General features: G+C 27.8%; 5 protein-coding genes and 1 long non-coding RNA gene across 18 annotated transcripts; 3 read left to right on the top strand and 3 right to left on the bottom strand.

Moving 5' to 3' along the window:
* Nucleotides 1–395: 395 nt before the first annotated feature.
* LOC129963791 (calcium-binding mitochondrial carrier protein SCaMC-2-like) lies at nt 396–26,641 on the bottom strand. Of its 5 annotated transcripts, none has more exons than XM_056078357.1 (11): nt 26,610–26,641; nt 24,526–24,674; nt 17,867–17,981; nt 16,875–17,060; nt 11,608–11,719; nt 9,949–10,107; nt 8,574–8,720; nt 8,201–8,311; nt 6,483–6,650; nt 2,570–2,717; nt 396–2,323 (listed from the first exon to the last, which is right to left on the bottom strand). In XM_056078357.1, exons 5-11 carry the CDS (start codon nt 11,716–11,718, stop codon nt 2,133–2,135), a joined length of 1,035 nt encoding a protein of 344 aa, XP_055934332.1. In that variant the 5' UTR covers nt 11,719; nt 16,875–17,060; nt 17,867–17,981; nt 24,526–24,674; nt 26,610–26,641; the 3' UTR covers nt 396–2,132. The 5 variants fall into 5 exon arrangements, with proteins under 5 accessions (XP_055934332.1, XP_055934342.1, XP_055934348.1 ...); XM_056078367.1 differs by lacking the exon at nt 26,610–26,641 and adding an exon at nt 25,800–25,938; XM_056078373.1 differs by lacking the exon at nt 24,526–24,674 and having other exon boundaries at nt 26,610–26,640.
* A 285-nt stretch (nt 26,642–26,926) lies between these two features.
* On the top strand, nt 26,927–29,199 carry LOC129963459 (putative transferase CAF17 homolog, mitochondrial). Its single transcript, XM_056077858.1, has one exon. The coding sequence runs from the start codon at nt 27,140–27,142 to the stop codon at nt 28,178–28,180; it is 1,041 nt and encodes a 346-aa protein (XP_055933833.1). The 5' UTR covers nt 26,927–27,139; the 3' UTR covers nt 28,181–29,199.
* Nucleotides 29,200–32,859: 3,660 nt separating this feature from the next.
* Nucleotides 32,860–90,662, bottom strand: LOC129963452 (calcium-binding mitochondrial carrier protein SCaMC-2-A-like). Of its 2 annotated transcripts, none has more exons than XM_056077832.1 (10): nt 90,335–90,662; nt 53,533–53,644; nt 53,355–53,442; nt 45,895–46,006; nt 43,283–43,441; nt 39,493–39,639; nt 39,129–39,239; nt 38,034–38,201; nt 35,999–36,146; nt 32,860–35,800 (listed from the first exon to the last, which is right to left on the bottom strand). In XM_056077832.1, exons 1-10 carry the CDS (start codon nt 90,515–90,517, stop codon nt 35,610–35,612), a joined length of 1,419 nt encoding a protein of 472 aa, XP_055933807.1. In that variant the 5' UTR covers nt 90,518–90,662; the 3' UTR covers nt 32,860–35,609. The 2 variants fall into 2 exon arrangements, with proteins under 2 accessions (XP_055933807.1, XP_055933819.1); XM_056077844.1 differs by lacking the exon at nt 90,335–90,662 and adding an exon at nt 71,079–71,204.
* Nucleotides 90,663–91,067: 405 nt separating this feature from the next.
* Nucleotides 91,068–111,861, top strand: LOC129965582 (EEIG family member 2-like). 5 transcript variants are annotated; one of them, XM_056079638.1, is made up of 9 exons: nt 91,068–91,320; nt 91,843–92,061; nt 92,979–93,099; nt 94,867–95,057; nt 97,580–97,647; nt 103,002–103,173; nt 104,653–104,737; nt 104,966–105,074; nt 106,947–111,861. In XM_056079638.1, exons 2-9 carry the CDS (start codon nt 91,916–91,918, stop codon nt 107,057–107,059), a joined length of 1,005 nt encoding a protein of 334 aa, XP_055935613.1. In that variant the 5' UTR covers nt 91,068–91,320; nt 91,843–91,915; the 3' UTR covers nt 107,060–111,861. The 5 variants fall into 5 exon arrangements, with proteins under 5 accessions (XP_055935613.1, XP_055935604.1, XP_055935597.1 ...); XM_056079629.1 differs by having other exon boundaries at nt 97,580–97,737; nt 103,002–103,116; XM_056079622.1 differs by having other exon boundaries at nt 97,580–97,737; nt 104,969–105,074.
* A 9,030-nt stretch (nt 111,862–120,891) lies between these two features.
* LOC129979982 (uncharacterized) lies at nt 120,892–188,356 on the bottom strand. Of its 4 annotated transcripts, none has more exons than XM_056090762.1 (19): nt 188,190–188,356; nt 142,344–142,712; nt 138,176–138,298; nt 137,730–137,864; nt 137,433–137,615; nt 133,583–134,686; nt 133,156–133,238; nt 131,382–132,316; nt 130,614–130,800; nt 129,476–129,878; nt 129,274–129,357; nt 128,815–128,894; nt 128,563–128,695; nt 128,148–128,256; nt 126,531–126,606; nt 125,771–125,876; nt 124,868–124,984; nt 123,840–123,971; nt 120,892–123,102 (listed from the first exon to the last, which is right to left on the bottom strand). In XM_056090762.1, the coding sequence occupies exons 2-19, from the start codon at nt 142,516–142,518 to the stop codon at nt 122,552–122,554; spliced, it is 4,716 nt and encodes a 1,571-aa protein (XP_055946737.1). In that variant the 5' UTR covers nt 142,519–142,712; nt 188,190–188,356; the 3' UTR covers nt 120,892–122,551. The 4 variants fall into 4 exon arrangements, with proteins under 4 accessions (XP_055946737.1, XP_055946739.1, XP_055946741.1 ...); XM_056090764.1 differs by lacking the exon at nt 188,190–188,356 and adding an exon at nt 179,925–180,306; XM_056090766.1 differs by lacking the exon at nt 188,190–188,356 and adding an exon at nt 177,526–177,547.
* Nucleotides 188,357–188,524: 168 nt separating this feature from the next.
* LOC129980049 (uncharacterized) lies at nt 188,525–284,620 on the top strand. Its single transcript, XR_008785234.1, has 4 exons — nt 188,525–188,783; nt 229,058–229,260; nt 260,142–260,201; nt 284,217–284,620. It is a non-coding gene; the product is annotated as an uncharacterized LOC129980049 (long non-coding RNA).
* The last annotated feature ends 3,738 nt before the right edge of the window (nt 284,621–288,358 follow it).

Below are 288,358 nucleotides of genomic sequence, written 5' to 3'. Positions count from 1 at the left end.
ATTTTTAAACCTAGTTTTCCCTTAAAATGATTTCTGTTAAAAGTGTTTGTAAAATAAATTAAGAAAATTCTTTCTTAAAAAAAAGTACACTTCATAAACAATAGAAAAGAAAACTTGCAATATATAATGTGAAAGACATTTTTAAAAAACTGCTAAGCGAATGTTAACAAATTTTTGAATTTTTTTAAGTCCACTGAAAGAATTATAAAAATTTAAATTATTAATTGGAGAAATTGAAAGATCTAGCAAATATATTTTCAAATTTATATGATGTTAAATTGAGCTATTATGATTAAAAAATATTTTTCAAATAATCATTAAAAACAATTATCCTGCTTAAAATGGATACTAAATATAAAATGATGAAACATAAACATTTATTACACAAATGAAAAAATAAATATATATACATTTTCTTTTAACAAAAACAAAACTTGCATAACACAGAAGGCAGCAAATGATTTTTCTAAAATAAATGATGCATTCTTTGTAATAAATAGTGACATTTAGAAAGGAGCTAAAGTTTAGGAACAAATGAAACCAAAATCAACATATAATATTTATATTCAGAAATAGTTTTAAAAATTAAAAATTGTCATTTATTTAAAAAAAAAAAGTACTAATTGAACTTATCAGAACAAAAATAGTCTCATCATTTAAACTTACTATCCTATCTAAAGAAATTTCTGAATGCAAGGAAAGCAAAATAATACTCTACACTGATTGGAGAACTGTCATTTATAAAACAGTTCCTAAGACAAAGAAAACTGGATAGCCTTGATAGATAAAATTAACTTTACATGACTAGTTTTATTTAAATATTTACTATTTAATGCCCAAACTAGATAATAATTTTATAGTTTAAATTATACAATTAAAAATTTTTTCTTTAATATATCAAAGCCTTATGTGTCTATATCTTTAAAAATGAAAGAAAAAGAAAAAAACTTTGATCAAAAATAAAATTATTAGTTAAATAAATTAGTAAACTAATAAATGATAGTGAACCTGTGACATTTTCTTGCATTACATAATGGCTTAAATTCACACATGGAAATCTGTCTGAAAACTTGTGCAACATATGAAATAAATTGGATTTTTAGAAAAATAATATATTAAAAAAAATTCTTTTTGCACTCCAGCCTAGCAAGTTATTTCTGAAACAGACAGGAAATTTTTAATATTCAGATAGTTTTCAAATTTCACTGGTAATCAATTTAAATTATCAAGTGTGCAAGCATGTTATGACTGATATGTTTTGAAATAACTAATTTTTTCATAAAAACTTGATTTTTATTTGTTTTATAAATATAGTAAATATTCACAAAACCTGTCTAAAATTTACCATTAAAGAAGTTAACCAAAGTTAAATAATTATGCAAAATAGAAGTACATCAAAATGATATTCACAATAGATATGAAATATAAATATTAATAAAAGCACAAATGCGTACTGGTATTTGAAGAGATTAACTGGAGCATTACATCATTCTTCTGCCTGATTATAATTGAAAAAAAAAATATATGTTCAAAAATGTATGAAATTGTAGAGAAACTATCAATAATTACTAAAATGTATCAATTTATTAAATGAAATATATTTTAAGAAGAACATTTGCTGCCTTATCACAGATACCTGATAAATATATTAAGACATTTATAACAATAACCCTCAATTCAGATTATATGATGTACAACTGAAGTTAAATGAGCAAAATCATATAAGAATCTTTTATCAAAAAAAGGAATTTAAATAAATTATTATTATATTGCATGTTACAAACATTAATGCTTTTAGTTAAATTTGAAATCAGTGCTTCAACATAGGGTAACAGAAACACACATTACTTGCATGAATTCAAGTGAAATAGGTATGTCTCAAATACAATATTTAACAAATAACTGATTATCTATACATAAAATCAGCCATTTTAAATAAAAATCCCTTATTATGCAATTTTTGGTAACACCATTATCAAATGTTAGATTCAAATTTATACATTTTTAAATGCCTTCTTTAAAAACTGATCATTTAAAATTAGCTACTATTAAAAACAAAATTAAACAACAGAGTAGGGAAAAAATGTTGCTGTAGTAAGTCCATGTGTTTAAGTCTTCACAGCTTTCTAAATTTATGTTGCTTTTACTCCTAGTTTATTCTTTAAATATTCATAAACAACATAACTTATACTAACAGCTGGAGCAACCTTCATAAAATTTGGTGTTATACCACGATACAATCCAGCCACACCTTCTCGTTTAATAATAGATTTGAAAAGTCCAATCATAGTACCTGCCTCTGGTGAATGATCAGATGTAACAGCTGAAAAGAGATTTTTTTTAAACTCATTTTAAATACATGAGGTAATACAAAAGAAAGTATATAGATCAATCTAGGGAAAGAAAGACTGAGATTACTGAAACTAGATTAAACTTTATTGGACTAAAATTAAGATCTGAATTATGCAAGCAAAATAAAATGTTAGATATCCATTGAGATTAAAAAGGTAACTTCCTGAAAATTTTATCTATTTGATTTCATACATTGATAGTAAATAATTTTAAATACCTTGTGCTTGAAGGCGAATTCGAATTAAAGCTAAAGGGTAGGTAGCGATCTGACCACATGAACTACTCGCAGTTCCACAACCTAAGAGTACCATGGAACCAGGTTCTTTTACTTCAGGATGTCGAGTAGTATAAGATTTTTTTAATGTCTAAAATGGAAATGTAAGAATTTTTTTCAGAATTAATTCTTTTATTAAAATACAAAAAAAAAAATTATAACAGAGAAAAATTTCTTTTCCCTTTCATACATAACAGTTCAATAATTAAAGAAAATAGGACTTTGCAGTGAAACATACTCAAATAAATAGTCTAGCAAGGAACACAATCAGACATTTCATAAAAGAACAAATAAAAATCAAAGAACCTTTACTGTGTATTATTAATAAAAAAATGTACACTCTTTTTCTTCAATCAGTAGTAATCTATATTTATACATAGTATAAAATGAAGTCTCCTGAAAGCGTCTGTATGTTTGAACTCGAAAAATTCGAGAAATATTTAACTGATATAGGAAATATTTATACCATTTTGTAGGACATTTATTGTAGAAAGTTTTAGTATATTGAAAGCAAATCAAAAAAAAAAAAAAAAAAAAAAAAGATTTGCATAATTGCGATTTTAATTATTTTCGTACTACAATGCGCACAGGCGCAAAACAGCAGTATATATGCTTTGCACTTATCCACGCATATGCGAAAATCTCAAGCTGCGCAGATACAAATAGTAAGAGCTGTGGTATGCATATGCGATACATTTCTTTGTTTACGTTTGTTTTTAAACAGCGATTTAAAACTCATTATGCCCCCCAAAATTAACTGATATTGGAAATATTTGTACCATTTTTTAGGGCATTCACTGGGAAAGTTTTAGTATATTGAAGTCATATGAAAATAAAAAAAGGAGAAGCTTTGATATACAGCCATTTTCACCAAAAAATAGTTTATCGCCAAATTTTAGCGAAATGACCAAATATGGCGCGAGCGGCAGCGATAGCGTAACGGTAACAAAAGCGCCACCGAAAAATTACCAACCTTGCAAGGCGTCAAATGAGTATCACCAAAGCTTAACCATAAAACAGGAGTTTTATAAATGTGTTTTTAAATATTTAAGAACTGTGGATGGAATTACTTACATTTCAAGCTGCATGCCGAGTCATTTGATTGTAGGAAAACGATTCTCAATGGGAAATACCTTATCAGACACTGCAATATGCAGTTTGCTAACAACACTTAGGTATTTGTTTGCTATTATTATTATTTTTTGTCATGTTACTGATTTGTTAACGCTTTGGAATAATCACCAAGAAAGCATGTCTGAAGATATACGGAACAAAAAATGAATGCAGCTGGCATTAGAAGACATGAATTGCAATCAAAGCATATTTAATGAAGCTTTAATCGAAATAGTAGTGTCTCTTGCAAACAAATCTATCAGAGACTTTGGTCTTCCTTTGCCTGATAACTTTCGTCTTGAGCCAAGCAGTAATGAATATTCAAGAGAGTTATCATATGATTAATCTCGGATGTTAGAAACCATTGCACATAACAATGACTCAACATGGATCAGAAAAAGACTTATGACATAATAACATTTAGCATAAGAAACAGAGATGGCAAACTATTTTTCCTGAATGCTCCTGGTGACATGGGCATAACATTTTTGATTAATTTGCTACTTGTAAGAAAGATCTGGTGGAAATATTGCTCTTGCCATTGAATACTCTGGGATCGCACTCACACTATTAGTAGAAGGAATAACAGCACATGCCACGTTTAAACTTCCCTTAAAAGTTTGCAGTGATGATATTAGTGTATGTAATATTTCCAAACAAAACAGCATTGCTAAATTATTAAAAAAAATGTTCATTTATTGTTTGGGATGAGGCAATAATGTCACATAAAATGTCAAAACATTGGATAGGGCGATATCTGGTGTGCTAACTCGCCTATGGGTGATGCGTTTTGTTTTGTTTCCGTTTTGTTTTCTGGAGATTTTTGCCAAATCTTGCCTGTTATAACTAGAGGAACAAGAGCTGACAAAATAAATGCTTTTCTCAAAAGTTCACACATTTGGTGAGAAATGATAATGTTATCAATTAAAAACCAATATGCGAGTACTTTTGTCTTCAGAAAATAATGCCCTTTTTCCAGATTTATTACTTGAAGTTGGGAATTGTGAAATGTTGATGACTGATGGGAAAATCCACATTACTTATGATTTCTGTATTTCTGTTAGAGGTTTTCAGGAATTAATTGTTAAAGTTTATTCCAATATCAATCAGCTTCGCAATAAATCTCTTACCTGGTTTAAGGAAAAGGAAATTTTATCACCAACAAATAACCATGCTCAGAAAGTCAACAACTGAGTACTATTTTTACTTGATACCTCAGACCAAGTTTATTATTCAATGGACACAGTTGTGGATAGTGAAGAAGCTGTTCATTATATAATTGAATTTTTAAATTCTCTTAATCCATCTGGTCTTTCTCCACACAAACTAATTTTAAAAAGTTGGTGCTCCTATTATACCACTATGTAATTTAAACCCTCCAAAACTGTGCAATGGCACTTGATTACAAATAAAAAATTTGAACTGGCTTTGGGGCTGACGAATCAGTTTTAATATCAGAGATCCCTCTCATTCCAACAGATTTATCATTTTCATTTAAACATGTTCAGTTTCTAGTTCGGCTCTGTTTTGCCATGACAATAAATAAAGCCCAAGAACAAATGTTTCATACAGCTGGAATAGACTTAAGTGAAGAATGTTTTTCTCATGGCCAACTTTATGTGACACTTTCTAGAATCACATCCAAATAAAATATTTTTGTCTCGGCACCAGGAGGAAAAAAGCCAATATAGTTTACAAAGAAACATTATGAAACAAGTTGATTTTTATTTTCATATCAGATTATACAGAATTGATAAATAAGTGTGGAATAGTGGGTACAATGACTTATTTGTATATTGTAAATTTTAAAACAGCTTTTCTATTGTATAATTTTTGAGAATTGTTTCGTCTATAAACATGTCATATTTTTACCTTTTGAACAGTCTAAATATTTCTGAATATGTGCTATCAAAATTGTTTTGTAGCTATTTTGATGATTTATATGTCATATTAGGTGGAGGTTAGACTTAAGTTCAAAACTAATTTTGTCTCTTGGATGTTATGCCACCGCCAACACTGTGTGGATACTGCTAGATGGCCAATTGAATTTATAATAATTAACTTTTAGCTCTCCACCAAAGCCACTACCGCAACATTAGGTTGCATACATACCTTAGGCTTAAAATGCACTTAATTCAATTTTTTATTCAAACAGTATAGACAGACCTTCACTGAGGTCACAATTATTAATTCTGGTTGCTAACTCTGCCATGTTCCAAACATTTTTACATTTATGCAGAAAGGAAATTTTGAGATGGGAATTCTTATTTAGATGTTGTCCTTATCATTTGACCAATCTAATCTTAAAATAGGCCTTGTCTAACGTCAAAACAGGTAAAATTTTGTAAGCATTTATTTTTTCATAGTCTATTACTCCAAATTTGGATAATCCAATCTTTTGCATAAAATAATACTGTTAAATATTATAACTGATGCATCACATTTAAAAATCTTTATAATTCATACTAGTAAATTACTAAATCTTAGCAGTGAGAATTATAAAACAAATGTTATCTTATTTATATGGAACAAATTTATTATACTTTGAGATAAGTTTTGAAAGTAAGCTTATTGATTAATATATAAACACATTCTTTTATGTATAAAAAAGTTTTCTACAGAAAGGATGTAACACTATTATTTTAAATGTAAATAATGAACAGAATTCATTTAAAAAAAGAAATTAGAACAACAAAGTTTAAAAGGAGAAAATGGAACAAAAGAATTAAAACAATCATAATACCTCATAAATTGCAAGATCAATACCAGCATATGGTATAATTCCAAGTAAATTTGGCAAATAACCTTTATAGAAACTACGAAGACCTTCAGTTCTGTAAATTTTACATACTGCATCCCAAGCACTCTTGTACTGTCCTGTTTTTCTAAGAGCTAATCTGGTTTTCAAAACCTATATACAGAAATATTTTTTTGTAATCAAAAATAAATTGATATAAAACAAAAATTTAAATAATTTGGTAAAGATATTAAAATCTCATCTCATGTAAATGTTATAAAACAGAATTTCATTATAGTCATTTACATAAAAAAATATTTTCAGTCTTTACAAAATCGTTTGGGCAATAATAATAAGAACACAACATCTTATAAGATTTTCCTTTTTCATTTCTAATGCATTAACAGAATTAATTACTCAAATGGAAGCAAGATTTAGTTAAAGTTCTGATCAACAAAAACAAACAAATTCATTCTCCAAAATATTGCATCTAATCAAACCATTGATATTAATTTAAAAAATATGATTCCTATAAATGTATAATGTAAAATCATGTATCAATCTTCTTGATACTACCATAGCTAGAAAACTTTTTTTTTTTTGTAGACTGATATTTAAATAAATAATTAATGTAATAAGTTGCTTTGAAATATTTTAAAATACAATACAAAAATGTCTCACACAATATAATTTTTTATATATTATTCAATGATTTTTTTTTTTCACCCTCAAATCAGAGCTTTCATCTAATCAGAAGGGGCGGGGGAGTCATTTGCACCAAAATGAAATCTCAAAAAATGATAATTTTGAAATTTTAATTAATTAAAAACTAAGCAAAATTTTGAAATTCCTTTAACATATCTTCTGTAAATATTGTAGCCCAAAAATTATTTTTATATCACCTTATAATTCAATATATATATATATAAAGCATGAATATTAAATTAGCAATATGAAAAAGGTGTATATATATACACACACACACACCTTTTTCATGTTGCTAATTTAATATTCCTGCGCTTTATTTGCCTAGTTTCAAACAATAAACTACATTAATGCACTGAGATTCAAACCACTTCCATTGTTCCATAAAATACTTAAATGATTTTCTTCCATTGTTGAAAGCTACAGAAAAAAGATTTTGCTCTATATTTGTGCAGCTTACAAAATGAATAAAAAAGTGAAACTACATTAATGCAAAAATAAGAACGATGAATGAACGGGATATTCAAATTTTTAATAATGCTAATTCAGGATCTGGTCTCCATTAGAAAGGTTTATCTTCAAAATGGATAGAACATATGTAAGACAATTAAAATAACACAATTTAAGTGAAATTAAGCATAACTAATATCCCCAACAAACCAGGTGGTCACCACAGACTACTATTTAATAATAATTTGAGAAGTTTATACATATGACATAACCTGATTTACATTAAATTATCAAGACAATTTGTTTCACTATTGGTTTTTTATAGATAAAAAAATCTAATTATATATCCCCCCCCCGTCTGTCTTTTTTTTTCTTTCTGTTTTGTAAATAACTTCACATAAAAGTTACATTTGTATGGGAAATTAAAATTTATTTTAATATGGGAATAAGGATGCTTTGCTTATTGTTGTTACAAGAGCCTTGCCTTAAATCAACTGTTTTAATTAACCAACATATAAATAAGTACATAATAGTAATACAGACACTAATCTATATATTTATATTCTCACCTCTAAAGGATAAATTGATGACTGAGCAATACCACCAGCTATTGAACCTGCAAGAAACCTTTCATAAATTTGCAGTTCTCTATCTGTATCACCTCGTATTAAAGACTTCAGCTGGGAGTTGGGAATAAAAAAAAAAAAAAAAAAAAAAAGCATTAAAAAAAAACTCAAAATAGCCTACTTGAAATATTTATATGTAAAACTATTTATTTTCAATTATTTTTACTTCATGATACACAACATTGGATTAAGGTACCACATGAGTATATTATACTATACTAACACAAAGCAATAATTCATATGGGAAACAAAATCTTGTTTACTGAAATTCTTAAACAATTCAAAACTTAATTAGGCATAGATAATGCAAAATTACCTGCTCATATGCTGCAAACTTAATAGCAGTTTCAGGAGCAATTTTCAATGCATTAACTCCATTCCCTCTCCACAAAGAGGCATATCCACCTTCTTTAAGCATATGCCTTAAACAAACACCTATTGAAGAATATTCTCTATTTCTAACCTATAAGATGAAAAGTCTTTGAAACACAATATTTTGATATTTATATAAGTAAAGATTATGAATTATTGTCAATGCACATTATCATGCAAAATAATTTTTTTATCATTGTATCTAGGTATAAATAAAGTAATCATAACAACTTAACAAACCTTTTCTTTACATAGTGAAAATTAAGAGGATATCAAAGCATTGAGCCATACAGACACGATTAAAAAAAAAAAAAAACTGTATATTCATTAAGAGGCAATAATAAATGCAAGGGAAAAAAAAAACCACCTCATAAAAACTGGAGAAAAATTTAAATGAAATCTACGATCACAAATTTCAAGTTATCATGTGAGAACATTATTATTTAAGTCATTATTTGTCTCCATTCATTTAAGTCATTAACCAGTTTAAACCATTTTGAAACAATCACGATACTTCTCTATCAGTCCCTATCCCTTTCTCTCTCACTCTCTCTCTATATATAATGATAAGTTTTTTTTAAACTTTGATTTTCAATTTTTCTAGCTGGCAAACAAAGTTTTAGATTTCGACCAATTTTGAGATGATACAACAGCTATGATGTCATAATTCTACGTCACCCTTTTAAAAATGCATCTGCTTACTTAGAGATCAGGACACTTGATTCACTCACTCACCTTCTCACCAAACTTTTGTTCCACATCAACAGAATATTTTTCCCAGACAGATTTAGTGTGTAAATCTGTTCACATGGTGATATATCCAAGGAATCAGGTTTTGAGCCTGGAACCCTCAAGCCTTGAAGCTTAGACATCCCAATAAATGATCACTACTGCTGCATTAGTGTGAAGATTTTAAACATTTCATTCATCAAAATCATACAATTTAAATGCATCAATAACCCTTTCTCAAATTTATAAGCTAAAACTGAATCCTTCAAAGAAAATAGAAATCTATATAAAAATCATGTATAATCCATAAAACATCGAGCATTCTAGACATTGAAAATTTAATCAACAAGATAACACATTCTGGAAATGAGAGATAAGATACTAGAGAAAACAAAACTGTTAAGGAATTAAATAATTTATATATTTAATTAAAAAAATCACATAATTTTTAATTAAATTATGAATGCAATTTAACAAGTCAACATATAGGTAATGAAATGATGACCCCCCCATAAACTTCATGATGAATATATCCAAATATATATTTTAGTGTTGCATATAAATTTTAGCCATCACACAGGAGTACTAACCTGAAGAAATACTTTGATTCTGTCTAAAGGAGCTGTACATGTCCGAGAGACACCTCCAGCTATGGCTCCTGCCACTAAATGGCGCCACCACATTCCTGTTTGCATCTCTTTCTTAGTGAAATCTTCTGGAACTGAAAGATTTTCACCCACATCTAGAAACTGCAAACATAGATGTTTACATATAAATAAATATATATAGCGTTAAAAAGAAAAAAAATTCCAATTTTCTAAGTAAAAATAAGGCATAGAATTTTATTTGTGAATTTATACAGCATTTTGAGAAATGTTCCAAAATAAAATACTTATAAAAATAATAAGGTTGAAAAATATGTCAACAAATTATTTTTACTAAATAAAATGTTTCTCAAATTGATAATCTATAGAATTGTAGTTTATTTCAGATAATTAAAAATAAATATATGTTCGCTGATTTCAGTCAAATAATTTTCTTAAATTCCCTTCTTTAAAGTGTATTGGTAATGTAAGTTATTCATCAAATAACAAAATTTTAAAATATAAATATATACTTAAAAGAAATTTATAAAAGACTAGTTAGCTGAATAGAAAGTGGTAAGTAAAGATTATGGCATTATTGTTATAATAATTATTTATTTAAAAAGGCCAAAAGAAATAAATATTTCAGATTATTATTTAGATAACGCAGTCTTTACTAATTTTCACAAAAAAATAATCTTCGAAAATCATAAAAAAACATTTTAATTTCACTCAAATATTAAAAAAAAAAAAAAACATTATTAATTTTTTTAAAAAAAATTTCATTTAAATAATTTAATAAAGAATTTTACTATTTCCTTCACTGAGAAGAAAACAAGATATTAAACATAATAATAATTTATACATCTTAATATCTTCTAATATTTCAATAATTAAAAAAAATGTAAAAGTTCTAAAGCTTTAGTTAAAATAATTCAATGAGCACAATAAGAATTTTTTTAAAAGATGAAAAGAATTGAAATTGCTAAAAAATCTTACAAAAATCTTTTTCTGGTATTTTTACATTCCATATTGACTAAAGTAACAATTCAAATAAAAGGAACCTTAATTTAAAAGAGCCTTAGTTAAAAACAAACAAAAACCTACATGCAATGTGATTTCCAACATTCACAAAGTTACTGTATCAAAAAAAAAAAAATCACATAAAAGAACAACCAATTCTGGAAACCTATATGCAAGTTGCTAAAAAAATTCTTTCAGCCTAAGCTTCTCAAAAAAAAAAAAAAAAAAAAAGATTCATATATATATTTTTTAAATTATAAAAGGTATTTAATGGCACACAAGTTTTTTCTTACAACTATAATTCTATGGAATTTTTTTCAAAATTCTATAGAATTATTATTTTTTTTATTAAATTTTATCATATAAAAACAGCCAATCGAGGAAACCTATATGCAGGTTGCAAAAAAAAAAAAAAAATCTTTCAGTTTGGGCTTCTCAAAAAAAAAAAAAAAAAAAAAAAAAAAACCTTATGCAAAATGAGAGTTTTATTATTATTTTTTAAAATTATAAAATATTTTTAATGACACACAAGTTTTTTTCCCTCCTAAATATAATTCTATGGAATTTTTTTTCAAAATTCCATAAAATTATTATTGTTTTATTAAATTTGTTTTATTTTTAAAGAGCAAAATATATACTTACAGTTGCATCCCTCCAGGTACAAAAAAGGTTTCCTAGCTCAAATCTTGGTAAAAAAAACAAATAATCACTCCATCTATCAAAAGATATAGTTTGAGAATCATCTTTGTCCATTCTAGAAAAAAGTAATTTATTGTAATTATATATTGGAAACAATTATATAATTAAAATTATTTGAAAAAAAAATGGTTAAAATCGTCTTTAACGTGTTTTTTGCGTTTGTCGCCAATGTGGTAATCCAAACAAACTAGTGAATAGTTTTTTTTTCTAGCAACCCTAAGAATGTATTGTTTTTTTGTTTTTTTTGTTAAGAGTTCTTGATTTTTGACGTTGGCGACTTGCATCGTTTATAGTGTGAAGGATAATATTAAAATAGTTTTCAACTGAAAAATAATTAATTTTAGGTCGATTAAAAATATAAAAATCGCCGTCTGAAATATTAATTCTTTTAAAATAAATTGGATTCCAAAATTAATTCGAGATGGAACAATTAATTAGTATCGCGTAAACACGAAACGAGTTCATTTTATTTTTAAAATGCAAGCATGCATAAATTGTTAAAACATTTACGCCAATGTAACGTCGTAGAGATCAAATACACATATGTCTATTAAATGAACCTGACCGAAGGAAGCAAACGCAGTTTAAAAGAAAAATAAGGTATTAAAGTTATTTCTTTGCCATTTTGTAAGCAGAATGTAAAATACTCAGTAAAAAAACACACATTTTACTAACGATGCAAAGTGATTGATTTCAGACTTCTTTGTTCACAAAACGCACGATTCTCATCTAAACATACGAACGAACACCAATGAGCGGCGGATACGAAAGACCAAACACTTCTACACGCAGATGGGACAGTACTTTCTTTGCGTTTCTATGTATTCACTGTCCGAAAACATCGATTCCACACTGGGGGAGATTAGACCCAAGAGAGGTGGGGGAGCTCTCTTTTCTGCTCGCTCGCATGTCATTTAGCAGGGAATATTTTCGCCATTCTATTTTTCGTTGATGCATTTTAATGTTTTAACTGAGTATCGTTTTTGAATTAAAAATTCTTTTTGTATATTGTCACGCTTTAAATAGTGTATATCGAAAAGTAACAGAAATATTAACATGAGTGATATTTCTAAATGAAAATCACGTAGGAAATTATGCGCGTATTGAAAGGCAAATTATTATTATTGAAAAAATTTTTTGAATAGAAACTTTAAGTGTTTAAAAACTATAAAATTTGAAACAAAACAAAGCTGACTTTATTGCGAAGGGTTGAACTTAAAACTACATACCCCTATTCTTAATCCTTTCCAAATGAGATCATCGGAGTAATCTGCTATTAATATTCCGACTAGGCAACTGCCTAAAGCAGGGATTAGTCACCCCCCCCCACACACACACAAAAAAAACTGGCCAAGGATGACAAGAGATTTGGTAAAAATAATAAATTCAAGCTAAAAGCTAATATTTCGTAGCTATTGTACGCCAAAGCCATGCGAGGCATTGTCTGGCATGGCAAGTTTATTAGAGATTATGCGAGAAAGCTTTCGGGAACCATTCTCACTGGTTTAGAAAAAACAATTCATTGTTCTCCCAAAGAGGTATGCTTTAAATGAACTGCTTAATTACTTTTTATATGTTTAATTACTTTTAAACATATCTTCTTCCGAGTTTGATATTTGAGTTTCGCATTACAATTTTCATTGTTTTGATGAGACTTAATAATTTATCACATATAATTTCTATTACGTTACGGATAGTTGTTAGATCCAGAAATCAAAAACTTACAAATAGTTGTTCAAATGTTTTAAATAAAAATTGTCAATTCCACTGTTGTTCACAAAAGAACTTACGAAAATGAATTAACTAATCTTGATAAAACGAATTAAATTTGGTTTACTTTTCATGATACATATAAAAAAAAATACAGTCAACAAACACTTTTGTAACTTTGTAACCTTTTTTATTTATAGACGTATCTTCACACAATTGGTGTCGATGGAAATGGCTCGAGGGAACAGGTTTATTCTAACCGACAAACTGGTTAACCGAGTTAATTAATATGATTGATTAACTACGATCTCAAAATTTTTCCATCACGGAAATCCATATTTATAGCTGAATCGATTTATCAGATTGTAATTAACTTCTAAATAAAATTTTACGAAATTCTGATGATAATTTCGAGAATTATAGGGTTTTGAAAAATGTCGCTTCTAATGTTAAACGAAATTAATGCACTTCCAGCGATATTTTGAAAACTATTCTATATTTTTCAAAACTTTTTTCGTTCACTAAAAAAAAATTATCATTTTCATTAAATCACGTAATAAAAGCATAAATAACACAAATATTTTTTTAATGAATTTTTTAACATGAAGATTGAAAAAAAAGTGAAGAGTAACATAGTAAAATTTTTACATGGGTGCAAAGCAGTCTTGCTAAAATATCTGAATTCAAAAAATTGTGCGCATATCTTAAATAGTTTTTGAAATATAGATAAAAACAGTAAAATTTCCGCAATCGTATTTATATTTATATCATCATTATTTGTATTTATAGATCTACTCTTCATGATGCGCAAGCATTAACAACAATTATAATATCGCAGTTAAATAAATAATAAATTTATTTTCAGATAAGACGATTTTAATTTAATATGAACTAGCCGCCTTTGGCTACCAGTTTGTTCGCCAAGATTATTAACTCATTGGACTTCTAAATTATTAATATGAGATGCATTTCTTTAAAAAAAAAACATTTCACCTAGTTATTTAATGCAATTAAAACATATGAATTGAATTGAAACAATATACTGAAATTTGTAGAACGTATATATTACGAAATAAAAGCGGAAATGAAATCCGTATTTCTGATAGTGTATCAAATTGAAATAAAAGTATTATGAACGTTAAATGTACGAAAATAAAATGTATGTCATTAGAAAGAAAATTTTTTTAAATCTTAAAATAAAACAAAAAGCACTTTTTATAAGATAATGTTTTGAGAGATATGAGTATCAATTCTCGAAGCCAAGTCTTGGCGATTACGGCTAAACTTAAGATAAAGGCGTCAAAATTTAAAAATTTTTGAGCGATTTCTCGCCAAATATAATCGTAACCAATTTTTATTGCAACTTTAAAAGCTGTTTGCTAACATTCCCAGGATTCATTCGAAAATTAGTAATAAGCTCGCTTTTTGTGCCACGTACGTTAGACAACGTTCACACGAGGCTAACTTTTGTACGCAATGGAAGGTCAGGAACATTACGTGATACCAACGGGACAATGACAAATGACTGCCTAATTGGGGCAACTATTTGCCATTGTCCAACTTTGGTCATGTGATATTCCTGAAGTAGGTGTGCCTTTCAATTGCGCGTTCCTACAAAAAGAGAGCACAGGAGCATCAGAAAAATCGTTTTGGAGCGATTTTACGAACTTCAAGAAATTGGTCAAGTTGGAACTGGTCCTTGTCACTACAACCACTAGATTTGACACGCAAAGATAAATAAATAAAACTCCAAAGAATACATTAAAAGTATGAGCTACGAAAATATGACCTACAAACTGACTTTGTTGAAAAATTTAGTACACGCGCCTTCACTGTGAATTTTGCACTACTCCTTGACAATTGGATTTTCAAGTACTTATTATAGAATGCTGAATCACTAAAGGGCTTGTTTCTTTAAACAGTACCAGCCTGCTTAGTTTATATATTACTCATATTCTTTTTTAAGCAGATACCTTTTAAGAAATCTACATTTTGTAATAATACAGCTACGGAAAATTTTTCCAATGGCAAAGGCGTCGGCAGAGGTTTACTATTGGGAGCATAGCAAATCTAACAGGGAGGGAAATAAATTCTCTAATTTAGCTTCAAAATAACATAATAATTAATTTTACATTTAATTAAAGCCAATTAGGTATTAATTAGTTCAGCAAAATTCTTCTCTCTTAATTTTTAAAAAATTTAAGTAGTAAATCTAATATTTAAGTTAAATTGTTAAAAATTTTCTAGGATGTTTTTAAGTTCTCAGTTTCTTTTACTGAGCATCCAAAGAGATTGTCAATATTTCAGTCTAGTTTTACGAGATTTTAAAGAATTAATTGCACTAATATCCATTTCAGGGAAAAAAAAAATAAAACAACCCTATCGCCCAATTCATCTCTACTAAAATTAAAGATGAGAGTATATAAGTATGTGTGTTGGCACTTTATGGGTCTGATGGTTTGATTTACAACTACCAAATTCAGCACAAATATACTTTGGAGGATAGGAATGTGAATTTCGAAGCGATTTATTTGAAATTTTAATTAATTAAAAATTAAACTGATTTTCGGCATTTTGCCACTAACTTTCGTAAACATTGTTGTACAAAACTGAATTTTATACCGTTTCTAAATTTTAAAATAAATGGTATTTTTTTTAAATTTTTAATTAATTTATTTTCTAATTTTAAACAACAAACTATATTACTGCCCTACAGCTCAAACCGTTTCCAGAGTTTCATCAATTATCTGATAGCATGACTATCAACTATCTGATTTCTTTCATTGTTGCAAGTTAAAAAAGAAGGATGTTGATTAATATATATATAGTTTCAGAGATGGATAAAAAAAAAAGCTGGTTATAATACTGCAAAATTTGTAAGATTGATGAACCACATGTTTACATTTTTAATAGTGCCACGATGTCAAGGGACTGCTCTCCATTAGAAAGTTTAATGTACACAATATGCGTAGAGTATGTACAATAAAAATAATACATCTTTAAGGTAAGGCAGTTTAACGGTACTATGGATATGAAGTTACATCTAAATGATTTAATTGAAATTAATCAATATTTTTGGCGTATCGGTAGGTCGTTAAAGCCAACTAATGTATAATACATTTTTCTTTTTTTTAATTTTCCTAATAATTCCGACAGGTGATTGAATTTATGGATACAATTAAAAACTTAATTTTTCCAAGAACAATCAGCAAAAATGCAATATCTTATTCAATAGTCACTTTATCGGTTATACTGCCAAAAAACGTTCTATTTATAAGCATAATGAACAACATTTTACGAAGATGACTGAAAAGCTGCATACGATGCATCCATCGCATCGCTTTCTAAACAGATCGACAGAAAATTATCGGCAAAACATAACACCTTATTGACGTCACCTATTTTGTCAACTGTAGTCATTTTACAGATTTAAACAATTACTTGGATTTTTCGATTGTTTACAATTCCTTAGCTTTCAGATAGTTTTTTAAAATTATTACCTTCGTTAATGCCCAGCTCTCCATAACCGGTGTGAAGTCGTGAAGACTTTTGCCGATTTTTCGCTAACAGAGGGTACAGGCGATAACTAACAGGGAGACAATTGTCTCCTTTGCTTCTCTACTAACGCCCCCTCTGTCCATGTCTCTGGAGAGGAATGCCTATGTCTCTGGAAAGTCAGGAAATTTCTGAAATAGTCATTCATTTAGATAGATTATTCAGATCAATCTTAATAAACAACTTTTGAACTAAAAATTAATTTTTATATAGATTTGTAACCTTTAAAAATGTAAGAGTAGATAACGTCATAAATAAAAACATTATAACACATATAATATTATTATTCACCGAAAATACGGTTGCCTCATTTTAAAATGTCGGTTCGGAGATCGTAAGTTTGTGGTTCGGGACTCAATTTAAATGAAGATGTATATGAATATAAATGCACGTAACCTATACAAAAATGAATCTACTTACGTCTTCCGGTTTGTCGATAGGACTTTTGTAGAAGAAACTTTTACAAGCCCTATTTCAACACATTCATTCTATTAAAAATTTGTTTACTTTTAACTCTTCACCTCCCCTCGCCTTTTTACAATTATGCCAGATATTTTTAAATCATTCAGTATGTTAATATATAAAATGCAAAACATAACAGACTAAACGGCAAAATAAAAATTTTCCAGTATTGATTTTCAATAAAATTAGAGACTTTAATAACTATCAATCTTTAATAACGAAATATTTATCAGGTTTATAACCCTTTTAAATTAAAAAAAGATAGAGCGGTAAAAGAGGATTAAGTAAAATAGCAAACATCTTTTCGTAAAATTAAAACTTTTTTTCTTTTTCTATTCTGACATGGTTTTAACCAATTGCTTCTAGAATTTCATTCGCAAGCATACCAATATAAAAGTAAATTACTATATCATGTAGAAAAATAAAGTCTGGCATGATTCAAAGACATTTTAAAAACAATGACTTCAAAGCTTACCTCTTTCATATTTCTATCCATTATTAAACAAGTCTATCAGGCATTGCTCAGATTCCTGGATAAAGAGAAAGGAATCATTGAAGTTCATTGATCCCATTTTTTTTTCTACCCGAACCTAAAAAAGAAAATTTTAATTTGAGATTCCATACTGAAAGCATATATTTCTATTTAAAGAAGCTTGAAATGATCAGAGCATGAAACATTAGTAAATACACATGAGTGAAATTAAGCAGTAAGATTCTCTGCTTAATTTTTACCCTTGGTTATATAGATTTTTTAAATTATCTCTGCAGACAAACAAAATATGGAATTACATTATAAAATCAAAATGTGATTAATCAACACATTAAGTGCATTAATTAATTAATTATTGCTATTCTGAGCAATAAATCTAGATTTTTTTTTCTTTTTGCTCAGAAAAAAGATATGTTTCACACACTTCTTAAAATCTCTCCCTCTCTCTCTGTATATATATATATATATATATATATATATATATATATATATATATATATATATATATATATATATATAAGCATTATTTTATGTGAAGCAGAATGCAATTTCGAAGACAGTGAAAAGACATTTTTTTTTTACACTTTTAAATTAATTTTAATATACATTCCAGGAAAGCATAATTATTTACAAGCAGAGACGCGGACAAGGCACGTCCGCCACAGCGCGGCACAAAAGCAGAAGCCGAAAAAGAACGAAATAAATTTATCCCTCGTCTTATATAACCTGAGATTTTGATAGGGAAAATATTTCTTCATAGCGCTAATACATTAATAAGATTTTGATGAGGATTTCTGACGCATGTCAATCACAAGTAAGGGAAACAGAGGGATCTTTTAAAAAGAATGTACTTACTGAACATTTTTCTATCCCTTCACGCAGAGCGTGAAAATGTGTCGGCGTTTAGCCGATTCAGCAATTTTATAAAGCTTCTCTTGAATTAATTAAGTAGAGAAAGTGCAATTGGATCAAGAAATAAGAGAATTAACTTACTATGGGCTAAATTAAGATAAAACTTTGGAAATTAATTAAATAGAAATTACAGTTAAAATATCATTATATATATATATACACACACACAAACTAACGTACGTGGCACAGAAATCGCTATTCTAAAGAGGATCAAGTAAAATAGCAATTTATTATGGAACAACAACAAGCAAATGCAAATATATCGATATACAAACGTTTCAGATTGTTTTATTCAGCATTTTCACAGCTGCACTTAACTCAACTTTTTGCTAATCAAATGAAATTATCATATAATATTATAAATATTGATCGCCGTGTTAAACATTTCATTCAATCAGAAGATGTAAAAGAAATTTAAAAAAAATAGGCGTTAACAGAAAGTTTAATAGAGGTATGGCTTATCTATATCGCTATGTCTTGCCTATAGAAATAGATGACCATATCTTCCAAAACTATTAATTTCACAAAAAGGTGTTAGCATCATTTTAAAAGTTAAAAAAATTACCTCTTTAATGATATCGATTTCGTTTATGTACATTTTTTTTTCTTTATTTTTAATAAATTTTTCAAATTTAATTTACAATTTTACGATGCTTTTAGTTTTATGAAATTCAAACTCATCCATCAAAATTTTAAAAAGCATGTTTTTGCCAATGAAATTTTTAAACAATGCATTCCATATTAATATTCTAAAACGTCAATAATCTGAGCAAGCAAGCAAGCCGGCTAGTTATAATTTTAAATTACTATAGAAGTTTTTAACTGCATAATAAATTTAATTAAAAAGTAGCAACAACATAGAAGCACAAAACCACTAAGCACAGTGTTACATTCACATTACACAGTGTGTATTATACTCACTGGCAGTGCAAAGAAAATTTTTTAACACAGTCAATACATTTAGAATAGATCATTATAATTATAAATTAGTACAGTTTGCAATATTTGTTGAGCGTTATTTACATCACTGTCTTTCAAAATCAAATCTAGTAGCAAAGCAATTATTTGGATTAGGTTTTCATTTGCATCGTTATTATAAAATGTTACAAAGTTTTTGGAACAGTTTTTAATTCATGTTTTTCTAAAGTTTTTATATTAGTGAATGATTTGAAATTCTTTTAAATCAATCTTCTATCTGTACAATAACAATATCAGTTACAGAGTTAAAAAAATAACATCTTAAATGCCTCACATTCCTCAGTTTTCTATAATTTTATCTTCTGATGTTCCGAATTATATATTTTTCTCTTTTTACGAATTCATTTTTCAGGAAAATATTCTGAAAGAGTCAAATTACGTGCTATCGTTTTTGCTTCGTCTAAAAATGAGTTAAATTTTGTTCTTAATTTTTTTATTTCAGTTTTAATTTTATTGACTAAATTAAAAGCTAGTCGAGAACAATTATTTTTACTTGGGTTTAATGATAATGTTAATTTTAGACATTATTGTAAACCATACTATTAAACAAAAAATAAATGTCATTTCTTGTATTGAATCTAATAGACTTTTAGCTTCGGATATCGCTGTATTATTGTTATTTGCATCAATAACGACAATTAATTAGGACATTACAAGTTTGTTCAAACTGTAGATACACTGCTTTAACTGTATCTATTGTGGCTTCCCAAAGAGTATCGCATAATGGTTTAAGAGTAATGTATTTAAACATGTATTTATAAAATTTTCCATCTTTTTGTAGATGCAGAAAATAAGCAAGATGAACGCTTCAATAAACTGCTGGAAACGCCATCACAAATTGTTGTTACTTTTCAATAATCTCAGCATGGTTTTTGAAGACAGCACATTTATTGGACATAGAAAACGAAAAGAAAAGAACACAGGTATTGACAATTACGCACACAGCATCTTGTTCGCGGGAGGAATGGTGCCGGAACGAAGCGCCAGAAGCGTAGTCACACAGATATTCCTACGCGAGAAAAATAGTCCGCTCGCTTCATCCCAACACAAATTAATAAATTAAAAGAGTGTTATAGGTAAGGCACATAAATTGCATGAGGGCTTAGTGCAATTATTCTAGATTGTACACCTTTAATTTCCCTTTCATTTTGCTACCGTTGTAGTATGCCTGTCCAGTATAATCCATAATATCTAAATAACGCTCACTTAATATTTCCAATTTTTTACTTTTGCTAGTCTTCTCCAGTCACAACAGTTACTTTAATAAACCATATAAATGACACGTTTATACTTAATCCTTTCTCCTCAAAATTTTCATACCTAATAAAGACTGAATTTTGTTTTTTATATGAAATATCAGAAGTAGAAAACATTTGGATACTGTAAAACGTGTACTTTTGCACTATTTTGTTAAGAACTTCATTTCATAACGCAGGAATAATTTGTTCATTTGATGTATGAGCTAAATCATCCCCAATTCTACTTTTGGAATTTTTTTCTTTCTATTTATCTGATCCATAAGCGCTGAAGTAATTTAATTAATAATTATTTACTTAATAATTCGATTAAACTTTAAAAAAATCCATTATTTCAGGCGTTCCTATTATTTCATGATTTCCTCGAAGTGGAAGATTATTAAAAGACTTATTAGCTAAAAATAGAATTATATCTATAATTCTTTGAAATAGTAATTTCAGTCTTTCCGTTTCCTTACTTATATTAACTTGATTTGTTTTATCAATAGTTGAACATAAATTTAGTCGTTTCAGTAATTCTTTCCAAGCGATAAATGAATTAAGGGACAAATAGAACCCTCATGATCTTGAATTATAGTTGATAACTTTCTCCAGTTTACAATAACTATCCTATAAATCGCGTAGAGTTTTTCATTTCCTCAGGAAAATAATGTACGGTAAAAACAAAATACCAAGTCTAGCGTTTTTGAATAAATCAACCAGCTGCGAAGTTGCATTTCACCATTTGGTTTTTTTTTTTTTTTTTTTTAAGTAGTAAGTAGTAGAAAATGATCTGCCTTCAGCATTCTTAGCAAAAACTCCTTTGTGTTGCACAGGTCTGTTTTTAACACAAAACATTTTAAACTTAGCAGTTATAATGCTTGGTCATAAACCTGAATCACTTATATTTTCCTGATCAAAATTGTTATTGTCATTTTCGTCGTTATTTTCTGATTCAATCATATTTGTATAAACATATGGTTTTTCAAAGATTTTCACAATTTCTACACTTTCATTGCAAGATTGTGTAATTTATGCGGAACTTTCTTTGCCAGTTGAAGCTTGAATTGTAACTTCTGAAGTCGAAGCAATTTCATTGCCAGAATTATTCTATAGACAAGAAAATAGACGTACTCATGACTTTTTTTAAATTTAGCTTTTCTTCTTTTTTCTTTCCTACTAGTTTTCTTTTTTAAAACCGAGTCTTGACACCCAGAAGAATATTTCCTTAGCATGGATATGATTAGACCTAACAATATTAAACATTTTATAATAATTATTATCAAAGTAATATATGCAGTTTAACCTAGTAGTTGTGGTAAATGTTCGTACTTCATGTTTATAATATGTTATACACTGATACTAAACTGTAATGTAACTGTAAACTTCGTATATTTCAAAAACCCTTGATTGTTCCAGTTAAATTTCTTCCTCTCTTGTTTCCATCCCGATAATACTGTTCAGAACATTATTATAGTTCTTAATCATGTTGGGGCCCCGCTGCATACATCCGCCGCACACTACACCTCCAGATGGCCGGCCCTGAATGTACTCAAGAGGTTCTACTACAAGTGTTTTTACGATAGCCTTTACCATGTTCGATATATCTCTTTGGCGCACCAAATTCATCTTGCTGCATTTTTATTTTCTGTTAACCGAACCAATCTGAGTATTCTTCTTTAACAACACATAAAAGGTAACTGGCATAACTTAAATAAATTCTTCAACATCTCAAACATTAAAAATTTATTTAATGCTTCTGAAACATTTTAAAATAATAATAATAATAATTTTTGGAATGTTTTTCGAGCTGCAAAAAGTATGGTACAATACATATTTCGTACTGGCCTTTCTGGATAACTATTCCAGTATTTCAATAAACGGCAATGCACATTGTTGAAGAAAAAGTCTCGTGAGCATTATCTTAATACGTGTTATAACCCCTGAACCTATTTCACCCTGGATTAATTGTCCGAATTCTTCCCTTTTCTTGATACATCCCATTAATAAGACTAAGATTATGCTTTCAAATTATTGTATTCAATGTGTGAGGAAACAAAACGAATAAAATGCGGCCTTTGCATTTCTCAAGAAAATTAAGCACTTTTTAAGGACATTTTTTTTTTTTTTCAAAATTACGCACTTTTAAGGTGCTTAAAAATGATATTTTAATGTAAGCGCCTTTTAAGCATTTTTCATAATACTACGCACCCTGCTTTATTTTTGTACGTAATGTCTATTTTCCTCACTAACCAGGTGTACTTTTAGGCACTTTCAATATTCAGAGAAATATGGAGAAAAATGGCAAATCTTTCTTTTGTAAGGGAGCAATTTGAAGTACTGCATTTTAGGCCAATCTTGATTTCCTTTTGCCAAGCAAGAGCAGTAAAAAGGTTAACTATGTTTTAACCAAGGAAATTGGCACTTTAAAGTTTAAAATGAAATTGGACTTGGAAAGTCAGATTGACAATACAGTAAAAGATACTGCATTATTATAAAGTCCAATTTGCAGTACCTTCTACTATATTGTCAACCTGACTTGTTAATGACTTCAAGAAGTCATATTTTGCAGATATACAATTTTTAATGGCCAGCTGATCGCCAGAAATATTAGTTGCATTTAATTTTGCTTAAGTCTCTTAAGGTTAACTTGATATTCATAAACAATAACAGTATAATAAACCAACAACAGTATTTATAAAACATCAAATTGTGATAGACATTATAGTTGCGTTGCTTTAATAGCTTTACACTTGCTTTTTATTGACACCATAGTGTCCTGAAAAATGTATATTTCAAGAAATTATTCTTTAATAGCACCTTATCTTTACTTCTCTTCTTCATTCCTCATGTAAACTGAAAAATAAATAAAAGTTTCTTTTTCTTCCTCCCACCGCTTTTCTTTCCTTTTTTTTTTTTTTCTTTTAAAAATTTAGGAAAATTATGATATAAAATATCAGATGAAACAATGAAATCAGTTTGAATATTATCGCAAGAAAAAAAAATCCTTGTTAAAATTTAAGAAAAAAATAATAATAAAATAAAAAACTTTGTCATAATTCAGAAAAACATTGCACAACTAAATCAGTATAATTGTTTAAAAAGAATTTAATTTTAAAACCATACAAAAATCATTTTTGTACATTAATATTAATGAAAATAATTGCAAAAAGCCAAAGCCTCCAATTTTTAAAATCTCGAAATTTTAATCAAAGCATCAAAAATAAATAAATACTTGCAGGAAATATATTAGGTCAGATGCTGTGTCCTGTAGAGCACCAACACACACATTCTCCTTTATTATTAATAGAGGTATGATGAAGTGAGTGAAACTGCATACAATCCTTTCATTTATTTACACATGTAGACACAAAAATTTACACATGTAGAACAAAAAAGAACAAATATATTTAATATGCAAATGCACTACCAGTTTCCAAAATTGTTTTGAAAAAATTATTATACATATATGAAATAAACAAATTAAGATTGAAATATCAAACTGAAGATAAAATTTACCGATTACCACTCCAGCAATACAAAATGAATAATGAAAAACATCACCAAATGATGGGTTGATTTTTTTTGACATTTTTTTCATAAAATCAGCATTTTTTAACTGTTTCAACATCACTGATTTCCTGTATTTTGCAGGCTAATTCCATCATCTGACACAAGAAAAAGAAAGTAACCATATGAATCATTAAACAAATTTGATCATTTTATAGTATTTGAACATGCATGAATACATAAAAATATAACATAGCATAAAAATAAACAAAGCACAGTTATTGCAAAGAGATTAATTTTTTTAAAGAAAATTATACTTGCTTATAACAAGATTTCTAGAATTGGTTTAACTTAAAATACTCCTGGACTACTAAGAAAATAAATTTTAAAATTTCTACAAAACATCCTGATCTAAATCATATATTTAAAATGATTAAGACAATATGTAAGATGGTTTCTAAGAACAATCTGCTATTGAACTTTGAGCCTTTAAAACAAAGCAATTACTGTTATAATTCTGGTCATTTTGCCCTAAAAATCTCACTTTATATCAAGCTGAATTTATAAAAGTCTACAATATTGCTCTAATAATATTAATAAGTATGATTGATAAGTATAAAATAGGAAGATTTATCAAATAATGCAATTTTTCTGTTGGGTTTTGAATATTCCTTTTAAATAAATGCTATGAAAGCATTTGTTAATCGCAACTGGAAATAATGTTTCCCGTTTCTTTTAAAAGAGAATTATATTTTAAAAGGGAGTGAAGAACAACACAATAAAGCCACTTTCAGGAATTAATCTTAATTTAATAAAATAAATTTAATAAATAATTTAATAAATTTTAAAAATAACTAAATAAACTTAATTTAATAAATAACAAAAGGCTATAATATGATATAAAATACAATCATATTTTGTATAATATGTCAAATTAGTTTATAATTTATTGTCAAATGTAGTTTACAGTTTTATAAATTTTGAAACTTACTTTTTGATAAAGCAAAATTTAACAAAATTTCATTTTAAATAATAAAAATTTAATGAAAAATTACCAGAAACTGTCAAGTTCAATTTAAAAGAAAAGTAATCAGCCTAAAATAAGCACAAGTTTTAAAGTCAGCATAAAATGAAATTTGATTATTGCTACTTAGAGGAGGAGGAGGAGGATGCAATTTTTTATATATAATAATTAAAAAACTATTTATTTATTTGAAACTATAATTATTAAATAACTATTATTTCATTAACTATTTTATACAAATAAAATGCATTGCTTTCACCATTGTTAAATCTTTAGAATACATAAAATTACAACTTTTGAACAACATGTTTGCATTCCAGTTGGTCATCTCTTTCTATAGCATTCATCAGACATTACCAAGATTTATATCTTTAGATATTGTACAACCTCTGCAATTAATAAGCAGCAGCTTAGTTTATAGTAATCAGATCTAATAATTTTCTTTGTTTTTGAATTTAAAGAATATAATACAAACATTCACATTTTATGATTTTTGCTTGAAATAAATTTGAACAATAATGTTCATTAAAGTTTATAATTAATAAAATTCATACTCTTAAATAGCTTTTATTAAAATATTATCATATCCTTAATAGCATTCTTTTACAATTAAATGGGTGATTACAGAAAGTTTAAAAACATATAAAGAACCCTTTAAGATTTCAAAAAAGAAAATAAATAAAGCAATAAATTTATCTTAATGTAATTCATCAATTTTATAAGCTGTTTCAAGATTAACAGAGTAGAAATATATTATTCACCTTTTTGTTAAATGAAATTTCACAGTGGAAGGAGCATTATTTAAGTATAAATAGTACTTTGAATGGCAGACTTTCCAAAAACATTTAAGTTATTCCAAAAAACAGCATTAGATATAACAGCAAGTTGTAAAATAAAAGTATCGAAACCAAATATGATATAATATTATTAAATTAGAAAAATGAAATTTTCAGGAAGGAGAGATTTTAGAAAGGAATGAAGTTCGTTTTTTCTTTACATTAACCAAAAACAAGGCATAAATATTGAATATGAATTACATAATAATGATTTTTAAGCCACGATTACTTACGCTCATAAAACAGCAGCATGCAGACATGAAGCGAAAGCAGAAGTAAAATAAACATTTACTCAGGTCATTTCACTTCATTGTCTTGAAAATAATTATATGATTTCCCTTTTATGGATCTTTAATAATTAAATAATATTTCTTAGCAGCTAAGTATCAGCATAAATGATTATGTTGGTAAAAATGTAACGTACAATCAGAGATTCAAGGACAAGGTGTTTAAAATAAAGTAAGATGAAATCAAAAGTACATGCTTTTCACAATTGCAATGTCCTGGTGTTGAATAATTTAGAATGAAACAACTGAAGTGAGCACAAATCTTTAAAAGTTTCGAAATAAATTCCAATTTCCAACTGCATCGGCTGTTACGAATACTCTCTAAAGCACCGATTTATTTTAATCTATCTATTTGTTCAAAAGGATCATTGGCAAAATCTTATACTATAAGCTTTTGAAAGCACTCTTCAGTGCAAGGCCGGTATTTATCCATTTTAAAGTTTGCCAAATTTAGTTGTTTAGTGTAATTTTCCTTAATGTATTTCTTAAGAAGTTTTCTGAAATGCAAAAGCATAGCTAATATCCAGCAAACTTGCAGAAATAACTTTTCAACTCAAGATGTTATTCATATTGAACACCTAAAGAAAAGAACTATTCTTAAATTATCGGGTCCAGACACAATGAATTACCTACAAGGTATGATTACAAACGATGTGAAAAAGATTGACACCGAGCCTTCGCTATATTCTCTTCTTTTAAATCCAAAGGGTAGAGTTTTATATGATCTTATTTTGTACAAAATTAGTGATGCTGAATATCTTGTTGAATATGATTCAACTGGTGAAGATTACTTGCACAAACATTTATTCATGTATAGACTGAGAAAAAATGTTAAAATAGAACCACTAAAAAACATGTCTGTTTGGGTAATTTATAAACAAAACAGTGATGATACTAGTTGCAAAAACTTGAATATGCAAGTTATAAGCAAATATTTGGATAAAACAGATAAAATCATAAAATACACTGATGATCCTAGAATTTCCTGCTTAGGTATACGAATCATTTCAAAAAGTGATGTAAATGTTCAAAAGTCCTTAGAACTTTCGGGTTTAAATTTAATAGAAAATGGTTCTTATCGACTTTTAAGATACAAGTTAGGTATTGGAGAAGGTGTACTAGATCATCCTCCTGGCAATTGTTTGCCTTTTGAAACAAATGTTGATTTGCTGAATGGTGTTAGCTTTACAAAAGGGTGTTACATTGGCCAAGAAATGACTGCCAAGTCAAATTTTGTATTAAGTGTAAGAAAAAGACTCATGCCTATTGTACTGGAAGATTTGAATTCTTATCCTATATTTCCTCCTGAATGTAGTATTTTAAATGAAAAAAGGCGGAAAGTTGGTCGTCTTCGAAGTCATTTAGACCAATATGGTTTGGGCCTGTTGAAATATGAAGAATGTGCAAAGTCTGAGTTTTTGGAGTTAGATGGATTTGATATTAAATTAAAAGCTGTAAGACCTAAATGGTGGCCATCAAATTTAAAAAGTGATAAAAATGAACATATTTTTCTTTGAAGTATTTATTATGTTAATTTTTCTTCACTTTATTTTATTTAAAAAATATATAGATTTCTTTACACAATTTTTTTTTCTGAATTTGTTCATTACCAACTGTATTTTTAAAATAAATTCTCCATTATTTTTATATTATAGATAATCAGAAAAAAGAATAATGAAAAAAAGTTAGTATCCAAAAACTATTATGAATTTATCAGATGTCTGAAATGTACTTATAATTTGTTGCTTTCATGAGATTAATGATATCAATTGAGTGAATTATAGGATTTATTATGTTCCAAGATACTATATGTTATTAACCTATTAAATGTTTCTCTTTACTAAATTTTGATTTTGATTGAATTATTATTCAGGCATAGAACATTCCAAAACCTGAAATATGTATCGTTATATATTATAATATTGTATCAAAATAATTAAATTAAGCCTGATTCAAAAGACAAAATTATAAAATAATCCATAAGTTTTTTCAATGTATGCCTGCATAGTATTTAAAAAAATATTTTGGAGCATATATATATATATGCAAAAATCATGCACAATTTATATATATCTTGTGCATGATTTTTGTTAATAAAAGATTTTACCATGCAAGAATTCATTTCAAATTTAATGGATATTTCCAAAATGTTACCAGACACATCTGTACAGGATGTGTTGTAGAATTATTTAAAGTTCGTTTTAAATTGAAGTGAATCGAATTTTTACTAAACGAAATAATAAACTTTGTACAATTAATGTCTTCGTATCTTTTAAATTGATAACATTTTTTTTTTTTGTGTCCTAAGGAATTGTTTCATACATTAAAAAAAAAAAAAAAACTGATGTTTTTGAGAATTGTGTAAAGTAAGGCAAATAGAATCATTAGTGAAAAGCTTCACAGTTTTTTAAATTCTTGTATTAGAGGAATAAGGCAAGCTGAAATTTATTAATGTAATTAGAGAACTGCTAAAAACATATAATTCAGTTGGGAAAAAGTGTTTCATTAAAGGAAACAAAAAATATGTGAATTATAACAGTTTGAGAACTCATAATATATAATATTAATACATTTTATCATTTTTTTAGAAAAAAATGATAATGTTTATAAATCTGAAATATTTAAAGATCATAAAAAGGTTTTTAACATCTCTTTCCGAAAGAAATGATTTATTTTCTGATACTTAATCCTCTGGATTAAAATTATTTGCATATATATAATGTCTTTTTTTCCCCCCAAATATTCCATTTATCTATTAATCATCCATTCTATTTATCTATAATTAATGCCCAATTCAGTGGCTTCTCTTCTGAAGAGGATAGATTGTTTATCATTATTTTCTGAAAGGAAAATGAAGTGATAGTTTAAAAATGTTTGGAATAAATTCATGATTTATCTTTGGATTGAAATGATTTGTTTTACATACTGCAGCTGGATAGATAGATAGTCACTGTTTGGATTTACTCCACTTATTCTTAAACTATAAAATAAAAACTTACATAAGTAAAAAATAGAGCTAATTTAAAATAAATTATAATTTAATGAAATAACAATTAAAGTTTATCTTACAAGTAGTTACATAAAAACATTATTGATGGATTTGTACTTGCAAGTAAATTTCAGAGTAACTGAAAGTGAATCTAACAGATCCTTAGCAATCAAAGAAATTATTATCATGACTGGTTTATTTCCAGTCATAATGATGACTAGTGAAACATGTTTGTATGAAACTTTATTTGTATTTTGATATGAATGGAATTTTTTCAAAGTTTCATTTTTTTTCACCCATTTAAGTATAGTAGACTTTTTCATAAACACATTACATGTTTATAATATGGGTATAGTAAGAGATTCTCTGTATAAAATAAAAGCTTCATTCTAATTGTATATTGGGAATGAATAGCTTCCAATACTCCTGTTTCATCATCCTGTAAATTTTCTGAGGAATGTTTAGAAATTTCAAAGTTTGTTTAGAAATGATCATTTAGTCTATAGACATCTTTCAACTTTTTTTGCAATATATATTCTATCTGTTTTTGGAAAAAAAATAGCATATAATTAAAGTAGTTGCATAATTTACAATTAATTTGAAATGCTTAATTTCTGTAAATGATACAATTTAACAGGCTGATGATTCTGGAATTTTAATTTTTCATATCCTTAAAATAACCTGTTCCTTATTCCATAAAAACTTTCACCAAATTCATAATGTTTGATAGCTGCTTAATGGTAACCTTTTTAATGCATACTAATTTTAATATAATTTTTTCAATGTCCTTTTTATAAAGTTAAAGAATAAATATAACTGTTAGGAAAATATGCAAAAATTTAAATTTTGCGAGACTGGTAATCTGTAAAATAAATTGGCTTTATTAATTGACCATAAAATAATTTAATAATAGTAATAATGAGTAATAGCACAAAACTACCAATAAATTCTGTATTTTCTAAAACCTAAATTACTTGCATTCTTTATTACTTTAAAATAACCCTTTTTTTTTTTGTCTGATTGCTTTCTGTTTCTGCTACTCATACTCATGTGAGATAAATTTTTTCATATAAGGAATGATTATATATTTGCTATTTGTTTATAAACTTGCTTAATCATATGCTTTCAAAATATTTAAAATTAGAAAATTTATATAAATAAAATTATTCTATTTGAAATAAAATGCTAAAGCCATTTTTTTCAATAACAGTAATTAAATTCTAACATTTAACAATTTGAAATAAAGTATTAGATGATACTCATACAATAGTTATATCATACGACTTTCGAAAGATATCATTTGTGACATATTCTTTGACATCTTTGCTCCACTTTGACATTCCTAGCTTTCCCTTATATTTCTTGTTTGTGAAAATATGTATCTATTTAATAATTCAATGCAAAAATGATGATATTTAGGGTTTCAGTGCCTAATTAATCAGAAATCTCTTAAAACATTTTTTTAAAAGTTATTACCATTTGAATATGATCATACATTATACTATGATTGCTTTCCCAAGGCATATTCTATCACACCATTACGTTTTATTTTTAATAGGTATCTGTTTAATAGGTTTATCTGTTGGGTACAGTCATTTAGAAAATATTTATGATGTCAATAAAAAAAGTTAGAATTAAGCTTAAAAGATTTTTATGATGAACATACTTTTTGCATTATAACTATGTTCTTTCACATAAATATTATTAAATCCTATGCAGAAACTATAGCAACTATGTTTATGGATCTGTGAATAACATCTAAAATAAAAAGAAATATAATTTTTAGAACTAAAAGTTAGGATATTATCAATACTTGGTAACTCTTGCATTTGCTTTCTAGTTATTTTTTTTTTACATCACAATTTCAAATTTCTGAAGCTATGCAATCACAAATTCTACTTTATAAATATTGATTCTAAGGTTTATTACAATCTACTTGTTCAAAGGTCTGTTTTAGCTAAATATTTACATTATCTGAAGGTACTGACTTTTATTGATAACTAATTTATATTACATGTAGTTCTGTAATAAAAGCAATCACAATGCAATATTAAAAATTTTGAAAAGTAAATAACAGATCTGCATATAAATTGTCACTATTTTTTTTAAAGTACAAACCCTTCCCTTTTAGTACTCATTATTTTAATATACTTTTTTAAAAATTTCAAACTCATAAAGGAAAAAAAAATTACCATACACAAGTAAATATTTTCTAATTGACGAAGATTCAATTAGTCAAAACAATCAGATTTCAATATGTTGAATCTAACATAATATGCAACTAAACTATATGTTTCTAATGTAATTAAATGTTTCTGATTTTTTTAATAGTTAACTTATTAAACTTAATTAATTAACTTATAATTTAAATTAACTAAATTAATATATAATATGCATTCATCTTCAAGGAAAAACAGTCTCAATATCAGAGGTACCAAGTGATTATTTGATATTTGTCTTAAACATTTTGGATGGGGAAGGTTAATATTATATTAATTTATTATCAAAATAACACATAATTAATTAATTTCACAAATGAAGGTAGTTAAGAATCTAATAGTTAATTTAACTATAATTAGTAATCATTTGCAATTTATCAAAGTAATAAGCATCTACGACAAAACAATGATTAATGATAGAAAATGAAGTTTAACTAACCCATCCGGCCCCTTTTGCCCATGATTTGTATATCAGTAAACCTTGCTTCACTAGCAAAATAAAATATAGAAAAGGGCTTTACTTCATTGTATTGTTCGCTAATTGTTATTTCATACAATAAGTGGCGGGGAAAAACCTTGTTGTCACATGTTGGAATGGCCTGTGACAGTCCATATTGAGTACTTTGAAAATAATCCTTATAGCTACATGGAGGAAATTTTGGCCGGATAGCTTTGTTGAATGCAATTGCTTGTAGACCTTTAATCAGTGAGATATTGTCACCAGTTAAGATTTAAGAGCTAAAGGTGGATAAAATTGACACTGATGAAATGGTGGAGAAACATAGCCAGAATTACCAAAAAACTTATGTAGCAGAGGAAAAAGCTATGTTGGAGATTTAGTCATTTCCCATAGGCAACCATGTGTATAGAAATAATTTTAATAAAACATAGCTTTTTATAAATAATTAATAATAATAAGCAGAAAGTATAATTGAAAGATTTTTTTTGAATATATTGAAGATTTTTTTGTTGCCTCTCTCTCCTTGAGTTTTTTTTTTTTTTTTGTAATTTGGGCTTTAATTAAAATTTTATGTAAAGTACTGAAAGATGCTGTAATTTTATATCATTGTAAGAAAACAGACAATATGTAAAAAATGCACAGATCAATTTTATTTCAATAAGAACTGAATATATGTACAACTAGCACCCAAAGCATAAATACTTAAAGTACAGCAGAATTAAACGTGAACAAAGCTGCATAAAATAAAAATAAAGTGCTCTTTGAAATTAGTTCTTTATATATTTATAAAAATATTATACACTTGAAAAAAGGGAAAATTAATAACACAGCAGCTAAGCAAATAAAAATGCAGAACTTTGAAAAAGCACTTTTTTTTTTGTCCTAGTTTTTTCCCTTGGAATGATTTTTGTTAACAAAGTGAGAAGTAAAATAAATTAAGAAAAATTCTTTCATGAAAAAAGAAACAAACAAACTTCATAAACAACAAAGAAAAAACTTGCAATATACAATGTGAAAGACATGAAAAGATGCTAAATGAATATTTACAATTATTTGAACTTTTAAAGTACACTGATAGTCAAAATATTCTATGGTTTGTTATATTAGCTAATTATATTGGAAGCTGAAATCATATTTTATATATTAGAGAAATTGAAAGATTCAGTAAATATATTTTTACATTTGTACAATGCTAAATTGAATTGTTTTGATTAAAAAAATACTCTGCAAAGAATTTGTAATTAAATAAGCTAATGGACATTAAAAATAATTATTTGGCTTAAAATTATCATTAAATATAAAAATGATGAAGAAACCACTTGTTACACAGATGAAATAAATAAATAAATATACATTTTCTCTTGACAAAAACAAAATTTGCACAATACAAAAGGCAGCAAATGCACTTTGGCAGAATTATTTAGACAGCAGTTAAAAATAAGTAACAATGAAACAAAATAGACATTTAACATTTACAATATGAAATAGTTAAATGATTAAAAACTACCATTTATTAAAAAATTGAATAAGAAACAAATAGAGCTTATTAAAAAAAAAGTTTTCATTTACTATTTATCTAAAGAAATTTCTGAAAGTAAGTTAGCAAAATAATGTTACAAATTGATTGAAGATCAGTGATTTATATATCATTTCTCAAGACATTGAAAAGTGAATAGACAATACATAGTTGCCTTTACAAGACTGATTTTATTTAAATATTAATTAAGTATTTAACTTTCCAACTATCTCAAATAAGATACAATATAATTTAATAATTAATAAATAAGTAATGCTATGATTTAATAGTTCAAATTATAATTAAAAAGATTATCTTTAATAATTATACTCTTATTTAATATATGCCAAATCTTTATATGATTATAATGTTAAGGATGGAAAGGCAAAATGGAAGCATTCTTTAATAAACAATAAATTTAGTTGTTAAATAAAATTGATAATTGACACCTGAATAAATAGACTCTACTTCAAGATCTTCCTATATGTAGCATATTGACTTAATTTCATTCATAGAAATCTGTTTAAGATCTTGAGCAATAAAAAAAAATAAGATTTGCATTTAAATAATGAACTGAATTAAATGGATTCATTTTATATTTCTGCCTAGCTAGATATTACTGAAACATACAAAAAAAATCTTTAAAATGTTGACAAATAATTGTACATTTAATTACCAGAGTACATGCACTTTATGACTGATATACTTTGAAGTTAATCATTTTTTTTATAAGTTCTTGATTTTATTATCCAATTCATAAATACAGTAAATATTTACAAAGCCAAAGTCTAAAATTTACCCACTAATGAATCAACAAAGTTAAACAACTATGCAAAATAGAAGTATCTTAAAATGACATTCACAACAGATATGAAATATAAATATCAATAAAGGCATAGATGTGTGTTGGTATTTGCATAGATTGACAGGAGTACTGCATCAGGCAGAATTGGATTGAGAAGGGGGAGAAAATAAGAAAACAATTTTTATTTAAAGAAAAACAGAATACTAAGTTTTTTATAGAGGCACACTTTATATAAATTGAGAAACAATGAAATTGCATTAAAAAAGATTTAAGGTAACAAACAAAAAAACTCTCCCCCTGTTGTTCTGAAATGCATGTTTATATGACATTGTAAGGAAACTATCACTAGTTACTAAAACGTATCAATTTATTAAATGAGTAACATCTTATTTTAAGATGAAAAATTTGCTGCCTTATCACAGATACTAGATAAATACATGGCAACAATTATAAAAATAACACCCATTTCAGATTATATGATGTACAGCTGCAGCTAAAAGAATAAAAGCATATACATATCTAAATATGAATTATTTATCATTAAAGCAAGTTAAATAAATTATCTTTTTCTTTACATTACAAACATTAGTGCTATTAAAATTAATTGAAATCAATACTTCTTACAACAATTCAATATAACATGAAAATTATAATATACATCATTTACATCCATATATAATACATATTTCAAATATAACAATTTTTAGTAAACATCTGATTATTTATATATATATTTAATTAGCTTAAATAAAAATCCAACAATGTGCATTTTTTTTACACAACTGTCAAATGTCTGTTTCAAAATTACATTTTTTCTAAAGACTCTTTTAATGTTTTAAAGATTAAAATTTAGTTGCTATTAAAACTCAAACTAAAATTACAAAACAAAGAAAAAAAAATATTGCAGCAGTACATTCATGTGCTCTGAGGAATTCAACACCTCTTGGCTTTCTGAATTTATGTTGATTTCACACCTAATTTACTCCTTGAATATTCATAAACTACATAGCTTATACTAACAGCAGGAGCAACCTTCATAAAATTAGGTGTTATACCACGATACAGTCCAGCCACACCTTCACGCTTAATAATAGTTTTAAAAAGTCCAATCATAGTGCCAGCCTCTTGTGAGTGATCAGGGGTAACAGCTGAAAAAAGTTTTTTAAACTGAATTAAACTGTAGGGGACAATGCAACACAAACACAGTTGATTCACAAGAAAAAAAGTACGTCTAAAACTAAGAACTATTTTATATAATGCAAATAAAAGAAAACATATCTAAAATAAAAAGAAATCTTTCTGAAAATATTACCATATTTTTAAACTTATACATTAATTGTATATACCTTGTGCTTGAAGACGAGTTCGAATTAATGCTAAGGGATAGCTAGCAATTTGACCACATGAACTACTAGCAGTACCACAGCCTAAGAGCACCATGGGACCAGGTTCTGTGACTTCAGGATGTCGTGCCGTATAAGACTTTTTTAAAGTCTAAAATAAAAAAATATATAAGATTGTAAAGATTTTATCATTATTAATTCTTCAATTTAGAAATATTAAAAAAAAATAATAAGGAGATAAGAAAATGTCTTCTCCACTCTTTCCCTTAAAATAGTTAAATAATTATACAATCAAGTGTTAATGAAAAGGAAGCAATTACGGGCTGAATATTTTTAACCCTTTGAACTCGGATGGTGACTCTCACTCATCATTCAAAATGGTGCATCATTTTGAAGCTTTATTTGTCTATTTTATAAATTTTGATTACTACAAATACCTACAAAATGGCAAGAAGATGTGAAAAATAATTCGGGAAAATATAAATTGAAACAATTTATATATATATATATATATATATATATATATATATATATATATATATATATATAGGAGCAATGAACAAATCTTTGTTTTAAGTGAAAAAATATGCATCAAATTACTTTTCCTTTGCAAAGGGTTAAAAGAAATACTAATTTGCACTTAGTGAAACACTTAGATTTTAATGATAGATTTGCAACATAATTAGATATTTCACAAGACAATTTTTAAAAGAATGAATGGTCAATATGTAATAATAATAAATAAATAAATTACATTTTGTTCCAACATTTTCTAGCAATATTAGTGGAAAAAAATAGCTTCAAGTAATGTGATTCACAATTCTATCATCCTTTTTATTATTATTTAAAATATTAAAATAAACAATTTATAGCTTCATTTTCTCTTTAAAAATTATCATTTACATTTTCTAGTTAAGTTACGAAAACAAATCAAAGCAAAATTTAAATACTGAATTCTCTTTGAAATTACTTCATGAGAATGAATTGCTGTCTCAATTTATTGTATTTTTAAATGACATCATGAATGGCAGTGAAAATTTTAAGAGAGAAATACTCATTCAAGTCTAGTTCTCATCATCTGACCAATTCAGTATTATAAAGTCCTTACAAGAATAAATGTATATTTTCAGAACATGATGTTAACGTAAAAAGTAAGGTTTCAAAAATATTTGTTTATTTTTTCATTATTCATTAGATTAAATAGGAAAATCAAATCTTTTACATAAAATAATATTGGTAAATATGACTGATGATAACTGAGACATTACATCTCAAGATCTTTATAATGTACATCAGTGAATCACCTAATATGAGTAAAGAGAATTCTAAAACAAGATGTAAGTTGTTTTATATGAAACAAATTTTCAATTCAGTGAAGTAAGTTTATAAAATTTTTCTTGTAGGTCCTAAGTGTTTCCTTTAAAAGTGTACAAAACTAGTTGCTGTATTTATGGCTTTAGCTGCATCTGTTTGTTTTATGTATATAGAAAAAAGCAAAACAATTATATTAGAAAATACTAGTAGGTTGTACAATTTATTATAATTAGCTTTAAAAATTGATTAAAAATCAGAGAAAAATTACATGGTAATAAAACTAATAAATTTCTAATGGTAATTTTATGAATTTTAAGATGATGTAAAAATAATGTTTGCAATGATTTGTTCAGAATTGATGGCAGGGAAGTGAAAAATCCTTTAATTCCCAATTCCATCCCCATAGAAACTTTTTAATAGATCAATTAATTTTTTTAAAGCAATAAGTGCACTAAATAAGATAGATTATAACAATTTATTTTCTATACATAAATATTTTCAGTAGAAAGATGTAATAAAAACCATTATTTTAAATGCTAAACAACCAGAATTATAAAGTCCTTACAAGAATAAATGTATATTTTCAGAACAGGATGTTAGCGTAAAAAGTAAGGCAGCAGATAAAAAAACACAAATAAAATTTATTTAATATAGGAAATTAGCGACAACAATAAACTTTAAAAGTATAAAACTGAACAATAAAAGAATTAAAATATAATAATACCTCATAAATTGCAAGGTCAATACCAGCATATGGTATAATTCCTAGTAAATTTGGCAAATAACCTTTATAGAAGCTACGAAGACCTTCAGTTTTGTAAATTTTACATACTGCATCCCAAGCACCTTTGTACTGTCCTGTTTTTCTAAGAGCTAATCTGGTTTTCAAAACCTATAGAGCAGAAATATTTCTCATTGTAAATTGATAAAAAAAAAAAATAATGTGTATTAAACGAAAAAGAAAATGTAAAAATAATAGATAAAAAAGTTTATATTCATATTATATTTGTATGTATAATAATTTCATTACATTTATTATTTAGTTTTAAAATATACATATTTTTTTCAGGTCTTTATTTTTCATGATTTTTTTAGTCTTTTTGATTTTTAATGTACTGACAGAATTAACTATTCAAATGGCAGCATTTTAATTATAAAGTATTAATCAAAAAAGAATTAAATAACTTGTTTTTTAGTAGTCCACCTAATAAACCCACTGATATAAATTGAAAAAAAAAAAGGTTATTTCAATAAAAGTATGATGCCACTCTTCGTAATACAATCGTGACCAGAAAAAAAATTGTAGAATGATATAACAAATTAATAAAAAACATAATTTATTGCTCATTAACATTTTTAAATACAATATAAAGTTACTTGATAATATATGACTCATTTTTATCTGTCATTCAAAGATTGTTTAGTCTCTAAATATATGTGCAACCAGATTTTTTTTTTGTTCTAAAAAAAGCAAACAGAAAAAAAATTCCAGTATTCACTTACATTAAAATTTTAAATTATAATGATGATTGTTTTGTCACCAATTGTCTTTTATTGATGTAAAAATGTAGTTAAATATATTTTTTCTCTCTTCTGTTTCACAATTTTTCTATAAATTCCATAATTCCAAATATTCCATAAAAACTTCACACGAAATAGTTACATTTGTATGTGGAGTTACAATCAATTTTAGCATGGGAATAAGGATGTTTATTTTTGTTTAAAGAATATTGCCTTTAATCACTCGTTTAATTCACAAGCAGTAAATAAATACATATTAGAAAGCATTGAAAATGATCAGCATGCTTATGATTCTCACCTCTAAAGGATAAATTGAAGACTGAGCAACACCACCAGCTATTGAACCTGCAAGAAACCTTTCATAAATCTGCAGCTCTCTCTCTGAATGACCTCGTATTAAAGGCTTCAGCTAGAAAAGGAATGTAAAATGAAATAACATTAAAAAAAAAAATTAACATGAAAATCGACCATTTTAAATAATCATATGCAAAACTAAACATTTTCAATAATTTTTATTTTATGATACACAACAATGAATTAAGTCATTAAATGAGTATACTATACAATATTAGGAATGAGAATCTGCTCATTAATAACTTTAAATGATTCAAACTTGCAAAAATTAATTAAATACAGATACTTTTAAAATATAGCAAAATTACCTGTTCATATGCTGCAAACTTAATAGCAGTTTCAGGTGCAATTTTCAATACATTCACTCCGTTACCTCTCCACAAAGAGATATATCCACCTTCTTTAAGCATATGCCTTAAACAGGAACCTATTGAACTATATTCTCCCCCTCTAACCTAGAACAACAACAAAAAGACCTTTGAAACATAATGTTTTGATATTTACATAAAATGTAAATTTTTTTCAAAAGCAATATCAGGAGAAAAAAAATGTTATCTTCATTTTTAAGTATAAACTAGCAGAACCCGCACAGCGCTACCCAAGGCATAACATCTAAAAGGAAAAATTAGCTTTAGACTTAAGTCTAGCCTCCACCCGATATGACATGGGAATGTCATGCGGGATCAAAAAGATATTTAGAAATCATCAAAAATAACTACAAAACAATTTTTTATAGCACATATTCAGAAATAATTAGGGCTAAGCTTTTATATACAGTCAGCTGGCGCCTTGCGAGGTAAGCAATTTTTTGGTGGTGCTTTGTTTGGAGTTACATGATCGCCATGTTTTTTTTTTTTTTTTTTTTTTTATGTTACTGCATGCTACCGAATTTCAATCTTTACTGTTCATTTCCCAAGATTTTTTTTTCTGTTGCACATACTTCTGCTTATTTTCATTATTTTCGATTAAATTTTTTTAATGCATGTAAAATGAAATGCATTTTTTTGCAAGCATTTCATTTTACTGCATTTATTTACTTTTTGGTAAAAGTGAATTTTAGTGTGCACCTAGCTGCGCCAACAATGCCAAGTCGCCAATAAAGATGGCGGACAAAATAAACAAATACTTCCGCGGAACAGTTACGGTTACTATTTCCCGCCATCTAATTAGAACTTCTTACTGATAAGTATTTTTTTTTTTTTTTTTCATACTGCCCGGTGCCTTCGGCATCTGTAGAAGGCACCGGGCAGAATTTTTTAACTTAAAAAAACATCCTACGGCTTCGCTAGCAGCGGGAGCGGGAACCTAGTAGCTTCGCTAGCACATTGAACATAAAGACTGTGTGGAAAACAGAAACAGTACATAATCAAGAGAAAAGAAAAAACGGTGAAATAAGCAATCGGGACATTCTCCATACAAAATTTCAAACAAACATACTTTCCCCACCTTCATCAACTTGTAAAAAAATATATTCCACTCACCCTCCATCCATTCTGCCGGTTCGATATCAAACCATTCTCAATACAAAATTTCAAACAAGCATCCTTTCCTAATTTCATTAACTCGTAAAATATATATGTATGCATATTTAACTCGCCCTTCATCCCTTCTACAGGTTCGAAATAATCCCGACATAACAAATTATGAAGGGAACCAACCGTTATAACACCAAAAGAATTACGAGAACTGCGAAGAATTCCATTTGCAGCTGTCTTTGAAAGTGAGAGTGCAGACGATTTTTTTAAAGCGAATACTGACAATTAAAAATTGCAAAAGAATAAATATTTTCTGTTCGTATTCACATTAAAAAAAGAAAGAAGAAAATAACTTTTAATTATAAGCTTAAATTTCTTTATTTAATAAATTTTAATTATAATAAAGAACAAAAGTAAAATCTTTAATCGATATTTTTTTAATATTTTTAATTTAACAATTTCATAATTTAATTGTAGTTTAAGTACAACTCAACCATTGCAAAAAGTAGTAAACAAAACAGCAGTACGGTTGCTATAAGAGAGATCCGATGGGTTGCAATATTGGCGACAATCGGCTGGTGCACACTAATCTTCACTTAGGCCGACTTTTTTCTTCTATATTTCCGTTAATTTGCTGCAGCGTTCCTCGGAACTTTTAGATTGGAAACACTATTGCTACCGTTTGCGCCATATTCAACCATTTCGCTATAATTTGGCGATAAACTTTTTGGGTGAAAATGATTGTATATCAATGTTGTTCCATATTTAGACTGTTAAAATGGTTTCAATTTGCCTTTGTAAACAAAACATGCCTTTTGATACAACTTTGCATTTTAAAGCTGGGCTAATCTTTGATATACAGTCATTTTGTGCCTTACGAGGTTGGCAATTTTTCGGTGTTATTTTTGCTACCATTACCCTATTGCTGCCGTTCTTGCCACATTCGACCATTTCGCTAAAATTTGGCGATAAATTATTTTTTTGGCGAAAATGAGCGTATATCAAAACTGTTCCTAAAGCTGAACAATATGGACAAACTATAGACATTGTTCCTATTGAAACCGAGACATCATTTCTGTAATCCACATATGGATGTATTCCTTTTCTGTTCAAATATCAGGAACGTTTGTTTTTTCCCTTCTTCTCCTGTGTCTCAAATTTAAATGTCTTTCTCTATCAGCAGGCAGGCGAGATTCATTCTGTCTCTGTAATTCAATTGCAGTGCGATTTAAGAGACGGTTACTTCGCTCAGCGAAGACTTTCTTTTGAAGAAAGGTGGACATTCTTTCACTGATATTCGCTAATCAAACGTTTCTTTCCCCTACATCTTCATTATCGCGCAACAAACGAAGCTTTTTGGCATTTAATGTGCTCCGGCCAAGGTTGAATTTCCTTCTTTTAGGGATAATGAGATTTGAATCGTTGTTTAAAATCAGACGTAAACAAAGAAATGTATCGCATATGAATACCACAGCTCTTGCTATTTGCACGTGCGAAGTTTGAGATTTCTGCTCACGCGCGGATAAGAGTAAAGCACAGATTCTGCTGCTTTACGCATGCGCGAATCGCAGTAGGAAAATAATTAAAATCGCAATTAGAAAACTCCTTTTTTTATTTTGATATGACTTCAAAACACTAAAATCTTCCCCAATAAATACCCTACAAAATGGTACAAATATTTCCGAAATTAGTTAAGTATTTCTCAAGTTTTTAAGGTTTCAACATACAGACGTTTTCAGGAGACATTTTATACTATGTATTGATAAAGTAGTCATGGGAACTTAGCAAAATTTTTCTTTACATAGATAAAACTAGAGGACTTCAATGGAAATAGAAGTCCATAGAGACAAGATTTTTTTTACAAAAATTACACAGTAAATTCATTAATAGGCAACAATAAATGAAATTAATTAAAATTTAAAACCACAATTATTCCATTCAGTTCTTATTTCTACCATAGTAGAAGTTACATATAACTCCTCTGAATTTTTTCCAAAATACTTTTTTAAAGTGAATTTATTAAAATAATATATATATATGCTCAAGTTGAAAATTCTGACTTACATATCACATTCTTAGTACACATAGTTAAATTCAAAATTACAAATACAACTCACAGTAACAACAAGTAGCTCAGAAAAAGAATAATCAGAATATTTAGAATCGTTACAATTGTACCTCTGCATCAAATTATTGATTCACAAATTTAAAAGCTCAAATTAAAGTATTAAGATATTATAAATCAATACAAAAAATTACATACAGTCAAAGAATTAACTCAAGTACTCTAAGAAATCTAAATACAATCAATAGGATAGATCATTTTAAAAACAGATGGTTTCATCTAATAAGGTATTAGAGAAAAAAAAAATTAAAAAGAATTAAAATAATAAAAAAATAATAATAAAGTTAAATTATTTATTAAATAAAAGTAATCAAATAATTTTTAATTCAATTTTTATCACTAAATGATAAAATCTGTCATAGGTTTCACAAATGAAAAGATCAAAACATATATTATCTTTCAATATGTTAAACATATATTACAAATATATTATATGTTTTAATATATTAAAATCCTTATTTATAACATAAATATTGGCTATCAAACAGCAATACTAACCTGAAGAAACACTTTAATTCTATCTAAAGGAGCTGTACATGTCCGAGAGACACCTCCAGCTATACCTCCTGCCACTAAATGTCGCCACCACATTCCTGTTTGCATCTCTTTTTTGGTGAAATCTTCTGGCACTAAATAGTTTTCACCTATATCTAGAAACTGTTGAAAGACACATATTTATATAATAATATATAGCAAAATTTCAATTTATAATTTTTAGTTATAATTAGATACAAGATTATATAGATTTATTATTAATATGTATTTATAGAAAATTTTAAATACATTTTCCAAATAAAATTATAGCAAAAATAAAAAGGATGAAAATTCTCTTAACAAACAATTTTTGTTAATAAAATATTTCTCAGAATGATCATTTATCAGAAAAAATATATATGTTTTCTTAGATTTTAATTAAACATTTTTCTTCCACACCTCTCCTAAGAGAAGTTTAAAAAAAGGAAATTATCTAACATTTAACTAAAATTAGGGGGAAACAATGACAAAAATTACTAAGAAATTATTATTACTAAAGAAGTTAAAATGATGCCCATTTCTTTAATCTTAATTTAGAGAAAGCAATCTTTATTAATTTTTAATACAGAAATGGAGAATTTTTCATAGGGAGAGGGAATATAAAATCTTCACAAGAAATTTTATCCACAAATGGAGGTTAAACAAATAATTAAATAAAAAAACTGCAAGAATTATGAAGAAATTTTGCCAAAGTTTACATAAATAACTTAAAATATAAAAGTGTTAAATTGTTTCTAAACTCAATTTATGTGCCTGCATTCCTTTCATTAATACAATAATTCAAAATAAATTAAACAAATGACACTCATAATAAGTTACTTACTTTTATTATAAAAAGCATGGAAAGCATTTTTTATATGGCATTTTTTATATAAAAGCAAAGAATGCATAAATGCTACATTTCTTTCAATTAAGAAATGGACACATGGCATTCTAATAATTACATATAAATGTAAAATATTCAAATTTTCCAATAAAAATTATCCAATTATACTTTAGTTTTATGAATATAGTCAAATTAAATATGGATTGAAAAATAAATTTGAAAAAGAGCAAATTTTGTTAATTAAATCAAAATTAGAAAGTAAAAGTGCATGTCTTGTACATACAAATGCAAACATTTTTCCAAAGTACAAATAACTTACTTTCATCATTTTATTTTGATTAAACGATGTGACTGAATTCTATCACTAATATACAATTATATAAATCTTCCATAATAAATATTAATAAATAATACATTAAGCTACAAAATATCATTATACAAATTACATTAATTAAGAGGAGAGCATTTGTAATTTAAAAAATGTTGAGTAATAAAAATAAATGTCTCCTAGAATAGTAATTTTGATGATATTTAAAGTTTCACATAAAATACTGTAACTTGATTAAAAAAAAAAACAATTCCAAAATTAATTTAATTTTGAGGAAATCTTAAAAAGTAGCTAAAAGCATAGAAGTGTTAAATTTAGCCTTATACATATTTTTCTGTTTACTGAATTAAAAAAAAGATGTTTTCATACTTTATTTTAACAATATTCCTAAATTGCATAACAGAAAATAATAAAGAATTTTATTCTGCTCAGCTTTAAATAAGAAGGGATAAACATACGTTTTTTTAAAAGATGGAAATTTTAAAAATTTGGCGATCAAACAAATGTCATCATGTTAAACATTCAAAAAGCCCCTTTACAAACTTAAACATAAAATAAATGCAATAAATATTTGTAAATACAAGATAAAATGCAAACACCATGTTAACTTAACTCATTAAATTATAAAAACAAATTTAAAAATTCTGCAGTTTAAACTAAATTATTTCAAAAATATGAAAAGAATTTTATATAAAATATAAGGGGTGGGGGAGGGAAAGCAACGCTAAAAAATACTTTACAGTTCTAAACAATTTACAAAATCTCTAATAAATGTTTTTAATTAAATTATAAAAACAAATTTTACAATTCTACAGTTTAAACTAAATTATTTCAATAAACACGAAATTTTTTTATATAAAATATAAGGGATGGGAGGGGGGGAGGGAAAGTACTGCACAGTTCTAAAAAATGCTTTACAATTCCAACAATTTACAAAATTTCTAATAAATGTTTCTAATATGGCATATTAACTAAAATAAAAAATTAAATCCAAGTAAGCTTACTTTAGCTCGCAAAGCAAAAAAAATTGCCTCTAAATGTAATGATACTTCCAACATTCACACAGCATTCTATTCCTAACAAATGAATTACTAACATTGTCTGTCATGCCACTCATAATGAATTGACATGAAAAGCAGTAAAAGCTATTGCATCAAAGAAAGAAAATTCTTATCAGATGAAAAGCAACCAATCAGTGAAGTCTACTTGCAGATTAGTAAAAACTGCTGTTAGTCTGGGCTTTTCCAGATAAAAAGTTCATTCAGAATGAAAAGAAAGCCTCATCATTTAAAAAGTAAGGTGGTTTTAAATTCTGATTATATATATATATATATATTTCTTTAGCTGTCATGTCATAACACTTTTATAAAATCTCATAATTCTCATATTTAATTTGTTTTAAAAGGCAAAATTCATACTTACAGTAGCATGCCTCCAGGAACGTAAAAGGTCTCCTAATTCAAAGCTTGGTAAAAAAAGTAAATAATCCCTCCATTCATTAAAAGATATCGTTTGAGAATCATCCTTATCCATTCTAGAAAAGAAAAAAATTGCAATTACTATACATTACTATAACTATTGGAAATTACTATACATTTAAAATTATTTCATTATATAATAAAGATGATTACTTTATTATATAACTGAATGACTGAAATCAATTTATACGATGTCGCATGATAAAAGTAGCTGTATAAATAATACAGTATGTTTTTATCAAATATCCCCATCCCCCATGAAAAGTGAACTGGATTCCAAAATTAAACCGGTGAAATATAAATTATCAATATCGCATAAGCACGAATGAATTTACTCCCTTTCATTTCCAAAATGCAAACGCGCATAACTTATTAAAAATACCTAAACCAATACATGTTATTGTCTATTACACATGGCTGTTAAATAAAAAGTTACCAGAGAAGTAAACACAAATTAATGCATAAATAAGGTATTGAAGTAATTACTTTTTCATTTTGTTATCAAAATATATAATGGGGGAAAAATAAAAAAAAAATCAACCCAATTTCAAAACTCTATTCATGAACTGCGAGATTTTCATCTGAATATACGGGCTCCAATAAACGGAACATTATGAACAACTGAACACTTCCACGCGCAATTGAGAGAGTGCTTTGCATTTCCAAGTATTCACTGTCCGTATATATGGATTCTACACACAGAAGGAATCAAGACACAAAAGAGTTGAGGTCTAGTCGTTTATGCAAGTCACTCAACAGAAATTTTCTACACCCTTCTATTTTAGCCTCTAAGCTCATTTATAGGAGCATTTCAATATTTCTTAAAAATATCATCTTTTTATTTAAAGGATTTTTTTTCGTGTAATATCAGGCTTTGAATACTGAATATCTAAAGATAATGCAAATATTAATACGAGCGCTATTTCTAAGAGAACATCACACAGGAAATTATCTACCTACTCCTAATTTTAATCTAAAAGAAATTTTCCTCAATGTAAACATACTTCGGACATCCACAAAGCAGCAGTAATCTGCTTTAAATAATCATCACATTATTTATATTCATATTGTATTTATACATTTCTAGATGGCAACATGATCTAGATACGATAATATTCCTTTCAATATCTCAATTTTTGGACTGGCAAAGCACTTTTCACTGCCTTGGTAATTAGCAGCTGCAGCGCCTTTAAAATTATTAAAAACTGCTTTTTTAAAAGAAAAACTTTCAAAATATACGTAGTATCGAGAAAGTATTGCAATCATCGAAAAATATTCGAACTCGCTATTTTGACTAATCTCCACATTTTAGATCTAACTGAATTCAAAAAACACATTTTTCGATAATGCACGTCTGTCTGTAACAAAGATAACTCAAAAATGCTTGGAGGTAGATGGAGACAAAATTTGTTAAACGGTCTTTCTACCAAATTTGCAGATTTCTAACGAATTTTGAGCAAAATCTGTTAACAGGAAGTTGTCTGTGCGGCTGTTTGAATGTAAATTAATACGATAACTACAAAATGAAGATGCCTAGATGGATAAAATTCGATACATATATTTAACATATACAGTTAGACACCTATCAAATTTTAGGCCAAATCCAATGGCTGTATGTTGGTCTGTACTTTCAAAAATATATAAATGCGATAGTATAAAAACGGAACGACTTAAATATATCATATCGGTATAGGATTTCGTGATTATAAGTGCAGTTTTGTTTCAAATTTTTGTTTCAATCGGTTGAGAAAAACGCGTCTAAAACACAAATTCGATATATTCGGATAGTATTACCACATGACAGGGATTAACCCCCCAAAACCTCGCCAAGGATGGGACGGTAGATTCAGTAAAAATCTAAATTCACGACAAAGATTAATATTTCGTAACTATTGTACGCCAATTCCATGCAAGACGGTTATTGGGATAACATTTTTATTAGAGAATATGCGAGAAAGCTTTGGGGAGACTTCCACTTACAGAGAATATTCATTCCGTTCCACGGTTTGCGACGGGAAATTACTATAGGGAAAAACCGTTCACATGAAACCAGTAATGTCTGAACAGTAAGATAGTGCAAGTCTCAATAAGAAAAAGATGGAAAAATGACATCAAGCCAAGTACTTGTCATTGATTTCTCTTTCTGCACAGAAATGATCTTATTGGCGTTGGAATACTGGCTAAATACTAGTACCAATTTCTGCTATTACAAAAGAGCAATAAAAAGCACAATCATTCCTCTTTATCATTTGTAAAAGGAAAGATACTGTCGGATAATACAGTACTACGTCTTTATTTTCCAGAGATGGAAGAAGTCAAGTTTTATAAATTTTTCTGCAATAGCAGTTTTTTTTCCTGCTTGAAATTTGAATCTAATTAAGGATTGATATTCATAAAGAAGAATTAATTACACAATATTATACTATTCCTTTTTTCGTAAATTTCGAAAGAGGTATCTCTACATGTGTACTTATTTTAATTCCACATTTTCCTGATTTTTTTTTATTGCTCAGCCGCAGTGGAGTATAAGAAGAATAAGAAATGCAAGAAAAATGGTCGAAAACATTTATTTTATTTTTAATCAAAATCAAATAAAAATTAGTTTGTTAAAACCACCTTACAGCATGTCAAAAATATTTTTATTGATTATTAATTGAATTATTCAAGATAAATTGGAAAAAGTATCAAAGAATTTATTACATCAAACATTGGTTTCTTAGAGCGACTCAGGTAGTCAAAACAAAACAGGAATTGAAATTAAAATTAAAAAAAAGCTATGCCTAAAAATGCGTTTACCATATATTTACATTATTTATTTTATTACATATTCAATTATCCCATTTTATTTTATTCGCTACTCTGGAGAACCTTACCCTTTACTTTACTCCTCTGCCACTCAAGCAAATAAAAGCTCTCGACGATTTGAAATTGCGTATGATGCTTGTGCTCTTAAATTCGTTTATCGTCATACTGTTGATTCACTACAAACATTATGAAGTTTTAATTTTTTTCTTTCAAATTTAAATTTTAAACAAATTATGTGTTTTAAACAAAACTGAATATGCCATCTCATAAGTTTGTAAAAATATTGTCCATCCACCGTATCATCGTTCCTTATTCATCGCTGCAAGCATCTGTTACCTAGTTATATATATATGTATATATGTAATGATATTTTAAACTCTTAATTTAAACCAAATTAACTTCCAAAGCTTTATCTTAATGTAGGCTATAGTAAAATATTCTCTTATTTTCTGATCTCATTCCACGTATGAAGCTGTGTAAAAATTACTGCGCGCAATCAATCTGTGTCTCAAATGAAGGTGATCCCTTCGGAGCCCTTGCAAGGTGTCAAAGTTCAACACGTGTATTGAATTGGCGCGTGGCCGGAAATCCCATGTTATATAAGACTAGTGATCATTTGTTTCGGCCCTTTTTGCTTCTTCCTCTTTTCTTACTTCTGCTTTTGCTTCGCGCTGTGGTGGACGTGCCTTGTCCGCGTCTCTGCTTGAAAATAATTAAGCTTTCACGAAATAGATATTAAAATTAATTTTAAAATATAACATGTCTCTTCAATGTCTTCGAACCTGCATTCTGCTTCAACCAAAATAATGTTTGTTTGTTTATATATATATATATATATATATATATATATATATATATATATATATATTTGTTTCAATTCGTTTGGGTAAAACGCGAATAAACACAAATTGAATTTTCAGATACAAATAACCCCCAAAAATCTCACTAAGAATCAAACTATAGTTTCAGTAAAAATGTTAAATTCATGCCAAAGGTCAATATTTCATAACTATTGCATGCCAATGTCCTTATTAGATTGTATGCGAGAAAGTTTTAGGGAGTTCATTCCAGCTGGTTCTTGCATACATAACAAATAAACGCAGACGGACCCGCAGATACACAATCTAGTCTATACATATAAAATACAGTCTAGTCTACACATATAAAATACAGTCTAGTCTACACATATAAAATTGAACCTTATTCCTTTACAGATGCGAATAAAATTTAGCACATGTGTTCTTTAGCACTAGAAAGATTAACTACGCCATTAAAAAGTTTATACATCCCACAAATGGGGATAAAACATTTTAACGTTTTTCCGCTGTAATTTCGGTACATATCGCACAAAGGAGTTTTCTTCGTGATATCAAATCCATTTTTTTACAGTCATTTTTTGATTTTCTATCAATTTTCCATAGTAAATTTTGTAACAATTTTCTCTTTTTCTTCTTCTTTGTTAAATACTTAATATTTTTCACTATTTTATTACAATATCACTCGCACAATTTTGCCAGTATAAAGTAATGTTTCTATCTTCAGATATTTTCATTAAGCAGAAAAAACATCTTTTTAATACATACGCATGCACAATAAGCACTGTGCATAAACATTGTGTTTTAAAATTGTTGCAATTTCTTTTATTTATTTATTTAATCTTGCATCGTATTTTAGCAATTTATAATGCGCCCAGTTTGTGTATCATAAGATTTGTTAGTTTGTGTATCATAAGATTTGTTACTGGTATATTTCTTTAGCGTGAGCTTGAAGTGTTATATGTGATTCTTTACTTACAGTAAATACCACTTTATCTTTCATTTAATTTTATTATTCATTTATTAATTTTGTTTTGGCAACATGCTTGCAAAAAATGATAGAATTTATGCTTTTCTATTTACATGATTAATATTTGTCTTGCTTGGAAATCAAAAATAAAATAAAAAATGAATATAACCTTATTAATATATTAACAGCTATTACTAATTCCCAAAAAGTAAGAGAAACCATACTTTAGGCGGAAGAAATTCTCTGAATAATACTGAATTACTCTATGATTGTCAGTTTGTATTCTTCTGCGCGTGCATATACACACGCAGACAATCTTTTTGTATTCAATACACACGCAATCTTTTTGAATTCAATACACACGCAGACAATCTTTCTGTATTCAAAGTTCAACTTTTTAAAAATGTGTCAATGTACATTCCTTCACAGCCTTGCATTTCGGAATTTCTAATGCAAATTTGAACATTTATTTAATTTTGTAGTACTAAGAATGGGAAATTGTTTTCTTATGTTAATTATTAATTGTACTCACTTTTAGAGAATTAATGTAAAATGTCTTTTCAATAAATTATCTTAAAAGCTTACACCTAACTTAATTCGTGTAAGTAACCTTACAGATAACAGAAAACGTTTACTTCCCTTACAATTATCTTATCATAAGAGGTAAATTTCGACTTACTATGAAATAAATTCTACTTCAACACGTTTCGCTTTCGCAATACTGCTCAATAAAGTCGAAGTGAACTATGGCAATCTAGAAATTCTCCACTTTCGCTTCACTTTCTCACTGAGAGAATCTTTATATATTATATATACTACAAGGACCAAATTGCAAGACTGAAAATGTCGTATCTACCAAAAATTTTAGAGTAATAAATAATTAGGTGTTATTAATTAGGAGAGAGAGGAGGACCCTGAGGCCGTTTAAGGTGTCGAAAATATGAATCCGAAAACTGTACAATGTAGAAATAGGCATATTTTACATTTTATGCATCGGAATCAATAAACATAGACGGAATTACGGTACAACGATTAGTCTGAAACAGATTTTTTTTAACGTATCCGCCTACATTAAAATTCCATTTTTGTAAAAAAAAAAAAAAGCATTTTATTTATTTATTATTTTATCCGAAAATCGTTTCTTTACATTCTCAAAACCGTTTTCATTTTACATCTACGATAATTAAAGATGAAATTTTAACAGAATTTAACTGTTGAAATGAAAAAGTAAATGATACCACAAATAAGCATTTTCCGTTATATTTACTTAGATTATTCAGAAATTCTTTTTCATTCCATTTCCTTTACCATTCGCTAGATATTATTTTGGATGATGGCTGCAAAAACAGATCACAATAAATATTCATCACAGTTGAGAAAAAAACAAAAGATTTTTTTTAAAAATTTTTTTTAAAAGCACAATGTTTAAGAAAAATGAACTACACTCAAGAAATAACCTACCATCTCAGAAATTTTGAAAAAAAATCTTTTTTTTTTTTTTTTTCATTTAATTGAAAATTAAAAACAAAAAACCATAAGCTTATTTTTTTTTTTTTTTCAAAAAAAGTTTAACAAAATGTTTATCTAAAAATTTGTCAACTTTCAGATACGATTAATAAAATACTATTAAAAATATATGGCTGACAGAAGGATTCTAAAATACCTAGCAAAAATGAAAGGGCATGTAAAAGTGATCGCAATCAGTAGATATTGAAATTGAAGTTTGTATTGATATAGACGTTCAGAATGGTAGATGATGAGAGATGTTACAGTTGATATAAATTTTGAATTTTCAAAAATCATCATGATTTTCATTACTAATTTCCTTTACAAATACGATCACTAGAATACAGATCCCCCTCCCTCCTCCTTTATATATAATTCTAAATGCATATTAAAAGCAAGAAAATACAGTTGAGTTTTAAGGGAAGGGAAATAGTGGCGAGATAGTCAATTGTTGCTGGACACTCGTACGGAAATGTCCGAGTTTCTCGATCAGGTACACCAATTACTCATCGTCACTGCGAATTTCGAATTATTATACAGACAGATTTTCGAGCACATATTGTAACATGCTGGATCTTTAAAATATTTGTTTCTTTTAACGTTATATAGCTATTTAAAGCCCATTCTATTTACATCATTTTTAAGCAGATTTCTTTTAGGAAGTGTACCTATTGCCATGCTTCGGATAATATGTCTTCAAAAAAATTCTCCGTTTTAGTAATGGTGGGAACAGAAATTTTCGTTTCCCTAATTATGCAGGATAAAAGGACTATTCAAATTAAGCAATTAACTGACACGCTTTAAAGAATAATTATTGTGCTAAAAGTTTTTGATATCGGGCAACCCCTTAGAAGTTAAGAGTATGAATGCATTATTCTTATTTGCCGTAAGTACTATATCCTTATAGTAAAATTCTGACTTCGAATAATAAATATGCACTTGGGGAGAAAGAAAACTATCTCCGACTTGACAATAGGATTTTCTTTTCTTTTTACTAAAACGACAATATTTACACTTACGAACATATTTTTGAATAATTCCGTAGTCCTGTATATCAATAATATAAATATAAAACATTTTCTATACATATCAGAAAGTAGGAATAAGTACTTCGAACTTATATAGTTTTAGAAAGGAATTTGCTGACTTAGTATTTTGATTCTGTGCGGAAAAGAATAATTAACAAAACTAAGAAGCTACAATAAAATCAGAGTTCGAAGGATTGGGGAATTATCTTTTTAATGAATATTAATTAAAAATTATCACACAGATACACATGTTCCAAAGGACAAACGAAACTGCAAATACCTTTTTAATAGAACTAATGCTTCTTCTTTTTCAATTCTAACATGATACTGTGCAAATGCACTCACAATTTCATCCGCATCGATGATACCTATGCAAAAGTAAATTACGATATTATATAAGAAAATCAAAAATTGGCACGAATAGAATACATTTTGAAACCAGTGATTTCAAAGCTTACCATCTCTATTTTCATCCATGTATTTGAACAAATCCATGAGCCGTTGTTCAGATTCCTGGATGAAGTGAAAGAAATCATTGAAGTTAAGTGATCCCATTTTTTCTACCCGAACCTAAAACAGGAAATTTAAATTTGAAATGCCACATTGAAAACATATATTTCTATTTACAGATGTTTGAAGTTGTCGGGGCAACACATGCAAGAAATTAATCGGCAATATTTTTTTTTGGTTCATTTTTACATTTGCTTGAAATTTAATAATTTTTCATCTTTGATGAGAAATGAAATATGGAATAACATAATGAAATCAAAATGTGAGTAATACCATTGTGAATTAATATTATTCTGAGGAGTAAATCAAGATTTTTTTTTCTTAGAAAAAAGTTACATTTTATACAAAATATTTAATTCTTAAAATTCTAATTTATATATTTGTGTAATACCAACTAAATGCTTTAACGAATTAAACAAGAAAAAGAATGCTACAAAAGATAATGTATTGTAAGAAAGATGATTTTAATTATATAATAAATTCAACTAAAAAGTGGCAACAATAAGATGCACAAAATTCTTCCATCCATATTGATACATCTTACGCAACATAGATGTCAATACCAGCTTTCATAGCCGACAGTATATAAACATTTAAGTGTATTAAATTATTTACCTAAGAATCATTTGAGTCAAAAAATTTAAACTATCGTTTCTATGATAATGATTATATTTTTATTAAAACTTCTAATGGAAAAAAGACTTCTAATTTTTTTTTTTTTTTTTAATTATATACAGTATTACCTTGCATTTACGTTCTCGTCTTAACGTTTTTTTCGTCGCTTACAACACCTATAGTTAGTCTTCTCAGAATTAAATTTTCTTATTTACCTAACTGAGAGGTTTCTAGGAATTGATAGTATCTCTCGGTTTATACCACTATCCTTTTGGTCACCTTAAAACTGTACAAGAATGATATTATTGCAGTTCTTGAGAAACCATTTCTGAACATATACTGCAAATGCTTTCCGTTAAAGAATTTCAACATTTTATTGCAGGCTCAATATAAGAGTGAATAAAATTTATAATCCAAGTAATAAGTTATTAATATAAATATGTGAAGTCGAAATTTTACTTTTTTCTTTTAATACAACAAATTATCTTAAAAAATAAATAAAAAACAATGATCACTTTTAAAACAGATAATTAAATACCATCTATTTGCGGTTCCTATAAACAAGAGAGGAATTCGCTATTCTACTTTCGTTTGAAAATGTTTCACGACACCCGCATATAAAGAAGAAACGCATGGAAATTATATATATATATATATATATATATATATATATATATATATATATATATATATATATATATTTAAAAAAAACTTTTATTTATAATAAAAATATTAGAAATTTGGCATTACTTTTTGATATGAAAGAGCTTGTTAGAAACATATAACGCTAATGTTTTAGATTATTTCGGCTTAGGATCAAATTTTTTTAAGAGTCTTGTTTTAGATTGTTTTTTTAAAGTTCAGTTTCAGGATAATAACGCTTTATTTTAGACGAGCTATTCAAATTATAAATGAAGCTGAACTATTTAAAGAATTCTACAAAGAATTTTCTGAAATTAAGAATTAGATATAAAACTTCTAGACAACTGTTGTCTAGGTCTCATTATTAATTCACTCTGAAAAACTAAAGAATTTTGGAGATTAAAACTTCTTTGTCTTACGAGATTATTTGAATTTAAAGACTTCAGTAAGAACTTTCATTTCAACATTTTTTTAAATAGCTAATTAATCAAATGGTTAACAATTTTTTTTACTTTCTCCTATATGAGGCTTAGAAGATACTGGATAATTGTAATAAAATTAAATCTTGAGATTTTGATGAATTCTTCATGTCTGAATTCAAAAATACTTATTTGTCAATGATCACGTTAACTCAAAAGCGCAACAATCTAATTAGAATGCCGAAATTTGTTACAAAATATTTATACAAAAAAATATAGACTTGTTTCATATTTTGGACAAAATCTATTTACTAGAAGTTTATTTGTCACTTCGTCTATTCACATGGATATGTATATAATGGTTCAAAAATATAACGAGTTAAATGGCCGAAATTTGATATTTGTCATCAATACTCTGGGCTTGTTACAAATTTTGGATTAAACACAACAAAGGATTAATAATCTGTCTATCCGTGTCTTTGTGAATGCGAAAATTTAAAAAAAAAAAAAAAAAAAAAAAAATCGACAAGTGAAATAAATGAAATTTGGAGTATGATAGTCTGATATAAAATTGGTAAATTTTATTACATTAACTTGGTTTCAGGATCGGAGGGCTCCAAGTTCAAAACACTTTGCTAATAATTCGTTGTTTGTGCAGGCCGGATACATGTCAAACTTGGGATTGCGGATCAAACATCTCTCCTCACTGTGTGGTACGGAAATTTAAAGAAGAGAGTGCCAATTCATGTGTCGGGTTCATCATCTGACAGAGATTCAAAATTATATTCAACACAAGGGGTCTGCCCCCAGATAGCCCTTGTATTGCTTCAAATTGTGAGGTTAATAATAACTAGATCAATTTTTTTTGGTACAATTTTTAATCTAATTTTTAATCACCAATTTTGGATTTAACAGGCCAGAGAGAAAAGGTTCAAATATATACTAGATTTGTTTAAACGTTTCAAAAAATGCAATGCAGAATACGTGTACGAGAAATTCTAGGAGAATGATATTTCCTGTTAGTTATTTGAAGAGCCTCAAATATTTCTCTAAACCTTACTAAGCGACGCCATTTCAATTGAGAGATCGATTTAAATCAGGATCTGCCTAAAATCATTTGTTACATCAATATCTGTTACAGAAACTATACAAAGATAATTTTGAATGATATTTAGATGATGCGAATGAAACCTAAGCCTAGCATTTCCTCCAACTTACACATAGATTAACGAGAAGACATTCGATAAGAACAAGGCGTAATAAACACCAAATTTATAAATACAGCGGTTTTCAATGAAATCAAAAACCCTTCCGTCAATGGAACAAAGGAAAACTGAAATTTTTTTTGTCTGGTTTATTCTTAAACTTTGTTTATCACAATTTCGGTGTTAAAGAAACATAAACACGCATTTATTCTATCTTAAAAATAAAACTTTTACAAAATCTTTGGTGAGATAGATTTACATAACATAGCATATACTACAGATTAGCTGTTACGAATGCAAACACAAGAAATATTTATTTAAAATATTTCAAGAAAAGGATGATATAATATTAAAAAAATGTGGAAATACGGAGCAAGTTATGAAATTTACATTTTAAAAATCTCTTATGAAAAATATTTCAGGAAATTCAACTAGAAGTTAATCTGCTTCCCGACAACTAGAAGAATCTAGTTTTAGTCAATATTAATTTAGTCAAGTACTCAGCTTTTCTAACAGTATCAAATCTATCAGATGGTTGCACTTGATCTACGCAGTCCAGACTTCCCTATTGTATTTTCTGCTTGCAAAAAAAGTTATTGAGAGTGCCCTTATTTCTAATGGACTTAAAACCTACAGGAGATAATTCATTCATCTTCCAATGGTATTGCGAAATGAAATCAAATTCGAAAGAGCATTATCGACAATCAAGGCAATGTTTATAAACATATCTAATAGTGATATTCATTCTGATTCCTTTTTTGGATACATGAGTATTGTCCTGAACTATGTCTTAGAGCATAGAAGTGAACCGGAAGTTAGACAACAACAATGCGAACTTTGGAGTTTGACGACAATGTCGCAAAGTCAGCGGCGAAGTGAATAAACCTCGTGAAAGTAGAAGCCACTCTTCTTTTATCTGGATGGAACCGCGAGCTTTTTCACGTGGCTGATGTTGTAATGTAACAATGACAATTTATAAAATATCGCGTGTGCCATTATTTATAGCGCACCAGAATTAGGACTAAAAGGTAAAGATGGAAACTTTTTTTTCAACTGTAATGAGTTCAATGTTAAAATAAATTCATTTCAATTTCTATCTCTATTTTTCACTTTCTCAGTACAATCGCCTGATTTCGCTAACTCAACTGAACCAGTGCTTTATTCCATTCCTTAGACAGGATACGAAAACTATTAAACATCATCGGCTTCCTTTTTTGTTTTTTTTGTTTGGAAGACTATGAGTGTTCATAGTGTTCATATCCCTATTTTAAAAATAATCGCAATGAACGTCATAAGAATTCATGCGCAAAATTTTAATCCTGGACTTCCAAGACGGGACCAAATTTGCTTATATAGTAAAGTCAAGTTATTTAAGGCCAAATGGGAGTATTATTTTTATTTTTTTCTCAAAATAAACTCAAAACAGCCAGAACAACAAATAAATAATTGTAAAGCGACAAAATAAAAAAAATAATAACAAATAATCAAAAATTAATTATTGCCTTCGAAATAAACTGTTGTCAAACGTATCATAATAGTTTCATTTTTGAATGAGACATTACACGCATTTAGATTTTCAACAATGAATCTGAAACTCATAAAACGGTAGTAGGTGCCAAATTAGCAAATGAATCCAAAAACCAATCACCCATAGATAAAATTCGCAATGATAAGATTATATAATACCTGAAAGACAATTCATTTCAAATGATAAGATTTCAGACATAATTGAACATAATAATTTTTCACACACACACAAAAATACTTTATCATAAAGTCATACGATCCAATACAAATACAAAAGTTTACTTTGACAAATATATATATATATATATATATATATATATATATATATATATATATATATATATATATATATATATATATATATATTATATATATATATATATAAAAGTATTAGAATCAAGTTAATAGGAAAAACAAAATCAAATAAAAATTAAACCAAAAAAATTATTAAAAATATTAAAAAAAGAATCCGGCCAAGGCATTCCAATGGGGACAGCTTTCTCAAGTGCTTTAGCTAATATTTTCCTGCATTACTATGAGAAAAAAATAATTAAATATAATTTAATAAACGGGTGGAGATATATTGATGACCTACTTTTGATTAACTTCGACAATACTAATATTATTACTAATTGCTATCCAAAAGATTTAATTCTAAAAGATACAAATAAAAATCAACTTGAGGCTACCTTTCTGGATTTAAAAATCGAAATTGCTAATGATAAAACAATTGTTGGTATATACGATAAAAGGGATGATTTCAACTTTAAAATAACAAAACTATGTAACTATCATTCCAATCTAAACTCTAAAATTTTCAAAAATCTAATTTTCTCACAAGTTAACAGGATCAAAAGGGTTCGCAATAATAAAAATTCTTATATTGAAGCATCAAATATCCTCCTTAAAAATTTAATTAAAAATGATTTTCCTAGAAATTACTGTAATGTCAATTTTTTTAATTAAACAAGGTATGGTTTGGGATTAATCCTTTGGCTTAAATAAAAATAGAACTTTACTTGCATATTGGATCACTCAATAGATGGCGCTGGGTGCCTACCTCTGTTTACATAATTTACCGTTAACCTTTTTAAAAACAGGAAATCACAATCGATTGTTTAAAGTTTCCTTGACTGTTGGATGGTATGTGCTAGCTTTTTCGTTTTTAATTTTAATTTTAATGCTGTTTTTGTTTTTATTGTTATTGTTTTTATTGTATTTTTACTTTGTTGTGGTTCTTTTTTTTCTAATTTGTTATTTTGTATTTCCTTTCTGTTAAAATGGTATATCTCTTGAGCATAATTTCAGGGGATTTTCGGGTCACGAGGAATCATTATTAGACAAAGTCTGTATGTCCTCACAGAAAAAATCCCTTTATTTGAATCCCTGCCTGAGGGTGACCCTTGAAAAAGTCTTCAGGCCGGATTCTTTTTTTAATAATTTTTTTGGTTTAATTTTTATTTGATTTTGTTTTTCCTATTAACTTGATTCTAATACTTTTGTATCAATTCATCTGTGTTTTAGAAGTAGCTGCAATTGCGTTCTCTAAATACTATGAAGTTCCTTTTTGGTTTTAGTTTAAATAGGTAATAAATTTTAGTTGCGATTGCGAAACTGTTTTGTTTCGTTTTCATTTTAGTTTCGTTTTCAAACTTTTTCTTACTTTAGATTGGTTACTTATATATATATCAGTGATAAAATTACATTATAAATTTATGAACTTCTAATCTTATTCGATTTTAAAAAATAGAGTTTAAAAAACATTGTAAGAGATAATTAATAAAATAAAAGAAACTATTAGTTCTAAGTTCTAATGTAATATTCGATCTATGGTTTCTCAATGAATTAAATACGTTGAACATATGGTATCCTAAGAGACACCTACACTATGCTACATCGCGACTGAGAAATCGAATAACTTCTTTTAGAATGCATAAATGAATAAAGGAAGTCGAATTGCGGAAAGAGCAAAAGACTATATTAGTTTTACTTCAACAAGCCTTTTAGACAAATAATTAACTAATATTTTCATTAATTTTCTCCCGTCACAAATTTCATAATTCCTATTGAAATGTACTAACTCAGTTTAAAATTTGCAATCACTTGAAACTATAAAACATACTGCCTCGCAGAAAAAAAGTTTCAAAGTAGATAATAAAAATTTACTTTTCTTTAAAAACAATGTTATCTCAAGGTTCTGAAATGCATAAAAATCTAGCCATTTTATTTTATTTTTATTTTACTGCAATTAATGAAGATTTCAAAAGAGCGTTCATGGCCAGTCTTATAGAGTAAAGGTTCATCTAGAATATATTTTATTGAGCAATTTATTTTCATCTAACATTTAATGTCTTATGTTTGGAAGATAAAATAAGTAAGTAAGTTTTTTTTTTTTTTTTTTAAATCTGGACTTAATATTATTACCTGGAATGACGATGACTGTCCCCCCCCTCTTTCTTTGAAATATATGCAAAAAAAAAAAAAAAAAAAATACAAATACAAATGGCAGACTGAAAGTATCATTACAAAGCGTTATCACAAAAGGACAAATGTTCTAGCAATTCACTTTAGTAACTCCAGTTTGTAAAAATGACGTCCGTCTTTTTAGACGGGAAAAGGAATTCATTTTTTGATACTGTAGCTGCTTCTCTCCAATTACAGCCAAAAATAATTCCTTTTACAAGTTTAAATATTTTTGTCCACAAGTCATCAATTTTCAACAAGTAGTATTCAGACAAAAGATAAAAAATGCAATATTTAGAAAACTGGAGAAATAAAACATTTGAAAATATATAAGAATGATATGGGCAGGTGCACATCAATTTCAATAATCATCAAAACCAAAGATAATAACTGCAGTAAGTAATGAAATAGCTGTGATGAATTTGTACTCGTGGAACCAAACGTCTCTCGTATGCTCACGAGTGCTATCAGCTGCGTTTTAACAACAACAAAACAAACAAACAAGAACAACAAAAAAAACTATCGATGCTTATTTGAAGTTGATAATTTATATTTCTTGAATGCAGGTGACGCTATTATTGCCGTGATTCACAATATGTCAAACTGAAGAAACTCAAAATTTTAAACAGTTGATTTCAAATCAAAGGGTAAATTTATGAATCATAGGAGTACATCATTAACAATAACTTTTCCATTAAAAATCATTATATACTGGCTGATTTACCCCAGGTTGCTGGGAATGAAATTTTCATATTTTTTACTCATGGTTTAATTAATTGTCATAAAAATTGCATTAAACTCTTGCTTAAGCCTCAATACTAGCGTTAAATGTGTGTTACATGCAAAAAAAAAAAAAAAAAAATGCCTGCGCTAGAAAAGATTATTTTATCTAAAATATTACAACACAGAAAAATATAACGTCAGCAATGATATTTTTAATAAAAATGAGTTTTATAGCTCTAAAGATATTATATTATAAGGTAAATTTATTATCCAAAGATATTAATTATTTAATATAATAGTTTCTTGCAAAATTAGATTTTCCTAAAAATTTAATTAATTTAGATTTTTTAAAATTCTAATTAACAGAAATTAGCGGAAAGTTAGTTTTCCCCACAAGTTATAAATAATTTTAAAAGAATTGTTGAAATTTTTTCGAAATTTTGTGAATTGCAACTTAAAAATATGTGTTTACAACATGGAATATAAAGAACAGAAATTTTCAATCTCCAGCCGGAAAATACTGTTTTGGACAATATGTGATAAACCAACTGAAATGAGTACATATTTCAAAAATTTATAAATAATAATAATCTTCAATATCCATCGGACTATTAAAAGTAAATATTCATTTTTAACTAACTTCAATATAAAGAAACATTTTTACGAATCAAAAAAGCAAAATGCATCATATAAAAATATATTTCTTCCTAATGTTTTAGTTTCGATCCCATTTTATTAAAGTAAGTGTATCTGATTCATCGATTGATTCTAGATTTAAAGGGAGGGGGAACTTAAAATTTTACTAATTTTAGTATTTACTTTTGTTTATTTATTTTGAAGCCAAATGCTTAACTGTTTTTTGTAACTAAAGATTCTCTTCTTAACTAAAATCACAATTTTTTTTTCTACTTTACAATTAAAATAATATTAAAATTAGAAATTAAACTGAAAGAATTAACATTGAATATAAAGAATGCCAATGAATTCAGCGCTTATACTTAAAATCAATCAATTATTATTATCACAGCACAAAAAGAAAATTAAATTACAATGCTTTTCGAAAAATTCCAGTTTAAACAATCAATATATAATCTTAACAATCAATACATAATCAATGTAAAATCTTCAGTCATAGGCCGAAACAATATCATGACTAAAACTGTCACACTCTTCCAGCCACAAAAACAAAAGGAAAAAAAACAAACACATAAATTGTTTTCTTAATATTATTGCCCAATATTACAACTAGCTGCAATCAGCATGCTATAATAATTTTATTAATATTATAACTGATATTTTATAAAATTTGATAATTTTTATGAATATATTTCCTTAAAGAAAATCCGACAAGAATTCAGGTATAAAATCCTCATGGCGTTCACGGAAGTTTTCAGTAATATTTAATTTGATGTGTCTAACTCATAGAGAAAATTCTAAATATAAATTATTTCAAAGCATGAAAAAATTGTGAAAATACAGTTCATCTTACATAATGATAAATAAAGATATCAGAAAACAGATAACGGAAAAGTTCATTGTTAAAAAAAATAGTGAGAGACCCAATGTTTTTTTTATCACGTGAGATACGTGTCATAATATTTGACATCAAAACGGAGGGGGCGGAGGGACCGAAATTGCAGGGAAAATGAAGTTTTTAAATAAATTTTTCTACAAGATGCCACTTTCACCTCTTATTAAACTTTCTTTTTGTCAACTTTGATGATAGCCATTTCGATTCGTTGACTTAAAACAAGATGGAAAGCAATGGAAATTGGAAATGTTATGTCTATTAATAATAAAAGAAAAGGGAGTATGTGTGTTAGTATTCTAAAACCAAAACAGATCGTTTGTTCTAGAATTACAAAACTTTGGCTTAAATACATTTGGAAGGTGAAAATGTGCAATTAGGAGTAACTTAAAAAAAAAAAAAAATGCTAACTAGAAATTTAATTAATTTAAAATTAAGCTAGATTTTGGCGTTAGTCCGCAAAAATCAATACTGTTACAAAAAAATTATTTTTATGTCATTTTAAAATTTTAAAAGTTGTCTTTTTCACAATACTAATCGTGCAATTTTTTCCTAAATGTTTGTAATTTTTTAAATAGATATATATATTCTTTAAATTTCAACAATAAATTTCAATATTGCTAACCATTTTCATTTTTACACCACATATATTATGGTAAGATTTTCTTCCATAGTTGTGTTTCCATCAACAGTTGTGAAGTTTACATTTGGAGTAAGAAAGAGAATTTGACAGAACTTAATTTTTATGACTTGGATGTTTGATGACATAGACATAACTTAGTTATAGCCAAGAGCTTTAATTGAAATTTTTACAACAATATTCTTAATAAACCAGTTGGTCGCTAAAGACAGCTAGTACAGTAATAAAAATTGCATATGTTAATAACACAAAGATACAAACATGTCAAAGCAATGCTCCTTTCCCGTAATAGTAAATTTCTTTCGTTTGTGATTTGTCACTTTTTTTTATTGCATTGTTTTAACATTTGTTTCAATGCAATTCACTATTTAAAACGAGAATATAAATTTTCCTTTTGTGGAATTTTAAATGCCTTGAAAAATGCTTCCACGTTTTATCTACGACAAGCATTACTTAGAAAAGAAATAGCCTCATAATGACGGAAAAATTATTGGATTGTTCAGAAAATACACGACTATTCAAAAAGAAGGAGTAGATTTAAAATTTTATTTCTCACGAACAACAATAGATAGAAGCCGCTACCCGCGATTATTCGAATGCTTAAAATAAAACTTTGGATTTTATTCTATCTTGTGATGTATCGTATACTACGTTCCTATCTATCGTCGTTTACGAGAAATAAATATTTTAAATCTGCTTCTGCCTTTTGAATAACTCTGTATTACAAAAAAAAAAAAAAAAAAAAAAAAAATTATTTGGTTAACAATAAAATCTGTTTCATAGCTTGCATTTTAGTCCGTTATCTTAAATGTTCCCAGAAAAAAATCTGAATATCTGCAGAGAAAGCAAAAGCTAAACAGCTAACATCTGTATGAATTATTTTTAGTTTTAAAAAAAAAAGAATTCGCTTTAAATCTTATATGGATGCTAATATAAATAAAATAGTATGCCTTTATTTTTAAAATAAAAATAATAAGTTTGCACATACAGACATTAAAATCTCAGGCTCAATATTCTATCAGTTATAAGTGCCAATGGCCATATCTACCAAACATATTATTGATCCTTTTTATTGATTATGGTAACAAATAATAAAAATAAAACAATGATTTTATAAGTGTACTTTTTTGCGAGGGGGGGGGGTTCTGAAAATTACGAAAAAATAATCAGAAGAGCGGGAAGTTATGATATATAAATTCTACGTTAAATAGAATTTTAATCATATTCATAACATATTTCAATTTTTAATAACTGCTTGAAAATTTTCCTTCTAATGATATTGACTGTATCTTAATTTCTTTATTGTATTAAGTGTTTTATGACTTTTGCTTTGATTATTACATTTTAGTACAAAGGTTATTACTGTTTCGGTGCAAACGAACAAAAGAGTGAAATTAAATTTCGTTATTTTGATAATTTTATACTTTTTACTTTCTTGTATACGAAGAACAGATAATCTTGTAATCGTCAAAAATTCGAATTTGACTTTTTGACGAATCGAGTTCGAAAAACACGTTTATGATATTATGTCTGTCTATCTGCTTGTAACAAAGATAACTGAAAAATGATTTGAGTTTGACGGATGAAATTTGGCATACGGTGGATTTGTAGATTTATATCGAATTTTGAGCAAAATCCATTTAATGGAAGTGTGTCTATTCGCTCGAATATAAATTAACACGACAACTGCAAAACGAAGAGAGCTAAATGAATAAAATTTGGTATACAGATTTAAAATTTATAGAGTAAACATCTATCAAATTACAGTCAAATTCAACAAGGGTTTCACCATATGTCAGTCTGCGCTTTCAGAGGCATGCAAACACGATAGCTTAAAAACGCAATACCTTATATATATATATATCAAATTTGGTATGTAATTTTGTAACTTCCGACTTTTGTGAAAAACGTGTCTAAAACAAAATTCGATTTTGGGATACTATTAATTCCATGCTAGGGATTAATCACAAAGATAACAAAATAGATTCAGTAAAAATGCTAAAGTCACGACAAAGCTTAACATTTCGTAACTATTGTACGGCAATGCCATGTAAGATTTTCTCTGAGATAACACCGTCATTAGAGTATCCGAGAAATTTTTGACCATTCCCTGCTGGTTTTAATTTTTTAAGTAGTTCAAATTCTAAAATAAAAATCAAATAAATAGTCATAAATCTTAAAATCTCTTTTTTCAGAAATTCGCCACAAGGCGGTTCCTCTCATAAGAGATTAAAACTATTCAGATAATTACATTCTGAAAATAAAGAAATGTTGCATTGTCATCGGAAACGCATAAGCGTTTACAAAATTTTAGAATTCTGGCTACATCAGTACGTGAGAGAAAAATTGGTTACAAAAATTCCATTCATACGAATAAGATAAAAATCAAATTAAAACATACAAACAAAAAGTTTTAAAAATCAGAATATATTTACATCACGAATATTTCAGAGTTTAATTAGAAACACATTCGAGCGGTATTTCATAAAAAAATTTATACTAATTTTCAAAATAATCATACAAAATTTTCTGGTCTATCATGCTGCCTTTGTTGATCAGTTGACTTGCAAGAGATTTATATATTATCTCTAATTAATATATATATTTAATTTCAGTTAAATCATTTAGATAAAACTTCATGCTCATGACTTGTTAAATTATCACACATTAACCCTTTCTAGGGCCGTGGGAAGTATACTTCTCACCAAATGTATCAATCTTTGTATGAAATTTTGTAGGTTGGCATCAGTTCTGACAATTTTTTTTAGAAAGACAGAAATTTAGATGCTTCAGTTCTTTATCTCGATCAAAATGATGCGTCTTGATTTGTAACTTAATTATTAATTAACCCAATTAATTAATTAGTTAATCAAATTAAATTTATCTAATAAGCTAAATAAATCCCTTTTCTTATTCTAATTTCAAGCCTAAAAATATTTTAACATAATATGACTAGAAAAAAATGGCCCTTTAAAGGGTTAAAGTCGTGTTATTTTAATATTCTTACATATATATGGTTTACTGTGCATATAAACTTTACTATACTCTGTTTCACCCTAACTTGGCAGTATTGCATATTCTAGGCATGCCGAATCGCAGTCGTTGTCAGGGGAACTGGGTTACTTTACAGTACTAAGTTACTAGAAATGCGGATCGCTGGCGAAACTTTATCTCGCAAATTTTTCGCCAAATAGTAAATATTTATCTACTTTATTATATTATCACTTTATCGGAGAATTAATTGTTTCCTTATTTTCTTTATTTTTTCAATATTATTGATACATTATTTTAATAAATCATTAAAGTTATTTCATTTCGTTTCATCGTTTCTCAAAATAAAACTCTAAATCTTTCAATATTCTGTAAAGCGTAGTTCGGCTAATGCTTTTCGAAAAGATATCTATATCATCGTTCACATCTTTTAAAACTTTAACTAATGTTGGAATCTCATTTCTACGAAAAAATGCATGGATTTTTCGTCAAATACAGGATAAAGTAAAATCATCATATTTTACAAGACTTGAATGTTTACCTATTGAGTCCGGTCGTTTCTTTCCATGGGCACTTAAAGGACTGGATGCCTTTATTTTTTTTTTTTCAAACGGAAAACTGTTCATTGCGGAGCACCTGTAAGATGCGAAACTTTATCGACGATTTGATTAATAGAATCTTGAGGGTTTTCTCGGAATCGAGAATAAACATTTAATATGTTTCTGCATGCTGCACTTTTTGTTGGTTTCACTCGTCTTGAAGGTGTGCACAGCGTACGTTCTCTTTTTCAGACATTTTAGTAGTGAATAGAAATGACGAATCGAATACATATTCAACAATCAAAACTAATAACTACTACTGCGATTAATAGTATCAAAAATATCAGCTGGTAAAAAAATGAGAATAAAAAATTACGAAAGATGATAATGGTTGCGGACTGAATGGAGCTGAGTTGGCGGAGACGTAAAAGAAAAGCGCACCAAATATTTGACCTTGAAGACCGGTTCTAGCCAAAGTGGAATTCATTATGTCAATCTTTTAGTTTTATTCGTTCGCTTTATTTACAAAATACTTAACAGATAAGCACTTCTAACTTGAGAATAATTTTAAATACATACTGATAACAAAAGGATTTCTGTAATTTATGATATTTTTTGATAAATTTCTGCGCATTTTAACTATTTTAAAGTCGGAATTGATGGGGAACTCTTTCTCAACGCGGAGCGTCACATTTTCTACCTTTTACAATACTGCCAAGTTAGGGTGAAACAGAGTATAAGAGATCAGTTTCATGACATCATAGCGCTATTATAAACGTTTCTCCTACCTATGTAAAGATATTGTAATTTCATTTTTTTATTCGTCCTGTATGCTACATAGATATGAAACAGAATCCTTCATTTGCTTCAATAATGGAAGAAAATCATGCGATCAAATATTTGATGAAACAAGGAAATCAAAAACGATTTCTCCATAGCAATGAAAATATTTTTGTGAAATACACTTAAAAATATGTTTAAAAGTTAATTAAATTTAGACCAAAGAATTTGATAGAAACTAAATTGGCCGCATTGAATTAATATATATATATATATATATATATATATATATATATATATATATATATATATATATATATATATATATATATATATATATATATATATATATATATATATATATATATATATTAAACAGCGTAAAATTCATTTTCGTGCGAGAATACTTTCGGAAGTTACTTTTTCCCATCCTCTAAAGTACATCTGGGCCAATTTAAGCAGCTCTTAACTCAACTGGTATGGTCTGTATGGGTATAAGGTCGTTGTATAAGGCTCTATTAAGGATTCCTATTCCGCTGCTCACACAATTGAAACCATTATGAATAAGCTTCCTGTCTTAATAAGCCAAAAAAAAAAAAATTTAAATAATAAAGGCCTATTCTTTAAGAGAATCTTACACATTTACTCTGCATTTTCGAAAAAACAAATAAAAAGGAGTTATAAATTCATTTTATTTGGAGACTGCCAAACAGTTGCAATCTCAAAAATTTATTTTCATAAAGTAAACGTCTCGGACTATTCGAGAAGTAGACATAGCATGATTTAAAAAACAAACAGAAAGTTGCTAAATTCTTTAATGACATGTAAAAAGTGATCTTCATACCCGTGACTGATAAGAGTGGGAATGGGATTTTTACTCTGGAATGTTATCTTTACGAGTCTCTAAAAGAGTGAAAATTCGCAACAGTCATGTGATAAGAGCACTATATTTAGAAAGTGATTGCTACATTGCAGGTTTTATTAGATATATCACTTCACATGTTCACTTAGGCAGCTGACTGCTGACTTTGTGAAAGAAAAGGAAATGATTATTTGCTGTTCCATCTGAGGAATTCACAGCTAAGCACTTGACCGGTTTTCAAATTTCGCAAGCGGTTCAAGGGTTTGATAAACTAAACACCTGTATCTCACCATACATAAGGTTCATTCACATTGAAAAGGTCATCAAATGAACCCTTAGCCCCTAAATCCGTAGTCTAAGCCAGATATTTTTAAACATTAGGAATAATTTGTGTTTGTGTGTGTGATTGTTGAAGTACAAAAGAAGTTTGATTGTGAAAGACTATTTGAACTACAATTGCAAAATTTGGCAAAAATAAACTTTGGGGAGGGGAAATTTCCAACTAAAAGTGATTAATTAAAAATTAAGCGAGATTTTGACTTTTTTCAATGATAGTTTCCCAAACTATTACTAACCATTTTCAAATTTAAGAAATTGCCTTTTTAATTATATTAACCCTTTGTATTCCGATGTCACCTCTCAAGCACAATTCCAGACGGTACATTAATTTCAAGTTTTATTACTTCATTTATTTATTAATTCTGATTATTAAAAATAATTACAGAGTGGTAAGAAGATATAGATTAATTTTTCGGTGAAATTCAAAAAAAGACACTACCGTCGTTTGACCTAACCGCCACATTTTGCACTAACATATTTTGAGGTTGGGAATGTGTACCACGGTGGGATTATTTAAAATTTTTAATTAAAAATCAAGCTAACTTTTTTCGGTGATAACTTTTGAAAATATTATGGCATAAAAATAATTTTTACATTATCTTAAATTCAAAAATCCAAATAATTGATCTAATATTCCTTCGTTGTCCTTGCTTCTAATTAATCAAAATTCGCGCGTATTTAAACCCAAAATAAAACACTTTTAGTCGGTTCCATTCAATGTGAAAATTATTAACTTCGAGATATTATAATAGGAAATATGTCCGGTAAGCTGAAGGATAATGGTTCCTATTCCTTTAATCCTTTCTAACAGCAAGTTTAATATAGATAATAAGTTATTGAACGTAAAACATACTGCACAATTTTAATATTGGTATCAACTGCACAATTCGCAAAAGGAATAAGAAAGTGAAATTGACATTAGCAAAGTGCAATTAAATGGCACAATTAGTTATGCAAAAAAGTTTCGACTCCAGGCGCATTGACAATAAGCCAGTTATTTTCAATTTAGTAAGATCACGCATGCGTGATCTGGATAGATTGACAATACTATTTTAGTGTAAAAGGCGCTTTTGGATATGAGCATGTACATAACTGAATAAGGTTACTAAAAGCCTTTGCTAAAATAGCACTACTTAAAAACATTTTGTGATATAAACTAAGAATGCAAAATTTGTGTAAGAGATTCAGTTGAAATTAAACATGATTAACATTCTAGGAGTGCAAAATGGTCATCAATGCCGATTAGTATATTAATAACTTTTCTGTCAGGTTAGCTGTTTACATTTAGATATTTTTCTATTTTACAATAACAAAACATAATATTTAAAATTAATCATTAAGTATCTGCTTACATTAAAAAACCAGTTTTAAAAAAAATCGGGTTTTTTTTTCCCCCTTGTTATGTTTTATCCGAAAACATGTTCTTTCAAATTCAAAAGCCGTTTTTATTTTACTTTTATGATAATCTGATGTAAAGTTAGACATTTCAGTAGAACTAACAAACTGAAAGTGAAGCTAAAAAAATACGATTAGGAAATATTTTTCATAGTTTTTATTTAGATAAATTAAAACGCAATGTTTATTTTTTTTTTTTTTTCGTTTACTTTGCGAAACATTAATCTATTGGAATATTTTCAATACGAATTTGTTTTCACTATGCTGCTGTGAAGTTAAAAAATTTTAATCGCTGCAATATCTTGATTTTCTATTGTATTTCGATGTAACTTCATTTTGAAATCTGTACTTAGAATTAAATTTTATGCATAAATTTCTTTTGAAAATGTATGTGCATTATTTCCGCAATGCAATAAAAACTGAAAATGAATAACTTGTATTTCTTTTCATTGTTTTAAATCTTGAGATATTACAAACTTATTTTCTAAGATTTTTTTTTAAAGAAATGCGCATAACCAATCTATTTTGTATATGAAATTCTGGATATGAAATGAAAATGTTAAAGTAAGATGCAATTTTTCAAAGCTAGTCTTTCTTTCTTTCTTCTTCTTCTTCTTTTTTTTTTTTTTCGATTAAAAAAACTTGATTATCTAGAGAGGAATTTAAAAAATAATAACTGAAATATGAGATAGCTAGATTTTTCAAATGTGTATAATAATTAATTTTTTATTTGAACAAGGTGCTTTTTTACAATCAATCAAAAATTCCACATTTATTTTACTTTCCGACAATAATAATAAAAAAAAAAATAGGAAGAGAAAAATACCTTTCGCAATACGAAAAATCAGAACTCCAAAGCTGCATAACTTTCGGAAATGAGGCATAGACATAACTTCGGAAATGAGAAATCCATGAGACATAATTGACTAAAGCATTTCAATCATCATGAAATTACTAGGAAGAATACTTAACAAGAATGAATATTAAAGATAATGAGCATATCGCTCAAGCAAATTTTCCTATGAAAAAAAACCATTAGGTCGGCATGCTCTAACCACGTGATAGGTGCATGCAATAAATGTTGTTTTCTGACCGAGACAGGAAACCATTTAAACCGATTTCTTCTTTTCAAAGAATAAGACAGTATATAATTGTTAAATAAAAAAAATTATATAATATTATGAATGTAACCAATGTTTACATTCGCTTAATTATAAGACAAAAAGTATCTATTGGATGTTTAAAACTGACAACACAAAAACGAATGAAAGACAAAAATATTAATATGATAAATATTTGAATACCAAGTAAAAGGAGGGGAAATGAAATTTAATGACTTTAAAATAAACAGTATGACAATACAGCCTTCTTATTATATATCAAGACTATTATCACAATAAAATGAAAAGTGTAATTTTAATTTTGTAAAAGGTTAATCTGTACATCACACAAGTAATTTCTAGTTTAAATCAATATATATCAATCGCAAGACAATTTTCATAAAATTTTAAAATTTTGCAAACATTTTAGCATATTTTGAAGATTTAAATGCTTAGAATCATGAAAAAAACTTCTTCTTCTTCTTCTTCTTTTTTTTAATACTAACTGAACATTTTCCAATAATCTTTGTCCCCCATAGAATAAATACTAAATATATATTATAATAGTAAAATGAATTCAATTTCGATTGAATGCGATGAAAATCCATCAATAAATCTCGTATAGTTTCAAAATGGATTCGATGCCTAATAAATTGAATTAGCAATTTGAAGAAGGGAACAAATTCAAGCACTGTTTAAGAACTATGAAAGGAATGGACGTCCATAAGGCAATACACGTTTAATAATAATAATACCCCGCTGAGAAATCCCCCTCTTTGAAATAATTGGTTCAAAAGTATTACAGTAATGCTGTCATATGCATTTGGTACACTTATTTGAATAAAAATTTGGAAACTTAGAATTATGATAATAGAAAAATAATGCTTAGACATCAATTTTGTCTTTGTTTCCAATAACTTGTGAAGTGTAAATAAACAAATAATTTTTATTCGATAGTACATCATAACATGTATAAAAAAATAATAAAATTTCTTTCGATAGAATTATTATAAGATGGAACATCTTTTTTGCAGCATTCCAAAACGCTACTTTTAAAAGAAGTAAGAAAAAAACTAAATGTAATAAATAAAACTGAAATCTGCTTTCGAAAATTTCAAATTATCTTGCGAGAACAATTTTATTTGACAGTATGAAATTTGAGAGCAAAAAATGAATGTTTATATCATCGCTCCTTCCATGAAATGCATTGATAAAATGAATCATCAAAATCATTTTGTAAAAAGGAATTAAACTTCGCACCATAATCATTCTGCAAAGATATTTTTAATAAAACTGCCATATGGTTTTGATTCAGAAACTAATCTGAAACGCTCGAGAATATTTTCTCATATTTATGGCTCCGATCAGAAAAAAATTCCTATCATTTATGAGTTCTAACAACAAATCATAGTCTATATTTATCTGCCTACGCATTTTGAGACTTCAAAAACCCCAAACCAAAACATCATCATAGTGTCACATGATAATAAATACTTATTTTATAAATGTATAATAGGCATTCCGCAAAATTATCATACTTTTATTAGATGCAGTTGTTATGCATTTTAAGTAAAAAAAAAAAAAAAAAAAATCAGATGATTTGATACTGAATCAAAATATCAGATAATCCCATTTCTAAAGTATCATCTTCCGAAATAATATCATTAATGCACGAGGAAGTATTTGCCACATTATCCAAAATCTATATTTGCGTACAGATTTTGGCGTACATAGCATTCATAAAATCATAAGAATAAATACGCAATGCTGTGGAAAAAGGTTTGAAAACTTAGGATCGACAGCTACAAGTTTTTACATGAATCCATAACTAAAAATACTTCTACAATCTTTCAAATGGAAATGTCCTACTTTTTTTTTTTTTTTAAACGATTCAAAAGTGAAACTAAAGTATGCGTTTATGCACAAGATTAGCATATAATAGATTAGCATTAAAATTTTTTTTAAAAATATTATAAAGTAAAATTAAGATTTTGAATTATTTAAATAGAAACTCATGTTTGAATTGTAACTTTTGACAAATTGATAAGCTTACATTATCAATGCAGAAAATGTAAATAAAATGATGAAGCCGAAAAATAATTTTCGCAATAATTTTAAACTACTATCTTTGATAAACGAAAAAAAAATACAAAAGCAAATGAGCAAAATAATAATAATAATAATTATATTTATTTATTGATTGGCATTCGCGTTTCCTTTTAAAAAGGGTATATGTATAACCTAAATTCTTCATTAACTGAGTTCTTTTATAATCATACAAACTACCCAGCATACAATTTATACTAAGTTTAAAGATTAGTTTTAAAAAAAATCCATCCTCTTCTTTATCAATAAAATCAACACATGTCGTTTTGAATTATTACAAAATATACTACTCAAAGACACTTTTTCAATAAACTACACCTGCATATAAAAGACGTTATATAGGATAAAAATAATTTTTTCAACACCAGAGGGCGTCACTACCTACACAAACTACTTCAAGTGAAGAAAAAATATATGAATGTATGCACCTTATCTGAATAGCTCATTATCTTTTACCCGCTCATTTGACACTGAAATTCATTGGAGGTATTCTAAATGAACCGTGACATTTCATTTCGTCGAATTAACGGGGCAGAAGGATTATTAAACCGCTCTCTTCTTATGAGATAACTGTATTAATCGTTTCAAAACTATTCGAGTCCTAAAAATTTCGTACAACAGAATATTTAAATTAAATTTATTTAAATGAAGTTCCTCAAGCTAAAGTTACAAATTATACACAAAAATGAAACTAAACTAATTGAAATAATATTGTAAGCTATTCAATATTTATTTCCAAATTCTTATAATATGGTTCATTTTAAAATAAAATTTCAGTTGTTAAATGTTATTCAGAGGTTTCGGATGGATATCGAAAAAAGTAATAAAACGGTTCATTCACTCACTACCTTAGAAGAATTATTCTTTATATGCATTAGCGCCTAAGTATTTTATTTAAATAGTACATAGAAAGTTTATATGATTTTCCAATTAGCGAATAAATTTGTAAGACATTAGAGCAAAAATAAAATGATTGCATTCACAGTACGTCCATAAAACTTTTATTATAACTTATTAAATGAAATTGCAAAAAAAAAAAAAAAGAAATGTTTCTGCGTTTAATCACTGCAAGGTTTTATTTACAAATTTTCTGACTATTGGTGAAAAATGCATTATTGGCTATTCTGGTCATACGAATTTATGCGTGCGAATTTATTAATCATACGCTGAAATGCAGATATTTCTTTACTAGGGTTAAATAATAAAGAATGGTCCATAAAAGCATATTGCATAATACTTTTTAAAAAATTAAAGGACTGACTTTACTGTTTTTCAAAAAAGCTTACGATTTGTCATTACTTATCATTCGCGTAAATTAACTCTCTCATTTGTTTTTAAAAATTATATTCAGAATTTTCTATTTTTATTTCAGGTTTAGAGAAGAGATATAGCTCAATAAGAAAATTGAATACTAGATACATATATACAATCTCATTCTTATTCAGTACATTCATCTTTTGACTGCATGTTTGCATTCTCTTTCATTTAAAACGAGTTTAAAAATGGTGATTTTTTTATGAAAAGAAGCAACAATTCTTTTTGTGCTTCACATAAATTCTTTCAGATTCCATCACAGAAATCGGTATATTAAATCTCACCAACTTAGTAAAGCATTTTGATTTTGTTTTCCGGGCCCGTGCAAGAACGTTTTGTGCCTCGTAGTATAATGGGGAGGGAAAAAAAGTATGCTTTCTAAATGTCTTCCCCCCCAGCTGATTGAAATCAAAATCTGCCACAAAACTACAAATTTAATAGTAATTAATTTCGTTTAATATCACAAACGAAATTTTATCTATTTCAGTTATTATGTTTCTAACTTACAGAATTTAAATGTACGCAAATATACAGACTAAGTGAAAGTCAAAGCATAGATGGATTGGAATCAAATTTTGATACGAAATTATGCTTTAGATTCTGTAATTATATACCAAATTTCATCCATCTAGCTTTTTTACGTTTTGTAATTACCGTGTTCACTGTCAGACATTGTGACTGCATGTGATTGGATATCATTCAGAACTCGATTGAAATCTGCAAATTTAGTGTAAAGACCCCATACTAAATTTCATCCTTCTTGCTCAAAGAGATTTTGAAACAGTGTAATCACATACAGGCATACAGACAGACATAATTCCAAAAATATATTTTTCGTATTCAAGGATATTCGAAACGTGAAGATTCGTCAAATCTCGAATATTTATCAATAATCCAAAAACTTACGATACTTTCATATTGGTATACTTTGAATATGGGGGGGGGGGAGAAGCGCCAGCTGTATATAAAAAGAAAAGCACCCTCCCCCCCCCAAAAAAAATGGATACAATTTCGTAACAACAAAGAGTTAATAAACTGTTCTGTACTTCCAGAAATTACAAATTTGAACGAAATTTTCATTGATAATTTTTGGTATCGTGATAAATAAATGAAGCTGTCTTACAAATTATCATTAATAAAAGCTAAGAACATTTCATTTCATAAATCGTGCTTGAGATCTTCACGGAATTTAACCTTCATAGTTATTCAGTCAGAAAAAAATGCAGACACGTTCAAACTAATCCAAATATCAGCATTTGCCGACACGATATGCGAGTTCATTTGACAGAATTAAATAAATAAATGCTTTTTCACATTCTCAGCGATATAAATAGAATTTCAAGGTTGCAGTATGCCTCCAAAGACATCTTACTAAGAATGTAAAAAAGAAAGAAAAATTACAAGTCAAAGCGATATCGCATAACTCCTTTCAACTAAGGAAGAGAATCGATGCCTGGAAACCCCATTATTGTTCAAGCGAATCAATCCATTACATACTTAAAAAAAATATCTTATCTTCAGCAGCAAAAAAAGAATTAACAAAGTAGCACGTCACGTGAAGGCAATAAAAATCTAAAACATTTAATCTATGATTATCTAAGAAAGAGAAAAATCAAGAGCCTTCTTGAGAAAGAGAAATTTCTGAAATGATCATTTCTTTACAGACGAGGTTTTAATTGATCGCTGAATTCCTTATGTAAAATTGTCAATACCCGATAAAAACAAAAGTTTTTTACTCAAATAACATGTAAGTTTTAGAAACATTATATTTTAAAAGAGAACATGATATTAAAGAATATTCCGTGTGTTAGCGCTTTACTTAACAAACAGTTTGTCATACTTATATTTTGGAGGACGGGAATTTGCATTTCTGAATAAATTATTTAAAAGTAACGACATTTTGGCGCTTTTACGAGGTAACCCTTGAAAATTATTATCGCCCACAATATGTTTCTATATAGCACTGATAATTAAAAAAAAAAAAAAAAAACATGTCTTTTTAATGACACCAATTTATTTGGTGGGTAAATACTTCCTGAATTTTGGCTTTTATTTTCCTCTGCATTATTTTATTCAATAAATCATTTCACTGCTGCTACGAATTTCAACTTATTTTCATTGTTTTATCCAATATTTAATTGCTAACTTTTCTTCACTTTCTTAATAGTTAAAGTAGAAAGATTCTATTCAATATTTGTGTAATTTACATCTCTACTAATAATAAAATTGTATGCCTGTGCTCCTCTGTGTATGTTGGGGATCTACAGGATTTTTTTTTATTTTAATAAGAATTTTAATTAATTAAAATTTAAGGCAAATTTTAAAAATTTTCCACGATAATTTCCGAAAACATTATGCACAAAAATAATCTTTACACGCTTCAAAATTTTACTAAAAATCTTTTTTTAAAAAAATATCTTTTTGATTTTAATAATTTAATAATAGTGCAAATTTTTCCAAATTTTTGCCAAATTTTAAAAAATATAATTTTGCCTAATTCCCAACAATAGAGCGTTACCCTAAATCTTAAATCAATTTTTCTTTTTTTCATCAAATATTTAATAGTGGCATTCTCTTCCTATGTTAAAATCTAAATACAGATTATATTTTAAGTAATTTATAAGAGAAATGAAAAAGTGAAGTCACGAGACCACGAAATTTAGAAAATAAACAGCGCATTTAAATATTTAAAAGCAATATAATGTTATGGGAATAGTCTCCATTAAAACAGTCCATATGCATAATAAATAGAATATATGTAAAGTAATTAATGTAACACAATTTTAAAGTGTGACAATTTAGCGGAATCCTGAAGTTTTATCAAAACAATTTAACTGAAAAGAAATGTAATCAATTTTCCCGGGGAAACCAACTGGTGCCGTTAAGAAATAAGAAAATGAAATTCGAAAGTTGATGATAAATTGACTGGGCAGTTACGTTTTCCCTAGCTCTACGATGTCGTGCGCCTTAACTCTATTAAGAAGGTCATAAATACAAGAATTGAGCATATGTATTAGTTTGTTATAATACAATGGTTAAAATTATTTTCTTAGGGAAATTATAAACATTAAATTATGCGTGAGAGATTTATTAAAAAGTAAACATAATCAATATTTCTGGCGAACCAGCTGGTTCGCCAAAGGCGACAAATAAATATAATAATAAGATTTACACCATTTGGAAAAAGCAAAATATTGGAAGGCATTTCTTAAGATATATGTCTTAAATTCTGATGAGAGCTTTACATAGAGATCGCAAAAATTAAACGTAATGAAATAGCCTAAAGTGAACTTGATTCTCTAGGCCCTAGAGAATCAATAATACAGTCTCGTTGAAAATCTTACTGAAAGTAATCACAGTCATAACAGATCGAGATAAATGTAAATCCAAAGTAAATATCAATGGTTGCTTCTTCGAAGTACTTTCAAATACGGAAATAATTTCTTACGCGACTTGTCGAATGATTTCATACTTGGCTGGTAAAAATTTGTATATAGGTCCATACATGCACTGGATGTTGAATTTAACTCAACCCATCATTGTCGTTATTTGCATATGTTTAGATACTAATTCTATTTTTGCAGATTCGATATTTGTCGATAGGTCGGAGAAAAATAAAAAAAAGTGTCTTCCTAAGACTTTAAGTCTGCAAATCGCGTTTGAAATGCAACTCTAAATTTCAACTGCACTTTATCCATGTTAGAACGAAAGTATAATCGTTAATCATCAGCAATTTTTTTCAAATATTTTTTTTTTTTTTTTTTTTGCATTGGAATGTTTTTATTTGGCAACACATTAGTAATGATCTGAACTTTTCAGCGAAATTTTAAATTTAAATGTGATGAGTATTCCACTGTACCAATCATGAAAGAAATGTTTTAAAACTGTATTTAAAAAAAAAACAGGTGTTTTCATTAATTATTTTCAAAAAATCGAAATACGTTTCTTTAAAATTACAAAATTATTTTAAACCTTTTATTAAGATAGTAATATAGCTGTATAATAGAATAAAAATATTTGTTTTCTGACAAAGAAATGAAAGCAGAAATCTGCTTGTGACATTGAAAATCTTCGAATATCCTCAAAAATCTTTTTTTTTTTTCAAGTATTCTGATACATTTGTGTTGTTTAAGTCATACGTAATACTTCTTAATGGATAATATAACTTGCATAATAAATTATGAGCTTTTAATCAATTTTGCTCAGTTTCATTTTCACTTCCTCCTGCTCCCCCCGGGGGGGGCACCTCGTAATGAGGATGAGATGCTTCCGGCATGGTGGTTGGATCTCGCCACCCTGGAGGGTACACTAATAGGTGGGGGATCTGGCTCCTCCCATCGATGACGGGACGTACTTCCTTCGGGGAGGGTTGTAACGTGGCCGGTGACGGCCCTTAGGACTCAACCACAGTTCCCGCCAATGTTGCTGTTGCGGCGGTCCTGTCATTCAGTTTCTATGGTTTAAATCTGTGTGCCTTCGGGCGGGTCAGAGAGTTAGATGGTTGACTTCACTTCCTCCTGCATTCTATCACAGGAAACTTTTTTCAGGCATTGAAGAAATTCCATCCTTTGCTCCAAAAGACAATTTTGACATTGTATTTTCACAAAAATTCACAAATGTAGCTAAAAAAATATCTTGGTTTCAAACATGCATCGATATCAGCTTCGATAATTCCTTAAAAAAAATGTTGAATATTTATAGCAAACTTGACGAACTACAGTAATATGATCTAATATTTCCAAGCCATGAATATTTCAATTCTGTCAAAAACTCAAAATCAATCAATATGTTTTCTGAAGGATTGATTTTAAAAAAAAAAATGCAGCAATACAATGTCTCAGCAACAGTAGCACAACAGTTAAAAATCTTTCAACTGTACCTTTTCTCCAAGAAAAAGAAAGAAGAACTAGTAATTTCGCAGCAGTTCAAAAAATATTTTAAAACTTATTATATATCTACAGGTAAGAGTTGATCTCTAACTGAGATTTTTCTGCAAAACCGCTATTTCTAAAGAGATCACCGATGCGCTAATCTAAATTAATACCGTGATAAGATAGAAAGCTAAATGATACCGATATGAGGCCACATTTAAGCACTTTCAAACAATCAGATAGCCATTAAAGCCTTTACTCTAACAGTGAACACAATGCTCAGCTTCATAAAATAATAATCTGTCACCACAGAATGTTATATTATCTGTAAATTAGTATATATATATTTAAAATTTATTAAACTATAAAATATTTTTATCAAAATTTCGGTTGCAATGACTGAAACTAAGAATTTGGCAAGTCGGATGCATTTCAATGAAAAACTTAGATGTTGGTATAGTTTAAATAACGCATCATTTACATTGCCTTTAATTTGAAATTGTTTAATAGACGATATTGCTGAGGCTTCGATATTTCTTCGGACTGATCTTGAAGCTATTATAATTACGTCTGTCCTCGATGTATTTTTGAGGACAGACGTCATAAGCCTACATTGCGGTCAGATGAAAAAAACTGGTACTTCTTCCTGCATTCTGTCAGATCTATTTATAACATTAAGGTTCTAAAAGCAAAACTGTGAGCACTTGTTTAAGCATAGATAAAATCAGATCCTACGGAAGTACTAACTATGGACTTCCTTGATAAACTCAGAATTGAATATATTCACCTTTGAAGAGATAAGAATGCAATTATATTTTAAACACTTTAAAATATTACCCAGTTCATCGCATTTTAAAAAAATAAAACTTTCTATGCACTGGGAATTTTTATTGTTGTTAAACTTATTATATAAAATATATAAACAAACCCCAAACATGCAAAATCAATGGACCTCATTTTTTAAAGCAATAAATTTGAAGAATATGGCATTGTCATCTTATACTTCCTTTTCTTTCCTCCAGATTATCTTATGTATCTGTCCATCGTCATGAAGTGTATTTAAGTTTGTGGCAATGGATCATGATTTTCTGGTCACGAAATGCTCTGTAATTGACCTATCGTGAAACGTTTGTTTTCAGGTGCCATTTGAAGGTCTTCTTCAAGAAAAGTGCCAAGAAACAGCATGGTGAGCGAATACCATACAATATAAAGGTTATATAAATGATACAAAAGATAAAAGTTCTATGAATACTATATTTTGAAAAATTTAACAACAGTACACTTACCAAATCAAACAATAATATTATTTTATAGATATCTTAGAACAACTATTTTATAAGAACATCCATCAATCAGAATTGATGGATGCGTTTTATCACGTTAATGTTTTTATCTAATAATCACTTGTATGTTCAATATCCTTACAGACAGATGTTAAGCAAAAACTAAACTTATGTTACTATTTAAAATTATAATAAGATGGATATAAATAACGAACTAATTTCTTACACAGAAAACCAATCACAGTTTTAATCTGTTAACCGAGAAATTAACTTTTGTTAAACTCATTTCACAATGGAGATTTTTGTAGTGAGAAATGACTTACACCTAAAGCAATAAATGTAAACTTGAGGAATTAAAGCAATCGCTTTTCATTTGTTTCTCATTTATTTTAATAAAATATTTTATGACATATTTGGAAAATATATAAATCGAATTACAAAGAGTTAATTACAAAAATTGTTATTAAAAATAATTATTCCGCGGTATGACATATCTTGAATCAGTCAGGCATACACAAAGCAACATTAGAATCGGAACATCAAAATATCAACTTTTTCCCCAAATCTTCTATCTAACACAATTTGTACCTCTTGATTATAATAGCCGTTGAAGAATTAAACGATCAGTTATTCAGGATTGTTTTGGGTCAAAGAAGGACGTTTTGTCTTAGTAGAAGACTGTGGCTAATCTACATGTTTTAGACAATTTTTCGTAAATATTTCCTTCCTCAAGTTAACATTTAGTCATATTTTGAAAATACACAACTTGCAAATTATGTAATACTGAAATGTAAAATGCTCACATATACACGGCTGAAGTACATTCTGTCGTGTGCAACTAACGTCTATTTTATGAAAAAATGTTAAAGTGGCGTTTGAAATTAAACTGTGCAAATTTGAAGTGTTTCCATACAGTCACGATAAGTTTTAATGGGTAAGTACGATGCTAAATATATTGCAATACACATATAATTTTAAAAAAATTTGCGTGATCAAAAAAAAAAAAAAAGTTATGTTCATTGGAATCGTCTTTCAGGTATAACGAAATATTCGCTCCAGTTAACAGGTTAAACACCGACAATCCCGCCTAAGGCTTCCCCTCCCCTCCTCTTTGCTGCAAAGGTAATTTATTTCTCAGGCTGAAGTTTACACATTACAAATAGAAAATATGTAAATTTCTCCCAAAAGCTCAAACAAAGCTATACTTGTAAAAGACTTAATAAAGTCTTTCTTTTTTTATGTCAGGAAATTTCTGGTTCATGTTTCATTTTTAATATATTTGCTTAATGAATACGCAACGAACAAAAAGTAGGCAATTGGTAATTTGAATTATGATACAATGAGATTACCAAATGTGTAAGGTGCATAAAGTCAATCAATACTGCAATAAAATGAAAATTTTATGTAATTAATCTAACTACTTTTCTCAATAGAGACTAAATATCAAAAAATTGTTCACAACTAAACAAATTCCAATATAATGGCTGATATAACGAAATATTTCACCCGGTTAATAGGTTAAACACGACAATCCCGCCCCTTCTTCCGATGACAATGAAACAGTACGTCCATCATTCCTTTAGTTATGAAAAATAAATTCAAAAATTGCAACCTTTTAAATTTTTCACTATTCGAAAACATTGCTACAAAAGGCCGTTAAACAAATTGCAAAACACAAAAAACAAAACACAGAAAATCTGTTAATATTTACACTAAATTTTTATGCAAAAACAGAATAAAAATACACTAAATGATTTGCATTCTCATGAAGTAAGGATTCAGTCTATCTAGAAAAGTGTTCCCTTCTCAAAAAACATAAAAGATTTAATGAAGACTATTTTCTCGTAAATGTAGTATAAAAACAGCATTGTAATCGCCAAAAAATTACTACGTTTTATACCTCCTTGAGTTCGAAAAACACATTAACGTCCGTTTGTCGGAGACTTTTTGATCTAGATGGATGAAATTTGTTATATGGTCTTTACACCAAATTTGAAGATTTCTATCAAATTTTGAGAAAAATCCATTCAGAGGAAATATATTTGTTCAAATGTAAGTTAATATAATAACTATAAAATGGAGAAAGTGAGAGGGATAAAATTCCGTACACATATTAACATCTATAGCAACAGATATTTATCACATTTTGCGCCAAATCCAATGAGGGGTTGACCGTCTGTTGGTCTGCATTTTCAAAAACATGTCAACCAAATAACTCAAAAACCCTACGACTTAAATATATTAATTTTAGTATGGAATTTTGTGACTACAAATGTAGTTTTATGTCAATTTTTTGTTTCAATCGGTTGGGATAAACGGATCTAAAACATAAATTCGATTTTCATATACTATTCACCGAATGCCAGGGATTAATCGCCAAAACACTAGCCAAGGATGACACAATAAATTTAGTAAAAATGCTAAATTTACACCAAAAGGCAATACTTCGTAACTATTATACGCGAATTCCATGCAACGCGTTCTCTGAGATAACACCTTCATTAAAGAGTATGCAAGAAAGTTTTGGGAAAACAATCCCACTGTTTCATTTTTGTTAAGCATAATTCTGATTTAAACAGAATGATAGTACATTATTTAATTAACTTATAAAAGTATATATTTCAGATAGTTATAACACATGAATGAATAATAATGTTTAGGGAAAGATTATTTAAAAATAAAGGAAAAATACGTCAAAAATTGTAATTAAAAAGTAAATTAGGTTTCTACGTATAAATAAAGCTTCTATTTTTAATAAGTTTTTTAAAAAAAATTTTGATCGTAATTCCTAATAATTTATTTCGTACAAAATAAAAATAAAATTTAACCTGCAGAAGCACCTTACTCGTACATGGGAAAAAATTAGCTTTTATCAATGCGTTGCCATTATGTTAACAAAAGCTCATTCAGCACGTGTTTGTATAAAATAAAATAAATATGAAAAGTGATATTTTCCAAAAGACTAAATGCAAGAAAAAGTTACCTGTGACCTTGTTAAATATCTATATTATTAATTTAGAAATTCACTTTCATTTAAGGCAAACATATGCAACACAATTCAAACTATTGCCCTGAGAATTGCTTTAGGCCTCCCAAAATGGACCCCGCATATTGTCCTTCTGAAAATTGCTTTTCAGGAAATTAAATTAACTACAAAAGACAAAAAATCCATTTCGTTTATACTCACTTATTTAAACGTTTCTACCAGTCAAATTATCACCTTGCCTGAAAAACCATCGAATAACTCTAATCACTTTGAAATTTTCCTTACGGATTTTAAATTTCAAAATAAAAATCTGTCTTTGATTGAAATTAACAACTATTTTAATGAATGCATTCGGAATTTATTTCCTGATCATTTTATCATTGTTACGGATGCATCCAAAACACTCCAGCACACCTCAATTGCTGGTTTTTCTTCCATCCAAAAATTCGTGTTTCAAGTCCATCCTGTCAATTCCATTTCTACTGCAGAAAGTTTAGCCATTGCTGAAGCACTAGATGTTCTCGTTGTTCCTGGTAAAGATTGTCTCATTCTTACAGATAGCTTCTCTCCGCTTACATCGTTTAAAAATATCTCCATCCAGTCGTCAAAAATTATTCAACGTATAGCCTCCAAAGTTCAAACTTTAACCAAACTAAATCATAAAATATCCTTCCTGTGGGTACCTGGTCACTCGAATATAATTTGGAACGAGCTTGCAGATCGCTTAGCCAAAGAAGTTACAGAAAATACACCTTGGATTGAATGGATCTCTCCTGAAGACATTATTTCAAGCCTCAAAAAAGAGTCGCATCAGATCACAATCAATAATTATAGAAACAGTAAATAATTCATCGCCTTCGGTGACATCCCTAGCATTGAAGCACTATCTTCCAAAAATCGGAGGGAAATGTTGTTTTGGCCAAACTAATCAGCAAAACAATTATAACTCCTGGACTGTTGAATCGTTTTAATCTCCAAAATGATTTATTGTACCTCTTCCTTATTGTACCTCTTCTTTTCATTGGAACTTTTAAATCTCTAATATGAACTAAATCGCATCATCGCAACTGCCTTGTAACTGTTAACTGACTGAAACTTCATCTGGAAACAGGGGGGTAACAGCCATTGTAGCTATAAATCCCAATAACCTACGTCTTTCAAGTTTCAAGGCAAACATAATTACTATGAATATCTATCTAATCAGGGTCATGACTATCTATTTTATATCTATTCTTTATAAACTGCTCTACATATCTACTCTAAACAGAGCCCAATAGCTAATTTCTAAAACGTTAATAGCCATATACATCTAATAAAAAAAAGGGTTCATCTGAAGTAAATAATTATAATTTATGCAGTTTGAATTCTCCTGAATTACAAATTTTATATTTTATACAGATCCTCTTTTATGAGTCATATTTAAAATATTCTTGACACACTAATTTTTCAAATAAAAAAAAATCCACTCAATTTGCAAATTGCAAAATTGAGTTAAGGTAATTTGAATATCACTATTCACTGAAAACTTAAAGACTGCTATATCGATCATTTTGGTGGAAAAAAAAAAAAAACGTTAATTAGTGCCCGGATTTCTTCCGATTACCCTAAAATAATGAAATAGTTGATTATCCTACAATAATGATATTCAGAGTTTATAACTCGGCCAAACTTGATCGCAGAAGATTGAAACATTAGTCGTCAAAGTTATTTTACGGAATATGATTAAGGAAATGTAAAAAATTAAATCATCATAATTATTTTCAGAAGTACATTTATTGATTAAAATAAAATAAAAACTGAATTTTATGATGAATCAGAATTTTTTTTTTTTTTTACTGAATAATTTTTAGACATTGCATAAATTTTAAAAAATATATATATCATGTAATACACATAAAATTTCAATGCTGAAAGTTTCGATTTTCTGTAGTTATATTTAAAAAGTGTTTGGCTTTAGAAAAAAATTCGTATTTATTGTAATTTCATCTCCCATTTCAAATACCAATCGTACGGCAGTTGGCAGCAATTAGAAAGATATATATAGTACAATTGAACAAAATATAGTAAGGTTTCTATAACAGCGAGTTATGTAACTATCAAAATTTGAAGCTTAAAAGTATTTTGCTGAAGGGGCTACTAAGAAAGCATGTAACATAAAATATTTAATTGGACATTTTAGTCAGCATTAATTCCGACGAACCAACAGGTCACCAAAGGCGGCTAATTGTAAATAAATAACATTTTCAAAAATAACTAAAATAAAAATAATTAATCTAAATAAATAATTAACATTTAGTTAAAATTGCACTGAAATGTAAACTGACTAGTTTATTAAAAAGATGGATTTCATAATGCAGATTACCTAGGACCGCAATATGCCTAAATGCATTAGATAAAATTCAACAATCAATTTTACGAAACTGCAACCCATATATTATCAAAACTACAGCTAATTTTCTCATTTAGCAAATCAGCATGTATCAGAATAAACCTCAGATTAATTGGTGCAACAATGACATTGAGAAGGTGAAAAAAAAAAAAAAAAAACATTTTGAAGTTTATTAAATAGCAGACGTTTTTAGATCAACTGATGAACAGAAGGCTTTGGAATAACACATTGTGCTAAATAGGGAAACAGATGAAAAGCAGATATTGTCCATTCCCAATTCATTTTATAATCATCTATTTTACTCTAATCTGTTTTCTTAGAGTATTCACCTGAGTGAAAGTGAAATGTATTGTAGACTGTACAGAACGTAGTTACTGTACGTTCAACAGAACGAAGCAGTATTTCACAACTGCAGTTCGACCAATATCACAATGTGACACATGAATTTTCAACATTTTTCATTTTCATTCGAAGAAATTCTTCGAATGAAATAGTATATTATTAATGCTTTTTGAAAAATTGAATAGTATCGCTTAAAACTTAAAAACTAGCAACTATTTTTTCAAGCAATCTTTGTACGCACGCATTTGTACTTTCTTTGTAATTTTAAATTTCCGCGCTTAGTTTCACCCAAGAGATATACTGTATTTATAGTTACATATGTATGAAATTGAGTATCATCCAGACAAAACAGTTAAATTAAAGTTGATTAAGTTAATAATTAAAAATTAATCTCGTTTTAGGATAAAATAATGCTACTTAGATCAAATAAATAGTGCCTTTAAAAAAAGATTAATTTATATTTTGAAAAAAAAAAATTAAACTTTTTACAAAATCAACATTATTTGAAAAAATAAATCACAGTACAACATATTACTAGTACTATAACGCCACACAATCAAATTGCTCTGAATATGCTATCTAAAAGTATACTTTCTTAAAACACTTTTATATGGAACTTTTTTTTTTTTTTTTGAGAAGTTTCACATGCTGAAGGACTCAACAATGAATAATGTTTCATAATGCTCAAGGTTGGAAAATTAATTTTCGATTTTTGGAATAGCAACTACTCTCATCTTATCAAATTGTGTGTGTGTTTTTCCTAAATTTAATCTTTGAATATGTCGTAAATATTTAGAGTCCAGGTAAACAATTCTGAATTTCACCTCTCTCAGGTCAAAGGTTTGTACCTGATTGGTTTTGTGGAAATCAAGAGTCCAGCTGGAATTTAATTTTGGTCAATGAAAATGGTTCCACCACAGTTTATGTGTCTAATTCAGAGCTAAAGATGATCACTCAATGAATTTATATGTTGAGGCGAGGCCTGATTTGTCTTAATAAAAATAATCATCACCAAAAAAGAAAATTTAATTTCAACAATATCAATTGTTGTAAAATGTGCTTGAAATATTTTTTTAAAATTAATTGAAAACAAAAAAAATTTACTGTAAAAAAACTGATATCATCAAAAATATAGTTCTTTGAATTTTAAGATATTATCTTTGATCATACTTTTAGAAGTTACAGTAAAAAAACACCAAAATTTAATTTAATTTTAAATTAATTAAGATTATTTAAAAAAAAAAAAACTCTTGAGGAGTTGCACATTTTACTCTCCAAAGTATATGTACACCAAATTTCATAACTCTAGGTAAAATTGTGTTTTTATTATAATAAGAGATTATTGGAAAAAAATTAAAGGAGAATGGAGCAAATAAATAATTAATAAAGTCACCTTCCTGAATTCAAATTCAATGTATTATAATTTTTTTGTCTGTTTTTCCCCTTTACTTTGAATTCATTTGTAACCTTAAATTCCATGCAACTGTAATCCTTCTGAACATCTTAGATTTCTTAAACTTTAAAAGTCCAAATTATCTTTTAACATTTCTCATGTTCAGCCTAAAAGAATATTATTCTTTTTAATATTTCTTAGAATTTCATGGACAAAATATTCTTGAAATTTTAAGGCTTTAATTACATATTAAATATCAACATATTTACTTTAAAGTGTCATTCTTGAAGCTTAATTTTTTTTTTACCTAATGAGTCATTTGATGAATTCAACTGGATTTAAACATAAGAGATGAAATAAAACTGTATGCTTGGAATTTTTTTTTTCAATTAAACTATTCCGAAACTGCTATTAAATAACGTTAAAAAAAACATTATACAATGAATCTAAATTTAATTAAGTTAGTAATAATCCTTATAAGAGATTCTTTTAAATTAATATATCTTGCTAATTTGAAGCTAAACCTTATGGAGAAAAATATTAAAAATAATATAGTGATCCTTTAAAAAATTAACTAATAAATATTTTTTGTATAAAATTTCTTCATAGATTTCTTATTATTAATCAATATATTGTTCACATATTTCTGCTTCTAATCGACATTTAATTTGGGCTTCAATTTAAATTTATGAAAACAAAATTATATTTCAATAGTAAAACATTAGATGAATAAAAGATGTTTTTCCTATTGATTCTTATTTTCTTCAAATACTTGCTCTATTATAAATTTAAAAGAAAATGGAATGGATGGAATAATAACATACAAAATATAGAAAACATATAATATTTTAAGAAAATTTAAAATAAGGGAAATGAGTATACTTAAAAGTTAAAATTCTGATTTCAATTTTCTTAAAATTATTATTTAAGTAAAAGACTTTTATAGTTACATATAATAATTAACAGTGAAAAAAAGGCTGCCATTCATTGAATCAAATGTAACTAATTAAAGAATTCAGAAAAGTATAATTAAATATATTTCTGAACTGAAATCTAACATGTGAATATATTAACAATAAAATGTATTTTAGAAGGACATTAATGCATTGGTTTAATCAAATTAGAATGGAATACATTTTCTCAATGCATTTGCTTTAACAACTATTTTCTTTCTGTTTATCCCTTAATATCCAAAGATTTTTTTAAAAGAATTAACAAGCTCATATTATTGAGAAAAAAACTCTTGTAATTCTATACATATAATTTAAGATCTGTTCAAAACTGTCAACAGTAAGTTAATAATTGCTGCATGGATACAGCATTAATTAATAATGAAATGGTATAATGAATTTACTTTATCAACCAAAGCTGCATATCAAACAAGTGATAGCCTAGAAATACACAAACAAAAAAGCTCCACCACCTGTTTTTTTTAAAAGTATTTTCAGGACAACTTAATTCTATTCATTAATTTGATTTCTAGAGGCTATGTATTCAAATTAAATTGTAATGTTCAATTAAATTTCTAGAATTTAATTTTAAGATTTTTTCTTGTTTTTAAAATTATTTATAGATTAAAGAAATCTAATCTCTTTTTGTAGTTGGCTGATTGATTCAGAAGTCAACAATTCTGGTGCACTTTGCATAAGAGTATATTTGAATTATATTAACAGTTTTATAACTGTTTTAATTACTTCTAATTTCATTTATAAATGAGTTACCAAAACAAACTGTCATGAAGGTGACCCTCAATTAGATGTCTTATTATTCTACTTTGTTATTTTATTTGTTTAAAAACTGCCAATGCAGACATTTAACTAAAATAAGTAAATAAAAATCTGTTTTTGAAAGTCAAGAGACATGAACGGGGATGAACTTTCATTGCCTACGGATCAACACTAGGTTTATTCCAGCCTTGCTATTTGTGGTGATTTTCTGTTCAAAAGTTCATTAATATTTATAAACTTAACCATAACAATTATTTTATATTTAATTTTTGCCATAAACAGTATATAAATCATCAATCATCGGACAAAATTCTTTATACCGTTCGATTAATCACAGTAACAGATCCAACTACAATCATATATGTAAAGCTCAAAACATAAATATAAACGACCACGCTTTAACAGAGAAACATCATGTAATTTTATATAGCAATAAATTGGAATAAATCATAAATGAATAAAATATGAAAATATTCTGAAATTGTTCGAGAATTAGTGCAGAAAATTAATATGAAAAAATTATTCAACACCTATTGAACACTTTTATACGGGTGAATCAAATTTAAAATACCTGAATACAGCCATCTGGAGTATATGGAATACCCATTTCTTTAAAAGCCACGACCAAATCTTCAGCGGTAATTTTGCCATCATTATTAACATCTAATTGTTTAAAAAGTGTAACTAGTCTTTGCTTCTCTATATCAGACAATTCTTCAAATTTAGAATAGTTATTTTGATTACCAACGGCCATTATGAAATATATATATATTACGTAACCTAGATAAAACTAAACATTATAATTTGATTTTAAATTATATTAAAAATTACATCAATACAGCTAAATATGTTTTCAAGTTCAATCAATGTGTAATAATCCAATCGGGTAAATAAAGTAGCGAATTTTGCAGTGAAACATGCGTTCAGGGATTTTGCGAGTTGAACTGTCTTCGTTAACATACAAGCGTTGGTGTAAATAAAAAGGGACTAAAAAGGTATTTATGTTGTACTCGTTTATATCTTTACTTTGGAAACATGATAATAACCTATTTTATGAATTTTATTAATTTTGCTTTATTGATTAATTAATTTGATTCTTTACATTAATTTTATTTTTTGAACACTCCATGAAGTTCTTCCTTTTGACTTTTATCAATAATTTTAATAATAATTAACGTATTTATAATTTTTAATTTCATATTTTTAATTAAAATTAATAATTTTATCATTTGTAGCACAAAATTTTTTTGAGCCTAGAGTTAAATAAACTGACATTATTCCGAAGAAGAAGATTAAAAGTATGCTGTTTATTAAACAGCTGCGTGTGTTTAATTTCGAAATTTGTTCAATAGTGTACAAATAACTTTGAAATATTTAATTAAAACATGTAAAATTACAATTTAGCGTTTTCTTCAAAAATAGCGTATTAGTTATTGTTTTTATAAACTTCTGTATTATTTTTGTATCGTTACACCCAAATCGTAGATCTGGCAGAAATGTGTAGGCTTCAGGAATTTCGGATTTATCCGTAACTTTCCTGGTAAAAAGTAAGGAAAGGTATGTTTATTCAAGCAATTATCTTTATACTTTCGTTTCGATAATATTTTTTTGCGAATTGTTTTTACCGCTAGTGACTGAAATGTCTTTCCTCATCGGGTGTGGCATTACATCTTATCAGCTGTTATGAATTGACAGTTTTAACTTAAGTGACTTATTAAATACAATTTTTAATTAAATTCATTGCGCTATTCACTGCTGGTAATGGAATTTTCTTCTTTAGCATTTTATTGACGTAGTATTCTAATGAATCCTTTTTATTCAATAAAACTAAAAAAATAATTGTATTTTTTATATATTTATGATATTTAATTAATAGTCGTATATAAGTTTCATTGAATAATGGCTGATCAGTCTGATATTTTATGTGTTTTTATTTTTTCACAGACTTATCAAGTAGTCATATTTTCGTAGTGGAAAATTTATATTTTAAAAAGATTTTATTAAGTCAGTGTGATTTTCATCTTGAACAGTGTTTCATAATATTAATGTGTGTTTAGAATAATATATTTTAATTTTTAGGTGCATTATTAAGTATAAAAACAAGATTTGTTGAAAATGCATCATTAATCCTGAAGGGAAGTCCTAAGTAAAAATGTCTTTTATAATGAAAAAGAAGAAATACAAGTTTAAAGTAGATTTAGTTCTTCAAGAATTGACAGCTGTTTCATTTGTAAATGGCATACTTTTTGCAAAAATACGGTTAGTTGATGGAGGCACATTTACTGAAACATCTCAAAGGTTAGTTTTAATTTTATTACCAGAAATTCTCTCTATTTCTAAAATTATTTTTATAAGCATTTTTTAAGTAGTAATTTATAACCTATTAGAGATACTTCTTTTTCATTTTTATGTTATCTTTCTGTTTGAAAACTTAAGTTCAAGTTTTCTAGAATCTATTCAGTATAATATTTTATTTCTGTTGATTTACTTTTAGAAGAGTTGCCACATTTAATTGTTGCAGTTGTACTGTCTAAACTGATAATTATACAAAAAGTAAAATAATTTGTTTATTAATTTTTTTTAAAAATTGTCTTTTAACAATTTATTTGCATTTTTAAAATTTTATATCCCATGTTTGTTTTCTCTATTAAATTTCTAACTAAATTTCCCATTTTTATTTTTATCTACTTAATGCAAATTCATATTATACTGAAAAGAAATTTGGTATTCTTACATGATTAATGTGTGTTTAATATAATTATTAAAATTTTATATATCATATTTTTTCTTACCATTGTTTAGAGAAATAATTTTATTAATCATTAATATGTTATATTGAGAAATTAGCTTAAATTGAAAATTTTTGTAAATAAATTCGTTAGAATTTTTTATTGCTGAAAATGTGTTATCCTCAGAAGATATTAGTTGTTTGTTTGCATGTTTAATTTTGTTCTTATAGTTAAATGTCAATTTATATTACTGAAAATTGTAATCATTCTATGTTGAATTTATAATATTTTATTGTCTCTTAATAAAATTAGTGTATCTAAGATCAGTATTGACTGAATTGTGAATTACAATCTGTGGCAACAAATTCAGAAAAATTGAGAATGAATAGTTTTGCATAGTATTGCATTTATAGATATCAAATGTGAAAAATTTCTGGCCTATTAATTAATTTATTTATTTACGTTTTATGTAATTTTTTCTTACAGAGAGGAAGTAAAAAATAATTGTGTAAAATGGAATAGAAAATTCCAATTTGGCTGTAAAATGACAGCAAATGCATCTACTGGTGTCTTGGAACCATGCATGTGTAGAATTTCTGTGAGAAAAGTGAGTAGTTTTTGAATGTCATTTTAACTTATTCTCGGATTGTATTTTCATTTTGTCCAACATGATAATTTAAATATATATATTATTTAAATAAATAAAAAAAATTTCACAAAATTTAATCTTAAATTTTTAATTTAAAAATATGAATTCTTGTGTAAAATTTTTATGTGAAGAGAAAGAAAGATATTTTGCTTTTGTGTATGTAAGAGAGAAAATAAAACTTTCATTAATTGAGCAGGAAAGGAGTATCTCTTTAAATTATATTCTTGACTTCTTATAAACTTATTCTTCATAATTTAATAAAATATTCATTTTTAAGTAGCTTTTAAAAATTCATTATCTTATCTAGTACTAAAGCAACATTGTCAACAAGAAGGAAAGCAAGAAAAATAATACTTGTGGATGTATAGAGGTTTGTTTGCCGGCATATGCTATAGAATAAATAGTATTTTTGAATTTACTTAAAACTTATTTATAAAATCTAGCTGAGTAAGCATTTGTTTTAACCCTATGATTTTCTTGCAGGAGTATGGAAAAGCCACTATCTTATGCAATTGTGAAAGTGGAAATTCATGTAATTAAAAAATAATTTGTTTGAAAGATACACATAATATAAATTTATTAAATATATTTGTAGCCAATTTATAATTCTTTAAAATAATTTATAATCTTTTTTTAATTATTTGAATTCAAACTTTGTTTTAACTTCTGAGTTGTGTGGGTTTCCGACTTCCCTATATCTCTAAAGGTCTAATTTCTGGAAATTTTAGCTGTCCAAAATTTAACTGCATTATCATATGAAAATCTCTTATTAAAACAGATGCTTACTCAGAAGATTTGTCTCTTGTACATTGCTGAAGGGAGTATGTCACTCTGACACCTGAACACAGCATTTAAAAGTTACAAAATGATGAATGTTTTAGCATATAATAAACAAAAGGAATAAAATGATTAAAAAATGCTTCACTTCTGCTCATTTTTAAAAAGATTTCAGACAAATATTTATCATAAACAAAGCTAAAACAAATGTTTTCTGCATTGATGCATTCATATTGCTGGTGCAAGGAATACTCTTTGATTAAAAAAATTTTATTTTCAAAGCTATCTTTATAAGTAAACTGTTTAAATTTTCAAGCTTTAACATTCTAAAAGCCTTTTTTTAAAAATTTAATTATTTTCACTTAAGTGCTTTATTCTTTTTTATAGTTAAAAACAGTTTGTAGTTGCCTTAAAATTTTAATGCTTAAATAGGTTTTATAATATATATATATATAATATGTCATATTTTAAAATCTTAATTTCAACCTTAATTAATTTCTAAAATTTTATCTTTATTTTGCCCATATCAAAGTCATTCTAAAATGTTCTCTTATTTCCTGATCCCATAATATATTAGCACTGTGAAAATATTTTCCCTATCAATATCTCATGTTATATAAGACGAGGGATAATTTATTTCTTGCTTCTTATCTCTCCTCTCTTACCTAATCTGTTGCTGTGAGCGGACTTGCTTTGTCCGTACCTCTTGTAGATAAATTATAACGTCCTAGGATGGAATAAAGCGAATTTAAAAATCGAAAGTCTCTTCACTGTCTTTCGAAACTTTCTTTTGTTTTTAAAAAATTACATGCTTACATTCATATGTGTGTGTGTGTATGTGTATATATATATATATACTTTTGAAACTTTTAAATTGCTATGTTTAACTTATTTTTAAATGCTGATTTTTTTTAGTATTCTTAAATGTTATTCAAATTTCATATTTAGGAAGTTAGAGGAGGTAGATCTTTTGAAAAACTGGGTTTTGCTAATTTGAATCTTGCTGAATTTGCTGGTGCTGGACTTACACCACGAAGATACCTGCTGGAAGGGTATGATTCAAAGCACAGGCAAGATAATTCCATGCTGCAAATTACTATTGAAATGTTTTTATTGGCTGGCGATCCTTGTTTCAAAACGTATGTTTGACAAATCTGTACTGTTTCCATTTTTTCTTATTTATTTTATTTTTATTCTTTTATAAATATTCAGTTCGTAAATCAAAATCATATGAAAAGGCTTACATTTGATATTCTTTCAACCGGCTTTTATTATTATTATTATTCACCTTGCTGTCAAAAATAAAGTGTCATATGTTGGTAACAGGGATAAAGAGTTAAGATTTATTTTTATAAAATTTAAAATATTTGCCATCAAATTCAAAAATTTTCTCTTCCTGAAACTGACACATATTAAATGACAATTTTTATAAATAATTAATACAATATGTTTTATTTAAATCAGATTTTATTAGAATGTAATTTTGATCGTGTTCATATTAATCTTAGAATATATAAAAAGCAGTATGAACATATAAGAAAGATTAAGGATTTTTTCAAATGTATCAAAAATTATTTTGAATTACTCTTTAGTATAAAAGATTTAAATTTTTATTCATTTCTTTTTTTGCACTAAGTAATAGAATACTTGACAAATTAAGCAGATCCTCTCAATGTTTTGTTGTTGTTGTTTTGTGCTGCATTCAGCACATCTCTTCTAATAGATTTTTTTTTTTTTTTTTTTTGGGTTGATATGTTAAAAATAGTTTTTTTGGTAAATATCTTGTAAATATCCAAGATACTTCAATAATGTGATTAACAGAATAAAGCATCATGCTTTTAAAATGTCCTCTCTTCATTAAATGGCTCAGAAATAAAACTACTATGCATTAAATAGTTTGTTATAAAAGGTGTGGGAAATAAACCAACATGTCTTAAGAAGTCAATTGATTACTTTGAAATCTCAAACTAAAAATGTATTTAAAAAAGATAATGTAACTGAAATAAAATATGTTAATAACTGTTATATGTTTAGTTATATAACATATAACTAAAATATGTTAATACAATTAAAATAAATCAATGCTACAAACATTATTGCTCAAAATTACATTTCAAATGAAATTTAATTTTTTATTGGTACAATTAAATCTTGAAATATCTCTGAATCTTTCTCTGATAATCTTACATATAATGGCATCCATTGTAGATTTGAATTCAAAAAGAGGATGATATCTAATTTTCCATGCCAGTGATGATGCCCATTCATTTGAAAATGATTGGTTCATTTTTGATGGGCATTTTCTAATTTGCATGAAAGTGATTGTCATCCATTTCGACAGTCAAAAACAGGTTTTTGCAATGCAAAACTAAAGCTTGCTCTTCCTCACCCTTTGTAATTTCCTTGTTGTGCTAAGACTATTGTGATGATTTAGCCATTCAGATTATTGTCATCTAATGGCACATACTGAGGAGAGTCATTAATTAATGGAAGGACTGTAGTTTGAAATCATTCTTCAAAAAAATCCAAAAGTAATTGATTTATTGAAACAAATTTGTTTCCATCATTTAATTCAGCGGAGTATAGTGGAATTAGAAATAGTTACTCAGAAAAATATTAATTTGCTCTGATTTATAATAATGCCGAACTGAAATTTTTGTAACAAAATTCTGTATATTAATAATAATATATTTAATAACTTTTAGATGAACTATTTTTAGAAAATATTGTTAGAAATTAAACTATTTGTGATGTAACACTTAAATTTTTTTCTCCATTTAAATACCGTTTATACAACTCTTAATGTGGTACATAACAAAAAGTTTCTTGTAAATATTTGTTTAACTGTCTATATTTAAATTAGTAGAGAAATAATATCCTGAATATTTAATTTACAAAATACCACTTTTTGAGGAATTTTCTTCCTTTCTTATCTATTTTCATGTAAAATAAAGCAAGCTTTAATAGCTGTTTGGATTATTAAATTACTATATTTCATGATTGTGTTGTTTATATCAGTAATTTCACATTTGAATGAATTGAAGCCCAAAATAAACAGTTCTGATTATTTTAAAATATATATATTTCAATAATGCAAATTGTAACTGTGATCTGGTGACAAATTATTGTTCTGGTCATTTTTGTCAATTTAAATTCATTCCTTTCTCTGAATTCTTTTATTGTAAATTCATTTACAAATGCGAGTTTTGTGTAATATCTTTTTGATAAGGCATAAATTTCTTGTAAACATGCTATAAATACTGTCATATCTGTAAATTTGCCCCTTTTCTACTGGATAAGGATGCAAGCCTATAAATAGTAAAATTACAAATATAGTTTTATAATATCTTAACTCTTTGGTTTATGATTTTATTAAGGAAATTAATTTTTTTAATAAAAGATTAATCATCTGAATTTTAGAAAACTGAATGCAATGCTTACAGGTGTTTTTGAATTTTTTATTTTTTTATCTGTGAAGTAGTTTAAAGATCTTATATGCATACATTATAAAGTATATTTTAAGAATAATTTTCTGAAATATTTTTTTTTAAAAATACAACCAGTCACTTGAAAAAAATCTGTATGGTTAATATAATTTTTGAAAACATATTGTATTAGTAGATTCTGTGTTTTCTAATAATGCTTTTTGTTGTTATTATAGGCCTACTATTCGAACACCTGCTGGTCTGGGAGACAAACCTGACAACCAGTTGCCTGCAGATAAAAAAGGTGAAGATTACAGTGGGGATAGCTTAGCTAGCAGTAGCAGTGGCTTTGGTAGCCTACCACGAAAACAAAGGCCAAATTTACTCTGCTCAGGTCTGTTTATTTTCCATGAAAATGAATGTGCACACTTTTTACTTGTCGCTGCTGCTGCTTTCACTGCTGCTATCCCTAGCATTTAATTTATTATTTTTGTTTTGTTTATTCTCCTATATATTAATGTTTTGATATATTCCCATTTGAATTACTTAGAATCCTTTTTAATTTTAACTGCAATGAATGAAATTGCTTAGTGTGTATGCATGTATTATCAGTTCATTTAGTGTGTGTTTTCCTTGTTTATATTTGCTTTTATTTATCCTTGATATTTACCCTCTTTCAAAGGGAACATTAATGACTTTCACTAAAAAGATGTGCTGTGCATGTTGTAATGCTTTTGCCATAAAATTGCCAGTGTTGTGTTATGTGTGTTGGCAGGCAATTATTACAAAATAAAATTGATGTTTGCAATTTGTTGACTGAGATTTTTTTGGGGAGCACAGTTTACAGAGTATAGTCTTGGGCCAAATTTTAATTCATGTAGAAGGTATAAATCTTTTTCCAGTTTCTATATTGTATTGGATACTTTGTATCATCTCTCTACAGTTAAATTAAGCTATTTTGACCCATGCATCTGTAAATCTTTTGTCAATGCAAGTGGTTAACATGCTTTTTATTTCATCACTAGAGACATGTCATTAAGAAAATTGACTTTTTATAATTATGTTAAATCATTAATGATTGGCATTTCATTTGAAGGGCAATTACATTAGCAAAATCAAACAATTCAATTGCTTTGTTTTAGATGTTAAAATATTTTCCTAAAACCCGAAATAATTTCAACTTTTATGTGCCACTCATTTATTAGATTCTAAAATCAAAGTGTTAGTTGAATATATATATATAGGAAATAATAGGGGGGGGGAATTGAAAGTACTTTATTTTATGGTAATATTTCTATAATTTAAAAATCATTTAATATTTTTCTACAAATGTTGTTATTAACTTTTTATTTCTTTTTTCAATTAACATCCTATCATCCTTTATTTATTTTTCTTCTTTTACCAAAATTATATTCTACAGCCAATGTTTTGAACTGTTAAAAAGTTTTATATCTTGTACAAATTAATTAGATAACTGTTACTTGACAGATTCTCAAACATTTCATGAAATAAAATATTAAAGTAAATTTTCTTGAAAAAATATATACTTCATAGTTTTCTGTTGTGATTTGAGAAATATGAAATTAAAGGTTCATAGAAACAATAAAAAACATTTAAATTTCAGTGAAATAATGAAAACTTTTTTTACAAATCATGCATTTTTGTTAAAGTCAAAATTAAAGAAAAATTGCTCTACAACCAAATTATTATCATATAAAAGATAAGATTTTTAAAATGTTTGAAAAATTATAATTGGTAATTGATGGAAAAGACCAAAATTTTGCCACCTTTTAATCAGAATTTCAAAAACTGCTCCGAAATAGCACATTTCCTTCTCTCCGAAATATAAATGTGTCAAATTGTGTAGCTTTAGGTCTAATAGCCTGTCCTGTATAATGTCAGCAGACTTATACATTTACTGTTTTATTAATTTATATGTGTATTGACTTGCATCAATAATTATATTATTGATGCAAGTCAAATAATAGTAATATTCTTTTTATATGGTTTATCATACAAAATATATTTGGTGTGTAGTTTTGAATTTTTAAAAATAAAAATAAATACTGTTTATTACATTCATATTATTTCAATGTAACATTCATCTATAATGAAATTAATTGTATAGTAGTTAGATTAATTTTAGAATAGTTTTTTATATAGTTGTGAAAAAGATAGAATGTAACCTTTTCCATTATTAACTGCCTGTTTTAATTATTTTATTAAGCACTCCATATCAGAAATTGTAATTTTTAAAAAGATTGAATTATTTAAGTCCTTTGAATGTCAATATTTATATATAAAATTTAAATCAGTGACTTCTTGCCTTTATTTCTTTTTTCAATTGTATGAAATCCCTCTCCATTGCAATTTAATATTTTTGGTTGTCTGCACTTGTTATAATAATTCTTTAACTGTATTTTTTACATTATTGGCTGATAAAATTATTTTTTATTCTTCAATTTCCTCAGTGTGAATTGAAAATAGGGTCATCAAATTTTTTATATTAGCTTATTAAATTATTTAGCACTTTAGGTATTTAACTAATATTCATGAAAGTATTGGTCCATTTAGATTTATGTTATAAAAGAAATGAATAAACGGCATTCATCTTTTAGAATCAAAAAAGGTTAAATGTTATCTTCTACAGTTATTATTTCCTCTTTTTACATAGAATATTGTTCAAAATGTCAATCATTCAAATTTTGACAATCAAGGATATAAACTTGAATTCAGTTTCTTTGTACTTCTTATTATTTTAATATTCTGCAATTAAGTTATATTTTTCCTTTAATTTTTTATGGAATTAAATATTTCCTTGAAGAAAAATTTTCTGTAATGACTAAAGTAGCTGTTTGAAGGACAATAATTGTGCGTATAATGGTCTTAAGTTGTTTTGTTATCTGTCTTATCTTTTGATAAATTTCTGGAAATATTTTTAAGGTGCTTTCTCAGATATTTCTTTTTTTTCCCCTTACTTTTTGTTGCAGTAGGGTTTTTTTTTTGGGGAGGGGAGGGTATACTCCAGGCTTTGTATTTATGTAATTCATTTTGCTAATTTTCTATCTGGATTCAAAGGCATAACATTTTTTATATATTCAATACAGTTTGTGAAATAGGGCATTTTAAAATAATATTCTCACAACATGAAAGCATAAGTGTATGAAAATTTGTTATGTGTGGAGCATTTTAAACCAAAATTAAAACATTCTAAGTATTGCTTTCATACTTGTTTGATTAGTCAATTAACTTTATATTCCTCCATAAGGTTGCAGACTTAAAAAGTCTTGAGTGAGAGCATGGCAATAACTGTTGTAGATATGCATTATTTTAATAATCCATTTTTTTAATAGTTTTGAAATTATATGAATTTTTTTTCCAATTTTACAAAACATAAATTTTTAATGGCAGTTTGTGTGAGATGGGGAAAAAAATTTAAATAACCCTCTAAGAAATGCTGAAAAAAGACCCCTAACCAAGACAAATTCTGTAATTGATATTTTTGTTCTGAAATTAATATTGGTGTTATAGAATAATTATATGAAAAATAAGTACATGCAAGACTTATATTTTGAAAGTACATTTCTAAAACTTTGTCTCTTCAAGCAGTATGATATTATGAACTTTTATTTAATACTGTTTAGCATGAGTTTGTTCAAAAAGGTATTATTTCTAATTTTAATAACATATATTGTTTTTAAAAGTTGCTTTCATTAATTTATTTTGCACTGCATGAGTTTTTTGTTTGTTTGCTTGCTTTTCTTATTTACTGTCTGTTTAAAGATTTAGTTGAAAATTTTTAAGGTAGTTACCATCTGTTTGGATCATATTTGATACATTAACATAAGGCTTCATTTCTGAGACATTGATTTAAAAATGTATAAAGATAGTTAAAATGCATTATAAGTTTTGTTGAATATAATAGCTATGATATATTGAATATGTCAAAATTGGTATTCTTTAAATAGTAGAAATTGTACCAAATACTACGAATGTGGTGTATTTTGCATAGCATCTCATCCATTTGCTATCCTGTTCAACGCATAAAAACCAAAAGTTAAGAGTCACGTGTAAAATATGTATACACATTTTGCAATAAATAAATGATATCATAATGTATATCTATTCTTTTCTAAACATCTACTGATAACATAATTTTAACTTGTTTTTGTTAAAAGTAATTATAATATACATATATATATATATATTATAATTACTTTAATTAATGTAGTAGTTAGCCATATTGATTTTTTTTGAATATGTAGCACAAATTACTTATGTTGATACTAAAATCAGGACTGTTTGTTATTCTTTCTTTTTTAATATGCTAAAATGTTTGTCTTTCATACCACTGCAATTCTTTTAATCTATTTTTTAACCTATCATTAAGAGAGTGTTTGTCTTTTCCCTTCAGAGAAGAAAACTGTGTAAACTGCTATACAAAACTGCATTTATCAACTTTATTGAATAGTCTAGTTCTAACTGAATAAGATGATATCCCTGAACCACGTCAGAAGACCATCCATGACATTAACATCTTCATTAATCTCATTAACCATTTTTTTTTAATTCTTATTGAGATAAGTTTAAATTAGATGATGTAAAATTTTGCTGAAGTTTATTGAAAATCAAACTGAACAAATAAGATATAGATTATAAAACATCTGTTGTAACATTTATTACAGAAATTGAAAGATATTTTGGCTCTGTAAAACAAATAAAGATTTAATTTCATTTTTATCAAATGACAATTCTAAATCATTTTTTATTGCAGAACTTTGTAACATGGTTTTAGATTGAAATGAAATGCTACTTTTGAAATCTTAGAGCCAAGATCGTTCTTATATGATTGATGCTTATTATCCTATTATTAGGTTTAACTTCTCGTAATTTGCAAAATGAGTGGTTAATTTTTAGGCTTTTTTTTTTTTTTTTTTTTTTTTTTTTTAAGCCTTCCAATAAAAAAATAGTTTAATCTGCAAATAATTTACAAGTTTTTTTCTTCATCTCAAAATGGTTATTGTGAACTATTTCATTGGTGCATAATCAAATAAATTTGATTATTACAAATACTATGTGTTGAATAAAAGAGAAGAAAATTCTTGAAAGAGTTCTGCTTTAGACATTTTGAAAACAGAATTCTATAAAACTGTCTTGCCGTTTTTAAAGAATATGGGGGAAAACATTTTTTAATGTTTCTCTCAATTCGGCTGATGTGTTCAAGATTAGTTTGTCATGTATTATCTTTTAAAAGCATGTGTTATTTGTGTGTTTGAATTAATTGTTTATTTGATTTTGGAAATAGTGATTTTTATAGTTTTTGTTTTCTAGTTAATTATTAATCTCATTTTCATTGCTATACATCCATAATATCTTCTCAAAATTGATAAGCATTTCTAAGTCTTTATTTTTAGTTATATAATATTTTGCTAAATCCATTTGAAAAATTTTTTACTAAATTGACAAAGATAATGAAAAATAAATCTTTATAAAATATTTCTTCAATTTTCTTTAGCTGATTGCATAAAATGTTCATGGATGCTTCTTTATGTTTGACATTTTTGGGTTGTTTCCATCCTTTAAAGCTCTTTTGTGAGGAGAGAAGTTTCTACAGTACTGTGATATTTTGGCAATTTAAAACTGCTATTTTTATTTCAGATTTAGTAATGGGAACTACTGAAGAAAAAAGTAAAGAAGATGACAGTATTCCAGAATTTGAAAGAGGTCACTCACGAAACTCAAGCTATGCTAGCCAGCATTCAAAGGCATCTGGGTACGGTAGTTTAGCTTCACATTCTCGACAAAGTAGTGCCGAATCTGGTCATCATAGGTCAGTAAAAAATGAAATGAATTATTTTCGAAGGCACTATAATTATCATATTTTATTCTGCTAATTAAACGGTAAATATATATTCTTAAAAAATATTTACCATTTTTCTTGAATAAATGCTTTTTAACTTTTTTTTTTATTTATTTACATTCAATTTTGATAAACTGTTTTCTTACTTAAAGAAAAATATATTGCTCTTAAAAATAGGGTTTTAATTTCATACTTTCATAGATATAAATAGGACACAAATTATTTGTAACATGTGGCTAAAAGAAAAGGTGTTATTTTCTTTTAAAAATAATTTATTTGGCTATTTACAAAAATGGTTTGGTCATTAAGAAAATTTGAAGAACTAATTTTTTAAGTTTATCTCTAAATCATTTACATCATATGCCATGATTTCAGTCGCCCATATGATGCTTACTATTTGTGCCTTCTGAAATTAAAATATTTAAAAATAAAGTCAATAATTGGATTTTAAAATTAAATACTGAAAACTATTACTATCCATTACAAGGCATAATTTTAGACATATTTGATAAAACCATAATCTTTATTCACTCAATCAGTTATCTCCTTACAATATAGTAACATAAGTATTCAGATTTTATTTACTTTAGAATCATCATAGAATTCTCTGATTAATATATCTCATGTTGCAAAACAATACATTGCATGTAGAAACTTGGTACTGTGGAATTGTTAAGAATAATTTTGTTAGTGAGACCAATATCATTAGCTGTATTAAAGTAGTTTGAATATGTGTAACACAATTTATTTAATAGTAAAAATTCAAGAAAGAAATCTCTTTTCGTCATTCTCATTATATATATATATATATATATATATATATACAACAAAATTATGCTGAACTTTGTGATCATAGCAGTAGATTTTTAACAAAAATTCTTTAAATCTTCCTATGTTATAAATTTTTTTTATTGGTGAATAAATTTGATTCTTCCCATCTAATTTTAATTTTATCGCATATTTCCAAAGGAATTTGATTCAAAATTACCTTGATTAAAAGTGAAGTTAATATCATATTTTTGATAAGTTTATTCTCAAAAGAGATTTTAGTGAAACTTAAAACTGAATAGTTTAGAAATAATTCATGAATTTGTTATGTTTCATATGGTTTGTAGGTAATTTGAAATACTTATGTTTTTGGTTAGGTTTTTATTGATATTTGTTGATTAATTTTTATTTAAATTTGATTTCATCTGTTTCATGATTTGTAAAGAGTTTCCTTGTTCATTTTTATTAACAGTAAAATATTCAGAACTTCTGTTAATATATACTGGCTAAAGAATTTTTTTTTTAATGTAAAAATTGTGATATTTTGTTAATAGTTTTTAATGTTTTATTTATTTTGACTTAAAAAAGTTCTTTTATGATTAAAGCATAAAAAATTTTAAAAATTTAACTGAATTTTTATTTTATCATTTATTACAAAACTTTGCATTTTCTTTTGCTTAGGAATCCCAGTTCCAGTTCTACTTATGGAGAAATGTGTCTTTCAGGGTTACCTAAAAGCGTGGACAGAAAAAGACCTTCTTCTAAGGTGATTCTATGTTTTCAAAATGCTAGAAAATGTTTTTATTGTGAACTTTATCTGTTCATGTGTTATTCTTTCTTTTCTTTTCTTTTTTTTTAAAAAATCTTTATCATAAAAGAATGATTCATAAAAATAATTGTGTGTGTATGTGGGTGTGTTTGTCAGTCAGCTAATTCAAATTTTTAATATGAATCTGCTTTGGGTAATTTTGTAAATGTATTCACTTCTTTCCAGAAGCAGGCCACTGAGGAAGGTCGAATGGATTCTACTCGAGTGAGCGCCAAAGAAGTGATAAATGAAGTATTTGAAGCTACTAATTTAGAACCTGATGAATCATCTGAATGTGAGTCATTAATTTGTTATTTTTTATGAAAGAGTATTTAAAATAAATTATCTTTCAACTATTATTATATTTAAAAATAGTGTTCATATTTCAAGTATTAAGTTGAAAATTGCTGTGATAATTTAAAGTCATACAGATTTAATTAATATTCTATTAAGGAATGTGATAGATTGTAGAATTATTTCTTTTTATGCATTTTTCTTTAATTTGCCTTTTTTATGCATTTCTCTTTTTTTCTATTATAAACATTAGAGATGTATTATTTTAATAGCTTTACATTTGTTATTTTTATTATGAGCTTTCCTAATGGGTATCAAGTCCTATAACATCAAAGTGCCATCCAAAAGTAAATACCTTGATCAAATAACTTCTAATTCCATTTTGTCTCTGGCAAAGATATAATTTTACTTCCTGATTGATTCCTCATGTAAACATCAAATATAATATTAAAATCTTATGAATAGCTTTGTTGAAAATTATACTAAAAAATATTAACAAAAATTATCAAAATTCGGGAAAACAAAAGTGTACAACAATTGTGGTCATTGAAAAGACAAACTAAAAAATATTAATAAAATTCATTTTGCATAATTATATTTTTAAAAGGAAAATATACTCACATAATTTTTTATTTAATTGAAATTTCTGAAATAGCTGCACATTTTTATCCTCCAACGCATATTTTGTATCAAATTTCATACCTCTATGTCAAATATTTTGACCTGTAAACAGTTGACACATACGTATATTTCCTTCATTAGTTATAAATATGGAACAAATAAAATGACAATTCTGTGAAGAAAAAAAAGAAATGTTTTTTTTTTTAAATACAGGTTTGTTACTGCCAGTTTAAATAAAAAAATTATATTATCAAAATTACATTAGGCAGCATATACATATATATGCTTAATATTTTAAGTCATGTCTGTAATAAAAATATTCTAAAATAATATGTAATAATATTTTGCCTGTAAAAAAAAATCTCTAATATTAATAAATTAATAATTATTATTTCTTCTCTTTATTCTTTCTTTGCTTATTTAACTAAAAAGTAATTAACTGATTACTTTTTGCTTATGAAATTTTCTAATTGTCATATAAAATTATTCATACAATATAAAAGTAAAATTGCTGCAATTTATACAGAGCTATCTAATAGTTTTTAATTTAGATTGAAATTTAATATATGTAAATTTTTATTCACAACATTTTTTATAAAATAGTTTTTAATAATGTTTTTTAAAGTATGCTAATATATATGGCAGCATTAATGACTTTTTGCCATTTTATCTGCTAATATTTAATAGTTATAAATACTTGCATTAAAATCATCACTGGAATAAATATCACATTTATGCCTTTTAAAACAATTATTTACTTTTCATTAATACTTCAATTATTTGTGCCACTTAATAAAAAAGTAGAAAAAAGGAAGTTCAATTACAACCAGGTTTCTCTTTCAAATTCGTTATTTCTGTTACTGTACATAAGGTGTTGAAAATAATTTCTGAAGATAGTTATATTGATAAACACTCAGAAATTTACATGCTTTTTGTCCTACAAAAATAAGATTTGTAAAAAATGATATTGACTATATTCTAACAATAAGAATTAATAAACAATTTATTTGCTAATGCTAAGATAATGTTAAGCACTTCTAAAATTTTCTTAATATCTTACTTTTTTTTAACCAGATTGATGTTTTAAAAAAATATTTCCAAAATTTGCTCTGTATATAGATTGTTCAGAATATAATGTATATGTTAGAATTAATATAATATAACCAATTAAAGATTCTTTGAAATTTATTAGCTTTGTTGTGAAAAATATTCTTAATAGAGGAATAAAATATCCTTTTTCTTTTTCTTTTAGCCCCTGGTCTTGTACTGATTATTAAAAATGATGGTACACCAGCCTTAAGTTCTCATGAATTACCTGAATGTGGTGCTGGGCACTTCGACCAAATCATTCTTAGTCATAGGTAGCACTTAAGTTAACTTGTAAGCAGGTCTTGCTATGTTGATAATTCGAGATTACTTTTTATTGCAAATAGTTCTGTTTTAAGCTTCAATCTTTGCTTGAATAGTCATTTTATGATCAGAAGTTATAAGATTTGTAGAAATGTGAATTACAGATGCTTACCATTGGTCTTTTGTTAAGCATAGTTAAATCGATTTATCTTAAAAGATTATTATTTGCTTTTTGTGTCATACTAATTGCTTTGTAATTCTGATTCTTCAAATATTTATTTCATGTGTAGAATTAGCATATGTGGAAGTTTATTTTGTGCTGGACATATTTCTGTTGTAACTAGCCAAAACTTGAACAAATTTGCCAATGAAGGATTACATGTATTTTTTCATTTGTGCTCATTTTTTAATCCCTTTTCTCAGAAGATCATCGTCTCTTCATATGAATTGTATATTCAAAAGACAATAAAAAATTCTCCTTTTTTTTTTTTTTTTTTTTTTTTTTTTTACCTGCTTAGAAAGAGTGTGTAGAATGCATGTAACCTAATATTCATCCCTTATTCCTGTTTTATATGTTCCTTTTCTTTGTGACATGTAAAATTTTTAGCAATATTTTGGAAAGTTGGGTTTTTAAAGAGCTTAAATTTTTGTGCTCATTGTATAAAAAGATAGTCTTCTGAGCTTTAAGTAAGTACTAATTCTCAGCGATTGTATTTAAAGATTTATCAGTATTTGTTGAATGTTTTTATAGAATTTTTATTGGCTATCATCGTCTTTTTTTTATGTATTTATTATTTGAATGGATTTATGTATGGCTTTTGTCTGAACTATTTTTGTCTATCAAAATCTCATTTTGGAACAGAAGAAATCCTTAGATCTTAAACATCCATACTGCAAATTCTTTTTTTAACAAGGTAATAATTTCATTATTTGGAAATTTCTTGAAATGTTAATGAATGAAATTTCATTAAATGTCATGTTAATGAAATTATCTGAAAAATAATTCTGAATCAGTTGAATATTTGTTTTTGTAACATTATATGAATGTTTTGTCAAAAATCTTTGTATAAGTGAATGAAATGTAGACAGCTTCATTCATATTAAGTTATTTGTATCATCTTGCATTCATCCAGAAAATGGCAATTGGATTGTTTCATTGTTATTTGGAGTTTATTGGTTTGTAATATTGTATTATTCTTTAAAACTATACCCTTCAACATTTAATGGTAAACTATTATTTTATTTTGGCAATTAAGCAGGAAACTTATAAACATTACTAAATATTAATGTATGAAGGAAGATAGTTTTAAAATTCCTACTGGTTTCTATTAAAATAAAATTTTTAATAACTTATATTTAAAAACATTGTGAAGTGACCCTCTCCTCTCATTATATTTGTAGCATTGTAGGAAAAATTAAAGTAGCTTTAGATGCTTTAATTGTGTTCTATAAATCATTTCTTGTCTTTTCCAAGAAATGATTTGTGTTGCAGCTAAAAACATTCAATCTTTTGGATTCTTTACATTTTTAGTGAATTTTGTACAACGCTGGTGTATGTTTCAGAAATGTAAATAATTATGAATCTTTTAGGTAGTATTAACCCCCTCCTTGCATTTTACTAGAAAGATTTTTACATATATTTGCACTATTTTGTCCATTCATGAACATTTTAAGTTGTTTCGAAGGTCTTGATTGAAAATTAGATGCCGATGTTGAATAATTTATAAAAGTATTTATTTTCCCTTATTAAATTTTTAAAAAATGGATATTTCTTATCCTTCAATTTTATTCAATGGTGAATTTAATTTGATTTCATTTGTTTATGTTGTGAAATTGTGTTGTTTCTTTTGGTGTACTTTAATTCGAAGCATGCGGTTTCTTACTGGATCCAATCATTTTTTGGTGTATTTCATTGTCCTACAATTCATTTGTTATGCAGTTGAATTGTGCAATCTTTTTATAGTGTTACTTTTAGAGAAGTAATGCATCTTAAATGATTGTAACAAACTCGTTCTCATTTTATGGGTGGAAAATGTATTGTATAATTTGGTAATTCACTTCCTTAGCTTGGATGCTGTGCACTAATTTTTCTCCCCAACTTTTTTTAATTTTCAAGATCAAAAAATAATTCTAAAAGCAAATAGTAATTTTATATTTTGGAATGAGATCAGACTGATTGAGCAAGTCATAGATCGGAAAACTGTTTTATAGGAAAGTAAATAAACTTTTATAAAATTTTACTTGAAATTTATGTTTTGTAATAAGGAATATCCTTTATAATATACTGCTTTATTGTGTTAACATTGCATTTCTTAGTTACTTTTAAGTTTATTTTTTATTTCTAATTATTTCTTTAAGATAATTTTCTTTATAAAGAAATATAAAGTATTATTATTTTCATTTTGTCTAGTTCATAGCAGTGCTATCAATACATTTTTTTATATGTATACAATTATAATAAGATATTGAAAATGAAATAATATTTGATGCATGTATTTCCATTGAGCTATTTTTTTTTATGAAGTAAATTTGGAAAATAACTGCAATTTACAATATCAAACAAGTTTATTAATTTCATAGTTCAAAAGATGCATCTGACCATTTCTATACCTTCTAACTGAAAATAAATAAAAAGTTGTATTTTTATTAAATTATTTTTCACAGTTGAAAAATACTGCATCATGGAAGGTACTTTTAATAAATAGGGACTGTATTAATTCATATCTGTCGAGTGGAATTCTAATTAGCAATTGAAAATATCTGTTAAGTATTGTTGAATAATTACTGATTATCGTTTGCAATTATTTACATTTCAAAAAGTCTCATTCTTCTTGACAAAACAGCAACAAAGAACATAAATAATGCATATGAAAGCAATACATTTTTCTAATAAATAGAGCTTGTAAAATGTTATTTGTGCAAATTATAATGTATTCAGATTTTCAAAATTCTGTCAAATTTTTTCGTGAATAGTTTGCTGAAACTATTTTTAACAAAAAGCATTTACATAAATTAAGATACAATATTTCAGAGTTTTGGTGTAAAATTAAAATAAATCATTCTTTAATAATTTTTCTGTACAGAAAGTGAAAGTCAAAAACATCTGAAAAATGCACTTTAAGTAATGTATTTTTTTAAACATTAATTTTTTTCAATAGGGCTTTGTTTTGTTTTATCCCCCTCCCCTCCCCCACAATATAAATAAAAATTTTAAGGTATGTAAATTTTCAAATTGAATGCATATCAGAATTTTATTTGTTATTAGTGTAGACTTTCTAAAATATTTTTAAAGGAATGATTGTTAATGCAAATAAGTAACTGTCCTTACCACCCCCTTCCCAAGCTCTTCTGTTTCCCAAAATCAAGAAGTTAAGGAAAGCTCAGGGATTTGAAACATTTATGATACAAGCTATGAATCTTTTGAGAAAGAAAATACTAAGCACACACACAAAAAAAAGTGAAATCTTGAATTAATATGGTGCCCCCCTTTCCTGATTGGTATTAAATAAAAAGTTTATTTTCTTATTATCTGTTTATTTTCTTAATTATCTGTTTCAAATATTAACTATAACTTTTTGTAAATCTAACACAAATATAAGATTAATAAGGCAACTAAATGAAGATCTGTCTAAAAATTATTTTAGTTTGTTGAGATCCTGCTTTTATATGAATTTGAAACATTCTGTGTAACATATTAAGTCATTGCTTTTAGTATCGCATACTAAAAGCAAATTAGAATAAATCTTGATAAAATCGTCCATCATTTTGAGTGTCATTTTTAAACTTTTGTATATGCACCTTTTAAAACTTAGACTGTGTGCCATGATACATTTCTATTATGCTTCATGTAAAAGAATTTTGAAGAAAAACAATTTTTATACTGTAGATTATTTTGATTCATTCAAAGCAAATTTTTCATATTTTTTGTAACTGATTTTCTAAATGATTCATTTCAGTTTGCCAAATAATGTTTGTAAGACAGAAAATTCTATAATTGATTTGTTAATGAATAATAGAAAACTGGCTTTCAAGTGATTAGTTCATAATAGATGTATTACTAACAACGGTGCTTGAAAATATTCTGTAACTTCCATGTTTTTCATATTTTTATGCATACAGATTTTGAGTGTGTATTACAGAATTTTTTAAAAATGCTTGTATAGAAAAATGTGCAGTAGTGTAATTGTTTTTATACTAATATGTTATTAAATGTGTCCCAAGAAACCTTCCTCATAAATATGTAATATATACCTTCAGATAGTTTAGATAAAACTGGTTAGTTGATAGGTTATATATAAAGGCAAAAAAAAGAAGAAGAAACTGCCATATATGTGATGTAAAATAATTTCTTGTACCATTGCAATGCTGTTCTTGATTTTATTTGAACATAAGAGGTTTTAATCTTTAAAAAATTTATCATCCTGTTATTATGTTGCATAAATTGTAAAAATATATCATGCATGCAGATTGAAATGAGAATTTTAAAAATATATTTTTATCTTGTTCAGTATATATCATTTATGCATATCCTGAGAGCGAACAAAGTTATTACTGTTTCTTCTATGTTGTGTTTACTTGTTTTAATATTGGTCAATGATTGCACAAGTAATATCCATTTCATTTAACTAGAATTGTACAATTGTCTGTAGAAATATATAGTAATGTTGTTTCTAACATTAGTATGAAGTTATTTGAAATTGTGAATCTTTTAGTAAAGCTGACTTACATTTATTTTCTGTTAAACTGATTGTATTAAGTTATCATTTTCTTTTTAAAAAAAGGCACGAAATTATTGCATAAAAATGTTTGAATTTGGATGTTTCATTTTTTTTTTTTTTTATTTCAATTTCACAAATGTATCACAAGAAATATTACTCTACTTCAGAAAAATTAAGAATCAGTTACATTTAAATTTAACTTATATGTTTCTCTGTCAGAAAAAAAAATGTGAATTATATATTTAAAAAAAAAAAACTCATTACTGTTAACAAAAAACAAATATTTCTATTCCTTATTTATATAAATCTGAAACAAGATTTTAAAACCTTACCAACACCATCAACTAATTGCAGATTCTAAATTTTTTAATGTGGCAATTTATTAAACCTGATTATAGATATGATTTATTTGTATTCCAAAGCATACATATCAGTAGTTTACTCTCCTATAAATTGCCGAGAAAAAAAATTGTAAAATTTGTAAGATTATAAATTCAGCAAGATAAGGGATATTGTTCTAACTTTTATATTATCGGTTTTAAATTTGCAATCTCACTTAAGGTCAAATTAAAATCTTTATTTTCAGTTTGTAGAAGAGGTATTAAATTATGCAGTCAATTTTTGAAAAGGTCATTAAATACATTCAAGCATCACAGAATTATATTGATTGGGAGTCAGAACTACACCAGTCATTTGGTGAAGGTTTGGCTATAGAATTGCTTCAGTTCTTATCTTCTTTTATCATTTAAAATCATTCATTTAATGTTGTTATTATGGATATTAAATAATTTTCCGGATTTTTTAATTTTTTATATGAAATTAATACTGAAAGAAAAGAAAGATTATGTATAATTTTTATTAATTCTCATTATTTTCATTTTATAATTTCGATCTTCTTCTTACATGGGGAATCAGCAATATATAATACGAATGCTTAACTAACTTGGTCATTCTTTTAATATCATGTTTCAAATAAGGATAAATTAACAACTATTAAACTATTTAATAATAGTAATGATATGAAGGATGTCAAGAACAGATAGAAAATTTTTCTTTGAAAAAATACATATTGCAAGCTTGCTCATTTCAGGCATGGTGAATCGTCATTGGTTGACATTACAGAGACAATGTAATTTCGTTTCATAAAGGTATATATTTTTGCCCAATTTTTCTCTTCCCCCTCAAAAAATAATAATAATAATAAATTATTTTCTTTTTTAAAGATGGGATTTTAAAAAAAGGTGGTAGAATTTGTTTATTGTTATAAATGTCGAATTTGAAAGCAACATGGGTAACTTTGGGATAAATATTGTAATTTTGAACCCCGGTCAAATGACAAATACGACACCTGAGCTTAAAAGGGGAGGGGGCATCTGTTTGTGTAGTTATCTTTATTTATGATAAGGGTAAGTGTATATTGGTGCATGTATACTGTGGAGGCTAAAAATGTGCACCCATGAGCAATTTTTTTAAAAATTAGTGAAATTTTGTCTATTTTCTTGATAGCACCTGAAAATATTACAGTACAAAAATGACTTTCATGTCATTTAAAAATACAAAAGAATATATTTACACTGCCACCAACTTTTTTAACATATAAACTTTCTATCTTTAATCAATTTTTAAAAAAAATTGTTTTAAGTATATTTTTGAACAATTTATTTCACACAAAATAAAATTACTGCATTCATGAGAAAAATTAACTTTTATTAGTGTATTACATTTATTTATTATTAAATTATTTTAGCCTTTACGTTGACAAAAGCTCAAACTCGAGGATTAAGTTAAATTTTTACTGCTAACTAAATCTAGGAAAGCGTAGTTTTCTGAAAAGATCAATATAAAAAATGGTTTCCATGAATTTTTAAAATATCTATTATTAATTCAATAATTATGTAGAAGCATATATATATATATATATACTGTCCACTAATAGGAATCCTAGCACGTAATTTCTAATCGGTTTGTATAGCATTTTCATCTAATAGAAGAAAATGGTCTAAATAAAATAAAGAATACTACTTCATGCAGTTTGAGTCAATAAATGTTCTGTTGAACTACGAATTCCATATTTTCATTCAGACCTTCGATTCTATGAGTCATATTTAGTAAAACATTCTTAAAACACTAATTTTTGAGATAAAAGCAAAGGCTCGCTCGATGGCGATAAAAATTTGGATATTTCTATATTATATAAAATGAAGCGATTTTAGATCATTCCTTTGGCTGTCTAAAAAAAAGATACGTCAATCAACACTTGGAATTTTCCCAAAATTGGTTACTTAAAAATTATGAAATTGCTGATTATCATCAAATGGAGTTATTCAAAATTTCATAACTCCGTCCTTTTTATTTCAAAGACGGAGAACTGAGAATGTTATTTCTCAAAACCAAAGGATTATATATAATTTAGTTTCATAATTTTTTCAGAAATGCAGTTATTAACTGAAACAAAATATGTTATTTACGATATTTAAATTCTCTTAAAAGTAAAATCAAAAATTGGATTTTATAATAAATCGGACAAATTGTTATTGAATAATTCTTTGGGATATAGCTTAAATTAAATATTTATATGTATAAATTATGTAGTGCACATAAGACTTCATCAATGAACGTTTCTATTTTCTGTATTCGTATTTAAAAAAAAAAAAAAAAAAAACTTGTGTTGTTTTTAAAAAGTGTTTAATTATTTCTGCTTCATTTAAAGATCAAATCTTACGAAAGTTCACAGAAATTAGAGGGAAATATAGTACACATGGTTTAAGGTTTCTTTAATAGTATGAATTCTGGCTATTTGATGCTTGAAAATGTTTTGCTGAAGAAGCTATTACGAAATGGTTACATAAAATATTGAATTGGAAAATTTTATCTAGCATTTATGCCGGCGAACCAGCTAATCGCGGAAGGTAGCTAATAAAATAATAAGAAAAAAAATGACATAGATGCTCAACTCTAACCACTGGATTGAATTCGATAATTTTTTTTTTTTTTTTTTTTTTTTTCCGTATGAAAGCTTATGAATCCTAGATATGTCATCAATGGTGCTTTCATTTTTTGAAAGTTGAAAAAACACTGTCCTATTTTGCATTATCAGTGGGGAAATACAGCGATAGAATTCGCTAGCTCAACCTCCTGGATTTTGTCTCAAAATATTTTATTCCCTATCTATATATATATAAAGCGCTAACATGCGCTTATTTCTTATTGTCAGATGGCAATATTCAATTATAAACAAAATATAATATGAATTTCAGACTACTTCATTCATCTTGTTTTGTTTCAATACGCAAATCCTAGGTAAAATCTTTTTGCAAAACTTAATATTGATCTTCATTCAAAATGTTTATTTAAAAAGCTTATGCGGGTTGAGGTACGAACTCGCAACGTCAGGGTTCATAGCCGAGTAACATAACCACTAGATAAAGGAGTACTCTCTTCTCCGGAAGTTGTTATCTGGCTTATAATGTTACCACTACAAGCTGTGTCTAATAAGCATTATATCTGGATTCTTCAATGTCTGAAGTTTTTTAACATCTATTGAATGAACTCTTTTGGCATTAGGGGATAACGGCCTTTGTTGCCAAAAATCCCATTCCAATTAATCAAGACTACTTCATTCATGGGACGTTTTATAGCTGCATTTAAGCCAACGCGTCGCTTCGGTAGTTAATGGAGCTGCAAAATATTATTAGAAATGTTCTGGAGATGGTTCGCTGTGTCAGCAAAAAATACATTTAATCAAAGGAGGTAAGATATGAAAGAAATCAAGAGATAATCTTCAAACAAAAGGTTTAATCGAGGGCAAAAACATAAAAAAACTAGGCTTAATCTTCGCCAGATTGATAATAGTAGTTAAGACTTCTATTAATGTATGGTTTCTGTCCAAATACATCAAAATCGAGCCAATCGGTCAAATTCTTGCCAAAAAAGTTCAATATCCTAAAAAGATACTAGAAATATTGACAAAGGCTTTTAGAATTGAAATAAAAAAATTTGTCATGATTACGATTTAGCGAGTAATTGCTCCAAAATATTTCATCTTTGATAACCGTCTTAAATTTAGCTGTAATCGTTATGACTTACTTACGGAAATAATTATCTCACAAAAAAAAAATATCTTTGCATTATCTTAAGACTAAAATAAATAAGTAATAATAATCTTTTTAATTATAAACATTTCCTTTCCTTACAATGCTTTCCCTTAATATTGATAATATTTTAATTCATTTTGGTGACCTATTTGAAACAATGTTTTCAAATGCTGTGTTGGAATGCAAACTCAACCATTGAAATATTCCAATGTTTTTAACTCATTAAATACGAAATAGGATTTTCACTTTTCATTTCCTAATATATACATTTTTCGATATACAGTAGACATGCAATTGAATTCATTTTTTCAGTCATGCGAATTATAATGTGATTTTTTAAAATACATCCCGTATTAATCATTTAGCAGCCTAAAATTTCAGTAATCTGTGCGAACACACTGATCGTTAAAGGCGGCTGGTAAAAATTTATAATCCTCTAGATATGTTTATCATTCCATCTTTCATTTTCAAAAGAAATCGAAAATACACCATTTCTCTTCACATTCTCTATAGAGAAAAATCCCGATTGAGTTTCCAACCAGTCACTGTACGATTTCAAAATTTTTGTTATTATTGAATGCTTATGCTTCCTTGATCCAGCATGATTGTTCTAAAATCGGCGGCAATAACAGGGCAATAGTCCCCCCCCCCCGCCGTCGACGAAAAATTAAAATTTCCGTTGGTATAAGACTTCACTGCTTCAAAAGAGAGATGCGGAGAACTGAAAATCAAAGATGCTGGTAATGCAATGTAATAACCCTATCTCCAAGTGTTTACATAATAAACAGGGATGGCGACAATAGAAGGGGGGGGGAGCAATCCGTCCTCTGTCGGTAACTGCTTGCTTTCAACCTATCGATGAGAAATTAAGAGTTTTTTCAGCAAAAATGTCCGCTTTTTCGGAAGGGAGGTATGAAGAGCTGAATGTCAAAGATACCGATCATTTAAATCGTACATCTTAAAGTTATTATTACATGATAAACAATCGAAATAGGCTAATTTTTTTCCGAATTTGACGACTCAGTGAACAATAGTTAAGTCTGTGGAATATCGGACATCTGATTCTTTTGTCGTCCATTCAATCTGTAGTTGCACTATATTTGTTAGAATAACCGATATAACGAAAGGGTGAATCAGATATCGCGTTTTGACGATTGTTTTTAGTCATTCAACTAAGATATCAATATGAAGGATGAAGATTTGTATGGATCGTTACATTATCGATTGTTTTCATCGCTTATCCGTAAAATTACTGGGGAAAATGAGTGTATCAGTTTTATGCAAAACCGAGGCGCTCGGATAATAAAACAAATGTATGGACGTTTTTCAATAGGTTTTCCCCCGATTCAAATTTTACTGAATACCTAAGGAAAGGAGCAATATTTTATTTGTCCAATCCTTTTTTTTTTTAAGTAATTATTTTATAATTTACATTTACTTCTTTATATTTTCTTGTCTGGTGAACGGCTAATAAATCCAATCCAGCGAAAACAGAGAAAGCTGTTTGTCGGTTATTCTGTTAAATGTCACCATTCTCTAGCAATGTTGGCTTGTTAAGAAGATACGATTTATTGTTGTCAAATGATATGAATTTAACTTAAACCGATGATATAAATAAAATGCGTAAATGGAAATTAAATTTGTTTAGTTATGAAATTCCTGAATTTTGCGATTTAATTTTTTATATTATAGTTATTTCACTTATTACGTATTACCAATACAGTTGCATGACAAAAGTAAATATATATGATATAGGCTTATATTATCCATAGTTAAAGAATTTATATAGTAATGCTTTAAATTTGTGGATTATTCAGGTATCATATTCACTAATGCAAGTAAGAAATTAGAATGCGATTTTTTTTAAATTGTCCTTCTTATTTACTTTACGACTAAAACCATATCATTCCAAATGCTTCTTTTACTAATAACTTCTTTTAAACTGGTTTATAAACCAGCAAAAGTTCGGAATTAAGAACAGATGTCTTGCTTTTCAATAAATTCATCCCAGAATAATAATTAATTAGTTTTCTAGTTAAGAAATTTTAAATATATTTTCAATCTATTAAAATAAATAAATTTAAATATATTAATCAACTTTTACATAAAAGAACGATACAAAAACCAAGATATAAAATGCTAATTTTATATCTTTAAATCTTTTTTTAAAAATACAATGGTTTTTCCTTTTTACTGCCTTTAAAAATTTTCATTAAAGATCAATTTAAAAAAGTAATAAGTATGTCAACTAGACAAGAAAACAGTAATTCCGTTACTGCTTAGTGAGCTCTAACTTTCCGAAATCTTGGGTAGAACAAATTCTGAAAAAGATGTTTTTGGTGACAATTTAATATTGTGCAACGCTTAAAGCAAGTTCGAATGCTCCAGAGATACTTGGCCAATCTTTTTCGATGTGTAGGGAGAGGAACAACATAAAGCGGATGTCTGCTATTTGAAGACAAATTGCAGTTAGTAAAATTCAATATATTCTGTTTAGAGACAGTTACTTTTAAGATAAAAGACATGTGATGATTCAAAGCTTCCGTAGCCATTTTTCTATGTTTCATTTTGTATATAATAAAATTTTTTTAAAAGTTAACTTTTGCTGTTTTTTTTTAATCTTTACCAGAGAAAGGTGTTGCAAATTGAAGTAAAAATGCAAGCAATTATTTTTGTTATCTAACATTTCGATAGATGTGTGACTAGAGTGCAATAGTTTTGAGAAATGATAAAGTAACATTTTTTTTTTTTTTTTTTTTTTGTTAAATGTGCGCGAAACTTTTTATATCAACTATGAATTAATCTCAAGTAAGTATTAAAAATAGACCATTACATCCACCTTTCAATGTTTAGTTAATAAAATTGTATTTGAGGCACAGGATTTGTGAAACGTAAGGAGCTCAAAGAATTTTCCATTTAAAATATTATTTCATATACTGGGTATTAGGTTTGATGCAAAATAAAAAATTGTATATTGTACATGGAGACAAATTTCTGATATGCCAATTCTTTATCTTATATATATATATTCATTAAACAACATTTCCTCTGTAATTTTTAAACAGAATATTCAAATATTATAATAGATTAATATTTTTTTTTAAATATCAGAAATAATGTATTTCTCTCCTTGATTTAGTATTCTAATATTTTTGTTATTCAGAATTATTGAATACATTTCAGATAAAAGATTTTTTTAAATGAAGAAAATTTTTGTTTTCTATTATTTCATGCAGAAGTTAGCTACGGTACTTTTCATTATAAAATGTCGTTTTAGAACCTTTAGTTATTTTTTTGGAAACTGCATACTAATATCATGGGGATAAATTATTAAAGATATCAAGCATTTTAAAGACTGATCTAATTTAATTATCCTAAACCGAAAATATTACTAGGAACGTGTTGTGTATAAATTTAAATATATTTGTGAATAAATGATTATTCTTTTTTCTTTCTTGTATACGTAGTATAGAGAAGGTACTGCAATCATCGAAAAATTCGAACTTGATATTTTAATGAATCCCCACGTTTTAGTCCTCCCCGTGTTCGAAAACTATATTTTTTAAAAACGTCTGTCTGTGACAGAAATAGCTAAAAAAAAAAAAAAAAAAAAAAAAAAAAAAAAAAAAAAAAAAACTTTGAGCTAGATGGATGAAATGTGGTATAAGGTCTTTACACCAAATTTGTAGATTTTATCAAATCTTCAGCAAAATTTCTTTAGAGAGTCTGTCAGCCTGACTGTTCGAATATAAATTAACTATAAAACGAAGAGAGCTAAATTGATGAAACTCGGTAAACATATTTAGATCTATATTGTAGACGCTTTCCGAAATTTGAACCAATTCCAACAAGAGGTTGCCCGTCTGTACTTTCAGAAATATGTAAATGCGACTCCTCAAACACGCAATGACTTAAATATATCAAATTAGTATGTGATTTTGTGATTACAAGCGTATTTGTGTATCACTTTTTGTTTCAATCGGTTGAGAAAAACGTTTTAAAACAAAAATTCGATTTTCGGACACTATTAACTGCATGCCAGGAATGAATCGCCGAAACTCTCGCTAAGGATCACACGATAGATTCAGTAAAAATGCTAAATTCATGCATAAGTTTAATATTTCGTAACTATTTGTCATGCAAGTCGTTCTCTAGGTTATATCAGCTTTATTAGAGAGTATGTGAGACCACTACAGCTTTTTTTTTTCGATCAGTTGTATCATACGTAGATTTTTTTTAAATATAAAAAAAATAAGAATAAATTCAGTTTTTTAGGAAATTTAATTTATTAATATATTTAATTTCGAAGAAGATCCTGTTGATCATATAGGACGATATTTGATTTAAATAAAGAATGCGTGCGTTATCTTCGTAACGGCAAAAATACTGCAGGGTGCGTTGCAGAGATTATTTTTCAATTATTTTATTACCAAGCAATTTCATAGTTTAAAATAAAAATGACAATAAAGCTATATAGATTAAAGTAATTTTAAGTTCCTTCAAATTTCGTGTTTTGAAACTATTTCTGTATTATATAAATTTAGCATTATAATTAATACTTTCAAACTAAATATTTTCTACTGTTATCTTTTAATGCATGTCAAACTTAAGGTTAAATCTTTAAAAAAAATTGGAATATTTGAGATTCGTATGAATTTTACATTACACAAATACTTCTCCACGTTGTTCCTGTTTTCAAAAGAAGTTAATGGTTCATTAGTTTGAGAAATTAAAAATACAAACCTTTCAGTTAAAAAATTACAAACTTTCAGTGTATTGAAATTAATTACTATGTGTAATTTTTATTTGCCTACCGTCGGTGATTTTGCCAATTTTTATTTGCCTACCGTCTTGCCAACCTGTCGGAAAATTTCTGCTGTCAACTTTGGATTGTTCTTTTACCCTCTTTGTCCATATCTTATTTTTTTGTTCAATACCACTTTTAAAATTTAAGACATTTTAATGACATTTGGTTTATGTAACTTGAAAGAACTGTACTTATGCAACAAATTTTATCACACAAATTTAGGAAAAGTCACATACTTTGAGGTTTATTGTTATGGTACATAAAAATTTACAGAACTCAAAGAACGTACATATTTTAGTTTCTTTGTAAAAAATAAAATCATTAAGAGGCTTTTATTATATATACTGTACATTATAGACATTCATAAAAGCGAATAGCATCTTAAGCACATGAAGAAATTACTAACAAATCAATAAAAGCAAACAGGACTTAAAACTCAACAGATAATAAAACTTTCTACCCCACAAGATAAATATTTATAAATTTGATATTTCCTATGTATTTACTTTACACATAGAACAAAACACTCCAAAAAAAATTTTTTTTTTTTTTTCTTTTTTGCAATTTTTTAACTTTGAAGACAGAAAGCAAGGTTTTAAAACATTTAATTCTGCTTCCCTTGGCACATTGTACAAAATGTAAATCTTGTACACTCAAAATAGTATTATTAGGTAACAAAGTCAGATCCCCCCCCCCCACAAAAACTAAGAAGGAAAATATGTAACTGAACAAACATATTTGGACTACTATATTTTCTCCTGTATTATAATATAAAAATGCACAGCAGCTTCAATTTTCTAACGATTATAATTGATGTACTCCAATCTTTTTATTTACAGAAGGCAAACTGATGTTTTTTTTAAAAAAATAAACTGTTGAAAACAAAATTTATTTCATCTTCATAAATTACTTACAAAAAAAAAAAAAAAAAAAAAAACTACCACAAAAATCTATCTCTTAAATGATTTTTTAAAAAAGTAAAAAACAAATCTGATATTTGTAAGTAAAAAGGGGAATTAAATCATTTATTCAATCAAAAATTGCTTCACCCCCCCCCCTTTATATATAGTAAGAAAACTCCACAAACAAAATTAAAATTTTTTTGAGAGTGGGTGTAAAATGTGGAAAGCATATTTTCATGCTGGACTTAAATCAATAACACTTAACAATCTGTTGATAAAGAAAGAAAATATCTAATTTGATTTAATTTTATTACTTTGCCCTTATTTCTTTCTCTCTTCGTAGCATGTTAATTTGATTTATGGGAATAAAATATGAATGAATGAACAAATAAAATAAGAAAGGAAAAAAATTGCAAGGATAAAATAGATTGCATCTATAAAAAAACATACCTGGAATGATCTAAAACGTATACTGAATATTAGTTGAAAAACTGAACTTCAAATTAAACTTGAAATGTTTTGAAACTTTCATATTATATTTAGTGGTGCACAAGATTTTCTACTATTTACTTAGTGTTGACAATCAAAAATTTATTATCAAATAAATAATTAAGGCATACAGTATATGCAATAAGTTTAAATACTTAAGCTTTGAACATAAATAAAAAATGTAAGATCTATTTGCACAGTATGCAGGGAAGCTATTTAATGAACCAAGCTTTCATTGAAACTAAGTTTTTTTTCTTCCTTTTCCTTAGAATTGTACAAGATTTTTTCCCAATCTGTAACTTGTATTTATATAAGGATGGTAAGCATAAGAATTTCAAAGACACTATTCTTCACTGTACATCTGCAATTATATCACACATGCATGCATACACACATAAAAGCCAATGCAGTAAACATCATATAGAAAAACAAAATTTATCATTTTTTTTTACATATCTTTTTAAGTAACCCCATTTCCCCCCAAAGTAAAATCTTCTCTAGCAAACTCTATTTTGTTCACTTTGAGGTAGATTTACAGTGCTGGAATGTTCTATGAGGTCTGTGCATGCTTTTGCTCTTGGTTGAATATCTTTGTAAGATTTGAGGTTGTTGTTACATGGAATGCAGTTCTCCAAGTCCTGAGGTGTTACATTTTTAGCATTTTTCCTTCGGTGCTTTCGCTTTTTGGAATGATGATGGTGGTGGTGGTGATGATGATGCCGGTGATGGTGGTGATGATGCTTGCGATGCTTGTCTTTGTATTTTTTATGACGCTTGGTTTTGGCCTCGCACTTATCCTTTACTTCTGACAAATCAACACGCTCAAGTTTAACTCGGCGAGAAGTCCTTCGCTTTGAATGCTTTCTTTGTCTCTTATCCAGCTTTCCACTATCTGTGCAGCTGTTCATCACAGAATAGGAGATGCTATTACGGTTTTCTGGTGTTTGACTAGGAGACAAAGAATAATCCATAAAACAACTATCATCACAAGACGATTCATTGATGCTTGCACAGCTAGATTCTTTGGATTCATTTTCATTACTTGCATCTAAAAAATAAGTAATAAAGACTTTAGTTAATTCAAAGAGTTGTAAATATAAATACCTAGATCACAACATGAAATTCTCATTAAAAAAAAAGTTGTGGTGGTGGGAATTTATTTTATTTTTAGTATAGAGAGATAACCATTAAATACTGAGTTATATTTAATATTGTAATGTTGATTATATTATTTATAAAATAATTATATTATTTTGAAACTATTTTCATAGATAAACAAAAATACAGTTATAATTTTTTTTTTTTATATAACTGTAAAAGTTTTCTAAAGTTTTGTCTGCTTTAGCCTGATTTCAATAATATAAACAATAAATTCTTATCTACAGTAGCATGATTTTGACAATTAATATTGAAAAAGTTATTTATAATGCCGTATTTCACAAAACTGGATAACCCATTTGCTTATTAAAATGCACCAGAAAAAATCTGCTAGGGACAAAAAAATTTAAGTGCAATTTTTTTCTTTTTAATCTTTTCAATAGAAAAACATAAATGCCAGTATAAATTAAGTTGCTGAAAAAATATTTGATTCATAAGTATTCTAATATATATAAAAAAACACTATGCTATTTTGTACTAAATATTTTAAAATGGGCTATTTGACAGTACAAATTAGTGCACAGTTTTACTGATAGAAAGAAACAGGCTAAGATAATATATATGATTATATAAGTCTGACAACACATTTCTAATAAATACATTATTAATGTATATTTTGGAACTTACCACTATGTTTGATATTTGAACGCTTTGGAGTGGAACATTTTAGTTTCCGGGATCTTCCTCTACTACTTGTTCTTTGTTTGCTATAACAGCCACTTAATTCATTCTCATGATCAGTCTTAGTAACCCTTTCAACTGAAAGATAAAACATTCATCCATCAAATTTTTATTTTTTAATTTAAAGTCAACAACTTTATGTTTCTATTATTTGATAAATCAGGTTCATGTAAAGGTATAAAAATACACCATACATTATTTTTATATGTATCCTTTTTTTTTTTAAAGCTTTTATCCAATAATTATTAGTTTTGATATTAATTGCAAAAAAGTTAATACTTAAATTTCAAAGTAAGCATTTAAATATTTAATTTATCCTTAACATTCCTCATCCCTTGAAATATAAAAATAGGAAGTCATAAGATAAGTAAGCAGTATTGCTTCTCTGGAAGATACAAAGATGGCATATGTACTCACCACATTTCCAATTACAGATTTACCTCTTACAGGAAGCTTTAGTACATGGGCTATTAGATAACAGACCCCAATTTACTATTTGTAGTGATTCAATCATGCAGTATTTTGTATACTAATTCTAGGTAAAATTCTTTCCTTTTTAATTAATATATCCAAGATATATTTTTTCCCCTTTACAATTCATTTATAGCTTATAGCATAATGATTTTTATTCAATGAAATTAATATTTTATAAATTAGTTTCTGTAAATAAATGCTTTACATTTTTTAATAATGTCATATTTTAATATTCAATACAAACAAAAATTTCACATAAGCTAAAATAGCTTTAACTTTAATTTTATAACTTAGAAAACATATCTACAACTTTATCACAACAATATTAATATTGCAGTATATAAATAAATTTTTTGTTACATAATTCATGAAGGAAAATACCACTAAAAATATGAAATTACAAGCAATTAAAGTAAAATACAACGGTTCCAGTTTTGATTAACAAATGGAATTTTACTAAACATAACATAAATCTTTTAATCATCACATAAATAACTTACTTGGAATAATATCTTCTGGTATTAATCTCACATTCTTTGTTGGAATTTGACCTGAATCACCATCATCAAAGAGAACAAAGACCCTAGGTTCTGACCAGTCTGCACTTGGACAAGGAGCTAAAAATAATTTCAACATTTCTAATAAATTTTTAAAATTCAAATAAATTGATTATTAAAATATTATAATTTTTCTAAATAACCTAATTATCAATTGAAAATATATTAAATATAAATTAATTGAATTTTTATTACTAAATATAGGCATTAAAAAATATGGCACAATCCCCTTCCTATTAATGGAAATGGAGTAGACATAAATCAAAATATAAACAGTCTGAAGGATTTATATTTTATCTTACTGATCTCAGTTTTCTGATAAACAGCTGTGCATTTATATACTCTTGTCAGGCTTCGCCTCAAAAATATCAGGAATTGTTTTATATATTTTTTAAAAATTAACATTGCTGTATATTTTCTAAAATATAAAACATTTTTATAGGAAATATCTTTAGTAAAATAAAATATTATTAAATAAAATTTAATTTTATCAATTTAACAATTAGTTTTATATTTCACAATAATCATTACTAATTTATGTGAATTGTTTTCATTAAGGACAGCTTACTCTTGAATACACTTTGAGGAATTTACTCACTAAAAAACTGAAATCGGATATAATGAAAGGATATTTTTGTAAACAAATGTATCAATATTTATATATTTTAATATATACAGCTAATTAAAAGATTAGAAAATGTTTTACTTTCACGTTTCAATGTGACATCCTTTTTTCTAATAAGGATTAAAAAAGATGCTTGAATATTATTTCAAACTGCTTTTTAAAAATTATAATAGTTGATAAAATTTAGTCAAAATTATTATTAAAAGAAAACTGAGCATTACCTTTTCCAATAACACCAGGATAAAGACATCGATATTGTTGACTCCAGTAAGCACAAACTCGAGTACCTTCTGGAAGTTCTGAAGTGAGAGGTTTGGACTCCACAATCTAGAAAATATTTTATTGTTTAAGAAATAACTTGATAAAAATATATTTAACTCAAAGGTAAAATAAAGATTCAACACAATTCTTTATCTTTTGAAGAGCATACTGAAGTTATTTTTTTAAGTTTGAGACATAGAGATAGCACATATGTTCATATGTAATCTTGCAAATTAATTAAATTACTATTTAACCAGAATTTTTTTCCATTATTGCTACAGTGTAGCTGTAAATTGTCCATATTGATTTTTTAGGCTATTAAAAGATTAACATGGGATGCATTTTTTAAGCCTTTGCTTTGTTATTTGAGACAAGTAAAAAAAAAACTGAATTTAATTATTGATGGCAACAATAATAATTTCTGCAAGCCAAAATGTAAAAGATACTTAATGCTCAGTTATTTACATTAATTCTTTAAAGAAAACTCTCTTTGCCATTTTTATTGAAGGCGAAATCAGAATCTGTCTCATATAATAGAATATAAATATATATTACACAGTTGAAATAATTCTATTCTAATACATTTAGGAAAAGCTCTTTCAGAATCATATAAGGTTAAGAAAGAAGATTAAATTTCTCAAAGAACTACAAACAAATCTGAAATATTACAGGATATTTATTACATTTATCTATATGAAGACATTAATTATTTAAACTTACAGCTTGAGTAAGGAGTTCTTCTCGGGTAAACATATGGAGTCTATTTCCTCTCTGTCCATCTAAAACTATTCCAAATCTGAAATATGAAAAGTTGCTTGTAAATAAAATGTTTATAATTAAAAATTAAATGTAACAGTTGAGTGATGAAGTAGTGAATGTAAAATTACAATTCATAATTCATTTATAAAATTTTAGATCATAAAAAAAAAATAGAAATTCTGAAATTAGCATATTTAGTCTTTAATTTCTATACACAGAAATGCATAATTTTAAATTTTCATTAAAAATCCCATCTTTTGAGAACACATAAAAAGTATTATTTTTACATATATTAGCATCATTAAAGGCATTTTTTACAGTATTACCCGACTTTTCAACCAGTTTTTTCACATACTATATTGACTTTTTAAGCAATTAAACAATTAATATGGAATGTATTTTTAAAAATTTCATCTTGTTGTTCATTACAACTAAAAAAATTCAATCTGTTTGCTACAAACTGCAAATGTTTCAAATAAAAAAGCAAAAGTGAGATGATTATAAAGCAATTAACCAAAGAAAACAATTTTTAAAATCTTAATTTTAATACTTGCAAATGCATGTGATTGAATGTTTTGATAAATGAGTGGATTTAAATATAATATCAAAATATTATCAACAATTGTGCATTAAATTTTTTAATTTAATAAAATATATCAAAATTCTTTTTAAAAAAACTGATAATTTTTTTAACTCACACACAAAATAAATAAAATAAAAGGTTGTCTCACAAAAATAATTTTTGTGAGAACAATGTTTGGGGAGATATGATTACCAATTTGCATAGTTAAGTCATAGCAATTACACATCTGGCAACAATTAAGCCTATTTTTACATTCAATTAAACTTTGTTTGATTCTTATTTCTTGATTTCTTTTACATCTTGCTTTCTGTGACTGAATGGAATTTTGAGATATGTGCAAGAACTCCCCAAAGCATTTATAATAATAATTTTAAGCTCCATTAATTAGCAAATTGTGGGATTAAGCATAGGTTTAAAAAGTTCAATGAATCAACTGATAGGTTCCTATAACAATTTATTTACATTTGACTGTTGCCTATCAGCAATAAGTAATAAGAGAAACTACTGTGCATCATTATGTTAACTGTGTTACATTATGTATATAGATTTTTTTTTTTTTAACTAAGTAAATAATGTTTAAATTAGTCTTGAAGAAACTAAGATTAAAAACTGGGCAATTTAAAGAACAACAATGATTCTTCATAAATGATATATATTACTAGTTCTAAGTATCTATACCTAACTAATAAACTAAGAAAAGAACCTGCTAAATTGTAATAATTTGAAATAATATTAACCAACATAATAATGAAACAGTTTTTAATTCATTCATATTAAAATTATTAAATGTATAGAATTTAGGAAATTTCTATAAAAATTTTAAAAACCAAGAGTAGAAACTTCATCCTCTCTTGCAACATCAATATGACAAGATAACTTGACCAAATTTTATTGAAATTCTCTATGTTTCAATCTAATCAATTTATATAGTTTGAAAAAATATCTCATTATAATTATTCTTCAACTCAATTAAACTGAAATTCATTATAACTTACTTTTTTGGAGCATTGCACTCTTTGATGAAACCAGCATAAAATAAACCGTCTTCTAAAGCCAATAATCTTTGCCTTTCAACTAAATGCTCTGTGCTCAATAGACTGGGCTCTGAAAATAAGAAAAACTGTCGTTAAGTGACTGAGAAATAAAACAGAAACCAACAAAGATTAATTCCGGACAAAAAAAAGTAAAGATCAAAAATATTTTTAAAACATATCAAAATTATATATATTTTTTTCAAAGAAAGGAACACTTAAGTAATGATATTTTTAAGGATAATTTCATAATTCTTTAAAAATAATTCTTTCATTTTTTTTTTACATTCTTCAAATGAAATTTAATATATATGATTTTTAAAGTAAAAATCTCTATTTTCTTCAAATGATTATTTTTTATTTAAAAGAAAAAATTTACCTGGATATCCAAAAGGACCTTCACCAGAAGATTTAGATGTATCAATATTTTTTAACAATTTATTTCCACTCTTAGTTTCATCTCCTAAATGGCATTTCATTAAAGCAATATATAAATCATCTGGAACACCATCCTGAAATAGAGTTATTCATAATTAATCACTATTTTTTTAATGTAACTTATATGCCATGTTATAATTATTATATAAGCATCATATAAAAGTTTTCAGATAATCCAAATAGCATTCCATACCTTTAAATTATCATCATCAGATGTAGTACCAGATGTATCAAATAATATTCTACTTCGCAGCTGTTTTGCAATTATAGTTTCTACAAAAGACAATATTTTTAACGTTAATGTGATATTCCATTACATACATAAAGCAGAAAGAATTTTTATTAAAAATAATACATAAAAGAAAGAAATTAATATCAAAAAATAAAGATATATGATAAATTTTTTTTATAATTTTCTTTAAATATTTTATAAAATGTTTATATTTTTCAGAACAGAAAAAGCAAACATAACAAAATTTTACATACTGTGAGTATAATTTGTGATGCATACTGTGAATATATTTTTTACTTTTTCAATGAATTTTTATTTATATATTAAATTTTTTAGTTGACATAAATTATTTAATGATTATAATAATTTACTATTGTATAGCAGCTACTTTCAATAATATAAAAAAGAAAAAATAATTACCACTCATTTTGCTCTGTTTTGATGGTATATATTTCTTAGGATTATCAGATTTCCTTTTACTGGATATGGTTTTTGAAACAAATGCTACAAAAATTTTTAAAAAATATTTCAGAAAAACAAGAAATAAATTCAGAATTATGATTTTAAATTTCTTAAAAAAAAAAAAAAAAAAAAAAAAAAAAAAAAAAAAAACCTGTATTACCTGTTATCTCAGTTGATTCAATCTTTTTATTTGGATTCTGGGACGAGTGACGTAAAGAATAAACTTTGGTGCCTTCTGAAAGACGAGAAGATTTTTTTGAAGAACTTTTGTTCCACAAAGATGATTTTGAGCCTGATGATGCAGAGGCATTAGGTGAGCAATTCAAGGCTGATTCTTGGTATTTTTTCAGGTTGCTAGATTTACTTTTAGAATTTCTTTTTATACTTTTTGATTCTTCTGACATTTCCAATAGTTTAGAGCTGGATTTTGATTTCCCTAAATTTCTCCTAGTGACTCTTCTTTCCAAACATGTTGGCGAGATTTCTTCAGAACACTCTCTTTTAATGGATGAAATCCGTGGGCTGCGCTTTGTTTTCATATCCACTACGTTTTCACATTCAGTCTGAAAAATTAATAATGATAAGTATAAATAAATATTATGTTTATTAATTAATTTTTATATGCAAAAAATTATAGAATATAAGAAGCTATAAAGAAATAGTTATAAAATGTTTCAGGAAAAAATAAATGAATAATAAAAAGTGATTTACTAATTTGACTTTTAGTTGAACTATTGAATTAATAAACAGCAACAACTACCCAAAAATAAAAATTATAAGGTTTGGAATGAATTGTTTCATTTTCCAGAAAAAAACAGAGAGCAATTAAATAACACACAAAAAAAAATCTTAAGTAAGTAGCAGAATAAAAATTATATAACATTAATGATGTAAGATATCAAATCTGAGTTCAATTTTGCGATTTAAAACAAGATTTTTGATAACTTTTTAATAATTACATAAACTTCAATTGATTTATATGCAAAGAAAATAGAAAATTTTAAAATGCTTGCTAAAATAAGTATGATTAATTACACATGAAATGTCTACATTTCTTTAGAATGACAAATAAATAAAAGGAAAATATAAAAAGAAATATAAAAATTTTTTCATTTTCTTAAATTTGATTTTTTCTTTCAAAATATTTTATTCATATTTTAATATATAACTGACATATATATTTTATATCTTTGATATTTAATCTTATGCCTTAGAAAAAAATTATATAAAGTGGAATCATTATCAGCGTCTTTCCTTTTTATTTTGAAATTTTAAAGAAATGTTTATATAAAAAATACCTTGTAATTTGAATCGTCAAGCCTTTCATTTACAGTTTCCATTTTTTCAGCTTCATGATCACTGTTCATAGAACAAAAAGAACTGTTTCTGTTCTCATCTGTTGTGCATGAGTTGTTTGAAAATGAGCTGTCATCAGAATTATCTTTTGCCGCCTTTTGCTTTCCTTTCAAATATGAATTAGCAAACCTAAAATAAAATAATTGTTTTTAATAATGGAAGTACAATGATTATTTTTTATCTTTTAAAAAGTTCTTTAATGTTTATGAATTGAAATTTCCTAGAAATTAATGAAGAAATTAAGCATACAAAAAAATTTTAACAAAAAAATGATGAAAATCAAACATACAAACCAAGGGATGATATAATATGCAAAAAGGATTTACAACTGTTATCACTTATTTCAGACTCTTATATAAAATTCTAAATGCATTTAATTTCAACCAAATGGAGAACATAATGGGAGAGTAAAACAATTATTACTAAAAGGGGAAAATAGTTAATAACTACACAAATAACAGATAATTAAATATTAGATAGTAAATAGTATTTTATAATTATTAAATTACACCATCTTTGCTCATCTTTATAAAAATATTATGCATTTAGAACTTAAACATACAAACTATTCTGTTATAGAAATTAATTAAAATAAAATATTAAAAAATTGGATGGGAGGAAGAACTAAATTAATCCTATTCAACAACTGTATTAAAAATATATGAAAAGAAGCTGAATTTAAAGAAATATTAAATAGAACATTTAATTACCTCTTTTTAGGTTTCAAACGGGACAGTTCTTTTTGCTTTTGTTTATATTTCTTCCTCAATTCAACAAGCCTATTTTGAATTTCAGATACAGAAGTTTTATAGGAATTCTTGGAAATATCAGAGACTTGTTTTGACTGATCTTCTGATAATATTTTGCATTCTTTCACCTCAGGATAGTTGCAATTTAAACTTCCATCAACAGTTTCTGACTTAATGTTATCAAATTCAGATACTAAACGTTGTCCTGCTATTACAGACAGGAGGTCTAAACCACGGATATTAATCTTTTTTAATGAATTATAGGTAGAGACATGCTCATTAGAAACATCTTTAGAAACTTCACAAGGATTTATAAGTTTTTCCTCTATATATGAAGAATGGTTCAAATTGTGATCAGACTTTTCAAAGGATATTACTTTCTCAATGCCATTTAATAACATATTAAGTCCATGGTTTTCATTGTATGCTATTTCCTGATCTTGGACAGTTTCAACCTTTACAATTATTTTTCCATCTTCTCTCACTTTTATTTCCTTTTCAGAGGTTTTAGAGTCACCCTGACCAGAGAGTTCACAAGGCTTTGATAAAATTGTACCATTTTTCCTTTCATCAAAACATTCAACAGGCAGCATTTCAGATTCACTGACTGATTCAGTCTCACTGATTGATTCTTGTTTAATAGATATAGTTTTACATGGAGATCCATTCTTGCAATCTGATTTGAAATCTGAATCATCATTTTGTAATAAAACTGGTTTTTCAGTACTGATTTTCAAATTTTCAGGCAGTAAATTGGGTTTCTTTTCTTCCTCATCTAAAATAATGGTTTCACATCTCAGAGTAGGTGGTGATACAAGAGGTGATTTCATTCTTTTATGCTCCTCAGGATCAGAATCACTTTTACAAAATCCAATGCCTGGTTCTATTTTAGTTTGCTATAAAATTAATAAAATAAGAATGAGATCTTTATAAATAAAAATAATTAGAAAATTGTAATTTAATATCTTTACTATTTAATTGCATACCTCTTGCTAGTATTTCATGCATCATCATAGTCATCATTATAATTCAGAAGCAATTTATTCTTTTCTCAATATTATACAAAAAGAAATATTTATTAAGGTTGGTTTTAATTCTTAACATTTGAATAAGAAATATGTAATATTATTCACATGTAAATAATAAGATTCATTCCCTTAGCATTAGCTTAGAGAGTTGATAAATATAGTTTTTGTTTTAATTTTTAAAAGTAAATCTGAGATTTGTGTTATAATATGATTATATACATTGATCATTGCATATATTATTTAAATATTGACATTCAGCATTAATAAAAACATAATGTCTATATAACATTGAATTCAATATGCAAGTGAAAAGCGATCAAATAAAGCACAAAAGGAGAAAAAAGAAACTGGAACAATTTTTAATTATAATATATACTTACTTATAACAAGCATAGTAACTTATTTGCTGTTTATAAAAAAAATAACAAAAACCTTTGTGAACTATTCATTTAAAAAAAAAAATTGCATTTGGGATACATTTAATTTTTTGGGGCATGCAAAAGCAAATTTGAAGGACTTGAGATGTTATATGTGACATTGGCGAAACAATTGTATGGGTTTCATTATGATACATCAAATGTACCCAAAGGGTTAATAAATTACAAATACATAAATGTCTTTATAATATACTAAAAGCATTCATAATCCAATTAGATGTAAATAATCGTTTTGAATACTTTTATAGGTGAACAGAAAAGGTTACTAACTTTTAAGCATAGAGGTTCTGAAGTGGGGATGGGTTGATGAGCACTTGATTTTTTCTCAGATGAATGCCTTGCTTCATATTTAGCTGTAAAAATATTTTTTTTAACAAATAGTTAATAACTAGTATATTTCAAAATAATATAAGAACTTCTTAAAAGCAAATAAATGATAGCAATAAATATTTTAACTCATGCTTCAGTAATGCAAGCAATCAAAAAAAAAATTTAAAATTTGTTGACATGAAGCTAAATTATCCTTATGCTTAAACTGTTGATCAAAAAACACTAAATTACAAAAAGTGTTAGAAAACTATTATTTCATATAAATGTCAAAAAATAAAGCATCTGCATGCCTTATTAGAAATGAGACATATAGCTGATAAATTATGGCAATTATTTTAAGTAAATTAATTAGACACTTATAATTCACCTGATGAATTTTTTGTCTGTACACCAATTATTTGAACTTCATCATCAGTTTCAAAAGTTTTACAGTTCTTAGCAAGAGAAGGAGGGTGAATGTTACTCTGCAATGTCCCAGCTACTTTTACAACTTCAATATCTTGAGGGGCAGTTTGAGCAACAGATATTAAACCTTCATAAAGAGCTGGGGAAACACCAGGTGGATTCCGAGATGGTGGCTTGGCTGCTTCAGGTGACTGGAAGTAGCTGTCCAAGCTAATAGTAGGCAATTCATTATAATGCCATGGTTTACCAAGAGAGCAAGAATTTTGATAAATGTTATTATGATAGCTAGCACTTGGCCTGAGATCTGAAGGTAAATCTTTATCAATGAGAAATGGACCTGAAGTTGTATAAGAAGAAGCCATACAGCTTGGTGCAGTGGAAGAACAGCTAGATAGAAAATATTTATCACTTGGCTCAATTTTAGGATGTAAAACTGAGGTAGGGATGTTGAACACATCAGAGTTTTTATATTCTGGTCCCTGAATCAATACAGAACTTTTTGAGATGTTCTTTTGAAATTTGCAATCAGAGTGAACACTTTTTTCAGGTTTCACTTTACATATGTTTGACTTATGCTTGTAATGTTCTTTGATCAACATTACGCCATCTTTATCTACTCTGGCTGCATTTGAGTTCGGCATCCCATTGTGGAAATCTTGTCCACTTTGATAATTTTGTTTTTTAGGTGAAAAATTGGCAAGGCTATAACTATTTGGTGACTGATATAGATGCTTGGATTTATTACCACTCATATGTGGACTATTTTTATGTTCAATCTGAAATTGTCTTTCATTACTCTTTTCAAAATTTTTACTGTGCACAGAATTGATGTTTTCACTTTCGTAATGCGAAAAATAGACATTTTTTAGAGGTGAAGCATTACAGTTTTCCTGATTTCCAGGCATGGATTTCGTTCTGTGGATGTTGTCCTGAGATGAACTATGAAAATTCAAATTATTTTTCATTGTATGAGATGGTGAAAAACAAGATTTATCTGTGGATGGATGTACACTTGAGCTGCTTCTGATATCAGGAGCACATAAATATGGTTCATGGCCTGAAGATACTAAAAAAAAAAATGAGGAAAGAGTATTGTTAAATATAAATAACATTAATACCTATGGAAATGAAAAAATTTCATAAGGCATAGTATATTATCAAACCAGTGGATATGTACATTTAAACTGAATAAACACTTATTAAGATGGGAAGCGCTGCACCTCTCTAACTTTTATTTTACATTCCTCTACTTGTTCTGATAGTCCCCATCGATTTTGAAGCAGACTTCAATCTGATCACACATGCAAGTACATGAATACAAGTGGAACATTCCATACAGCACATATATTATCATGAAATATCTGCAAATTATCCCTTCATAGCAATATGTGACAATTTTGTAATAATTAAGGAAAGAAAGTTCAACGGAAAATGACTTTCATGTATCAGATATCAACAAAAACGATAGAATACAGTGACCATAAAAATATTATTTTGAAATTGATGAGCAGGACAATCCAATTCATAAAGAAGACAATGGTTTAAATTTAGACACAAATTAATGAAATGAAGAATTTTTCATTATTGAAAAAAAAAAATCCACAGTGTAAAAATTGAAAGGATGGGCAAAATTAAAGTTCTGTTTAAAATTTGAAAATCAGAATAGTGAAATATATGAATATGCACATTCAAAATACATCTGCTACAATGAACCAATTAACATAAAGCGAAAATAAAATATATCAAGAGGAAATATTGGCTTTTATTTTCATTTCGACAAAAAAACAAAAAAAACGGGGGGGGGGGGGGGTATAGTTTAACCTTACAGAAGAAGCTTGAGAAAATAATAATAATGGGATTAAAATTTTACATTACTCAATGAACTCGGAATATGTTTAAGTTTTGATAGAGTTCAATAAGATTAGATGACAAATGAACACAACAAACTCCAAAGGAAACAGGTAAATTAATATCTAGTAGAGAAATGCTCATATCTTCCTATGACAATTCCATAAATAATTTCTTACCTGGATACCAACTAACTATTCATAAAAAGCTTCAACTTTTTCATGAGTGATGTTCTTTCATTCAGTACTACCTAGCAGTGAGATTCTAATGGCATCAAGATAGTTGTCATAGTAGAATCTTAGGATTTTTTAAACATAACAGCTGGAAGCTTATTGCAAAATCTAATCTTTTAACATTACTCATGATGATGTTCATCAACTTGTTATACTAAATAAAAAATATCATCGAAATTTATTAAATGATAATCAATATAGCTGTTTATAACTGCTATATTGATTATCATTTAATAAATTGGCTTAAAAATTTGGGCTTAAATTTTTCATTTGCTTTCAGAAATTTTTCATTGGCTTAAAAATTTCTTAGCACTGATCAAACAGATCGATTTTAAAAAGATTTTTTAAGATACAAAAGATTTTTGATACAAAGTCTTAAAAAAACCTGAAATACAACAGGGATTGATGCTGTAGCAGGTTTTGCAATTACACAAAAAACACAGAAGATTAATTTGTGTAGTGGTGATATTTTATACTGTTTTAAATACTAGTCTGCACGAATTCAGCTAGATTTTTTTTAGGGAAATCTAGTTGTTACACTTACAAAGCAACAACTTCAATAATGCATGCAGATAAAAAAAAAAAATACTGCATCTGTCAAAATGCCTGCATATGGAAGTTATGGTCCTCAAACAAAACTGAACTGCAAAATAATAATAAGAATAAAATAAAATGGGGACAGAGTAATCTTTATGGAAAAGCTAATAACAAATACATCACTAGTATTTGTTCAGAATATCAAAAAGTTTCTTATGAAATCTACCTACCTGGGAAACATACCAGTCAAATATGTAGTGAAATAAATTAGGGTGAAAGTGAAGAATTAAACAATAAAATACATATGTCGATTTGATCTTATCAAAGGAAAATTCATTTATACTTTGATTTTCATTTTTGTTGAAAAAATAAGTTCCTATATTTGCTCTTTTCCTTTTAAAACACCTATTAGATCTCATACATAAATTTATCTGATTCCTGCTTTAGTAAGATTTGTACGCTTCGAAATTATATAATTTTTCTAAAACAGGAAAAGAAATAATAAGAAAAATTTATTAAATCTATTTTTAGGGTCTTTTTTTATTAGGTAATTGTGATGGTTAAAATTATGTACATTTTCACTAAGGGGAAAAAGTATATTGAGATTTAAGTTTTATTTTGTGAAATTTAAGCATTTTGTGTGATTTTAAAAATAAAAATAAAAATGTCTATTTTATATGTGTTTATCTATATACTCACTGCCAAGTCTGATTAAGAAATTATGTAATATAACATAAAATAAGCAAAGAAGTTAGAAAAAAAACTGGATAATGGAAAAAGTGCACCATCTTAATTTGATGTACCACAAAAGTAACTTATGTGTATGCATGTAATTTTTGGATATAAAAAAAAATTACAATTCTTATACTTTTCCCATTCCCAAAAATTTTCCCATTTTTTTTAAAGAATTTTAATTATGGATTTTAAGAATAAAAATAATATCATTAGGCACTAAAAATTGAAACAAATAAAAACTTAAAATAACTAAACTTTTATAATTATTCATATCAAATTTAATTTAATCCATGTTTTTTGCTTATTTTAATCTGTAATCTGTTATTATTAAAAGGGATAATTATCTGGCATGGCAGTATAATATAAAAGCAAAACAAGTATTGTGTTACTAAATGCACACAGAAAAATTAATGCTCAGTTGAAGTGTTTCGACATTTAATGAGCAAAAGAAATGCTTACCTATATGTAGATCTGGCTTGGGAAGGCTATGGGTTATAGAAATTTGAGATTTCATTTTACTATCAACAACACAACAACTATTTAGGTTATCAGACTTTGAACCAGATGAGCACATAGATATGCTTGGTGCACTAACATTAGGGGAAATCTGCGTTTCTCGTTTGAACAAACGCTGATTTTGCTCTGTAAACAAAAACAAAATGCTTTTATTTCAACTATTCTTACTTATGCTTTTTTAATAAAAAAAAGTATAATTATGATTTTAGTTGAAATATTTAAAAATTATGGCATCTATACCTTTTGGAGTTTCAACAAGATGAGAATAATGCCCAAGGCTTGGGAATGAGTTACGGATATTTGATGACATATTTTCAGCATGTCTCAAAACTGGTGGACCAAAATACAAATTACTACCATCAAATCTGCCACAGCCTGTAATAAGGAAATCAAAAATATTCTCATAACAGAATAAATTTGGGTACAAAAAGAGAGGGATCAGAATTAAATTCCATTTCCTTTTTAATAATTTATCAGCACTTTTATAATTGACAACAAAAAAAATTATTTCCTTACACAGAATGTATAAAATGTAAGAAAATATAAAACAAATTGCTACAGTCCTACTTTGTACACGGATTCAACGATAAATTTACCAAAAATGATTAGATTTTAAAAAGAACTTTAAAGTAAAATGGAAGCAAATTCTTCCTAAGCATTATAAATATAAATTTTAAGAAACATACCATCTGGTGGAGGAGTGGGAGGCCAAAACTGTCCAAGGTTAGACATACAGCTTGGTTGTAAGCGATAAGCCGTTGGAGGCAGTGAATTATTATACAATGTTCCAAAATATGGAAAGCTGGTACCTATAATACAAAACACAAAGATACATTAAAATTTCAATATGAGATAATCATTATTAGTAATATGATAATAAGATCTATAATTAGATACTAATCATAAGATTTAGGAATTAATTACCAGAAACTGCATAGGCTAATAAGATTTATAATTTGATACTAATCATAAGATTTAGGAATTAATTACCAGAAACTGCATAGGCTAATAAGATTTATAATTTGATACTAATCATAAGATTTAGGAATTAATTAAAATACAATAAACTAAAAAGGCTACGACAATAAAATGGAAATTTCTAATTAAAATTTAACAGAAACAAAGAAAGCCACAGTAGATCTTTTACCCACTTTACAAAGGCAGCTCATCCAAATACTGATAATATTTTAAATTTTCCTATTACATTTTTAATATAATAAAAATTAATTTTAAAGTTGTGAGAATTCATTGCCATATTTCACATTCCTCCAATATAAAAAATGTTTTCTTCCATAAAACTTTAAATCCTCCCATGCAAGCTATGTTGTTAACATGAATAAATATGGAAATGCTCAAATCAATAAAAATCCCAAGTTGTTTATTATTTATTATCACTAATGCTAGTAAGACAGATTAATTATTCTAAGTTTTTATCAATTATTAAAATTTTCAAACTCTACTTAAAGCAGCAGGCAAAGGACACATTCAATTAGCTATAGTTAATCTTCATGAACTTATAATCAAACATGAACTTATAATCCAATTTCATGTTAGAAATATTTTAAATACCAGAACATGCATTAAAAGTACTGCTAACCAGAAGAAGGACAATATGATTGTAAATATGCAAAAATATTTTGTAAATTTAGCATTGAAAAATAATTGCTAAATAGACTCACTAATTGATGTTAGCATTGAGAGAAAAATAAAACTAGTACTAACAATAAATTGTCATCAATATATTGTTTACCAGTTATAAATTTTGTTCACATATTTACATCTCAGTTTTAATATTTAGCAATTAATTTTTTGTTATTTAGTAAAGTTTGAAGAATAATGGAAATGATAGGTGTATTGAAATTATTTAGTTTTTAAACACTGGAGGATAGAAAAATTAACTTCATTTTAATAAGTATATGATCAAACAAAAAGGGATTTGTATTGTCATACAAATTTATGCATTCTCATAAATTTATAAAAACTTTGAGCATGTTCTGAAAACAGTTGCAAATTAGTAAGAAATTAAGAAGGATTTATCTTATAAAAAATACATCACTCAATGTTGGTTATTTTATTTTTTTAAATATAGAATATTTAACAATTAAATCTAAATATATCATTATATAATTATTAGGGCATTAAATATAATCAGATTAATCAACTATAATTTATTCCATTGTTGCATTCATAAGATTACCCAAATTTCACCAATACATAGAAAAATTCTACTATTTCATAAAACAGATAAATATCAAAAAAATTTGCATCAGGTCTCTAAATTGAAAAATTTTAGATGCAAATAAATAAATCAATGATAATAAAATGTAATTAAAATATGATTGGTACAAAAGACTCTTTCACTGATTTGAAAGCTTTTCAATATTTATATCCAAAAAAATTAAACTTTAAAAAAATTGAACGAATTTCAATGCCAAATCATAAAACGAAAGTACTTACGATAAAAGTTACTTTCTCTAAGCTTTACTATTCTTGATTCGAAAAAAATTAATTCTAAACATCAATCGAATTAATCACTTTCCTGTTATTGACATATTACGAAAAGAATTAAATATTTCTTTTAAAAAAAATAATAGCAATAACCGTTTTCTAATCGCACAAAAATATCTCCTGGAAAATATTCCAGACATCCTTTTCAGCAAATTCAAAATGATCCCGAATATGGCGCAACTATTGATGACGTCACAATAAATTTTATTTTCGATCCTGCATCCTGATCTGCCAAGACAGCAAGCATCCTAATTGTAGTACGTAGTATCACTAATAATTCTTTCCTTTTAAACGATTACGAATTCAAATGAAAAAACTTGATCAAAACCTATTAATTTACGTACTTGTGTTCTTTTTACTTTTATGATCTATTTACTCACATTCCGCAATGAGCCGTTTTTGATGTGTTATAAATTTTGTTTTAAATTTTTCTTCGAAATACCGAAATTAAACAAAAAAATTTGAAAATTTATTGTATTTGTTGAGTATTAACAGAAACGAACCCTTAGGAGCTCTGCAACGTATTTTTCAAATATAATGGATCTAATTTCGTAATATACCAATGTTAGTTTTGAAACAAATATTCGTCCGACTAGTTTTTTCAATAGGCGGAATTTTCGAAATGCAAATAGGTAACTGAATATATCAATTAAAAATAGCAAAAAAATTAACAATTACAGTTTCATATTTTTTTTTTTTAAATGTAACGTTTTGGAAAATTACAGAATTTTTTTTTTAAAACTATCTGTTAAACAGCTATATAACTATTTAACAGCTGGTGAATAATAATTTTAATATTTAACTAGTATCTGTTAAATAGTTACATAATAAATGAGGCTGAAAACTTGCTTAGCAACTTACATTTTCAAACGGTTTAGATACCTAACATTTTGGATGATTTCATTTTCATATTCAATCATCAAAGAAAACAAACTTTTTTTTTGGCGGTAAATTTATTATTGACTATTAAATCTTTCAATAAGTAAGAAACTGTATAAAACTGTAGAAATAGTAAGTACACATAACATTTCTAAATATTAAATCCTTAGAAATTAAATCTTAAAAGAAATTCAGGTATAAAAAATTACAGTTTCACTTTTTTGTCAACAGAGAGCGCTGTGATACATATTTCAGTTAACAAAAATGGTAGCCTATCGCTTTTTAGTGTTTAAAATCTGTATAAATTATTTATATATCTTTCCTTCTATATCCAGATTTTAAATATTAACATAATAAGACGAAACTTGAGTGAAGAAAATGATGCGAAAAAATATAAGCGACATTATTTAGTTTTATAATTTTCCTTAATAATAGGAGAGCATCTCGAAAAAGCTTTGTAGAATAAACTAGTTATTTGAAGGCAATGATAGAAAAAGTAAAAAAATAAATGTATGAAAAAGAATGCAGTTTTTGGGAAAGAACAAATATTAAAGCAGCTTAAAATTCATTTAAAAAATCTGAATATTTAAAATTTTAATCAACTACACTAATAAATTTGAATTTACATCTAAATTACGATAAAAATATTTTTGTCTTCTATTATCAGAAATTCTTTTATTCATTTTTTTTTTTAAATTTAAAATGCTCTACCACAAACATGATAAATTTTTTTCATTAATTTTTCTGTATTGAATAAATATAGTCAGTTATAGAATTCGAAAAATCCAGAAGCATCAAATATTAATGAACAATTGTAACATTAATTGCAGTAATTTAATGTAAAGGTTTTTTGATTTTATAAAATTAATTACAAGTAAAATTTCACAATTTTTTTCTTCTTTTCTTTTCTGAAAACGAAGTCTTTCTTTAGTAATGCAGTATAAAATATCAGCTGATTTAAATACTGTATTTAACTTGATACATAATTCAATTCAAAGTCTACAAGAAATAAAATATTGGTAATACAAATTTTTAAATGTTTTACAGAAAAAGACTTACAAAAATTTTAGTTAATATTTTTATTTATGATTTATTTTTCACTTTTGGGGCCAAATATAAATGCCAAATGTTAACGTGTATTATGTTTTTATGCAACAACCAGATTATATAAAATTTTGTATCGATTATTCTTTTATTAAAAAAATATTTATCTTAATGCGCATATTTTATATTAATAAAGCTTATTAATGAAATTATGCATCGATTTTAAGTGCAACTATTTGTTCATTTTAAGTGCAATATATTTTTTTTATATGGAGAAATGGGCGGCTATTATTTTCTTCTGTTTACAACAAATATATAGATTTAATTTCAACGATTTACTAAAGTAGCAAATTGTTTTGACCATATCAAATTATTGTTCTTTGGTCGTGGATAATTTCTACTGTTTTAAGAGCTGTGACGTACCAGAATCCACTTGGTTTTGCCAGCAGCGGCCATACGGGTCGGAGGCTGCGGGCACGATAGGCGAAATAGCGGCTGCGGCGGCGGCTGGCATGTCAGGATACGGCACTTGAAGCTGGGGCTCAATATTCCAGGCGAGAACTGGCGACCGGTTGACGGCAAAAACGCGGCCGTTCATGTCGCGTGAGCTCGGACTCGTTCGATTCTTTTCGCTGGTCGTGTGACGCAGGTTCTAGCGGTAGCTGGCTTCGTAAAAAAATCTTCGGATTTACGGTGGTTGGTTCGACCAAAAGATTCGTACATTCCTGCAACAGTTGGGAGGTGTCAAAAACGTCGTTTTTTTCCCTTTGTTTAATGAATGCAGTTAGTTATCTGTGAAAGAAAAAAAAAATATTTTTAAAACAACATATTCAAATACAGATAATCAAAATTAGATTAGCTTATAATCACAGAAGTAACTTTAGATTATATATCAATTTCCGTTACGTATACTAATAACAATTGTAAATTTCGGCTTTTGAATTGAAGGTTTTATAAAAAAAAAATTTCAATATCTTCCGAGAAAACTGATTTAATGACGGAACACAGAAATTAATGGTAACATTCACAATCCAAAATACTATTCAATGATTTTGAATTTGCTTTAGCAGTGATATTATTCCTTTATTTTGAGATATTCTTTCTTAGCATAATTTTTAGCTGCTACAACTACATATCATTATTTAGATTATATATCTACATTGAGTTGGCTACATAAAAAAAAAATATCAAAAGTAAAACGTTTCGTAATGTTTTTTTAATTATATCGATAATCCAAGAATAAAGGCTACTACAATTTTTTTAGGCATGTTGTGTCATAATATGGCGAATTAATCAAAATCGTATAACTCATAGAACGTAACTGTTTAAAAATACGATTCAGGTGAAAATCAAGATAGTTCTTTTATTTCTACTCCTGAAATTTATCAGTCAAATAATTATAATGAACATAAATGGCACTCTATATTTTCATCTTTGTAAGTTATGAAACAAAACATGGGATTTAAACATTAAATTTTTAAATAGTTTTTTATGTTTGTTTACTAGAAGAGGAATAATGCACAAACAAACAAACAAACAAAAAGGTAGTAAAAAGCTTTAGTATAATTTCTCAATTTAATTGCAGTTGCAATATATTTGCAGCAGAAAAATAATTCAATATAAAAATTCTATATAAGAATATAAAAAGCCTCAGATATACTTTGATATAAAAATTCATTCAGCTCTGAACTCATAAATGAAAGCTCAAGAAGAAAAGAAAGTAAAAGAAATAACTGAGTCATTGGAACTCGCGGTTGATTTGATAAAAATCAAGGTCTCATAGATCATTAAAGTTTTTTATCTGAATATTTATAAGAGAAAGAAATGTTTTATATTTAGATTTGCTTTCACATTATTTATCTTTCTCTCGGAACGTTCGTATGCACATTAAAGAAATCTTCCTTTGCAGAAAATTAAAGAATACATTGCAAAAACTTAAAAAATAAATATATATATTTTATAGAAGAAAAAAAAAAAGAGATGGCATTATTCTAATTTTACGCTCAAAATACTGAAATATTCTTGAAAAATCGGAAAATTTCATGCTATGCAAGAAGAATAGCTAGAATACACCATAATAATTTACTAAAAAGTCAGAAGGATAATGCAACTAATATTCAAAGCTCTATTTATAATTATTTACATATTCAGTACCATAAAATAAAGGATATAGTGTTCGGCTTTCGATGAACAGAAATTTATGCAAAACAATAGATGTTCTAATGGAACTCGTTAAAATATTTTAACTATTAATTTTAAATTTATCTCCTTATTTTAATTATATGACTGTTTCAAATTTTCAGGGAAAATGTAATAAAAATTATTATTTATTCCCCTTATTATCTTCTCTATTTTTTTCAAAAACCCTCTATGCATATTAATTTCGATTAAAACGAAATTCTAATCATTTTGAAAAAACGTTTTTAATATTTTCCCCTTTAAACAAAACCAAAATGTCATTAAGAGTTAAATTTCTTTATTCGTTTTAATTTTTCAATTCAATTAAGTTGTATATATATATATATATATATATATATATATATATATATATATATATATATATATATATATATATATATATATACTTTAGATGTGAAAACTTCTTTCATCTTTTTATTCTGGAAAATCATCTATTAAAAAAATCTATGATAATTTAATATAAATATGGATTCAAATGCAATCAATAATCTCATTAGTTATTAGTTTCATTACTATTTTTGTTTTAATTTCAATTGAAGAAACAAAACCTATCATTTGTTCTTATACGAATTATAATAAAAACCCAAATTGAAATATAATGTTAACCAAAAAATTAAAATGCTATTTTATTAACAATTTTTTTAATTAAAACCAAGCACTTGAGTTATGAATTAAAAACTATTATTTAAAAAAATAAATAAATACCCTGTTTCAAAAAGAGTTATCACTTTGGGCATTAATCCAATTCGTCGATTTTATTAACATACTACACAAATAAAATCTCTACCAAAAAAGTTCCAGAGTATATTATATTGTACACAATTACAGGAAGAATGTTTCTGAGCGGCGTACTAAAACTTCCCACGAATAATCTAAGACGAACTTCGACCAGTAATCACTCTTGAACCCGTAATCTAATAATTGTTCCACTTATTATCATATCTAATATCTACCAAAAATACTGGAAGCGGAAGTGAGACGGTGAGCTGATGTTTAAGCTTGTACTTTGGATAAACATGAATAATCAACAAGAATTTCGTGCTGCATGATTCATTAGATTAGAATAAAGAATATTCTGTATTTCAATATTTTGAGAATTGATATCTCCAGTAATGTTTTGAAGCTGACTACAAGGAATAATGAGAAAAATACGAATCAAATTTCAGTTCAAAGACTACATTATCAAAGTTCAAGAGTACATTAAAGGTATAGAAAATTTCACAAGTATATCTTTAATGAGATTATGGAATCAGTTTGAAAGTATAGGAACAATGCAATTAATCATATGCATACAGTTTTCGATAATTAAACAACTTTTTTTTATCATCCCCGCATTCAATACTAAGTTAAAGCATTGTAATTGTCAGAAAAATTAAATCACAGGATTTAACGAAACTTCGTTGTAGATTTCCTCAAGATCGGGGGGAAAACAAAGGAACAAAAAATATTTTTGAAATTATGAGTATGTTCATGCGTATTGGAAAAGGTAATTCTGAAACGGGACGAGTTAAATGGATGAAAACTGGTATGTGGTTTCTGTAAAAAAATTGGTGGTCTGTACCAAATTTTGAACAAAATCTGTCAATAGGTAAGCTGCCCTTCTATCAGTATGCATGCGAATGTAACACAAAATAGTGAAGAACTAATCAAATAATATATACAGTATGGTCTTTACACCAAATTTTAGATCTCTATTTGGGATGAAATTAAATTGTGCATTCAAAATGTATACTCAATTTTATTTATTACACAATAATAATTAGCAGAAAACGCGTTATATCGGTACAATACACAGTAAGGTAGCAGGGAAAATACTACCTATCTTTGTTTAGAATATAATGTAATATAATTTCTTACATACTTTTTTATATAATTTAGAAGTAGCGTGCACGGCACAAATTTTTATGTAGCAGAAATTTCATAGTTTTTTTATATATATATATATTTCATATATTTTTATGTAGCAGACTAAAAGAAGAAAATGCAACATTACTGCACGTGATATAACTTATTTAATGTCTATTTATAAACGTTCCTTTCATCAAATTATTATTATTATTATTATTATGCTGATGCTGATGGTAGTATAAAAACTACTACGAGAGAAGAAAAAGCACCAAACAATGAAAAATTCCAATTTATCATATTCATTTCACAAATTTCAACGAAAAGTTTCAGAAGAAGACAAATTTTGTAGTCAAATATCTTTTTAAAGAAAAATTTACCATTCCATACATTTTAAGAATCAATGAGTAGAAAGCTTTTATAAGAGATCACAGAACAAGTGGGAAAAAACATTCAAATATACACAATCTATGTTGCTTCGTAGGATTCTTCCATTTTTACAGTAATTTCCATTATTATTTTCAACAGTTTTTTTTAATTTAATAAATATTAGAAAACAATTAAAATAAATTACATGTAAATTATTCTACATTTATTTAAAAATTCTATGACTGATATAAGTTAAGGCGTTTTACTAATAACAATTTTGATGTGTGGGATAATGAAATTATATCAAATAAAGGATATAGATAAATAACGAATTTAATATGTTTTATTTTAAAACAAACTATACTTAGAAACTCTTTATTTTATTTTCTTAATCAAGATTGTTACTATTTTTCTTTTAACAATGATGTATAAATCATTTTATTTGCAATTCAGAAAATGAACGTTAACATCATTTGAAACAAAGAGCATTGTAAAAGAAAATCGTTGATATTTTTTCCCTCATTAAATACACATGTGAATGTTTGTGTATATTCGAAAGAATTTAAAATAGAACATCAATAAAATATTTAAATTTTTTACGCGCGTACAGAGTAATCCAAAGTTTCAAGCAAACAATTTACCTTAACAACAATAATTAAAATACTTGGCGCTAACTTAATATTAAGTGGAAATCATGAAAGAATCATCCCTGGTCACTTAAATGTTTCCAAACAGAAATGTAGAACTGTTATTTGTTATGTAACAATGACAATTATAATTATTGAAAACTCTAATTGTCAATGCAGTGAAAGATACTCGCATTTAAATAGTGTATCAAATGCATTTAAAAACAAAGGATACATTTAAATTAAATATTTAAGCTAATTTATATTACATAAATTGGAATGCAGTACTAAAAACGAAAATGATACACTACGGTTCATGGTCCGCTTTATGTTATTTTAAAACACTTAGAAATATATAATATACCATTCACCGCCGCAGCTATCATTCATAACTTTTGAAGAGGGCAAATTTGTTCTCAAAATATTAGGTGTGCTTACTCTCAATCGTCTCAATCTCAATTTTCAACATCCATAAAGCTATTTAGATTCTTTTTGTATATTAATGCTTTAAAGGTTTTCTCAAAATTCATATCGTTTTTAAAAGAAGAAAATCTCTTTAAAAAAAACGATGTTTCAGTAATTTGAAACTACTAATTTATTATGAAAAAAAAAAAAAATCAGTTGCAAATAACTGATTGCCTCAGGAAGTTAAGAGAATGATTTTCGAGGTCATGGCTGCCATACATCAAATCATTTCTAAACATTTAGAAAAGGAAAACACATTGACAGTGGAAATAAGACCTTTTGTTCTTATTTACGAAAAAGAAAGATATTTAAAGTACAGAATTTCAGTCGGAATACACAATTCTATATGATCAAGGAAAATCTGAAGTAAAGAAGCATGTCAGCTTTTAGTATTTCTTATTATCGTTATTTCTTTGAAAACATCCGGAGTGTATTACACGATCTTCGCCAGCGATAAAGACACATTTGAAAAGAAATTTTCATTTCAATTAGCCATTTCTCGAACAGGTTATTGTGTTTACTAGTTAACAAAACGAAATATTTAAATTTTCTGGGTGTCTAAAAGAAATGAAAGCAGATAACGGGTGGGATCTCCTTTCCAACTTCCTTTCTTTCTTCTTTTTAGTAACACGTATGCACATGTTTTGCAGCAGCATGCTTCATTAGTATACTCGATTTTAAAAACAATTAACTTTTCTGTCGTAACTAAACAAAGAGAAAAGCGACTTTTTTTATATTTCGTCAATTTTTAACTAACTTTGTATATTTCATATTGTAGGGCTTTATATGTTTAAGAGTTTTTAATTAAAAAATTCATGTAAAATATGCCAATCATTTTATTATGGCATCGTCACAATATGAGTTGCCAAGAGGAGTGAGCTCATACAGCTAGGGTCAATGTTATAATGCAGGACATCAGTGAATAATATTTACTAGAACTTCTGCATGCTTAGGAAAGAAATGAACATTTTCTCTCCCCCAGTCCAATTCAAACCCCAAGTTTCCCCACAAATTTATTCCTAACTACGCCCCCTCTGCCCATCAGCCCAGTTCAATCTAAAAACTATTCAATTTGTGTGAGAACGATAAAGCCCTTTTTCGTCCCCTCCGCTTTTTCATCTGACTGGCGGCCACCCCTTTGGTTCGGCTGAGAATGAACGACTCCAACAGCGATGTGGAGGGAGGGAGCACGGGGGGATGAAGAAGATCGAAAAGAGAGCTGTTCCTCTTCCTTTGGCAGTGCTCGGCGGGCGGGTGGTAAGAAAAGGTCCGCCTCGGGCATGTAGATGACCGCTGCTAACGACACGGCAGCGCGTCGTATCTGCCAACGCCGATAATAACGGTTTTGCTCGCGGGATTTCTTTGTTCCATAAAGAGACGCCGCCGCGCTGTAATTTCATTCGGCCCCAATGCGGATGAGGGCCGGTCGAAGAACAGAATTACAATTTTGTGAAGCACTGTTCCTTTTTTTTTTTAGTGATGAATTTTTTTTTTGGACGCACGTCTCTAAAATATTTGGTAACTTCTTCCCTTACTTTTTGTAAACACAGCTTATAATTTTCATTTGCGAATATAAAGGAATAATTTGTATTTATAGATCAAATTTTCATTCTTTATGTTTTATTGTTGAATCGAAAACTGCGATTTCAGGGAGAAATCGCTGTTTAAAATAAATATCGTAAGACTGTCATTTAATTCAGACTTCGAAAATTCTGGGGCAGAATATGAAATTTTAAAATTCTTCCTTAAATTTATTATTGTTTTTAATTCGCTTTTAACTTTTTAAAAATGATGGATAATATTAAATGAAGATTATTTTTGTTCTTACTAATCACGGAATATATATATATATATTTTCTAAGAAAATTTACAGTTTAGATAAATGCTTTTGTCAAGACATTATTACATTTTATTTACAAACTAAAATTTGCTAAAATAATATAATTAATAAAAATGTTTTTAAAGGCCATTTATATAAATTAATTGCATTGCCATTGCGCAGTCGATTATTGGAAATCTTGAACTCGATACTTTTAAAAACTGCGGATATCATAATTGCTGGAGAAAAAAATACTATTGCAAATAACAGTTACTTTAAGAAATCTAGGAGTGCTATTTTAAACTTAATAATAACACATGATATAACTTAATTTCATACTTCAAATAATATTAAATAAAAAAGTAAGAGGGAAATAACTTGTAAGTGATTTGTTCAATACTGCACTTTGTATTTATATTGGCAATTCAGTTCATCTTAGGAGTTATGTTGGTGTCCATCAAGGAGACTCAATCACAAATTAGTCTTCTTTTGCTCTTAGGGTGTTAGACATTATAGAATTTCCATCTTCGTAAGGATTTTGTTAGTGTTAATGTTTTTTTGCAAAATTTTTGTGGAAATGAAAAATTGCAGTTAGTTGGAAGTTTTTTGGGTTCAATAGTTCTGATCAAACCGTGGCTTGTTACTGGTTTGGCGTGTGCTGTTTTATTTTGTAAAGTTTCAAACTCTTTAATATTCGGTTTTAACTGCAATTGCCCAGATGAGGAATGTATAATTGAAAAGGAACACAAGCACTGTTTTGTAGCAAAACAATTTGTTTCTTCTTTATCATTTGGATTCAGAGGTAATGATCGGATAAAATTCTTGCAATTTTAGCACCTTTGAAATTTTATTTGAATTATTACTAACGTTATTAAGGTTAAGATATTTGTCCATAGTCACACAAAGACAAATTGTTAAATTTTCCGATATAACGTTTTTATTGAATACCTTAGGAGAGGGGGAATTTTCTTTTCCATGTCTAAAGGATAAGCCATTTTTTAAATTTTCGGGAGATATTTAACGAGTTTTCAAGAATGATGCTTAGTTGCTTATTGATAAAAAATATTGCTTGTCAATTTTACAATGCTAGTCAAAATCACACTTTGAACTTTTAACTCTAAACCTTTTCTTTCTTTTGTTTTATTAATGTTTATGATTCCGTAATACAGCAGTTAAAAAAATCACAATAGAAATTGTATACTAATATATAATATTTAAAATAATATATTTATTAAAAAAAACTAGGTAAATTTTTTAGTTTTCCCAGTAGATATTGAAAAACTGAAGAAGAGAGAAGATTGTATCAATAGAACAATATCGATGGGGGAAGTTTTTCTTCAACAGCAGAAAAATATACTATAATTTAATCATAAATTTAAATGTTATAGCATCAGTCGAATGAGAATGAGATGAATTCATCATTTGTATTCTTGAAAAAGCAGAGCCACAATTAATAGCCAATTAGCTCCTTTATAAAGAAATCTTATAAAGTAATGAACAACATTAGAATTTATATTATTAATATCAACCATATTGTACAAAATAATAAAATAAACAAGAGCGTGTGCGTGTTAGCGCTTTACAGAAAAGACCGCTTGATCTTGAGTTACCGAACTTGACACATATCTAATTTGGAAAGTGAGAATGTGCAGTGAGAAAGTGAGGTTTTTGAAATTTTAATTACAATTATAATTAATTAAAAATTAAGCAAAATTTTGGCATTTTCCAGCTGTAACTTTCAAAAATATTACAGTAGGAAATGATTTTTTCATCTTCTTAAATATTCAAAAAATTATCTTTTCAATTACACAAGTTTTTATTTTTAATCAATTAAAAAAACATATTAAGCATATTTTTCAAGAATTTATTTCACACAAAATAAAAATGAAATTTAACCTGCACGAGCACGTTACAAGTGAATGGAAGAAAAAAAAAAAAAAAAAAAAATTAACTTTTATCAACGTGTTGTCATCACACTTACAACAGCTCAAATTAAAAGATCAAATCTTACTGCAACCTAAACCTAGAAAAGTGTAGTTTTCAGCACGTGTTTGTAAGAAATGAAACAAACATGATATTTTCTATATCTATCTATGTATCTCTCGATAATTATCTATCTATCTCAAATATAGGCATCTAATAAGAAAAAAAAAAAAAAGATTTTCAATTTTATGTAGTTTGTCAATAAATGTTCATATGAATTAAGAATTTTATATTTTTATTAAAATTCCCATTTTATTTTAATCATATTTAATAAAATATTCTTCAGACATTAACGTTTTAAACAAAAAGAAAGGCCTATTTAATTACAAATAAAACTTTGTTTATTATGAAAAGTCGGATATAATTATCTTATAAAATGCGAGAATTTCAGATCACTCTATTAACCGTCTCAAAGAAGATAATGCCAATCAACTTTCGGAGTTTTCCAAAGGCTGACTGGTAATTAATCAGTGGACGCAATCAATTCAATTAAATTGTAATTGTTAATTAAATTGATTGCGTCCTTAATTAATGAAATTGTCCTAAAATAGTGAAATTAAAAACTTCATAACTCTCTCAGATATTGATCGTAGAAGTTAGAAACGGTTTTATGATTCAAAAGCTGAAGTATTAAGAATATTTTATTGAATATGATTCCTCAAAAACAAAAGAATTATATAAAAAATAGAATTCAAAATCTTTTCAGAAGTATAAATATTGATTGAAATAAAACATAATATTATTTAAGTAATTTAAACCTTTTTAAAAGTAAAACTAAAAACTGAATTTTATGATGAATCAGAGAAATTTTTACTGAGTAAGTCCTTTCAGATATTGCATAAATTATAAAAAAGAATATTCTGTAGTGTGCGTAAGATTTCAGAGTTGAACAGTTTTATTTTCTATATTCATATTTTAAAAACACAAGTTTGGTTATAGCAAAACATACATATTTAAGTTCAATTAATACAGTTTTTGCATTAATTGAACTTTAATCACTTCTGCTTTAATTTTAAGTTCAACTTTTATGGAAGCTGACAAAAAATGAGAGAGATACATAGTATAATGAACAGAACATGGCGTAAGGCTTCTATAAGAGTACGAACTATATGATTATCAAAATTTGTAGGTTTAATTGAAATTATTTATAAATTACGTCATAATGACGTAGAGACTAAATACAAATAAAATCATTTAAGATAAAATGATGTGAAATAATATAAATGATTACATAGGTGATTAAAATCATTTAATCATATATGTAAAGAAAAAGAAAAGAAATGGGACTTCGTTCAAACATCAGTGCCAACTTTCTTGGATTATAATTAGACCCCATAAAATATACTTAGATTTCAAGTTATACTAGTATGAATTGCCACTTCAAGGTCAACTCAATGTCAGCATTGATCAAATCTGTGTCACCTCACTCTGCAAGTTATGTAGCGTTACATAACGTGAAATTCTTATTAAAGCATTTAAGCAATGGTACTTCTTATATTATAATGTTAAAATTTACGCTTATAACGATTCCTTAGAATGCAAGCTTTTTTTTTTTTTCCTTTTAAATATTTTAAAAAATGCAACTAATATGAGTGATTAAAAAAAAAAAGAAAAAACTATGCCAAAATGTGCATATAATTATACATATTAAATTTCCTTATGATCTGTTTATTTAATTTTTAACTATAATGCTTTATAAAAATTTCTTTTAAAAGTATAGTTAAATATCCAAAATGAAAATTAGGTCACAACAGGCAATCATAAATGTTCCTTAAACAAATCTGTTCTAAAAAATATAGACCCAATCATATGAAAAGGGAGGGGAAACTACTGAAGCAAAAATATGAACCCGAGTTTTTTTTTTTTTTTTTTTTTAGAGAAATTTTACATTCAAGTTTTGTTGGCTAAAAAAACATTTTTGATAGCATATTATCTATATTACTATCGTAAAGATTTCTTATTCTAGTCTTGCTGATGGTCGCAACAGAATACAAAGATGCTCAAGATTTTAGACACACACAAAAAAGAAATTATATACTTTATTTCACAATTTTCTTCTCTTATAGTCTATTTGATAACAAAGCTCGAGTCAGTGAAATGGTTGCTGCTATAAAGATGAAATTTCACTCATTTGAGGGGAGACGCGGGTAATAGATGTGGTTTCACCACATCAAGCAGATTTGGTCATAGGCTAGAGATCTGCACCATTAGGGCATCCGAAACTCAATCCCCCAAGTCAATAGTTGCATCGGGTGGATGATGAGCAGGAGTATGTAGAAATAGACAGAGGCGACTTGATTACAGACCATCGTTCGTCATCATCTGTAAATGGAAGGAGAGGATATAACAGTAAGAGATTGGCACCCTTTCTCTAAAGCCCTTACAATCCTGCCTCTGTCTCCCCCCTCCACTATCTTTTTAAGCATGCTCCACCTGTCACTACGCAGATAAGCCGATACAGCGCGCCTTCCTCATTGGCCAGTCACGAGTTGCAGAGCCGGGGCTCCACCCTAATCCCTTAACGCCACGAAGCAGCCCCGAGTCCTCCCTCCTTTCTAAATACGTCCCAGTTTTCAGGCTGCCATGGGAAATTTTGAGTCGGTCCTCCTACTTCGATGTGCAGTATTCCTTCAGCGTAGGTCCTACTAAATTGCGAAAGGGGTCCAAAGAATGCGTAAAGGGGTTTCCGCGAAAGAACCAAACTGAAGAAAGACGGGAAGGGGGGGGCAAGGGCGGAGAGAAAGAAAGAAAAGGCCTTAATCCGTTTGAAAATCCTACTCAAGAATCTTCTATTTTCCTGCGAACAGTGCGGTTTAAAAATTTTCGTATTTCGCTGGCTTGTCAGTTGAAGTGGAAGTTGTTTTGTTCATCCCCCCCCTCCCCCACGCATACTCACCGATCCTTCTCCGTTGGAGTCTCCTTCTATAAATTCCACAGCCAGATGGTGTCGCCATCAGTGAGCGACTTCGCTATAGGCGGATTAAATGTCATTTGCAGAACCGCGAAGCTGCTTGTGCCAGCGATTTTAATCCGCTTCCGCTTAGGAGTGTTTCAGTGCTGATTCGATGCAGACCTTCCACAAACAAACGATAAGGAAAGCTTCCTATTTGGGACCAGTTATTAAGACAATATTGGCGAACTCCATCGCCAAAATAATATGAAAGCGCCTGCTGTCGATGTTCAGTTTTACAACTCCTTCACATATCTGCGAGTTGTTCATGAATGCATGCGGTTCTGGTATTTGCACTTTTGGGAGATCAATAAAATCATATGCTTTTTAGTTTAGGAGCAAATATTTTATAAAATAGTTTCTTTGAAAAGCATTCAAAAGAGAATCAAGTTTAATTTCAACACATCATACTGGAAACTATATAAACGTTACTAAGATTCGAATCAGTATGAAAAACTCCACATTGTTTGAATGTGATAAGATACTTTTCTTTCAAGGAAAATACAAACTTCAATTCAAAATAGAGTTAATCGTTGAATTTCCAAGAAAAATGGATTTATATACGATTAAAAGATAATTAGAGGAAAATGATCAACACGAAGTTCATCACTAAACCTGAAAACATTTAAATTATTCCTTGAAAAGTGATTTTACCTTGATAAGAATCTGATTCATTAATATATATTGCAAATGATTTGAATCTCTCGTGTTTAAATATATTCTTCTAATTTTAAAGAAACTGATAATGTACACTACCCGTAATCACGCGAAGAAATCTTACACAAATATTAAATGACAGTTAGGAACACTATGGCATAAAAAGTGAGCGCATTTCCATTGAATATGCAGCATTCTATTACGATTTCAATAGCGTAAATAAAAACACACATAAAAACTGTTTATTCTTCATCATTTAAAGGTCAAATAGTTTAATTATACTGATAACATATGATTTTACTATGTGAATAATTTATTAAATAGCTTGGATGTAATTTCATATTCTTGGGTTCGTCAAAACTATCGAGGCATTAGAACCATATTGTCTAAATAATATGTATTCACTGTTCATTATACAGATGAATTTTCCAATTCAGATCACCTTAGCACTATTAAAAACGCAATATTCTGGTTCCTCTCTCTTCCAACTTTTGCAGTATTGCATATTCACTTATCATTCGTCTTGTGAAAAACCAGATATTAAACAGAATCTTCTACTACAGTTTAACTAATAGCAGAAGTTCTAGCGATAAAATATTTTCTTAAACAATGAAAACGGTTTGAATTTCAGATCAATAATGTTATCTGTTTTTGGAAATTAAGCAAATAAATAAATAAAATAAAATTGATTAAAAACTTTTAAACATTTGCACGGATATCATTAAAATAGATAATTGTTTAAATTTTAAAACCGTTTAAAAACCATTTTTGTGCAAAAATATTTTTGGAAGTTATCGCGGTAAAACCTCAAAATTCAACTTAATTATTAATTAATTAAAATTGAAATTTAAAAAATCCTTCTTGGTGTATAAAATCGTCTCTTAAGTACATTCCTGCTTTAAGAGAAGTTTATATGTGCCAAGTTTGGTAGTTCTAGATCAAACGTTATTGTTTGTAGAAAGCTAACACAAATATGCATCTTTGTAGCAATGAAAAATAGAGTTTTATTTATACATTAAAAAAAAATGCCGAGTACTCTATATCTCATTATTAAACTTATCTCATTTCCACAATTACTTTTGGAATTACGATTCTTTTAAAGCTTATTCAACATTTTTTGATAACCCTGTATAATTTTAAATGTAACTACTCTAGAGAACAGCATTTCCTATAGAAATTAAAATATTCGCGAAAAGTGAAATTTCTTTAAGAGAATTTTTTTTAGTAACTCAAAAAATGTTTTAAATTTAAATTTGTTAAAAAATTTTCATTCTCCTTTGATAATTTAAAGACCATAAAGCATTTTAAGACTACAAAGCATTTAAGCAAACTAAGATAAATTGTTTACACTGAAAGTTTGATTAATTTTAAATGATAGAAAAAAAGGGACCAAAATAGGAAAATTATACGATTATACATTATTATCAAAGCTATATATATATATATATATATATATATATATATATATATATAGCTCAATAGCTCACATACGGTTGCGGTACATGCATTGCATTAATGTAAATTGTAAACATAAAAGAATTCAGCATACAATTCGATAGTTAATCCGCACACTCCAAATTCATGTAAACAAAAATAATAAGGAAACATTAATATGCGCTTAAAAGTTGGACAGTCATCAGGTGGGAGTTTTCAAAGCGTACAAGTATCAAAGAACCAACACCTTCCGAGCATTTCGCGGTTTTGAAGCTGCACATTTTACACCAGAACATTAAAGTGTAGAAGGAAAAAAGAATAAAAGAAGTTTTGGATAGCCACCGGCTAACTTTTTGCGAACTGATGAACGTAAAGTTGCTCACAGCCAACTTTTATCTCTTTCAACAGCACTCTTGGGCGCTTGTTTGGCCAAGTGAAAAAACTTACCAACAGAAAGGCTACGGCCATTGGCCTCTCTGTTTTTAAGCGAGAGCTACGAATGTCGCAGCAGTTATAGAACAAGATTTTTTCCCCTCATTTTACGACGCTCATTTCCTGTGTTATGCAATCCCGACTGCAGTTGACAGTCATACACGTGACATGCACAGTAATAGCTGGGGTGTAAAGAGTACAAGAAACCTGTTCCTCTCAAGATACGGAGGCGGTACTGTTCAGAATCTTTTTTTTTTACTTCCCTCCGCCCTTTTTTTTATCCCCCCGGGGTGAACATTTTTCTTGAGCATCGAGAATAATAATAGCAGTAATAATAAACACTTAAAATTTATAGCCCGAGGACATCTTTATCGGTCGAGCAATTTTTTTTCAAACATCCTCGTAGCTGCACGGTCCAGTTGAAGAAGATACATTTTTGTCTGCTTCGCCTACGAAAATAGCTGACGTTCCGAACCGCATTGCAGTGCTCTAATAGGATTCGAGTGCTTTTTTTTTTCCCCCGTAAATATATTTGGAATGCAAATGAAGACGAATAAATCTATTCAGTCCACAAGCCACAGCATAATTTCCTTGATTTCATAAATATAAGGGAACAAAAGTCATGCAAGCAGGCCTCTTTACTAACATTCAACTAGTTCAGTCTCAGTACACTAGCGTAGAAATCGTTCTCGGAATTCGATTTCGAGAACATTAAAAGTTCTAAATAAAATGGAGGTTTCTCGCTAAAAAAAAATAAAATGGGTTTTGATATTCGTTCGTCCATATAAATGTTCCATCTCATTACTTTCTTAGAAGAGATATTAGCTACTGCGAAAAGCTTGTGAAATATTTCATATATTATTTTGATAAAATTTAAACGCGTGGATATTGAAAGATTTTTCAAATTCGACAAATAGTTTCATTAATTTCATTCTGGGTAGAAAATGATTTTTTAAAGTATACTACTACAATTTATAGTAGGGAATATATATACATATAATATATTGTATTCTCTAACTCAAAATTAGAAGGGGGGTTATAGCTTTATGATTATTAATTTTAAATAGTAAGGCATACAGTTTAATGAAAAATACAATTCTTACTAACCAATAAAACAAATCTGATAAAAGTCTAAACAAATTCCTGGTTTGATCTTTAGATCCTTTAGCAGCATCACAATTTGATATAAAAGAAGTATTTAAAATCCCTTATCAATATTTTATACAAACTAAATATCATGAAAGTGTGATACAGTTACACCTTCCAATATAAAAACACAAGAAATCATGTGCGTAATGGGTTTCAACGTTTTTCTCAAAAACAAACCTTCTTAAGGCAAATCTGGTTTACCTTACAATCGTAATTAATATATTTTACATATCATAATAACATATGCGATGCTTTGTTAATAATTGTTCACTTTTTCTCAAATATACTTATTTTACAAATTGAAATAAGCAAACCAATTGTTTTCAAGTGTACTTGTCATTTACATTCTTCACATAAGGAATAAGTAACATAAAATAAGATTATATAAATCATTAAAATCAACACAGGTTAAACATAAATTACAAAGTTAAATTATTTTATTGTAAGACAGAAAATATAAATTTCGAATTAATTGTGAAATATTCAATAGACTTTAGAGTCAAAATATATTAGAATTGAAGGGAAAATGCATTCGATGCATTAAAATTATGCTTACTTTATAATTAAACTTTTAGAAAATAATAATACAAAGAAAATGCTGAATAATATCGAATCATTTATACAAAAAAAAAGTGTCTTTCCTTAAAAATAAATTAAATTTACGAATGCATAGAACACTTTTAGAGCTAAAAAAAATTTCTTTTATATAGAATAATAAAACCATATTTCAGACGTTTTATTACAGAACTTACTTATAAATTACAAAAACACACAGCACAGACAGCCTACCTATTAACATATTCTAACACCAATCGGCTGGAAAATATAATAGAGAATCAATGAGAAAAATGAAATCTCTTACGCATTCATACATATATATTCTGCAACGCTATTGCCAAGGCAGTAAATGATCCATTCTCTTTATCCGTCAATTTTACGAACTTGAAATAAACACTTTTGATTAAATATGGTAGAGCTTTTAAAACTGCTTTTCAATTCATTAAATTACAAAAGCAGTAAACAGCTGAAGAAAAGATATAAAAAAGCGAATATATCATATTTGTCGCACCAACGAAAAAATAAATAAAAATATTTCTGGTTCTTATTTGAATACAAAGAAAAGACGAATAACGATAAACTAAAGCTGTACAAAACCTTTAATAACTTTCAAGACACTAGGATAAATAAACGAAAAGAATGCTGTTCCATAAGAATAAAAATTCTAGAATTTCTTCTACATCTTTTTTTTAAAAAATAAAAAAGATTAGAAATTGAAATCAGATGAAATATAGATTTTTGCTAAGCCAATTGATTAATTTTTTGGAGGTAAGATATCCAATAAAGATGTAAATGAGGGGAAAAAACAGGATAAAAAATACATATATAAAGGCAACAATTCAAATAGATTCAAAATTTATTTACACATCGTTTCTTTCCCCCGGAAAACAACTCCTCTAAAAAAAAAACTATAACTCCTATAAAAAAAATTATTCGGAAATGTAAAAAACGACCGGAAAAGAAACACATACCTCAATTTCCGGGAAGAAAACGAGCATTCTACAAAATGAATATTTGAATTAGAAAATTTCATTTTGATTTTGATTCTAATAAATCACACAAAAGAAAGATAAAATAAATAATTCTTCAATAACAGTAAAGCGAGAAATGTGGCCATTTCTTCTTCGTGATTTTTTTTTATAACAGTAGTTAGATTTTGACTCTGCTGATCTCTGTATATGTTTGCAATGAAAACGATCAAATAGCATTTGCATATCTACAAAATGTTTCATTAGTTTTTCCCCATACATTTTTAGAAACACGTTTTTGACAGAATGAATTCTGAATGTATTGGCAAAATGAGAAAAAAATCCCATCGAAAAATGTAATTTTATGTACGAAAGCATCTCAATTGTATGCATTATTAATAACTTAAAAGCAGTAAATGTTTAAATTTATAAAAATAAATTTAAAAAAAAATACGAATCTCGTATTATATATTAGTGTATCTATGACTAGTCAGATACAGCCACAATATCATCGGATTTGGATAAATTGGTTCTTAAAGAATGCGTTTTGTGCATTGCCAGTGATTCACAATTTGATATGCAACAATATTACAAATATACATTTACATAAAATTCGAACAATATTGTTGGCAGGGATGAAAATGATATATATACAATGATATATATAAATTACATTATTAGAATTATTTAAATAATTTGCTTAAGATGAGGAGAGTTTCAAAAAAAAAAAAATCGCCTGAACTAAAACATATATAGAAAAGAAATGTTAAATAAAATTATGCATACATCATTGATCTGCTTGTTTTAAAAATTAAAATTTTAGCTCAATATTATTGATGCAAAATTTGTAAAGAACATAATTTTCCCTCCTTTTCTCAGCTGAATATGCCACGACAAGAAATTTTAAACTTTTTTATAAAATAATTCTTCAATTTTTCATAAGTTTTTTAATAAATTAAAATCGTACAAAAATGTTTCTTTTTTTTCTCATCCAATTTTATACATTCATTAACAGACCCAATACACTTAAGCTTAGAAATGTTGACAGTTTTAATGTAAATTACTTTTTTTATAGTTTATCAGTTTTGAAAAACAAGAAAGAAAATTAAACTTTACATTCAGCAGTTGCATGTACATAGAAATTTCCTTTTCATTTCCATTAAAAAGTGTTCGTTTTTAGCAGAAAAAAATTAGGCAATTATTTAAAACAGCCAGGTCGCATTTTAGATTCAAATTCTTAATACTTACATTTTAATGGTAATTGAAAACAACAGATGGCGCTATCGTGTTCTATGGATGCACGCAAATAATAGTGAGTATGAGAGGAAAAAATGACATCAATGAATCATGACAACTAACTGGCTTTCCCCTTACATTCACTACCATTTCCGGGAGATACACATACTAACACTCAAAACATTATAAAAAATAACAAAATCAGAAACAAATTAAAAATCCTACACACGATCATTCTACTCTAACAATTATTTACTACATCCATTTTTTTTTTAGTTTGAAAATATGTAATGATACAGTACAATGAACAGAATTTTTAGAAGAAATGTATCTGAACCTAGAAATTCGCGGAGGTGGTTTTGAAATATCTGCAAATGTTTCAGCAAAATCATTAAAGCATGACCACTGACAATGCTTAATGCAAGCGTTACACGCAACAACTCATGATGCATTATAAATTTTGTAACGCAATGTAATAAAATAAAAATTTAAATTTGCAATTCATATACAAGCCTTTGAATACGTAACAAGAATTACTCAAGCGTATTTACAAATTGACAAAAATATCTCGTCAATCTGCAAAACCAAAGAACAAATTTACCTAGCGTTACTAAATGATATTTTAAAAACATAGAGATAATTATTTCATACAAAACAAGACGGAGGAGTTCCGCTCGTTTCGCGAACGTACACAAAAACTTTCAGAAATTATAAATAATTAATGCCTTCTCTCCAAAGTTTCGTTTCTCAAACTTAACCGATTTTGCGAAAAACATTAATTTATTAAACCCTTCTTCGAAATTTCAGTGCACTTAATCGCCTCTTCTCACTAGAATATAAGAAGTATGATTGAAAACAAACATTTTTTTTTTTAAAGTTAAGTAAACAAGTAAAATTTTCAAAGGCAAGCGAACTTTCTAAAGTCAACTATCAAATACATGATGGGTTTTCCAACAATATATAATTCTAAGTAATACATTGCAACTGTATTAATGCCTTTGGTTAAATAACGAATACAAGTTATGAAATAATTATTATTATAAGTGAACGAAAATTTCAAAAATTCTAACTAAAACGGGTTAACAGACAAAAAATTGATTTATTCTAATCGATCTAATGCCTAAAAGAAGATTAATATTGTTGCTCCGCTCATAGTTATAAAGTTCTTCCTAATTTTCAACAAGATTTACTGATTATTAAGATATCAGTAATTTTCTTGTTGAAGTATTACAGGGATGACTCGTAAAATTACAAAATGGAACTGAAATACAAAGGTTACAGGTGAAAGCTACAGATGTGGTATTAAAAATTGAATTCATAGCAATTTTCGAATATCTTATCACCACATTTTTTGAGAAAGTATACACCTTGTACAAACTAAACATAACATTAAAGCAATGTGATACTTAAATTCAATCACCTGATATTAAAATAAACAAATACTTAGCAATACTTTTTGGAAAAAAATATTGCATACATCATTTCCATTCATTATTATTATTATTATTGATTATGATTACTTTAATCTCATAGCGTCTATAATAATTATAGAACAGACTCACTCAGAGAAGAAAGATTGAAAATTTGAAGGGGGGGATACTGCATAGATCACAGAAACATAGAATATGCTAAATATTAATTTATCAAATTGTATAAGCAATTGAATTCACAAAAACTGAGACTTTTTCTAGCAATTAAAGATGTGTTCATTAAAATTCCTGTTTAGAGGTTTGCATAAAGATAATTGCATGCTAAATTAAAAATTAAATTAACGCAATCTCTTTGAGGATAGCACAACTAAATACAGATTACAATATTTAGTCTTTTAAGAAGTTATCACTTTTGAATCGAACGTTGCCAAAGAATAGGGTGAAATAAATTCGATAGCATAAATTTCGCACTCTATCAATAACCTGCAACCAAAAATATTGCTAATGCAACTCGTTAGAGATAGTCTTTTACTTCCTTTATTCACTTGTGTTAAGATCTAAAATAAAATAACGATGAAAAATCTTTCTCCTTTCACATCTTTACGAAGAATATAATCAAAGATTGTTTTCATTGCGTACATCACATCGGAAAAACCAACCAGGAAACAAATTGCATGGAATACGTAAGTTCCAGACACAGTGTAATACATACGCCCAGTTTTATTAGATGTTAAAAATGGTTAGCACTTTATTCTACAGAACGGTGTCGAAAGAATATGCAAATAGGACGTAATAATAGGTGCACAACATTAAGTACAAGTTTTTGAGATGGGTGAAATTGAGAAGTAAAATGAATCGTCAATGCGGCACATATTATATAATTTTATGCAATTTACAATAACAGAATTTTTAATTTTTCTTCTGAAAATATTATTACTAAAAATAGATACCTTCTGTAAATTTATTATTTAACTAGATATAACATTTTCTTCTTCTAGCACTATAAGATTAAACAACAATAGATAATGAAACAATTATAGAATTACTTAAAAAATTATTTAAATTTATATATAATGAAAAGAATATTTAATATATAAATCAAACGAAACGCACTTTAAAGTTATTTTTTAAATTATGAAAAAATAATCACAGTTAGGGGGAAGTGATCAACAATTTAATATGTGCATATTCTTTTCATTATTGCATCCAACTCAATATTGGTTTGACAACAGAAGTTCATCATACCATTAATATTGTTGAAATAGTATTAAGAAAAATATTAAAATGATCATAAAATAATAACAACAAAAAATTTGTAAAAAAATTGCAATGTGTATTAGAAATGATTCAACAACATATATTTCAATAACATAACAAATATATTACGCAGCAAACTAACAGGACTCTGACATTCAAACAAAATAACGATATTCATGAGCTGTAAAAGAAAACAAAAATCCACATTTCAAAGTAAGGAAATAGAATCGTTAAAACAAACGATCAGGCGGAAGACGATTATCATGTCATTAGGTGACCTTTATCTACAGATCGATCTTAACTTCCATCACAGTCCTATTTCGTATTAATCCTTTGTTCAATATACTAATAATGACTCGAGAAAAAGTAACATAGAGATATTAAACAATTCTTAATGAGGTTTCTTTGCAACAAGATTTATTTAAAAGAAAAAGTGAATTTATTTTCAGCGAATAAGGAGGCATAACATCTATTGGCTTCATCTGTCGAAGCACAACTTAAAAAGGAAACAAGTGTTTAGTGTGCCGTACAAGTCACGTAGCGTTTCTTTGTTCGTTTTAGTAGCAACAAATGAAATACAAGATTACAGGATTAAAAAAAAATTTACATTGCCTCGTTTTTCATTTATATTTTAATTGGCACGAAAAGTTCTTGGAAAAAATATATAAAAATAAGCGTTAGTGAATTTGGACACATCTTTTATATTTTTTTCTGTGACGCCATTAAAGAAATTTAAAATAGAAACAAACAGAAAATTCAAAAATAAAAATCATTCTTGTAATTTAATAATTTTATTGTTTCTAAAATGGGAAAATTTTAAAATAAATATAAAAATGAATATTCCAGTTTAAATAATATATATCTATAAACTTTTTGAAATTACAGATATGATCGTATCAGTCTCGAGCATTTCAAATAAAAATTATTCTTCCAATATATAGAATGAATTAAGCTCGTTATCTGTTCAAAATTCATATTTAAACAGTAAATTAAGAAATAATAATACATTTTAGTATAAAAAAATAACGAAAAAACACAAAGAATTCTCAGTGGTGAATGCACAAAACTGCATAAGAAAAATCTGAAAACATCTTTTGGAAAACCGCAAAAGCAGTCGATCTCCAACTGGAAAGGAATGTAAGTGCAAGGTTTATACGCGCAAACAGAACTATTAATTAAAAAAAAAAAATCAAAATAGTGCTTTTAATAAATATTGGAGACCAGGTAGTACGCCGGGATTACCATGTGCGAAAAAATTTCGATTAAATCTTTTACGCATAATTTACTTTTAATGTTTTGTTCAGTAAAGTAATTTTGAACTCTAAATTTTCATAGACTTGAAATTCTTCAATTTTAAAAGTCACTCTTATGCTCATTGCGACATTTGCCTTCATAATTTAATGTCATTTGAAATGAAAAGTAAGGTTTTATACCATGTAATACATTTTTTAATATATATATGCGTATATATCATATATCAGAACAATAAAAAAATTCTCCGAATAATAATTTAAAAAAATGTTTTGTGCACTACAATAAGAAAGTTAAATTTCAAGTTTAAAGTATGGTGATATATATTTTTATACATCCAATTTTATTACAGAAAAAATCAACAGTGACTAACTGACTAATTAAAATAAAAACCATCATTACTTACATCTAAAGTTAAATCCTAAAACTAAGTACAAAAAAAATTTCAAAAATTTTATTAACAGTAGACTTTGAGTATAAACCTATTCAATACCGAAAAATAGGTCGAGTCTTCATAACTTGAACATCGATCAACAATGGAAAAAGACAAGATAAAATATAAGAAGCAAGAATGAAAACAATTTGAGTTTCACTTCAACAATGAAATATATTGTTGTAAAATAAGATTAAAATACCTTTTTAAGAATTGATTAACAATATAAAAGTTGAAGAGATATAGAAATTCACTATATAGTATTATAACATTGAAAGCTCAAAGATGCTTGCGATGCAAGAGTTTAAAAAAGTAGTTCAATTCTCATATAAATAATTATATATAGAAATACGGCTACACAACTAAGCTGACAATAAACTAATATCTTCGCACATTCTGTAAGTCAATATAAAAGCAAAAGTTAAATAAACATAGTGATCATAGGCAAATGTAATCACGGCTTAAGGCACTTTTTCATCAATGCATTGACTGTTTCTCAAAAAAAAAAAAAATATCACTGTGTATATTTAAGATTTATCGAAAATCCTTAAATTAATAGTTTAGAATTTTACTTCGCAAGAAAAAGACGAAATTTTAACGACAATCAAATTAAGAGAATATAATTTTGATGCCAACTTTGTTCAGACAAAATATGATTTTGCAATAATGCCTCTTTTTCGTAATATTTTTTTTATAAATATTTATAAAAAAATTTTAATGCAAATAACAAACATTAGATTTAGAACTGTGATTTTTTTATTTGTGACCTTATGATGCTCATAGTGATAAAAGATAATTCAACGAACCAACGGGTGAAGAACGCGATTAAAATTGCTGTTTCATACGGTTTAGATTTACGTGACAAATTGTTTTTCAACAAATTTAGGTAGAAATGTATTACGAAAAGAAAAAAATATTAAATATGCGATAAATAAAACGAATCCAACTAACAAAAAATGTCGAAAATATGTTTATAAGCGGACTTAATGAATTTTCGAAAAAGTAAGAGAAAAAAAAATTACATATCAAATGATTTTTCTCTTTCACAAGTCAAAAGAACAAATTATTAAAAACCAAACGCAGCCGAGGATGTCCCGTCGAAAATTCTCCCCCTTTTTCCTCCCCAAAACTACCTGAGTCACATGATCCCCGTTGTCCACTCGCACCGGTAGTGACGTCGCTTCCGCCGAGGGCAGGGAGAAAGGGAGAGAGAGAAGGAGAGGCGGAAAGCGTTTCTTTCTCTCGCTTCACCATCGAGAGGAAGAACTGCTGCGCTTTTCGTGTAGTTCTCACAAATTAGCTAATTGCATCTTACCGCGATTAAATTTAATTTAAGCAAAGCAACAGTGTTGAGGAAAAGTGGGCAAGAATGACTCCCTGCGAAGATCAAGTTAGGAGGTTTGTTGGAGGATCGCACAGAGCAACATTGTGATGGTGGAATTGGGTAAAAGACGAATGCGATGCGCTGTGGTTTTCTTTCACGTAAATAAAAGAAGCTTTTCAGATAGATAGAATTTTCAGATTTGCATGAGACACAAACATCAAAAATTAACTACACTTTTGCATATTTAAATCCGTAAGTAAATTTTTCAGATATTTTAGATAGGAATTTAATCAAGTTAGTTGCTTTCATTAATTTTCTTTTATTAATTTCAGGCAACAATCATTTAATTTATATGTACTTAAAAAATAAAATTATATTAAATTTTTAACGACCAAATCAACAATTAATTTCATCATTTAAGAAAATTCTATTGGCGATATATAAATTTTAACTGTTTGCTTGTGAAAAAATTCTAGTGAAGATACAGTTACAAGGAATATTTTAACTTATTTGATTATATATTATATGCATCAATACAATCCTAATGAATGCTAAATTATTTACAATTAAGATCTAAAACGGAGGAAAATTAATACTAATTCGTAGTAAAAAAATAATTACATTCACCAATTTCATTTTCAAATGCATCATGGAATGAAAAAGAAGGGAACTTCCAGTATTAAGTTTTAAGGAAATTTATTGTGACTCATTATTAAAGGGGAAGATTTCATAACAATATTTTTAAAAGATTTATATACTTACATTATGTTTTTTTTTTAATTTTTATGATTTTTCAATATGTAAAATAATCTTGAATACCATAAAAAAAATTTGTTATGGAAAGACGTCAGAAACAAATACATACATCTTGATTTGTCGTATAAAACAAAATAAAATCCTGCTTCACAAAATTCATTCAGACATATCTTTGAAACCATAAAATAAGTATGTTTATACATTTCTGCGTTAACTAAATATATAATTTCTGAATGAATTCCATGAACGGCATTGAATATTAGTTGCACTACTTTCAGATTTTTCACTTGCTTTCCGGAAATCGATTGTATTTAAACATAAGTCTTTTTCAATAAACAATAGATTTTTCTTTAGAATTTTTCATTTAGTTTTCCCCATTTAGTTTTAATATGGAAGAAATAAGGTAATCATGAGGTTCTCATTAAAATAATTTTAACTCAGCAGTAACATTCGATACTTGAGGTCATGCATCTATGTCAAGTTTGTGGCATTCGAAATATTAACTACAATTCAATAAATAATTTTGAAAATCACACAAACACAAGTGAAATTTCATATCTCAGCAATAAAATTAAACTACACTCCAAATTATTAAAAATTGCCTTACATATTATTAAATGAAGATTATTTATTATTATTTATTGATGTGAAAATATATAACTTAAATAATATGCCTTTCAGTGACTACAAATATTATGTGAGAAGTATTGTGAAATATGTAATGTACTGTAAAAGTTACTAGGACCCATTTATATAGACAATTGTTTTCCGGTTGCTGGTCCATTAATTTTTTTAAATCTTAAAATGCTTGAATTTCGAGTGCTTCGATTTATATTTTTATAGATGTACTTATTTTGATAATAAAGATTAATTATATGTTAGTTATGAGAGAGTTATCGTACAGTATTTTGAAAATAAGAAGTAATTAAGATTTATAACCAGCCAGATAAGAAGAGAAAGATTACTAAAAATAAATTCAAAGATACATTAATAGAAAAAACAATGATTGTATTAAAAAAGACATTAAGCTAAATATTTTACTCTTGAAAATGCATTCAAATGAAAATTCAATTGTTCACAAATGTCACTTTATCCAATATATTTCAGAGCATTCAATCTCTAATGCATCAGCAATATTATTAAATGTTAGATATAATCTATTCATTCAAAGCAAGTTGCAAAGATCTAAAGTTTCAATTTTAGAAAAATAGTTCGTAGATTTACAATTGCAAATCCAGAACTTTATTTATAACTTTAAATTTATCATGTATTTGCTGCTCGATATTACATAAAACAGATACCATCACTTAGAGCTCTTAAATCAATTCTATGAGTTAGCGCCAGAATTTTAAATTCAAGAGATACTTCGAACGATTCGTATCTTCGCCAACGCAGGACACGGGACGCTGATCTCCTGAAATTGCCGGGGGAAGGAAATCATAACGTTAAAATAAAGTTAATCACTTTGTGCTCTATTTATTTTCTCTAAGACTCAATTTCAAAGTACTTAGGTGGTATTAGGCCCGATAGACCGTTGACGAAATTCTCTCCATGTTTCATCCCATAACACGATTTGATTACGTCCAGCACCCGAAATTTTCTACAGCAGTAGCTGATAATTCTGTGACCTGAATTATATTGTAAGTAATGTTTTATTTGAGTCACATTTTCCGTCAGAAATTTGCTTTCGCTCTGAATTCACAATTACACTGTATCATTAATGTTTGCTAGCAAAAAAAAAAAAAAAAGATCATTTCAAGAAATATATTTTTTTGCGATCTTGAAATAAGCATTTCTGGTAAAAAGTAATATCCTTTCAAGTAAGATATATTTTTTTGCGGGTTATGGTTACATCTTTCAAATGTCTTTTAAGATTTCATTTAATTTATGAATAACAGTGTTTCAGTAGTAAATCAAGGTACGGAGTTACAGTTGTAACTCTTTGTCTTATTGCACAAACACCACAAAAAGAAACAAAATGTTCGTGTAATAAAAAGGACAAAGTGAAATGGATTTAATTCCAAATAAAACAAATAAAAGCAAATACATTTATTCATAATTTTTTCCTGAAATGTTTTAATTCTTCATGACAGTTAAATATCAACGTATATGGAAGAAGATGTGAAGTTTCAATTGACTTGAGTTCACGACATTTGGAATATTAGATTTCTTTTAGATTAAAATACGTTGACAAATTTGATATAAGATCTGAGATTTGGGTTTTTGAATTATAGGCATCAGATAATGTAAAAGGGAAAAAAAGTTTCCGTCAGTTTTTTTTTTATAAGCAAAAAGATAAGATCATTGTTTGACATATTTCCACAAATAATTTCTGATTATCCTTAGATAAACGAATTTCTTTGTATTTACCATTAGCTAAAACCTATTCAACCATTTATTTTTTCCTCATATAAATACATCTAGTATCATGAAAAACATTTTCCTGTGGAAAGGCATTGGGGTAAGGGGGAAATTTCAGAAGTACAACCCGAATTTTGAAAGTACACAACAAGTCAACTTCATTCTAGTGGCTTATAATACTTTAAGAAATCAAATTCTGATACATTTTACAATTGGGAGAGCGCTTTTTAAAAAAGAGCATCAATTTCGAAATAATTTCTCTTAACATGAATTTAAACTAAACCTTTTGAGTTAATCTTCGTCTAATTTAAGCAGAATCAATAACTAATGATGTTAATAACAGCAAAATACTATTTTTTCGCAGTTAAAACAAATCCCACAATACTTTTCCAAAACTGTAATGAATTAACTTAAAAGGAAACTATTTTCAGTACATTTCCATAGTCACAAAATAACTAAAATGTATCCCAACTCATGAGTGCAGCAAAAAATGCGATTTGCCGTCTACGTCACAATGTAAAAGTGCTGCATTTGGTGTATTTTATTTCATCAAACGAATGATAATGGCTAAAACGTAGTATAAACATATAAAAAAAAAAACTTTCCACTGACGTATACAAAAATAAAGGTTCAATGTTATTTTACAATGTTTCCATTAACATAATTTTTTTTAATTACTAAAGCAACAAAACAAATTATAAGTATATATATATATATATATATATATATATATATATATATATATATATATATATATATATATATATAGGATGCGTTTCCAAGGTGCAGACTTTTATTGCTTATTGCTGAAGGAGAAGAACAAAAGTCGTTTATTTAATTAATTACAAACGTTAATGAGAGAAATCATTTTTTTCGATAGTAGATAAGCATAGCTTGTTAATCAGCCATTAATGATACATTAAAATGACATTAACATTTTAAGCTTAAAAAAACACACACAATCATGGAGCTGTATAGATATTGTAATCTAAGATATTCCAAGTTGAAGTAAAACAATTATTTAAAAATTAAGTACATCAAAACTTAATATTATTTAAATAAAAGCAATTTATATTAGCTTGCAACGATATAAAGTACTGTGCCAAAATATGGCACCGCATACTTTTACATTATAAAAACTTTTTTTTTTTCATTATAAATATAAGAAATCTCTGATTTCAAATATGTGGCTTCCAAATCGCACCAGGATTAAAAATTTTGCAGTGTGCGTAGTTAAAAATACAAATAATGAATAAACAAAGTTCGGTAGCTGTTTTTTAAAATTATAACTAGGAATTCAATAATATAATTTATACATAATTGAGGAAGAGACGACCGTTGATCTTGTAGATAATAAATAGCGGTATTTCATAATTTTTGAGGTAACTTATTACCAAATCATATTCAAAGGATACTGTTCTAAATAGCACTGAGGATTTTTAGTAATTTGGACATTAAAAAAATCAATCAAATGTTCACGTTATATGAAAAAACAAGTTGTGTTTTTGTTTTTTGCTACCGATATTTGTTTCGTTAAAGATTAATCTAATTAATATAAGAAAATACTCATGCTATACGATTTCGAAATTCATTCCAGGTTTCATTAAGCAGAGGCAAAGTTAATCTTCTAATTAAATGATAATTAATAATTTTTATATACTGATGAAAACGATTTAAAATGAAGTATTAGAAATTAAAAAAAAACATAAGGTAAATTCATGTCTTCTTTTCTTTTAACGGAGATTAAAAAAATTCCTTTTTTAAAAATGATAACACATCGCGATATCACAGGGCGTAGAGACTTCACAGAGTTGGCACAGTTCCATTGCATTAGAGATGAAAAGTAGTTCAAGAGGTTCAGTGGACAGTGTGACCTCAGAGGAAGAATTATTTTATTGATGAATGAATGAACTAATACTTCCACTTTTTATTTTACGATTACGATATTAATTCCAAAAAGGAAGTTCTTATGCACATTTGCTTTAATTCATTCCAGAATCACTGGGAAAAGTTCTACATGAGAAAGAGAAAAATAATAATAATAAAAAAGAAAAAAGAGTTCTAAATTCCAAACAACAAAGATGAAAATGAAATAGCAGTACAATAGGCCTTGGCATTAAATCAATATCTGTCAAAATTAAACCATCGGATATGATTCTAATAACGCTAAAAACAATATTCATTGTATTCAAATTGATAAATTTTTTCCAAGATGGATGATTTCATTGTCTCCTAACAGAAAAGAACGTGTCCCCAAAAGAGTTTCTCGGATAAGGATCCCTATCCACCATATACCTATCACAACACGAAATAAACTTCTGCACAAGCGAAACAAATACCAGGAGGAAAAAATTTCAAGCTAGGGCAATGCGTTCATTTCCTATGCTGGGCATGCTTTCTGCGGGAAAACAGGCTCCGCTATTCGATGCACGTTTCACGTGACGTCATTTAGTACACAATCCGGTTAGTTATAGCAGCCTGCGGTTATGGTTCCGGACCAGTAGAGTTGGAAAACAAGACATATTTTTTTACTACCAATAACTGCTATCAGAGAAGCTGGAAATTTAAGCGCGTAGTACGGCTCTGATTTATGCGGGCCTGCCTCATCCCCCGAGGTTAAGCGGAATTAACGTAACTAAAACTAACCCGTTTGGTCGAGGTATTGCAGAATACATGAAATTATTACGATATATTGCAATCTGATGAAAGTCCCATTAAAATTCGCAGTAAAATCTTTCCTCTGCTGAAATAGATAGTTGATTGGTCCGTTTGTCAAGTTGGGTTTACGCAATCTTCACATTGCTTCTTTAAGTGCGCGGTAATGGCGATTTCAATATCAATATGTAAAAGAGGGATAAGATGTTTAGAAAAGTGATTTACGTAATTAGTAGTTAATTTTGAAATTTTAACAAGAAATTAAAATTAAAAAAATACTATGGGGCACTGAATTTTGCGATGTCTTATCAAAGTTATATATAACATTAATACAACATGTCAAAGGTTAAACAGTCGGACAGTAACTATAAAATTAACGAAACGCTTTTTAGAATTTGCCACATCTTCAAAATCTACAAACAGATTTTGCTGCTATTTGAAAATAGAAACTCTAAACGAAGAGATAATGGTACAAAATAAAATATTCGATAGCTCAATCACAAAGCTATATCGATTAAAACCTTCAGCAATCTTAAATTAAAATATTTTGCATATAAAAAGAATAGAAAAAAAATTTCATTTATGCTTTGAATGATTTCATAGAAACTAGTAAAACATGTAATGCATATAATGATGTAACATTATACTTTCAATAAGCTGGGCCTTTTTCTGAATCACAGTATAAGGAACCTGTTTTAAAAGAACTATTCGCGAGTAGAAGATTGCAACAGGGACATAATAAGAAATGTACATAATTTCAAAAACTTCTCACCCTGTGTTGACAGATGAAGAAATGTAAAACGTATTAAATTTTAGATAATTAAGCAATAACATCTGGACACTTTTTTTTCAATAAAGTCTCTTCTAGGTTATATATATATATTTTTTTTATTCTATTAAATAAGAATACAATTAGTTGCAAATTTTGTAAAAGTTATGTCCTTAAAAAACCCATCTCCCCTCGAAAAAAAAAAAAAAAGGGAAACAAATCAAATACAATTGCAGCTGGAGAGTAATTATATTTGTGAAATGAGGTTCGCGAATATTCAAACATCATGCATCAACAGCAGAACGAACGAAAAAAAAAAAAAAAAAAAAAAAAAAAAAAAGAAGTTCGACACTGCAATTAAGTCATGATTACCAACTGAATGGGATCATTTCGTTGAAAATAGTATTTCTTCAGAAAGATATTTACTTCTCAGAAAATATAATGTAATCTATCTACTGTTGCCTTAAAGAAAATAATACATAGTGTATTTAAAATTATCTTAATCTTGCGCATAATGGCTAGTTAAAAGAAGATCGTATAGATAGATTTATTATTTTTCTTTAACTTAAAATTTAAAAGATTTTTATTCCATTCAATGTCAAAAAGGGCTGCAGGCGATTTCTACAATTATGTTTATTACATACATGTATATCAGGTATATTACCATATTAAATAAGAAAGTATATAAAAAATGAAAATGACTTTAATTGAAAATTTGAGCAAGCAAGATCACATACATCACAGTGAAAAAATTGCGCATTGGTGTTTCTTTAAATCTTTATTTATTTATTTTTTTGAGAAATTTTGCTTACAATAAATTTATTCTAGAGTAATTTTCTCTAAAAAGAATGAAACCACATTTAATAATATATATGTGGAAATAAACAGCTATATTCTACCGAAAGATGTTTAATTAGAGTAGCCTGTTTCATAGAATTTGATGTAAAAATGAAATACTTTTGTCGTAACAAAAAATTCCCCGAGTTTTATTTTCAAATTATTGTGAAACTAGAAGCTAGGTAATAATAAAGAAGTTTTTTTATATGTAAAATAATGTTGGTAATACAACCTAGCACAATTCGATGCCAGACAAACACCAGACAGTGAAGCAAGGTCACTTAAGTGTGATTAACATTCTAACAATCTGTTAGATCTTTAAATATGAAAAAAAAAAAAAAAAAAAAAAAAAAAAAGCTAATGTCACTCTATTAGTTCGCGTTACAGTGCGAGCAGTTAAAAATCAAAAAACGGTAAGAAATCGATATTATTTATGCCTGAAAAGCCGTCAACTCGTCTAAAATAAAGGTGCGCTTTTCTTCAAAACGGACAAACGGAACATTTTAATTTTCATCTATAGACAAAGCAAATTCTAAATGCATTATTTACGTAAAATATATAATATTAAACGAATTCAACTTTTTTGATTAAATATATTATATTATGCTTCTAATAACAAGCACATCAGATAGCTGCGATTGAAAATACTTTTTTTCATTCCGCAAAGTTCATCAATTTTTTGAGAGGTGAAATTACTTTTTTATGATCATATCACATAAATTTTGTAATTGAATCTGCGCAAGTGCGGTTACGAATTCCCCCTCCCCCTCTTTGTGACGTAAGTCAGCATTAGTGGTGGAGCCAGGAACCGATCGATCGATTATGTTTTCTTCGGAATTGGAGATTACTTTACTTGGGAATCCTAACAAGATTTAGAAATACATGTTAATGCAGCTACAGGACTTCGATATATTACACGAAAGAGTAATGAAATAAAATACATATATCAAAAGTATTTCACTTTATTAAGTTATGAGAATTATAATACCTCTATTATTTGCAGGCAAATAAAATTTCTCACCCCCCTCCTCGATAATCGAATAGCAAATAGAGATTAATTATGAATTATTCAACTTATTGACAGTTCTTACATCATTTTAAGAGCAGCGTGCTCATTGGCAAATTTTTGTATTTTGCAGTCGCCGTTTTAATAAGATGGCATTCGTCCCATATTTCAATGCATTTTTAACACGCTAAAAATTAATATTTTTTAAAAAAACTTATTACTTTGTAGATATGTATATGCTTTGATTTAACTAATTGACTCCAAGCTATGCGTCATCCCGTCTGTACACAAATGTTTGAATTTAATAATATTCTAATTATTAAGTAAATGTAATGAAACGCAGGAATCTGACCAATAATGATAAAATGTCAATGTTACCCTAGTATTTTATCAACCATAAAAGGTGCATTTTTTTATAATCATATTTATTTGACGATCAGGAAAATAGTTTTAAAATCAAACTATTTGCGATCCTCTCTTATCTAATCTACCACTGAACATATTCAGTTCAGTAAAAGGCAAATAACATTGCCACAATTCATTGAATTATAATTGTAAAAGAAAATTTCCATTCACAGAAATGGTTCTAAAGGTTGGGAAATAAGATTTGTAATTTTAATTCCGTTAAATTTATTCCACAGGTTGTTGGCGTTAGTCATTACCCCCCCCCTCTACCAAATTCATCTATTTAGTCGTCTAGCAATTCAAACAAAGACAAAGAATTAAGTACTTTATTCCAAATTAAAACTCTAGTTTTAAAGGAAAATATTATCTTCACATAAACAAGAGCTTCCAGTTGAAAGAGGAGAGGGTGAAAAAAAAAAAGATTTTGCCGGTAACGAACAAGAGGAGAGAACCCACAGAGCAGACGGTAGTCAGTGGCAAAAACAAGAGGCCGCTTTTTCCAACGCAGGGGGGACACCACCATTCGGAAAAAAAAAAGTTTGGAAAATGTAAACGGTAATTAGCAGCCTCAAAAAATAATTAAAACACTGCAGTGCAAGTGGTTATTTTGTTACTTTGTACAAGTTTTCTTCACGTACAAAGGGGTAAAACTTTTTTTTAAAGGTTTTGTCTTCCTTAAAAGTTCATTCGCTTATTTTTTGAGCTCTGATCTTTAACATATTTAGAAGGAATAAATGTAACAAAAAATGATCACAGCAGAGGAATTATATATACAATGTAGTATTGAGGAAAAAATTAAAAAAAAAACAACAAACAAACTAGTTTTTATATATCAACATCTATTTCTAAAAAAGGCGGTTTACATAATTTACCTATTATGTCTAGAAAAACAAAAAAGCATTAATAAAACTAGATTGAAAAATAAATGTCGGAAAAGTCATTATTATTAATACTGGCACATTATATAATATAATCATCATTAATTGAAAAAATTAGCACAACGAACATTTTCTTCCCACAATAGATTATCGTCCCCTTTCGATGAATAAAACAATGATTAAAAGGAACAGAATTCATAATCTTTAAAAAAGACTTATAGTATAAATCACACTTTGGTGTCATGTTAACATTTTGATATTTGAACTTTTTTAGGTTGTATATGGATAGAATTTGTGCGCATAACTTAACCTGGGTTGGATTGAAATTTAAATACGCCTAACCTAAATTCTGTCCCTAAATCAGATCGAATTTTAGCACATGAACAGAAAATAAATATGCCAAAAGTTTGTTGAATTAAATAAAAGCCTAACTTAATCGATTAAAAGAATCTAACCAAAAAATTATAATAATAAACGCCTATACGATTAATAACTCCCAAAACATTAATATAAACCTTATTCGTTACTTTAAAATAGTTTTATAACACATATACACCTCAAAAATTCAGATGACTAACATTTAAAACGGATTCTTTAAAACTCCGTCTTTATTTTTATTTATATAATTTTGTAATATTAACGCTTTATTTTGAAGTAGTACTATGGCTCTTTTGTAACGGACTTTCTTTATTTTGAGTCGTGGTCAAACGATACCTGAGCCACCATTCCCTTCCCAAATTTCTACTCTGTACGAAAAGGAAGACGTTTGCTTTTTAAAATCAACTTTAATGTGAATCAGTTTAAAAGAATCAACATAAAAGGGATCTTTGACTTTATCAGATTTTGAATCTAGAACCTCCCAGCCTCGAAACTAAAATGAGTCTATAATTCTTTAGCCCTTTAAGCGCAAATATACGGGGTTCATACCCCGGTGAAATTCAAAAATCCAGGAAAATTATGAATCCCAACAAATTAATCGGTCATTTATATACAAAGAGAGCAAGGTTATTTCAGATAATAACTAAAAAGCAACTAAATAATGCACTTTGCATTTCGAAATTCTTCAATTCTACTAATACGAAGAATATTTCTGAATAAACGAAAAAAAAAAAATGATATTCTAGATTATAGCTTTCCCATGCTGTGATACCGCTATAATGCACCGTTTGCATTTTTCTTTAAAACTTTAGAAAAATTTTTCTAAATCAATAGAGCAATTCAGAAGTAAAAACAAGCAATTAATTTTTTAAGCATAAAAGAATCGCCATTCCTTCTTTTCGACGAATATATAATTACAAGATTTTAACAACACTTTCTCAAATTTTTGCACTTAATGAGTACTTTAGATGGAGTGAGTACACTGATGTTATTCAAAAACAAAAGCAAACCAAATGGAGAGATTTTGGACAAAGCTTTGAGGTTAGTAAGGTTAGTAGGCAACTGGCCCCTCTAATATCGCAAAGCTCGCCGCAGTTCGAAAGAAGAAAACAATGGTAGGCCGCCCAAGTTATGGAGCCTATTATAAGTACACCACGAACAATCATTGTTCTTACCCCTATCGTCGCTGATCATCTGCGCCCGGACACAGAGAAATATCGTCGGTCAGGCAAGGTATCACGCTACATAAATAAGAAGAAAAAGGTATCTGTCACTCTTCCTGTTTCTACGCATTGAAATGGGCTCGATACTTTTCCTCGTTACGTCATTTCCGGCTTTCGCAATTAGAATTAAGCAAAGAATGAGACAACGCGCGTGAGATAAATTTTTAATGAGGGTAAAAATGTCCCGATGGGGTGGGTACCTGAATGCGAACAAATCGTGCTACCCGGGAGTTGATACAATCGTAACTATAATAGCAATAATCCTTGCGCTTTATGCCAATTGCGCACGCAACCTTTGTAACAACCTGCAGATATTTTTAAGGATCATCAGGCGATTCTTCTATCACACCTTGCTATCTTCTGTGAGTGATAACGGATTGGAATACTTAAGGGTTGCGTCCCACTTTGTTTTTAAATTAGATTCTGAGGATTGATCGTCGGAGATGAAATCGTGTGGTTTCCCTGTTTCACCTTCGGGGAGAAAAACAGCTTTTTACATCTTGTACAGGTAAGCTTAAAGGAAGGGAAATCTATAGCATTATATGTTCACTACTTCTATTAGGGAAAATAGTCACAAATGAGATAGCAAAACAATATAGCATATTTCCAAGATATGTTTTCGCAACTGTTTGGTTACTTTAAGATATGAAGCGCTGTTCCACTCTTTGCTTCGATTGTTTCAGTTTCATAAATTCTATCAAATCGCTAAAAACAAAGGGCGAGATAATAAGCGATAGAACAATTAAAACTGATGTCAGTAATTCCCAGATAATTCAATCCATTCAAAAGATTTTATAAATCCCAATGTTTTCAGACTACGGCAAACAAACAAGCTAATATTACATAACACGTAAGTAATATTTATTCGAAGAGTTAGTCATGACTTAGATTAATACCAAATATGCATGATATTTGTTAAAACATCTAATGCGTAACGTGCTATCACATATTATTATCCTTTTAGTTTTGTAATATTTTCTTCGCATCATTCGTTCAAGTCTTCATGGATTGTGATTAATATGCGGTCCTAGTTAAGGCAAATTATGAGATATTTATAAACCGTTTTTTTAATGATGATGAGTCTTTTTATTAAACGAGATACATTTTTAATAAATAGATGAACTTATATTCATATTTCGACACATTTTTAACTTAATCAACATTTTAAGAATTTACAAAATTATTTTTTATTTCACAGACTCCGTGAAAATGTTCCGTCTCCTTACTTTTCAGTAATAATTTTCTATTGGAACGAATTCAAGTTTATGCACGCTATTATAACAAAATATAATGAAACATATTGGGAATTGACCAATTACATATGATAAATATTAATATTAGCCTAATATTTATAATTCATTACTGCTCCTCTTCAATCTTGTGGAAGCTGTCGTAGGCAGCTGCCAAGTTTGCCCCCAAGCCTGAAATCCGCCACTGATTGAACATTTTTGGGTGAAATCAGATTGCAAACATTGATTTTCTTTATTTGTGTTCTCAAAAATTATTATAGATACATAATAATAATAATAATAAACGATGTTTGACTTTTGAGTTATTAATCAGAATTTTAATTAAAAAATAGAATGGAGAAGGAAAAAAAACGGAATGGAATAACTGGAATGAAATCATGTATATGTTTGCTGATTCATAGAAAACATGCTTCGTATATATCATGATACGAATGAAAAACTCAAATTTAATTTTTAATATTCACAACATTATAAAAGATAATTTAATGAAATTATGTCAACAACGTTGGTTTGAGCCGATCGTCCTTGGTAATGCAATGGAATTACGTCAATGCTATAATTGATTTCGAACTTTTACGAAAAAAGTTTTTAATTATTAAAAAAACAAGTTAAATACAAGCTCTATATTTTATTCACCACATCTGAATAATATACCAATAATGAATTAAGAACTGAAAAATTTATCCTTTTAACTTAATTATTTGCAATAAAAACGATAACTAAAAACTGGAGAGCAGATGATCAAACATAGGAACAGCTTTGTAAAATTAATTCTTAAAATTAATAACCATTTATCAATACAATAACGAAATAAATGCGCAAATAACGTCTCTAGGCAATAAAATAATACAAAATAAATGAAATTTATCTAAGCTTCATCTGGATATTTCCACAAAACTCATAATTAAACTACAAATATAAAATAAGTTCATATCACTAATAAATTAATTGTCTAATTAATATGAGCCTGCATAAATGTTCAAATTAATTCTTAAAATGAAAATTGAAATGGCAAATTAACGATCAATTATTTGAATTTCATACAAAAAAAATTTAATATAAAAAAATAAAACTTTTTAAAAAAATCGAAAATTAGCTTACCTGAAATTAACATTCCCAAATGTGTACAACTATACATATCCATTAAAACACGAGTCTTCCTTTCAAAACAAACACGACTTTGGAGTCGAAGACCAGCTCCGGATGACAGAGTCTTACCGAATACCGCGTAATAACTTAATCCTCCAGCCTATTACCGAAACAAAGCGACCTTATGAGTCACGGCGAGTCCGTCATTTCTTAAGAAAAGCGCAAAATTCCCTCTCGGAGGCGCAACTCGTTAACTTCATTAAAACCCCGAATGATTTAAATTGAGTCCGGCATCCAACCTGCGCAGAGAAGACTCAGTGGTCTACGGCAGAGAGGCCAGAATTGATCGGAGCGGCGGGTGAGTCAGCATCAGAGCCCACGCGGAAGACGCGGTCAACCTGGCTTTACCACTCGATTGCATCACTGCCTTCGGAAAAACAAGAGGAGGGGATGGAGGACAGGCTGCTGGCTTCGGCCACAAGGAGGGCTCGCCTTGTACTGCCTGCCTCGTAAGAGTCATCTTTATTAATAAATTGTATCTTCTTGACTCGATGACGTGGTGGATTTTGGGGTGGTGATGATAGTTAGCAGAGACTGTTAAGTGACTTTGCCGTTTTGCACGTCAAATTAGTTAATGACCAGAAGTCATAATGGGAGATGAAATATCCCGAATAATTATCGATTATTTGTTGATAAAAATCATATTATTAAAAAAAACTAGATTCATTTGAATAGATTGTTAGAGAAGGTTCGCATCATTGCATATACAAATACATATCTAATACACAAATAATAATCGTCATCGTCTATGCGCTCAGGTCATGACTATATACACATTAAAAGTATTTAATGATAACATACGTAATGATAACATAAAAGTATTTAATGATAACAACCATAAAATCTTGGAAATTATTTTTGATTTTTTTTAAGCATGAATGATCAATAACATTTTTTCAATCAGTTAATAAACTTATTAAGCATATAAACTAAAATGTTATAAACATACATTTGTTTATTTTCTTATTTTCGGGACACTATCAATTACGCTAAATCAAATTACTTCATGAAGCAACAATATTAAAAGAGCATAGTAAATTGCTACATCCAGGTTCTCCAATTAGTATAATATTGAAGAACGATGTATCGTCAACACTGTACAGTTTTGTACAAAAAAATGTTTAAAAATAATACCGGATTCGTCTTTCTCTATTACATTGCTTATAAACACAAGATGCAATTATTCGAACTCAATACGTAACAAAAATATTTAATGCGGTTTTAATTCATATCAGTCTGACATCAGGATTTAATCTTCGAAATACAATTGATGCCATTGTGATGAGACGATTTCTTTGAGATTAAATGAGAAATTATATGAACTCTATCCTCATATTAGTCTTGTTCGTTACTACATTTACAGAAACTGAAAAAGAAAAATATCGGTAAATAATCTTTATATTAAAAAAGTATTGTGTCGTATTCTATGTAAAAGCTTTATCTCGTAAGAATGATGGGCATGTTTGTGTAACCATATTCATAGAATTTAAATCTTGCATTAATATCTATATTTGACATTTTTCACTTCTTAGGGACGTATATACATATGCGACTACTGTTTCCGTATTTACTATATTAACATTTAAAGAAAAACAACATATTCTCAAATACAGATTAAAAGATCTCGCACTTTTGAAAAAATATGTAAAACTTCTTGAATAGTGGAATTATACAAATATCAAAAAGACAATGTCTTTTAAAAACAAAATCAAAAAACATCGTCTTCTTAATCAAAGAGACGTGTCTTTTAAAAATACAGGATCCATACGCAGCTACTTTTTCATGATGATATCTTAAGTAATTCGAAAAATCTCAAAATACTTTTCAATGGCTGTATATTATAAAAAAAGAAAACGCTTTTAAATCACAAAACATAATTGAGGAAAAGTAAAACTTTCTTAATTTTGTGCGTCGACCAAGCACAATAATTATTAAAATAGCAAGATACTGGGTTTATTCCATCCAACTTAAAAACTGGAATATTACGAAATGCCACAAAAGACATCCCAGAGAAGGAACTGCTGAAAGAAATAATAAAAGAAAAAAACTGTGTTTGTTGATATATTAGGTGCAGACCACCCAGTATAAATAGAAGAAGATGAGAAGAACTCAGTAAAAAGTGGGAGAAAGAGAGGAAAAAAAGAAAAAAATCATACTTGAGACATTGAAACGTAATTTATTGATTAAAATTATGCTGTTTGGGAAGTTCCGGGGAGATATTTCTACAACTGTCGTTTGTTTCACAGACACAATTATTCAGCGAGCTTGTAACAGCTGATATTGAATTTGACTCACAAATGGAATTTTGATTTAGTTAATCATGTTTTATAATAGAAAAATAAATAATAAAAGTAAAAAAATAAATTGATTTCATGAGAATTTATTATTATTATTTTAAATTTCAAGTCAGTCATAAAAGACCAAATTAAGAGTTAAGTAACACTATAATCTCTGACTGAATACCAGCTAACTATACAAATTTGAAAGCAAAGAAGATTAAATACTCTTAAAGCGCTTCGATATACAGAATATTATATACATATAAGCTGAATATTGTATGTATGAATTGTATTGTACAATTAATGTATAATAAATAATTGTGTTTGAATACAAAATTTTAGTCTAATATTTATATAAAAGTTTGATTTTAAATAAATAATTATAAACGAAAGAATAAAGATACTTTAATATATTACTATTAGTCTATTATTATTTACAATTTTGTCTTTAAGTAATTACTTTCTATGAAATGCTTTTTAATCAGCGTTGCTGAATGGCAGTTAAAGACAAAAGGTTATTTTCAATGAACATCGTCAAGATACATAGCTTTTAAAATATTACTTAAAAGTGGCTATAAAACAACTATCATTTCCTTTTAGAATTAGAAATAGACGAATTAAAATATTGGCTAGCATTGTCACAAAATAGTAATGTAAATTTCTACAACTAAAAGATACTTTCAATGTGACAAATTTTGTAATAACAAGAAGGAAAGAAGAAAATAATAATTAATCTAAATGATGACAAATAGTAACACAATTTTTATTTTATTTGAAAGAAATATATAAAAAAAATTATAGAAAAACAAGTACATTCATTGATATTTATTAAAACCGAAACAAAGCTGTGATTCGCGAATAAATCTGAAACAAGTATTAAATATTTTGTAAAGTAGCAAACGAGAATTTTTTTTTTATTTTTTCATCGATATCTGCAAATATTTAAATAAAACTAAAAGGAAAGTAAAAAAAAAAAAAAAAAAAAAAAAAAAACAGATGACGATTAGTTATATTTTGCACATATGAACAAATTAAATAAATAATGACAACAACGATTCTTTGCCAACGAAGCAAGTTTGTAATAAATAAAAATATTACGCGGTTCCATTTCTCACAGCATTTAGACTCTAAATGTAGCATTAAGTACTGGCTACTAAGTTTTAATTCATGCTACATTCATAATTTATGAATAAACCCAAAGATGAAATTACAGCACATCTTACGCATATTTTCAACGCCATTTATGTGACTCTAATGTCATGCGGAATACTCACAGAATCGATCATTAATTCAAAAATTCCTGATATACCTCTCAGAAGCATTTGAATTATACGGGAAGCAAAAAAATTTGGAAGGGAGGGGGAAGGAAGCGCATTCTAAATGGGTCGACCTAAGCAAAAGGGTGCACAACTCCCTCCCTCTCCCTCCTTTTAGAAGGTACCTGTCACACAGAAATGCCAGCTGAACGATGACAGGGCTCTTTAGAAAAAAAGAACCCTTTGTCCCACCACAGTGGAGAACAGCGTCAGTATGTCGGCCCTCCTGACAATACCCAAGGTGGTTGGTTCTTTTAACATTTAGGAAGAAAGAAGTATCCTAAAGCTGAGAAATGTGGAACTAATTTTCTGAAGCTCCGTTTGAAAACCTGTTTTGGGTGCTCAGCTTAGTTCGTTAATAATCTTTCTTTCCCACAGCTGCCTCTACAATTTTTATTAAAAGTTTCACATAAGAGTTGCTACTGATTTTTTAGAGATTTATTCATTCCAGAGTTCATTCGACTTTCATAAAATATCACAATAAAAATCTTGATAAAAAGACGAGAAAAAATTCAATATTGAATCTTTCCCAAGCCGAATGGCGCATTAAAAAAATCAATCGCTTTATTATTACTATTACTTTTAAGACCATAAGAGACTTGGTCTACGATCTTTTTGTGTCTGGATTTGTTTTCCTCTGCACAATCAAAAACATACTGCTCAAATATTACAAACTGAATATTTCAGATTAGAAGAGTAGTAGTTTTCTCTGATTCCTGATGACTCAAGAAAATTGAATTATTTGTCTGTTCAAATGCAACAACCAAACATCGTTCCATTCACTGCATGTCAATCGCGGTATTCCACAATACTTCGCAAAAGTGAAACTCTGAGCTATGCATTCCATTCAAAATCAATACAATGGAAATACCACGTGCGTTTGCAATAAGCCGAAACACAGTCATAGGGGTTATTTATCAGTTCTAGAAAGCCATTTCCAGCCAGCACTTATCAGTCAACGTGACAGTCCATTTACCCAGCCAATAGGGCGCCGTTCAACAAATAAGGAAATGCATGATTGAAAATTTACAGAACCAGCATGTCAATAGCGATAGTCCACTCTATCTTTTAAGAAAGCTCTTCTTAAAGGCTAAATTCACAGACATAAAAAAAAAAATGTTCTGAAGATTAATTTTTGAATTATCTTTCAAATCTGCCCATCTGTTCGTAAACCTGATGCAGGAAATGGCAATAATTTAAAAACAAATTATACATAACCCGCAGGCATAGTTTGATTATTTCCTCACAAACCAATAATTTCTAGCATTAGAATGACTGTCACATGCTAACGATTTCGTAAATACATTCCCGTAATGAAAGCTAATAAAGCGTTTGGAAAAATAGTACATTTTTCAGAGTAAGGAAATATAACTTGCATCATATTAAGATCGATTTTCTCCAGGAAGAGAGTAACAACTTATAACTAGAAACTTCAGTTGCTTCTCCTTCGTTAAAGGATTATTTTAAAAATATATTATGGTCAATCTTTTACATACATAAAGAGATGTTTTAGAATTAATTAAAGCAGACTGAATCCTTTTTTCTAAATATTATTTGCTCTTTTACACTTTACGTTAAACTATAACTCGCAGTATATTAAAATTAGAAAGTGCTAAACATTCTTCCTTACAGTCGATAATTAAATTTCATCGAGAGTTTTATGAATTTATCATATTTTAAGATTGACAACATACATTAAAATAAATACATTTGTCTCTTTTTTTTATTTAGTCAATTATCCTTTTTCTTATATTACTTCGAGAAGTATACAGAAAAGTTTAGTTTGCAATTATAAAAAAACTGTCTCGTGGATTTAAAATAAATTTTTCATTAATCTAGATATGTAGCTGTGCTTGTTTTAAACTTTCAACATACTCCATTTAAAAGTAAGTTCAAATTACATTACTTAATACTTCCATGTTTGAGAAACACGCAGCTCCATTTCTTATAAGAGACTAAAAAAAATTTTTTAACGACATTCACAAAAAATTATATCTCCACACAGGGAAAGTGAAAATTCAAGATAGTGATAAACTGTAGGAAATTTTTTTAAAAATTAAACAAATATATACGAAAGAAAGAAAAAGGAATTAATTATAAAAAAAAGAAACGAAAAGATCCTAATTTTTATAAATATTTATTTTGGAACAATCTAAAAAGGACAAATAAATGTAGGAAACTTGTGAACAATTTTAATCATCTACTATTTCTATACAAAGATCTAGAATTCATTAATATTACAGTAATTATGCTGATTAAAATGGTAAACTATAGAATCTGAATTTTTCCCAAGAAAGAACAAACGTATTTCTTTGCAATAGTTAAAAATTTTCACACAAAATATTTTAAAATCAGTACATACGAGTAAGAAATCACACGATTGTAGAAAAAAAAAAAATGTGTTTAACGCTCTAAGCCTTAACTAGCATTAATTTCCAAGGGAGAGAGAGAGAACAAAATAAATAAAAAATTTACTAAACTATAAAATAGTATAATAAAAATGTAACAAACTTAAACTGCAAACGCAAAACAATTGTATTATTAAGCATAAATAAACATAACAGTAGAGTATAAAATGTATCGCAAACGAATACAAAAACTATGTTTAAAAAATATTTACGTTAAAATGTAACACGTGAAAATGAAAAAGACGATACATAGAAAAGAGGTGCGAAAGAGACATTGTTTTGATTTCCTAAGCTAAACAATGATTTGAATATCTCCCCCTTCCACTGAACTTAATTGCATTTGTATATAAAACACAGCGAATAATAATAAAAAAAAAGTTTCGCTATATGAGCGTGGGGGTAAAGCTGCAAGCGCGGACACTTTAGAGCAATGAGACATTAAAAAAAATAAGACGGGGAGGGAGGTGAAAACGAGTTCGAGTTGGTGTAGTTCTCAACGGTAGAGCAAGTCGAGATGATGCCAGGGGCTTCCGAAGTGATGCCGGTATCAAATTGGGAGGTTGCCGTACTTAAACGGAGGTCACTGACATAGGTTACAAAGATAAAGAAATTTTTTTCAGATTTAAGATTATTTATCTGCCTTTTATTTATTTGTTAAAATAGAAGCTTAAAGAGGAAGGGGGAAGACATGTGCATGGCAATGTTAAAATTATTATTTTAACATTAAGACATATATTTCTTAAAAGTTAACTATGCTAAAATATTCAAATTCGAATTCTTTGGAACAAATGCTAATTGTGATTTTTTTTTTTTACTTGCGAATCTTTGTAATGCTTAATTTTTATTTTTAAAATTAATCATGACAAATATAATTCATAAAGTAATTATTGAAAAATTAAAAAAAAAATTTAATGAGAAAATTTATATTTAAAATAATTTTTATTGAAATATTTACCTTGATTCAAATATACAGACTCATAAGATTTATTTCTAACAAAGCATGTCTAAAAGAGCAGAAATATTGTTGCAGTAAAGAAGTATAAGAGTTTTTGGAAATCAAACACAGTATTAAAAATTTTCCTGGTATCTGGTAAATGATTAAAGAAAATGAAAGCACCAAACTTCTATTTTAACTTCCGAGTTGGGATGGGCGCTCGGGAACGGTATGCGCCCGAGAAAGGGGGAAAATTCCTCTCTTCCCCAGGCGGGTAGGAACGACGATAGTTCTTGGTCAACAAGTGTGTGGGGGAGATCGTTTGGAATAAGTTTGTAATATTCGCTCCGAAACGTGGGTTATAATGCATGCATGTTTCCTCTATAAATCTACATATTTTATTTAAATCACATGTTTTTTAGAAAATATTTTATTAATTCCAGAAGCAAGTTTAAGTTGATTTAATTAGGATATAAAGCAGAATAATGTTTCAAAAGAATATTTCATGCATTTATTAAAAATTGAAAAATTGACTTTTCGTTGCTGACGTTGAACTTTTTCGTATTTTGATATAATAACTATTTATAAATAAATCTGTTATTTGACAACTTTTTCATGGATATCGAAGATAGCCTGATCAATTATTTTTCTTTATATCAAATATTTCTATTTTAAAATCTATTAAAACATGTATATATAAATAATGTGCGTATTTTTCTTTTGATCTTAAGTTTAACAAACATTTTGAAATTGAAGTTCAGGAATGCTCTTTGTATTTACTGAATGTACTTTTATTAGTCTGAAGTATAAATTTAATTCTTCCTTCTATGTTTCAATTTAATTCATCTTTCGTAAAACATTTACATTTTTAATTATAAATTTCTCTTTAAATGATTTATAAACAAACAATAACATAAAACATAAGAAATTTAAAAATTAATTTCTTTGTTTCTTATAAATTTATTATTGGTTATTTTAGAATTATTTTTTATAGATGATGCCTGGTGAAACATAAGGGTCTTATTTTTGAAGTCCAAATTTATTTGGTATCTCTGCCAAAAATTATAAATTTTTTAAAGAATGCTTTAAATTTTCTACATTTTTTAAATCTTATTTAATATGTATTGCCTTTAAACCATTATTAGACCACACCATCTCAAAATACGTTCCTTAATAATGTCATAATATGAAATATTGATGACATCGTAATTTGGAAAAGAAATTTAATTAAGAATATTGTTTTTTCGCAAGAGAGGAAATTTATGAAGAGAATTACTAACCTGTTAGAAATTAAAAATCAAATGATCCTAAATGAACGTGAGGAAAAAATAAAGGTATTCCTTATGTAGTCCATAACGGGAATCCACGGGACATATATACACACACACACAAAACTCCCTACATCCGAATCCCAACTACTCGACTGTGGGGCGGCATGCGAAATACAAGTGCAAAGGGGGTCAAAATTCGGAAGAAGGAGGGGGAAAACAGAACACTTCAGAATCCTCCCGCCGTCTCTGATTGGACGACTGCGGCCAGCCCCTGCGAGCGATTTCACCCGATCCGGTTCTTGGCCGCGTGCCAAATTACTGATTTCGAGTCTTCGCTTTCTCTTGTCACGAGGCATACAATTGCCCTTTTAAAGAATTGTGTCTAAAAATGAATTATTCTTCCGTCCAACTAAAAAAGGGTTATGATCGTGTCCATCCGACAGAAGATCATAGGTGTCATATTAGACTCGAACCTGATCTCTTGGACACCCCAGTGTGGAACTCGTATGGATGACTTGTTTATATGCGTGATCATTGTGGCGTCTCTCTAGAGGAAAATGCCTGGCCGCCGCCATTTTGGGAAAAGCGTTGCTTCATGCTAATGTGAGTAATGTTATGTCTTTTCTGCTATTTACATGTCAAACGTGCTCTGTGGTATCGATCTCTCATCGGAAATACGATGCCGCTTACTGTTGCGGCCTCTGAGAGATTGCATCGTAACTCTGTTATTTAAATTGTTGTTGAAAAAAAAGTTCGAAACTCGAGGTCATTCGCGGGGGGGTCCGCCCATTCTTTCCTATGGTTCCGCCCGAACTAGGTTTTATAACGCCCTAGGCCTGATGAAAACGGATACAGGCCCCATACTTAACTAATCACAAGATAGTGTAATTTAACTTTCCCGAGCGGAACGTATGGCCATCCCGAAAGAATTCCACCCCTGACATGTTCATACTAGGATCCATTATTTACATATCATAATTCACTTTTATTTTTGTAGCAACTCTCCCATGTAATATTAAATATGTTCTCAATTTTTTTCTATATAATCTGATATAATATTCATTATATGATTTTATGACATCTTTGTTAAATTTTTTTGAAACATTTAATGGAACTGAAAATTATCTCTCTGTATAAACATACATCCTTCTATTGTATGTCTTGAATAATTTTAATTTGTCATTGCAACTAACTTATTTTATTTTTGAATGACTAATAACTGTAATATTTTCAATGATAGCTTCAGTAAAATTACGTATAATTGAATAAATATTGAATTATTAATTTACTCTGGAAGAAACAAATAAAAAGTCATAAGACATTCAATATAAGATATTCGAATGTTTTAAATTTTATACAGGAAATGCATTTATAAAAAGGTTTATCAGCTGACTTACTTCTAGAAAATTAGCAATATTAACAATAATGCGTTGCTGCCGATTGTGTAAAAAAAGTGCAATTTAAATGTATTAAATGTTTAATTTGTATAAAAATACAATGTCAAAAAAACTTGTTAGTCAAAGATATTCTTAAACTTAGTATTTTTAAGATGATAAATATCTACATTTCTTGAAACATCAACATATATTTTTTAAATAATTCATTCATTTAACTTTAAATAAATTTTAGTTATGAATAATTTATTAATTGATAGCTATATATATAATACTAGCAAAACGTATCGAGCTATTCTTGAAAAGAAGTGTTTGAAATATGTTCTCTGTAATACTTTGTTTGCTAAAAGTATATAATTATTGAAAATAGTTTAGTATTATTCTTTAATATTCATTTATATTTTGCCTTTTGTTAAACATTCTGTTTTCATTAAAGATATTATAGTTATTATATTTTATATAAATTCTATATGTCTAAATAAATTTGATCCAATATGAATTTTTGTTAACTCAGTTTTTCTATCATAGCCAGCTAGTTTCATTTGTACTATATATAAAAGACATATTCTTATGAATTGGTTACTACTGATATTCAATAATTAAAATAAAGAATTAAATTAAGTAACTTGAATATTTTTAATTAGTAACAAAAGCAAATATTGATATTTACTTTTGAAAAAATAAGCTATAGTTGATATGAAATGTATCATTGAATTCTGTGTTATAAAATAATCTCTTTATATGTTATTTGTACTGGATGATATATTCGTATTAGCATTTAGCCACCAACTGTATCAAACATTAAGACATTTAAGTTAAAGATCCAGGAAAACTTAATCAAAAAATTATTTGTATAATATTTAACATTATTTATCAAGTAATGGTACCATTAAGTGGATATCAGTTTTCTAATCGTTAATTGAATCTAAACAACAGACATACAGCATTATGAGTATCTCTTTTAAAAGAAACTCATTGTTACATTTAAAATTTTTTATTTTTAATCTATGAGTTTAAAAGAGTTCAATCTCTGGTTCATTATATTCCTTAGTAATAGTAATTACAAATGAATATAAAGTAATTACTAAGTTATAAGTTGTTGCTAAGTTTTTTTTATCTGTTTGGAATTATAGCATTGATATCAATATATTATAAAATTGATATCAATATACTATGGAATTTTTAGACATTATGCACTCATTTTTGCATTTCATCAAGAGATGTGAAAATTATTTTAATATAAGTGCTAATTTTTTTTTCTTATCATTAAGTTTATAGAAAATGGTAACAATTAAAATAACAGATATTTATATTAAAAAAAACATGCTTATATCCAATAACTTTTATGTGGCAAATGAAATAACTATTCATTAATTACTACTTGATATTTTTTAAGCTATTAAAGACTATTAGCTATTAAGCTAAAGTTATGTCCACTAATTTGCTATAAATATAAAGTATTGTTTTAATTATTTTAAGTAAATTGTAAAAACAAGATGATCCTATAAAATTTTATGAATAACTGTTTTAAGTTCACCCCAGATAAATTATTTTTATATTACTAGTGTAAAATCTGTAATGCATGGTGCCATATCCAGTTAACATGAACATTCTGAAGCATTATTATTAGATCAATAATTTAAATTATATAGAATTTCTGAGATATTTATTATTTTGTTATCCTTTGAAAATAAAATTACTGTTTTACAATGTGTTCCACCCAGAATTTAAATAACCTGCAGGTTTAACTGGGAAAATATTTTAAAATAGCAAAATTAATGGATATAAAAATTCAACACAGTATTTATTTCAACTTGAAAGGAGATGGGAATGACCGAAATGTAGATTATATAATTATTGATATGTTTGTAAATTACTTAAATTAATTTACTTTAATACAAAATGTTTCAAAAAATATTTTTTTTAAATAAAGGTTTTTCACTGTAAAATATGTGCATTTCCAAAACTATTGGCATATAGAAAATAGTAATGCACTAACTGGGTAATATAAATATACCATTTGAATTCGTCAAAAAGTAATAATAAAATATTAATATATAATATAATGTTTTAATAATTTTAAAAATATTTTTATGTTACTGTTTCAAATAATTTTTATCTTAATACTTTTTGTTAATGAGAGCCTTATTGTACATAATGCTTAGTAAAATGTACAAATTTGATGATAATTTTTATTAATCAAATTGGAAGATTGTTTATCTCATCTAGAGTTTATCTCAGGGTCCTTGACAAATATGAATGAGGTCAAATAGAAAATAACACATTAAGTTAAAGGAATGAGACATAAATTAAAACCACGTCTGTCTCGTATTTTTTACTCCCCTGCATCCCCCTCCTTCTCTTCTTACTTTCTCTTAGTATTGCGACCCCCATTACTTCATGAGACATGGCATGTATATGCATATATATTTCGCTCCCCAATCTTTCCTGCTCTTTCCTTTCCCTTTATCTTTCAAAATTTCGATTGCATCAAGGCGGTTACTTAGGTGTAAAACTTTTGAAGTATGTGTGTTTTATCGTTCAAAGTTCCGAACAAGAAATAATTCTGCTTCAAAGATTCCGATTTTTTTCTCTCCTCCGATTGCTATTTTTTTATTATTAGTTTAAACGCATATTATTTTTTTCTGTATAAATTTATGATATATAAAAAGAGAAAATAAATTAATTTTTAAAATTTTAGTAAATAAAATTTGAACTAAGAAGAACTTTCTTAGTTAATTTTAATACTACATTGAAAAAATTGACAGATGTAATTTTAAATATTTCGGTTATGAAAATTCGTCTCGAAATTACTTAAAAATCATGACTCGTGAAACAAAAAGATTTATTCTAAAAAAAGTCATGTGACCGTTATTTCTCGACTCCTCTTTTTATTATTCTTTAAAATGGAGAGGGGAGATTTATTCGTGATAAATCTTCTTAAATATATATCTAATTTTTATTAAGATATATTAAAAATTACATTGATTAATTCGAAGAAATCGCGTGTAAGTCTCCTTAATACAAGATAGATTTCTCTATTTGATTTCAAACGCATTTCTTTCAACTTTTTCTACATTTCATTTTATTTTGATATGTTGTATAATAATATATTTTAAAATATTTATAGGTGTGTGAATTAGTTACATATTAATAGAAGTCGTATTATATCTTCGAAAAAAGAATACAATATAAATCTGATTTAATTATGTAGTGGAAAACATTAACTAAATTTCGAAGCTAATTATATTTCTCATCACATATCATATCAAAATTGATTAAATTTTCTTATAACAATTCTAATCTTTTGCATACTGTTTAGTTGCAATGCAATTATAAAATTTATTAATTTGAATTTTTTTTCTATAATGGATTAGGAAATATCAAACGTATATTTTGAAATTGATGCCTGGTGCATGCTTCAATAGTAGAATTCGTATTTCCGCATTCATCTTCTGTCTGGGTAATTTGTTTTTTTACATTAAGAATTTTTTCCACTTTCCCGCTATATATTGCAGATTCACTGGCAAAGCATGTGCGAAATTTTTCACATGCCGTTTTATATTTACTTCTTATGCTTATTATGTGCTACTCCTGTAGTAAGCATCCGTATTATTTGTAAAGCGTTTTTTTTTATAAAAAAAATGATAAAATTTTGAAATTATTTTATGTAATTTAACCATTTTAGTTGCAGAGATTTTTTATTTCGTTTAAATTATGCAACTTTTGTAAAGAGAATTATGGTATACTACTTTTAAATTCGAATGAAAAAATAAAATAAATGTCAAATTAAAAGAAAAAAAAAACGTATCAGTGAATGTTATTTTTATGATTTCAGATGGTCATTAATTTTTTTTCGTACCTCGCAGAATTATTATTTTGAGTACTCAGTTTATATATATATATATATATATATATATATATATATATATATATATATATATATATATATATATATATATGATTTCTTAATCTACATGGGAATAACTTCACCATTCTTAGCGTGAAAAATTGGAAACTATAAAAGAAAATTTGGTCCTAAAATTATTCGCGAAGATTAAAATCGCCTTCCCTTCCTCTGACCAATTTTGTTTATAACACAGTATTCTTATAAAAGATGTTCCACTTAAGCCCATTTCTTATACGTCATTTTATTTTTATGACATTAATTTGCTAATTTTTAAAGCGTTTTCTTTTAAAAAGAAATTTAATATAAACTGTTCTAACGATTGTAAATTTCTATAATGCTTTTCAGGTCAAAAATCCAGATTTAATTACACTCTCCATTTAAATATCGAGATTAAAAATAAATAAAAGTGGAATTTCCCCAACAAAGTAGAATATTAAGATTCACTGAAAACATAAAAATAAAATATTACTTATTGTTTCAAAATCAACGTCTTTATTCGAGCAATCGCATGTATTCTTATTTAGGTCGGTGATGGGAGAAAAAAATCTTTATTGTTATTGTTATTATTTCTTATTTTTCTAAGTACACAGAATACTTCTTTCTTCTGTTATATAAATTCAAAATTTAAAATAAAGTTTTGTGATAATTTTATTGGTTTTGAAATGTGTGAATTATCGTAATAGCGGAGAAGAAAATACTATTATATGGATTATCGTGCCCTTGCATATGGCAGGATTCTCACTTTTCTCTCCCCATGTTTCATATTAACTGCTAGTTTTGCAATTTAATTATAAAAACGAATTCCTTTTGTAATATTTCATAAAATCGACTCCTTGCTAGTGTTATCAGGTTTGAATTCCCCATCTTTGTTATATTATTTCAATTTTGAAAGAAAATACTAGAATCGGAATTCCTTTTCAAATTCACTAGTGTATAAAGCCAAAAGCTTTCAAATCTGCGCCGACCTTTCTCTCAGATGTGTGGGAAGCTTACCCTAAATTCTTGTTACTGGATTACTTGAGTTCTCTGATACACAATCTCTAAAAACTAACTATAATTTGATTTGTATATTTGAGTGGGTAATATGTATCAGGACACAGTTCATTAATAGAGGTTTTGAATCATACTGCACTGATTAAAAAAATGACTCTGGCCGTCATGCTAAATATCTAAAATGCCCCCCCCCCCTTTACATCGCTGTCGGCCGAAAGGGCTGTTGAAAAAATATAGGGAGTGAAGTTCCCCTAATCACTATGATCTGTATGTTATCATTTATGCTGAATTTGTCACAAAAGGGAGAGTACTAGCCACGAAATTTTGCATTGCAAGATGTTAAATGAAATTAAATGCCCATAAATAATTGTCCTAAAATGCATTTAGATATTACCATTGCTCAGACATCTTCGCACACTCGCAACCATTTTATGAAGTTGCGCTTTGAGAATTTCCAAAGATGGAAAGTCTAATTTAAAACCAATTCTATCGTTTTTGAATAATTGATTTGAGTATACCACTCCATTCTAGAAGTTCATCTGTGAAGCTATGAAATTTCATAAGATACGACCTAGTTTATAAATGATTTTGAAAATTCTAATTTTCTGTAATATTTTTAATTATTCATCGAAAGCGCTTGTTTGTTCTCACCCGCCATGGATATTTCCTGAGCTCTAGCGAATAGGTACGGTTATATTACTTCTATTTATATTCGTCCTCCATATTTTACCTAATATCAATGCAACATATAATATGTAAAACTCATACGAATAGGATAAGCATGCTCTAAACGCAGCATTTAAATTCTAAGAATTAAATAGTAGCTCGGCAAAAGATTTGTAATACTTTTAATTCAATGTAAAATATGAAATAGGCAACGTGCGAATAGCGTATGTAGTGATTTAGAATAGACATGTGAATGTTGAAATCAAATCATTCTTCCAAAAATATGCCAAATGATTGAAATAGATTTTTGCTTTATTTGCTTTAAATTTTATAAGTTGTAGTGTGATACTGACATCTTTATAAAATTGTTTTGTTAGTTTGAGAGGTCATTGAAGGTGTTTTTAAATTTAATGTATATTTAGTGGTATTAAACTCGTGGGCGTCGTTGGGCTGGAAACCTCACATTCCGATCCTTTGGCTTACAAAGTGAGATAAGAGTTTGGGAAAAATTTGATATATTCTCACCAAAGCATCACTCTGTTTTCATTTTGCTTTAATTATGGTTTAGTCTTTTTATCTCTCCATTGCATTGTGACACTGGATACATAAAAAGTTCAAAATTAAATTTGTACTTTTAATCCAGATAACTTATTTTCTTGTGATAAATTTTTCTTAATATTTGACCTTGAAAAAAATGTTTGTCATCCATTTCGATGACTAATTTACATTTTGTATTATTTTAGTACATCCTGTGGTTTCTCATGTTTAAAAGAGCTATGTATAAACTTTAAAAAAAATTTTCAGTAGATTTAAATTTATATTTTGTAGAAACACTCCATTCTATTGTAGAGTTTAGCCACTTGCGTAAGAAGTATTTGTCCATAAGCTACCAATTTAATAAAACAAAATATCCTAAATAATATGAAATTCATCTGTTACTGCCGTATTAACTTTCGATGGTAATATTTGATTTTATATTATTTATCGCTTCTTACATATAAATCATCCAATCACGCATATAAATCATCCAACCATTAATACCCAAGCTATAAACTAACTATAATTTTTCAAACAAGTTAATATTTACCAGTAAAATATAATTTAAGAACGAGAATTATAATACTTACTATATGTTTTAAATTTTATGTTGAAGCATATCATATATTCTGTAGTTTAATTCGCTTTATAACAACTTAAATCAAAATTCTTATATATATATATAACATGAGGCTTACAAACACAAGTCAATACTCTGTTGATAGTGGAATCAAATTTTCAAATGGAGAAACTACAGGCAGAAATAAATTCAATAATATTAAAAACATTTTTCTTTCATCCATTAATAATTCAAGTCATATCATGTTTTCTTTTCCTAAGTTGCAACCGCGAGTATTTTTTCAGAACATTAAAAAAGTCATAAATAAAAAATGCAACTACTAAAGTGTACAATCGTTTTAAGTCCAATTTAAGAAAAAAAGGTTTGTTATTCCTCCAATTAAAGATTGTTATTTACAGAAATATTGAATACAGTAATACTTTATAAAAATATATAATTTTAGTGAGGGAGGGGGGAAACATGTTTTAATGATGCTCAAATGCTAAAAAATGACAAGCATGTAAAAATAGAAGTCTAAATTTAAATTGGATTTTTTTTCTAAGATTTTGCTGAATTCTGTTGCCTTTGAGGTTAGTTTTCTTTTATTTCCGTCTGATTTTCCAATACTTCTAACTTTCTTTGTAAAGATTTCATTTCAGGACATCTTTGACATTCAAATAAATGAGAGGGGTCTCGGTCTTTTGTTGAGTTTGTCACCGATTTTCTATGGTCGCTTGCCTATTCTTCTATTACTACAGAAATCCCCCTCACTTTAGCCCTAGCAATGATTAATAGGATGCCTACTGCGTTCCGCGAATGTCTTTTTAATTCAAATATATGAAAGGTAACTAAAGATTTTTTTTTTCAACTATCATTTAAAAAAAAAAATTCAAAATGACCCTAGATTCTGAGTAATGATCGTGAAGGGACTGTGCAAAAACTGCTTGTCATGTTTTGTTAGTTGTATGGGATATTTTTTCCCTCTTAAAAAGTACTGAAAATAACATTGCTTTTGATGTTGACATAAGCAACTGTATATTGATATGCCTATTATCTCTACGAAAAATAACTCAGAAATATTATGCACTTTACTAAGCTTGATATGCTGGAAGTAGTTATGATTTTTTAGAATTTATAAAGCATCCTACGCATAATTTGTTTAGGATGTTAATTTTATATTCATTTCAAATTATTCATTCTTCGTATCGTATACTTTTTAAAATTATTTGTTTAAAAGAAATCATAACAAACGTCTGCTTCTAATTCGCTTTACAACAATTTTTTAACTCTCGAATCGGAACTTCTTTTGATTACCTATTTGCTTAGTATTATAGTATCTTGATGATTTCTAAATGAGATTTCATATATTGCTGTAATCGACAAAAAGTACTCTGCTATTGGTACCCAGTATAGCATCCAATTCATGATATGCTGTTTTTTATTTAAAGGAAGGCATGTATGTTTCTTTTTATTTATTGTTGACAAAATTATATAAGTATAGATATTTGTTTTACAATTATTGTCAAAATATAAAAAATACATAAAAATAAGAACAAGCAGATTTTTGTTTTATATCGGAATGACTTTATACTTAATTAATATTGTAGGGGAATAATTTTTGAACTAACTCATTTACTTTAGTAGTAACTTTTTGTAGAATTTGTGGTTAGTCCGTGAATTAACAATTATTTCATATCATTTTTATACTTAAAATCATGCTCAGCGAATCCAGCGTTCTTGATTTGAGATTTTCTCGGTATTCTCCATTCTGGATTGCAGCTGGCTTGGCAGGGGGCAGATATGGCATTTCTAATATATAATGATTCTTTCTACTTTTGGAAATAACTTGTGTGGTATTTCCACCCTCCTAAGGTTTTGAAGGGGTTATTTCTTGACTGACACTCCTTGAGTTTGAAGAATGAACAGAGATAAGTACCCGAAAGGGCTAGTAGAAGTGATTGCATTTCCTTTTCTGTTGAGGGAATTTGTAGTCCTGAATAGGTCTGGAATGCAGTTAGTCTAGTGAGTGTGCATTGTGGTATGAACATTGTGGAGGTCTGGCAATGACTTATTCGTATAGAGAAATTTATGCTGAATATTTCTTTTTCATGTTGAAGTCTCATAACGGGAAGTGAATGTTTAATGTGGAAATTACCCGTTTTTAAGATGATCCAATATTTATAAACACTATGAACTATTTGGACAAAGTTAAACTATCACTCGTAAAATAGAATAATGTAAGTGTTATATATTAATGTATCATTACACTTAATATTTGTTTATTAACCATACAAAAATGTTTTCAATATATTTTAAATCACACTAGTTGTAAGTTCTTGTAACAAATTCAGATTGCCGATAAAAGAATTTTTTAATCAAATTAAGATCTCTGTTTGTTTGTTTTTTCCCTGAAAAATAATATCACTATTTTTGAGATTTCCTTTTCTTTTATCCTTCTAAAGACTTCAGGGACTTTATAGTCATTATATTATGCTTGCACTGTATAAAAAATGAAATCTTTTATTTATTAAATGCTTACTTTATTAAATGTATTTCTACAAGAATAAGTTAAATTTTTTGTATATAATTTCTAAATGTCTAAGGCAACAGTTTCGGAAATCTCATGTGTTTTGCACTTGCAGATTCAAATAAGAAATTATATAAATTGTTTTAATAAAATAAGTTATTTAAATTATTCGTTTCCAATACTTTTTCAGTGCATTTCCGACAGAAAAAGCTAGAATGATTATATATATGTATATATTTGTTCGTTTGTATATATGTATTGTATATATTTTATATTGTATATATTATATTGTATGTATATATATATATTTGTTCTCTTTACATCTCATTGTTAATAGATGATTTATTATATTTTCGAATATAAAATATGCATGCTGCATTGCTGCAATATGAAGTTGCGTGCTGCATCCATCACAAAAATTCAAATTGGAAATTTTGATGAATTTCGATGATCTAAGGTCTTTTCAAAGGCCCTCTAAACTCTCTTTCGTTGATCTAAACTGCCTGAAATCTAAGGGGGGAAAAAGCATTTTAGAAATAATTTGAACACAAAAACAAAAATTCTGTATTTGTGTTGAATTTTGGACCAATGGAGAAAAAAATTATTTTTACTAATTTGTATTCTTCTTTCTTTGCAATTCCATGGAACAAATCATGAAAAAAAAAATCATACTAGCTCAGATTTTTTTTAACGTGAATTTTCCATCAATACAAATATTTTGTACATTTTACATTATTTTATTTATTCATCTCAATGCCTCTCAGATTAATGAATTTACGTTTTCGTTATTGAAATTGGAAGTAATATTTGAAAAAAGTTCATATCATCACAAGAAAAATGGTTAAACAATAAAATTGGTACTGATTTTTTTCTTTTTTTTTTAAATTTAAAATAGCAGGGAGATTAACATTTCCTAGCAGAATGCTATTAAGACAAATTATCTTTATGAAATGTAATTTTGGATACTTTTTACGAATTATTATACTAGTTATATTGCTAGTTGAAAACATTTGGTAATAAAACACATTGATACACTTATTTTTGCCTCTATATTGAGAGATCAGTTCGTGGAAGTATGTGCAAAAGTTGTAGGGAGAACGCTTACATAGTTATATTTGGATTTTCTTCTCCTTATTTTATTTTTTTATGCATAGAAAAAAGTTGATGCCATTTCATATAATATTTTTTTATATAAAATGTTAATTTAATAATAAACATTTTGTTTTCGTCTACATTTAAAATAAATAATGAATTTTGTTCAACTTTCCCAATTTTTTATGTCATTTTTTTCATTGTTTTCTTAACTCTAATTAATTTTTATTTTAATTTGCCGTTATACAAGCATCATTCAAGTGAAATCGTTCTTCTGTAAACTAGGTTTGAAAAATATTTCAGTTTAAGGATTATTAATTCATTTGGTTTCTGTATTCTATTTATTTACAATTGTTATGCTTATTATCAAAATTATAGCAGCCATGATTATTCAAAATATTATAATGATTGTATAATAATTAAATTTCTACAATATGTTGAATAATTGAGAAATTCATAGTAAAAATGTTTTAAATTCCTAATGGCGAACATTAAATATTATTTAAAATAAAAACAATGACAGCTTTTAACTTTTTTTCAACCTTCTATTTAAATGTCCCTAATTATCCTTTTTACCATCGTTTATGTGAAATAAAATAAGTTAAACTGTGTAAATTGAATAGACTTTTTGATCATTCGTTAAAATAATGATGTGATTTTGGTCGAAAATGAATTCCAAATGAAAGCAATAATTTTAAATATGAATATAGCGTTAAAACAATGCTTTGCTGTTTATTGTCTTATTTAGAGTTTCTGTTCGTTTATGCTTACTGGGTAGAAAAAAAGAAAACATCTCTGGTTTACTAATTGTGACACTTAAATTAATAGTTCATCTTACAGAAAAGGTCACATGTTGGTTCATTTATAAATCAAACCTTTCTTAGCCCTTAAACTTCGCTTTCCACTGCCCGGTATAATCACACCAATTCGATGAAGGTTTCTATTTAATGCTTCTGAACTAGTTATTAATATTGCAGTGGAGCATTTGTAGCTTCGAATGTTGCAATTACAGTACTTGCGCTAGAGGGCATTTAAATGAATTTAACAAAGTGACTGGGGATGGAACTGAATATCGTCTAGACGATGGTTTATATGCTCTTATTTCGGAAAAGCGCTTGGCTTGGCTGTGAACTCCGTTGGAATTTTGTATATCCTGCGTAAACTAATAAATGCAAAGATGTCATCAGTTGATGTATTATTTCCCAGTTTCAGTGTAACAACCCTTTTGAATTGATAGTTCTGCTTCGTTTGAATTCTAATAGCGTCCATAAAATTTAGTGCGATTGATTAAATATATTTGTGTTCGTCCGCTTCTGCCATCGATTCTGATATTCTTGAATCTATATACAAATCGTTACTTGATTTGCAGTAACCATTATGTTAAGATGTTCAATCAAAGGTTAAGAATTTGAAAGAAAGCTTAAAGTGCTACATTGCTTGACCAAAAATGCTTTGCTTTTTTTTTTCCCTACTTTGTAAGTTAATCTTTGATCAGTTCTTAAAATCTTTTTCTCGTTTTATATACAAATATTCATCCCAATCTTCCCTTTCTTTCATATAAAGCATCCTAAATTTTTCTTCTTTATGTTACTATAGTCCCATTATATAAAAATAAGTGTCCCAATATATAAAAAATATTGGGATACTTGGCATGCATAACATGCAATATTATTTATAAAAATATTAATCACATTAAAATAAAAATAATTAAGAATAAAATATTAAATAATTAATCTAGAAGTATTTTAACATTTAGTATAAAGAATATAAGGAAAATTTTCTGATTATTTTACAATTACAATTTGATCTGGCCTTTTAAACATCTTTTAAAAGTAAACACATGTCAAAAAAGTATTGGGACACTTTTGAAATGTAAAATTTAAGAATTATACAGCGCATCAATAAAATATAACTTACTACAACTTATTTTAGACTAATTTTATACATAAAGTATCAGAAGAAAAGTTTGGGTGTGGAACAATGACGAGAAACGAAGACATTTCGGCTGATGTGCGAAATCTGGTGATGAATCATTGGTGAAATAGAAAATCAGTTTGTTGTACATAAAACTATTCTTGAAGCTCTGCAAGACTACCCTTTTTAATATTGTTCGGAGGTTCAAAAAAATCAAATAATGTTAATAAATAAGCAAACATCAGGGCATTTAGTGAAGGCAGGTGGATTGTAAGACAAGCTGACATTAATCCAAGAACTAGCGCTGTAAAATTGACTCTGAAACATAAAAGAAAGTTCCGGAAATCTGTAAGTCTCCAAACTATCAAATATTTTAAGAAAACAAAAGTATCATGGCAGAGTACCTCAGAGAAAGTTCTGTGTCAGCAAAGGAAATCGAAAAGCTAGTCTGGATTTGCTAAAATGTACGTAAAATCCAACTGAACAAGTGTGGGTGTCCCCCCCCTTTTTTTTTGCTACAAAAAAATCAAATAACACAATATTTCTAACAAACAGGAGTTAAAAGAAACATGTGATCGAAGAATGGATCAAAATCAACGGATTAGTTTGCTCAAAATTGATCTGATCGACTTCAGAAATCATAAAGTGCAAGGGTGGACAAACGTGATATTAACTATCAAATTTCGTACTTTCTATCTTAATTTATTGTCCTGTCCCAATACTATTTGAGCAATTTTACTGATTTGATTTCTTTTGCTTTAAATTAAAATCATAATTGCGTTAATATTTGTTTTTTCTTTATGAGTTACTATGATTTACATTAATCAGAATGTAATATATTTCTGTTTTCTTTTGTTTCATTTGTATATTTAAATTATATATGATGATAATATCCAGTAAGCTTTTACTGTGTCACATTACTTTTTTGAGTGACTGTATTTGTAAGCATGAAATTTTATAATCTATTTTTCACTCACTTCCTTATTGCTAAAACTAGAAATATATAGATATATATGCAAATCATAATATATATTTATTCCTTAAAATCAAGAATATTAAGAGACTATATTTTTTTTCACGATGAAATTTTTATGATCATTTGAAATATGAATGTCGCTTAATCAACGGGAATGGTTTTTCCGAAACTTTCTCATATGCTGTCTTATATTTGTTTCTTATTAACCTCATGCCGTTGACGTACTATAGCTACAATAGATCCTATTAACGCATGATCTTTGGCGATTAATCGTTGGGATGCGGTTACACACCAGAACACCGAATATGTGTTTTGGACGTCTTTTTTCCTACCGATTGAAACCAAAATTTTGCACAGAACCTCTACTATAGTTACAAGATTGAATATTAAATTCCATTTAAATCATAGGATTTTTTTTTAGCTATCACGTGTACAGGCTTATGGAAGTAGTGACTGGCCAATGTTCAACCCTTTGATAGACTGGGTTTAAAATTTAATGCTGATCAACACTTAATATGCTAACTCTATGCACAAATTTGGTTATCATTTTTATTTACCTAGTTTTTTTATCTTTGCTTCCTCGTGCTTTTACAATTTCTATTTTGACCTCCATATTTTTAATAAAAATTTATTATTTCATTTTAATATATTGATGAAAACTGTAATGTTCTGGTAAATTTTTTTATCTTTTTTAAAATTTATTAAATAATTCGTATTGATCCAGTTTTTTAAATTTACTTAAAGCTTTAGTTGAATTCTAATTCCACTTTAAAACTATCATCAATTCTGTTTTCTGTTAGGCTCCTTTACAATTAAATTACTACAACCAGCTTCTAGTTAAAAAAGGGGGGTGGGGAGACTAACCTATGACTTATTTCTTAAGAAATTGTTTTTTAAACTTTGAAAATGAGATGATGCCCTCAAGTACTGCCACTCAGTGAAAAATATAATTACTGCTCTTAAACATTTTTTTGACAGGCCGGAGAAAAAGTGGTATAATCGAAGTAATTACTTACACTAGTAAAAAAATATTATGGAAATTAAGGTGAATTTCACAAAGTATATGGAATGGTAAGGAAACGTTTCACCAAAAAAATAAGTGCGATGGGAATACTGTATCTAATTGAAGCATTAGTAAAAATTGCGTTGAATGTAGTATTGCAAATTTAAAAATTTTGAATTTGAAATTCTTTATAAATTTTTCTGTTAATAATTGTTTAATTTTCTGCAATTATTAATTGATGGCTCGCGGGTACCGTAGACCTATCTTCTGTGAAAACCATATTATCAGTTTCAATTGTTCCCGCTCTAAATGTACAAATAATTTCTCGTCAGTTGAACTATTAGAGTTTTATCACAATAGCAAGAATTCATAATATTTGTTGAGAAAATAAACATATTCTTGCTTCAATTTTGAATAAATATTATTTATATTTTATATAACTACTATGAAATCTCGAGTAATGAGCATAATTCGTTCTCGAATCTTATTCGTTATGCGAAACAATTTTTTCCGTATGAATCCTTGCAAAATAAGAAAATGCGTTCGATTTCGAGAAAAATACTCGGACAAATTTATTATTATGTAATTCATTAATTATAATGCATGCTTTTTTTCACGAGAAAATTATATAAAGACATTGACTGCGCTTTAAATTTTAGCGAAAATGAGACACGGCATTTTATCTTTAAATGAATTTGTAATGTGCATAGCTCCTGCTTTATCAAAGTGTTGCTTCTCAACATACGATTCAATAATTTCCAGTGCTTTCAGCAGCTCCTATATTTCACTGGAAGGGTGTTCTTCTGTTACATCTATTATTTCTTCCTTTTCTGACCAGATCTCTTCCTCAACTTTTTGCTGTGGCACAGATGCAACTCCATAAATTCTCTATAGCTGTGGCTATGTTCTCTCATCAGCTCTTCGCTCTCATCGCTGTCCACTTCTAGCCACGAATTCTTGGCCAGAAACAAAATCTCGTCGATGAAGGCTCCTCAGGCATTTGCTCGAACCCCTTAGAGTCTCGTTCGACCACGTTATTCGGCCAAAACTTCTTTCATGTAGATGTAAGTGTTCTCTTCAAATAAGCGTTCAACACATATTGATACAGGGCAATCCAGCTTGTGATACCACGGTGACTCTTCAAAACGTTGTTCGTTAATCGAATAATTTTTTAAAAACATTTTATTTTGCTCCTTATTCAAATCACTCGTTATGGTCCTCACAAATGTGAATACCATTTAATTCTGTTTCAATGTCGATTGCTCATTTTTATTTTGTAGTGTTTTTTTTTTTTTTTCTATACATTGCCATGTACTTGTAAAACGACTATATGTTCTGTAAATTTCTGCTAATATTTTTAGATTTGTTTTCCCTTTAATTTAGAATGAAATTCAACATCTTTCAATAATTTCTTTTGGTGTGTTTTTTGGATTAAATCCCGCATCTCATCGTTGTACATCTTGAAATTTTTTTACGTGTTTTACTAGTGGTAGGGAAAGTCTAACAAAATATACCCACTTGTTATGTCACAACCATTACATTTACAGAAATAATCGTGATTACATCTTTTTAACTAACACTAATTTTAACTAAGAATTTGTCGTTGAAGATCGAGTCACAAAAACACATGCATTTGAGGTGGATATGAATTTACACAAATTGTTGTATGTTCATGGAAATAAAACGTGACGTCTCTCACTTGAGTTTCGGTTTTTCTTTTTATTGTTCTTCGAATAATAACAAAAGTTCTATTAAAAGTTTCAATCTTATTAATTAAAAAAATTGTCTGTAAAATATGAATCCTTTTAAGTACCAGTCTTTGTAATGTCCAAATAATAACATTTATTTGATTATAAGCATTTATTTTAACAAAAGCACTTTGTATGATTTGGAAAACTCTAAAGCAAATCAGTCTTGTTTTATTATCCATTTTTTAAATATAATCTGAATAACTTGTTCTTTTGGGGGAAGGGATGCTTTTTTCTTTCAAAAGTGTCATAAATTATTTGTTTTGCATTGTTCTGAGCACTAAAAATCTCGTGAGGACTTTAATTTTATTGGGTGCATTTTCTGAGGCATTTTGAGAAATTCGAAGATATGCAACTATATTACATAAAATTGCTTTTCCTTTGTCCCTGATACTTGAACTCTTATTATGTGTAGCATTAAATAAAAACATAATTATCTATTAAGTGAGTAAATTAGGGAATTGATGTCAATAATAAAATTAATTTTGAGGCAATTAGATATTATGGTTATTTAAACAATAAATTGTTGCAATTGCGACCATCCACTTTCTTTTCCTTTGATGTTTTTATATTTGCTTTTAAAAGATTTTATTTTGTACTCTGTATTTAAAACTATTCACTTTGCATCAAAATTTTAAAAATTAGTAAAAAGGGAGAAATAATAAAATACATTAGATGTTCTCAAAAAATAAATCTTGTACCGAAAGCAAACAGATTGTATTGGAAACGGACAATCTTTTGGTTTTTATGTTAGAAAATGAGCTAATTTCGTTTGTTTTAAGTATAGCTTATTCCAGTAAATTTTATTTAACTTCCGTAGTATAGGTTGAAGTTTATATCACATTAATTTATTCAAATCTTTCTTTCTGTTGTTGTTGTTTTTACTTATGGCACTTATACAAGCCCGCTGAGGAACTGCCAGGGATTTAAGCCGAGAATGTAGTAGCTTCTGACAAAGGGAGGGTACGGGTTGAAATCGGAGATCTGGATGAGATTTAGTATAATTATAGTATACATTTAGAATGTTCATTCATGAAAATATTAAAACGCAATGGCCAGTCAATTTTGAGAAAATGGTCCTCAAACTTTTGGTAAAGCTTATATACTGATAACTTGACTCCCGTTTCGATGATCCCGATGGCATGGTTGTCTAGGTAACAGTCTCGTATACGGAAGGTCAGGGTTCGAACCTGTTTTTTCTTTTTTAATAACTTTTATTCAATTCAAAATTTACAAATACTATTAATTAATATGTTTTTAACTTTTTTCATCCAAAATAAATATTTATTATCAAAATAAATAATATTAAAATTAAAATTTTGAAAGAAAAAATTATAAATACAGATGCAAACAAAATAAAATTATTTAAATTTAATTAACTATTTACAGATAGTTTTAATTAATACGCTACTTATTTTTATGCAATGATAAATGTTTATTATTTTAATACCTAAATTGTAATGTAATATTTAAAAAAATAGTAATAAATATAACATAAATGGTGATAATTATTAATTATAAATACTCACATCATAAAAAAATTATTCAATATTTCTGAAAAATTATTCTATATACATTTACTTTCGATTATATCCAAGAACCAGAATGGTAACTATAATAAAAACTTCGGAAACAAAATATATTTCGACATCTTGCACAACTCATAAATGATGATTGTCCACAAGAGCAAGGTTTCTTTAAGAGATCTATGGGAAAACTTCATTGGCATTTAAAAATATCTCTCTTTCATCCGAAAGTTGGGCAGCGTACCATGCATATCTTATCATCTTATTAAAAATTGGTGGTGACAATTAATGGTGTACAATTGATTGAATTTTTACACTATCTTCGCAAGAATTTATTTCTTGATCATGTTCGATTAAATAAGAATTTTGGATACGCTTTATACGTTTTGAACCATCTGCCTACGCATTCAATAAATTAACACCTGCTCTCTACTATTTCTTTTGATTACTGCAGTTGGGGAAACTTTGCTTACATATTTAACAAATGTCAGCTGCTGCCTTCAATTTTTGATATAAATACAGCTTCGTTTAGTTAGAATTGATAATTTATTATTATTAAAATCCAAGAATTTGAAAATTAATTGTTTCAAAATGATGCAAGCAAGTTAAATTATCTGTAGCCATTAATGTTACGTTTTTAATTATTTTTCCTTTAAACATTAAATTATAATTTGAGTATTAAAAGAATAAACATTTATCCTTGCATAAAAATAAGTAGCATATTAATTAAAACTATCTTGAAATAGTTAATTAAATTTAAATAATTTTATTTTGTTTAAAAAATGCATCTGTATTTATAATTTTTTTTCTTTTAAAATTTTAATTTTATTATTATGTATTTTGATAATAAATATTTATTTCGGATGAAAAAAATTAAAAACATATTAATTAAGAGTATTTGTAAATTTTGAATTGAATAAAAGTTATTTAAAAAGAAAAAAAAAAATCCTAGCCAGATTCGAATCCTGCCCTTTTTCCTTTTCAGCAAAAGTCATTTCATGTATTAATTCTGTGAAATCTTCTTAATATTTCAGAATTTTAAATAATTTCGGAAAAAATATAAGCCAATGAAAGTAATATAGATATAGCGTACCCTTTTTTATTTAATTGTCGAATATAATAATGTAATCTTTCACAATAAATATACTATTTCGTAATTAAATAATTAGTTTTTCTTACTTTTTAAGTCAACTAATGTCAAATATTTTTAACGATTGCCATTTTTAATAACGGATTTTTTTTTCTTCTAAATGAATTAATATTATATTACGAACAAAAAAAATTAAATAGTTATTTTTATTAACAATGAAAAAAGAAACAGATTCTATTAAAAAAAAATCTCTTGATTTAGAAAATAGATGTTGTAATAATTGAAAATTATGATGCTAATTAATTTCATATAATTTTTGTAAGAATTTTTGGTATGTTTAATTAATATCTACGTATCGATTGATGAAACGTGAATTTTAATCGCTTAATATTGTGTAATTAATTGATTTTCTTCTTTTTAAAAAGCGTTTGCTATGATGTTGACTTTCCAGCTCAAATTCTAAATTCCATAGCTGAATTTAATAATGCAATTTGATAGTCAAAAACTAATGTTTGTGTATTATTTCACGATGTAAAATTATACCTGTAAGTTTTTTATTAAATATTTTAGAAATAGTAAATTTTATTTTAATATTGTGGACAAAATATTTTAATGAATAAATAAACACACCATTCTGAATGCTTCTCTTAAATTCGATAGATTTTTAAAGCATTATTATTAATATAGTAAGTAGAATTTCTGTTAATTTTTATCTCTAAAAATCTTTTTTAATAATTAGATTATTAAGTTTAATAGTGTTCGTTTTTTTTTTTTTTTTTCATTGTATTGTAATGCTTCCTTAATTTAAGGCTATTTTCAATATTCATTATAAAACTATATCATTGTTAGAAATTCTAACTTCGAATAATTAATTTAATCAATAAAAATAGATGGAATAGATATTTTTAAAAAAGTTTTTGTAAGTTCCTATTTAAATGATTGGTTGATATTAAATATCTCAGTTAACGATCTAGAAGATTTTACTTTTACAAGTATAGAAAATAAATGCTTTTGAATTATAGTATATTATACTTATTATAATATTCTACGTATGCTTGTCCAATTGTTTATTAGAAATTTTGTTTATTCGCACAGCTGTATATTTGCTAAGTATAGCTCAGCTCACTGCCCCATCGTAATCTATTGGGCGGATCTTTAATCTAACACTTATTTCTGCCTTGAAGAGAAAAATACACATGGAAGCTGCTTTGAAGATCTTGCCGGCAAAGTTCAACATTCCAAACTTCGTTTACTGATTACTACTTATTGATTCTAGGAATCTTTTCAAATTTTGTAATGAGTTTAAAGTCTGCCGCTGCTTACTCTGTTCTGTTGATTTGATCCTTTACTGGCGATCCTGATACTGGCGAAGCTTTATAATTAAACGAAATGTCTAAGCTTATTATAACACCGTAACAAATGTTAATGCTATTCAGTATTCACTGATCTTTCAGTCACGTGATTTAAGTATGAGGAATAGAATTCCTATGGCATGAATTGCAATGAGTCTTGAGAATATCTCATTGAATTGAAATTCTTTTTATTTAGAATTGTAGTTACTTCTCTTTTATTTAGTATTTTAAGACAATTTCTTTACCAATTAAAATATTAAAGCACATTAAGAAAGGTGTTTATAGTTATATATAAAAATATTATTTTTAATTGTTATTTAAAATTTGTTTTCTATAACTGTTTCACTTTATTGTCTTTTGAAAAAAAAATTCAGGATCATTGATTATTTGACCCTAATATTGAGCTCCTTATTCTTGTTATTATATTATTTTGGTGCATTGTCTGTTATATTTTTTATATGCCTTCATAGTTTATAATTCAACCTTTTTTTATATGTGTTATTAATATTTATTGCTCTGTAATGTCATTTGCTTTCACTAAGTAGTTCCATTTTTCATATCAACTAATGTCATTAGATGCACTCATATTGTTATTGCATGTTCCTAAATGACATTATGATCTGAGTGCAAATGAATAATTCTAGGTAATTAATCTGGCAGAATAAATGATTTGAGCATGAAGTATTTCTAAATTGTGTGTTTCAGTATTTAGTTATATATATATATATATATTATTAACTTGTTTGAATAATTTGTGTGTTTGAGTGGAGGGGTTAATGTTACGTTTTAGTTGAAATAAAAATGTCGTGTTTTGCAAGAAAGGGGGAAGAAATTTCTGATCCCCACGTATGAAAAGAATTCTGATTATTAATAAATTTCCAAATGAAGAACGTGATTGATGAATAATTTAAATTCCATTCTGCTGTATTGTAACAAAAGTTTTCTATATAGGATATCATTTCTGAGAGGAAGAGAAAATGTGGAATTTCAAATTAAAATTCGCTGTGCGAATATTTTGGTCATGATATACTTTGGGAAATAAATAGTCAATAATTGTTTGGCTTTTCATGAATGATAATTTATTCTCACATTTGTGATTATAGAAAATGAAGAATGTTTCAGAATCAAAATTCGTTCTTTATATTAATGTAAGTTTATGAATTTTATGACAGAAATATTTATATTTTAAGAATAAAATTCGATATTCCGTCAACTATTCATACCGACATAGAAACAGTAGCGAAGTAATTAATTATGTATGTTAGAAATATTTATATTTTAAGAATAAAATTTGATATTCCGTCAACTATTCATACCGACATAGAAATAGTAGCGTAGTAATTATGTATGTTCGTCATGTGCAATATTTTATTTTAATTAAATCGTTTAGATATAACTTTCTGTTCATCGTTCCGTCAAATTTCCAAGCATTAAAATCGTATTATTTTAAATGCCTTGTGTTCTGTTCATTCTGTTTATGAACTTTTCTAATAATAGAGACTAGTTCCATGGCATCATAGCGCTATTATGTCCGTTTCATCTAAATTTACTGGTATTTTAAAATCATTTTTTATTCGACTTTCAAGCTGCATTAATATTAAGCAGAATCCTTCTTTTCCTTTCAACAATGGAAGAACCCACGCAATCAAATATTTGATGAAACAATGAAAACGATTTCGGTTTCATTCACAACAATGAAAATGTTGTGAAATAGGCTCAAAAGTATGTTTAAATTTAATTCAATCTAGACCAATGAATTTTACAACTAGGTTACCATCATTAGAATGATACTCTTTTGGATTTAAAAACTACATAAGAGTAATTTTGTCCGAGAATATCCTAGAAATTATTGCAAAAAAACATCAAAATCTAGCTTATTTTTTATTTTTTTCTGATTCTGATTAAAATTTTTACAGACGCACATTCCCACCATTCAAAGTGTATCTGGACCAAATTTGGTAATGTAGAGTGTCTATATGAACACACACATATATCTTTATTTCAAGTACTAGCTGTCTTTGACGACCAACTGGCTCGCTGGGAATAATGCTGATTAAAATTTTCAATTAACCATCTTATAAAATTTGGTATCTTAGAAGGTTCTCCTAATTTTCTATCAGCTTCTGTAAAATATGATATATATATATATATATATATGAATCCAGAAAACTGAATCGTTCGGCATTGAAACCTTATGTGCAGTACAGAGTAATATTCGTACTTTATGCTGTATCGCAAAGAATTATTCAATAAAAATTTCTCTGATTCGTGATAAAATTCAGTTTTTGTTTTACTTTCAAAAGGATTTTAATGATATAAATAATAATATTTTGTTTTGATTCGGTCTATAAATATACTTCAAAAAATTACGAAGTCTAAATTTTATCAAATCCTTTACTTTATATGGAATCATTATCTTCTAAATATTTTTGTCCATCCAACTTTTAAATAAACAAACTTATTTTTAAAAAACAGATTTTATTTTTTGCAATCAAATCTGATCGAATTATAAAATATTGAGCATTACAATTTTAGAGCTATCAGCATTTTCATAATTTTAGGCTAGTAACGTAGTAGAGTGGTCTAAAATCGCGTGTTTTTGTGTGATAGTAATATTTATATTTTCAGAAGTCACTCAGTTTTAGTGGCAATTGAGTGGATCTTTCGTTTTATTTAAAACTATGCGCCGTCGGCGAACCAGATGGTTATATTTAAGTTTTTTTTTATTATTATTATTATTTTTATTTTATTTTATTTATTTATTTATTTATTTATTTTTTTTTAATTCTTATAGATGTAACTTCGTGCTCATGATTTCACCAAATTATCAACCGTCAAAGCCGCGTTTTTTTAAAATTTTCTCTTGCATATACTGTATTTTGTTAGAACCTTCCTCAAGAGATCCGTCTCAATACATCATGGTGCTATTAACAATATAAGCACATAGTTCATCTATCTTCTTAATTTCGCAAAAATTTAATTGGATTTCTTTTTGCCGGCGTCCCGGTATAAGGGTAGCGCGTTTTCTCCCTGAGTTGGAGTCGCGGGTTCGAGTCCCAGTTCGTGCATGGTTGTTCTTTTGTGTTCTATCTGTGAGGTGTGTGAATGTGCCTCCCTGTGGAAAGGGGTTGTGCAAGCGAATGTGATGCATGCAGTAGCTAAGTCGTATCCTTGCCCCTATTCGGCGTTCTTTAAAAAACTAGAGCTGCTCACACGGCTTAAATCGCTGAGCGATAACTGTCAGCGGGCTTGTAAAGTGCCATAAGTCACAAAACGAATTTCATTTTGCTCTCTTATTAAGAAATTTATTATTTCTTATGCTTCTATTTAATACACATGTATTAAAAAAGAAATCTTATTTCTTGGCTTTCAACAAAGGAAAAAAATCATGCAGTCTGATAGTTGATAGAACTATGAAAATGGTTTGATATTTACACTGTATTGTCTCAAATAATCTGGCCTATAGAGTCTCAATACACACACACGCTCACGCACACATTCATCTTTATTATTAGAACATAGAACATATTATTATAGATACACATATCTCTCTTTTAATAATAAAGATGAGAGTGTATGAACGTATTACTACTTTATAGGAGCTTTAATGGTCTTTTGAGCTACATAGACCAAACTGGGACTTTATATACTTTAAAGAGGAATCTATACCTCTGAGAGATTTTTTTAACTTTTAATTATCATTTTAATTAATTAAAAAAGTAAGCGAAATTTGTCGTTTTACTACGATAAATGTTACAGTAGAAAAATTATTTTTACAGCATCTTAAAATTAAATATATATATATATATATATCTTTTTAATGATGCTTAATTTTTTGGGCGTATTACAATGTATTTTATTTTTGAAATGAAAATCAAACCTCTGACTTTATTGCGAATAATATTTCACCTGCCTTTTTTTTCATTGTTTTGATTAATATATGAAGATTCAGCTTATTTTTTTACGTTGAATAGGTTCAGCAGTTTTTTTTTTTTTTTTTTATATATCTTTTGCTGATGAAACATTGGAAATTTTTAGACTATTAATTCCGATGGACAGTATGGATGTTAGCTATGTTCTAAAAATAATTTTTTAATCACTCGAACTCTGATTTTATTGTAAGTTTAACTTTTAAGTTGTGCAGGCTATTCATTTCCCCTTGAAACCAAAACGCTGTGTCAACAAATTCCTCTTAAAAATGCTTAGAATATTTCCTTCCTATTCTGTATGTTATACCATGCTTTCGTCATATAAAATATTCAATATATAAAATTTAACTTTTTCTTTAAAATACTGGCTCTAAAAAGTGTTTAAACGACTGTTACATCTAATCATGTTATATATATCATTAATGTGCGTGCACTTTGTAAGCTGAATTTAACGCTTTCTCACCCAATTTTGTTGATTTTTTCCCATAAAAATCAAATTATTATAGTAGTAAAAATTAGTTAATTTACAAGCACCGTGTTTCTTATTAGATAAATTAAAAATAAAATGCTATATTCATGTTATAATATAATATTAGCGAAACACCGTGGCAGCTAATTTCATATATATAATTTGTTACTTGTAGCAATTTATTTCAATATTTTTTTGTATATTTATCAAAGATCATAATACATTTTTCTCAAATAAAATCTGCCTTTATCAAGTATACTTATGTTTAGTTGTTAGAGGAAATTTAAAGTATGAGGTGAAACTTTGGTTGAAAATAATTTTATTATTTTTAAAATAAAAATAATAGAATGATCAGATTGCATTTGTTTATAGTTTCTCCGTTTTGAAATTTTAAGTTAACAACTACATTAAGATGTAAACAACCATGTCGGTATTTATATACGGTAAATGTACTGACTCATAAGTTGAAATTTTTTACTTCATTTTTAAAATGTTTTTTAACTATCGTTTACATTTATTTTATTTTCATATAGTTGAAAAAATAGATGCTGATTAAATTAATGCTTGCACTTGCACTTGTTATTAAATTAATGTTATAATGGAATAATGCACTTGCCATTCAATTAATGTTAACTCTTTATAAACTCTTCGAATTTTATTGAATAAACAAGAGCGAATTAAAAATTAAACTTGATTTGTCAATTATTCGATTTTTCATCTGTCTGAGCACTATTTAATGTTTCTTTTTGTACAAAAGAATTTTTTAAAAATAAGATCCAGTGTTAAAATAATCCATTTACTAATTTTTGATTAATATAAGTGCGTGTTATATGCTTTAAATATAAAATATTTCTTTTGAAAACAGCTTATTAATGTTTAATTTATATATGAATCATATTATTTACTATCGCATCATTTGGGAAATTAAAGTTTGTCTTACAAAAATATCTTTTAAAAAATATGCATATTAGAGAATTGTTATTTCTTCGATATTTTATTATTAATATGCTGTTAGATCTACATAGTTAGCATTGAACCATGAAGAAGAATTTATTATTTCAGTTTTCTTAAAAATGGTTAAATGTCGTAGTTTTAACTTTTCCAACCGAAAATGGCGCTACATTATTTAATGCTTATTTTTCATACAGTGATATTAGTCAGTTGTATAACTTACTGTAATTCATTATTTGTACTGACTGTTAAATTTTATTTCATAACTTTTGATAACAATATGTTTAAAACTTTCCATTGTCCCATAAAATCATTTGATTTCCATCTTCTCTTATTTCCAAAGTTTGGTCGAAGTTAGAAGATATGAGCGAAGTTGACTTCAATATACTGACAAGTGAAAATATTCAAACTATGGGAAAAAGTATTGAAGGAATCTTTGTTGTGCTGCTTCAGGTTACTATGTCTATCTGAGAACCAGCTACTTCTGAAGATCTCGCAATCGATTCTTTGTCAGATAATAACAAATGTCAGGAGCATTTTGGCGCTTGGCTAGTCGAGGTGCTTTCTTCCGGCGTCGAGTAGAAAACATATATTGAAGAAAGCTAAATCGGTTAAATTTCTCCGCCCTCACACTATGCATCCCCTATTGAAATATTTGCGCGACACCAAATGTTGAATAAGGAGAGCATTTGATATGAAACATAGTTCATGAAATTTGATTTAAACTGGAGAAAATCTCTACTTTGTTTCGTTGAAAGGCAATTTTTTTCGATGTTTTTTATCTTTTCTTGTGAACATTTTCTTTGTTCGTTTTTGCTGAAATATAAAATATTTTAAATTGGAAATTTTTTATAATAATGTTTCAGGGTTTTTTTTATGATTTGTTTTATTGTATAATGCCGTTCTATGAATCTACGCTTTAATTTTGCAAAACAGTGCTGCCACATTTGATATCTTGTTCGCATTTACAGACATGAAGTTTTAATCCATACTGACCAGAGTATTTGCTTAGTTCAAATTTTTTTATGAGGGATTAATGTAGTAAACAAAAAGTATATTTTAATGGGAATTAATCTTCAGACCGGATAATTGGGGAAGTAATAAAAATATTTAAAGAATATCCAGAAAATTATATTCGATATATACTTCAAAATTCTTGAAAATGTGATATAATTTACATTGTATCTATATATGTTGCCATTTTCTACTCTTCTTGTCTTCATTCAACATATATTCCATTTAGAATAGTATATACCGAGTATTTATTCTCCACTCTTGATGTGTCGTCCTTTTCCAATATTTTATTGTAAAATCATTTCTTAAAAGTATCTTGTTTTAGACGCCCTTGATTTCGAAGGTTCTGCAGATGAAGAGAATGAAATAAGTTTAAAACCATTGCAGAAATGTTAAAACTCTACAAGAACTTATTGTTTTGAATTGTTTAACTGTCTGTGCATGTATTAGATAGTTTCAGATTCAAGTAATGATTTAAAATTTTAGACAGGATTTCAAATTATTTAATTTGCGAATCTGATTTTTGATGTTTGTTTGGTATTTTATATGAAAAAAATAGGAATCTACTAAAGATGAATTATTACTGTTAAAATACATGAAAATCGATTTTATTATACCTTTTCAATAACTTTTTTTTATTATATACTCAACCCTATATCTATTCTTTCTCCTTCTACTTTCAAGATTCAAAATAGACTGATTTTATTGTATTTTCATGGTTTTACTTTCTTTTTTTTTTTTTTTAAAGATACCGTGCATTTATCAGTACTCTGAATTCATTTGGGTCCAAGTAAAGCATTCATCTGTTATCATGAAACTTGAGGTTTTTGTAATATTTTAGGTTAAGAGAAGAAAATTTAAAAGATTAAAAAAATAATAATAATATTCAGAAGACCTCCTTATTTACTAAACTCTCTCACCTTGGTTGTTGGGTTAATCAGCTACTTATCCATCATAGTCATTCTTATCTCACCATTTATCCCATCTAACACCTGCGTTCCACTTGTAGAAATGAATGCTTTAATCCATGTACGAAGACCACGAAGAGAATAATCATAAAAAAATACCCTTTCATAGTTACATTGTTTCACATGGAAACTTCAACTTCATCATATGAAAATATAGGTTGCCATCTTACTGAAATTGCTGAAAAACAATTTTTTCCCCCCTTGTGATGCTGTATTTTATCAGTGCCATTTCTAAAAGCAATAATTACTTTATTGAAATGTGGTCTGGAAGATTATCTTCAGTCAGTGCAGTGCCCCTTTATATTATATTGCGAAGGCTACATTCTATGCCTTCTTCAGAAAAATGTGATATTTCATTATTTTACTAATTTTTAATCTTGAAAATATTACTCTTTTTTTAATGGCAATATACTTAAGTTTGGGTATATATATCGAAGAACATGGTCATGCAATGGGGACCATGCATGGCCATGTAATGCAAAATTTCAGTTCTTTGCTATGAGTAATTTTTCCGTTACATTATTTTCTAAATTGCCTCTAAAACGATGCATTTAAAGGCACATTTAGAAATTTCAAAATTTCGATCGCATTTTATTTGGCATTCAAATGGTACTAACCATGCATTTCTTGAATCAGATATAATTTTTTTCACGTTGTTGTAATCTAAACGAATCTAATTCTAAATCTAATATTATATTTGATTCTAATGAAATATCTAATGAATATCTAATGAAATGAATAAACTGTAAAAAAATAAAATCGAAGTAAAAAAAAAAAGATTGGAAGAAAAAGAAAAAAAATGCTTACCATTGCCATTATATTTTATTAAGAATTGCTACTTTAAATGCAAAATATAGTCTCTGCCCTTGTGGCTAGCTAAAATTTTTATTCGTCAGCTTGTATCATGTGTAGAATGTAAGAAATATTTGTAATGAAAATTTCATATTCTAATAATTATTTTGTAGAGTTATAACTACATAATTTTGCAACCATGCTGACTAAATTATTTATGTTTATTATTTTACCATAATGAGTTCTATATTATATAACAGGAAAAGGTCATCTGTATTTGTTTAGGTTTATTGATGTTTGCTTATGCATTCAATATTTCTTACAAAAGATTTGCAATATTTCTGAAAATTAATCTGTTGCAATTGTATATATATATTATAATATATAGATACAATTATATATTATATTATATATATATTATTATATATTATTATATATATATTATAATATTGTGTATAATCATAAAGTGAATAAAAAAATTCAGGCATTGGAATGTTTTTAGACAAAGCATTTAGTACTAATTTTTGGATGCAAATTTTATCTTACATTTATTTTCTACAGTAGTTTCAACTATTCATAGTTTACAAGGATTTCTTTCAGTATAAAATTATTCAAATTTTTTACTTCAAATTTAAATGAAGGACAGAATCAGACTAAATAAAATTTTAAAACAATACATTTCAGTTTACTTGAATGTTGAAATGAATAAACTTCATAGAAAATAAAGTTTTGCTAGATTTTCTTTTGAAAATTAAAAATATTTTATAACCCCCCCCCACCCCCTCAAAAAAATCAAATGAAACTTAATTTTGAATTATTGTATTTTTTTTAAATTGTTATTTGCTAACAATATTACAGTTTATAAGCGACTTTTTTTATAAAATATTTGCAATCATTTTATAAAATTTAATCTTCATTATATAAACTATCGTGATTTTGCCAAATAATTCTGTTTAAGCACACTTACTATAACTCTTTGGAAAGAATTTTAAATTTTAAGAACAAATGCAAAAATTATGCGTGTACCTGTTATTAAACTCTTAAGTATAATTATGTTGTTTTTGATAAATTACACATAGAAGAATTATTACAGTTTGTTAAAAAATTTTATTGATTTTAATTACTTCATTTAATATATTTGGTTGATAAATGTCAGCTTAATTGAATTCATTTTGTTGTGCTTAATCAAAAGAGTCCTGATATAAATTTTCGATCATTAAATGGAATACTTTTTAACGACTTCCAATGGAATAATTATTTTCATAACGATATATAATAATTATTTCTGTAATTATATATAATTATTCCTATAATTATATTTGCTTTTAAATTTCTACTCATATCAGAAACAGCAAGCTATTTGATGAATAATAGCATAAAAAAGTTCAACAATAATGGAAATTATAGATATGTAGAATTAATGAATGGACATTTAAAATAATGTTCTATGATTTAAAATAATGTTCCAAGTTTTTAACAAGCATATATACTACATGTGTGTCTTCGTGTAACGAAATATTTCACAATCAAAAAGCATTTACCAAGAACACCAAGTTGGCCTTGAAGCGTGGAAGAAAACTGATTTGCTTTCATCAGTGAACGAAAAGTACTACTTTTTATACGCTCTTTAATTTTTTTCTCTCTCAGTCGGTTAGATTTTAATTTTAGCACTTAAAGAAAGAAATAAAAAGCAATATATAAAAGTAATAAAAAATATGTCTTGAATTTTATTTCTTTCGCTCATAAAACAAAATTTATCATTTTGATGCTTCAATGCCCGTTAATATTTTTTTGCGGAAAAAAAAATCAATCTTTTCCCAGAAATTTTCATTGTAAATATTTTGCATGTACTATTAAGTAGCAATCGATTTTAACATAACTAAGATTATATGTATATGCAACTTAGCAGACTTTTGCAACTTTTAAAGTGTCATAAAAATTAAAAATACTCTTGCCGACCTCCAGAGAATAATAATTCATACACATCTAAATATGAAACAACCCCTTAGCAAAAAATGTCAAATATCGTCATGGAGGAATCTATTCTTAGCTTCAAAAATGTATGTTTCTGCTGCAGATTATGAAATTTGTTCACTTTTAAACATGTAGACAGCCTCCTACGAACATTTTAGGCGCAACGTCTTTTAGTATATGTTACTATCTCTAAAATGACATTTTTTTTTTTATTTTCGTATATAATGATTAACAGCAGAATAAGTTAGGTGATATTTCTTCCCATGTAGCCATGATATGTACAGTTATAGATGAAATGCAGATAAATATTGCATATGAAATAATTCCAGTGCAAATATATAATTTTTCCGGAATTTTATCACTTCCTATTTATTCATTGAAGTGGTTTTTTTTTTTTATAAGTAAAAACGAAATTTTGATACTTTTGTTTTTCCGGTGCGGCAGTGTGAATAGAGAGTGGGAAAAAAATTTCATCATTGGAAGTAGATTAAAAGTCTGATTCGAGCTGCGTAATATTGCATTATTCAAATAATTTACTTTATTTCTTCCAAATCATGTTTAGTTTGATGTCAAATTTGATATCAAAATTTTTTCCATGTATTATATTATTTTTAAATGATAAATATTTTTGCTACTGTAACTACTATCTAAAAACAGATGTGTTCTTGGAACTGTTAAAAAATAATTGTTATTGTTGCTTAGATGTGTGATGCATTCACGCAAAGTAATCATTTGAAACAAATATTCAATTTTATAAGCACATTTTCTTTCATTTCTTTAATGATCGCTGCAAAATGTATAATATATGTTTGATGTCTTATTGAAATCGAAAGAAATATCACCTTAGTTTTTGGCTTTTATTATTTTAATTAAGGGAACACCTTAAAGGCTTTTTGATGGATGAATAATTTAAAATTGCATCTTATTCTTAGCCTTATTTTACGAGCTTTTTGGTACATCAATGAAACAGCATAGATACTGATTTTGATGAATAAATCTGCGTCTAGAAATCAGTAAAAATGAAATAAGAATTAATTGTTTGTATTCTCAATCCCATTTTACTTCGCGGTGTGCTGATACCATTTCTTCTGTCAATTTTTCTTAAGAAATTTGTTGATTTCGACTTGAATTTCTAGTGTGAAACGTGTCGATAAAATGAAATCGCTTTTTGAGGTCAGTGTACTTAAGTTACCTTTCATGTATTAAAATGAATAAATAAAAAATAATTTTGTTAGACATAATTTATCTTAGTTCGGCGATTCTTACAATGGAATTTCCTTTTTTTCTCCCTAAAAACATAAAATGTAATGTTGCAGTTAGAAACTTAAGACATGGCTAGAATGGTATGAGAAATTGGCAGCGGAAGTGTTAACATTCAGACCACATCGAGACGACTCTTCGTTACTCTCATATTCATTAGTGACATTTATTTTCAGATGCATTTTGAATTTATAAATAACGATTTTTCGTTTCAATTTTTTTTTAATCCGTCTTATTTGATAACTTACATTTGTACACATCTTTCTGTTATAGTGTAAATATTTTCAGAATGAGAAGTTTTTAGGAATTTTTCATCTTTTCTGATATATTTTCCTGAAAATTGTGGGGAATAACGTATTTCAGTATTTCACTACGATTAAATTATAATTTAGCTCTTTTTTTTATGCTAAATTATTTTGCTTCTTTTTAAATATAAATGAGTACACATTTATATTTAAAAAAACATGTTAGAACGAAAGGATGGCGGTAATGTTAGTTTTTATAAATAAGCCTACGTAGGAATTTAAATTCGCTTCTCAGTCTTTGTTAAAATGTGTTGCTTCTATGCTTTGTATACACCGTGTTTCAAATAAGACTTTATTGTATTTACAAAGATTAATTTACTGTTAAGATTCTTATATTTTGATTTCTGTCGTTTATTAAAAACTGTACGTTTAGGTGATGAAAAGAAAGAAAGTGAGTGAAGAAAGGAGGGAAAATAGAATAGAAATATAATTAGAAGAACCGAGAGAAAGGAAATTACTCTTCAGTTAAACATTATTATTATTTCTTCATACGCTTTTTTTAAAGTTCCCTGCCCACAAATTTCCATTCCTTATTAAATGTCCTTTTTTAAAAATTTATTTTGGTATTTTTTTTAAAAAAAATTTAATAGTGTATCATTTTTATACTGAAGGAAAGTTATCTTTTTTCTTATTCCTCTGTCGAAAATCTCATTGTACTTACCATTCACCCTTTCTGACAAATTGCTTTTTCTACAAAATTTATTAGATATCGCTACAAAATAAATGGTATTGTGAAAAAAATACGATGAATATTTAGTTATAAAATTGAATTCAAGTTAGGCTTTAAATAATGTACGATTTTTAGAAAAAAATAGCGGAATGTTGATATCTTACAAAATGAAAAGTTTTGTGGCAAAACGCTGCATGTAGTTTTGAAAGCCAAAGTAATTGGATAGGAAATGAACTTAATATGAGTCTTGTAGAGAAAAAAAATGATTATATTTATTATTACTGTTATTTTACAATTTTAAATAGTTTGCAAGTAAAAATGTTTAGTTTATAATTTTTGATAGTAGGAATACTAACCTAACATCTCTGTATTCGTTGATTCGATTTCACGCTTTGATATTCTCCATAACTTTTTGTTAGTAGTGCGTTGCTCGTTTCTCTTTTGTTTTCTATCGCATATAATTCAAATCATAGTTTGCGTTTTCCCGAGCAATTTCTGTTTTGTTGTAATCTTAGGGCTGCGATTTTGATAGGTCCCAAGTTCAAATGCTGATTTTGTCTTATCGTGTGTTTACTGCTCTGTATCTGTTTACAGGCTTTGGATAAGAATGTCAATAGTTGCTTTCAAGGGTTGTTCTAGATTACATTGAACCTTTCCTTTTCTTGCTCACCATACAGAACATGCATTGTGTAATTTATTACTAAGCAATTCTTAGTCTTAGATTATCCATCCACATACATTTACAATGTGCATGTTTACGATATTGTGCACAAATCACGATGACGTGGCATTTGGTTCTGAATGGGTTCAGTATAAGAATTTTAACAAAATACAAATATCGTTGACCTTTATACCTCACCTCATCCATTTGTGTTAACAATTTAATGCTTACATTTTGAAAGGTTGAAATGAAGCATAAATGTGGTAAGTATTTATTCTTGTCAGCAAGTCACTTCCCTTTCTATATATATATATATATCATTTACTGTGTTAGCTTAGCTCCTATCATTGAAACTCTTTTCGAGAAGAATTATTATAAGTGGAATGGAATGCTCTGTGAAAAATTAATTTTTCTGTAGTGTGTACAGCTGATGAAAGAATGATTAAATTTCTGTTGTCTAACAAAACATGTCAAGATTTATTATTCGATTAAACCTTTATTGAATAATTAAAACAGAAAAAAGAATAATAATTTATCGCCTTCGAAAATATTCGTATAATGTAAAGATAGAACTCACATTTCACATATAAAGTAAAATAAATAGAAATAAGGGCATTTTTTTGGCAGTGTTTCGCAATTGACTTATTATCACAAACTATCTCTAATGCTTGTATCACTGGAAACTCATATTATTTCTAGTTCCTCCTCCTCCTCGTAACTTTCATGAATAAACCTTGTATGATGTAAATATTTTTTGGAAGGGAATAATAGTCGTAATCATATCGATACACTCAGACAGAGACTATATAAATAACTTTTACGTAGAAGATGTCAGAAGACCAGACTGTCTATTTTATATATGTTGGAAGCATTCATTATACTCATAAATAATTGAAAATTCCCAGACATAGAAATAAAGCTTGTGAAACATAATACAATTGTTTCGAGCATTCTTGATAACTCACAATTAATTATTTTTACTAAATTGAAGGTCTGAGGAAAAAAGCCTGATTTTGTTGTGATATACAAAATTAATTTATTGATTTGTATTTACTAAATCGTTCTGAAGGAAAATATGATTATGTTTTAATAGTAATAGTTTTATTAAAGAGAAGACAAATAAATTTGAATGCTGTTTTATTATTCTATAACATAATATTTTTTAAAATTTCTAATTCAATGTTTTGCTTAGCAAATCGAAGATTTTTGATATTCCGTTTTGTTTTATCAAATAAAATTCATTGATTCAATCTTTTTTACAGTGCTATTCAAGTGTGCATTTCTTCTAGTCATTTTTGTTTTATTAAAACGATAATGCTGTTGGAGAGGATTAAAATCCAAACCTTTGAATTATTTAATATATTGCTTTTGAATTTGGCATTTAGTTATTCACAACTTCTTCTGCATCAGATATGATAGAGTTGTCATATATGAAGCGGTTATCATGTGAATGACTCATTTGTACCCTTTTACTTAAATAAATTTTTTAAAAAAAGCATTGGTTTTATATCGTTGAACTGAAAATTATTTTTAATTTCATTTATTATAGAGAATGATTTAAAATTTTAACAATAAGAATTCTTTAAAATGCGTTTCAGAATAAAAAGTTACTGACATTAATATTAATTCCTTTTTTTTTTAAGTAAATATATTTAATACCCATTTTAAATTCGAAAATTTTGGCCGTAACATTTTTGGAAAAAATTTTCAAGCGAATTTTTTTGTTCCTTTAACTTGGATCAGCATTGAAAGAGCATTTTCATGATTAATGAACTTTTTTGGTGGTTATTTGTGGTACTGATTGTCTGAAAAAGTTTCAGTTTTGTATCAAGATCATTTATGTACATTAATTAACGATTTCATTTTAATTTATTTGTATATAAAATGTTTTACGAATGTGGCAATTCATAGAGAATACTTAGTACAGTAAATATAATTTAAATGAGCTAACAATGTTGCATGAATCAACTATTCCTAAGACATAGACTTCACCTTTTTTTCATGACGAAAATTTTAATAGATAATTGTTATTTTCATAACAGAACGGAGCGGTTTCACACTCTGAAACCTATCGTTTTTCTGTGATTCAGCGAACAATTTAATCAGAAGGATATTTTATTCTAAACAGATAATATGTTCTATCAATAATCGGCTTGAGATTAGCAGGTTTATCTCTTAAGTTTTCAAACGAAAATAAATTTCTTTTAGAATATTGCATAAATAACACAAATCAGACATTCTTTTCAGTGATAAATAGAATGTTATGGATATAGCAGATTTCATCCTTTCTTGACGGTAGTAAAAATATATATGTTTTTGTTTGTTTGCTTCTTTGCAATATCGAATTGTAAGAAAATAATTTTGCTAGTAGCCAACTCATTCCAAATCTTGTAATTATACAATTCATTTTGTTTTTTAAAAAAATGATTATATTTTGTTTGTGTAGCTACAAGAAATGCACTTATCACTTTGCTAACCATTTTAAATTCCTTAAGTAACTTGTAGTTTTTGCACAATGGCTAAAATTTGTCTTTATATTAGCATTCAGAGGTATCTCATTCTTCATCTCCAAAAAAGACATTTTGTTTTATTTTCACCTCCCTTTCGATTAAAAAAATTTAAAATTAAAAGTGCATAATATAATACTGGTAAGCTCTTTTAGTGTTTCAACTAATTTCCGAATAATTGATTTTATAGAAACTTTATTAAAGAAAGTATAGTCTAAATAATAAATGTGATAAACTTCTTTAGAGTATAATTTTTATAAGTGTTAAAAGGAAGATAAAATTTGTATCTGAAAACTTTAAATTGAAATTGCAGTCACATTTACAATGTTTATATATATTTTTTTATAATGAATATATGAAATTTTTATCCTTCTCATAATATTTTGGTAGATTGGAATATTCTAAATAAATTGGGAGCGCATCAATAATATTTTTTTATAAATTCGATGTCAAGGAATTTTTCTCATGTGCTAGTAGTGCATTGCGTCTTAATTTCTTTCTAATATTGCTTAGTTTTTAATAAAAAATTATTATGTTTTCCTAGTTTTTTAATATGCTAATAAAATGATTTTTACATTTTGTTAAAAACTTTTTATTCTTTAATAAATTTTAGAAGTTGTGGATACAAATGTTATGAAATCTAAAAATTAATGTTCCTCAAAATGGCTTATGGATGGCATTAACTGAGTGAAATCAATTTTGGGGATAAATTAACGTATTAACTTATTAAGATCTTTAGATTTTTTTTATTGCCATTGGGAGCTAATAAGTGTACTAAATTTCAGAAATTCGGAACTTTGAAATTAGGGACTAGGAAAAATTTTGAAAAAATCGAATGCACAATTCCATTCTTATCAACAAGAAGTATGCGAAATGAAATAAAAGCGTTTAAAAGTATTCATGTATGAGTCAGAAAATGCTTTGTTATTTTTCTGCATTTGTAATAGATTGAATTTACACTCACGTGATACGCGTCAAGTGCGCTGACTAATTGTGGTTGTTTCGTTTCTAACACTTGGTTTCTTTTTCGCTAGGTTATGTTACACAGCACATCGTAAGGTAACGTTAAGTGAAATGATACGTTGTAGGTATTACATTTCTTAAGTGGTTGTGATACCTTGTAAAGGGATTTCATTTTTAAAATAGAGTTATATTTTATTATTTATTATTTTATTTGTTTAATTATTTATCAGCTAGTATTTAACTTTATTTTTCAATTTTAGTCCATTTACTAATGAATTATATATGCAACATACTCTTTTAATTTCGGATTTATAAGTTTTGAAGTTCCGCGTCCTGATTACTTTTGTTTTTGAAATAGTTAATGAAGACGAATTTCTTATTAAGATTTCAGTGCTTTCAAATACTATTATATTAAAACAAAAGTTAATTTCGAATGTCTTCGAAATATGTTTTTATACCATCAACTTTTGTGGATGAATTATTTAATGTAAATGTAAAATCTAAGATGTTTTATTGTTAATATTTTTAAAAAAACGGGGGGGGGGAGGATATCGGCTCTCTGTCAAAAATCTGAAATTCGAAAAATAAATTGGAGAATGAAACATTGTGTTTGTATCATGTAAATAGAAACTGTTCGCGTTTCTTGCATGCGTCGGTTGATTTTAATTTCGAACAGTGGTGTGATTAAAGTTAAGAGAAGAGAGGATTACTTTTTTAACGAAACAAAATTTAGAAACATTACACAGATTTTGAATTAATATAAAATAGTGCGAATTAAAAAAAATCAAAATTGCATCGAAAATTCCTAATAAAAATTCCTAAAAAGCAATCTTCTTATCATTTCTCTGCGGGGTAAAATTGTCTTTAAATGATAGGTTCGGGATTCTGGAACAACAATTTGTAATAAGTTTAAAATAGTGTATTCAGGAAATTTTATTGAAATATTTTAAGTGCAAAGGATTTTTTAAAACGATATTTGCCGATAAATAATGAAAAATTTGAAAAGGAACTTAGAATCATGACGCGCAGTCTATTTAATTGGTCTGAAGTAATCGATATAGGCAAAGACTTTGCTTTAAATTGACATCGTATCTTTTCGATTTTTTAAGTTTAAAAAATTTAAGTAAAACAAATAATTTGTTTTGCTTTATCCTTGTTGCCCTTGTGGTATTACTTTTTATTGATTTGTATCATTACAGTGTTATTTCTATTTGATGGTTTAACATTTATATAATTATCGGATTCTTTTTTTTTTTTCTTCTTTTTTTTTTAAGTATAGCTTTAATCATGCATTGAAATTTGCGAGTCATGCTGTATTCATATCTTTGTTAGGTTTTGTTCTAATCGGTTTTCGGTAATGATAAACATTTTGCTTTAAATTAGCATTTTTTCGAATTTTTTTTAAGTTAAAAAAATTGGTTTTCAACAAGTATTTTGATTTTCTGTATCTTCATTGCCATTGAAATGTATTTTTTAATTGATTTCTATCATTATACTGTTATTTCTATGTGATTGATAGTTTGATATTCGTGTATTAATCAGTTTTTGTTTTGTTTTTTTTGTTAGTAGTCTTAATCATCCATGAAAATGTGTGAGTCACTTTGTATTGACTCGCCTCTTTGCTTTCCAAAAGGCTGGAATAAAATAAATTTCTTCACTTTGTTAGGATTTGTTCTAATCGGTCATCGGTAATGGCAGATGCGGAGCAATAACTGCATTCTAAGAGAGAGTTCTAAAGTGCAGATTGAGATCTTACCTCGCTTCCCTACGCGGCTTCGATAAGATTAACGATACAGCATTGTCAATCCATCTGGCAATAGACATTTAGAATTTCTTGCCTAGTCTTTATCGGAGTTTATAGTTCGTTCTCATGGAAATATTTGCTCAGTTGTGGCAGATCTTGTTTGCTTTACTCGGCATTCGTCTATCTGTCTTTATCTGAGTACATTGTTAAACACCTTTATTTAATTTCTTCATGAACTTTGAACTCTAGTATAACATTCTTGAAAAGGAATCAAGTCAGTTCAATAGTTTCTTCCCTTTTATAAAGTTCCTCATGCAAAGTTTATATGTTTGTAAAAAAAAGGCACCTTGGCATTGAAATATTTTAAAATTGTGGTTCATGAAGTAAATTTTAGGAATAAATTATGGTTCAGAAATAAAATTAATTTTAGGAAATATGTTTTAGATACTAAATTAAAATGAAAATACTTGTTTAGAACAATCTTGTGCTATTAAAAAGCAGCAAAAGTAATTATTAAATGAGTAATGATACTTTTTTAAATTTATATATAACATTAACTATAACCTAATGACAAAGGATAATATATAGAATATCTTAACTTATTTTAATTTTGTCTTTTTCATACTATTAGCTGATTAGCTCATATTTAGCTGATATTTTTTTTTTTTTTTTTTTAAGATGTATTGATTCAACTAACCATCCATGGGGCGTTTCAGACTATTATTATTTTACATTTAATTATATATAAAATTAGAACTTTATTGAAAGAATTACTTTTCCTGTATTAGTAGTGCATGATTATTCAATACACTGAAGTATGCTCGAATGACACGATTAATGGAGTGATTTTTAAAATGATATGTACATTGTTATGTAGAATGTTTTGTGTTTCTATAAGAGGAATCTATAAGAATCATAACAGCAAACCATACTTTCATTTAATTTCACACTTTCACCAAATGAGGAATCTTTTAGTTTATTTATTTATTTTTTAACTTTTCCATAAGATCATTCCATTTAAGATTAATGTTTTTAGCTTCCTGAATTTTTTTTTTTTTTTTTTTTTTTTTGACATATTTTACTCAGTTGAGACCCATTTATTTCTATTTGGTAACTCGACAATAACTTTTAATGCAATATTTTAAAGTAGGCAAAATGGAATTAAATTGCCAACGTACAAATTTATATATATCCTTTAAATATAATAGTTAGTTTTCAGTCCTATAGTCGTGAATCTGAAGTTTTCTCATAAATTTGATCTGCATTTATTACTTAAAATCATTTTAGTTATAGACGATAATTTAATCATATTGAATATTTTTATTGTATCGATCAACACGTCATCAACATTCTTAATTCCTAAGTAAATTACTTTTCTTGCAGAATCTGAGAAGTGCTGATAACTCTTGGAGCGCGGCGAAAGCAGTTCTTCGCTAAGTCGACCGTGACCTGCGCTTTGAACCAACATCCAAAGAATAGACAAGTCTCCCTGAGGTCAACAATAAAATGAACCTTTAAGAAGAAAAAGTAGTCTTGGACATCAGAAGCCACAAAAGCCGCAATCTTGATTCCTCCCCCCTCACGTGGTAAGAAATTTTTTATATATGTTTACGGGAGGGGTGGGGATTCTTCAGCGGCCCCTCTTGGGGGTTTTTCCTTTCCCTATTTGTGATGCTGGCATGCCATTGGCTCTTTATCATGTTTACGATGAGCAATTTCCCATCTGTTAAACACTGCTTTGTCATTTGGGAAATCGCTGGTATGCACTAGTATATTGTGGGAAAATTCCTCTCAAAATTTGTTTCCCGCTTTTAAAGTTTTGCAAAATTTTTTTAGATCTATATCTAAAAGTTAATGAATGTCATTTCCAAACTTAAAGTTTTCGTAATTTTTATTCCCAAATTAAAGTTATTGTAACTATTTTCAATTGTGCATTATAGTAATGAAAAGCAAAAAATTTAAATTTTTTATGGTCATTCAAATTTCTGTTGAAAACTTTGCTTTCAAAAACATAATTTTATAATAAAAATTTAATTATAATAAGTATTGAATAGGAACTTTACCTATACGTAAGGTGTATGAGCTATCTTAAACTAAATTAACTTGAAGGAGGTGAAAATTCGATATACTGCGAAAATCATTCCTAAATATGTAATATTGGCTATACGCTGATTAAGAACATGTTCTTTAAATAAATTTGATTTATATTCAGATTTTATAGATCTAAGAGAATCAATAATTATGCCATTAGTGTTTTAGGAATAAAATTAAAATAAATAGCTTGGAAGGAGTGTCCGAACTAAAGAAATGCATTCTATAACTTAACATTGAATGTAAAACCATGTTACATACGGCGTAAAACTAGAAACCTGTTAACTATTTTTACAAAGAGGTCTTCGATTCGAACAATAAAGCATTGCTGTGCTTACTTGTTTACAGTTATAGCTGTACAAAAGGTGCCTTCATTTCAAACCGCATCCCTTCCCTTTGTACTATCATCTTTTACACAGCGTCATATTGTCACTCATAATAAAATCAAAACAAATGAAATACCTAATGTTATGAGAATACATCTTAATGCTAAATTTTTTTTTTTGGGGGGGGGGGCGAATACTTTGAAAACCTCAGGCAAAATTTTCACATTTTGTTGAAAAGAATTAGATTATATAATTAATATTAAGTCAATGTATCTAAAAATTTTCAAGTATTTTTTTTTAATACGCCATTAAAGCCACCTTTAAGATTGTTGCAATTTTGTATATAATTGTGTCTCGTTAGCATACAAAAATGCAGTTTTATTAAATAAATTTTAATTTATCCCAATTCATTCAATTCCATTTTAATTTTTACATAGAATTAAAAATTGATTCATTCATTATATTATCTGGCATGCCAATATCATTTACGGTATGATGTAAAAGTGTTCTTGTGATGTTTCTTATCTTAGATTGAAAATGAAAGGGGGTTTTTAATGCATCGTTTTTGTTGTGTAATTGGAATTCCGCATATTTAAAATATGCATGACTACATATCTGATTACTCAAAATTTCCGTTCCTGATTTGAAACTGCTTTCTTTATGATTTCGATTCCATATACTTTGGTAGCTATTTGATTTATTATTATATTTTATTGTTTTATTAAGCTAAGTTTGCAAATAAGAACGCATTGCACAATTTGATTATACCATGAAGATTTTAATAATTGATATTTTTTAAAAAAGAAAACGATGATGGTGATGATGAAAACAGTGTTTTAAAATGAGTTTTGGTAATTTTGAATCCATGAAAATTTTTAGAATTGAATGCCTGGATGAATTTAGAAAATTAAAATAATAATAATAATAACAACTTCTTAAAGTATTTTGTAAACATTGGAATGTTTCGATAACTTTTTGTTTGTTCAAAAGTCAGTGGTATTTTAATAATTCTAAGTCTCCTTTTCTCTGCTATTTTTTTTTTTTTTTAACATCGTTTTAAATAAAAGTGCAAGTTAGTAAATTTATTTTAAATTCTAAAACGAATCATTTGGATAAAGTTTAAAAGGTGCGAGGAAATAATTAAGATTTTGGTTGTCAATTTTTACTGTTAAGTGAATGGCAACTAAAAATTATGGAAGCTTATAATTTTTGAACTTTAAAATTTCCAGAAACATTTCTACATGCAATTTGGGAAAAGTTCCCAAAATTTTACAAATATTAACTACAACGCATTCTCGCATATAAAATCTTAATGGAAGGTATATTTTTAAAGGTTTATTTTAATTAAAAGTTTAAACTTTCTTTTTTATCTTTTAATCAGAAGCTGTAAAGTTCGCATAGTTTGATTAATTTTTTTTAATTAGATGTTTTTATTGGGCAAGATGAATGTTTGTCAAGTTTCTAATCGAGGAGTTTTCTATATTGATAATATGGTTTTCAGAAATTCGCTGAACATTTTTTCTTTTCTTTTCTTTTTCTTTGTAACAGGAAATAACATTTTCCTTTGAAATGTTTTATATTATCTCAGATATTTTAATTACATTTTGATGACAATTTTTATATATTGCTTTTATTGTTGTGAACATAGATTACTGACGTTTTTTAGTGATATATAAGAAGCAAAATTGCGTCATAATTAATGAATTATCCTTATTATTATTATTTCATTTTTCAAATGAATTTTTTTTTTTTTTTCGTTTTCTTGAAAAATGTTCCTTTCGAGTTATAGCGTTTCGTGTTTATGTGCATATTCCAATATTCATATTTATTCCATTCCAATGTTCATATTTATTTACAAACTTATTTTCCTTCTCGAAAAGAAGAAAGTAATTGTTAAAATAATACAATATTTATAAATTAATTCTTTAATAGCAATATTGTGAGCACCGATAAATTTAAATTTCTAACAACTGCGAATTAAATTTAATATTTTAACGCTTAATAGGAACTTCTTCTTTTCATAAACATTAAAACTTTCACAAAATTTTATATATATAACGCAGCATTAAAAATTCCCAATAGTAGATTTTATTTAGTAATCTCCGTTATTGAAATATCTAGGAAGATGCTTATAAAGACAAAATAGTAATTTAAATTGTTAAAAAAAATCAAAGAATGCTTATTGGAAACATAATGCCTGTGAAACTTAGTCAAATTCTTTATTTTTAAAACACTTGTTTTTTTGTTCTCGACGTACGTTTAAGTATGAAAAACCTAAATGATAACTAGTCATTTTTAGTGCATAAAAATGATTGCTTAACATCATTATTTTTATAAAATAGCACTTTTATAATACAAAGTCTTAATTGTATTCTCATTATATCAGTCTGATGTAATATTTCTGAGTTTTTTTTATAAAAAAAATGAACTTTTGTGCGTCTTGCTGATTAGAGTAACAATTGAAATATTCGGATATTGTAAGAGGTTTTTCCCAATAACTAAGAAAACATGTATTTATAATATTTTAAAATGGAATTTATATTATACATGAAATTTATTTGACTCCCCCACCCCTTTTAATTTTTAGTTACATTTTTCTTTCAATTTGTTTATGCAACAAATGCACAAAACTTAGATTTGAAGTAATATGACGCATTTAAATTTTGAAACAATTTAATTTGTAGATAAAATTGGCATTAATGTGTTTTAAAGAAAAGGGTCAATATAATTTTTTTATGTTTAAATCTTAAATAACTTTTGAAACTCAAAACAATTATTGATTTGGATCTTTTCGAATTATGAGTTATGTCTTACTTTCTATTATTTTAATCAACTTTTATCAAATTTTAACATGATGCTTTTTAAAGTGATCTTTTCAACTAAAATTATATGAATGCAACAGATAAAATCTCTAATATTTTAAAGCTATCTGCACATCAAAATTTCTATTACTCATAACATGGGAAGAGAGAGGGAAATAAAAAAGAGAATCATTTTTTATACTAGTTGGTTGATAACTTGCTATAGAAAATTCGTTAAAATTTGATTCAATTAATATATATGATAAATTTAGTAAAATTGATATAAATTTTCTTTTCTTAATCATTTCTGTTTAATACTATTGAAAAAATTTAACATAAAATGACATCACATGTTTCGAATTTCTAAAATTATAATGTGAAAATATAATTAAATGTGGGTGTTAAATATGATACTAATTTAAGGAATGGCTTTTATACGATATATTGACTGCAAACTGCTATTTAATATTGAAAGATCGAAATACAATTACTAAATATTCTTTTAATAAATATTTTTATGTTAATATAGGGGCTTTATTAATTTCGGATTGTTTGAATCAAACCCAATCACTTTAAGGACTGACGGCAAGTGTAATAAAAATGGGCGTGCGCTCGTTTAGAAAGAGATCTCCTTTTCAAAATATATTTTAAAATATAATATAATTGCAACTGTTCAGTTTCTTCCAGGTAAATTTGATACAATATTGTAGCTTTTAATTTTTAATGTCATTCTAAGAGTTGATGCAAATTTTCTTTACAACCCCCAGTTTCAGAGATATGTTAAGAGTCCATAAATGTTTCAAACCTTGCTTTGAATAGATTTCTGACAGGATTATTTATCCCCTCCTTGAAAAGATCTTTACAACTACTATCAGTAAGTGTTGTAAATCCTTTGGTGTTGTTCCTTTGTGCCTTGCTAATAAAATAATCCTGTTTTCTGATAATCGTCAATCATTCCTAACCGAACCAATTATTGGATTTTATTGACGGTCTGTTCCCGTTTTTGTGAAATCCTACCGTTTGTTATTGCCTTCTTTCTGAGCATTCCTATCCTTTGAGTCTTACTGTTGGTTCAGTGAAAGTCCCCTCTTTTCATTGATGGCGATAAAAGCATATTAAGTTTGTTTCGTTGTGGTGTTAAAATCGTTATGACCTGAAATTTTTTCTTATTGTATTGACGGTCACATGAAAATCCCGATTATAAAAGCGAGTAGTTCTCTTTCTAAATAGGTGTTAGAGGAGAAGCATTTAAATGGCAAATTTTGTGGATTAGGTAAGTTACATATGACATATGAAAATCAATTATTGTCATTTGCTTTTATAACCGATGCATGTTTTCAGTTATAGAATAAGAAATGCAAAAAACGCGTTTTTTTATTATTATTATTTTTTTTAAAGAATTTTTGGATTTTATTTTAAAATGGCAATTCCAATTGTAAAATTTTGTATTGCATTTTTTTCTCTTCATAGATGCTAATTTTATTATTGAAATATTATTGAGTGCATACACACATGTATATAAAATGTTAAGATACCGTACAAAATACGATAAACATTATCTGTGTATTGTTGACTTGTAGGAGAAAACCTAAATTTCTGTGTAACTTTTATTTATAGATAACTTTTTTAGATCAAGAAAGAAATTGATTGCGATTCTATTTTACCTAAGAATAAGATTTTTAAGTGGAGAAAAAATTGAATTTTTTTCTAAATTCATTTTTTATTATCAGTAATATGTGGTTAACACTTTATGGATTCTAAAATTTAAAAAAATTATTAATAATATCTCTTAATTATGCATTCCCAGTGTTTTATTTTTTCTTGCTCAGGATTGTTCTTCTTGCTAGATAAATTGATGTAGCTTTATTGTTGATGTAATAACATTTGACACCTTTGAAAAATGAGCTTTTAAAGGTACAAACTGTATTTTCACTTTTTCTTCCTTTTTGTATTATGTGACTGTTTTCTTAAATGTCTGTAATTTTGAATACTGCCACTTAAAAGTTAAACCTAATCATTCGTTTTTTTTAAAAAAAATAGCTGCACCTTTCACTTTGGTTCTTTGTAATTGCTTTTTTACTCAAGTTGTTACTTACGAAATATATAATTGTATTTGAACATTGTTACTCTTGAAATACAGCAGACAATGCTGCTTTTTCATACTTTTAATAGATCTAGAAGATAGTGGTAACGAGTTATTTAATATCTGCTAATTATGTTTCACATTTTAAATACTTAACAGCTGTGTGGAGACTTCTACTGATAACAAGTTTATTCAATCAACCTAATTGTATATAATTTTTTTTTATTTTGCTAAAATGAATCTCATATTACTGAAAAATTACACCATTTAATAGTAGAATTATAGAGCTTACCAAGCTTATTAGCGGTTTCAACGACTGTGGAAAAAGTTTATTTGCTTGTCATATTTTCCCTTGATTGTCATCATGTTAACTACCATCTGCCTCTGACAACGAAGAAACTTCATCTCAAAGAACTGCGTGATACTTATTATATTCAACCTTTTGTATTCAGTGCATGCCACGTCCTTCTTGTGCCATTTGCACCCACCTGTTAACATGAATGTTCGAAAAACCAAACTCCGACAAATTGCTGCCGTTGAGTTCTGGCGTCTCGTTAGGTGTATGCAAATTACGGTAATAAAGGGGTGTGCAATTTTTGTACATTTGCCCGCATGCTCTTTCTGACCAGCAGCAGCTGGTTTGTATAAGCTCTGTTACAGTTTCTCATTGTGCGCTCTTCTGAAGGTCGAAGTGACCGCAGCTGGTGCGTAGCGGTTAACCGTCAGGTGTCCGCTAAGGTGCGGTTTCATAGCAGCTGCGACTGGCATGGCTTCCATGGAATTTTTCCACTTCGTTGTTCTTCTCCCAATAATTCTCTATTGATATACACATAAAAAAAAATTGCGTAGCTTAGCATTTTTACACACGTTTTTAATTTACCACAAAGTTTATTTAAAATTTATGTGAAGGAGATTGTGTAAAGTGTTGACTTATATACTTATACATGAACGTGATAAAAAATTGCATTTATATTATATGAATTTCTGAGCAGTAGCAAGCATTAATAACTGATAATAAAAGCAACTATAAAAATTTTAAAAATTAATAAATGTGTCAGAATGAATTACAGCAAATGAAGAAAATGTATAAGTCTGCGTACAAATGCCAAAGTGTACTTTTTTTTTCTAATATTCATTCATCTATGATGATAAAAAGAAATTTCCTGTTCGTTCTATAAATATCCTAATTGCATATTTGATTTTCAAAAAGATCACAAAGAGAATTATTAAATATTGTGTGCAAACTTTTAGGACCTAGTTTTAAATACCTATGAATATGTGATCATGTATTTTGAGTTGAAAATAGGTCTCTCTGTCTATTTATTGAAGAGATGTATGAAAAATATATGAATATGTAAATGCATATGTTTTGTGTAACAGTATGTTCATTAATTGCCTTGATAATTACATTCCGCTCAGATTCTGTTGTATTGATTCTAAATTAATTGGAATTTTCTCTTCGGGAACTATGATCGGAATTATGTTCTCGGAAGTTTTGTTGTAGGAATATTGAAGTAACAATTCTCTAATCTGAAACATAGTCTGCGGATAATTCTCTTGAATTTCGAAAAGTAAAAACTCGGATGTGACAAAATTGTTAAAAGACCCGAAATTTCCTGTTGAAACTAAAGCAGTTTTGAGGACGAATACCGCAATAACTGTCAAATAATTCCTCTCGCAAGCGCATTGACTGCACTTCCAATTATGTCATTCTCTCTGCTTGCTCTGTACTTAACTTTTCCTTCAATGACGTGATTCTCCATTCACGTTTGTAGTGCCATTTATATCGACAAATGAACAATTCTTTTTTCTTAAATTTTCTATTCCGCTGAAAGATTATTTTTTAATTCCCCCCCCCCTTCCCTTGCGAAGTAAAATTTTCGATTTCAATAATTAACTTCCAAAAATCATTTTTTCACCTTAAAATATCTTCTCATTTTTAACATTTTGCATTAAAATAATGGTATTACATCTTTTAATGTGTACAAAAAGAATGTAATTTATTATTGATTTTCATTTTTGTGATTGCGTTATTAATAAATAAAATGAGCATGAAATGCGAGTATTTTTGTTTAGATAATCAGTACATAGACTTGGAACTTTTATACAATTATATTTCAGATAATTTATATTGACATTTCATAAATATCAAGGAAATAAGCTCACATTTCTTAATTTTTTTAAAGGTTACTTAAGTTAACTGATTGTGCCATAAATAATTACTCATTTAAATTATTTCGATAGCTAAACGGTCACAATACATGGCAAAAATTTCCAAACTCTTAACTTTTCCATGCTTGACATCATATTTATAAATTCCTTTTATTCATCTGTGAAATTCAATCGTTCAACTCCAACAGTATGTGCTTATTTCGAGCAAAATTCTACAACCGCTGATGTGCGGATATGTTTACCATTTCTTTCGGGTATGTTTAATGGTGGCTTTGTGAGAAACCACCCACTCTGTCGTCCCATAGCGCGGCTATGTTGTCTGCGACGCCGCACATGTCTGTAGTTGTTCGACAAACGGGCGCTACTCAGCGTATCGTCTGCCTTCCCTTTCATCCCTGCCCCCGCCGAATGGCGAGTACCCTTCCGCAACTCTAGGCCGGGGAGTTACGTCTCGATCCACCTTCCTTTCGCCAAATGCATCTATGCCTCGTACCGTAGTTAACTTCAAATATGCGGTACTTATGAAATTTAATGCAGTATTTCATAATTGAAGATTTTTAGAGCAGCGAAATAAAAGCCTAGTATAAGCATCCTTTCGGGAAAAAAATCCTTGATGTGGTTTTTATATGATTCTACTATATATAAAACAAGAAAGATTAAAATGAGTAACACGTATTTACTTAGTATAGTGAAGAATGCATTTTTTTTCTCCCTTTAATTTTATACGAAGTTCTGTAGAGAGATCTTCACTTTGCTTTGCTTTCTTGCTACATATATTATTTATTAGTATTGGTTAAATGTCTCTGTATCTTACCTTAATAATAAGTTTACAGAGCATAATTTTATTCGTGTTTATTACCAATTGTAATAATTGCATTTTGGTTGAAAATTATCATATATTATTTCATAAAAAAAGCATTGTTTAGTTTCCATTTATTGTTGTTGAATGTAATTATAGTAGAATTTGTTGTTATTAAGTTCCATATTATATAACTAACATCCATATGTTCTACTATACGATGAAGTCGATGGGATTGTCTTGTTCGATTTAAATTTGCTGAACAAGCAACTTGCATTTTAATTTGTCCAATTTTAATTCACTTGAATAGATAATTAAATCACGATGCTCAATTTAATAATAAATGCCTCCCTTTATGTAATATTAGGGGTTTTTTTTTTAACCTTGAATATTACAACATTGGATTAAATTTAAAGAGAAGCTTATTTTTTCCTTCAGTTTCTACCAATGTTTCCTTCCATTTGTGAAAAATGTTTAGAAATTAATTAAATTAATCTATAGAAAATCGATGAAATAATTTCAATCTCAATGTTTCATTCTTTATATATAATTATTCACATTAAGGATCTGAATTTTGTATTCCAAAAGTATGAAATTATTTGGAACAAAATTTTCTGTATACTCCTGTTTGGAGTTATGTCCCCATCATTTTTAAATCTTTGGAAAGATTATAGGTCTGTAGTTCCAGAATCCTTGAGATAATGGCATTGAAGATTCCATCCCATACAATCGCCAAGTCCGAAAATTTTACCTGTCCATTTTAAACACATTTAATAATCTGCATTATTAATTTCCCTTTTACTTAATATCAGTCATAGGGAATAGTTTGAAAACGAGCAGTTTTAATTTAAAAGAAAGCAAAAAAATTATGAAACACCCATTTCGCAGTTATGATTTTTAACTAAATCAAATCCCTTTTACTTGAGTAAAGATTTCCACAAATAATAAAACGCCTTAAATGTTCATAAATGATTCAGTCAATAACTGAGCACATGGTTATACAAGAAACAAGCCTGCCACAAAGAATAAACTCATTATTCTCCCATGATTGCCAAGAGAGTTGTAGTATATATGAACATTCAAACGTCATAAGTGTGATAATGTTTAAATTTATAACAGCAACTGCTGAACTTCAAGTAATTATAAAATAGAATTTCGTATTGTTGGGAATGTAATAAAGAACTTACAAGAAGAACAGTTTTTGAATTTGTTACCATTGTGATACCTTGTGATTATGAAATGAATAATAATGATTGAAAAAGAAAAGAAATATTAAAGAATGACATAATTTGTCCAAGAATCATTGTCATTTTAATTTTCAATTTAACGAAAACAATGTAACCGAAATAAATCTGTAAAGAAAGCAAAAAACGAATTTTGTTATTTACAGGCGTAACAGAACTACTCAAAATAAATCGTATACTTGCCATGTTAATCCAAGCACTTATTGACTATTAATTATTTGCAAGTGTGCTATATTCTTCCGTTTTGCTTTATGAATGCTTTAATTTATAATTCAAATGATGTTTGTGCACTTCATTAGTGCTCATTTAAAATCAATCAGACGCCCTTATGTAGAAATTTTCCTCTATTTAAGATCCTTCATCCCCCCCCCCCTTTTAAGGGCTCTTTCCCTCCCCAAAAAATATTTCATCCTACATTAGTCTTTTTTTTTATTGTTGTTGTTGCTGTAAAATCATTTGGGTGATTATAAAAAAGTATTTGTAAGTGTATATAACGCATCGAATAATCGCAGTTTTCTTCCTGTATATTCTATTTTTAGAAATTCTCTGTCCTTGAGATGCTTAACTGATATTCCAGACTGTTTTTTTTAATGGACAACAATGAGCAAATTTTTATTTTAGGAATAGTGTTATTTTAGAAAACTTAACTTTTCTATTAATCATAAAATTATGTATTTTGGATGATTCGGTCTTCTGAAGACAATGAATCATTTTTTAAAAGTTATCTATATTGTTAGAATATCGTATATTACCTTTTCACTTTGTAGCATTGTAATGAAATGAATGAGTGGTCATCTTAACTAAAAGTTGGAATTATCATCAGAGAAATTTATATTTTAATTGCTCATCCTATTTTTCTTTCATTTTAATTAAAACATTTCCTAGAAGACAAATAAATAACTTTTTCTATTATATTTTTCTTGGTTACTAGACGCAGATAAGATAAAAGTTATTAAATTTCTACGTCAGTTTCTTGGCTATTGTATGAGCAAAAAAAAGAAGGAAAGAGCTATCTTATACATATTCAGATTCTCTCAATACTCTTGCATTTGCTTATTTTCAATCAGATACAACCCAACTCTTTTGTTTATTTTCAGATTTTATTGTGGTATAGCATTTTGTTGAATACCTCATACTCATACCCCCCACCTCATATTCATACAGAAAATATAAAACTCTGCCAAGCCTTTAAAGAAATCGGCATTCCTCAGCGTTATGCAAGTTAATTTTGGTTAGTATAATTAAAGTAGACTACTCCAAAGTATTTTGCTACTGCTGGGGGACGAGAGGAATCAGAGTAATTATTGTTCTTCCTAATTTAAAATCCTCCCAATTCGGTTTAACACGGTTAATTTGCACTCTTCTACAAAACACTTTTGGGATCATTAGGGTCTCATAATTGCTCTCCCTTTTCTTTTCTTCCCATCGCAAATGTATCCTTTTTTGAAGTTCTTTTTTCCCCCCTTTTCTTTTTGCATTTCTTCTGTAGAGCAATTAAAACAGTTAGGGGAAGGCAAAATCGTAAAGACTTTCAGTAATTGCTGTAGCATTCCATTGGGATTTTCGTAATATTATATTTTCCATATAAATATAAAGGATAAGGGTTTTTTTCTTGCTAATAAAATTATTCAATTATTTTAATTTTGCTTTTACCCCTCAGCTGCTACATTGTGCAATCGAAATATATCGACTTCTGTTACAATGTTTTTGTGCTCTTAACTATTTCGGCCTTCATTTATGTCAAATTCAGAGCCATTTTATTGTTATTTCACAATTTTCGATAGATATAAAATTTACCTCTTTATAGTATAAATAGATGACTTTGAAAATGCTCTTTTTAATGCTAATTTTTTTGTATGCAGACTTGTCGAATGTCGCTTGTATGAAATTTCAGAATTAGAATTAAATTTTAATTTTAAATAAAGAACGAGAGACTCGAAAACAAATAAGAAAGAAAATTGTCTTTGCTTTGACAACCTTAATGATTTTTCATTATATATTATACATTCATACATACATTATATATTATACAATTATACATTCCAGTGTTACAAAATGTATCGAATGATCGCAAGATAGTGAAATCCGAAGAAAGTTTTTTTGCATTGACATTTAGTGTATGATAAGTCAACACATATTATACTTGTTACTTGTAGTTCTGATTTCTAGGTGGAACAATCTATTTCTAATTATTGTCAAATGGCATAAACTGTGTGTTGTCTTTCTTGTATTCAAGTTTTTAACGGTTCTATTTGAATTCTGAATATCATAATAGAATCAACGGAAACTTAAAGAGTTACTGATTATATTAATTTGTTACTGATTATATTCTATATTCTCATTTTTCATGAAGTAAGATTTAAAATTATTTTGGAAGTATTTTTGCTAGGATTTTATTTGGATTTCTTACATTTCTCTTGAGAAAAGAAGGGGGGGAAAAATCTTGAATGTACTTAATATTGGAAAAATATGCCTTTTACATTATCGTTCTTACAGCATAAATGAAATGTTATACATGCATTTAAAAACTATTCATGAAAATCATATTTCAGCACACAGCTTATTCTGATCTTAAGGGTTCTATTCGGAACTCGGAAGGATCAAAAATATCTCTAAGTACAGAAGCAGAGGTAATTCTTTCTCCACTTCATTAAAAAAAATCAATAACTTCAATTCCATTTGTTTGAAGTACTTCGATGTGATCTCAATTTGATTATTTGGTATATTCTCATATCAGAATCTATACTTATGCTGGAAACGGGCAATAGAATGAACGGATTTCGAAAATTATCGATTTGTTGACGGGAAGTGTATTTGTTGAGTGGTGAGAATTTGAAAAGGTTTATTTTATTGAAAAGTATCAAACTTTGTAGGATTTATGATACCGGACTGCGTAATTTTTGAAATATAGAAATCACGAGATTTTGTTTATTTTTTAATGCAAAGATATTTTATTTTTATTTCGTGTCGTATATCTTTCCTTTTTAAATTCCATAAAAATATATTCATCCTTTTTAAATTGATATATTTTACAATAGAATTAAAAACCATCCAAAAAAGTTTCATTTGTGTTCAGAATGGCATGTGACGACTAATTTCCTCAATTCAAAAAAAGATGAATTTAGATGCAAATATATAAATATGTAAGCTTTTATGCTGTACTCTTTATACTATTGTTTCAAATTGTTAGGACTTATATATATATATTTTATTTCGTAATGACAAAATTATCATTTCTATAATTGGCATGTTTGAAATTTTAAGCACAATCGATGTCATCCACGATTAGCCGTGCTTGCAAAACGACATTGAATTTATTTGTATTTGTTTAAATTTTAAATAATTCTACTGAATCACGATAACTGTTTACTTTCATTTGAAGAATAATTTGAAAAGATAATATAAAATGTAAATGTGGTTAAATAAAGACTAAACAAATTCATATCTTGGAAAAAATATTACACATAAATTCTCGGTCACCTTTACGACACTACTGGGTTATGTATTTCAAGTGAAAATAATATGTATCTACACTTCTATCTATTTGTAAAAGATAAATAAAGGCATATTTATTCTGTGTAAAATAATTCTGCAATGATATTTTTTTTAAATACAGTTTTCAAATTGGTTCTTATTTGATGACTGTTGCATTCATTTCAATTTTTCCTTGGCGGATGCATTCATTTCCTTTCATTTATGTTTAATTACAAAATTTTATTTGAAAAAAGCTATTTTACACCAATTTTTATAGTTCCAACTTACCATTGCCCACGTTTAGCTTATCTGTATTTCACTTTAAATATTAAGAATAATCGAATCATATCAACTAAAATTAGAATTATTTTTATTGATGATATCATTTTTAAAAAGCGTTTATTGATACCAGAATTCCTTTTGTGATCAGGTGAAATCATTTGTTTCTGACAAAACCCACCATCGGATATCATTACAGAATTAATAGATTCATCATGAGGATGGAATATCATAAAATTTTCTTAGTCTTGTTGAATATTTACTCTAGAGTTCTGTATAACGTAGATTTCTTTAAATTATGGAGGAAGAAAACTGGCATTTAATTATGTAAGATCATTCCTTCAGCTCAGTATCCTCAGCAATAATTTTTAAATAATCTTTGCCATTTTCGCTGTCACTTTCTTTTTTTGGACTACTCGGTGAGAACCTGTTCGCATTTAAAAGGACGGGGATGGAAGGGGACATTGATCGCAGACTGTGAAAATGCTGCAGTCTCAATTTACCAAACGCTCGAATGGTTTGAGAAGATGAGAGAATGATGCGAGCCGAAAATTTCTCAAGTTTTATTTTCCGATTTTCCACTATTTCTTATCCGTCATCCTTGTCAGCGTGGCTGAAAATATGCATCCGCAGAAAGAGTCGTTTATTTCAATCTTATCTCTCCAGAAGAGGAGGAAATGAGATAGGACCCACCTCCTGCAAAGTTCCCCGGACGTGGCTTTTTCCTTCGGTCCGCTTGATTAAATTTTCCACGCACTCCACCAGACGAGTTATGAAAAGTGATAGCTCTCCGGCCGGAAAGGGCGATAGCAACCGGACCGGAAACCCACACGGTTCAGATCGTCAAAAACGTGGCCCGGTGAGATCGAGTTCTCTGCCTGGTAAAGGTGGTCAATGTGTTTCATGGTTATCCATATCTTTCAGGATTGTCTCGTCCATTGGCTAATTAGGCTATAGTGCAAGAGGTTTCCAAAAGCTTAATGATTTTTACTTAATTTTGAAACTAACAATTTTTATTTCAATTTTTTTTATTTGTAAAACTTGAAATATGTGTGATTAGACATTTGTCTATTTTATAATGGTGCGTAAGCATGCAGATCAGTTCAAAAAAGTTCATACTCAGACAGTATATCAATATTTTTTTGTTATCGTTAAAATTAATCATGTTTATTATTGGAAGGGAAGAAAGTTTTCAAAATTCTATTTTGAAAAGGCGTCGACTTGCACAATTATAAGAAACAGTAGAAAATATTTTCTTTTTTATCATTTTATTACGTAGGTATTTTCGTGGACCAAAGGAATTCAAATTCTTAGTTGTGACTCTAATGGGATGTCAAATTACTCAGGTGTAAGATTTTCATATTTATTAGGACTACCCTAGTGCCTCCTACATCCGTCGAGCTTTTAAAGATTTAAGTTTTTGGATTATTAGCAATTAATAATATCAAAATGAATGATGTAGCTTTGAAGTTACGATTTGGGAAGTTATCATTTCGTATTTTACTAACTCACAGAACTGATGCATGAGTCAGTTTTATGGATATTCAATAAAGTGTATTTTCTATTGAAATATATTTTGAAGTCGTTTAATGTAATTGTCATTGTATTAATGAACCGCGTAATATAATTTAAATAAGTCTGGCTCTTCCTATTTAAAAAATTAAACATTATATTTACCACTCTTCATTATCTGTATTTTCAACGCATCCATTGAATCACTGTGAAACAACGAAACTATGGAACTAAAATGAAATTGAACTATGGAACAAATACTAACAAATTGAAATACGTACAACAAGCATAAAACGAATTTCTTTGAAATGCAATAGACGCACATTATAAAATATAAAAAAGAGGTGCAACGGAAACCGTTAAGTAAACTACTAATATAAAGGAACACAAACAGAAAAAAATAGGAAATAAAAAAAGCTATAAATTTTAGAAATAGAAAGTTTTATTTATTTCTCCGATAAATTCAATTTATATGTCAAAATGGTTAAAATGCGAAAAATGGAAATTTCAGTAATGTTTTGCATTCTGTTAATTTCTTGGATTTAGCTTTCTGTCAAACTCACTTATAATTAATTCATTGGTCATTTGGTCATTCATAAAGATATTGGAAGTTCCTATGAGAATTTTAGAGTTGTTGGACGAAGCAGGAGCTATTTATTATTTTGTGCTAAGAATCTGCTCTGTTGATGATGTTAAGTAATGTGCCAGAGATTTCCGAAATTGAGGATATATGTTACCAAACTTTCAAACGACTTTAAAATTTTAAGTTTTAAGAGACAATATACTCCTTAAGCACATTACAATATGAAATGTCATGAGTTCCCCCCCCCCTCCCTTAGAATAGCTAAATTACGTGAGGCGAATATCATTTAGAATTTCTTAATTTGCCACCTTAGGTTTGCCTGGAAAATGGATCGAACAAATTAAAACATTCGGATGTAGTAAATTTTACTTAAATAGCAAAAGAAAATTAGTTGTCGGTGTTGTTAAGATAAGCTGCTACTGAATGCTTAAGACAAGAAAAACATTTCAAGATCTTTCTAAATTACTTCTTGCAAAAACAAGTCGAAATTACTGTGTCCTTATTATTGTAAATATTCTTCTATGTTATATGACCTTAATTATTGTAAATATTCCTGTCGTTTAAAATATAAACTAAGATGAACTTCTGAAATATGAGTTATCATTTTTCCAAATTATAATTCTAAATCAAAGGCTTTGATGATTTAATTATTTTCAGGAAGTAATTGACATCACTAATCCAAATTTGGTGCCATCATATTTTAGGACTTTTATGTATTATAATGCCATGTTTGCAAGAAGAATTTGATTCATAGTTTATTTTGAAACGGATGAACTCCAAAACATAACAAAATGAGGAATGGTTGATTGTTTGAAATAATTCTTACAATTTTGAAAATAAATAGTTATATAATGCTGTGAAAATTATATAGCTAAATAAAAAAAGTATAAAAAAAGATGTTAACGAAATATCTGATAAGCAAATAATTTATCATTTAAATATTTAATAGTTGCGATGCGTTTTTCCTAGCTTCACCATTTAGCAAACATATTGCTGCCTTTTTCCGAAACTAGCTGTCTTGAAATATTTTCAACTTGGTGAGGCTTAGGTCACGAAAGCGCCTTATGAATCGTGGGAAGTACTTGTAATTGTCATACCGTAACACTCTAAAAACACTTGCAAAATCGGAAATTCATGGGCCTTTTTCAAAAATTTGAAACGGGTGGAATAAACGCTCTTTACCCACGTTTAAATGGGCTAGCGGCCTTCTTGGAAAGGCGTATAATCTACTCTTCTGAACCAAGAGAGCTTTTTCCTCCCCATTAAATTACGTGCTTCTGGGCAATTAATAACAATAAATAATAGGCTCAGCTACAGCTTAAAACTGAGTTATAGAACGTTTGCAGCAAAACCTGTTGACTCTGAAAAAACTTAAGTTCCAGCTCAGTTTTGCGACCTTACTGCTCATTTGCATTCGGAACGCATGCAGTTATTCAAAAAGCACCCTGCTGGCTGTAATAGTCTGCATGAGCAGGAAATGTTCTTTACTTGGATGCACGAATATATTCCCATGAATCAGCTTGTTTGTTAGAATTGGAAGATTTGCAAGTCTGTCCTGGTTTTTGAGAAAGCCAGTGGGTGCTGCTGCATTGTTATCCGAACATTAACTCGCCTTTGTATGTAGACGCAGTTTTCAGAAGGCTGCAAGCATCAATCGTGAAGTTATTCAAGAAATTATTATTTGGTGGTTTTGCTATGATTTTTATTTGTTGATTTCATGAAATCTGATTACGGAATGAATTGATTTTACGCAGGCAGCTTGTTAAAGATGTTTTCACTTTTTTAAAGTTTGAAAAATGTTTAGATATTATTAAAATATGAATAAGTTAATGAAATCATTTTTTGTGTGCTAGTGTTGTTGTTTCTTTTAATGGAAGAAAAGAATTTGGGGTGGAATCTTCATTTGTTTGATATAAACCACCCTGCGCTATATATATGCTCTTATATCAAATATAATTCGATTTCGAGCTTCACACCTCATTAGGTCTACCCAAATTCAAATATTTTAAAAGTCACTAAGCTAGATTAGTGAAATTTTTTGTTGTCTTTTCATAAAATTTATACATCTCTATCAAATTTTAGACGAAATACACGTAGGTGAAATGTATCTGTATGCTTGTTCTTGCGTTTGCTTATGAATGCAATAATTTAAAAACGCAACCATCTATTTAAATGAAATTTTTTATGCGTCCTTCTCATTTAAGTTATTTATCTATATGAGATTTTCGATTTAGGACGTAGGCAAGATAACCAAAATGTATTCTCAATTGTTTTTTTCTCCCACATTTCTACGAAGCATAAAATATTCCACTTTGTGTTTGTATACGAGAAAACGTTTCCTTTTGTTACATAAATAAACATAGTAATGCTTATAGGTTGGATTCCTATATTTATGGTGCATGTATTATACAAAAAAAAAAAAAAAAAAAACTTTTAAATTATCTTATGACTCTTGGATCTAAAGTTACAAAATTTGGTCATGGCTATTTCTTGGGCACTAGGTGTTCACTAAAGAGGCTTAAAAAATCTTAGAATGTTCATTAAAATAAGGAACTCGAAAATGTAATAGTTTTCTTCAGTAAGTTCGGAACACTATCGAATAATAAATCATTTTCGCACAACTTTAAAATTAAACTAAATTAACATTTCAATGTTAACTATTTCATTCCTATACATTTTTTTTCTTTGTTTTGATAATTAAAAAAATATTTTAAGCATGTTTTACAGCAATACTATCACTCTTTTAGTAGTTACTAGATTAAGTTTACATGTGTTGCGAAAATATTGAATCCAGTTGTGTGTGTGTGTTCTTTATCTTGCTATTATTAAGAGAAAATGTGAAATTTTTCAATAACAATAGAAAGACAAACGAATTAAGCATAATATTCTATATTATTACAAGGTTTCAGTTTAGAAGTTCGAATCTCACTCAGATTTTTACTTACCGCATCTAATGAGAGTAAAATGATATTCTTGTGTAAATTTGCGCTGTTTAAGAAATACAGTGGAACACCTCACTTAGCGAGTATAATTCGTTCCCACTCTTACTCGTAATGCAAATTACTCGTTAAGGTTAATGATTATTTCCATAGGAAAAAATGCATTCGACTGCGCTATTCGACCAAAACTTCTTCCTTGTCGATATTTAAAGTCTGTATTAAGAACTCAACGTAGCTTGATACGAGCCAATCCAGCTTGTGACGTCGTAGAGCCTACTCCGCACTCGTTCTGCGAAACATCACTCGTTAACCGAGTAGTTTTTTTTTTTTTTTTTTAACACTGTTTTGCCCAATATGAGAAGCACTTATTATGCAAGATGCTCGCTAAGCGTAAGTTACAATAACTCAATTCATTAAAATTTATTAAATATCTGTTAGATTTTCTGAATATTTAGTTTGTAATTGTTCTCTTTATTATAACTACACGTAAGAATTATCAAGATTTTCTTTTTCTTTTGGTGGTGGGGAAAGTTACTAAAGATTATGTGAACTTATTTGAGAATTTCTCATTTCAAAATCGCATACTAACTTTATTAGTTTAAATGTTTTTCTACATGAATACAAATTTGATTTTTTTTTTTTTTAATGGCTAAGCAGTAATACAATTTTCATACACAGACGAAAAAATCTGCTATAATGAGATTAAATGCCTACTTATCAACTATTATTATAATGAAAGTGTCTTTTAAGTGACCATCTTTTTTCATCCGTTTTTGAGCTTTCGGATGATGGACAGAATCGTGGGAAAAAACGGTTACCGGTTTTAAGCAAGTTAATATTTTAAGTCATTAATTAGAAATTACTTTATTATTTTTGCTACACTCGATGAATTATTAATTATGTTAACTTAAAACTGCCGAAAAACTGAATTTTAAACGTTTTGTATAATTAAAATTTTTTAAGTCATCTATCCCTTTTCTTAATGCACTCACTCCTTGTATATTTTTGCAGTAACCTGTGCCGTCTTTCGAGTGCTTCTTTCTGTAAAGTCCTGCCGCCAGTTAATTGAATTGCTGTGGCGAAATCTTTAATTGCACTCGACCTTTTTCCAGGCCCTTATCTCATAAACCTCCGTCAATATTTGCTTCGCTTCACGAAAATTCGCCCTTTACACACTTCACCCGCAGTAATAACGTAATTTGGTGGCGCGTTCTCCGCACCTGCTCATATATTATCATTAGATTATAATAAATCCAGATTTGTGTACCGCAACCCGAACTCGTCGAGCTTTGGCCTCTCTCTCCTCAAGCTGTCCCTCTCGGTTATCTCTTGGGATAGAAGATATTCTCAAGTTTTCTCCAGTACATAATTTCGGCAGAGATACTCATTTTACCGCCATGTCTTTTCTTTAACAATCCTGTTGGTAATGCTGTGCGAAAATGAATGATGAATCTGTCGAAGAATCCGTTTTTGTTGTGGTAAATAAGGATGACTTTGTATATCAGTTGCTCTGAGCATCGATATAATTATTGATTGCTCTTAATAATTATGGTATTCTTAGCTGGCTGTTTCCTTATTTATGAATGAATTTAATTAAGCATTCGGAAAAGGAAACAACTCGCTTTGATTATCCTAATGTCTATAATTTTTAACTTTTTAATAATTTCCATTAAATTTTTTAAGAGCATTTTGATTTTTTTTTTTTTTTAAGCATTGGAGACTTTTAATGGAGACTTTTGTTTAGACTTTTAATAGTTGCAAACTTCAGTATTTTGTGCTGTATGACATTAACAATGATTTTTTCCATGAATTTTTATTGTGAGATAAATTAATATTTGTAAGCAAAATTATAAATAAAAAAATGTAAAATGGAACAGTGGATAAATCAAAGTGATTAGTTCCATTGCACCTCAATCACTCGGAATATTTTTCTTTGTTAAGATTTTATATCGTTAATATGTATTGAAAGTGCATTTTGCAAGTATAATGCTCAACAATGATTTAAAAGATTGTTACCTGAATCTTTTAGAAGGAAGGGCGTCATATACAAAAAATTTTTATAAATCAGAAATCAAGTGTTTGATCAAGGTTAAACCCATTACCGTTTATAAATAAAGGAGGGAAAAAAACAAAAAACATATGTTCTTTGATAAGTAAGCTCATGGACTTAGGAGTACATACACACATACTATATTATTATAGGTCAAAGAAATAACTGTTTGCATAAGGTTTTTTTTTATTGTGTTTTACAAATTTTTGCTAATATAGTTGCAGAATTAAAGTTGCATCGATACTGAAATTATTTATACATTTTGAATATGTTTATTAAAGAAATATATTGACAATTATTTGTAAAACTGAGGATATTCTTGTTAAAAAATTATATTGAATTCAGTACAATTTTACATCATGTGAATAAAAATTTTAAATGATAATTGCACAGACAAAACTTCCTATGTAAGCTAATATCATTTAAAGACTGTTTTACCGATTTCTATATATAATGGATGTTTTTAAAAAGAGTAGAAGTGAAGTTTTCATCTGAATTTTCAAGTCGAGATTTTTTTTTTTTTTTGAATTTCAGAATGATCATGCATGAAAATGAGTTTTTTCTAGAATCTTATAATCATTCATGGATGGATTTGCTGGAATATTGTGACTCAAAGGTCCAAAATTCCTGGCATGAGCTATTGCTGAAATAAAAGTGACATAACAATAGAAAATGTAGTTAGTTAAATCAGTTTGCCATTTACTATAGTCCTTTTCCTCAAAAACACTGATCTGCTTATATCTTTTATTTATTGTTTCAATTTCAAACAATTCCTTTTGAATTCCGTAGAAAAATGTCATATCTTCTTTCATCTGCTGTGATTAGTAGTTATATATTCTGCTTTTAATTCATGATGCTCAAACACTGCGTTTCCACTCTTTAAAACGGATGAAAGGATAAGCCTTTCCAACTTCTGATTTGAAATCAACATCCCGTTTTAGAATTCTTGCGATTTTCGTCCTTTCTTATCCAGGTTGCATTTCCATTCCGCCCTACGTCCAGATAGTCAAGGATAGAGCAGCTACTCAGTCATAGCCTTTTCCTAATCCAGGCTTATGGGCGTCTCTCTTCGTCGAATAAAAGCGGCCGAGAAAAATTGATTGTCACGTACTTAACGACGCGCCTTCTCGGCTTATTAAGAAATATCCCAGGCACACAAACGACCTGATAAATATCTTTCAAAACGCGCAAAATAAATATTAGTTCATTAGTATTCATTGTCTGCTGCATTTGTGCCTTAGGTAACTGAAGGAAATTAAAAGCAGTTTCGGTAATTTGAATTGGTGCCGGCCGACCCTCTAGAGATGAATCGAGCAACTGCTCGGAATTTTGCGATTTTCGCACGTAATGCCTATCAACTGAACGATCCTTTATTTTTATTGCATTTGTTCGATTAATAAATTACCGCCGATGGAACGGAAACAGGTTGTCTTTGCAGTTCATTCATTGAGATTCAATTTTGCATATTGGAAAACCTTAAAATCTGTGAAATTTTTTTCAATTTTTAGCAGTTTTTAATATTTTTATAATTTCTATAGAAATTATGTATATATCATGAGTTATCCATAAAATGCGGTACTTGCAGATTTAAAATCGCGTGAGATATGATTGAAAATTATATTCATATATTTAAAGGAGCCTTGTTTGTAGATTTTCTCAAGATTCGTGTAGTTTTCTTCTAGCTCTCCTAAACGTTTCCGAAGAGAGTTTGGAATAACAACAAAAGAAACTGTTGTAATTGAGTATTAAAACCTAATGACCTTGAAATGCTAAAGAGGCCGCTCCTTCTATATAACTATGAACTTCTGTATTTCAGAAGTTCATTTACGCCCTACCATTGTTAACTTGTTCTTTTTCAAAAATTTCAATTTGATTGATATTTAATTTATTTTTAAGCAAGATTTATATTGGATATTTAGCTTATTATGTATTGGAATATATTTTATTGCATTTGCCTTAGAGTGGAGCAAATTGGAGTATGTGTATATTATTAAAGAACTTTTATTTATTTATTTTTCCTCTTTCTGTGCGAAGCAGTCCCTTTTACGAAGGGCATCCACTGAATGCTTACGTGGTACATAATTTTGAATGAGTGAGCTAAAGGCTATTTATCCGAACACAATCCTATTTTTCCAATCAGTTTCGGCCAAGCGATTGTGTTATTTATGTGTGTCGGTTTCATGGAACGCTTTTGAAAATCCTAAATGTAGCAATAATTCTTATATTTTGCTTTCAGGTCGAAAAACAAAAATAAGATAATTTGCTTCTGTATATGAAACCTACAATGTAATAGATTAGATTAAATATTATTCATCTTCAAAATATATTAGAAGTCAACACTGTTTGATTTATCGAAATTTTTCCAAATAATTTCATCTTCGTTTAAGAATTCTTCTAATAGCCGCTAAACATCAATTACCTGAATCAGCACATAAAGTATATTGATCTTTATATAATGCATTGATTATTTTTACGAGGTTATAACAATTTTTTTAATGCACATGAAAAAAATTCATTTTTAATTTATAGTCAAATCACTTAGAGGTTTTATTTTTGAAGAAGAAGCTAAGTAATATCTTATTTATTACCATCTATTGAACTGTTACTTCTATAAATTAAATAAAGGAAAGTAACGGTGAGCTTAACTGACAGAGTTGCATTCCAACAGGTCGTTATAACCTTTCGTTATTTTGTAATAGAAAAAAAAAATGTATGCGAAAATCTAATGCATGATGTAGCTGTTTCCTTTTGAAAGAGAGAAAGATGATCATTTTTCTTCTATGTTCACCATTTCTGACGATTCCAGTTCACTGTATTCCAGAAGTTTGGCATTTATTAATTAGGAATGATATATAGAGGCAGCTATCAAATCAATTTTATTTTATGTATATATTACCTACTCTTTTCTAATTAAAAATTATGATTAATGATCTTTAATTAGTTATCGATTAATTAAAATTCGGTTTTGGCTTGATATGTTTTGAAATTACTTATTCTTTAGGCATTGGTTGCCTATCATAATGTTGTATCGTGGTTACTTATCATGTTAAATGTTTTATTATTTTGCTTTTGGCATCATTGTGCATTGAAAGAGTTATTAGTAATAATTTTGAATCGCCTGTTTAATAGAAACGGGTTATCTGTGCTATTACTAACGATGTCATCAATATTTGTTATCGGCCCCTGCTTTTGTAACTGTTCCTTTTAATTAGTTTGATGTAGTGGACTATATTCAGGTTGCTAATGAAATGATTCCCGAGGAAAATTTAGATTTCCCTTTATCAGGGAAAGCATTAGCAAAATGCGCAGAGATTGGAATTAGTTTTGCTTGAAATCTATATCATTTTCTTGTTTGCTTGTAATCTGTCCTTAAACTACTTATATTTTTGGCAGCCTCGGAAGGCAAATATTATGAGCTGTATTTCTCGAAATTGACTTTTTCACATTTTGAAATCTTGTACGTTAATATTTATAGAATGGCTGAATGGTGCAAATAACATTAGCAACACTTTTATTTATATAAGGCATGATTTAATGATTTTTTACACCATCTTTAATCTTAAAATTGCTGCCAGATAAAATTAAAAAAAGTGACTTAATACATTTTAACATTTGAACAAGAATTTTAAAAAATAATTTTAATTATTAAGAAGCCGCGATTGTTGGTTATTTTAATCATTTTTAGTAGATGAATTTTTGTTAACTCAAAATAATACATAATAATAATTTTTTGTGCTATTCGTTCTTGAGAAGAAATTTTCAGATTCAAGGAGCACTATGTAAATTCTTAAAAGGAATAAGTGTTATGTTATGCATAGGCACTTATGTGATAATCGATGAGTTTAATTTTTTGGAAGAGTTAACTTAGATCACAAGTTTCAGTGAATATTCTGTGGTTAATTTTACTATCCCTAATCAAAACAATCAGAATCATTTAATGATTAAAATATTCTTAGAGTTCACTGAAAATGTTTATAATCAATGTTGCAATCTTAGTGTGAAGACTGAAAAATTAAAATGGATCGCTTGAAATTTTACAGTTGAATATTTTTTTTCATCATTTATTCTTTTTTTTGTTGTTTAAGGAAAAATAAATATATAAAAAATAATTTAAATATAGATTGTGCTATATTCTACTTAAAAAATGAATCTGAATGAAGCATTGAATAAATCTGAAATTTGACTAAATGAAAGAAATAGTCTTAAAATAATGATTTATTTAAATTTCCTTGTCTCTAAAATGTCTACGAGGCAATGTAATTATTTTGTACCGAGCATATGGACTCTTCGACCCCACATCTTCGGAACCACATAGTTATTTTATTTTACCCCATTTAAGAATCTTACTTTGATCCTGAATATTATTGTTGTCTTTGTTTACCGTCTTAACTGAAAGAGAATTTTAAGTTATTGGCATAGTACAACTCATTCATGCATACTTTTATTTTTCTTTCGCTTTAACATTAATAAACTTCTATGATGTCTAGCATTTCAGTTAATGCAGTAATGTACTGAATGGATGACAAGCGTTAATACCGAAGGGGAAATAATAACAGGACTTTATTAATATATCAGTTTTGTTAACATCATTGATGAAATAAATCATTAATAAAACTTATATGTAAGATTTATTTAAATTGCGATAATGCTCACAAAAGGAATGTGTGATTCAATTTTCAAAAAGACTGCTGTTGAAAATATTTCAAAATTTTTTTTAATTCAAATACTTACCTAAGATATTTCTAAGGAATAAATACAAATAGTATTTAATTTTCATTGCATATTTTTATCTCATTTTTATAACATACCCCCACCCCCCTCCATATTTTTGGAAACGGAAGTTTACGAGCGTGTTTGCTTGTTTTAGCAGACTGTTTGGCCTATAAACGAAATTTGTTACAGAAAATCGAAATGTTCATTTTAGGGTAATTTTCTTAAATATTTGTACATTAAATTGATTAAAAATGAAGTATAATTTTGTCAGTTTCCGAATAATTAAAACATTAACTTTTTTGCAGAGTGAGAAAAGTATACGAAATTTTTTATTTCACTCATACTAAATGCACTAAAATATGATTTATATATATATATATATATAATATGTATGTATGTATGTATATACACACACACGTATTTGTTAATCAAGCGTTTCTATCTTTATTTCAGTGTCTGTTGACGGTTATGAAAACAAAAATGTAATAACCCGTTTATCGCTTTTCTATTTTTTTTTTTTTTTTTTTTTTTTTGTATTACTAAACTACCTATAGTCAACCCGCATTTGATATTCATGCACATAAGATATATCATTATATGAAATGTTCTCTTGTGTTTTAGAATAAATAGTTTTTGTGTGTGTGTGTGTGTGGGCTTGCAAATTAATTTCTATTCTTACTGTATGAATGCAGTGTATGAATGAGTCGAGTCTTTAATGGTTGGTGTATGTACAGAATTTTGGACTTGTCCTGTGAAGAGTTAGTATCAACCATCTGTCATAGCCTTGAAAAATCTTTTTTGTTTGTGAATTGCCGAGCGTGAAACCACATTTTGAACTCTAGGACTGTTTCAAGCCTCATCCGGTCCCTGTATGATGGTCTAACCGCAAATATTTCTTGAGTGCTTGGCTGTTGGTGTCCCGTTCTTCTTGACTTGCTCTCTTTCTCATTTTCTAAAGGTGACCATATTATTTAACGCAGCTTTTGCATCCTGGTTTTATGTGTGCGTGGAAGCAAATTATTTTTTATTATTCGAAAAATGAACATGATGCCATGTAATGTCTTGATGAAAATACTGTGAGAAAGTGAACAAAATAATGCTCGTAGTTTCCACGAAAAGTTAACTAACCATAACTAAACGACTTATAGAAAATGGTATTGTCTGAGTATCTGATACTTAGATGATAGATATGTTTATTATGTTTGATTTTAACTATATATTAACCAAATTTTGAGTTTTGGGTTTTTTTAATTTAATTTTTATCATTTCATTAAATATGAAGTTGTCCACTTAATAGAAATCCATTATGATATATCATACACAGTATTTAGTGCATATTATATCACTGGGAGTACCTGTATACTACAATATAGATCGGTTTTTGTTCACTTAGTTGTTTCCAGGGTAATAATCATTCTATTGAATATAAAGTGGTCCTCTTAATAGAAATCCATTATGATTTATCGTACACAGTATTTCGTGCATATTATATCACTGGGTGTACTTGTATATTAAAATATAAATCTCTTCTGTTCACTTTGTTATTTGCAGGGTAATAATTTTGCATAGAAGTTTCGACTTTACTAAATATATTACAATTTTGATATCTTATACTAAGGCCATGTAAAAAAAAAACCCTGTAATTACCTTTTTGAAGCATGAGTTTGATGAATAATTCATTCATATGGAAACAACATTGAAATTCACAAACCGATTTATTTTAAATTTGTGAATCTTCGCCTTTTCTCTAAGAGTGCTCATCTCTTAAGAATATGTGCTGTACAGTTCAGAACTGTTTCGTGATTTATATTTTTAGAATTTTCCCCAGCGTATTAGGATAAAATATAATTTGAACTGCATTCAGTCAACTTTTTCATTCATTTTTGTTTCTCATTTTTAAGAAATAAGATTATCAGCATTTTCTTCTGATTTATGAATAAAATGGGCATAATGCAAAACATCAGGACTTTCAATTTTAAATTTATCTTTTAAAATCCAAGTTGTTTATAGTTACTTGGGTTATTTAAGATAAAACTACGTCGTTATTGAAGTAATATTTATTCTGATTTGATTATCTTTACTAAATAACTAATTTAGAGAGATTCTGAAACGTTAGAAAATTTTTATGATTGAAAAGTGGGTTTTTTTTTTTTTTTTTTTTTTTTTTTTGCTAAATTAATATGAATATAAGTTCCACTTCGACTAGCAGGCCTTGATATCGTCCAGCATTTATTTCCCTTGTTCGAATGCATTTTTTTCCCTTAGAAAAAAAATTAAAATAAAAAAAAAAGAAAGATAATCGGGCATAAAAATTTGTAATAATTTTTCCCCGAAAAAGGTACCAAGCACCGGCGGGCAGATAAGAACCACCAGTGTCAGCGAACTGAAAACAAAAGGGGCAATAACAGCCATGTATTGTCTTTTTTTTTATTTTATTTTATTTTTCTTCCTTCTTTCCCCCTCCCCTTCTCATCACCAAACTGCTGTGATTTTTTTTTTTTTTTTAATCCTTTTCAATGTCTCGTGAATGGATGAAAGGAAATAAAAATAAAATGTTTGAAGTGGGGAAGAGAGAGGGGGGGTGACGGTAGAAAATGGCTGTGATATTTGGACTTGGTGGCAAAAAGAACTCTTTTTCTCGCCGTGACCCACTTCCATCAGACCCATCCTCGCGCATGCGGACTGCTCCCCGACACCTCTGTACTCTTGTCGGAATTATTTTTCGCTTTTTATTATCGCTATTTCTCTTTCGGTGTGGTCTGACAAATGCGGGTTTTGCTGAAAAGCATGTTGCACCGTGGTTTTAATTTTGTGTGCTTCTCTGCAGGAATTCTTTTATCAAATAGTATTGACAACCATCAATCAGTATTTTAAATCCAAATTTTATGTCATGAAATGGTTTCAAAACATTTTTGTTAAAATTCATTTTTTTTTTTTTTTTGTCTTTTTAATCTATATATAATTCTGTCTTCAAAGCTCTATAAGGAACAAAATTCTTCATTCGTACTTGTAATACTTACTTTACAGTGAGTATTTAGTAGCTACACAGTTACAATTGATGTATTATTTAGAGAAGCGCGTAATATTTTTACGAGCACTTCGTCCCCCCCTGTATGATTTGCTTATGAAAATAAGGCATATGTGCATATGCCTTATTTTCTTCGGGGTTCTTGAACTCAAAATTTTTTCATCTTTGGGCATGTTGTTATTGAAAGAGTGGCATTGTTAAAATATTTGATAATAATGGCTTGTTAAAGAAGATTCCTGTTTAAAACACAGTGTTTTCATTTTGTCAAAAATGAATTTATTTCCAGTAATTAGTTAATTTAGTTTAAAGAATGAAAAAATTTCTTTCGATTTAATGATTTTTAATGTGATTATTAAATAAAGGTTTTTCATCGAAGCAACATTAGTTTAATATTTCTTGAATAGTTTGTGTGTAACCTTCTATTTGCTTTTCTATCGAATGAATAATTAGAACTAACTGAATAATTAATTAGTTTTTTTAAGTTTCAAGTTAATTAAGAAAATTACCTTAATTTTATTAATTATTGTGTTTTTTTCTAATATAGTAGTAAATAAAACTCAATCACATATCTGTGAATTGAAAAGTAAATATTTTTCTATTCACAGATATGTAATTGTTCCCTTGATTACTTATTTTATATAATTTTGCACTCGGATTAAGTAATTATATAACTATTTTTATTAAGCTATTATATAAATATAAGATACATATGATACGTTTCGGGAAAACGTCAATTAAAATAAAGTGTTCATGGGAATGCTATTAGTAACACAATTTGTCTTATATTAATACTAGCTGCCTTTGGCGACCAGCCGGTTCGCCAATCTTAATGTTCTTTAAAATTTTAATAATTAAATATTTTATGCAATTTCTACTTTAATAGCTTCTTCATCAAAATATTTTAAAACTTCAAATTTTGATTATCATATAATTCATTCATAATATTATAAAGGCCTTCAGTCATAACGTAATATGTATCTCTCTCATTTTCTGTTATCACCCGTAGAATTTATGCTTTAAATTAAAGTGGAAAGAATTTATCTTCAATTAATATAATAATATTTTTTACTGAAACAAAGCATTTTTTTATAATCTGATTACTGAAAATAGAGTCACTCAGTGTTTAAACTTTATGGGCTCTAAAGAATATCTTTTTAAATTTATGTAATATCTCAAGAGTTGGTCAACAAAATTTTCTTAGATTCATTAACAATGTTTAAATTTAAATGCATCAAACACTAAGAAAATAAAACGAATCGTTTAAAATAAACGGTTGAAAACGGTAGAATTTATGCTTTAAATTAAAGTGGAAAGAATTTAACTTCAATTAATATAATAATATTTTTTACTGAAACAAAGCATTTTTTTATAATCTGATTACTGAAAATAGAGTCACTCAGCGTTTAAACTTTATGAGCACTAAAGAATATCTTTTTTAATTTATGTAATATCTCAAGAGTTGGTCAACAAAATTTTCTTAGATTCATTATGAGCAGATCGATTAATTAACAATGTTTAAATTTAAATGCATCAAACACTAAGAAAATAAAATGAATCGTTTAAAATAATCGGTCGAAAACAGGTTTTAAAAAAACTACTTAAAAAACGATGTACTTAAAACTATAAGCATACACAAAAAATATATAACTAATATAAATACAATTTACTTACAAAAGCAAGCAACTAACCCAAAAATAATTTAAATCATCCATTGATAACGTTGTCATGGCAACAATCAGAACAGAATGCGCATGCGTGAATTTTCTTCGCCGGTTACGTAACGCAAATACGTGATTTTTTCTACGGCAGTTGGGGTAACGCTATGCGGATTAGAAATTTTTAATTTCCTTTATTCTGTTTTATTTTAATTCAAAAGTACTTTAGAATAAATCTGAAAGATTGATTCATTAACAATGTTTAATTTTAAATGCATCAAACATTAAGAAAATAAACAGAACCGATTGAAATAATCCGCCGAAAAATTTTAACCCTAGCCTCATTACTGTTGGGAGAAAAAAAAAACTGAATCCTTTCTCGTTTGGCGCTGGGGAAAATGGAAGATTTTTTTGGCGGAAAAGTTGGCGGTGGGGAAAATGAAAGATTTTATTGGCGGGAAAGTTAGTTTTTAACTAATAATTAAAATTCTAATTAAAAATTCGAAAAAAGAAACCCCAGGTGCACATTCCCAACCTCCAAGGTATACATGTACCAAATTTGGTAGCTGCATGTCAAACGGTCTGGCCTGTAGAGCGCCAACACACACACACACATTGAGCTTTATTATAAGTATAGATAACTGATAATCATTTGAATATCTGTAAGACATTACTATCTTTTTACAATCCAAATTAATTATGTTATTTTTCTTTGTAGAGACATTGCATCTTAAAGTGAGACACAGTGCCAATAGTCGTCAGATTGATTAATATGCAGGTAAATATACTTTCTGTTTTTACAAAAATGATATGTATTTCTCCTATGCTTTAAAAAGAATTTGACTTTTAATTAAAAAAAATTGCTTAGAAAATTAAATAGGTCGGTCGGCGCAGGAGATAGGATCTAATGAAATAAATAAATGTGACTTCTTTCTTCTGTCCCTACCATTCAGTCATTGAATTCAAACCTTCATTTCGTACTACTATTCTGTGCTCTCATCAAGTATTTGAAAACTACTTTGACGCGTGAAGGAATCAAAAACTCTTTGATGATTCTGAATGACCTCCGGATGTTATACATTAAGATGGATGATGGATGGTGTTAGGAAGCTTGCCTTTGAAAATTAGTAGCAGCATTTCAACTGTGATTGACGTTCTCGTAGCCACCTTGCCTTTTATATGACCCCGTCCCTCGTAATAATATCCTCGAAAAGAAGTTCGAAAGATTTTCCCTAAAATTTCTTTACCATCATCTGTTTTACCGTAGCTTGCTTGCTAAAAGTTTTATGGAATGATATGCTCCTTACTTAAGTTCGAATGACACGTTGATTTAAACTATGAATTGAAAAGAAGGGGGGGATCAGCTCTTGGGCTTGCTACCATTATATCACAATTCATTAATTATTTTTAGTGTCACTTCTACTTGGTCACTCAACAGAGATTTCATAAATTCTTTGAAAGTAAAGAAATGATTTTGAAGGTTAGAGAGAGAGAAAAAAAATCTCCTGAATATATAAATAAAAGCGGTTTACTTATATTTATTTGAAAAGCTCCCCTCCCCCTTCCATTCTATGTGGTATTTACAAGTGATTTTCGCGTAGGTCCGAAATTGTACACGAATTTACTTTGGCGGTATATTCCAAATTAGCATATTTTTTGTCCGGATCTTGAGTAGTTTACTTTTTAAACCTAATAAATGCTTCAAGATATCATAAATTTAGAAAATAGTTTATGTAAATTACTATTTTTGTTAAGGATGTATTATTAAATGGAATTAATTTCATTTAAAGATGTTTAAAAATTATTGTAACTAAATTTTGTAAGAGGAAAAAAATTATTTGATTTTGAAATGGGGAACAAATAAGATGATTTTTATTACTAAAGGATTGTTTCTTTTGAAAGTATATGCATAGCAATTTTAAGAGACGAATCAGATAATAAGTTTACATAGTAAATTTAGGATTAATTACATTTTTTTTTTTTTTCCCGAAAACCGAAATATAACATTATATTTTGGGATTCGAATTGGTTTTTTTAGATTTTTGTTTGTTTGCTTGGGACATATCTTTTTGTTTCCCGCTTAAAATAAGTTAAATGATAAGCAATACTTTCTTTTCTATAATTTTATTTAATAGAAATTATTCTATTTGTGGTATTATAATAAATATTTTTTAAAAAAATAAATTTATTATCTGTACTTTCAATGTTAACAAACAAGACAGAAATAACTGTTTGACCAAAAGAGTGGTTTTATTTTATAAGACGAATTCTTAACAACTTAGTACATTATTGAATTTGTCATTGGCAGTATATTAATGATTGTTAAAACTAAACGATGCTTTCTTCTTTTATATCGGACATTATTTCAAATCGTGTTATTTTTGAGTTAACGTTTAACTTTTAAAATTCGTGTTTAACTATTAATTAATTGAATTCTTCATTTTTCTAGAAAATTTCTAGAAAATCTCTAATTTTGGATTTCTGCAGCATATAAATTATTTACGAAATTTACTTTTATTTATATACATGACAATTGATATCCTCTAGAATAGTCACCTTTGGTTGAATGAAATATTTTGTTAAGGATAAAGAATTTTGCCTAATCTCAGCCCCCCCCCACACACACACACACACTTATGGAACTCCCCTTGAAGCATTAGTACTGCCAACTAATAAGTTTTTTGCCTGGCAGTAAGCTACTTCTTTACTTTTTATGGTTCTATTTTTTGCATTTTAAACATATGGAATATTGAATTGACTTTGTGAATTTCCTTAAGTTCAAAGGATGTTGATTTCATAGGAAAAAAAAATCTTTTTTGTTTTAAAGATAATAATTATTTTTATTGGTGGTTTATGTACAGTTTAATATAAGATTGGGAAATAATATTCTTCTTAAAACCTGTGTGTTTACGTACCGAAGTTTGAAAGATTTCACTCGGATTCCGCGCTGAAAATAGTTTTGTTCATTGCCGATATTATTGTTCTTTGAAAAATGATTGTTTCATTGTTATTCAAGGTGAACCTATATGATAAAAGTGTTGTCGAACAATGTTCTGTCTTAACTATCAGATGTTTCCCTTCTCTATATCATGTTAAACATAATCCTAATAATTTTGCCTTATCACTCTATAATTGTGTCTCCTTGAAATCCTTTTACAATTCTATTCATTGTTTAAACTGAAAAGGTACTGTTAAAATATAGGCTCATTTTTAGCAAATTTTCAAGGAAACATATATAAACAAAATTTGTTTTATATTATATCTCTTGGAATATCTGCTCTCAGATGAATAGAACGATTAATTTTCTTTTTCCTACGGAGTAGGTAAACAGGGAAAAAATATTTTGGGAGTTGGTAAGATTTAAGTTGAATTGTTTTGTATCTATAATTACTTGCATCGACCTTTTATTACATGCAAATACGCACACACACAGATATTATATATATCCTTAAAGCTCAATTTTAATGGTGAATAATATTACGAATAATCTATTACATTCGTATAACACGATATGAGTTAAGTGTATTGAATAAATTGTGCTGTTCAGAGCATTATGGAACCTTTATTAATGAGAATAAACCAGAGTTTTTTTCATTGGAATTTGATTTTTTTGTGACATTTGAATATATCTGAATGTGTTAATAATTCATTCATTAACATAGAAGTTCGGAACTTCATTCTTTTATCATTGAAAAGATTAGGCGAAATTCACTTTGTTCATTTGAGAGCATTTTTCTGTTTGCTAGAAAATTTTTTAAATTGTGAAAGCTGCTAAAGTTGATTTACATTAAAATTTCGTCTAAACGCACAAGAAATAAAAACATTAAAATTTTATCATTAAATATTTACGACAAATTATACTTTCTGTGATTAAATCAAATTCTGATAAATTTTACAGGATCCCGAATTTTCGATACCTGATTATCAAAAAAGCATGGAGGAATATGCATAATAAATGTTGATAATCACTCGAAAATAATTTTTACGGTTAATCTAGATTTATTTAGAATATCCAAAATCTATTTTATTAATTACATAAAATATTTATTAAATTTACATTTAATTAAATGTAATACATTTTTAATCGTTTTTCTCCTTTTTGAAATTTTTTTAAAAAATTTCTTCCTTAGAAGAGACAAGACTCTTGCCCCAACCTCAGAATAGCAACTTCGTCGACTCGTTTATCTTCCCCCATCGACCCGACGATGTTTGCCATGATCCGATCCTGGTATTATGCGTAATTTATAACTGTGTATCTAGCGCACGCCGAGCGTATAGACACATCAAGCAACAAAAAACACTACCGATAGAGGGTCCCATTCTATTGTGAGAGCCCATTTTCGTTTCCATTATGTGTGCAACCTTCGCGAGCAATTATGTGTAATTGAAGGCTCTTCTACGCGAAATTAGAATTTCGATCGGGACTGCATTCCTGGACGTGAGTAGCATGCCCCATCGGTTAGTTTGTTCGAAGGGAACTATGCAGAATGCACCTTCCTTGTGTACTACTTTGCTTTAATCATGTGCACTGTTTGGTGGACAACGGTCATGGATGGACTGTCGGTCTGTCTGCAGGTGAGCCATCGATTTCTGTTTCATCGGATTCCCGAGTTGCGGATTCGCCAATACTTTGGAAGGAATCGATGAAGAGCGTCCCTGTCGAGTTTTAACTGATGGTTCTGAAGAGATGACCGGAAGTCTCGGGATCGACCCGATTAACCGGATTCAGTTGGTTTGTCTTACGAGAGGTTAGCGCAGACCGAATTTCACAAACTTAGAATTGAAATTCAAATCTGACCAACAAAATTATTTGAGTTTCACCTCTTCTCCTTTATTTTCTTACTTTAAAATATAGCATAATTAATTAGTGAAATTTGGCACCTCAATGAATTTTATTGTAGGATTTTACATTTGAGTTTTAATTGTATTCGAACTATTGAAACAACATTCTTCTTCCCCTCCCCTTCCTAGTCGCAATAATACTAATTTCAGTGATCAAAATCGTATATTTTATATAAACTCTGCTTTGCACTGATGTTTATGATTAAATAATTTCCATCGTTAAATATCAGTTACCGTAAATCTTTTTTTTTTCAAGTGAAATGGTTATCCCCCTCTTTCCGTCAAATGTTTATAAGAATCGACTCCCTCCAATCTTTATTTTGGGCCTGTTCCCAATGCTCTTGCTGCAACTAGAAAAAAAACGACACTTGCGTCTGAGAGCTTTTCTTGGTGTTTAGAAACAAGAGGAAAGAAAACAGGTGCAAAAAAAAATAGAAAACTCGCTTTCGTTATTGATGTGATCTTTCTCGAAAACATAAATATGATATGTGGATTTTTATTTTTTTAATTTTTTAAGAAACCCTGTATGAGACAAAATGTCTACATATCTAGAGGATCTTTAAATAAATTGACACTATCATTGATTTGTCTGTACTTTTTTACTTTATATAAGTACATAGACGGAAGGGAATTGCCAATTTCATACAAAAATATCGGAAACTGAAACTCGAATATTAAAAAGATTTAGACTCTTTTTTTTTCTGGAAAAAATTAGTTGATTTTACCAAATGATTAGAAGCCACGAAATAGTATTTTTAATCGATGCTTGGTAATGATATGACATTCCTACCTTTGCGGAAATAAAATCATTGATTATTTGTCGACTTACGTTATTTTAGCAGTAGCATTCTCAGGCGTTTCTGCCGCGAACAGTTCGTCCAATATCATGAATTAAGAAGCATCTCCTCTCGTATTCCTCCTAAATTATCTTTTATTTCATCTATTTAATCATTTACTGCTATCTTCTCTTATGGAGGCTCTTTGTGGTGTATAGTATATAGGAATTCTCTGTTTTACTTCATTCACAAAAACTTTTTTAAAAAAATCCAATTTTAGTTGTATTTGTTTATTATGTGAATTTATGTTATCTCCAGTCTATAGTTTTGATATGAATATTATTTGAAATTTACTTATTACTCCAATTTTATCATTTTTCTTTTGGCAGGAAAATTATATGCCTTTATAGTTTTCTGAACTAGTGCTATAGTATTGGAAGCATAAAAATAATTGTTCTACTAGTAACCGCATGACTTAATTGAGTATATGAAACTATTTGTTGCATGCTTTGTTATTAAAAGATTAACTTTCATCCGAAAATTTATTTATAGATTAGAAAGAAGGAGATTATTAGAATAGCAAATATTTCGTAATTTGTCTAAGCAAAGTGAAAATCTTTATTAATTTTTTTAAAAAAAAAGGAATTAAGGTATTTTGAGTTATTGTTTCTCTCCCCCCCCCCGTCCCTTGATATTGTAAAAATATCGAAATCGAAACGCGTTTCTCATTTGTGTTGACTTCAGGTTAAAATCAGTACACATTCCTTTAATCGTTTAAAAAAAATTTTTAAAAAATCAAAATTATACATTTAAGTAGTGAGTATTGTTAACTATCATTAATATGCATATATCTAAAAGAATTAAAACCCAGTTTTTTTTTATTATTATTATTATTTTATTCTAATTTAATTCACTTTTAGCTGTGTTAAATGATGTAGGTGGAACTTATTTGCTTTCATTCAGGGAAAAAAAAAAAAAAAAAAAAATTGACCGAGAGGTCAAAATAAATAATTGTTCTTGACAATCGCAGACAAAAGGGTATAAGTAGAATATGAAAACTGTTATACTTTTTATATTAGAAATAAAACTTCTCCAATTACCTTGTGCTTTCAAATGCCTTATATAATGTAAAATCTGTTTTTAAAAATATTAAAATGTTGATCTTATTTCAATTAATGTGTGCATCTTAATTTATAAGTTAATGAAAATTATCATAATTTTGAAAAAAAAATTGTTTCAGTTTCTGTACCATATGGCATTACTCATAAGGAATCATGTCAATTCCTCCATTTCTAGATTAATCTTTCCCACAATTATTAACTTTCTCTCCATATTAAAGCGACAGTATTTTCAAGCAGATTTCATAGATGGTTTTATTTCTTACTTATTTTATAATTCGTCTCATAATTAGCTTTGCATGTATGTGAAATTTTTCAGTAGTTGACATCTATGCACGTTTTAGACTTAATGATTTAAGAATAATTTCTCAAAGCATTTGTAATTTATTAATATATTTCATTTATCTGCAGTTTAACGAACATTTGATATTTGTATTTAAATTCAAAAAGAATGTGTATCTAAATAATAATGCTATTTATTCACTAATTTTCTGTGTGATGGTTTTTTTTCAATCGTATCGGTTATCGTTAAGTTGAATATTGTGACATTTTATAATTAATTCTTAGTGAAGTTAATACATTCTGGATAATGACGACAGGAAGAAAGATTATATTTCGGTCATCCCAACACTTGTATCGTCTCGAAATTATGCCGTAGATTAAACTGTGCAACTTGTCTCCGTGCAAATTCCATTTATCCCTTTCTTCTCTTGCAGAAAAGCAGAAGTCCCACCTCTTATTGTTTTGCCATATCTGTATATATAAAACGCTAGCATACTTGCCATAGAAATCGCGTTTATTGCTTACTGTCGATTGGCAACAGTCAGATGCAAGCGAAACATCATACAGATTTCAGACTACTTCATTGAACATTTTTTACAGCTGCATTGAATCCAACGCTTCGTATAGTTAATGAATGGACTTCATAGTATTATTACAAATTTTCTAGAGTATTGGCAGTGTCATCAAAAAGTGCATTCCATCAGAAGCAAGTAGAAGAAACCAAAAATCAAACTTCAAACAGAAAATTTAAGTGAGCGCAAAAGTGGGTTTAACCGTCCCTTGATAAGTAATCCTTATGACTAAGATTTGAGAGATTATCATTTTAATAATATCAATTTCAATTAAGTTTAATTTTTTCCTTAATTTTAATAATATTTTAAAGTCAATTTGCTACTTACCAAAGATTTTAAATACTATGATACGAATTCATCCAATAAAATATTCAATCGCGAGCTTTTGCCAATCCTTAACTCTATAGTAAGATTTTTACACTTTTATTTTGTAATATATATATTTAATAGGCCGTAAATGGATTCAATGGAATTCATATTTTTCAATCTTATCAAATAGCAAATGTTTTTTTTAAATGCATTCCATATTAATAGCTTAAAAAGACAATAATCTAGGCGAACAAACTGGTCGCAAAAGGCGGTTAGTTTTTTTTAAAGCATCGGGACGACAGCTTTGCCTTTTATAAGATGTGTGGATTGGACTCATTATCGCCATAAAAAAGTGAATTGTGAAAAATAAAATTCCAAAACGTGTTAATAAGAACATCGATGTTATTACCATGAGAAAATTTCGTGCACATTGTTAGTTCAATGCTGGAAGGATTTGTATATGAAAAAAAGTGAAATAAATTCTGTGAGCCAGTAAAAATGTTTCATTGAATGTTATGAACTTTTGTTTACTCTTTCACTGTTATATCTAAAGAACGTATTTCAAAAAGCATTAAATCACCGAAAGAAATAATAATTTCAATGGATTCTATCAATCCATATTATATTTCTCGATATATCAAAAGCAGCAAATAAAAACTACAATAGAAAACTTTTAAAACACCATGTTTGATTAACATAATATTTTATAGCATTACTGCATAGGTCCTTTATTTTTGTTGCTTACAAATGCAATGGTTGTCTTGCATTATATTTCTCATATTATTTTCACTGTAAATTTTATAAGTTATCTTGTTATTTCCAATCCATACTTAAGATCCTGAAACAACTAAAAAAAAAAAAAATTAGGTATAACATTATTATTACATCCTGTAACTGAGTGTTATTTAAACAGTTCATAATTGTGAAGCGTTTTTAATTTACTAAGATGAAATTTACATAACTACGCATGAAGGACAATTTATTTTTTTAACTTTTCCAGAATTCAGAATATTTCCGTGGAGCAATTTCAGTTTTCACGAAGTTCAAAAATGATATTTTCTCTTGTATTCACAATCTGCACCATAACAAACATATAACTATTTTATTCACAAGATTTATCTGAAACATTAAGTAAAATTTTACTTTATTTTCCCCTCTTATCATTATGTTAAGCATGGAATTCAAAAATTTATTATTTAATTACGCTATTTAGTGCAAATTTAAAAAAAAAAAAAAAAAAAAAAAGAAATGTATTGTAACCCTGTCATGAACGATTAGCTATGAATGAGTATTCCAAGAAATTGTGATCACTAAATAACTAAGAGTAAGGTATCCATAGTTACTTCGATAATCCAAAATACATCACTCGCCAGGAAAGGATTAAATATGACTAAATAAGAAACTACACACCATAAAGTTAAAGCAATATTTTTAGAAACTAACTATTAAGAGAATATTTCCTGAGTTTAAAACTTTTAAAAGGAAGATTCATTGTATTTAGAGCTCACCAGTGCTACTACATCTAAAATACGAATAAAATTAACCATATTAGATATAAACATTAACCTTGAGTTTAAATTGCAAATAAAAAATAAAAGTGGAATAAAAAATGAAAGAAATGATGAATCTGCCAGAAAACCACTTTCAAGCAAGGATTACTTCAGTGAGGGATCCGACTTTTATCCAAGAATTAGAATTCAAAACATTGGCAATTGAAATCAGAATAACATTAATTTAATACATAAAAATTTTAAAAATTCCAATCCGAGCAAAACCATATTAAATTACTATAAAACAATCAGAAAAAGATATCTCTTTTCTAATTGTCTTACCCTATTTTGCTGTGGTTTGATTTCGTTGCAATTTGTCTATTTGGTTACGATTTGTTGTGTGTCTATAAATTTTAATTAATAACGACAGGGTTCTCTAATTCCTATGAATGCCAAACTTCTAAATAAAAAGTTTCCAATTCGGTATATGAGCTGAGAATGCGCAGAAGTAATGTTGAAGCTTTTTTACAGTTTGTGTTTTAAAAAAACCGAAATAGGATTGATTTCTGGATAACAGTGCAAAAATGGTAGTAGTAATTCAGCATTAAAGCAATAGAATATTCAGTACATTTCACAAGCAGATAATCAATATTCTGTTGTTTTTCAGAGGACAGGAAACGTGGGAAAAAAATTCTTTCTGGAGGATGGAAATGCTTTTTCCGTATATTATGAACAAGCATTAATTGTTATTTTTGCATATTAAGAATAAATAATAATAAAAACTTGACGCAACATTAGACATCAGATTATATATGGCTTCATTTGAGCTTAACTGAACCAAATTTTATAATCGCAGATCGATGAAACAAACCAAGGATTGCATTGAAATTTTCTTCGTCTTGAATAATTGATTATCATAATAAGTAAACGTAAATTTTTAGAAAAATGTAATGCAGAATTATTTTAGTATTATTTTCAGGCCTTTTGTTATTGAATTAATAATATTTTTAAGAATTGGATTAAAATGTAAAAACAGAAATAAATCTTAAATGTTATTAAGTTACTTAATACATTTTACTCCTAGGCTAACTTCAATTCTTAATATAAATAAAAACAAAAACCTTTCTTTATCCTGAGGAATGATTGGAGATATGAGAATGGGGTGTGCTCAGAAATTAAAAATTGTAATTGAGCAGTAAAAGGAAGCAAAAGTGAGGAAACGTTGTTCACAATGATAATTATTTATAAGCCTCATCTTCATTACACCCTTTGCCGAAGACCCTCTTGTTCATTTAATATAACATAACATGCTCTTACTCTTTGGCAAGATGTAGTTTGCCATATGAAAGTGGTTATTCTTTTTCGAACACTCTTAATTACGAAAACTGTCTTAAAATGTGATATTTCAAAACGTTTTCTGTAAATCTAATTTGCAATTTGTTGTCCTAATTTTTTCTTGATAATTTATCTTGCATTCCATTTTGCGTGCTTGAAAACTAAATCAGTGAAATCCATCGGACTGAAATTATATTGATAATGAAAAATACTTATCCGAGCCTGCACTGACGAAAGCTGGCATTTTTGCGATTGGAGTCAAAATACGTCGGAAATGTTGTTTCCCCCGTGCGAGTCGACCTTGAGACGTCTAGGCTATTCGGTGGTTCACGGATTTCAACGACTGCATTGCGGCTCAGCATGTTATCCGAAACGTCTTAGAAATATAAATAACGAGTCACAGCTGACCGGAGAATTTGCCTTTCCTGCAGGGTTAATTCCAAGTCTAAAAGCTCTCCGGATATTTTCAGTTGCTTGATGGATGGTAGCTTTCCCATCTGAAGTGATTGCCACTTACGCACTCCTGAATCTTCACTACGTTCAGTGATAAAATCAACTCTTCCTAAAGAATAACTACGTTCGAAATCGCAAAAGCAGTTCTGCATTATAATATATATATATATATGCTCGAACAGTTTAATTATGGGGTTTCCCCCCCCCCCACTTTCTCCTTTACTATCGAATGTTTGCACCGTAATGTTTCACCACAGGTTTAATATATAAAGTATAATCCATCCAAATTGCTCAAACTATCATGTTTACATTATCTGCAAAGCATTTTTGATGCTGTTTACTGTTATTTATAGTTGCCCCCCCCCTTCAGATTACTTATTTAGCTTCCTTACTTGTTTAAATGTTAGTTACCGATGAGATTTTGATTTTTCATTCATAGTATATTTTTCTTTCAGTATAAAATAATTTTCGAATGGCTTTGTTTTTTTAAATTCTTCATGAATATTTAAATAATTTTTCAGGCTTATATTTTTATGTATATATTGTAATCGAATTTCATTATGAATTGAAATCTAAAATTCTTTTCTTTTACATAGATATTAAATTGCGTTTCTTTCCTCTTAAATGTTGTTAAAAGACGATCACATTCTTTTATATTTGCTTTCATTATACAAATATACAACTGCAATTTCTTTTCCCCTGAACAAAATCATTAAAATTATTCATATTTGTTGTTGTCGTTGTTTGCTGTTATTTATTCTTAAAAACTTATGTTTCTTTATTTTGTTATGTTCATAATGCTTTCCTTCTTAAATAAGGTTTTAATTTTTATTGTGAGAAATAGATAAATGAAATGATATTCAAATTAATAGTTCTTGTTTGTCAAAAAACTGCTCTTGAGGTTTTTTTTTTTTTTTTTTTTTTTTTTTTTCGTTCCGCATGTATTAAATCGATTTCATTCTAGCAAACATCATTAATATACTATTATTTAAAATTATAATACATATTATATATTTTTAGTAATGCTTCATTAGTAGATCTCTTGACCTACTGATTTCAATAGGATTTTAAGAAGAACCATAACTTGAAAAAATTTAGCCATTTTGCAGAAAATAACTCTTAAAAGAAAGATTCGACATACAGAATAGATATAATTGAAGTATTTAACAAATTTAAAGCACGCGAGACGTTTTTATTGGGGGGGGGGGGATGTCTTGTTATTATACGGTTGAACGGGAAAATCCCTTCTTTCTTTCCTTCAGTAAAATTAACGAAGTTGTGAAAAGTCATACCATTTAATTCAGATAATACGTACCAATAATATGCATAGAAACCAAGTATTTTAATCAATTGTAAACTTTGTTTGGTTTTAAAAAATAATTTACATGCATAATGATTTTTTTTTTCTAACATACGTAATGGAATTTTCGTTTTTAATCTTAAATTGTTAGTTTTGGTATTTTTTGCACTTCGTTCATCTTATAATCGAGCTTAAATCTTATAGACTGAAAGGGATTGAAACATTCTATACAAGGACACATAATTTCAAATATCCTTATCATTTTAAAAAATTGAATGTTAGACTATGTCAACTAAAAAAAAAATTATCATACATTTTTTAATAAGATAAGCTCACATAATTAAAAAATAAAATCGTTCCGTTGTCACGTTCTTGCATAAATTCTTCATGTGCTCTGTTGTGCGATCGATATGACCGACACTGTTCGTCGATCCTTATCCCTCAGATGTATCGGCGCCGCAGTTCCGCGGAGTCCCGTTGACTGGCCGAGAAGAAGAGGCGATCACGCCGGCCGTTGATTTCAGCCCCACCGGTGCGACTGCCGGCAACGAAACGTCGCAGCATCTTTTAGAACCCTTGGCGCTATCGATCTACTGTTATCTCGCCAATCGATCCGTTTCTTCATATCTCCCCCCCCCCCTCATTTACTCTTCCTCTTTTATGTCCACATCAACATCGATTGGGATTCTCTCTCTTCTCCTCATCCCCTGGCCCAGCGCAACACGTGCTCTTTTACGTTAATAGCTGGTCAATTGCGGTTCACGGACTGTCGAAGCGCCGATCATTGGTCAGTTTAATGTGCTGTTACATTAGAGAGCAAGTACACACACTCGCAGGTTTTGAGAGGTTATTTTGTAGCTTCTGAGGGAAAATTTTCCCGACAAGAAGCGATTAATTAGACTGTAGTGCAGGAAGATTAGTTGGTTAATGAAATTCGAATGAATGGTGTAGTGAAAGGATATTCAGGGTCATGATGCCAAAAGTTTGAATGCTTTGTATTGTTCTTCATCCTCCTAAAATTTGCTGTGAGCTTTAGATGAGAAAATGTTCATAAATTGCTTGTTAAATGACTGGTTATACATGAAAAACCTCAAAAACTAGAAATATTTTCTAATTTTTATAAATTGTCTGTGTTATTACAGAAATAATTCGTTTCTTTATACAAGCTCTAATTTCTGGAATGAAATGTGAAAACTATAAAATAGAAATATTCCGTGCTTTCGGGCTACAATTGCGAATTTAGGTTTCAATTTTATCTTTCTTTCTCTCAAAGGTTAGATGTTTTCATTTAACAGCTCGTTATTATATATATATGTTATCTTCGGAATTATTTTTTAAAAAGCTGAAATTCTGAATGAATGTCTTTTTTAATTAATAATTTTAATTTGCTCAAAATTGAATTTTCTATTTACTGAATAATGTGGTTTCTGAATAGTTGGTTAATTAATTACTCAGGATGTCTGAATAATTCATTATCCAAATAACGGTGAAGGCGAAAGAGTTCAAAGGTTGTGTGCCGTGTAATTTAAATCTGAGTGCTGTGATAATATATTTTTTTTTTATTTCATTTCAATTCTTGATTTCTTTTGACAAAGAAATCTTTAAAAGTTTATTTGGGAAGAAAATGTAGTTGCATCTGCTTTTTTATCCTTACCCAGGTACCCTTCTAAAATAATATTTTAATATCAAAAACACGTTTTGCCTCTGGGTCCATTTTTTTTAAAGAACAATGATTGATTAGCAGTTATTTGATTAAATCGCGAGACAACAATTGAAATGGTTTGTTCAATTAACTTTCTGCTTCGGAAATTTTATTCGAAGATCGAAAGAAATGGACTGTTTAAATTTCAACTATGGTCAGATGACGAAGACAATATTTCAGTCGAAATCTCTTCAAAATTTTATCTTTGTGTATGCACTTAATCCATATTTGGAAGTAACTTGCATCAGATCCATAAATATCATAGTTTTTAAGTCATAATATGTCATAAGTATTAATAAGTAAGTAAGAATCAAATTTCGAACAAGCAGTATTCCAAACATAAAGGTAGTAAATGGAATTATGTCTTAGAAATCATTCGTTTGTAGAAATAAATTAAAATGCTAATAAATTAATTAAATAAAAAAAAATTTCTGTACACGTAATAAATAAGTATTTAAAGGACAAGAAAGCTAATAAAAACATGCGGGAATGTGTGCTTTTTTTCCCTATTGTGTTACAATCTCTCTTTTAACATTTACATAGGTGCCAAAGGAGAAAAGAAAAGGCCGTGGTCATCTTCGCTGCCTTCGTTGATTACCTGCATGATTTGCCCCTCGAACAATGAGGCTCGGATGCGTTGTTTCATACATTTTTAAACGACTATTAGCGACCTCGTAAGAAATTGAGCCATAAAACTCAACGCGACGCGCTCCGCATTTGTCCGTATGGGTGGAGACGAAGCTTATGTTAATGAAGATAAGTGTAATTAAGAGAGGTGAGTGCAGCCTCTTGAGGGATTGGGGAAAAAAAAGACTGACAGAAGATTCCGTTACAGACAAATTTGCATTCTTTACGTTTGCTTCCATTTGCTTTAATTATTTGTTGGCAAGAGCATGGTGTGTTTTGTTCTGAACTGTACTTGCAGGGTTCAGAATGGTCATCGCTAATATCTGCTTGCTTATTTGCACTGCAAGGATTCTCCAGAAAAGAACGTAAATTCGCTATCTGTGCAAACAGTGCCGTAATTTATGTTAGTCACGGAATTTGGGTGTTTTTCTCATTTTCAAAGTGACATGCAGTTTACGAGCATATTTTGGCACATTCTCTATCTTTTATGAACCTTTTTGTGTTTTGAAAACGACTCATTTATTTCAAATAATGATAAAAAAATTTTTTTTAAATGTTTATATATTTGATAGAAATTAGATTACTTTTACGTGTCTCAGAATGACACATTCTTATAACTCGCATTGACTTTAAATCTTCACGCTCACAAAGCAAAATTTTAAGTACAGACTTATTTTTGAAGTTTCTAGATATCTTAACATTTTAGGACTGATTTTTCACTGTTAAATAGTACAGTTTGCTGTTGCTTTATACGTGCATTTGATTGAATGAGATAATTGAATTTCTTCCATGTATTGTGGAGTTTTTCATTCTTTTCAGACTTTTCTTTATTTTAACTTAAAAGGAGTTAATTTGTTAATTAAATTCGTTGTAGTAGGGATAAAAGAAAAGTAGAATGGCGTTACTAAAAATATAAAATAGTATTATCTCATCATAAAGTTGCTTGCTGTTATATACATAGATATTACATATACATAGATATTAATTTATAACGAGTTAAATTATTTAATTTTATTAACTACCAGATTAATTTAATATTAATTGATGTCATTATCTTAATTTTTTTTCTTTGAACTATATCTATGCTGTTGCATCAATGAAATCTATGTATATATAAAAGCGCTAATGTGCGTAGCACAGAAATCGGTCTTATTACTTTTTATCGAATGGCAACAGTGAAATGTAAACAAAGTGAAGTACAAACATTTCAAATTGCTTCATTGAATTTTTTACAGATGCACTTAATTTAACACTTCGCTTAACTAATCAGTGGAGTTGCAAAATATTATTAGAAATTCTCGTCTGCGGGCTTAGATACTCCATTTAGTCAGAAGATGGAATATATAAAAGATGTTAGAAAATAAGCATCCAACAAAGTTCAGTCGAGTGCGAAAATAAGCTAATAACCGTCGCCAGATGGATAATTGCTGTGACTTGCTTCTAGAAACTGATGTTCACATCTAAAACTATTATCTCACAAAAATGTTTTTTGTATTGTCTTAACATTCAAAACATTACCTTTTTAATGATATCAATTTAATTTTCTACGTCTTTTGTGTGTGTGTGTGTGTGTGTGCGCGCGCGCGGGCGCGTTTTATTCGCATTTTACATTTCCAGATGCTTCTCCCATTTAATTTTGGAAACAACTAAGCATCATCGGATATTGCATCTCAGAACAGTATAGTTAAATGCTAGATATCATGCAAAGTTGCACTTGTCATGTGATTTTGATGTCTCGTGAAGTGACTCCAAACACATTTCAGTCTTTCCCTAATTCTCTTTTTCTTTCCCTGTAGAAATTTGCTTGTTTTTGTTTATAAAAACAAACTGATTGTCTGTTAAAAAAATTAATTGAATAAAAGAAAAATCTTAATTGCATGTTTTCTCTTTTCACGACTTGCTCATTGTTACAAAGAAAATACATTTTTAAATTTACTGAATAGAAAATTTTCAATATTCCCCATAGCTAGAAAATGAATTAAAGTATGCTTTAAGATTTACTTTATAAATCATTGAATAAATTGTAATAAAATAGTTTAAATATGCTAAATTTTATGATTTAATAAAAAAAAAAAGTGGGAGCACGATTTTGCATCTCTAGTGTTCCTTGACAGTCTACATTAGAAGGCGGGATAAACTTTTTAATAAATAGCGTTCTAGAACTAAGAGATAAATATGAATTTATATTTGTAACTTCGCAGCTGGTTTTTTCCTTAACTGACCAGTTCAGCAACATATCTTTACATATAATACATTTTGTACAGAATACCCAAAAATCGATGGTAATATATCTGGTTTCAGAATCATCCGAGATAAGCAGATATTTCCGTTTGGCAGAATACTTTGAATGGAGTATACATTTTGTTGTTTGAATCAATAAATGCACTGTAAAAATGAACGTAATCATAAATTTTTTTACGGATTGAAGGTCCTATTAGTCATACTTAGTAAAAATAATCTAGAAACTCTAAGGTTTTAAATTTTTTTCCAACTCTTTAATAATTAAAAATGTAGAAAATATAAATCTTTCAATATTGCTAAATAGATTATTTTAAAGCTTTTTATCGTTCTCCTCATAAAGAATCGCTTGTCAACGAACTTCTCAAGAAAGCAACTATTGTTAATTAACATAAAATACAGATATTATAAGCTTCTTACTGGTTCAGTATTGGCTAAGGAACATTTTTTTTTTTCAAATATTAAGGGCATAAAATTGGATGTAATAACCTTTTAACTTCAGTGATTCTTAATCATTAATTTTATTTGGAAGCTGTTAAATTATGACTCAGATTCATATATCTTTTTACTTAGATTTAGTATTGAAAATGTGAAAATCAAATTGTATATGATAAGAATCGATTTTTATTGTAATATTTTTTTTTTATATTTGTAAAACATCTGATCTTTGTTATTTTTAATTCGCTAATCAGATTTTTCTTTTCGAAATATTTTTTATCTAAATTCAGGTATATAGAAGCTAATTTTGTAAAATAAAATGCTTAATTCCTGTATAATTTTTATCGTACATTTTTTGATGAATTTTATTGAAACATCTAAAAAAAAAATTTTGTCTATCTAAATTTTTTTAGAATTTTTATTATTTTAACCAGTTAACTACGGAATTTGTGTTTAAAAATTCCTCAAGCATTGCGCAATCAAAATCAAGTGATGATGTGTATACACGTCAAACGCAATACAATTAATTGCATCATAAAATTTGCGAAGAAATTATAATAAAGCGAATAGCATTTATAAAGTGAATAGCAATAAAATTAATCATCTTATTGTTAGTAAAGTATTGTTATTAAAAATTAAATAAAAGGTAAATATTGATGGTGTAGCTAATATAATATAAATTTGAGAAATGTTTTCCAACGTCTAAGTTTTGTAGCTATACTTGGTCCACCAATATAAAAAAAAGCATTACATTATTCCCTACGAATTAGAAATTAATAAGAACCTTCATAGTGCGCGCATTTCCTTTATCTTTTTGCAAACGCTATCGAGGAATAACCCTTTAAACAATTAAAGCAAAGGGTATGCCCGATGCATTTTGAAGAAACAATACATTGTACTGGAAGGAATTCTGGTAGAATCTGACCTAAATTTTTAGAAGAATTGATCTAAGAATTTGACCTAATTGTTTTTAACTTACAGCAGACTATCTGGTATTATGAAAGAAACATGCAAGTAAAAGTCATTTGTATTGTTGCATCTTACAGAAATTTTGAATTTGAAATATAGACAGACTTTTATTGAGAACGTAACTAATAATTTTGTTTTCTGATCAATGCAATTACGTTGTCTTTAAAGAAGTGAACTGGTGAGTGCTACCAACAAAGCATTAGTGGCAAAATAATTGTTATAAATTATTAAGGTCAGGTTAATAAAATTTAAATCCATAATTTTAAGTTATTGCGTATTACGAAAAGACTCATTAAATTTGTCAGAAATCAGCTCAAAGCAGGTGTAATATATCATGGTAGATGCTAGATTAATTTCGTTTATGTGAAAGCTTTAAGCGATATATATATATATATATATATATATATATATATATATATATATATTGTAGTTTTGAATAGGCCATGATGGAGTTTTTGTGACAGTCATCAAAAATATTTTATTTCACTGAGACCGCATTTAAAAGACGCAATAAATAAAGGGTATAAACAAATTCTTATTGAATTATAATTTGCCCCCACAATAAGATTTTTTATATATATAATTGGACAATATCTAAATATATTTAATGTACTGGAACCATTGGTAGTTTTATGTGGACTCAACCATTTTATTCAATCTATCTTATAGACATTTTTTTTTTCATTCTCTTATACTATTAATTCTTCATGAAACAAATAAAGTAAATGTATTATAAAAATGTTTTTTATGTGGGATTAATTAAGAATTTCAAATGCAGTTTATCCTGCCAAAAATAAATATAATAGAGTGAATGATCTAATTTTTACCATTAAGAATATTTATTATTATTATTATTATTATTCGTAAATTATACAATAATTCCCGTTTTATGTGATCTCTTACTCTTCAAAATTTTCTAAAGAAGGGGCTGCGAAATTGTGAAATTTTCATAGCTGTTTAGAATTTTAATTTTATCATTAAGACAAATTAGGGTGTGTTTTTTTTTCATTTTGTTTTCGTAATTCAATCGCAGGTAACAGTAAATAGTTTATGTTGTTAAGATTTCAACCTACACCTGGCAGCATATTCGTCCCTTTAAACCGATCCAGAATTTTGTATTATCTTTAAAAGAATATGAACCCTATCCCATTGGAAAAATAACTGTCAGATGTTTTCTTACAAAAAGAGTGAGAAATTTTAAGAACGTCAGTCTTTAACATTGTTTTAAATAAAGGATCAGTTGCATATTTAAATCAAAACTGATAACATTAAATAATGTAGTGATCACGCAAAACGGATATCTTTGTATATATCTGAATGCGTCTGCTCGTGACCCGAAGATTTATTCATTTAAAACGACAACGATATTCCGACCTTTATTATAAGCTAGTAAGATCAAACAACCAATAAGAAGTTGCAGAATTTTGAAGGATATATTTCCTAAGATATTTCTAGAAGCCACTCGATCTTTTATTCCGAGTTTTTTTTTTTTTTTTTTTTTTTTTTTAGGTAACACTTATTACATTTAAAAATGCAGTTGCAGATCTCGTTATCTAAAACAGATTTCCACCGAAAAGTGATGTTCTTTGAAGGCAAGCCATGGGAAATTTGAAACTCATGCTGTAATTAAAGGGAAAGGTCGAGATAGAATAGAAGACGCCTTTTTGGATGGACCCCACCGAGTTAAGAGAGATGTCATCTGCGGGAGATAGTGTAAACAACAGCTGTAGTCCTCATCGATATGTCCACACATGGATTCCATGTGTGTTGTCTCATCTCTCCAGGAAAACCTCCTTATTTCTCTTAGGGGGAAAATAAAGCTTTTCACAAAGCATACATTCCGAAAGCATTCATTCTTCCTTTTAAGACTAGTTTTTGTGTTCTCACTGAGAGATCTTGTTCTTGTCTGTTTTAACAGGTGATCCTAACGTATGAAGATAAGTTGATTTTCTTTCTTGGGCTTCAAATTCAGAATTATTGTAGCTTGCAAAAACATCGTTTTACATTGATTAGTTTACCGTAAAAATTGTTAAAGCTCTGAAACAACTATATTTTGTTGTTCATTTTAATGTTTTTTTTAAAGCTAGCAAAAATTATTTTGTTATATGAGACATTATACTCTGGTTTTTCATTGATTTTTAATTAATTCTAATTGCATTTTATTTTGTTTTTGTGTAAATTATTGTTGCTTGTAGAACAAGTCGTTATCTTACTAGTAACATGCGAACACTGTAGTAACAACGGAAGTCTTACTTATTTTAACATATACTATGAATACTTATAATTTGCAATTCCAAACCAGTGGGAGTGGTCTCCTGAATATTTTCTCGCATACTGTACCATAAAAAATGTCATCCCTGAGAACGCCTTACGTGACATTGTTGTACAATAGTTACGAAATATTAACTTTTGTCGCGAATGTAGCATTTTGACTGAATCTATCATGCCAATCTTGACGAGTTTATTTTAGCCATTAATCCTTGGCATGCAGTAATAATATCCAAAAACCGAATTTGTGTTTTAGACACGTTTTTCTCAACCGATTGAAACTAATATTTGACGCAAAACTGCATTTGTAGTCGTAATATCCCGTACCAAATCTGATATATTTCAGTCATTGAGTTTTAGAGTTATCACATTTACATGTTTCTGAAAGTACAAACCAACAGACGGTCAATTCCTTGTTGGATTTGGCTCAAAAAGTGATAGGTGTCTGCACTGTAGATATTAAATGTGTGTGCCGAATTTTATCTATCTAGATCTCTTTGTTTTATAATTATCGTGTTAACTTATATTCGAACAGACAGACGAATAAAAAATTAGAAAAAAATCACTCATAAGTTCCAGAAAACACCTTCATTTGTTTCTCAGTAGCGCTTTGATCACTTTCTCAAAATTGCCGTGGATTTACTGTCACTCCCTCCATTTCTTGGCCTTCAAACTAACGTGTTAAGACCTTTAGGTGATCGCATTACGTGTTCGAAATAATAACTACTACACTTTCACTCCCCCTTTCATTCGACCCCCTAGATGGAACGCGTCTTACTATTTCTCACGTATTATTTTGTTTCCCTTTTTCCTCTTGTGTTTGCAATCCTCAAATTATTTATCCATTAAGTTTCGCTGTGAGGCTTTCGTTTGATAGTCTCTTCTGACTGATGGAAACGATTCTCCCTTTAATAACTGGAATAAAAGAAAATTTCGCATCGCTGCCCCTCATGCCTGTCAATCGGAATACCTGCTGAATTCCGAATTCGGTCGGTAATCAGTTGGAGATCGCGCATCAAAACGATGAATTATTTACCAGGAAACGTCTTTTGTAATTTAAGAGAATCACCGCATGAAAGGCCGTCAGTGATTGGTCTCTTGCGAAATGGGTCTCCTCCATAGACACATTTAAACCATATCCCGTGATTATAGAATGATCGGCCGTGATTTGTGTCTTATTTTTTGAATTGTCCTTTAATAGCTGCAGCCTTAGGGCGATGCACCTTGCTACCGTTCTGCCGACTTATTGCGCAAAAAAAGTGATTTCATGCTGGAATTTTTTTTAACATTAATTCATATTCTTCTAACGTACAACTACGTTCTTCTATACTTCAAATACGTTTTTCTTGGTGTTCTTTAACTGTGGATATGCATATTACTGAATGCTTTCTCTCTAAAGTCTGTTATCAACTCACTTGAAAGTAGTGTTCCTATGATGAGAATGTAGTCACTGTGGAATGAATACACATGAATGTAGTTAAGGTTGTTTCCCGCGAATGTCATCGACTAGGTTTTTTGGGGCCTGGATAAAGATGTTAACTCTTCTAAAAGTTAATCAAAAAATGCTATCTTAAGATGATTCAGTTTGAATTTTTGTTTTATTTTGTCTCTTGTATTTTCTGTCTTTTTTATGTATTGTAAAAATAGCCGTCTTTGTCAACCAGCTAGTTAGCGGGCGATCTTATTTGTATTATTTCCAATTCATTCTCTTATGCGTAGTATAATATTCCTCAACAAAATATTTTTAATCATCAAACTGTGACAAGCATCAAAGTCACATTATTTCAATAGCATTGTATCTGTTGTATTTGGCTGTTATTGTTTGTTTGATTTAGTTATTGGTTATTCAATTTCATTTGAATTTCTGATGCATAACTTCATAATTCTCTCAAAAAGGTGTTTTTCAACTTCAAAATATAATAAACATTTGAACTTTGTTGTTTTAATAGCTTACACTTATTTTGTATATATTATTTATTTGAATATCCAAATAGAATCAAACCCCACGCCATCAAAATATTATTACAGGATGCGTAGCATCATGAAAAATACTTAAAGTTTGTCTATATGGGAATGCATATAATTATTTATGTAGCCATATCTATGGACATATCTGTTATAATTCGATCTACTACTTCATTTGTTATCCTTGCAATGATAATTGTCGGATAACTTAACATAAATCTAAATTCTTCAAATGAACATCTATGTTCTTTCGTATTTTGACTGCATCTTGTTGTTTTAACATGTTTCACCAGTGTAGGATTTAGCTGCACCAACATATTGAAAAATTGTATAAGTGTTAAAATAAAAAATTGTGAAGATAATAATTACCAATGCCCTGTTGTATCAAATGTTCTATTATATGCTCGGATCTCAATATCGAAGCAATAAATGAGCACTTCCAAAAGACTTCAAGAAACATTTTTATAAGAATCGTCAATTATTCAAACAACTTACAATACCACTAAATGCCACCTCCACCCCCCTGAAAACAGCGGAGAATTCCGATATTCTTGTGCACTACAGACGTTGTCATTCCAAAAGCCGTCGTCATTAATACGTTCGCGGACACTTGACTTACTATAGAATATTGTAAAATCGCACTTGTAAAACTCTGAATGTTCGTTATTTTTGTAATTTATGTTATTTGCTGGATCACTTAATTGCTTGAATAACGTTTCGTACGTAAAAATGTACGGTGACGCCGCTTTATATTTTAAGTTGTTGCGAACTTGAACAGTATATCACAGGATGCCCCAGCAACCAGAACGGCATAGGTCGATTTATCCACGTATGTATTAATAAGTCTTATTTTTAATTTAGTACATAACAGATTTGAACAACAAAGTCTTTTTTTAATATTTCTCTCTTCTAAATGAATGAGTTGTTGATTTTGAAATAGACTGTTAAAACACTGAAAAGGTCTTTTAAGTTTGATATTGTTTTTCCCTCTTTTTCTGAAAAATACTTAATAAATGACGTTAACATTCATGTTTATTTCATTTATGCCACATTATTTGATCTCCTCTGTAATTGTTTCGATTCACATCTAAAAAAAATGCTGTTACAAAATATGGGTTGAAATTTTAACTGTGATGTAAGATTTTAAGAGATTAGGTTAGTCAAGACTGAAGTGTTTTGAAAGTGTCGTAAAGAATATAATTGATCAAATGATTTAGTTAAAAGTAGTTTCTGTAAGTATTACTCATATTTCTTTTTAAGTTGCGGAATTAATAATTAGGAAAGAAATAAGATAGGGCATCTTGTTTTCCGTTCTAATATTCCTTAAACCGCAATTATGAATGCATTAATCATAAACCGGATTTCATGACAAAGCTCTTTTATTCTGAATTATTGTTCCGAAGTGCCACTTATATTCTTTATATGAAGTGCTTTTATTGGTTGTAGATATGTTAAATTTAACATAGCTGTGTTTTAAAAAAAATAATTTTGTCAGCCTTGAAATAAAGTTGTACAGCAGACGTGTTAGTCATTCATTTCATTGGTGTATCAGAAAAATTCTAAATGCTTTCTTCTCAAATTACCTAACATTTATACTTTAATTCAAGAACTAGCTCGCAAACTAATATTAGAAAATTCCGAGACATTAATAAATGCTTGCTGAATGTCTGCACTTATTATTTTTATGATGTTTAAGTTGTCTGCTATAAAAAAAGATTTCACTTCTTCTATATTGTTATTTTTTGCATTGTATTTTCTATTTATGTTTGGCATTGAGATGTGCTTCTATTGACAGTTACATCCCAGTTATATGTCCAATAATTCTGTTTTAATAATCCTTAATGAAGAAGGGGCTCCTTTTTTTCCCCTTCTTCTTCCTCTTTCTTACATTTTTTTTTTTTTCTCTGGCGAGTGATATCAAAATATGATTCTTTTAAAATTCAATTGTATATTTAAAATTTAACTTTATATAAATTTTTTTTTACATATTAATGAATAATCTAGAGATAGCATTTTTTACTATAATTTAATATCTTTGACCTAATCATTCCAGAATACTTGGGAACTTTTCATGAAATACAATCCTCATTTTTATTTTTATTTTTTTAGATGTTGAAGTAATTCCTGGATGAATTGCTGATTAAGGATGATACGAAAGTGCGAGCGTAGTTTAAACTCACGAACTGGAAGTGTAGAGTTCAATTGATGACCGTGCATTTTGTGGTATACTTTATGAAGCTGATGCCGCTTCCCAGAAGTTGGTGTCTCAATTTCTAGACTGCCTGACTCGCTCGAGGCAAAAGCTTGACGTTTGAAGTCCATTTTACATATCTTCTTCCGTCTGCCTTGAACCTCGAGCTCGAGTCACACGACTGTGGTGGAATTACAAGCCAGAGACAAAACAGAAGAAATAGTATCCTTTTCTTATTCTCTCTTTCTTTCAAATATACGCTGTATGTGCATTTAATTTACTGGTAGATACAATTTCCGATTCTATTGATATTTTGTTTTGATCATATAAATATATAGCGTAAAACTTTTAAAGTGCTGAAATGATTTTATTAATAGTTTGAAAATAGAAATGTGTTATGCTTTCTGGACGTTGCTTGCATGTCGTTTATATAATGGAAAACTTTTCTCTACTTTTAGCTGCCTTATTAAACTTCCGTTCGATCTCAATTTCATAGCAAATTTGTGCTATATTTCACATTTAATACTAGCGCCAAACATGTAGAGTTATGTTAAACTAAGTCCAATGAGCATGTTACTTCGTTACTGTATTTCTTCTCAGTTTATTGTAGGAAAGTACAAAAATCATCAGTTTTGTTGATATGCAAGATTTTTGTCGTTGTAGAATAAATAATAATAACAAACCTTGATAAAATATGGTTAGTGAAATAAAGAACAAAAGCTTACTATAACTAACTATTTATCAAATGCCGACCTAAAAGAGATTTGCATATTTGAATAATTCAACTACAAAACTATAAATAAATAAAGCGTTAAAATACGTTTATTAAGTATAATGCTGGATAGGTGTAATTAGCACTTCAGTTGCTTCTAAATCTGAAATATCAATATTAAATTTTATAAAATGACCTATTCTTTTGAAATATTTTTTGTATTACATAATCGCAGTTTTGTATGTAGTACCTTTTCCCATACTTTCTCGCCTCATATTTTTAGCGACGAAGCCGCTTTGCACTTGTCTCAAGGTGTCATGACTCGCACTCTGACAATAATATCGAAATCGTACTTTTCTCTGAAATGAAATCACTCATTAGTAATAAATAAAGTTATGGTTTTTATCAATGACTGCACTTAAATCCGCAGTCAAAAAACCGCTTAGCTCACGTGTGTGTGTGTGTGTGTATATATGTATATATATATATATATATATATATATATATATATATAATATTACACAATTTATATATATAATATATATAAATTGTGTAATAAATACAAATGATGTATATACATTATGCGTGATTAATTTAGTTGTATGTTTGTCTCTATTTTTTCAGCTATCCAAAGTAGATTATCATTAAATTGATAATTTTCTAGGATTCATAGAGTTGGATAAATTCATCTGCTCTGAAAAAGAATGATAAGAAAGCATATGAAGACTTTATGTGAGCAAAATGAAGGTATATGTTTAAATTGTTCTGCACAATTGTTCCTTGACAAAATTATTATATAATGTTAATTTAAATAGCATTATTAAGAATTATAAAATTTACATATATCTAAAATATTCTTATTATTTATTTCCATTTTTTTATTTGCTTGCATTTGAATACAATATTTGCTTTATCAGATGAGAAAAATTGCAAATTTTATTTCTTTTTACTATTATCCAGTCTGCAGGTTTCTGTATGTACAAAATCATATTTTTTTCTCTTGCAGTTAAAAAATATATTAATGCTAATTCTGTTTAAAAGATATATCTTGTTTATTGTTATTCTTATTATAGTTTTAAATTCTGTGATAAGTTTTGCCCATAATTATGATTAAATTTTAATTCCTTTTTTCTTCGTATTTCTGGGGAGGGGAAAAAAAACTTTTCTCTTCTTGCTTATGATATTTAGCAGAAAAATCATAGTGTGCATTTCGGGGGTGGGGAATGAAATGTGCGCTTACTTCATATCCATTTGCAGTAGTGTGAATTTCAAATGTTTTGGAACAACAAAGAAAACTTGCTTGAAGAGCAAAAAGAAAAGAAATAAAATTATTTGCTTCGTAACTGTGGAGGTGCCCCCCCCCCTATTTTTGTTTGTGTGATCAAGACAATACTTATCTCGCGGGCCAGCCAACAAGTGAATTTTACGATGCAAAATGAGCACAAGGGGAGTACAGGATATTGCCTGGGACGTGTCGGGCCACAGATAAGTGCATGAAAAGAATAATGAAGCATTACATGTGCCATCACATCCCACACCTTCAATTTCCGGTTTCCCGTAGGAAGCCTCGCAAGTGGCTGGCGGGGCAACCGAGCAGACGCCCTGTCAATGGACCCGCCGGCCTATCGTCTTAATATCTTTTAAGCCTTTTTTTACCCCATCCTTTCATTTCAAGTCGCATTCAGCGACTGTCAGGTGATTCGACTCGGACAGAGTTTTCTTCCTCGAGGATTCGGCGCATGTCGGCCGCTTTTATTCTTCCATGGCGACAAAAGGGGGACGGCTTGAATAAAGAATACGGCTCTCCGAACTCCGCCTTAATTCAGAGATTTTCGAGTGATAAACATTGAAATACTTGAAAAAGGGTAAATGATATTTTACCATTTTGGAGTGTTGGATATTTTATGGCTTGATCTCTTGATTCTACCTCCCGTTTAGGTATATCGTGTAAGGTGTTTTGGAGAATCTCTTGAGAATCTGTATGGGACATTTAGCTGTGAAGTTAACATCGGGCACTACGGTTGAAAGAATTCCATTTAGAATACTTTTGGATTTACTGGAATGGTCTCTTTGAAATTTCAGATTATAAATATGTCAAATATCCTATCATGATTTTTAAATAATATGATTATAATTTGGAGATGAATTTTAAAAATACAGTATCAATACAATAAAAAGAAATCTATTGAAAAAAGATTCAAAACATCATTGGATGATAATGTTTTGGCATAAATCGTCTGCCATTTTATTATTTTTAAATTTTTTATTTAATATCTTTCAACGAGCATAAATATAGTTCTGTAACTAAAATAAATAAAAAAATTATACTGAAATAAAATTATCTGCGAAAATATTTTACTTTCATTTTAAAATAGTGCAAAAATTGTTTTTATCCTATAAAATGCTTCGAAAGTAATGAAGAAAAACATTTAAATTCGATAAAAAAAATTTCAATGAGCTTTTACAACCCCCAATTAATAACAATGTGCTAAATTTGGTAGCTCTGGTTCCATAATTTGCCTTTTTGCGACATGCATATCGTATTTTACAGATAATACCTAACAACTAAACATTGTAACGGTAAATATACGAATATAATTACAACTTTAAAAAAAATTGATTGAGATAAGTTAATTTTTTTATAACATCAAAAAACAATATTCCTTTTAACAGTACCAGAAATTATAAAATATAAGCTGTTAACTACAATATAGTAGATGAACCGGCATAGACAATCCAAAAGTGCGATTTAAATAAGTGCAGAATGATGTTTATGTACAAAATTTGAATATGGAAAATTAATCTTCAGGCGGGCTATATAATAAGATAATTGTGACGATGAAAAAGCCATTCATTAAGTGTGTTATGAGGGGAAATAATTCAAATCTTTAAATAAAATTGAAATATTATTTTTCATAAAGGCAGGACGAAATTTTTAATCTATTGGTAAATTAAAAGCGATGAGAACCACAATATATTGACAAGGAATGAATTCTTAATTTTATTCCTCGCTTACTGTTAATATCAATCAGGAATGCGGAATCTTTTTATACAATAATGATTGAGAGGGAAGGGGGTATCTATTTCTACAAAAGGCCTTAAACATTAACAGTGCGAAAATAAAATGGCATATGCGCTGCCCGAGATAAATGCTGTTCTTTCTAATGAGTAATTTGTAATTTTTATGCAGGTACAGAAGAATTTTTCTTCATCTCATTTATATGATGGAAATCGATTAAAAGATGAGAAATTCAATCAAAAATAACTATTATATTCATTAATAAATTATTATTTATTCAGATACTTTAATATACTATAGATAATACTTTATTATAGCTAATCCTTAAT

This window comes from Argiope bruennichi, chromosome 1 (assembly GCF_947563725.1).
Source record: "Argiope bruennichi chromosome 1, qqArgBrue1.1, whole genome shotgun sequence".
Taxonomy (NCBI): Eukaryota; Metazoa; Arthropoda; class Arachnida; order Araneae; family Araneidae; genus Argiope; species Argiope bruennichi.
Note: the sequence above shows the minus strand (reverse complement) of the source record. Positions and strands in the feature narration are given on the sequence as shown.

What these genes read in the sequence shown, in the direction of transcription:
- LOC129979982 (XM_056090762.1), bottom strand. Translation starts at nt 142,518, where the DNA reads ATGAACGGCCGCGTTTTTGCCGTCAACCGGTCGCCAGTTCTCGCCTGG. An exon ending in TCCCACTCCTCCACCAGATG is followed by an intron (nt 137,865 to 138,175) that starts GTATGTTTCTTA and finishes TCCTTATTACAG; the next exon opens with GCTGTGGCAGATTTGATGGT. An exon ending in TTCAAATATCAAACATAGTG is followed by an intron (nt 123,103 to 123,839) that starts GTAAGTTCCAAA and finishes CTTATTTTTTAG; the next exon opens with ATGCAAGTAATGAAAATGAA.
- LOC129965582 (XM_056079606.1), top strand. Translation starts at nt 91,916, where the DNA reads ATGTCTTTTATAATGAAAAAGAAGAAATACAAGTTTAAAGTAGATTTA. An exon ending in GTAGAATTTCTGTGAGAAAA is followed by an intron (nt 93,100 to 94,866) that starts GTGAGTAGTTTT and finishes TTTCATATTTAG; the next exon opens with GAAGTTAGAGGAGGTAGATC. An exon ending in GGCGATCCTTGTTTCAAAAC is followed by an intron (nt 95,058 to 97,579) that starts GTATGTTTGACA and finishes TTGTTATTATAG; the next exon opens with GCCTACTATTCGAACACCTG.
- LOC129963791 (XM_056078357.1), bottom strand. Translation starts at nt 11,718, where the DNA reads ATGGACAAAGATGATTCTCAAACTATATCTTTTGATAGATGGAGTGAT. An exon ending in GTACCTGGAGGGATGCAACT is followed by an intron (nt 10,108 to 11,607) that starts GTAAGTATATAT and finishes CTATGTTTGCAG; the next exon opens with TTTCTAGATGTGGGTGAAAA. An exon ending in TTGATCTTGCAATTTATGAG is followed by an intron (nt 2,718 to 6,482) that starts GTATTATGATTG and finishes TTTCCATTTTAG; the next exon opens with ACATTAAAAAAATCTTATAC.
- LOC129963459 (XM_056077858.1), top strand. Translation starts at nt 27,140, where the DNA reads ATGTATTTCTTAAGAAGTTTTCTGAAATGCAAAAGCATAGCTAATATC.
- LOC129963452 (XM_056077832.1), bottom strand. Translation starts at nt 90,517, where the DNA reads ATGGCCGTTGGTAATCAAAATAACTATTCTAAATTTGAAGAATTGTCT. An exon ending in CATGGATGAAAATAGAGATG is followed by an intron (nt 53,443 to 53,532) that starts GTAAGCTTTGAA and finishes ACTTTTGCATAG; the next exon opens with GTATCATCGATGCGGATGAA. An exon ending in GTTCCTGGAGGCATGCTACT is followed by an intron (nt 43,442 to 45,894) that starts GTAAGTATGAAT and finishes GTCTTTCAACAG; the next exon opens with TTTCTAGATATAGGTGAAAA.